This window comes from Acanthaster planci, linkage group LG04 (genome assembly GCF_054643075.1).
Source record: "Acanthaster planci isolate LZ-2023a linkage group LG04, COTS_SCS, whole genome shotgun sequence".
NCBI classification, from domain to species: domain Eukaryota; kingdom Metazoa; phylum Echinodermata; class Asteroidea; order Valvatida; family Acanthasteridae; genus Acanthaster; species Acanthaster planci.
In genome coordinates this window covers 8161627-8389061 of record NC_141780.1, presented here as the reverse complement: position 1 = coordinate 8389061, position 227435 = coordinate 8161627, and the positions used below count along the sequence as shown (strand labels likewise).

The window sequence follows — 227435 nt, the reverse complement described above, 5'->3', positions numbered from 1 at the left end:
AACACGTTTATAATGCACACGCTGCGCTGCGATCTTCACAAATTAACACCCCTAAATTCCATGCATAACAACGATTTAATTTGTAAAACTCCCATCTTCAACATTGATTTTTTCCCCTAAAAAGTATGTCAAAGACCTCACCTTCAGACTGTAGTCGTTTAAAGGAAATCCTTCCCTTCAACATGACCTTTTTTCCACAACATTATAAAATTTGAGTAATACGTCCCATTCAAATTTTGTCCATTGCTTTTGGGTACGCGTGTAGTCGAAAAACTTTTCACTCACTTTTTTGTCCATGTTACAGAGGCTGAGTTCGGCTTGTTCTCGTTATGTTCACGAACAGCTCGATTTGTTGTTCCTGGGTCGGCCGCTCGAAATGCTGGTAACAAACAACCAGTTATTGCTGGTTGGTGATAGTGGCAAGCAACATACAACATGGCCATGTACATTATTCTATAGTTAATGTTTATATAACTGGGCTGAATCCTTTTCTGTTTAAACAGGAACATTCATTTCTGTGTTATGAAGAATAATTAATGTTACTTTTGCAAAGTTTCCTATTATCTCTGGCTTTGTAAGCCATCACTCTATTTTTTGGCATGTTTGCAACTGTTCAAAAAAAAAAAGAAATCTCCGTGTGTTCTTGTAAAACCCTGGCGAGGATGTGGTGTGTGATCCTGTTCCGAGAACAATGTTCTTGAGTCGTGTTCCCACCGTTCGAGCGCGAGACCAAGAAACCCATGTCAAGAACTGGCCGCCCGAACTCGACCAAAGGATGTTGCACGCCATCGCTGCACAATACTGAATGAAAAGATTTTGAACGTAGGGGGCGCTTGTCGCACCACACTTCCCCCCCCCCGGGCAAATCCGAGGAGACGCCTTCCTGCTAGCATGCTGGGCCATCACACTTACGCACGGGTCTGAGTGGACGCGCCACTCAAGAAAGTTCTATCAAGGACCATTGTTAACCATAATTTGACCAACTCCGATCGAACGCACGCTAGTCGACGATGGTTTGACCAGTCTCGTCGACTATTTTCGACTATCCTATCGAGCTTGGTTGTATCGTTGGTTGCCATAAACCGTTTTTAATAGTAGAGTGCACGGAGGACCTGTTATAAGAAAAATACCGGAAAAATAGTATGATATGTCACTAGCGAACGACCATTTCCACTTTCGTTTTGCTATTTTGCCCTTCCTGCGGCCACCTTTTCTCCCCTTCGGCCTAATGACCAGACAACGGTTGCCTAGGGTCGTTCGCACTTCAACTTCACTGCACTTGTACTAGGTACGGCACGAACCAACCACTAGCTAACTTGGGCAAATTCGATCAAGGACCACTACTTAACTACCTGTAGTTGTTGGTTCGTGACGACCATAACACATTTGCAGTTAAGTTGAAGTGCGAACGACCCTAGTTGTCGGGTCGAAGTTCTACCGAAGGGGAGAAAAGGTAGCCGCGGGAAGGGCAAAATAGCAACAATAAAAGTAAAACTGGTCGTTCGCTAGTGACATACTGTTTTTTCCAATTCTTTTCTTAAAACTGGTCCTCTCTGCACTATGCTATTAAAAACGGTTTATGGCAACCAACGATGCGAACAACCTCGGTAGGCTGGTTGCGAATAGTTTACTAGACTAGTATAACCATCGTCGACTAGCGTGCGTTCGATCAGAATTAGTCAAACTATGTTTAACTATGGTCCTTGATCGAACTTGTCCCTAGTGGTCCTTGATCGAACTTGCCCACGGATTGCAGGCTCCCATTGGACAAACACTCAAGTTATCCTCCGGTTCCGTGGTTGTACGGTGGGCGCGGTTTAAACTGAAGTAATGTCACACTTACGAATTGGATTGGCCCGAGAGAAATGTAACGGGTGCGTACCACCTGTGTGCCCACAGGATGGCTCCACAGTAGTGGGTTATTAGTCTATACCAGTTTTCCATCTAGCACATATCCCTGCCAGTTTGTTTTCAACAATGCATGGTGGCACGTAACTATATGCGGCTCTGTATTGACAAGAGATATAAACTTTATAAACGCACAGACCGTCAGTCCGCATTCAAAACTGCATGAACAATTTGTGATCTGCGCAGCCAACGGCTAAAATCAAAATACACGGGCAAAACTCGGTATAGGGAATCTACGCATAGTTGAAGAATTCTGATCAGAAGATTGTGAAGCTATTTTTCGATTGTGAAAAAAAAATCCTCTGTGTATTTAATTTTGCCCCTGTAAAATCAAAACAATGTGGTTGCAACATTCTAAACGAAGAGGAGGCAGTTCCAAGGGGCAAAAGTGACGAAATTTCGAGAGCGTGATGTAAACAAAATAGGCAACGCCAGTGCGTTACGCACAATGTGTACTGAACGCGCTGCCATCCATCGTTTTTCCCACACTTGCTAAAAGTCACGGTTATAGCCAAGGCATGTGGGCATTGTGCGACGAGCGAAGGCTTTGACCCGCAGACGCATAAACGAAAAGACCACTAGTTTTGTACGCATAATAGTTAATACCGTGATTTTGAAAAGTACAATGAGCTAAAAAAAAAAAAAATAGATGGCAGCGAGTTCGGTGCACATTTCATGCAACGCACTTACTTACGTAATCTTGTGAACAAGCGCTCTCAATATACGTTCACATTTTTGCTCTTCAGACTTCTTTTCGAATGTTGTGACCGCATCGTTTTGAATGTAGGCAGATCAAATAAATACTAAAAGGATTTTTTTTCACAACCGAATAAAGCTTCGTGGAATTTTTGGCTGGAATTCTTCAACTATGCATAAGTTGAATTATAGTTTGGTTTTAGTCGGGCACCGCACTAATCGCGAAATGTTCCTGTACATTTAGTTCTGAATACGATCTGGTGGTAGTCTATGCATTTGCATGTCTGTTGACCACAGAAATGTGTCTGTGGCTTTGACTGGTTACAGTGCGCCCTCATTGTCGCTGCGCATAGCATCGCCTCGTCCTCGTGACAGTAAGCAGGGCCATACACTAGAAACTTGTCAACAAATTAAACTGACTACTTCTCAGGGTTGTACGTATGACTGTAAAATCAGGTCACCTTCAGGGTGTTTGTACTCAACGGTAACCTGTTTTAAACCTTAAACATCAATATGCAAAAATGCCTTTTTCTAAAACATGTCACCATTATGCTTTCTGGGTAAAGGGAATGTGTTGGTTAGGCCCAACATTTCCTAAGAAATCCTAACCGATTTAGCCGACGGCTAGTTCGGCTCAGCGTTGGATCTAACACTCCCCCCCCCCCAATTTCAAACATCGGTTGTCGCACCACACTCAAGGAATTCTCGGCTGTTGAGAAGTACGTTACCTGAGACTGAATTTGCAATTACACCTCCGTTTGAGTTTGAGTGTTTGCTCTTCTGATTCAAATTTTAAGCCTCTTGTTTTCATGTGTCGACATAAATATCGTGTACTATACCAATCATCATTTGGTTCTTTTGACAATATGCCAAAGGGATACTTCCTATAGAGCTAGGTCTAGGTAGCTAGGTCTAGGTATCTTCCGTTTGTCCTTTCATAACTCTGTGGGTACGGAACACTTCGTGATTTGCTAATGAATTTGCGGCAGGTAAGTTCCAGATTCTTGAAATGGACACATTCCAGCAAACCTGTTAAGTTGTTGTTTTGCTCTGAAATTTCACCATAGTTATATATTCTCATTCTGTATTTCATCACAGCAGTGTTGCAATCCTTAGTTCCGGTTTCCATCAGAAAAACAGTCATGCAGGACTTGTTTTTGCGAGCTAAACGCATGGTGTTTTGCTGTCAACCAGGTTCCTTCTGTGAACGTTTATTGCATCACAATTTCAGATGTTCTTTGGAATAGGCCTTACATCATGGAATAAACCTATGGCAATTGGCAACCTGTACAAAATTCCTTGACAGGAGTAAAATTTCAGTTGGTTTATGTAGGCCCAAGAAAGTGTTAATCTTTAGCCACGATTAAACGCCCGATTTATTTCTTTGCTATAACAGCTCTATATTACATTTCTTTGCTCTAGAAGCGATCCGTCTGCGCGTTATATAACATATCGTAATCCAAACTAATCAAAGGTGAACCTGACGCCTATTTGATGTTAAGGACCAGACAACACGGGCGATTCACAATAGAGCGCCTCCATCATTTTATTCTGTAGTACCAACTCAGATATGTTTACGCTAAACAGTAACTTAGGCTACATAGCTTTAATACTCACGCGTCTGCTGACCTCCATTTCCACATACCTCAACATAGAACATTTACTTACCAATACAATATCAAATATTCCGGACCTAAACTATACCTTGCCGATTTCTCTCGGATGTTTAAGGTATTATAACGCTTTCAAGCAGAAACTTAAATTTTACCTTATGCGATAGATTTCATGCGTCCTAGTCTTACAGGGTCCTAGTTTGATGTGTGATCAAGTATAACGTAACCTCCTTCCGTAACCCTCTCGTTCATCATTACTTTTATTTCATGGTCATTTTGTATATATACATTTTTTTGCTTTTAAGGTTTTGCCACTTCTAGTGGCCTCTTTATCTCATACATTGTTAGTACCTGTATTTTGCCATGCGGAGATCAATGTAATATAATTGAATTGAATTAAAAGTTTCAATATAAAGGATTTTAACTCCTAAATGTGAGGTTAACCTCGTTAACAGCAGCTCTAGGTTCAGCAAAATAAACATTCAGATCCCTGCAGTCATTGAAACATACCCTTTAAAAAAAAGTGGGCCTAAGTGAGGCTTGCTATGTTCCATGCCGTGAAGATTTCTTCGAGGCCCATCTCATCAATTTTGTTCTTTCAGCTTCAACGATTCCTGCAACCGACATTTTATGACGGCGAAGAACTGGAACATAGTATGCATTAGCACATGACAATCAAATCAATGGGCACTGGCACGCCGGGGCTGTGTAAAAATCATAGATATAACTCCATGGGTAAAAATACACTTTTTCGACAACATCGATGAATAAAACGCATGCTCTGTGTCAGACAGCGTCTATTAACCCTTAGCTCGTCAACAGATGAATGAAGAGTCACGCGGCAAGAATGCTGTCACTTTGTTCAGTGGTTGGTGTTAAATGTTTGTCCGTAGTTCTGTTTACCTCCTATCAGCCGTCCACAAACAATTTGACTGCGGTCTATTAATCGATAAGAGAGAAACCATTCCCCGGGGGTTGAGTTTTATGATGCAGTATGTTTTTAAGTGCACTGTGAATCCCTAAAACACTGAAAACACAAATAACTGATATCGAACCATGAAATAAGATAAGAGAATATGAAATTAAGGAACTAGACGACCTTTTACATAGGTATCCCACTTTCACACATAATATGTAGCGGCAGTCATTTCCGAGTCCTTGCAAGTCGCGAGCACACCCAGGTTTTCCTCTGCCAAGTCATTCGGGAAACCCCCCGTGATACCTGGGAATCTCCCGGCTTCTTATCAGTTATCTATCACTTTAATGCACTGCTTCGGCATTGTCTTTCCTCAACCCTCTGTGAAAGCAGCACATTTGCATTCTGGAAATGTTCGGGAATTCCCACCCTTTGACCAAGTATATACATGTAATAAATTCAAAGTGTTGGGTCAGTGCCAATACGCACGAGACTATGACAGGGTAACTATTCCTATATACATTGCCAAACCCTTCAATGTACAAAAGTACAGTAAAGTGTTTTCGTTTCTGGCCAGGTGACTCATTTCATTGGGGCTTCCCCCGCGATATTTGACGCTATTGTTAGATCTTTATTTCGGATGTGTAGGCCTACCGATGCTATCTCTTTTGGCAAACTTCCCTCCACCGGATTCACACTCCTTTCGCATTCTGGACAAGGCTGATCGATTGTTCCATTGTGATATCTTCACTTATCTGCGTTTTGTTTGATTTTCTCGGCCCCATAACGGCTTGACCCACGAGTATGGACGATAAGAAATTGCCTAATATGGTGTTAAGTTTGGACTGGGTGCAATGAATGGAGCGATGACGTCATGCCTCTGGGTTTGTTTCAATCTTTAAATGATCGTCAACTCACCCACTTTGTTTTTAGGTGATTAATACATCACCGCATAGTTTTTAACAGGCCAGTTGCAGCTGCTTGATGAAGGGCGGGACTGGAGCCTAGTGGGGGGGGGGGCGTGCAAAAACCTGAGCAGCCGAAAGGGAGCACACTTGCTTCTGTTTCAAATGGTTTTATGACAACTGAATCGGTGAGACGATGCAGTATGAAATTTGGATTCATACAAAGTGGCTTCCTTTTACCCTGTTGATGTATCCTTCGTACACTGAAGAGCATGGAAAAGAGTGGATTAAGTTCATCTTGAGATCAAAGTTCCTAGACTGTTGAATACCGGTGTTATTTCAGATAGCTTACGCTGATTCTTTGTGCTGACCGCTTCGACTAATTTTTGGTAAATTTTCGTTAACAAAACAACAGTGAATGTTCAATGATGTGGTGGTAAGATGGGATACTTCATTCCATGAGGCGTATAATGAACAACCTTTTTTCTTTCCATACCACGAATATGAAACATTAAATGGAATATTGCAGAAAATCCCTGCATTCCCTGAATGAAATCATTCTGTTTACAGTGGAATGGATTCAGTGGAACATCATTTTCGCAGTTTGGTAACTGTTATGTTCATTGGAAAGGATAATTGAATATCAGGTGATCAACAACCCACTCATCATATGAAGGCATATTAAGGACAATGTATTCGGTTTGATCAAATAAAGTTTTAAATGTGTTTGCAAAGGGGGCACATTTGGGTCTTAAACCAATTGAAGACAAAGATATACAGGTCTTTATATGCTTGGATGCTTTTGTGACGCAGATCTCGAAATCTGATTTATTTTCTGCATTAAATTGGAAGAACCAAATAATCTTAGAGGTTTACAGTATGTTTATCGTGAATCGCAGGCATCCGTGACACCCAGTGCATGGTGGGGAGAAGTCTAAACAACTTTTTCCGTTTCCCTTAAAACTCGTGGCATAAGGGTGCATGTGGGAAATAGACGTCTGGCTATATCCATCTTTGGTTGGCAGTGGAAGATCCCTTATTTCACAGAGAACACTGAAAAATTGTTTAAACAGAACGCTGATTTTTCTCACAGTAAACTGTTTGGAATGGAATCCTAATTTATTATGTCTTTATAAATTTTTCTTGCACACACGTGAAGAAACATGCACGTCTCTCCTGTCATTCAGAATGGATTTCAGTGTAGCAATCGTTGGCTTTTGTCATGCAACAGTATCGTTCATTGTTCAAAATGTGCGTGGGTGCTTCTGAAGGATGGGTCCCGCCACTTTTCTAACAAGTAGCCTATTCAGCTTTTGAAGCAAGCGGAATATTGGCCGAAACAAGAATTCAAAGTTAAAGAGTTTGAATGATTGCAAGCGAAGTAAAAAACGGCAGAGCAATGTAAAATTTGATTTGCTCTGTTTCACATGAAGTCAGAACTCTAGTAAGCTGGGTTGTAGAAAGAATTCCATAAGCGACAGGTCAAGTTCGAAGACTTTGTATTTGCTTTCAAAGCACTAGTAAAACTACGGACAGTATAGAGACCAGATGCTTCACCAGGAAAATTTAGTGGTATTTACGGCAATGCAGTTGACTTTTGTTGAAGGTGCCACGTCATAGATTTCATGTATTTTTTTTTCAGAATTTACCCTGACCATGTGTAGGACTCAACTTGGACAAAGTGCAGGTTAGGTGGAATTCACAAATTTCCAGACTTGATCCAGTTTAGACCACATCTAGTGATTGCCAAGAGGAAAGACAGCCAAACGTTACACAGCATAATGCCAACCAACTCATGCACGTGCAAAGTGCAGGAAAGAGTGAACCAGCGTTTTTCACGAACGGTCGGTGTCATGTGACAATAACACTGTCGTCAACAACTGTTTAATATGTTTTCGGGAAAAGTGGACTACTTAGTTATCAGTGGTAAATCTTTATGTGGGAATTAGTGTTAAATTGAACATAAATATCAAGGCAGCGATTTGACATCAAATACAAATAGTCCGGTATTAATATACCCTGTTTACTTTGGCCAATCATTTCCAACCCATCTTTTCCAGTTCTGATAATATTCCATAAATGTTTACTGCAAAGTATATAAAACCACGACGGTCCGTCGATGACACGGGACAAATTGCAAATGATATCATGTTAATTCATCACTATTCGCTCAATTTGCAAAGGCGGCCGATGCCGCGCGAGGATCATTCATAGATTCAAATGGTTACATCATGGAAAAAATATGCTTCCTGTAACTAAGAAGGGATATTTATAACACATCCAGACGGCGCCCGGAGAGTAATATCACGAGGAATTACTAATGAGTTTATCCACACCTGTTTCTGGTCATTCGGTGGTGCTTTATGCAGAGGACACGCTCCTAAGATTTCACAATATCAGCCCGATCGTAGAGCAGAGGCCAGATGGCGTGAGATTTGTCCATCGCTGGATAGCCAAAATGAATACCCCCTCAGGTTTATACAGATTTCGTTTCATGGCCCAATTCAAGTTCACTGGCAGTTAAGTGTGAAAGGAAGAATAGGTAAACACAAAAGACATACCAACAAAATTCTCACTTCGCCCTGAAAGTAGTCAGAATGTTTTCTGGCTTTTTCTTCTTGGGACTTGTTACTCGATATCACCCTTTTTAAAATCCTTTCCACTGTTTAAACATTTTACAGCGATGACTTTGTGCCTACCTTTCACACGTATGTAAACGTATGTTGCCATGTAGGTTTAAATAAAAAAACAATGAACTCCAAAATTCACTGAAGTCTTTTTAATTAATTTTCTTATGTTTGATTTGGTGTCATCTTGAGCCCTCAAACACACACACACTCAATTCACCCCATCTTGTCGCTACACCATTTGTTTTCGTACACCCATGTTGATTGATTGCGATGCTGTTGTGTTTAGTTCGTTAGGTAATGAAAAGAAAATTAAAATGCACAGATGCTTTCCTCGCTTGTGGAGAGTGTGCTATCACGGCCAGTCTGTCGAGAGTGTGCTATCACGGCCTGTGTTGTCTCTCTCGGTGTAAATTTAGATTTGATGCTTGTGTGAAGCAAAGTTTTCCATCTGGAATAAGGTGGTGCAAATGAAGCGTTGGCCCAAAAAAAAAGAAAAAAGAAAGACTGTGAAAGTACGGTGTAGAATTTAGTCCCCACAGGCCAAGCAGTAACAGTTTAAGTTAAGATTTTGAAAGCGGCTTGCCTCCTCCCCGAAAAAAAATTCCTAGCGATGCCCGTGGCACCTGTAGCTCCATCCCTGACCTCACTATCCCCATTGAACTTTGAAGGAAATGCTACAAAGAGGACATTTGTAGAGACACTGTCATTAACGTCTGCAAAACGCCATCTGCGGTTTCAAATAAACTTAATGCAAGTAGATTTCCACGTGGAAGGACGGGATGTTATTTTAGCACTGGCATGTTCTAACGCGTTACTCCTGGCAATAAAATAATTATCCATTTTCGCAAAGAGTACCTCACCTGTAGTGAACTCTACTCTATTCATGAAGTCGACACCGCGTTGTCAAATTAGCTTTAAATTAACCTTCAAAATTACAATCGGTTAACCATCCTCAACAGCAATAGGCCTAACGGCGATTACATTCTGGCGCTTTCACCATCACCTTCATATTTAAGCTGATAATTGCTCGTATCGCAGAGCCAGTATAGCAGTCCTTGAAGATGACTTAATTGTCGTAGTGTAGGTTGTTAGGGTACCGTGGAGTCACAGCAATAGCGAGGACATCTAGGCAACCTTGCTTTGGGCTCAAATTAAGTCCAGTAATGACTGAAAAAAGACAATCTCGTTAGAATCTATAACTAAAAGATAAACTCATAACTTTCTTCTCACAAAACTTTATCTCCGTACATGGTATTTGCAGTATTTTGCTTTTAAATATATCGTTTCCTCCAAGCTTTGTAGTGACAACGACCCTTGGGATTAAGAACGTGGTTAAACCAGGAGAGCCAGCAACAGTGACGTATCCAGCTTTTGGTGTGTGTGTGTGGGTGGGGGGGGGGGGTAAATTCAAACGCAAATGCGGCTTCTGGTTTTTTGACATGATGTTGGGGCAGAGAAAGTATCAAAAGCCTTACTTAGGGTCTCAAAATTCTAGGTTTGATTTCATGATGGTGTTTTCTTGTGGTTTTGGTGCTAAAATTAATAAATAAATATTAAAATGAAAGTGAAAAGAAATTCGTCAGGAGGCAAGTTGCCCCCTGCCCCCCCCCATGGCCGGGAATGCCCCCAAACAGTGCGGGAAGTACCTGTACACTGCGTATCTTCAAGGAAATTACACTTACAGGTAATTTACTTAGCATTTCCCAAAATTTTGTAGATCTTGCAAGGACCAAGGACAAAACAGGAAGATTTGTAACTGAGCTCAACAGGGATATTATACATTGTTTAGCGCGCATCATGTAAGAAGAACAGCGCCACCAGATGTCACGTGATGCTACCCACCTGCTCCCTTCCTGCCCCCAGCTAGGGCCTCCTGTGTAGCTAGTTCAGCATCCAAGACGTCGTGCTCGGGCTTGTGAATTACGTTTCATAAACTTGCTTCGCAGAAACATTTATGATGTAAGCAAAGATTAACGGAGAAAAACTCATCAGTGAACTTGTTTACACGTCTTTTGTTTAGCAACCTGTTTTGGAGAGAACTTTTCTCTGCTAAGCTGCCCCCATGCACTAGGCTCCTGGTCTCAGACAAAGTGTTTGCTAAACGTTTCTGCAAACATCTTCAACCTTGAAAATCAGGCAATTTAATTCCATTTTTATTTGTAGCTTACTCTAATATTCAGTGTCGTTTTTAGCCATGTTACGTCACAGAAATAGCTCAACGGTGCAGCCATAAGTTTGAATCGCACTCACCTTATAGTCTGTAACCATTTGTATTCACCAAGGAGCAAAGAACAACATAGCTTTTAATTTAAACCAATAAGTTGTGATCACACTGGTCAAACATAGTCCTGACTGCGGTCTATGACCACACAAATGTTTGTTTGCTTGGTTTCTTTTTAGAGTATTCATGCAATGAGTGACGAAAACACCACACATTCGAGTGTTTTTCAAGCTGTAAATGGAACGCAATCGTATTGTAGCAATTTGAAAGTCTATGCAATCTTCAAGTCACTTCCTTTTTTAGGAAGCTGGATGCCCAACAAAGGTGCGCAACAAAGAAAAGAGCGGTGCTTGCTGTTCTGTTGTGCTTCTTAACAAGATCGTCCCTCTGTTATTATTATTATTGACTGAAGCGGGAAACGAAAACATGGGGACTGCGGAACCCCGACAAATGTCCAGTTAATGTTTGACGACGACTTGCAATTCTTGCTCAAAATAGAAAGTTGGCATCAATGCATCGTCACCGAGGCAGCGAAGGACGGGAAGGGGTTAGGAGAGAATTGGGGGTCAGTTATGCAGGCTTGAAGAGTGCCACATGGTAAATGACGGACAGCCAACACCAATAGTTTTGTGGTGCGTCCTCCAAGCTTGGGACCACGCATCCGGATATGTCCTGTCTGTGCGGTGACCTGCGGGTACAAGTCATGTTAAATTAAGCGCAGCATTTTTAATTGACGCTTCGGGTTGTCCACTGGTGTAATTAGACATTATTTCATTATCTGTGCAACGGGGTGAATCAACTACAAGTTAAGTGACGATGAATTTAAGACGCATGGGCGCGTACCTACGCGAAATGGTCACGCATGCATGGGTAAGACACCAAGTGGAGCGATACGTGTGCATGTACTATGAATTTAGTACCTCCCGAACCCAGTGTCCGCCGATGTTTCTGTATCAGAAATGATGTTTGATTTTGCAAACTGAATCCTATAGGAGTCTGTGGAAGAATTCCTCAATGATATCACTCGTATTTCCCTGCAATGAAGCCATCAGAAATTGATTTCATGAAAAGGTAAATTAAAGTAGGAAGACAGTTTTCAAAGTCTCATAGGGTTTGTGCATCAGGTGTGTGGACTCTTTCTTCTTAAATGTTAAATAATAATTATTTATCTAAAAACCTTTGTATCCTTCGGTAAATGCCATCTAAGGTTGACTTCTCGTTGTTGGTCGCAAAGTCGCCGTTAGAAAATGAGAAAACAGTGAACATGAGGGTCTCCTGCATGACAACTGCAAGCAATAATGTTAAATGAAAGGTTATCAACAGCGACTTTGATGGCACCTGGGAGCTCTGTGGTTCCCCTTTGCACAAACAAGTCCTACTAATCTTCACTTCCAGATTTTCATGTCTCTTGTCTGGGATTTTGTTTGGACGTATTCCCAGAAAACGAAAGGTCCCGTGGCATGGAGACCGACCCAGCCTTCACCTTGGTTCGTTGCTGATGCTTTCGTTCTGAGCCTGTAGGCCTATAGCATGGTTTGAATTAATTGAATTGTCATAAGAGTGGATTAGTGTGCAAGTGGGATGAGATCTTGTGAACTTCTTACTTGAAAAAAGTAACTTCACCTCAGATTGTTGAACTATTCGTGCAAGGCTGTACCACAAACAAGCTTCCTGGCAAACAGCTTGATTGTTATAGCGGGTCCAAGGTTATGTAAGGTCAGAGTGAGGGATTGGGCTTTCAAAGCTTGACCAATAGATGGGCTGGACAGATTTTTTGCGAAAAAGAGTGTGTGCGTTTGACATGACCATAAAGAAATCCTTTGCGGGTTAGCTAGTAATTATTGTCGACTACCGTCTGTAGGGAAAACTTCAGAAAGGTTGTCACGCTGCATGTTCAACTGTTGGGCTCAGACAGATCCTGCGCCACTTGATGAAATTTCAAGCAGTGCGCTGTTTCTGACAACTTCGCAAGGTAAACTTGGACCTCTTTGGTGAACCCCACAAAGACTTAAACCTTTTCTGAAGGAGCATATACTACAAGGACAGTGAAAATTTTGTTCATGGGATGAAAAAAATTGAAATTTTGGAGGGTTCTTAAAGGAACTACAAGCGTATACCACCTGTTGTGCTTTGTAAAGACTTTAAATTCCTGTAAAGCCCTGCACCAAAACTTGAAAATGAATGTAGATTCATTTCTAACTTGAAGAGTGCCTTTGTTGTCTGGATTTCCCTGACCACAAAAGAGCTTGAGCCAAGAACACTTAACCGCAATAACCCGTCTCAATGGTCACTGTTGTGGAGGTCATTTAGGGAAAACATGTCCATCGAGAACTTATGAAAACACCTGATGTTTATTTTGCAAAGAGTATGTTACGTAAACGTTCTTTACACCGGGAAAAATTCATATACATGTATATAAGAACTAATGAACTACACAGGTTTTTCAGGCCTTCAAGGAAAAATTGAATCCTCTTCAATAACTTCGTCCCGCGTTGAAAACGAAACACGATATGGAAGTTTCCTAATCCTTCTTTCTTTGATCTTAATTATGAAATCTTGTGTAGTTTGCTTTTCCAGCGGTAAACCGTAGAGGAATTAACAGGTTTATTCCCCCACGGGTATACCATGACATTTGTTTATTATTGGGGGAATAGGCGACAAACGCATACAATCATCTTGCGTTGCCTGTGCCATCCGATGACTGTAAACCGGAATTGGTCTCCATAATAATTACATGAATTATACAATCAAATGCATGCTTTTTCGGAACATCATGAACCGGATGACCTTGACAGGAAGGAAACTCAAATTTCTTTCTCAGGCAGAATGTGCATTCCCGTACGAAAGCGGCGAAAACCCAAACTGTATACGCATTCCAGTTATAATGTATTTGCCAACACATGTTGCTGTCATGTAGACCCACGCACATACTGACTTGAAGTTGGAGTTTAGCAGATGTTTAAGCAAAATGTTCGCCCCTGCAAGGCCCATGAAATAAAATCTTTTTAACGATCAAATATAAACGTCAATATTAAGTTTAGTTGTGTATGTGTGTCTTTGCTCGATGATATAATAAATCCAGGTTGTTCTGGAGGGAACGTTTTATACCTGTTTGGATAAAAAAAGGCATTTTCTTATTTTTGATGAGTTGTTATTGAAACACGTTATCGTACACAAGTCGACATTTATATTTATGCGTGACGTCACGTCTACTAGTCGCGTCTCGAAGAGGACGTTTCCGCATCTGTGCGGAAACTGAAGCAAACGATGCCTTTGATCGCGGAAGTGCAACTAAAATAAAAATGAAAACATGGCAAATACTGCCCCTGACGCATTCCTTTCTGTAGAGCCGCTTCATCTATGGTAAACTTGCTGGAGACATGCCCGGGGTAGGAGTCACGACCTCAGTTGATTAAATTTGGAGAAGTTGCAAAGATCGGCAAATTGAACCCAAGGACCAAACACATGTGCCACGAAGATATTCAAACTACACGACAACAATCCCAGCCGCTTCAACCCCTCCCCTTTCAAAAAGTCAAATTAGTTCGAAAGATGTCGAATGCTAAACTCTGGAATGAAAAACGTGACTAACGCTTATCAATGGGTTTAACATGTGCATTCTTGTGACTCAATCGCAGTTAGTTTGACAATTTTTGATGGTAATTTTGTTCACCAAATATTTATCAAACGAGAAGAAAAGCTTCGTACACACTTCTTATTTCTGGTAAGCTATTCCTGTGACACATTTCACTGAGGGATACCGTTGACGCAGGTGGTTCGTGTATACACAATAGTTTCCTTCTTTGGTGTGAATCCAGTAAACAGTGATAAACCGCGCCAAGGTAGCTGAACCATAACAATGAGAAAATAATTCAAGTTTCAAAATGAAATTGTTCATTTGGATTTTCATAGAATAATTTCATTGGAATGTGGCCTAGTTCTGTTCTCTCTTAACAAGTGATTCTATCACTAAGACCTTAAGTTGAAGTTGAGAAACGTGCAGTTTCAGGGGATTAACATTTTATGATAAAAAAGACTGCTTTAAGCAGTCGTATCTGTTAACTGCCCTTCTCCTTTCTGTAAAATGATTTCATATTTCCGAAGCAGGAGGTTCAAGTTTCAACTCATAATTTTTGGTGGCATTTCTTTAACTGGAATACTTTCCATGGAAAAGCTGCAACACAAATAATGCCGATTCATTTCATTATCCGAATGAAGGAAACAACAGCCTTGTTCCCATTTTTTACATACCGCTTGGCCCAATTCCCAATGGACAGTGTATACAGCTGTGCAATATTACCTATTTCATAGACTCCCAAACTGGCGATGACCACGGCCAAACAAGATCACGTTTCACTAATCTCGACCCGCCTCACTGACCACAAATGATACATTATATTTTCATTAAAACTAAACAGTAATTCAGATGCCCTTAGCATAATCATAAAAAAGTCGATGGTACTGGTAACGCATCCGGTCGACTACAGAAAACCGCGTTGAAATGATTGTGCAAAAGACATAAATACTCGAAGTCTCGTGGGTATACATTTGAAACATCCATCCATGTTCAACAATACGGGAAGAAGTGATCTTGATTATATTCAGCTTTTCCAGAGAAAAACTCCCTGCAACACTGCACTACACGGAAATATTATACGTTTGAACAAGACATGGTTCCCGAGAAATCTCGTATTAAATGCACATTCGAGAAAAACTTCCTGGATTTCTGCGAAAGGCTGTACATGTACCTTCCAATCGGAAAGTTGTATCGAGCAAGCCAGAGAGGAAAAAACGAGCGGATGACGTTGGGCGGGGCAAAGACATATACAGTGGGAGGGAAAGCTAGCATATGAAAACAGCAATAGAGCTGTGACAAGACCAGGGAAAGGGGGCCAATCGGGTCTCCATAATACTGAAATACACTACTTGACCTGATCTCCACATTTTACTGAGAAAGCCTACGCGTAGGGAGAAAAAAAAGACTTTCAGACTTCGAACTTCAAAATCTGACTGCGCCAGAGGGTTGGGAAATACGGTAGAAGACTACTTAATATTCAAATGAAAAAAACTACAGGAAGTCTCACTTAATTGCAGCTTTCGTAAACGGTTTAGTTATGATGAAATCTGTGTTGTCACTGTACAACTTCCTTTTGATTCAGCAAAATTAATAACTACATGTACCACAAATTCAGTCATGTATCGAATGACTGTATTTGGACAGCGCTTGAAACTCCTGCCTTGACTCACTCTGTCATCAAGTATACCTGTAATTTGAAGATCCATTCACCTTCTTGGTGAACATATTTAAACTTATGGGACAACACCAAAGGTTTAGTTCTGTTAAACTGGATGAGAAAAAAAAAGAAAAAAAGAAAAAAAATGACTGATGCAAAACAAATCAACACACCAAAGTGCATACAACCATGATCGAGCAGAATAATATCGGCAACAACTACTAAACAACTCTCTCCTTATAATTATTTTAAAAAAAAATTTTTGGAGGGGGGTGAAGTGGTTAGTTATTAAATGTCTTGCTTGCTTAGGCCCGTTGCCTGACCAGAGACGGGGGGGGGTTCGTCAAACCAAAAAGTGGTACTTTTGACACTGTGAAGACATATTTTATACAAAGTCCTATCACAATGTGCTTTGGAAAACAACATTAAAAAGTTGCATGTCTGTCGCGAACAAAAGGTTGCATGTAAGACTTGTACACTGTAGTTTTCAATATTGAATAAACTTAACACAAATACATTGATTTCAAACCCTTTGAAACAACTGAAATGTGGATATTTGCCGGCACTTCCTGACGGTACATATGACTAGAGATTGACTCATTAATATGCAGAATCATGGTCACCTTGAGCTTGAGAATCAACGTATAAGCCATGGCTCGTATGCCAAGTATTACGGTATATTTAAAATATTCGGTGCACACACACAAAAAGACCACCAACAAGCGGAACTTATATAAAGCGAATGGGGGGGGGGCGTTCGAACTCCTCGACCCCCACCCCCAGCCTACGGGCCTGTCGATGCTTTATATTACATTCGATCTCAAATTTCTGTATTTACCAACAACAAAATAATTAATAGTTTCTGCACAATCACTTCCTTCCTGTCTGCGTCAAACTTTCCATAGTTCTGGGGATCGAAGCATGCAGAAGTACGCCCCGGCAATAGATTAATACAGAGAACAGTTAATGTGACCCACAAACTAAACATGCAACAGTCAAAGCAATAACAAATAAAACAAAACTAGAGAATCTGTCAGTCCATTTCTTTGTTAAAATGTGGCGATTTACTGACGGTAAACGGGAGTGCTTGTCATTCATAATGCATTATGAATTCATTCAAGGTTTTGATGTAACGTCACTTCCGCCATTATAAAGCACGATGTCATCAGAAGAGATGACTGGTATGGTAATGAAACCTTTGAAAACACCGGTGATGCATTCTTGTTTCTTATTTCAAAGACATTTCACCAAACCTGGGAACACATTTCACAGGCGATGGAGAGCTAGAATTAAATGTAGGCGCCTAAACAAATCCTTGGCATATGTGAGCATGGGAAGAATTAAAGCGAGGAGACTTATCGCGAGCGTCGATCACGGAGGAAACCAACCTTTGTAAGAGACATGATCTCAAATGAATAATTTTCAATCTTAAGTCAAGTTAAATCAAGATGAAATATCAACAATTCAAGGCTCTTTTCTGTGCTGTATAGACCCAACAGTATAATTCTTCCAGTTTGGAAATTATGGGAAATATACTGCAAACGCCTATTGAAAGGGAAGAAACTTTCTGCGTCTCTTCAGTGTCTCCTTTTGGGAGTTTGGAATGTATTCATGTGTCCTTGTCAATTCAATAGGCCTAAAGCTATATTCACTGCAGCACACAACTTGTGTCACTGGCACTTATAAAAGGCTTGTTTGGTGGAACCTGTCCTCTATTTAGCAGTCTTTTAAATCATCCATGCAAATTTGTGGCAATACAATACAGCAGTTTGTTTCCTTCATTTTCAAAAGCTTGAAAAGCAAAGAATGGCATATCATATGCTCAAAGCAATGGCAACTTGACCGACCTATGTCGTTATTCAGCAACAACCCTCGGTTCTGTGTTTATTTTCCCGGGATGATGTTTTATGGCGGACTGTATTTTCTTAGATAAGATCACTGGATCACCGGAGGGGTCCTTGTGTCACCTCAGGGTGAAGAGAATGGGTGGCACAAATGTCCCCGCCTGAAGACAAACAGGCGATGGATTTATCCTGTCAAATCAATGGGAGAACAGAGAACCTAAGGTTGGGATGGCCTATCGGCACCTCCAGATGACCTAAACTGGGGCACGAGAACTTTTCCCCTTGCCTCCTACATTTTCAACCACGCTCGGAATGGATCACGGAGAAGATCCTGTCTAATAAGAAGGACGTACAGCGGGTCAAATGTCATACTGGACGAGGAGCCAGGGTGATTTCAAAGATGCAGTTTGTTACAAACTAGAAAGTAAGCGATGGTGATCAAACCGTGCAGCCTGCATGTTTTTGTACGTGTAGAACTGTTGAACTTACGAACAAAGTAACATAGTTTGAAATTAATTCTTCCATCGGGAAGGAGGATTACGTTTGAAATAAATTATTCACCCCCAGGCCCAGTTTATAAAACCTGTCCAAGGAAAGAGGCTCCAACCCCGAACAAAAGTTGCAATGGAGTGCAACCCATTTCATCGTGAATTCTAATTCATATCATTTGTCTAGAAATGTATTCAGATTTCGAAACACCATTTGCGCTCACGAGGAAATTATGATTGGCCCTATATTTTGGGGACTTGTGAAAGAAAATATTGGGAAGTACCATTTCCGTTTCATCAACTAATAAGAAAGGCAGTTGTATTGAATAATTTTGGGGGATGTTTTTCTTTCGTTTTGAAGTGTGTCTCTCCCCCGATATTAAGTAGAGCATAGCAGGGTCTGATGATTTAAAACATGAGACTATAGCACTGATGTATCCTCAGTGGTGTGTTGACCATGCTGTAACTCAACGCGTCTATTTTGTCTATACATGTACATGTTTAACGAATCAATCTTGGTTATTTTTTTGCAAGTTATTTTCGTGTTTTGTTTTTTTCAATTGGTATGAGGTTTAAGTACGTGCATATTAATTATGCTTATTGTGAAAATGGCTGTGTGGGGTTGTCAAAATGAGTAGTGGGATCCCTATGTGATGTTTTAATTTTATCATAGAGCGTGGACAATCCCAACACGACAAGCTTCCGAAGGCACAACCGGGGGTGAGGGGACAGAGTTGGACAACTGAAAGTAAATTATCCGGTCAATGAAGAATTTTGATCGTTCGATCATTATTGCAATGTGTGGCTTTGGATGCATTAGGAATAAAAATCGACACTAAAAAAAGGCACTGTGTAGCAAAACTTTCGCCACACTTTGAGTTTTTAATAAAGAAAATTGTTTGGGTTACTGTGACGATATAATTACACTTTTATGCAAAGTATAAAATTTGCAAGATCAATATAGTTTGTGTAATTTGTTTATGATTAATCCAATGACAAAAAACGGCATTTCTTTGAAGTGTTCTATTTTTATACAGATCTAGTTATTAGACGGGCCGCGGGGTACAAAGTGTGGACCTGCATGGCCCACGCACTAGGCCCAACCATCTCAATTTGGGTACAATTCCGGATTGAACACAGACTTCCGGGTCCATCTCTGCCAATATAAGTGGCTTTTGCGGCCAAATAATACCAAATAAGTACCAAGTATTCATTTGGGCAATATACCACCGAGAAGGAAGTGGGACAAGCACACTGCATACACTCCCGGATTGTTTTTGCTTTATCGCCGCTCCTGATGTCATCCACGTGGATAAGTCAGAGTCCAGGTCCGTGACCAGACAAGTGACTGACGATGACAAATAGGGCGCCAGGGAATCCCAGTTCAGAGCACGTGGTCCACGGGCTTGTGACCATAGTAGACTGCGTCTACCACAGATCATGCGTGATGCTATCAGGGCAAACCTACATGTATATAAACCTGCAAGGTGCCTGTGTGTGCCCATTCATAACTGGATGTCACTGAGGAAGGTACTAATATCGAAGACTTCAAAGTGACTTTAATAAAACCGCAGTCATTGTACTGAAAGAATTCGATAAAAGAAAATTTGCCCAACTTAAACTGTACTTCAAGTTGCCAGATCGTGGCTCTAAGAGGATAGAGACTTGCAACAACAATCTGCCGAGGGGGCCACTGCACTGACGACCTGACAAAACACCGGGCTGAGTTAGCTTTTTAGCTCGAGCTTTGGGCAAACACTGTAAACGAACGGTGACTTTATTGTCTGAAAAGGGGCTCGTTGAATAATTTAGCGGAGACGTGAAGGTTTTCGGACGGGTGTATCTACGCAACAATCGGCGTAGAGAATGGCAGCGGCAACAGGGATCGTCCACACTTGGTGGTTCGCGGTTCAACTGGTTTTCCTCGCTTGTACCTGCGGTACTAATATGGCCTTAAGCATTGACGGCAGGCCTTCACTGACAGGTGAGTATCTTGAGGTTTATTTTCTGTAGCATACCCAAACTGTTGGCTTTCGAAATCAAGAGTTTGAAGAGGTGAGTCTTTCGCTACAGCATGATTTGCCTGTCCACAATACTCACTGACGTGCACATCCCTCGAGCTCGTTGTGTATATGATACGCATTGAAGCCGTTGGCACAATGTTTACACAGCATTTTGATCGCCCTTTTCCCGTCTGTAGAGCATGTTGAAATTTGGAAACGTGTAAGTAATGACAGGATCTCCCAGCAGATCTGATCGTCAGTCGCTTTGCAGTTGTTTTACAACACTGGGTTAAAATTGCAGTGGATTTACCTGGATTAGCTTAACCGAGTATCTCAGATTATTAAAAGTCTGAGGGGAACGTGGGAATATTTGCTCAAATGAAAATTTGAAATTACTGCTTTATGCAATGACCTTCGGAAATAACGTGCCATCAGTTCCGTTTCTTTGGGACCAGAGGAAGAGCGTATTATTATGTTTATTCCATTTGGAGATTCGATCCGGCAGCGCCGGTTGTAATAACACTCAGGGTGGCGCGAAATTGTCAGCGACAGCACGAACGGCAGTGTACAGGGATTATATTAATTTTTAACAGCAGTGGCTATTGTTTCTTAGCATTATGTGTGTACGACCTGAGGTAATGCTGGCCCAAGCACAGGTTATATCCCTAAATGTACTCAACCATAATCATCAATGAGAATCACATGATCCTACTTAATCACCCATGTCCTAAGCAGCATTGCGGATAAATTAATGCTTGATGGCCATGCGGATGGCGCCATGATTTTTTTAAGATAAAGACCACAGATACATGGAAGTTATGATGGCGCCGAGCGTGGTTAGGGATATGCGTAGTGTAACCTCGACAACTTTGATCTCCATAAAACTCGAAAGGCTATGCTTACTGTAATAAAACTGAGTGGGTCTGATGGCTTAAATTTTCTACACGCATTTTATGTTGCAAAAACAACTGTTCCTGGCAGTGATCATTTAGTATCTTATCTCTAAATCACAAACAGTGGTCCTATTAGCAACATCTGTGATGCAAACTTTAATATCTGTTGGATCAGAGGCTTACATTGACGTGTGACTTTCAACTTGGGTCGTAGACTGTTGGGGAGACGTGTCTGGTTTGGGATCCTCCGTCGTCTAACTCGAGAAATGGGTACAGACACATGGCAAGCCTCGTGATCTAACCAAATTAAATATTTATACAAAACTTAAGGGTCTATCAGCACAACTTTCTACATGTAACTTAAAGCCGAATGGGAATGTGAAAATGTACAAGTGTGGTTCCATAGAATTGTCTTATATTAGACCAAGAAACAAAAAACTCATTAGAGGAGCGTTTGCTAGTCAATAATATCGAGTGTGCATCGCGGTTAGTGTTAGTCAGTGATGGGCTGCTGATTGCCAGACTGCGAGACTGACAACAAAGGTCCGACCTTGAGTGCTTAGAGTCAATATAATGCCCATTGTCACTGTGTTTATTTGTCATAATATCGGCCCTACAGTGTCTACCAAAAAGGTCATGTGCCACCAACAGCGCTTTCCAGAATCGAAACTTTCCATTACCTACAAAACCGTACAGTGACAATGACGGTTCCTTTCCGACTGCACACATAGCCCAGGGATATCGTATCGGCGTGTTGATGCGGTGCTTTGTGTTAAGTTTTGGTCGGTATTAAAAGTCCACAGCAGTGTTAATCAGGTATGCAGCAGGCGGGTTTCTGTCGAGAGTGAATACAGGTTTAGAGGGTCTTTTTAGCATTAAATTCTGTTGTGTAGCTGAAAGAGAGATTGTGAATTATCGTTTGCTTTGAGGGGAAGTAGTCAAAGCCTCATCGCAGGAAACGGTAGAGAAGTGACCTTGCTGCAAGTGCAGATTCTTTGCTTTTCATCAATCTCCTCTCGCGGATGGGCCATGCACACAGACTACTTTTGTGAGGGTCAAAAGTGTAGGACCAACCTAGGAACATCCATGTGCACAGAAAACAAGATAAACCGTTGAAATGACACACGCACGTGCACAAACCTGTTCCAAATCTTAGTCTTGCAGTCTTTCCATGCAGCAACAGGTATCAACCTCAGTTTGCCGCTGTGCCCTTCAAGGAAATGGTGAACCTACTGTCCTCCTTGGTAACTCGTCAAATCATCCCAGAAAATTCTTAAACGTTGGTCCTGGCTTGGGTAAGCTATGTCATATAATGGCCCCTCGAGGTAACCATGAATCATGATTGACAGCATTACCAGTGACTCCAAAAGCAAAGAAATAAATGTCTACCCTCAGAATTTTTTTTCAATAACCTGTCTTTTGTACTGCTAAGCATTATGCTATGCCTCCTCAACAGATTTATCAATTTTGTTACGAAGAAAAGGCTAACGGAGGCAATTATATATTGTTGAATGCCTGGACTTCTAACAATGCCGCTAGTGGAATGGCTTTTCCAGAGACGCACAAATGTCTAAACTTAGACTGAATGGTGTAAGAATCCTGGTAGGAAATCACTGTAATTTGTGAAATACAGGAAATCGCTGTGAACTTATTCCATAAGCGCACCGTCAGCTTGGAAGGAGTGCTTCACGGAATCTCGAGGAAACCCCCGCGTGTGCCAAGTTATACTCATTATATGCTTGGCCTCAAACTCTGAGCCCTTTAAATGCTAATCTATACATTTATAAGCTTCCAGCCCGGGGGGGGTGGTAAAAATGGAACAATTGATGGTGACTGATCAGCGTAAACTCTTAATCAGATTTAGCGAAAAATCGATCCATCAATCAGAAACACTTCAAGCAATTCTCTCTTCGTTGGGGTTTTGAGGCTGGGTAGAGTATTCGGATGTCTGGACTTTACACCCAAACGTAGTTTTAAAAAAAATCAAGGAAAAGCTGCAGGTTGAATTTCTTCAGCCATGAGGGAAATAATACATGTATTTTGGTATGTTTAATTGAATCTCAAAACATTGGATTAGTTCAACCATAAAACATTGGATTAGTTCCATCATAGAGGTTTAGGTCAGTAACCTTCAAGAATCTGTGCGATGGACCTGCTACCTGTTGGTCTGCATAATCAGTCGTGTGTCTGTGCATTAGTTCTGCTTGATAGTCCATTGACGTTTCGTTGTTCCTGCTCGGAAGTAAGACAGAAATCCAAGTGCCTTTGTAGGTTTCTTTACCTGCCATCGGCTGCTGATATGTACACACCCATCCGATTACAGAAACTGGCTTTGATGCCAGTCCAGGCGCGAAATTGATCCTTTTTCTCCCGTATCAAGTCGACATCCTTTTCAGTTCATCTACCGTGTGGAACATACCCTGCGTCCCAAGTTGTTTCATTGTTCGGTCTTTCGCTGTCGTGTCATTGGCAAGCAATCTTAAGTCAGCAGTGATATAGGCCGTACCGTTACTGATTATATCTATGGATTCGGACTCGAGACTCAAGTTGGTTCTGTTGCTGCTGTATGTGTCATTTATAATACAATGATTATATTGCAACTCAAAAAAGTACATGTACACATACCCAACACTTCCTACATTGGATGTGCAGTGGACCATTACAAAACACATGAGAAGGGAGGGAAGTGTGCTATTTTGCTCTGTGCTTGATGCGGTCATGTTATGTTGATCATGCAGGCGGCTTGGAAATGAACTTTGCCACTTGAAAAGTTAATGGATAGATGATAGTGTTTTCAGCCTATAATAATGCCCTCGCCACCTTTGTGCGAGCTTTTGAAAGTATCCCAGAGATTTTCCCAAAGTGGTCCATTTGTGTCGTTTCTTCTCAAGCACAGCGGTGAGAAACACAACACCTGGTCTTTGACATGTCATGTTACGTAGATGTAGGCCCATTGAGTTGCGGTGAAACCAATCATGAGCTATGGTAACAATTGAGATATTTGGCATGATTTTGACAAAATGAAAAGTTTAAATTAGGAGTAAACGAGCTATGCAGTCTTGACATCATGGGGTTGTTTGGTTATTCTAAATAGCACACTTGCCAGCCAGTGTCGTCCTTATCCACTTGAAGCCTATGCACATCATTCATGCCTGTTAGGCCTAGGCCTACATTGTACACATTTCGGTTTCGAAGTTTCGTCATGCCAGTGAAATCTCCAAATTAGTTGAAGTTCTGATGATGACGAGTGAGCGTTTTTACGCCGACAGTTATGTGTCAGAGGCCTTGGCAACGGTTCATATTGCAAGGTCATTGCTTGAAGTCATATTTCACTTTCAAAAATGACACTTTTAAGCCTCGTCGCAAAAGTGAAAGTTTTTGAGAAAGTAGGATTGATGTAATACTTTGTTTGACTGCCTCTTACCAATGCAACTTAGGAGCTGTAGACGTCATGTAAACACATGTAATTCCCTACAAGTGTGGGTCAGGTATGCGCATTTTGCGGGGAAATTTTCATTAAGAGCGTCGGTGGGAAAGTTTGCTACCCAGGCTTCTGTTTACCACGCTATGCTATTTGGTCTCACACTGCGCTCGATCATTCCCAATAAACCAAGTCAGTAGCAAACGTAGGCAGCAACACGAGAACACTGCGAGACGGCTTTGGGATCACTGATCTTAACCTTCCAATGAACTTACCCACTGGTACACGGCGCACGGTTTACAGAGAGATCGATGCAGCTCTCCCGGGATTCATTTCTCAGACGAACACGCTTTCATTTTTCTCTGTCGCTCTTATGTCTCGGCGGGAATATTGCGGAGATTGACACCAACTTAACCTTTGTTCATTACAATCGAAATTCCTGGTAGTTCACACAACGTCCCGCTTGATGCTGACTTCCTCTTTTGACAGATTTACTCCCGTTTTGTTATCGTCAAAATTTAGACGCAGCTGACATATTCAAGCAATACCAATGATGGACAGTGAAAGCCTGCCAATTGGAGGCAAAAAATTCACAATGTGATGCAATTATTATTTTCCTCGGTCTTTCCATCATAAACGTTAAACATGTCGCGTGGCTAAATGTGTAACTGACGTTACCCTTAAAAAAGTGGCCACGTAGGTCTCACATTTGGAGAACATACATTGCTTTCTATGGTAACGGGAATTTCGGATACGAAATTTTAAAGCCACTAAGTAGCATCGAAAATATTTTTGAATGCAAAGAGGTGTCTTTGAAATTTTAGTTTAGTTTGATAAAGGTTGATCAGCTAACCTACTAAGTATGACTAGCAGACTGTCTGGAGATCTTATAATTTGATTGATCACTGTCAGGAAAAAATGTCAAAATCAATACCAATATTTGCACACATTAAGGAATCAGAGTATTAATCTTTTCCCCGCCTTTTCCCCACGAGAAGTTAACCTACGAAACACTTCTTACGACATTTTATTACTCTTCTAGAAGGTTTATCAGAATTTTAAGCCGATAGTGGTAAAAATGGATTAGCTCATGGAATAATTACACGTCTGTGCATGTCCTTCTCTTTTGCATACGGGACTTGAATGTGACGTGGTCTCCTTTTATTGTTGACCAGTTGTCTAGATTAAATTAAACATAGAGGCATATATCAATATTCACCAAGATTTTCTTTCGCCCATTTGTGTCTCCCCATCCACCAATATGATAGATTTGTATTCCAGTTGACCTCGGTCAATTCTTAAATTCCATCATTAGTGGTGTCCTCATATAGCCTATAGTTCAAGCCTTAGGCATATAAGCCAACATATTTGTGGCTTTCGGAAACCATTTACCTTTAGCATGCCTGAAGCAACCACGGCCACCCCAAGATGTTTGTTTTGTGGTTTAACGCTAACCTATAATAGCTTGCACGCTCCTGACTTACTCAGCAATCTCAGTCAAGTCTGGATCTCAGAAACGTTCTAGAGCATAACTTTAAGGAGAAACGGCAAGGAGATGAATACTGCCCGTATATACTCAGGGTATTTTTCGCTATTGTAAAGTAGAAAGTATTATCCATGACCTGTTTTATTCCTTGATAATATTCAAGGCCTAATAATTTTGTGACTTTGGCCCAGCAGTTTCTGTAGAGGTTAAAAAGTTGACTCATTATGCGTAAGAAAATATGCTGGCAGTGACAGAACTCTAAAAGGATTTCAACACCAGTGCATGACATGATGATCATTTACAACAAACTGAGCCATACTATCTGCTGATGACGTGTTTTAAGCTGTTTTTCAATGACTTGCTATCGCAGCTGATGCCTGACATCATTTGAAAGCCTATAACCTAACCTTATAATTGTGCTACGTGGCAATATCCCTGCTCAAAGCATGGATGGATGACACTTGTGTCTGTTGTCAAATGGACAGACATCTCGGGGCCAATAGTTAACTCGGCAAGACTTTGTGTCCTGCTTTTAAATCAAGCTCCGTTGGTGTGTTTGGAACAACTTAATAAATGCTTGAGAAAAATGAGCTATTTGTTCGTCTGAAGTTGAACAAACCTGTTTTTCTTGGGGGGATGTAATTATTGGATAATTATGTACTTTTAATGTCTTCTCCACCTTTGCCTATATGTCAGTGAAAATAAAAGAAAAGTGTACAAAAACTAACATTTTGGTAGAGAATGAATATGCCGGGACCCAGCGCATTGCTGGCGGGTTACTGAGAGTGAATTAATTACAAAGACTGAACAACATTAGAACCTGGAATAAGAGGCTACCCAAACGCTAATCAGTTACATTTGTGTAACCATAGCACTGTATAAAAAAAGAGAAAAGACTGACACGAAACCTGAAGGGGGGACTGATGCAGATGCTCAGAACATTTTTCCCCAAGTTGATCGGAAATGAACTGCAAATGCCAATAACATAATGAACGTTCAAAACATCACACCTGCCCAAATTCAGGGTGCTGTTTATACTGAATATGATCGTGTTTGCATTGCAGTCCTTTATTGAGCAACTGCAGGCAAATAGCAAACTATTTAGTTCCTCTAAAATAGAAAATTTTACTACCCGCCTTCAGTTGTTATGTGGACAGCTGTGTGAGCATTTAAATGAATAGTCTCTAGCAGGTGCTAGAGGTAAACGGACTTGGAAAACATGAAACTAAATGTGCACGGAAACGCCTTCAACAAGCCGTTGAAGTACCCTATTGTAACCTCGCTACGCTCTTTGTGTGCACATAACTTTTGCTACAATGCCTTAAGCTCAGCAAGGTGAACCCCGGGTTTTTTTAGAAAGGTGTTGGCGTGATGTGACAGATATGGTTAAGCTCATGCGCGCCGTGGTAAATTTGACATAGACCCCCTGGGTTATAAGGAAGGCATAGATTCACTAGTTTTGCCGCTGTTTTATACAATGTTTCGTGTGCATGGGGGTTCGTCTTGGGACTCTTCAATTCGTCTCAAGTTTGAATCACCTCGGCACCATTAAAGCTTTTGTCGCTATATTCAGGTACTGCAGTTGCCTTCAACGATTATAACACCCAGTGTGACCCACCACTGCGGTGGCTTACGATTATTGCATTGTACAACTTTAGAATAACTCAGACGATCATTGTAAGGAGCAACCAAACTCGACATAAAATCGGAGGTCAGTTTGTCGGAACCTGAACAGGTAAATCAACACAAATTGTCGTCTAGGTTTTCCGGAGAGTTAAAATGAAGTGAGCCGACTGTTGGGGTATTTTAGCGATGTACCGGTATATAGAGTGGGTTTGGCGGGCACATATCCTCTTTACGGTATTGTTCGGTCACTATTCTCATTGGTCTGTCCAGTAGCGAGTTATTTTATGTATGTTATGTCATACCAACAAAAGTGCACTGAGATATCCATTAAAAGAAGTCAAGAGTAGTTGGGCCGACTGTTCACTCATTATGAGATTATGTATGACCTAGGGCCTACCTTTCCCAAACTAGGCTGAAGGTAATTCTGATGTTCGGCGATTCCTCTCCCCCTCGTTCTTTTGCTATCCACAAAGTATTGGCATGTTCGTATTAATCTAGAGGTTCAAAGATCCTTTTAAACAGACCAGTTATTTTTTAGAATAATGAAATTTGATCGATTTCCTCATTTTTTTTCCAACCCGGCTTGGTTCACACGGATATAACGACTAATGGTAAATATCACGTAGTCGTTTGAGGCTACAGTTACGGTAGGTCGATCGTGAGTGAAATTTTATAAGCCATATAAACAATATTGTTCTTGTTTTTCTGAATACTGAAATTAGTGGAAAAGGAAGTCGTTATTTTTGTTTTTTGTTGTTTACTTTCCCCAATTCTCGAACAATCGTATTATTTGGCTCAGTGCTGAAATGTATGACTTCATCGTTGCATTCATTGTTTGCGCTAAAGTTAAGTTCTTTTTGAAGCGTGACTTTGGTCACGAGCGTGATACCTCGCAAGTAAACAGTAAACCACACCATTTAAAATAACGGTGACATAAAATGGTAGCTGTCTCAAGCACAATGAATGCTGACGTTCTTCATTTTGTTTTTTGGTTATTGGTTATGGGTTATTGTTTTTATTTAACAAGGTGTAAGTTGTTAAAAGTGAAAGGAAACGCAAGAAGGATACACGTGTAATGTAGCATCAGTCCAGGCTCACAGTCCATGGGTTGTTGGGAGAGAATTGAGCAAAGGCCAACCTTTATCACAGTATGCTTTTCCATTTGTCCATTGGTTGTTGGGAGAGAATTGAACAAAGGCCAACCTTTATCACAGTATGCTTTTCCATTTTTATACTAATGCGTATGAACTCTAAACAATCTCTGAAAGGCTGAGAAGTGAGATGAAATGAAAGTTGATAGTTTCCGCACGAGCAGCTGAAATTTCCCGTGACCTGAGGGCGTAAGGTGCACAAACAAACATAATATATTTCAGGTCCCAAATATGCTTGGTTTGGGGCAAAATGAAATACCTCAGTGTCAGCGGGAGGTGTGGTCGGGGGACCAGGAAGATTTCACGAGTCTAGCAGATGACAGCGAAGCTGTTTTGTGCGCAAATTACCGCTAGACTTTCCTTAAAGAAAGACACCTTTTCCCGCTCTGCCCTCCTGTATAAGTCACGGTCGTCTTTGTCCACACGAGGTGAGGCTAAGTTATGGAAGCTTAAGTGCTTTCCCTATAATTAATACAGTATAATACTATTAAACTATACAGTATTGTCTCCACATGTTACACGCGAAGATAAGATGATGACATTGACAGGAAAGAGTCCATGGCCTACCATCAATACACAAGTTTGTTTGGACAACTACTGGGTGGTAATGGTACCCATAACTACAGGCTGCATCTCCAGAGGCCATGTTCAGAGTTGAAACCCCTTTGTTTGTAAATGTTGACATTTTTGGTAAACGTTTCGCAGTCGACTATGCGCGTGATGCGATGTGAAGTTACCTGATGTAGGTCATAAACGACAGAGATATCTTGACGTTCATGAACGATGGATTACGAAATGTTGTATGTGAATATGGATAACTCCACCTCTGTGGTCCATTTCAATTGTTGCATGACTGCCCAGATATACATTTATCAAACATTCATAAAATAATCTCTTAGACTTAGCCAAAAGGCTTTTAACGACGCTGGCTCTAACAGAAGAGTCGTAACACTTGATGCGCCGTCGCAATTGCGTACAGAGAGGGCGGTGTTGTGTCAAACGGCAATACTAAACTATCGCATTCTCTTGTGGCGGCAAATCGTCGAAGTCTGCAGTTTCTTTTTTAGCATTTGAATTTTGGGCAAGCGGTATTATGACTGTTTTCATTTCATGTTTAAAAGTTCAATGTTCAAAGGATTAAAGGGAGCAATGTCACTCTTTTTGGACAGGGCGTAAGGCAAGGGTCCTTGGAAAAATTTTGAATTTTCGAACTGGCCTTTTTTGACGCTTGGCTTGATTTTGTGATTACTTTTTGTCATAGTAAGATTCATATTTATATGATAACACCCCATAGAGCAAATAAGACTGGTCAATGGTTCTTTGGATCACGAGGGCGTGGTGGAAGTTTTCATCTGTGATGACTGGAGAATGGTTTGTGGCCAGAGTTGGACAATGTCTGCTGCTGAAATGGTTTGCCGTCAGCTGAGCCATATGGGCGGGGCAGTTGAAGCGCGCACTCAGGCCATCCCGGATTCCTTAATGTCGCAGCCAGTCGTGATGGATCTGATGGCTTTTAATGAGAGACTGGAGGGGAGGTACACCGAGTGTGACGACATCGTGTCGTCTGGGGATGACTGGTGCAATCCGTCTGAAGTGGCCTGGGTCAAGTGTGTGCCGGGCCATGCCCAGCTCTTCCCACGGAATCAAGGTGACTACCATCCGCATCCAAGAAGCTAGGCAATATTTTGCGTAACTTGCACGACCCAGCATGCATGCATGTAAGATAAGCCAACTCTTCTATATGCTTATATTAACCAAAGCTTTGCCGTGGTCTACTTTCCTGCATGCCATTTATAAAAGTTACAGCTATGTCTTCAACAAGTTATTTTATCTCCAAGCCGAGAGGACCAATAACCTGCCGGCTGCAAAAACACGCGTTTAGAGGCAAAGATCCGTAGAATTGGTCTTGTGCAAGACAATAACATGAGGATATGCTGCCAAAACATGAGTATTATTCATATTAATAAATGGCCAACGGGTAAATACAGCTTTGAAATCACACTGAGATGGTGTGGGTTTGAGTCCATGCCAACAGAGATTACTCCCGCTTCCAGCAAACGCTACTGAAGTGTACTTTTTATGCATTAACTCAAACATCAATGGAGAGCCTGACCTTTTAACTTCTTGCAAGAAAAACCAAAATGCTACGAATACTGACACAATCTGGAAGAACGCCAGGTAAAGAACACAGCCATATGCAGCATCGGTGCTTGTGCACGCTTTGCATGAGACCAACACTTACATTGGCGTTCAGTCACACCAAACAGCTGTGGGGAAGCCGAGGGAGTGATGTGGGCACAGTATGCTGCAGAATGAGGCGGGGATAGTTGACCCGGAAAGAAGCAGCTTTAGACAGACACAGAAGTCTGTTTGTGCCGTGCAAAGGCATGACACAAAGGGAGACCTTACAAAAAGTCCAATATTGAAAGTAGACACTCTAGGGAAAGTTATTTCGGTGGTTCCCCGTGATCCCCATGTCCTGAAAGAGACTTCCAGACTGAGATTAACCGTTAAGGGAAAATTGCCAAGTTCGTGACCCACGCCTTTACGTGCGTGCTCTGGAAATTGCTACATGTATGCATTTAGACATGGGTAAATAGAACAGGCTGTAAATATAAGGGGCAAGCTTGCTAAACTGCATGTGTATGACTGTGTCCGGCATGTCCATGATTGCTACACAGTGGAAGATACAGAAAATAAAGGCTATGTTGTTAACTTCAAACGTCTTGCTTCTGCCTACACGGCAGTTTCCCGCATTTGCCTATATGCAGACGACACCGGACAAAATTAACACAGTAAAAACAGTGGATCCTGTAACTAATTAATCCTTTTCAACTGGCATTTCTCTGTGTGTGGTGTGTATTCCTCATTTGCCATATTAAATTTAACATGCTTGACAAATGCATACTTATGCGCCTATAATGATGACGTGGTGTCTCATCACCAGACAACTTGACCGGATGGGGACAGTAAGGGACGGACGGCAAAAGAACTTTGCCCTGGGCGACTCATTGGGTGGGACCGCCTTGGAAACGTGAACGTTTGCAAGGGGAACTATGTGGATCTAACTTGACTAGTGTGACTAATCCACCTCCGCTTGTACATGCCACGTAAGCTTACGCTTGTTTAATTGTGCCAGCTTTGTGATAGCTAAGGAAGAGTGTGGTGTATTTGCTTCTAATAACGTTTACTGCATTTGTCGCAGATTTATAATTGCATAATTTCACGAGGCAAACGTGAAGAATAACCTAATTTGCATACTTCGGCTGCTGGATGTTGTCTGAGCGCTTTACGTGACAAACTGAGGCACCAAATTCAATATGTTGATTCCCGGGTTTTCCCGAGCGTCTGTAGCGAGCGGGCCGGCGCAGCCATCTTGCCTGGATCGATCTGAACTCATGCCCGGCGCCGGCCACAGCGTGGATAAGCTTCTGCCGTTCTTAGTTTACATCTATTGCGCTCGTTTTACAGCTCTAAACATGGGCTCGGAACCGACGACTGGAGTCAAGCCCATTGCCACGGACGTCAGCGACAGAAGCGTGACCCTCGACTGGTCGGAATGGTACCACGCGATCGACGGCGATAACCTCTTCTTCATCCGCTTCATCATCAAGTACCGCATCGCTGATAATGATGCATCCATGGACTACCGGATAGCGGCCGAGCTGCCCAGCTACCAGACCCGGCACACCGTCAGTGGACTGAATGAGCGCACACGATATGAGTTCATCGTAGAAGGAGTGAGATTTGGAACAGAGGGCGAAGAGATTGGACCCGTCACAAAACCTCTCGTTGTGATCACGCCGTGTGGAGGTAAGCCCATCTATTCATTTCATCACAATCCATACACATAGTTATTAAAGAGCCACCATACTTAGTTTACTAAAAGAAATATGTATTTCAGATAAGGGATGCGACAAAATTAGCATGCCTCATGTGCTTCATTTGGGACGTCAGTAAATAATATGCAAGCGATATTTGAGATTAATCTTAGCTGGGAGCAAGGGCTAAGTATACCAGGCAAGATATGGGACGGAGGGGTACCCCCCTGACCTGTCCAATCCCTATATGCACCCTAGACTTTTGTTACCTAACACATCCCCCCTTGAAGTCTATAAAGAATTCCTGAGATTCCGATCAAGCAATGACCAACACAAATGGGGCTAAGGTTAACATTGATTCTCATAAAAAGAGAGAGAGAGAGGGAATTTTACCCAGTGAAAGAGGAGGGTCACTTTTAATATTAATGTATGGACGTTGTTAAGTTCTCATTCATTTGCCGGCTGTAAAAACCGCAAAGGCCTATGTAAAAAGTACCTCCCTGAAAGCACAGGCAAAACCCAGCGTTTGTCAAGCAGTTATTCCCTCGGAATTTTCGAGTCAATTAGGCCGCAGTCATTTGACCAAACCGAAGTCAGAGAAAACGGATGCCTTCCAAGAGTTCTGTTCCTTTATTTTTCCGATAAGGTAAAAACCTAAAGATGCAAATGCCTTGAAAAAAGTCAGGCGTTCGTCAGTGAAAACGAGCTTTCTGGCAAGGTGCTTCTAGACGATATACAGTATTCTGTTTCCAGTCACTGTGGTACTTGTACTTGTCGTGGTGTAGAGGCTTTGGTCGGGGGATGACATTAATCCCCTTTCATTGAGACAGGGAAATGACCAACTTCCTTTGGAAATCCCACAGGTCCGTCGCAGGTCAGTAATCCAATAGTGTGGCCTCAGGACGGCACTGGTAGGGTGTTAAAACTGTCCTGGGAACGCCCCACTGACCCGGATTGCTCCCCTACCAACTACATCGTGGAGTTCCGACTGGACAGTCTTGAGCAGTGCGAGGACGTCGAGGAACCAGACAGTCTCTCCCGAGCGGGCAGTACCACGCTCACCCAGTTCACGATAGGCGGACTGCATCCTCACTCAACGTACACTGTGTTCGTCACATCACGCAACCAGCATGGAATGAGCATTGCATGGCAGCAAAGTGTTAGGACCAACAAAGACGGTAAGAGAATCAATCAAAACGTCCGTCCAAAGTCAAAATGCTTTCATTGCTGACCTTCTGTAAGCCTAAACAGCAAGACCAAGTTAGTCATAATTAGAATTCATAAAGTGACCTTTGGTGGTCGCATGCAAATAATTAGTGGTGTTTACCTTCCAAACTCTGGACCCCATTTCCCAATTAGATTTACAAGCTGGATTAAAACTGATCCACCGTGGTCTAGCTTAAGCCTGTCTCAAGCCTTTTGCAAAGGAAACCCACAATAACAACAGACCTGAACAAACAATACAGACTGCGAAAAAATTTTTGTAGCTGATTAAAAAACCAAGAGATTCCCCATTTTTTAAAAAACAGTGATGGGCGGGATGTTGAATTAAAAGTATGTACACAGGAAGGGTGAATCATCTCTAGACATGCGAAGCTAGACAGCGGGAATCTGGAGCCGCGACCAATTCTTGTTCTTCCCCGGACTAAATCAACCAAAGTCTCGAGCAGCGGTTTTTACGACAGTCGACATCTCGGGGAAGCACATTTAATTGGCTGATCCGGTGATTGTAATACTACTGTTTTTACACTAATTCTCTCAGCCTAAAGTTGAATTATGTTTGAATCCACAATCCAAGAGAATGATCGGTGAACATGAAAACTTCAAAATATCGCAGTGCCTTCCACCTATTTCGTTCCAATGGAACACAAATCCACTTCTGTATCAATCTACTGTAAGCATGCGAGATTGCCCGACATTCATGCATGTCAAAAACCGAATCGAAATCATGAGCATGTAAATCTTTGTTGCGAATTGAAAAAAGAGTGAACTTTCGTGGGTTAGAATGAACGGGGAATAAGTCTAACGGCCGCCTGCTGTTGATCTCAATTATCTGATGACCCCCTTATCTGTGACTTGATCGATCAAATCAAACACTGAGGAATAAAACTGTACTTTTCCTTTTTCCCTCGACAGATACAAAAATTCCGTAGTCGGTAATGCTATGTATAAAACTCTGGTGCAACTGAGGTATAGGGCTCTGAGAAGTGAAATGAAAACATGATTATGGGAATAGAAATCGTGAACTTTCAAAATGTCATTGGTTGAGAGTGTTTAGGCGTGGGTGTTAAGCAGTGTTTGTCATCTGTCCCCGACTGACCGAGGCGATTCCTGGGATATGCCAAGAGTAATATACCCTTGAGCTACGAGCAAAATAGGTTAATGGAAGCGGTGAACTTCAAAGATTTGTCTCCTAGTGAGAGCCCACGGGAGAACATTAAAAATTCTGTAAATTTTTTTCTTGGGCAAAGTTTTGTCGCAACTTAACCTAATTCATGTTTTCACGAAGTCTGAGAAATGCCACCTTAACGTTGAATCAAGGTCGAAAAACATTTCCTGTTTCGTTAGAACTTGTCATCGGTATGCCAAGATGATAATCGTTCGTTCCTGACTTCCCGTGTCATTGCACCTGAACAAGTGTACTGTAAAATGCGGACTGGGCTCAGAAATGACGGGTAGGAAAAACTGCCATGCATTCTCTATAAGGAAAAGACGCAGACCTCAGTTTGCTGGAAAGTGTAGTTGACTCAATGCCGACAAACCATTGACTCTTGATCCAGTCTAATGGGTTGTTTGAAATAGCTTAACTTCTTTGGGTCGAGTACACAGTAATTGAAGTGAAGAGTGAAACTGTTACGATTTGAGGTTCAGCAGTTTTCATATGCGGAAAGCGTTCGTTCGGTAATCGGATAGTCTGCAAGTTGTTTACGAACGAGACCTTTCAAGTTCCATGATATTCATCACAGGTTCAATGAAGCTGTCAAATATCATTGTTGAAATACTAAACGTCAAGTAGATGTTGATGAATTTAATATAGGTGATTCACAGTGCGCCTCCAAGAGTTTGCAACGCGTTGGTGCGCTAAATCTGTCGACCCAACGCGCGTTTGAAAAAGGTCGACTGATTTCCTACACTGTGACTGGTCAACGCGTGGCAAACTTACAGGCGCACTACTGTGAAAGGCACGTATTGGCTGGCCACGGAAAAAAATTCCTCGAAGCATTCTTTTCTTGTACATATCCTGAAATATCCAACAAAATGACCCCTGGGTAATATTATATTTTAAGACGAACAATACATGGATAGCATTAAGTGTTAAACAAAAACAGTTCCAAAGTCCCTCATATGCGAGTAATGACTACTCGGGTTATTGACTATTTTTTAGCAGAACAGCAGAGCTGAATATACAACAATCTGGTTCATCAGAAGCCAACTACTTCAAAAATTTCAGAAGCAATTTCAGTTTAGACTAATAATCGAATTCAACTAGACAGAAGATTTGGCTTTTTAGTGTGTACTTCTCAACAACTGCTTGTTTTTACGGTAAACAGTGCCCTCTACAGAACCCACCGGCTTGACCTCCAGGTACGAAGACGGGACAGAGCTCCATATTTCGTGGAACCCCATCCCATGCGGCCAACGAGGCGGTGCCATTACCGGCTATTCCTACATCCTCCTGGATGTGACAACAGACCAAGTGACCCACAGCGATCATACCAGCGAAACCAGCGTAGTTTTCCCCACATTATCTGGCCTCAGGCGCTACAAGTTCCTGGTGGCCGCTACGACTGCGGTGGGACGCGGACCATACGCTACCTACACAGTGGACGCCCAACCCAAGCTCAATGAGAGTAAGTCCCGATAATCGGGAAATTTTGACTTGACAATGGGTCCAGCACAAGCAGTCATTTGCAACGTTTTGGTTACCATCTTAAATTATTCAGAAAAAGGCAATACAAATACAAAAGCCCAAATCAAGTCATGGTCATCTCTTCCTCTTAGAGCAAACGATTACCTTGTCTCTGTAAGGATTCTCATAATTATGTTCTGTCCTCACAAACTTCACGGTCTGCAACTCCCTAAGGAACACGCATAGAGCTTAACACCGTTCATCTGTAAAACATGGGAAAGATATATGACTCCAAGAAAAGCCTTCCAAAATGAACAAAGGAGCGCTGTTGAAAAAAATAAAGAAACCGAAGAAATGCAAGTTGTCCATCCGATACAGTGCCAAAAAGAAGTGACTAGCAGGGATTCTGGGTCATTGAATTAAGGCTTCTTCACTTTGATGCTTTCGCATAGCTGAGGATTTAAAGCCTATTGAACAGGTGTAGGGAACCCGCGAAAATGGCTGGCGCAGATGCAGTCGTAAACCCTGTACATAATTATTAAGTTTCTATCGGCAAACGCTTTTCTGGAAGTATCAAGAATTAGAACCAGACTAACTTAGTCTTTTACCGTTGTAGCTGTACTGCGGACATATGCAGCAAGGTATGAGACGGAGAGAACCCCCCCCGCTTTGTGTTTGTCATTGTCTCGCAGGAATCTGGGGAATTCCTTTCAGACATCTTGGGGGATGTGTTAAGTAACAATAGTCTGGAATGTGTATAGGGATTGGACATGTTGGGGGGTACCCCTCAGTCTCATTTCTTGCTGGGTATAACTGCGGAAGGGTCGCATTGTATATAAAAGGGTTCTCCCTATGGAAACGAATGGACAATCCACCAGTGCAAAATTCACTCATTTTGCAATCTACAGAAATGCCCGATTTGACAAGCATTCCACACAATGGCAAAGAGGTTTAGTTGATTTTATTCATTTCTCTTGAACAAAATATCCACATGAATTACTATCAAAATAACAGAAATGATATGAGGATTACAGATAAAAAGCAAATACTTGTACAAGACCTGGAACCTATTTCTAATTATTTGAATAATGGGCTATTACCGGTATGTATGACAAGATCAGAAACACAATAAATTATCCATGTTTACACCAATAGGCCTAGTCCTGTTTTATATTAACTAAATAAATATCTACGATAAGGGATGGGGGTTAGGTAGATATATCTGCATAATTAACTTATGACCGATGTTCCCTTTGGTTTCTTTTAGTTTGCGGTATTACGGCGCCGCTAGACATAAGAGACACCATTCAGAAGATCACGAGTGGCACAGACGCCCGTAAAGGCTCTGCCCCCTGGCTTGCACAACTGTGGTACGTCGACAAGGGAACCCTCTTCTGTCATGGGTCCATCCTGGACAACCGCTGGATCTTGACGGCTGCACACTGCATCCGGGTTCGCAATGCCACCAAAAACGACATCATGATCCGGCTGGGCGATTACGACAAGAGTTTACCAGAGACAGAGGAGCAAGTCTATCGGGTGGAGGACATCAAGGTACACCAGGTTTTCAATACAAGATTGTTTGATGCCGATGTGGCCCTCATCAAACTCGTACAGGCGATCCAGTTCACTGACCATGTCAGGCCTATATGCTTACCCGCAAAGTCGGTATCCAAATCTATGCTCAAGGTTGGCACGTACGGGGTGGTGTCCGGCTGGGGAAAGGTCTCCAGCGGCGACGAGGACTATCCCCGCCACCTCAAGCGAGTCATCCTTCCTGTCCAGAGCCAGGTCACCTGTCGACGCTCGACAATTTACGATGTGACCCCCAACATGTTCTGCGCTGGTTACAGTGCAGCGGGTAAGGGGGATTCCTGTGAAGGGGACAGTGGGGCCCCATTTGCGGTCCAACGCTTGAACTCTAATAAATGGTACATTATAGGAGTGGTAAGTTGGGGTGAGGGGTGCGACATAAAAGACAAATATGGGTTCTATGTGCGCCTCCACCGATACACAGCGTGGATTCGAAAGCATACGGGAATCAAATTGAGCTAGTCATAGAGTGTCTTGACATTTTGTTGTGACCTATGCACAGCTTTGACTCCTGCTCTTTTGAATTCGACTTCAGTATGTAAATGTAGCCATATCATTACTCCAAAGCTTTACCAGAATATCAGTTTCAAATGCGACGTTACACGCAGTAGCTGCCTTGCGCTGTAGTTGTGTAATTAGATTAAAAATGTGCGTTTAAATTCAAAATGTGTAACAGCTATGTAGTCCGCTAAATAGCAATTTCGAAATGATGATAATCTATTTAATTTCTACTGGCCATTTTTGTTGGTCTACAGTTTTTTTTTTCGTTTAATGGTGCTGTTGTGCTTGAGCACACGAAAAGACTATAAATAGAAGGTCTGTTGTTAGTCTCAAATTTCTGCTTGGGGCCGGATGCAAAAGTGTGGGCATTATTTCCCGCCAATTATTTACACTAAGGTGCCTGTTCTGTATGCGTGAGAAAGTTTCACTTCATGTTAATAATCAGGAACTGTGGATTACAAAACTGAAAGCAGAAGTTTAGAGTCTTACTCGGCGATTTAGCCTAAATAGAGAGCGGACAAACTCTATACCAAGTTGAATACAATATGCTGTGACTGATTTGAAGCACTGTAGTCACAGTTTCGTTTTTTTAGACAAACTTTCTCCGTGATTACATTACCGCGTGACTTGCAACTGATTTTATCCAAGGGTAATTACTTATCGAATCAGTTGACCGAGACATGTTAAATAACAATTACGTGAACTTATAACATACCATGATTATTGAAATGGTCACCATTGGATATCGAGTTTCACTGTATGTGCATCTGCCAAAAGAAGTGTATTTTCCCAATCATGCAGAACAGTCTCGCCGTTTGTTCACGTGAATGAACATTCAGTTGTCTCAACACAGAACTATTTTATATGCGGAATACATGCTCTCAGATAAGGTTTAATTTAGCACTACTATGCTTTGAATGGAAAGAAGTAGTGGTACAATATATGTATGCATTTCGCTTGGACCGTAAAGGGATCGCTGTTTTTCTAGTGCAGTTTTGCTCGGTTTCAACGTGGAAATTCCATGTAATAACAACTGGCCTGAGCCTGAGATAACTCGGTCAACGAATCTTGGACTGTTGGATTGCACTTCTATAGTTTGGATAAGTGCAGCGTAGCGTACTACTGTAATAGTGAAGTTTCGTAGCCTCAATGGTCACCATCATAGCAGAGGGTAAAAAAGGGTTCCCTAATAGCTTTTTTGTTGTGTTTGGTTGTTTTTCCTAGCTTGCTTTTGCACAAAAGTGGGCACTCCATTTACATTCCTCAGCCACACGTCAATGGGGAGAGCGATTGGTTACACGATGTTAATGCATGTAACATGTTGACAGAGTCAGTGCTTCGTGTAATGGGTTGGCTTTTCAAGTTGAAAGGTTTATTTTAGGAATTTTTTTTATTGTTTTGTAGAAGCCTTAAGTTATTTCTTGCCAAATGATCCGGTTTCCCTATAGAATATATTTTTAAAAGGTGTTTTCGTAGCTTTACCTTAATTGCTTAGAAAGTGTTTTGCCTCAATGTTTTGCCTTGACGATAGCTGTGATAAGCGTTCCTTGACTCACAATTATGTGTTAAGCGTAACTAAATCGATACCATTCACGTTTTTTTCGGAACAGCCATTCCTGCTTTTTGCACCTTTATGTAGAACTGTCGCTCATTAGAGCGCCATTATACTCAAAACGTCACGTATCTTCGTTTGAAGAGGAACAAGTTCAGCGTTTGTAAGCGCTGCCCTTTGCAGTTGCATTATTTGTCCGCACTGTTGAGTATTTTAGGCATGACGCTGACACGTCCACCGCCCACGTTTGTAAACGACAAGTGCACTGCGTTGCTTGATTAATGTTGTACCTCGTTGATTGGAAATCGACAGGCAATATTTTAAAGGCTGTAAAATGAAGACTATCCTGACTCACAGGGCATGATAGTGGATAAGAAAGTCATATTAGACTTTGTTGTTAATAACAAATATACGCCTGAAAGTGCCTCAAGGCCCGCATAAACGTAAGAATAGGATATTTTTTTTAATCAAAATTAAATTAAGTTGAATCTCTTATTGACGCATGTCATCTTTTGAATGCCTTTGAATAGTGACATTACATTCAAACCAAGTGCAATAATCGTCTGCTACTGGCACAACCGAAGCAGAAAAAATCTTTCGTTTTCAACTTTACAGGTTAATCTTCAAATTCTAAATATTAAAATGTTCACTGTAGGGAGGATGAACTGTATTTATTTCCGGAGTACGCAAAGGCATGCTATTAAGTGATTAAACGTTGATTGATTTGATGTAGGCCTATGTTATTTTATTAAAAATTGTATTGGCGGACAAAATTTAGATGCTACATGGCTATAGACTTTAGTTGCAACATTTTGTTCATTTAAAATTTTAACTTTAGGTAAATTTTTAAAACAAAAAGTAGTTCAATAAATTGAAATAGTTATTAGCTTTTCTATTTACACTCTTGTTCAACAATGTAAAATATTTATCTTATTATATTTTTGTGTATATAGTGTATATACTATGCAATTTATAATTTATTTTGTGCACGTTAATGAAATAAGCCTATCGATAATGTTGTCAGAGACATGACTTTTCCCCAGAAAAGAATTAAATGTCATCCTCGAATTTTGATACGAAATATATGTTTATAACCTGCACCGTCATTTTTGATGTTTATTGTTCACCCTCGTGGGGATGCAATTGATAGTAATGCCTTGCACTATTACAACGGAGAATCAATTCCAGATCATTCATACTACCGTTATCTGTTTCAAGAGGCCGACAATTTGCACAAAGGCTTGGAACAACCTGAAACTAAAAAGAAATTTCCACCACCTTTTTTGTGTTGCCTGCTACAATTTGTATCTTCTGTACTTAAATAAGTCCAAGATCAGTAGCGTAACTAATTAGGGGCAATGGGGGGGGGTCCTACAAGGCTCCGCCTCTTCCTCATCCCCAGTCTCCAGCTTATGACCAAACATGGCCGAACCCACGGCTGAAACTGCATTCCAACATTTATTCGAGGTTTTAACAACTTTTACAAGAGACGAAATAAAATAATTATCTGTTCAGTGTTTCATGTGGAATCGGGGCTACGGGATGCACTATGAATATACTCCTAGCTCACTCAACTCCAACAAAGACTTCCTCTCAGACAAAATTGATATCGGCCTAAACGGTCACTGAATGGTGAATTCTTTTTCACTTATTGAAAAGCATTGTTTACTGTTTTTAAAAGGTAAACGTATTTTGGCGCCTTTGCCCCAACAATTCATGAGATAAACTATAATGTAATTCCGGGAAGAAAAACTCCATATTGCGTTGGGTATAGAGCACAAAACTGCTGAAATGTTTGGTATTTTGTAGCCCACACTTTTTTCTTCGGTGATTTATTGCTGTGTAATTGCATGGCAATATAGGCGGCCGAGCTACCCTTTCTCAGAAATGTCTTCAATGTTGGCAAATTTGAGGTTCACGGTTTGAACAAAACAGTGCCTTCTCCGATTGAGATCACGGCAACAGCGCCCTCAGTTATCCTCAGTAGCTCTGACAATTTTAAATTTTCAATATGTTTCAGTACACCTTAACTCAAAAGTCTCCATATATTAAAGAGGGGTACATAAAGATGCATTGTAAACTTCATCTTAGGAACCTTTATGTTTAAGTCACCTTGTCAGATATAAACCGCGTTCCCTCAAGGTATTTAAGTTTATTGGCGTGTCGAAGAAGTGTCCATTCCTTTGCTCAAGATCAGCAGCCGACATTTTTCAAGATTTTTTCTAGAGTACATGTACTTGTCAAAGTATAACCTCAAATTATTGTAAGAAGCTATTCTCCTGACACATTGTACAGTTGAAGTTTTAAAAAAATGAAAATTGTAAAGAGAATTGCATTTAGAATGTTTGCATTGTACAACGCCTGTGGGGAATTAAGAAAATTTTTAAAAGAACCACCACAAGTTTATGATGTTTCGCAATGTCAAACTGCACGACACGAACAAGAATAAAAAAAGTCAGAAAAGTGGAAGGCTTCTATAAGATCAATTAAATGCACTTCTCCAAAAAGTCACACGTCGGACCCCAAATTTATAGAACGATCCAAATGCCAATTGAACAGGTCCTCAGCTAGCCCTTCCCCATGAAACTGGTTACACAGGAAGAGTCGCGCAAACTCTGTTCTTTACTTGCGCCTGTACCGTTTGTCCCATCCATTGTTAATCGCAATGCTTGAAACTTCACCATTCAGTCTTAAATCGACATTTGCCAACAGCCATATTTGATGGACATAGAAATAGAATTATTCTGTCATGACTAATATTTTGTGGAAATTATTATATGAAAATAACCATGTCTAGATTGAGTGTTTGAAAACCACTGCTAAATCACATTTACGTCTGTTGTTTAGTGTTCATCGTCATTGTTGCAACGAAGGAAGGAAAAAGCACGTTTTCGCTATAATTGCAAAAAAAGCTAATCATGTTTCTAAACTGCAGCACTTCCAAGAAGTACAGGTGTTCAACAATACTCCGCAATCCAAAAACTTCGAAAGCTGAACATTAATGATACTCCAGTATATATAGCCACACAGTCAACACACCAGTTATCTGTGGAAATCGATTAATACAGATGGTAATTCCTTCGTGAAAATGAAAATCCATGTGACCTGTCAGCTTTATGCGTGTTTTGTCAAAGGAATACCACTATGTGAAAATACTAAATTTCAGTTTTCCTTTTAACATCCTTCATGCCTTTGGGATGTATGAACGTTCATGTTTGTGTCCTTCGTGAAAACCCCAAATCCAGTTTTCAGAGATGCCTGCATTTCACATCATGGACGAACGGCAGAACGATGTTTTAAAGTACAATAATACCTGTCCTTTCGTGAAAACGGTGATGCAGTGTGGAAACTGCTATTTGTTTGGGGGGGGGTCAAAGCTAATCACCTTGGTTGACGTCAGTGTCCTTCCACACAATTTAGTAACAAAACCGCAGGGGTAAATGATTTAACCACTTCTTTATCGTTTAGCCAATGGGGGTCTTTATTGCACAAACCAAGGCTTGTATCTAATCCGTTTCTTTAGAACATGCGCAGACTAAAAACCACTTCCAGCTTGGGCGTAGTCGCGTTTTGGGAAATTGTCGGAAAGGGGAAGAGGAGTTAGAGCTACTAATAAATTCACAATTATGCACGCATGCGCACAAATGGCAACAACTAGATACCATTTCTTTCGGTAGTACTTTAAGCTATTACCAAGTTCAATGTTAAGCTATGTGCGTACAGTACACATTACACTGAATATAAGTAAGTGTTTTTACAAATGCACAGGTTGGCTCCAAGAACACTTACAATGTAATTTATACTACTTATGATGGAAGGGGGCCACACTAAGAAACGGCGATCTCGTGCGCACAGGAAAAGCGATAATAAAGTCTTTTTAGAGAGCGCTAAAAATTCCACTTAAATTAGGAACTAATGGCAAACACGATTTAATGGAATTTTCTGAAGAAAAAAACGAATAAAGCTCGAAAACCTGAGAGAAAATGATCATCAAAGTCGCACCCCTGTTCATTTTCAATGACCCGCTACACTTCTTGCCACAAAAGCCATTTGTGCGCAAGCGTGCACAATTGTGATTTTATCAAGAGTGAAGAGGTCTATTCGGCTTTGGTGAACAGCGTTTGTCACTGTGACGTACTGCAAACCCGCAAATACACAACCCTGCGTCATTCCGTTTTGATTTACGCACACAAACGATTCCCTTAGAGCCTGTAGTATGGGGAGGGGGAGGGATGGAGTAATTTAGGGTAGTCGTGTGGATGGTCACTACCGACGTTGACATCGATTTGATGTATGGACGACAGTCAGCAACTGTCAAGCACATCTTTAAAAATAAATCGGTCTAACCATGGTCATCTGACGCTGATGGGACAACGAAGGTCACATAGGCCTACTTTTTTCTGCATACCCACAAGTGCAGATGAACAATTATGATATATCCGGCCACGTTGCGATCTTAGGTACGCCAAGGCCCTCGACCCCAGATGTCAGTATAGGCCTATAGGTGACCTTAGAAAGGTACACCTCACTGGTGTACCTGGTGCACCTGTACCTAATTTCTTGTTTAAAACTTTTTTACGTGACTAACAAACACCATGCAAACGTCAAAATCGACATGATGTCCCAACTTTTTGGTCAATGTCAAGATTTTGCTTTAATGTGGTTGTGATAATATGGAAACACACAACACCACTGGACATATCACAGTCCTGTTTTGTTGAAGATGGTATGGTGTAAGTTGATAGACATAATTCAAAACTGAATAATGTGCAAATCCAAGTCATGTCGTAAGTCAAAAGTGGCGGTTACAAGTCAAGTTACGAGTCACAAAAATAGCGAGTTAAGTCCGACTCGAATCTAAGCCAAGTGACTCGAGTCTGACAACTCTGCCAAGTTTGAAACAAAATTTTGTTTTACAGTTTTGACAAGACAATTGCAACGATGCGTCATGCATGGGACAGCATGGGAAGCGTAACGTGATTTTGATGTCTCATCTATAAGGTCGTGACCTTGGAGATTTCTGTACAAAACGAGCTGGTCATTTCTTTTTGGTGATACGGACAGAGAGAAGCGATGGATGAGGGTCTAGTTCCTGTGCAGACAAGAGTACAATACACTGAGTCAAAAGGGAAGTGTATTCCTACAACTAAAGAGCTCAATAGAATTATTGCACTGCGCGTTTTTCCAGTAGTTCCTTGCCATGTTAAAGCCACATCCCACCGGGGGCATTTATGAATGTCGATTCTCCTTGGATGATGGGATTTTTTTTTTCATTTTTTTCTGTTTTCAAAATTCTTTAACATTCTTATCTTCATTTACCGGACACTTACACCCACACGAAGGACTGTCTGGTTTCTACTCTATTCCGACAGACAACATCTATTGACGCTGGAGTATTCAGCCAGCCTCCTGGCAGCAAGTGGTTTTAAAGGCACTATTACCTGAGAGCCAACTGCAAGACGTCTATAGTCCTGTGCACTATTCTGGAGCAAAATACAAGTTATGGCGGGCAATTTTCTTCAAGGCTTATCATAGAGGAGGGGGCACTTCTCAAAAAGTAACAAGACCTCAGACCAGAAATTTGCCTGACACGCAGCCCGTGTCTCTTTAATTCTGATGTAAGTTTCAGCGACGGAACTCAATTTGTAATTCCAACTTTTCAATAAATACAGGCAGTGCAGTCGTTTTGATGACCCATTTAAGGCAGTCATACCAGTTAATTCGATAGAGTGGTGTGTGGAAAGTGTCAAGCGGCGGTAAGATCAAGGTCACAAATTGAAGGGGTCAGCCAAGGATTTCCTGCACCCATGATATTTGAAAAAAAATTTCCTGTATCATAATTGAAGAACTTGTTATCTCCAAGAAATGTCACTTTGGGGGATATTGTATGTCAGCTTCCATTGCATCTACAAAACAGAAGTCGAGGTTAGAATTTTTTCATATAAGACAGTTTCTACGAGATGTATGTTAGGAAAATATGTTTTCTTTTCCCCCATGAGCGGTACAACTGTTCCTGCAAGCATGGTGGTTTAGAATGTGGCTTTGTATTCTTACGGCAGAAATAGCACAGGAACTCATTTAGTTCCGCATGTCTTATCAGTCACCCAAGACTTATGAAGTAATTCGCTACCTCGCAGCCTGCAGGTTCAAAATTCACTTTGCAGCATTAGGAGGCGGTACCTGTCATGCTGACATATTGGAACATCGATGGTTACCTGTACATGTTGTCGAATATAGGTATTATATCAGAAGGCAACATCCCAGTTCGGCGGAGTGGCAGCAAGACTTGGTTAAAAACCATACCACAACAAAACTTCCGAAGGGGAAAAAAGGCTGAGGGGGTGTAGTGTGTAATGTGTAAGAATTGATATTATGATGTTCTATGAGCCCCGGGATGGACAAAGAGAGGGCGCAATGTTATTTTCCTAGCAACGGGGGCTCCTTTGGCCGGAACTGCACTTCGCTGGTGTACAAACGACTAAGAAATGCACACGTTATGTCGCATCGCTACCAGCAAAATGAACATTTCTGACCAACACGGCTCTTTTCAACCATTTAGGGGTGGGTCTAAATGTGCGTCTCATCGTGGGGTCGCGTCGTGCCGTCGCCTGTTCCGTCTTGCCCTCGCGTCGTGAATTACAGTAGCCGGAGAGTCATAGGCAAGGTACTGGACGGTGCAGATCAGAGGGCACAAATGCAGAAGTCGATAGAAGAGTAGGTACGACAAGAACAGTATTTTGCATTCTTAATTTCTCGCTGGAATTCAACTAAATTCATAACAGCAACAAAACTCATCAGGATCTTTATTCAATGCAGCACTATACCGTTTACTGTTCGGAAACGCGGTACATGACCAAAAACAAGCCTTCATCCTATGCTGCCCAGAAAGAATTCTCCGCATCAGATGACCTGATACAATATGGAATGAAGAACTCTGGGCAAAGAATTCAATGACCAATCGCTTCACAAATCCTGAGAAGAAAATGGGGGTGGACTGGGCACACACCAACCAGGAAACCAGGGGCCAAATCCCGACCAAAACCCCACAAGAAAACACGAGAGAGGGGAAACCAAACGATGAACACTTTGCGAAGAGACATCTACGGCAGAGACCTGAAGAACCCGGAACGAAAGAGAGAAGCTAACGCAAACTCAAGTCAGATGCTGGGCTGTGGTTAATGAACCACGCTCCTCATGGGTGATGTATTGAAACACTAAAAATATAAATGTGTGGAAAGATCTAGAAAACCACGACCGAGGAAGAGGGAGACCGCACTCCTTTATTTTTGTCCTTTTGCCATATTGTAAAACATACAATGAAACCAAACTAACAAAAGAATAACATTATACATAACATGTCACTGAAAATAGCGGGGCACAATATACAGTACGTGCCACTCTAATATGCATCGGGTTGATAAAGGCTTCCGTACTAAACACAACCCATAAAATGATTTTTATCGATCCATGTACGATATCCTTCCGTTTTCCTCAACACGTCATGGTTTTCTAAGAAGGTAAGCTGAGCTAAGCGATGTTATCTTGACAGGGACGTCGATTTTAACTTCGTCAAATCAAATTTCCGCCGCGGAACTCACAATTTATGAGACAATCGCCCAAACATACTCAGAAGACAGAAAGATAGTTTATTTGCATAAGGAAATCAGTCAACAAATAGTATTGGTTTCAAGAACATGTGCTGGAAAATGTACAAATGAAAACCTGCTGGGACGCCAGCTGTAGGAAGTAGATAATGAACAAAATCTTCAACATTAATGAAGGCTTGCATTTTAACATGTTCCACCAACCAGGAAACCATACTTCTAGACCTTTCCCGGCCACATGTTCGAAGTGTCTGGAATTAATTTCTGCTCAAAACCTATTCATAAATGCCTTGGGCATTTTTTTTCATTCCTATTGGTCGAATGTGTCACATGACCATGTATTAATTTTGATAATGCCTGTTGAGAAGTGATAATCCCGGCTGCGTAAATCACGTGCTGGCACATGGAATCGGGACAGATAGGTCAGGAATCTGTGTGCACACGACGCGTCACGTGCGCGCCAAATTCACTGAAGAGGATTCTATTGGACAACTTTCAAAAGGAATGTTAACATAAAATGGACGGGGTGTTCGGGAAAATGAAAGTAAAATTTTAGAACAAACTCGTTTCAAATCCATCACATGTTGACTTCTTTTGACTCTCTAAATAAAAATGTATTTATGAATGGGAATAAATATATGCTTGGTCAGTCTTAAACCAACGTTTCCTTGCCCAGGAGAACGAACGCTGATAATGCCCGAGCCGCAGGCGAGGGCAAGTAGCGTCCATCATCCTGAGCCGGTCTTGAACGCACGTTGAAGACCGGCTAAGCACATAATTATTCCCTCATCACAAGAGTTTCGCTTGTGGTTTAATTTGGTGTTCGCTGTGGTCGTGAGAACGCACCATCCAGCCACATGAATAATACGTGATCTGGACCTTTTTATTTTATGCCCCTTGGAAAGAGGAAGAGGGAAGCTGAGGCTAGCGTGGGCCGAACAAGTGACCTCATCATGATCACGCGTATAAGCCGAAATGCATGCAAAACCTTCACAGATGTCCAGGCATGTTTGTTTCAGGCATCTTGACAACAGTATGATTACAGGAACACGAGGAACGTTATGTCTATCCTTTTCTCTTTCACTCATCATTGAATAAACATCCAAAGTTTGCTGAAAAGTTACCTCTGGTTGGTAAGAGTCCTTAGGATGGGTCCAATTATTGTAAGAAAAAAAAATCAATCTTTTTTTCCTGTTGTAGTATAAGGGGATTTTGTTATTAATGACCATTGATGACTATGGCCTCAAGCTTTTCAGCGTGAATTGATCACATTCAATGGCTAACCTATCTCAGGGAAATAGCCTTGCGAGAGCGGTATGTGTGATGTTCATAAATTTGGTAACGGAATGACTGTAAGCCATAATTGGAAAAACCCATGAAGGTTCGGCCCGAGATACACGGCGACAACATCAGAGGAAATTTGAGGTCTCCAGCTTCTTTAGGGTTAAAGGCAATGGAACAGAGTTTCTGTAATTACACAAATAAGTGATCATAATTAATTATAAATTACTGGCTAATGAAACTGTAATGTCTTATCGCCATTACTTCTGGTGTGCATTTAATGATTATTGTTTTGATGAGCAAATTACCAAATCGATTGCACATGATTATGTAGTGTAAATTGAGAGAAAGGTAAGGATCAATTGAGTGGGGACAGGGTCGTAGGCTGGTTTGGCTGGGGGGGGTTGCCATTTAAGAAAGCGCAAGTTACTCCAACTTTTAAGCGAGCATTTAAACGAGGAAGGCAAGTGCGTACGTGAAAAGCAGATTGCCATGAGACATGTACAGTCAATTCTCGTTATGCGGAATCAGCTATAACGAAATTTCGGTTATAACAAACACTGCGGTCCGGCGAAAATGTATAAATTTCCATGGGGAGAAAATCTGGTACAACGAAATCGCATTGTACGAAATTCCTGTTATAACGGAAGGTTTTTGTGACTCCGTTGGCTGAAAAACCATTGTTGGCGATCCATTTAAAACGAGCGTTTACGAATCGCGGTGAAAACAAGTGTGCAATGCAATTGAAGTAATGCTGCACTGGTTTCCGCCATGCCGAACCATTGCCAAAGAAGGCATAATAGAAATGCGGCAACCAGTCTACGGTATATTTACGTATTCCAGCCAAAAAAGCGTCGTACGTTGCACTACATCGTATGCGAATGCAGCTCTACAGTTGTAGGTAAACAAGATGCATGCCGTTAAGTTAGCTTCGTCCACATTCATGGCGATCAAAAGTCAAAAGAAAAATCCCTGGATCGATGCTTTTAAATGCCTTATATTAACATTCAATATTATTTTGTGACAGTGAAGTTTATTATCTGAACACGTCACAATACATAATATGTATTATATACATAATAATATTTGATTAATCATGACATAACTGAGAGATCTTTTTGACATCATTAACATCAACCGCGTTCACGTGTGTATATACATGTATGTACCGTACATGTACATGAAATTATATACATAATAAGACCTACTGCACTGCGCTCCGCCTGCAAGAATTTCGGTTACAACGAACATTTCCTCTGGGTCCTGCCGATTTCATAATAACGAGAGTCGATTGTATTTGCTAGTTTACTTTTCGGTCATCGTGTATCAAAAACCAACGTACTTTCACCTTTATAAAATAGCGTACTGCTGCTTGGTTTAAAAATAAAAATATCAACAGCTCAAGTGGAACTCCCTTCTGCTGGCGGGGGGGGGTGCGTCCACCCCCCTGCCAGCCTATGCAATGGGGGGGGGGGAGAACGATAAAAACAACTGTGCACCGGTACCTCAAACACATGCATAAATTAAAACCCTACAAGTTAAAGGTGAAAGATTGAGCCAAGCATCTTTCATGCGTGCATGTCGGTACCACGGTGCTGTACGTTTCCGTGCTGACAGCCATTTTTAACCGTTTGGAAGCGACAAATCGAATAAAAATGCAATATCCATGCCTTTGGACAAGGGTTATAGAAAAATCCCATCGTACGTATACCAGTACTGCTTTGAAAAACGCAGAACAAAAAATGCATGGCTCAGCACTTTACTAATGATGCTTGCAATTGCCACAGCTGTCCCAGACCAGCTCTACGATGTATCGATATCCAGTTTTGTTCATAGTGTTGGTCATTTCTGTACCAAATTTGATCGTTTTACAACTAATCACATAATAGTTTTGCTGTGCCGCTCCATTTTGATATCCATCAGGTGCTTTGAAAGCTACTTGAGAAGTTTAACATTTTTGTGAATGATTGTTTTCTCTTGTACCTGAGACAACCATTCGCCAACACTGGTTGGCAAATTCTGTATGCGCGTTGATGTTTAAAGACTTAACCTCTAAAACGAGGTCTACGGATAACGACCTGATGTCTGTCTGCGACTCTTCGTTGAGAGACAGGTCTTGGGGCTGTACTTTTTATATCAACAGGTTGAGGTACTTGCACTTCACTGACCATTACGAAATGTACATTCCAGGACTGAATAGGCCATCTAACACATGGAAAGATACAATGCCTTGTACTATGATACTAATGTACTATGTTCTAATTGTGACAGGAAAGGGGAAAATATTCTGATTTAGAAAAACATAAAAATAAAAAAAGAACGCTGTCATCATCATAACACAACTCAGCCATAAACGAGGTAAAGTGGGCGAAATCGGAGCGTAGATTGTCAGTGCAGTCGTGTCATTAAATTGGAAACACAATCATCACAGCCTTGTCAAAACACTTGTGCTTCGTTCTGTCACAAGATTCACGCATCTCTTTTCTCTTTTCAGTAGGTATGGCGAATAGGCCACTCCGCTCAACAATTATTACATAGCAGCAGGCATCAGTCCAAATATACGACCAACCAAGAGTGAAAGGGCCAATTCCCCCGTCGAAAAAGTAGGGGAAGGGGCTGACCCTCCTGCTTCCGCCACCTGCACCGCCCCACCACCTTTCGTCACATATATTATAGCCGGCTGGCAAACGTTGGAGCTTGATGCCAAGCCGTACAGCATGCTCCAACTACAGGTTGAAGCTTTCCCAACATCAGCAATTCAAAGAGAGGAAAAATGCAAAAGCTATACTTTGTTGGCCTTTATAAAACATTAAGTTGTTTTTGCAGGCCCTGAAATTTTTCGTTGGCCCCCGTTTTGTTGGGGAAGGCCCTGGGAACAGTACCCACTGTGCCCGTGCATGTAGCTATTGGATAATCTGGTCTTGCATCCAGCTCATGCAGAAACAAGTATAATATACACTGCCTGGACCACGAGGTATTTGTCACTCAGGAAACTGAGGCAGCCACATCACGGATGTCAAGGTAAGAGGATTTCACTCACCACATTAGCATGGTGGGGTTCGTCACGGCAATTAATGGCAGCACGCACTGGTGTTCTGTGTAAGTTGGAGAAAGGCCGAAACAGAACGGTTGTGGTTTTTACTTACTACTTTTTCTTTTACAAAACATCAATAAGCCTTTTTATCACGTGCTCCTCCATGTGATTTTTTTCAATAACTTTTCAGGGAAAGGTAACAGAGAATTCCCATCCGGCTCTGCATTTCTATGTAATTTTATCGTGGGGTCTGGGCACTGAGCGAAGGCACGATGAAGCGACGCGACCGTTGACGTGACGGCGCAACACAGGCAGAGAACAAACCAAATGGAGAGGAACGACGATTGATGACATTACACTGCAGGCACTGTAGGTGGCGACGACACGACGCGACAGCAGGCATTGCACGGAGCAATGTAGAGGAAGCGACGAGCATAGGCATTAAAAACAATACTGGAGAGAAAAAGACGCCACAAACCGATTGTCTCGCGTCACACTCTGTCGGTATTATGAGATTAAGTCTTGCCGTTGCGGACCACCATATCAACTAAAATGACAGTGGTTTACGCCGTCATCTTAAAAAGAATAAAACAGACCCAGAACTCTCCAAAACAAGTATTAAATGAAAGCTTGGTTTACTCTTCAAGTTTTGGGGGAAATGAAATGATATTTCCAGGTAAATGTTTCAGCCCAAGTTTCCCAAAGAAGTAAAAATCACTACCTCTAAGAAGTAGAAATCACAATCTCTCTCATAATTTTTGGAAAATCTTATTTTGCATGGACCACAAAGCCAAAGCGAGGGCATGCAACCGTATAATTTGATCGATACTGGCAAATTTGGTAATTAACCCTAACAGTCCTCAATCCTCAGCAGGTGAAGGAATGAGAACCCTTCGGGTTAATCAGCACACAAGCTAGCGGAGAGGACGGTGTAAGCAATAGACCGTATTCACGGTGTCCCCAATTTCAGTCGCATTCCCCAACGTAATGTATTTACAGGAAAACGTTAAATTCAAAGAACCAGACTATATTCTACGATTTCATCCCGACCTCCCAAAACACCTGGTACCATCCCATTACGGGTTTAAATTTATACTGTACGTTCAGGAATACGACTGAAGTTGTGGACGCCGTGAATACGATGTATTGTTATTTACAAGTCGGCCATATTGAGTTGATAGCGAGGTGTTTTTTTTCTAATTTAAGGAACCTGAGAATAACTTAACTTGAAAGATTACATTTAATTCAGGGGAGACGATCAAAATAGCTTCTTTGTGAATAAGTTTCATTCTCCCCTACTCTGGCTCAGACCCAAGGGAACTAAAGAGGAGGAAACTAGCCCTACAACGCCCCCCCCCACAAGGGCAAAAAGTTGGAAGTTGTGGTGTTTCACAACCAATGCTTAATATTTGCAAGTGAAAACTAACAAAATAGGAAAGCTTCCACGCACTAAGCGAAAACTTGGCTGTTCACCTTCCTCTAATATCACGTTTGTCCTTGCCCTTCACCAGCGGCGTAGCGAAGGCATTTTCTTTGGTGGGTGTGCCAGGGTCAATTTGCCGACTTGTAACTTGTTCGGCAATTTAGTCCACGTAATGCTTGAAAATCGTAAAATGCAGAGGGGGGGGGGTGTTTTAAGGGGGTGTGTAGGATTTGCATTTGCGGTAATATTTAGAAATTAGCGAATTGGGGTTTTGGGGTGATTGTTATTTACTGTTAGTACCAATCCATTGATTTATTTCACATTTTGATTTAACTGTTTCGAAAAAAAATCCAAAAAATGATGATCGTTTTTGGAGTTCAAGGAGCAGCTCCTGTAATTTTCTAGCAAAAATCCATGGACCATTGGACCACAGGACGTTGTAACAGAGTCACCTGTAAGGTAGTGGAGATCAGGATTTGCAGTTCTCTGGCAGAAATTTGAACCCCATTTATTCAGTTCGAGGATCGAACTCGACAAATTTATTTTGAAGTTAAACTCTCTTCTTTTGAAAATATAATGATGTGGCGTGGATTCGAAATATGAACAACACTTGATCATGCAGCTGCACAGTGACCGAATTGCGAGTCCTGGCACCTCGACAAGCTTGCACGTTGTACAGTCATTGTGCAGTTTCTTTAAGATGGTGCAACTTAAAAAAAACCCTAAAATCTACCAGCAGAAAATAAGAAAATGGGGTTGTCCTCTTTGGGAGCATCAAATAAAATTGGTAGTGGAAGTTTGAAGTTTTTAGTTGTCCACTTTTGACGCGCTACGAAGACTTCTTTAAGTAAATTCCCAATTTTTGCTAGCAGAAAATTGAGTTTTTGAAAAAGTGTTTATGCAAATTCCCCAAACCCAAAAATCTACTCGAAAAAATGAGAAAATGGGGTTGTCCTCTTTTGGAGCATGACAGTAATTTTGCCAGTGGGAATTTGAAGTTTTTACTTGTCCACTTTTGACACGCCAGAAGAGTTGTTAAAAGTAAAATCCAAATTTCTCCTGGCGGAAAATTGCATTTTTAAAATGCTTTAGGAAATGTCCAAAATCCCAAAAATCTACTGGCAAAAAAAATGAGAAAATGGGGTTTTCCACTTTTGACGCTCCATAAGGGTGCACTGCCCATTCAAGGGAAATTCTTCGGCAGGCCGAGGCGCTCAAAAAGTACCCCTACAGTTTATTTGGAAAAGAGGAGATTATGTGGCCCAAGAATTTGTGGGATTGAGAAAGAATGGCCCAGAATGAACTCCCTAGATTAAAGGGCTCCCATCCCAGGGCGAAGCATAGAAAAATGCCACTGAAAAATTGTTCCAAGAGCCTGAAAAGGTGGAGGGATGTCACTTGAAAAATGGCCGCTGACAGACTTTGGAACCTTCACTTTTTGGAGGGTGAGTTTGTTTTGGGTGGATAATTAAAAATTTTATTGGTTAATCTACTAAAAATTGAAAATCAGTTGAGAGCTGAATGACCAAGAACACTTTGTTTTTTGTTTGAGAGGCCTGAGGGACTTCGGTTGCCCGCACCGGGGCTGCAAACGTGGTCGATTTTACATTTTCTTCAATGGGGCTTCAATTAGTTCAGTGCACCCATAAGGGAGTATACTCTCGCTGACCCTCACCCCGCCCGCCTGCCGTTCGTGTGCTCGGGAGACTACTCAGGAGTTAACACAAGTAGCTCGCTCGAACGCAGCATTCACGTATACACGCGTACTACAGAACATGAGCCTCGTGTATGTAAGGAATCGCAATTGGCCACGACTCGGACAGGCACATATAAAATACACACGGGACTCGGCAACCTGACTTTGGACCGTAGGACGGGCAGATTCAGACAAAACTGATGTTAATCCTCAGTGGGCTAGCAGTTATTTTGTAAGCATTACGCACCTTCGGGCAGCTTCAGGGAAACGCTGGTGGCCCACTGGTCGATGTACGTCAATAATTCACGACGTCAATTTCAGTTTCATTTGCCGACTGACCCTTTATTTGCCGACTGAAAAGAATTATTGGGGGGGGGGGTTAAACACCCTCCCCCCCGCTCCCTACGCCGCTGCCCTTAATATCAGCAGTTCCACTAGGATAACTACCGACACCTTAGGGCAATACCGCAGGCAAAAAATGTTCGTGCTGTGGAGGGGGCTGTTGTTTCAGTCATGTGAGGTATTCCTTTGGAGTCCCAAGGCCGATAATCTATAAATCATTTGTGCAGGCTGTGACGAAACCGCGCGTGCCAGCAAGACGAATCGCCCACGCTGGACGCTGAAGGGTGCGTCACGTGTCCGGCTAGGAGGGTCTAGGTTGAATTGGAGCACTTACTCTAAAGTGTAAGTGCACATTAGTTTTCATCCTAATAAAGTTACTGTTGTCTCAATCAACGTTCGCTCAATAGAGCAAAAAAAAAAAAAAAAAAAGAAGATGTCTCATAGGCTGCTTGTACAATGGTAAAGACACGATTGTCTGTGACGGAATAGAAGAGGATTTTCACCTCAGTTTCCTTCAAGGTGATCTTAATCACGGAAGCGCTGAGGTAAAAGGAATGTCACACTTTCATAAAAATGGTTTTGCAAGGAAGCGAGTGTGTGTTCATTTGTTGGGATATGCTTCGATTCTAAGAAAACAAATCGTCGAAAATGTCAGTAAATATAGTTTCGGACGATTCGTCACGTATATAACTTCAAGGGATGATCGATAGTGTTACATTGCGACAAACAGCATTTTCAACCCGGCACAAAAGTCAGGCTGCATTAAGTTCACTTACCAAACGTGCTTAATCACAAGACTCTATGGAAATTTGTCGATGACGCTTGGGACCAAACACGCCGTGGGCTTATCTGACACATTGCTGCATCAGTCATTCGCTCACGGGTCTATTGTTACATCAGTCGTCGCGATATAGGGAGTCACGTCGATCAGAGCCGGACATCAGGGGAACAATTTGCACACAAGGTTTTGATCACACCTGATGAAACACCGATGCCGTGGACGGTCAGGAGGTCATAGGCTACATATTGACAGCAGGTGAAAACAAACAGACATTGCAGTGGTAACCAATCCATCAAGACAATGTCAGGATGGTCATTACAGGCCCTGACTAGTTCAGATTCGCGAAGGTAATAATGCAGTTTTCCTAGAATTCAGAATGGACACGTTCTGTATAACAGAAAGTGACTAATAATAAACAGAAAGTTTCTGCGTGAGAGTTTGGAAACGTTCGCCTCGAGGCCAGTTCCTATTTAGCGCGAAAGCGAACACAAACGCAGAACTGTGACATTAGATCACATATCTGTGCTACAAATTCGCAAAAGTTGGGCACATTTTAATCAATTTATTCATGCAAATGCTACACTGCAAATGTTTCGTGACCTCACATTCACAATCGCTGAAGTTTGAACTGGCCTTGAATACCAGGCATTAGCTTATCCTTAAAAGAGTGGGGCCTTACTCCTCCCTCAAAGAACACTTCAGTCATGGAGCGTGCATGTCTTTTACACGAACTCCTATTAAAATAGCAAAGAAAAAGTAAACGGAGAAAGAGCAAGAGTTCGCATACTCAAGTTCGGTCTAAATGCCGCGAAGCAAGGTTTCTCTCATCAAACAAGCATGACAATTTGGGACAGAAAGAGCAAGCAAATGGAAGAATCTATGACATCGGTGGGTTCGTTGCATGGAAATGGTATGCCTTGTTGCCCCTGACTGAACACCGTTTCTTCACTTGTTACTTTGTACATGTACATGAATGATGCGCTCTGTTACCCTTAAAACAAATTCAACATACCTTTTTTACTTTGCACTTTACTTACAATCTTTAAATTATGTGGGTGACCGATCCAGCGTAGGCTGAGGTATAGAGTCCTCACAGTGAAGGAGAGAATGAAGAAATATTCAGTTTTAGACAAGGGAGGAAAACCCCAGATAACTTATATCCATGAAAAACCCACAGAATCAGGTGGGGACTGAAAAACCCAATCCGCATGCAGCCCTCGGCGGGATTTGAACCCAGACCGTAGAGGTGGAAGGCGAGGAAAGCGCCACTATACGCCAACCTGACTCCCAACTTACCAGTGAAATAGGAAAGGGCTGCGTAGCACTGTGATAGGAACGTTGACAAAATATAATTATACAATTAGTGCTCTGAATTATCCTATTGCCGAGCTTTCAGTAACTGGGTACCTTCGTCAGGGCAAGCAGATTCAGTTCTGAATGAACGCAGAAAAATCCAATGACTGTATAGCGAACAGTGATTGTATAAATATATTTTTGTCAACATTCCCAACATACCAGTCCCTCTTTTGTTGCTCCAACTTTCTAGGAAGCAGAACCAGGCAAACAGCCCAGAATTGCTGTTGTTCACCTATGTATGGATCTACATAAAGGTGGAAACTGCACCTGAGAATGTGCCGGCTGGTGTGACACAAGCTTTCATTTAAGCTCTAAACTTGGTTTACATTGTGCTAAAACAAGATATCAACCGAGTATCATGACACTGCACAACACAATCCAGAACATCGGGTCTAGCAATTATCCAATTTTATGAATTTATCTTCTAATAGCCTTATTTGGCAACCTGCTTTAAAAAAAATAAATAAATAAATACAAAACAAATTAATCAACTATAAAAAAGCTTTCACATCTACAACGTATTAAATTATTCCAGGGGACAGACTTAACTCGAATTTAGTGGATCCCAAAGAAGCTGACGAGAGAGGGCGATGCGGTATGTTGAAAATCTAAAGTTTTTGAGGGTTTTCTCTTCTGATTTCACTTCTTGCAACAGGTGTTGTACTCGAGACCGGTTAGTCCGAGACTGATACCAAAATCAGATAATTCGAGACCGAAACCAATACCTTCAAGAGAGACTGGGACCAAAACAGTCCCAGACTGAGACCAAGACCGAGACCACAGCTATCGAGACCATGACCAAGACTGAGTCCGGCAGAAAGTGGTCTCGAGACCTACATCACTGTATCAACATAATAACAATGCAATGTTTTAGGTACCACCTTTGCCAGTAAATATGACAGTGCTGCATTATGATCATAAGTATTAAAAACTTGAAAACCATGTAACGCGTCAGAAAAAAAATACAGAAAAATGGCACCCAGTGCAGGACAGAGCACCGAGATCTTCCAAAAAAGCTGTCAGAAGGACCTCTAAGATGCAACTCCTGTAGCTGGGAACACGTGTCTTGCATTTTACATGTGAGACAAGGAATAGTCATGATGGGTACTTTGCTGTCCTCCCTCCTGGGACTGGCTTGGGGTGCACTGCCCCTGTTGAGGGCTAACTTGCAGACATTTCCCTTCCTGTTGACTAATGGAATGGCACTTGGCCAAACGAAACAGGGCCCTTGTCATGTGGCTGTTAAAACAACCAACTACAAGGTAATTTTAAAAACCCCTGGAAAATTCATTCTATCAGTCTCCATAATTCACAAGATAAAAATCATCATCCTTAAGTCAATAATACTCCTAAACATTCTGGCACTACATCATTCAACATAAGAGGTGTGGTTCATATACATATAATGTCGCTATCATGGCAATTTAACACACACTAAAAGTCCCACTGCACTATGGCACATGTATATCATATATTACTACAACTGCTACAAGGATGGCAAAAATTCTGAAAAAAAAAAGGACTGCAGTATGGCACTTCATTGTATATACCATTACTACAACTGCTTGGATGACTGGAAACAGATGGCAAAAGTGCTGAAGAAAAGAGGCAGAGATAAGGTAACGGGTATTAGACACCAAGTCAGTTGTTCCAACTTCATGGCTCTGGAAATGCTAATTGAAGACAGCAATCAAGCAGGTAAGGTGTAACTACACCTACATTGTATAAGACATGCACATATACACTACCATACCTCCAAAGTGGGAAATAAATACCCCTTTATCTAGACTGTATCAAAGTAATATGTACATTAATAAGAAAACCTTCCAAAAATTAAAGCAAAGTTCAAAGGATGTAGAGATTAGGCCCTAATTCACCAGGAAATGTTTAAATCAGTGTTTGACCATGTCAATTAATTTGATCGTTGTACATAATGTATCTGACTTAAATCTCAAGATATATGCATGTGATTTACGTGAGAAAGTACAAGCATCATTTCATGAAACAACCACTGCAAATACAGCATTTTATAAACATTGAACATTAAACCAGCCATCCAAAACACTTTGTGGTGTTCATTCAGTTAGCACTGCAATTTTAGTAGTGAAAGTTTTTTTGTTGCAGACATTTTAGAAGTATATTATATTTGGAATGTACCAAGAGGCAAAAAGGCTATAAAATTCTTTTTTCAGTTTCAATGCTGGAGGAAACTCCCCAGACATTTTTATTTGGTATTCTTTACAAATCCTGCCAAGTTCATCACTGTAGTACTCGTGGGTCGACATTAAGCCTTTTTGCCCAGAAGCTAAAAACAGCTCCTGTATTTCAAATTTCAGGGTTTTTCGGGAGCTGTTTCACCGAACCCGGGAGCTGTTTTAGGTAAAGTCATATTAGGCTAAAAACTAATAGCTCTGCATTCGATTACATGCCTCTCAAAATAGGGTCAGTAGGTCGGACATTTTTGGGTGTCAATTTTTCTGAGCTGATTGAATGGCAGGAGTAGCGACAAGGGCTTCAAAAATAGTCTCGAAAAGTGAAAAAAAAACGTCTTAAACCTTGTAAAAATTTCTACAGTAGACAATTCACATCAACTATGAACAATTCACACAATGCTAGTCAGGTACTGGTAATCACGACGGCAAACTGGCATACGATGCCCATGTATCGCGTGGTAACCATGCGTGATGCATCCAAACGGGCAGGCGATAAACCTTGTGCCGCGGTAGGATATTTTGTGGAAACACGCTCGCTTTAAGTACGAGCAAAACCGCCTCAATTTAAACTCCTGAACACTGAAAATGCATGTCATAGACAAGAGACCAAGTTCTTTGAAGTAACTTGCATATATCCTCTTGCAATATCGATGTTTTTTCGACCTGCAGCTGTAGGGTTAGGTGACTGTTGTTTGGCACATTTCCACCGCGTTCTTGGCGTGGGCGCAGCGCGGCGGGAACCAGCGCAGCTTTGCTTTAATGGATTAAACTTTGCGCACGTGTTTTCACCACTGCAACAGCGAAACGCGAAAGGAAGTCGTGAAAATAAGTTACCAGGCGCTAATCATGGTTTGTCGAACGCAAAAGCACAGGGGCGCCCGCTCAATGTCGACCCCTGCTGTAGGCATCTTAACTTCCAAGGGGCATCAACTCGCATGGAAATGGAAAATGATGACGAGTGGGTGGTACAGGCAAATAGAATACTCCTAAACATGTTTATCAACTCCCCAATTTCTCCTTTAGTTTTGGTTCCTTCTTGTGGGTTCCTGAAAGACCTATACGTAGGTACCTGCAGTCCAAGGCACCCCACCCCGGTTTGCTACATGCACTGACTCGCCAATCCACGACTCTTGCATAGGTACATGAACGTAGGCCCATGTACAGTATAGTATGTACACGGGCCTAGCTCCAGTACCGAAGAAACTCCTGTAAACAGCTTCAACAATTATCGGCCAGTGGCACTCACATCACAAGTCACGAAATCACTAGAGCATATTGTTTTGGATTTTCTTCAGTCTGCAATTTCAAAGTCACAGGATCCTTTACAATTTGCATACCGTGCCAACCGATCTATCGATGATGCTGTATCACTCGTACTGCATTATGTGTTCATACGTTTAGACGGTAGATCATCAACACATGCCTGACTTTTGTTTATTGGTTTCAGTTCTGCATTTAATACAATATCACCATCTAAATTATAAAATAAGCTCAATTACCTCTGTATTAACTCATCACTTTGTAGCTGGATTTACGATTTTCTTACTGATCGCAGTCAAGTTGTTAGAGTGAATTCTTTAATCTCAAACTCAACTGTTACAAATACCGGCACTCCCCAAGGGTGTGTGCTATCACCATTGGTATGTTCATTGTACACTTATGATTGTGTTTATTCATTTGATGACCGTGAAATTGTCAAATATGCCGACGACCCAACCGTTGTTGGACTTATTATAGGTAATGATGAGTATAATTATCGCAATCAAATTCATCATTTGACCCAGTGCTGCTCAGACAATAATTTGAACCTCAATGTAATAAAGAGAATGTAATGTACAACTCCAATTGCAATTGCTCCCCTTGCTATCAATGGAAATGATGTAGAAATTGTAGATTGTTTTACATTTTGGGGTATTTATTTAACAAATGTTCTGAGTTGGAATACTAATGTCATGCATGGCATCAAGAAAGCACAGAAACGGATCTTCTACCTCCGATGCCTGAAGAGTTTCCACTTATCCAGTGATCTGCTGGTCAAGTTCTATCGAGCAGTGGTAGAAAGTGTGTTAACACAATCCATCACTGTGTGGTATGGAAGTACCACCATGGCTGACCGGCAGGCACTGGAGAGAGTGGTTAAGTTAGCTGCACGTATTATTGTATAGATCTCACGCCAGTTTTAGAAATTCACAGATCTAGAGTGGAGAACAGGACAAGTGGTATTATCAATGATGAATTTCACCCAGCTAATGAGTTATTTGAGTTGTTAAGATCAGGGAAACGTTACAGAGTAATTAAGTGTAATACAGAACGGTTCAGAGGAAGCTTTTACCCAACTGCAGTCAGGGGACTGAATGAAACCAAGTAATTTGTCACCTTGTTAGTTTTGAGTGTTATTGAAATTATTTTTATTGCTTAATTATTTTATTGTTATAAATATGTATTTCTTAACCTTTAGTGCTTATTGTATTTTAATGCACAAGAGCCAAAGCAATTTCTATTGTATATGTATGTATATAAATAGCAATAAATCAATCAAATCAAATCAAATGTTTAATCTGTATACAACCTGTACCCTTGCACTTTTTTTCATTCAAGTCAGCTGTAACTTTCACGGACTGGACTTGTAATGCACATACTTGCAAATGGCACGTAACTCATTGGTTTATTGGTCACTGGGGCCATGGGGGTACATGTAAGATTTATTACACAGCATAATTCAAACATGATGAAGTGAGCAATGGTGCATTATGTGTACAGATTACATACTGCAGGAATTTCACAGAGTAAGTTCATGTACATGTTTGCTGTGAAGAGAAGGCACATTGTTGGTTAAATACTTGCTAAGCTAAGGACTAGTCGATCCTGCTAGTGAAAAGTGAGAAAATACATGTATTCAGGTATCATGCAGCTTGCGACTGGGCAAAATTAAGGTATTTCTAACTATTCAACGCTGTGCTATTAGATATGTACATGGACAAGAGAGGGTATCTCGTTACCAAGTAACAAGGTCTGATTAAAGCATGAAGGGCATTTAGGCAAGTTATTTACACAACTCACAATGCAACAGAAGGCTTGGTTCTACATGTACCCTGCGGCAGGCTTTAAGTGAAATGGGCAAACCTATTAGGTCTTGGTTCGGGCCTTGGTGACACCAACAGTTACGGCCCAGTCTTTCCCTTTGTACTGATAGAGGAGTACATGTTGTTGCATACACAGACAGCATGCAGATGCTCTTGACTGTACAATCTCACTACATCCTTTTCAGAAAATTTCCCTTTGACATTAAATGTCTGATATCTATCTCCCCTTATTTGTATGGAGTAACAGGCACTGGTCTTTTTGTGATGCCATTTCTTATTTGCCGAAATTACCTACATGTATGTAACATGCTAAGAACAATGCTTAAAACCCTAGAAAAACGACAGCTATCTTCTCAAAAGAATTGTCCTTTATCAAGACCTTTTTTTTCCTTGCAAAGAAAGAAAGACAACTAACAACTTTGAAAATAGACTGGTTCTACTTGTACATGTATACAGAGCAAAGTAGCTCAAGTGTGTAAGTTGCTGTGGAAGTTAGTACCAGTAAGCAGAATGACTGATTTTTATCATGCAATGCATACAATGACTTCCATTCAAAACCAACCCAGTGGATAACAATGGGCATGCTTTTGAGGGTACAGTGTACAATGAAGCTGAACATTAAAACCCATACAAGAATCTTGACCCATACTTCACAACTATGGCACATCATGATTACTTTTGTACAGTAAGCCTGTAGCTTTCCATTAACACATCCACTGTATTATTGCAGCAGAAACTGATGTACCCTACATGTACAAATGATTCACGTGTACACTGTCGTGTCCCTGGATCATTACAAAGGCATAGCATACTGTACAACCAAATTCAAATTGCACGCTTACAATTTTTGTTTATGCACCAGGCCACTGGCTGCGGGTAGCTTCTGGCAAAATATGCACTCCAGTGTAAATAGACCTGAACACAGTGCTGAATAACCATGCCTATTAATTTCCAGAGCTGTAGGGATATTTACTTGGCTTTGGTTACCCAAATAAAGGTATTGCACCGTGCCTCTGGGTTGTTCTTATGCCCCTCGGGTCTGGGACAAACATAGAATTTCTTACCCAGGTTAGGTCCTGGTTTCTTCACTGTTCTCAAGAGACAGGGTTCGTTGTGCCCTTTGCATGCAGGTGCTGGTGGGGGACCTGAGAGAAGCTGTTTCCAGACGGAGGCTGACTTTGCCTTACTCCGGTTGGATCCATCTGTCAGGGAGTCCTGGGAAAATCTTTTGGATTTTAGATTCAAGGAAGTTTCTGAAATACATGTATCTGGGAATCCCCCATTGGTGTTGTTGTCAATCATGGCATTTAAGTCTGCTGGAGGCATTGATGTAGATTTGACAAGTTCGGGCTTGGTAACAACATCTGCATCTGTCATCTTGTTCCCAGAATCAGCTTCTTGTGATTTCTTTTTTGGAAAGAAGTTCATCAGACTCCCCCTTCGTGGTTCGATGGGATCCATTTTAAATTTTTTCTGGGACCTGTGACTACCCGGGTCACTTCCAGTTCTTTTTAATCCGAGTTTGGAATCATCTCTTGGTCTGGATTCCTGCATCTCAACCTTGCGAGCAAGAGCTACTTTGCTTGGTGACAGCTTCTGAAAGAAAGACAGTAGCTTCTGCTGCTTTCCCAAGAATTCTGGCATGTTGCGGGAGCACAGCTCTGGGAGCTTTGTAGAAGGGACCGGCTCACAAGACATACTGGCCTTGACTGGACAGTGGTCTGAACCCTCAACCTCAGGCATGATATCACATGAGGTGACCATCCTCTGAAACAGGCCCACGTTGGTAAAGATGTAATCAATTCGCGTGCCGTAGTTTGTTTGACGGGCGCCAGTCCTGGTGGACCAGCAGGTGAAGGCTTTCTGTCTTGTGGGGTGGAAACGCCTGAAGGTGTCCACAAAGATGCGAGGGGATGAGTCGCTTGGCTTGTGCTGTTGCTTGTTAGAGCTGCTTTCACTGTCATTTGTCAAAGTCAGCGATGTCTCAGTCTCACTGGATAGCTTTCCTGGCGTGTTGTCATGAAGGAAAGAATTGAGCCACTGCCGACTAGGATGTTCTTCAAAATCCTTTAAATGAAAACAAACACTGGGGTACTAGCTTTTGCAATACAATTTTTTTTTATTTAATAAATTGAAAAACAGACACAAAATAACTTTTGTTCTCTCTGTATCAAGAACACTTAAAAGCATACTGTATTTACTTATATGATTTCACATGATTTGAAAAACTGGAAAGAAAAAAGAAGTAGAATAAAACACACCTCAACCGAAGACAACCTAAGGGAACATTCCATCCCATGAAATGGCAGAAAATACCCTCCACTATAAATATGAATTATGCAAGTACTGTATGTGTACAGTTTAGCAGTGTATAATGCAATGCATACCAGCATCATTAAATAAATCATAAAGAAAACTGACCAGGTTTACTCTTGGTCAGGTTTGTTGAGAAACTGCAATTCGAACCTGCAACATCTGGAATGAATTAATGCTCTAACTACTGTACTATTCACAACCTTATGTTGGCAATCTTCCTAAATACTAGACTCTTCAGTTCCAATGTTTAATCTTAAAACGTAACAGATGAAACCTGTTACAGTGTCTGCATAATATCCTGATAGTTAAAGGAATAGAACTCTACATGTATCTATGGATGTAATGAGCTGAAAGTTGGTCAAATTCTTTCACTGCTTCCTAACTGCACACAGACAAACAAATCTTCAATCCTCCTGGAAGTACCGAGAGAAATGTAATTGTTCAAGATTTCCTAAGGCCTGTCAGGAAAGTAAATGTACATGAAACCAGATTTATTCATCTGAAACCCAGGCACTGATATTCAGACTTATCCGTAAGCTTTTCTCCTATATGTATGTTCAGTTTTTCCCCCAGTATGTTTCTATTAAGAGGGGGATATTAGTAAAACAAGTTTCACTAATATGTATGCAATTATGTGAGCTGAAGAAGTGAATTCTATGTGGTAGATGGCATTCTGATGGTGTTAATTTCACATTAAAAAGGTTTCCAATCTGGTAACTTTCCATTGGAGATTTTTAGAATGTTTAGAAGTATTTACCGATAATGGAAACTGTGATAATATTTTTTAGCTTAGCTGAAGCCTTTTAAATACCAAAATGAACAAATTCATTCACATATGACTTATTTACTGGTATACTTATTAGAGAGACTTGTAACAGGATAGTGTCCTGTAAACTCATCCTATTCAGGCTGAGCCGAATAACTGAAAATCCAATCAATTGTCAAATATTCAAATATTTTTTGAATTTGAATATTCAAATGCAAAATTCTTGGAAAGGGAGGAAAATTTTCTTTTGTTTTAAATGAGAAAAATTGCATTTGGAGGCTTGTTCCGAGCAGATTCAAATGAAAAGCGACAGAAACCTTACAATGATTCAAAAGGTACATTATTCATTAAAAAGTTAAAAGGAGTATACAATTTCAGCAGGAAAGAAAGTACTATTCGTCTCTTAAATCTTGCTAAATCATGGCTGGAGATACTAGTAGACGTGAGAAGCTATTGTAAAGATTATAATGTACAACTGTGCGTGTTGTTTCTCAGCAATCTGCCAGTCGGTGCGACTGAATATTCGGATATTCAATTGAATTGAAGGTCGAATATTCAAATAGTGAATTATTTGAATTGACTCAGCCCTACATCCTGTGAGTGGCTGCAAGGCCAATAGTCACTGTCAAATACTTGCTCTGTCACGATTTGGGTGTGAACCAATCACATCCAAATCATATCAGTATCGATATCCAAAGCTCTCACTGCATACACATAAGCAGGCACATCCATGTATAAACTCAAACAATCCTGACCAAACTTGTTGGGACAGGTGTCATTGGCCACACCCTCCTCAGGTCCCCAACTCCCAAGTCAATGTTGTCATCTCCAGCTGGAGCAGACACTGCGCATTGAGACCCAACAATGAGAGGGCCCGGGGATTGGGGGGGCCCAAGAGATTTGACCAGGATTAAAGGTACTCAAGTGGTAGACAAAGCTCTCACAGAAGGGGGGGGGGATGGACGGGCCTTCATGGCAATCGGTCTTCTTCCCGAGTCTGACTCCTTTTGTATCCTATTCAATTGGGCCCAAGTCAAACCAATACTGTATTAAAATGGGCCTTCAAGCTGTGTCATGTACAAACTGTAAAACTCAAGCACACTCTTTCAATGACGCCAAAGATAAAAGTAGCAGGACATGATAAACAAATTTTCATTAATTGACATGTAGCTTTGTTAACTTGATGCCGAGTGGGATGCTCGGTGAAAGCAATACCCCCTCATTTCCAATTCCTCATGTATGATCTGAAACCCCGTCTACCTATGAATCAACATGACAAGCATTCAAAGCCAAGCTGAACTTTTTTGGAATGAAAACAAACGGCACGCATAACCCTTCAGAAGAACATGGATGATGAGTGCTAAAAGCTTTATACTGTTAGAGTCATGTGTTGTAGATTATTTGGTGACTGTGTCACTCTCACAACTGACAATGCTGACATCACTTACCCAAGTGAAAAACACTCATCGGCAAACGGCACTGTTGGAGCATATCATGATGATACATAGCCTAAGTGATGCTGGGTACTACTACAAAGATGTGACCATTTTTATTCAAAATATATAAAAAAGATGAAAACAACAACACCTTGCTGTGGTTCATGAGATGCTGACACCATACTGTCAGCAACATCCACCCATTTGTTGTATAGAATCTACTTGGTATGTTCTGCCTACCTATACGTACACATGCCATTGTATGAAGATATCCATCACCAAACAGACAAAAACCAACAGACATTCAAACAGCCAGCTAAATTGCTATAGGTGTACATTACATTTATGCACAGGTACATGTATGTTTACACATATACATGTACGTGTTCAGGTACTTGATAGAGGGTGTCCAAAAAGGGACATCAAGCTTTTTTTCACATTGATGGACTTTTTCATTGACAGAAACTTCTTACACAACATCCATGATTTTTCTATCAGCATGCAAATTGCTTTGAAATATGTAGCACTTTTGTAATATTCATTTTCTTCTTGATCTGTATTATTACGAAAAATAAACGAGGATATTGCACAGAATGAAGGAAACTTGTGAATATAATGTCCCTCTATGGCCCCATTGATACTGTTTTGTTTCAAAACCACTGAAGTGGCTGTATCAAGCATTTAAAATATGCCAGAAATCACAGCAGAAGGGAATACGTGTATATGTATATAAGGGATGGCATTGCCAAGTTGTCCAACCTGAAATTCTGAGGCTATGATCAGAAAGTTACAATCTGTTTATTTCACTTCATTACCTGGGACAAATTTGAAACCTGCTTTTGCCTTTTTAAAGGGGATGCGCCATGTAGGGTTAAATTGACATTATATGATAGTTTTCAAATGTCTTATATACAATAAGTTGGATTAAACCCTCTTTTATGTAATTAAATCAGCAAAAATTGGCGTTTTCTGTATGCTTTTTTCAGTCTCTGCCTGAGCTCTTTGCAAAAACTTATTGAAATCGGTTGATGAGGGCAGCAGACAAATCTTGGCAAAAATGTGACGTCATTGGATGGACTCGACTTTCCAGACAAGAATGCATAGTTCTGGAAAGACAGCTGATCGGTCCGTGCAAGAATAAAATTCTCTGCTCTGACGCGTAGTCGGGTACGTAACTTGTACATGTCAAGTCAACCACATTTGGTCTTATTTCCCTATGCTCTTCTCTTTACACGGGGCAGAGCTATTGGACAACCAACTTAACGCATCGCATTCATTTTGTTTTGCATTGCGTCGTACACGTGTAATAATTTCTACAGTGAATTCTGAATTTCGAAAGAATGCTGATAAACTGTGTTGTTGGTGGCTGTTGTCGCAATCAAAACAATTCCCTGGAGAGCAGTTTTTGTAGATTCCCAAGCGATTTTTCACACCAGCGTTTGTAGGTCAGATTTATGGTTATACACAATCAGCTTTTTACGAGGACTCAAAATTCCAAAATACAACGTGCATGTTTATGTACACGTACTAGTACTGACACATACAAGTACAGCCATACATGAACTACCCGTAAACGATGTAAAATGGGACTATATTGCACTGGCACACTTGGACTTATTTCTGGTGCAAATAATGCTGCATGGTCATCACGTGTACGTGTCGATACCAAGAAAGTGACTTGCAGTGCATGGTGAAAAAAACTGTCGGAATGGAACACCAACTTTGACAACGTAGGTTAGCCTATAACCATGGACAAAAACTACTTCTACCATACAGCTATCGAATAACCAATGGTAGGACAATTACGTCTTTTCAGAAAGACAAATTTTTATAATGGTACAGGAAAAAATAAAATCATGACCAGTTAGTGTTTTGTTGTCGACCCTGCGGTTCGCTGTCATGCCCGTGGCCAACAGCCTCGAGTTGCAAAATCTCTTCCCGAGTGTATTCTGGTTAGAACTAACAAAGCAATATTTCTTGTACCTCATCAACTCCTTCAATACGGCTTTCTTCATCAAATTAATAAGACGAACATGACAACTGATGGCTGTCATGATCGGAAAAAGCATCAACACTGGAATTATCATCGCCTGAGTCTGACATGATTGCACATGTTAACGCTACTACATTACGTACATGTCGACGCGTCGTTGCATAACAGTAAACAGTCACTAGATAAAGGACTCCATCCTATGACATCACGATTCTTAGGCATTTCTTCAGACAACTTTCTGTACCCGACGGCTGTCGTTTAGCTTTTGCTCTCTGACGAGAGTGAAATAGGGTCGTGAAAACTATAATTTTTAACATATTTCTGAGCATTTTGAAATTGTGCAGATAAGTTTTCTGGTTATATATATGTTTGTTTTATGTGTTCCTGCATGTTTTACAAGAAATCTTCCCAGCAGTGCCCTTCCCCTTTAACGTTCCTTCCGGCATACCCCTGGTGCCAACATCCAGCGACTGAATTACAAGTGGCTGCAATTTTTAAATTCCAACCAAAAGGGTTTACTTCGATGCAGAAAAAGAAACTGTTCAGTGGGGACCTTCCATGGAGGGGAAGTGGCGGGTTGCCAACCTTTTGTAGGCCACGGGGGAGTTTTTGAACAGATGTTACTCACTGGGCCTGGATCACAGTTGTCAATTCGCCGGTGCGAGGCGTTGATGTCACCGACCACAACAACGTGCCTGGAATGTTAAAAAGTCATACACAGCCAATAAATCACTGGTGATCAGTCAATGTTTAATCTCTAAAATGTGAAAACAATTTTTATACTGGTAGGTGTTTAACAATTTAGTTGACAATTTTATACTTGCTACCAAACTCATAACACACAGGTGCTTCTATAGACCTCTGTCATGGGGTAGCCATCTTGCTTTACTACAATTCAAAGCAATTTAACCAAACTGGGGCCGTGTCCAAAACGGGCTTCCAGAGCTATGGCTAGGTCTATTGACTGCGGGTCTCCACACATTTCCATTGGAGCGAAGACCTAGACCTAGCTCTAGACAAGAGATTCGGACGCAGCCTGAGACTGAAAGGAAAAACAGCCTGTTTCTTTTTATCAATATGTGAAGTTGAATTACTATTGCCAACAGGTCTACAGGGAATAAGATAAACATGACAGCATCATGATAAAAGTATCTATGCATCTATGATGAGATGAATCTAATGGTCTGAAAACTGTTCACTGCATACTGTAAATTTTTCAAGATCAATAAAATCCCCCTCCCCTGGATTTGAGGCTTTTAAAGTTTGGAATACATGTCTATTGTACCTCAGAGATTTGGTCACACTTTGTCTTACAAATTTCAGTAATGCTCCTGATGTGGGTAAACATTTTGGTCAAGTCCCATGGTGGAAACACTGGATTAAAATGGGGGGCCATGTTTCATACGTGTATTCTTAAAGGAATTCTGAGTAACATTTGAGGTACCTTTTAAATTGACCCAATAAATGCAAACCATGAATCCTTATGATTACATTTCACAGAAAGGCAACCACCAGTCAGATTAATAATAAATTTGAGATGTTTCCAGGAAACATTGTTCTTATCTCATCTTGTGTTATTTATTACAGGAAGTCTGCTGGGTTAGGATGTAACCGTCTAGGTTTGGTTTGAGAAGCCCTATTATTTGAATTTCTAATTAAAAACATTCTGACTTTCTACTTGCTAAACATGCAGCCATTTGAATACAGTAGACTGATGTTTTGTGCTATATGTAAATGTACATGTAAATGTAGATGCATTTAGGAATGCATACACTCAATCCCCTATTGCTTTACATGGGATTTCAGCTCCCAAATCAGTTTAGAAAAAAACAAGCTGTCGCTGGCGAACTACACATTCGGTTTTGAGAGTTGGGGGGGAGGCATTGGTGAGGAGATTCTCAAGGAAAAATACTGCTTACGAACGTTATAACAACACGAGAGAGACAGGTTTCTGGTGGCCATGATGCAAAAACCGCCTGCGTGTTAGATTTTGATGTCTAAGTTTGCAGCTGTCACAGTGGTATGGTTTCTCAGAATTCGTAGGATTGACATAAATCAATGGTCTTCCCTTGCAACCATGAACTTGCTCTCTCAAGATCCCGGTGTCTAGGTCAGGATGCAGCAAATATATGAGTAGCGTACTTTTATGGGTTTGACAACCATGAAACTTGCTGTACAAGGAAAAGTTAATTTGAGAACTTTATTGTCAGGATTGGGTTCTAAGATTCTTTATGTGGTCATGTCCCATTTGTTTTATGAAAAGGTGTCCGAGGCAAATATGAAGCAATAATGTACAGACGTGGATATTATGCAACGCCCCTTGGGGTTGGGCATCTTGCTTTACTGAATGGGTACATTTAAAAGGGAAGCCATCAAAAACGTGCATTTTATTTGATACGAACATTAAAATGTATATCCTCCAACAGTGTGTTTTGGCAATTTTTCTTTGAAAGTGCCTAAAAAGTGAACAATCTGATCGGGTGATTTTTTGTCTTGAACTGACATGTAGAGGCCTAGATGAGGCTGTGGGCCCTCATGTAGAGGCCTAGATGAGGCTGTGGGCCCTCATGTAGAGGCCTAGATGAGGCTGTGGGCCCTCATGTAGAGGCCTAGATGAGGCTGTGGGCCCTCATGTAGAGGCCTAGATGAGGCTGTGGGCCCTCATGTAGAGGCCTAGATGAGGCTGTGGGCCCTCATGTAGAGGCCTAGATGAGGCTGTGGGCCCTCATGTAGAGGCCTAGATGAGGCTGTGAGCCCTCATGTAGAGGCCTAGATGAGGCTGTGGGCCCTCATGTAGAGGCCTAGATGAGGCTGTGGGCCCTCATGTAGAGGCCTAGATGAGGCTGTGAGCCCTCATGTAGAGGCCTAGATGAGGCTGTGGGCCCTCATGTAGAGGCCTAGATGAGGCTGTGGGCCCTTCACTGTAAACATGTCCTGAAAGATCCCTTTTGAATTTGGAACACTTGCAATGGTATCTAAGTTTGGTACCGGCAGTTAAACCAGTCTGGAATAATGTATGTACACGTGCATGTTGCCATCAGTTACATTACTACTATGTGTAGGGTTGAGTCTCTCAAGTGTGAGTTTGAACCATCCCATACATGTAGGAACATGATGCTTGTAGTGGTATCCATTAGGAAAGCATGTGTACAATATTAGTGCATGAACATGTATGCTGGGATTGCTCCACTCTATTAAGAATTCAGGGTACCAGAGGAAATTTCGGAAATTGCAAGTACCTTTTTCTGGATAAAACCCTATCATTTTTGACACCTGAGACCTGCCAACATTCCGATGTATGTGTCAGGAAAGGGCATTGCCCTGGCAGCTTCTAAAATATGATTGGTTGCTGACTATACCACTAGCACTTCCTCTGCTTCAGCCTGATTGGTCAATGCAACACTCGCGCACATGTAGGCATGGACACTAGGCCTTTGTGTACACTCAAGGCAGCTGGGACCAGCAAAGGTGCCATGTTGAAACAAGAACCAAAGAGGACTCAGAACTGCTTAAAAGAAAGATAAACAGAAGAATCCAAGGGACTGGACTGCCAAGAAATTGCTTTTTATATTTTGTTGCAATAAAATTAAAATCATCCGACAGCAGGTCACAAAGAAGGTGAAGTCCTGGTCAGTTTCTGTCTCTGCCATTAAATGAGAAAGTGTTATGGGCTCCAAACATCTCTTTATATGTGAATACTCTGTCACTTGTTGAAACAGGAGAAACTTGGCTGAGGGGAGAATGCTAGCCCTTGACATAGGTGTACCCAGGAGACTAACCTGCCGGCCTTCACCAAGGCTTCTGCCCTCAGCTGTAGCAGGTTGTAGAAATGTAACTTGTAGGCCATGCGCTCCTGATTGTCGGGATCAGCTCGTGGGCAGTACACATTGATGACAACCAGTTCATGCAGACCTCCTTCTGTATCCCTGAGGAATAAGAACAAAGACAAGACTTTTTGTTTCTGTCTCTTTCATCCTTTAAATAAATCCAGTGTCTAGGCTGTTTGTTCGCACTGCCCCTGTGGAGAGAAAAAAAATTGTGAATACAAGTCATCTTTAGGAAATCAACAATTCGATGGGAAACAGTGACACACATGCCATGCAAAGTGGCACACATTTATACAAATAACAATGTTGACCATAATGCAATAGCACACACTCTGCAGTGTGCATGTACATACATGTATGTATGAACACGAATAATTGTGAATCAAGTTTTCTGTGTTCTCAAGGGTCTGTGATGAAAACCATATTTTTGCAGTTATGAGTGTATGTGTACTTAGGTTATTAATAAAATGTTTGAGCAACATCCGACAAAAATGTTTAGTTATAACAACCATCAACAAATGAGCATAGTTAACTGAAAGAGAAATTTAGATGGCACCCTAGCTGGGACAAATTGACCTCTGTAGCCAAAACGTTGGCAAGACGTTACTCTACAAAATCATATGTGTAAAAGATTGGCATGCAAAAAAAAAAAAACACTCAAAACATATGGTGGTAAATAATTTAACAGAATGTAGTGGCAAATTGACTCAAGTCAACTACATGTAAGTCCTGTGACAGAAAGGAAAGCAATCAGTGTTTGGGTGTCTGTTGCCGTCGACCACTCAGATTCATTTTGCAAATTTAATCTACATGTATGTATGACATCTTCACTCAAGGGTTTATTACAAATCCATCAAAACCACGGGTACACAACAGGTACACTGTAAGTGCACTTGAGGGAAGTAATAAGCTGGGAAATGTAAGCATGATCTCTTTTAAAGCTACAATGAATGTTGTTGACAGCAAGCTGCCTTTGGCTCCCAACTCTCGAAAGTTGCTCAATTACGGAATCCAATTCTGATCCACAATGCATCAATGTTATTGGGAATACAGTCAATGAATGTCAAAATTTAGAGATGTGTCTCACTGTACATGAACCCTTGAAAATGATACATGTAGTTTCTTGTAAATGGGAGCACACAACACAGAATTATTTTGGGAGGGGTCCGTGCCCATTACATCATGTATATGTACATGTACGTACCAGGTACCAGTAGGTAAAATTGTCTAAATATACAGTGCATGCTGTGCCTATGTTTCCTTGAAACTAAAATTACAGTAGTTGGGTAGAGTATGCCTAGATACAATGAACAGTTGCAGGCAGCATCACCTGCTGGCAATTCTGTGAAATATTATTGGGACATCCTTTTCTGTAAGTCTCTGTATGTGTACCTGGGGAGAAAAATTACAAAAGGGGGTGTTTCCAATTGATTTGCATTTTAAAAAGGTCTTCCGGGAACTTGTTTTGCCTGCCCACAGAAGGTTAGATTTTGAAACAATTGCAACTTTCTATGAATCACCACTTAATAGCCCCAGCTTACATGTATGTTGCACAAGAGTTGTGGGATTTGGGAAAAACCCCTGGATGACTGGAGCTGGACCAGACATGTCATCACTCTAGACGCAAGAAAATGGAAGCATATACATGTACATGTACTGTACATGTACCTCACATGCATTGTTCAGTGCATTGACACCATCACTGGCAGGATATATTTTTTTTTACAATGGCACAGTATTTTCATAATCACATGACTGGATTTATCTTTTGAGCAAAGTAAACCCTATGTGGAGTTTGGTATGAACTCACATATTTATGCTTATAAATAACCTTATACCAATGCAAGCATTAACACAGTGTCCATGTGTAAATCCAGATCATCAATCACACTGAAGTAATGTATCATATGGAGTTGTAGCACCAAGAATATTTGCACAAAGTCTTTACGTGAAAAAAAATTCAGAGTCTACCACAAAGAAGCTGACAAAGATATTGAGCTGAAACTTTAGTTTCCTTCATTTGAAATGTCAGGGGAATTTGGGGTAATTTTTTCCAGGCAAATATGGATTGGGACACAATTGGCAAGGAATGACACATGTGTGTGCATGTATGGACTACTGTAGCTTTGCTCAACACACAGTACATGTACATGTAATTAAGGGCAATAATTTTACTATTGCCTCATGTGTGTAATTTTCCTATTGCCCCATGTGTGTTGGCTCACGCGGTGCTAAGCCACAAGTTCCAAAGGAGAGGGAGTTGAGAAAAACTATGGTTCGAAATACCAATGGGAATGCAGTGACCAGTACGATGGCCCTCTAGGGCCAAACTTGACCAGAAGTTTGCTACCGGTAGTTCTTTCTTCAAACTGATCATGAGTGCATGTTTTCAAGGGCAGACCACGTTTATTAAAATACAGGAATACAAGGGAACATGTAGGCCCGTGGCCCCTCTCTCCCTTTGTATTGCTGTACTTGACAGAGTCCTACATCCCCTTTGCATGTACCAAACTTCAAGTGCTCTGAGAGTCCCAAGTGAACAAGTCAAATGTCTTGCTATGCTTAACCAGTTTCTTTAAGTCTTCCTTTCACTTACTGTTTTCCATTAATGATCTATATGTGTCTAACTTACATTTTACTGTAAAGTTCTAGGAAGCAAGCAGCCTCTCATAGTTCATCCTTTTCCTCTCCTTGAACATCGAGGGGTTTTTCAAATAAAAAAAAATCTAGTAAATGTTATGTACATGCACCACTAACCAGTTATGTAGAATACATAAAAACAGGGCTGAGGGGCTTCATAACTGCTTATGAGATCAACCATATGAACTGGTTTACAAGCAATTGTGACACCCTTTCATGTTGACAAGGTTTGAGGTCCACGAGTTACCTGGTTCAGCTCTGGCTAACTTATTAGAGACGTGATTTCCTCCACTCCAGGAACATTCAAAACCACAGGGGAGACAGGCAATGTCTAGGTTATCAAATTCAGCAGTTACCAACTTGCCACCGGGGAAGACAAATGCTTTTCAGAGACTCATTCCCGTTCATTCAACTCTTTTGAAATGATTTCAGGCAATGAGGGCTCCCTTCCCAAATGATGGTACCTCTGTTCATAACATGCAGACATGCAAAAAACAAGCTGCCTTTACCACACGAATGTACATATACAGATATTTCCAGAAAAAAAGAGGGTGTCCTTGGAAAAACAAATCATTTCTGCTGTCATTTCCTGCAACTCAGTAAGGAAATTGCAATGCACCTGTGTGCTGGTACATGTAAGACCCATCAGTATGATGTATCACAGATGTTTCCTGGGTGTATTCTCACACATGTACTGTACATGTACCTACATGAACTAAAATGTATTGTTTATCTGAAAGGAACTCAAACATTGTGAGTTTGAAGACTGGAGGACTGAGCACGTATGCCAAAATTGAAATGTAAAAAAATGAATTTAAACACAAGTCTGCCTGTGCTCTTACAACGAAAAGGCATACATGTACAAAATGTATGTGGCCAATTTCTCCAAACCTTGTATAATAAGGTATGAACCATGTTTAAGCCTTACAGCAGAGATCTGTGATATAGATACCTAATGTAACTTAGCTTCACAAATTTTATCACATTGATGAGGACAATCGCAGATTTTATAGCAGCTCTTCCATTGCAATAGTAAAGCAGTCTTTAAGGTCCCTGCATTGTACATGTACTTTAAAAAATACAAACCCCTGAAATATACCTTTGTGTATCAGTAACCTCAGTTCCAAGTTTTGTTTCACTATGTACCATGTTGCTGCCACGTTTTTTTTTCATTCATTCATTTTATTCATGAACAAAGCTGTACTGTCATCCTGGAAAGAACACCTAAATGTTACAATGGTGTGAGCACAAAAAATGCTGCAATTATAAAATAGACTTTGCTAACCTTACTTTTCTCTTCATTGGTGGTTCATTGTTTTGTAAGTGCATAGCAATAAACAAGCATGCAACCCTTTCTCAGAAAGGTTTTCATTCAGTGAGTAAATTCTGGGTTCACCATTTTGATAGAAACAGCTCCGCACTGAACTATGACATGACATCACAGTAAAAATGCCCTTACATGTAGTTGTCCCAGAAATCATGAACGATTTCAAGTGTTCAAAGAAATTAACTTTTAATGCATTTTACCTATACCGGTTATAAGGATGTAAAATAATTTTTACACTTTGATGAAAAAATCATTGTTGCTACTGTGCTACACTTTAAACAGTCATTACATTTTCTGTCTTAACCAAACATTATTATTTCATACAATCGTTAATTTCTGATTTGTTCAGTGCAACTTATGCTATCAGTACCTAAATTGACTGCGTAGATTACACCATCATTTGCTGCATATGTCACAGACTTACGCAATGCATAACATTCATGGAATGTGCAGCAAGTTGCTGCACAACTTACACAATTACATCGGATTAGTGCATTAGTGTTACATGAAACAGTTCAAGAAGATGTCACATTACTAGTAACTCACTTGATTGTGTGCTGTGTCACAATTGCTCGTCCTTCACTATCCAGCGACTGGAGTTCTTCATTTGTGAAGGATGTCTGGTTGCCATAGCAACCAATATCATCACTTCCCTTGGCAAGCCTCCCTGTAAGACCCTCCTCTGCCCTTGAAGGGGTGACTGAGTTCCGACAATAGGTGGCTACACCTAAATCATTGAAAACATGAAGAGGTAAAAGGCCTTAGTTTTGAGGGAACATAAAATACATGCACTACATGTACATGTAGATCCAAGAAAAATGCCCAAATCCAGAACCTTTATTTTGGTGAATTCAGAAATGCGCAGCTCAGCCATATTTATTACATGCAATTTGCAAGGGGCTTGAATACTGCTTGATTTTCAAACTTTGCTGCAGTGCTTAGTTATTGGTTACCACAGCATTGGAGCTTAGCAGATTCAGGATGTTTTCTAGCACACAAATGAAAATGATTTTCGAGGCTAAAACAGTCCCTGCCCATTTTAAGTTAGCATTTGAAACTGAAAGATCAAATTCGCGCCAAGTTGAAAGAAGGGGCTAAGCATTAGGCTTTGCATTCACAATTTGCATACTAGACCGGGATGTCAGGAAAGCCTAAAAGGTGTCATAAGACGCTCCTCTGGCTAAAACCTTGGTTGCATCCAAGCTTTTTATTCTGAATGAAGGGGACAGCCTTTCTACTTAGAACCCAGCACTATCTTTTCCTCAACTGTTCTCACATTCAAGCACCATCTGATGTATCTGAGGAAACAGTTGCTATGGTGTTCTTACTGAAAACACACAGTAAGGGTTTTGAACCTAAAGGCCTTTCCACACTACAGTCTCTCAACCAAGGTTGAATTTAAATCTGGGCCAACTGATGATTGCCCTTGGGTTGAAAATCTGATTTTTCAACCCCACATTCAACCTGGCATTGATTCACAATTGTTGCATGCAAACAGAGCTTATCAACCCGGAGTTGGGCACGAACAATTTTTCAACCCGGGTTGGAAAATCTCAACCATGGTCCGGAGCAGGGTTGAGTTCAACCCACGTTGAAGTCAATCTCGCAGTTGACACAGGCTTGGGTGCAGGGTTAAAACTTTTCAACCCTACATCAATCCCGAGATTTGTCTCGTGTGAAAAGGCTTTAATAGTTAAACCCTCAGGGCAGTCTACCACAGCTTACAATGCACATATACACGTATATGATGTTTAGTCTCCTCAGTCTGTCATGAGTATTTATAACAAACTGAACCTCCTCACCCAACTTGTCTTTATCGCCTTAATACTTTTCAGGTGACTTAGACGCAACAATTACTCCAGTTTAGCTGCACTGAGTTTATCACTTATCAACCCATTTGGGCCTCTACTAAAAAAGCTGTCCTTAGTACCACTGTTAACCACTTGGCGCCGGATGACATGTAAACACGTTCTGGTGTCAAGCGGAACACTTAATTTTCCTTATTTGTTCCACAGAGGACGGTTACACTTGTTCAAGAATTTTTTCATTTCCGCGGTTGACGTATGAACTCGTCGTGCTTAGTTGGGTCAAAGCACATTTGCAAGGTTGAAGAATTTGGGGGTAAGAAAACCAGCCCCCAGCAGCTTTTCGGGTAAGAAAATCTGATGTTAATTGATTAAAATTCTACATTCCCTTGTAAACTGTTGTACCTGAATATCCTGTTCGTTTTCTTGAAAAGCTGAAGTATGAACTATAACCATCGACGTTGACAATAGCATCATCCAAGAGGTCCCCTGTACAGAAATCATGTACAGTATATGTAAGTACTTGACAACAGTGATTTTAACCAACAACCCTTTGTCAACGTTTTCGATATTAACTACAGTACGTATAATTTCATGAATTCGCTACATGCACCCATGAATGTATGGCTGAAATGGTAATCATCTTGTTGCATGGCAAGAATATAATCTAATATACTTCTTAGCTCCTGTTGCTCCTGCACCTCTCATGTTTGTTTATATCCAAAACCCAACCTCAGAAAGTGTTCCATATATGAAAGTACATGTACATTTACGTGTATGGATGGCATCCATATGCTGATTGACACTATTTCTATGTGAATACCTTCAATATTTTCTCTCCTAAATTTGACTTTTTAGGTCATGATATTGCTTTCAGATGGCTAATAGGCAACTATTAGGCAACTATTCCCACACCTTGACTTCCCAGTTTGCTACAGGTGGTACAGCATGCAACTCTATTGCAAGATTTTTCATTTGAAACTAACATTCCTCCCACTTTTACGTATCTATTCCGAGCATTTATTGATAAAATACCAGTATTAAACCTTTGACTAGTTTATACTCTGCAGAAAAATGAAAGTTTATTAAAACTTAAGGGAGAACAAACAATGCAGGGAAAGTTAGGGAATGTTTAATTTTGCTTAAGCACTTTGCAGAAATCTCTTTGCTTCTCTACTATTTTTAACACAAAACTTAGGCCTACGTTTGAACTTACAAAATCTTTTAGTCATTAACATTGCTTGAAGAATCACTAATCTGACTGACATGTAGCCACAGTTGTTTACAATGTACATGGGGTCGTAACCCTATGTATGTTTTGAATCTAGCTTTTGCAGTAAATGGTCCGGTAATGCAAAGTCCACTTTTTCCAGTGACAGCAACCGTGAGTTACTGGACCAACAGCTCTTGAAAACAGTTAAGTATGCCTACAGAAGTTTCAGGGTGTTCATTACCATTAGCACCCTGTTCCTATGATTAGGAAAACGAAGTCCACTTTTTCAAACTAACTTACATTCAGACCTTGAGGATTCATTCCTTAATCCTAGTAGCTCTGGTTTAGGTAAATTTTGACAATATTTAAGCAAGAAAACCACAAGCTTTTACCTGAGTTTGGCAAAACACGGCCGCATCACGCTATTTTGTTTCACGTCATGTTACCCGACCCAGCCATTGTGGATATACTGAATTTCATAAAAGAAACTTTTTATGGTTTCAGGTCAAGGAATCAGACTACATACATGTGCTGATTCATCTTCATTCACAGCTCTTCATCGCATCACTTATACGGCCGTTTTACCTCTTAATATCCCTCAAAACCAAAGCCCTTCCCTCTTTTCTCTCTGACATGCACAAGGACATCACCGCCAACTTATCTACATGAAGGTAAGTTGTTTCAGAAAGGTACATGTAGGCCTAGATTTTGTTTTCTTATAATAGGAACAGGGTTCTAATGGTAATGAACGCCAGTTTCAGACCATAAGCCCAAGTATTTTTTGAAAAATCAGACATTTTTACTCACCAATAACCTCCTGTAAGCCTACTTGGTGAATCAGTTAGCAAATGGCAGACTATTTATCATAAAATCTTCGACCCTTAACCCTAAACCCCTAGGGACCATTGAAATCCTGCATAACCTTTTTGGGTTCAGCATGGTTAGGGTTAAAGAACTGACTAAGACATACAACCATTCTTTGCTCCAGTGGTGACTGTGATGACTGTACCATGGCATTAGGCACGTTAGGCACAGGAACAGTGTGCGGATAAAGACAAATTTTAACCACAATTCTTTATTAGTATTAAGAAAATGAGATCCCAAATGAACAGACGCCTCACTCATTTATGCATGTCCCTAACTTAACTTTAGTAACAGTAGGCCTACTGAAGAAAACAGAAAGCTCAACAGTCTGCCATGATGCATGAGTGTGTGTCATTCAAGTTGACCGTGCATTTAACCTTTAAGTTGACAGACATAGGCCTAGGTACCTATGTTTGTACACTTTTTCTCCCGGTTTACTCTTCCAAATGTCCTACCCGTACCCATAGGGTCATGATATTCAGGCAATGTCTCTTGATTATCATTGATAATCAAGAGACCTTGCCTGAGTAATAATCTTTTCAGGACCGACCATTATTTAAAAGTAAGTTAGTACTTTTAGTAGGCCCTAACCATGCCAACTAACAACAGGGGTCCCGAATTTGACAGTCCCCCCACCTAGTACCTACTTACTTGTGACTTTAGTTTCCTGCAAGCAGATAATGTCCGAATCCAATGAATCCAGCAGCTCTTTGATGGCGACTTTTGATGCTCGGATTCCATTTATATTCCAAGTTAAAATATTCATTGCTGAAAATAAATATGTCGTCTTCAGTCAGATTGGCAGTGGCAACAATTCCAAAGTCAGTTATTTTCCCGCGCTATGGACATGATGGAGGCCGCCATATTTCTACTCACATAACATCAACAAAGCGCCACCAATCGGTCGAAAAATTTAGACAACGTGTAAACAGCTTTGCATGTGGTGCGTGCTCGCACACTTTGTACTGGCGCAAAATAAAACACTCTGTTCATTCCGAAATTTGAGTTGCTGTGTTCTTAACATCAGTACAATGTCAAGCATAAAATCATTGAGGGTGAGTGTTTCGTCTTCTGTTTTACAGAATGTACATGTTGGTGAGTATGGTGACTCGCGTTAGGCATGCGAGGAGTCTTGGGTTGATCATCTTCGTGTATCCACAGTAAATTGGGTGCACCAGTTGTGGTATTAGTTTGCAGCAAAGATTTTGCACCGTATCATGAGAAGCCTAATGTTAATAGAGTACCCCCAGCACTATGGGGTCCGTTGTCCGCCGCGCTCCCACGAATGACGTGGCACACTTCGACAATTTGTTGAACAATGCTGAACATCTGCGCAAATGGGTGATGATAGGCCTACTACTATAGGCTTATGGGAAAACTACCTGAAAGCACAAAAAAACCAGAAAACTGCTGAAAACTACTGGAAAAATACTAAATACTGGAAAACACGCTTAACACTGGAAAAAACAAAACAATACTAAACAGGCTACCGGAAACATTTGTAACTTAGCATAAGCCTTCTAAAATTTGAAAACACAATAAGCATGATTGGCCTAGGTTTGTATGATGGAAGACAAAAAAAATAAATAAAAAATAGTAGTGTTGGTTTCCACTGTTTCCTGGTATAAGCCGAAAAAAGGCCATAAATGTCTTTGGCTGTATTTAGTGTATTTTCCGGTATTTGGTGTAATTTTTCTATTTTCTGGTATTTAGGCCTGTGTTTTTTCCAGTATTTAGTATTTTGCCTGTAGTTTTTGGCACTTTTCTAGCAGTTTTGCGGTAGATTTTTGGTGATTTCCATTGGCTTCCAGAAGTGGCGCACGTCACTAATTTGCTGAAATGGTTTGGTACCATTTTATGGTAGCCTGTTCAGTGTTGTAGTACTCGTACTCAAGTACTACTCGAGTACCGTTTTCAGAGTACTCGTACTTGTACTCAGACGTCCAAGTACTCGTACTCGAACTACAGTTCTTGTACTCGGGCTACAAAATACTCGACATCCAAAAAACCGGAACTCGACATCCAAAAATTGTACTCGAGCATCAAAGTACTTGTACTCGATTAACAGTACTCGATAAAAAATCCTTTAAGTTAACTTACTACGGCCATTAAAATAAGGTACCAAAAATTGACCCCAATGAATGGTGGGACCATTAACGTATACGACCCATTCTCTGTCTGTACGCGTACTTAACCAATCACGTACGCAAATTATATTGTGGTACTCCAGAATGGTCCCGCGATTTACTTGGGCATTGGTAGTCTGGTTCCTAGACCCAAAAATTCTAACGACGAACCCAGCATACAGAAAATCACAGGCATGTGAATAATTAAGTCTGGAAAATAGACTTCGCAGCACCGTGCACGTTGTGTCAACTGCTGCAACGCACGCGTAGTGACCGTGACATTGCTAGCCAGATCACTGGTTCTTGTAGCCATGTCATCTGCATTCGGTGTTTCTTTTACACAGTGGCAGGTCTTAGAGTCTCTAAATTAAGATAAAACTGCTTTTGAATGAGAAGTACTCGTACTCATACTTGAAAGTGCGAGTACTTGTACTCGGAAACCAGTACTTGTACTCGGCTGGCAAAGTACTCGACCAGTCTTTGTACTCGGCAGTCAAAGTACTCGGCAATACTTGGTCCTCAGAAAATAGTACTTGACTACAACACTGAGCCTATACCACATTCAGTGAAAATAGTTTTATTTCAATTATGCAGGAAAACGCTGTATATTTGGTACAAGTTTACAATCATCAACAAAATTAAGAAATTTCAAAAGATACTGGAGCATAATAACAAAATACTGAACAAAGCAATCCATGTTCCTGTTAAACTGTAAAAAAAGCAAGCCAAAGTCTACATGTATTGAGGTGGGCCAGTGTGACAACAACAGTTGTCCTTTTTTATTTAAGGTCACATACAATTCGTCCTGTTTGTACAGAAATCTTGAGGAATCTTAGAAGTCATTGCCCAGAAGGTTTTGTGTGGCAGTGATGTGACGTTATTCATGTACATAATGTAGGTAGGCATATAAACTTTATTATCATGAAGACAAACTTTGGTTAATTTTTAACAAAGCTGTAAGAGGACTGAATTAATGCAAATCTTCCTGCGGTCACCACTCCTGGATTGGAAACATGACACTGAAGTAATTAAAACATATACTGGTACATGTATACGACCATATGCTCATTAAAATTCCCTTCTTGTCACTCCAATGCTGTAAATGGGACAGAGAAATTCCTCTTCAGCCGTTGGTTTTATAGTCACTCTTACAGCAGTGCTTTAAGTGCAACCAGCTGTACTTGTCACAGCGAACCCAAAGTAGGAATTCTGACCACCAGTTTTCTTGCGATGTTTTGGCCATCTACAGCTGTCGTCTTCGTCACTCCCATCATCTGATGAAGTGTCAATGGGAGTTTTTTGACAGCATCCACACGTAGATGGTAACTGATTTTGGCAGTGCTGCCGTGGCCAGCTGTTGCAGGGACTAAGGTGCTTACGCAGGTGACACTTGCACAGTTTGGCATTGAAATGGCGGGTGTGATTGTCAGTGACGGTGATTGAGACATGGGAGATATCGGAGGTGACCCATTGTATAATGGTGCCAAGAGGTCTGCCTCTGCTGATGGAGTTGACTCCTTTGATTTTCTTGCTGCATTTGTTACTTTTAATCTTGAAATGTTCATCCTCTGTCAGCATTTGGGCACTTCTGATCATGTGTGGCCTTCTACCAAACATTTCTGGAGATGATGAGAAATTCTCAATGGAGGCAAAGAGAGTAAGAGTGGAAGAATTCCTCCTTCCGAGTGGCTCAGGGAGGTTGCTCAGCATGATGTCAGGGTTGAAATACCTTTGCATCTGGAGGATAATACTAAACTTTCACTGCTGATTCCCATCATGTAAGCTCGGCATGCTAGCAATTTCTTCAACCAGAAATGCAACCTGTGTACTTGTGCCTGTGGAAGAAATGGTGAACCGCTACATTGTATGTACATGTAGTAAGGTGCAAAGTAGCCCACGCCGAGGGGTTGTAGGATGTGTGATGTATGTGGAGGGATGACAAATATGTGAACCCCTTCTTCCCAAGCCTTCTCAGTGATCTGCAGGCTGATGTGAGTAGAACGACCATCATAAAGCAGTGGAAGAGGCCTCATCGAACCAACTTGGGGAAGGAAGTGAAAACCTGAACCATTAAAGAAACGTGGCACCCTCTGTCCACTTGTTTGGCCCTTGTTCCCTTGAAGATGATGTATGGAGTAAGCCCCAGGGCTTTCCTAGAGGCAATGATGGTTTGTGTAAGACTCTGTAGGCTTGAGACAGCATTGACAGTTCCTTGGCTCATCCCCAGAGATTTCAGTGGCTTATGATCCCCCCTGATTCCTGCTTTGTGGTCCTGGTGTATCTGGGCAGGACTGTCATGCAGGTTGTATTTCTCCACAACCTCTTGAAGTTTCTCAAAGTATGCCTCCAACATTGATCTTGATATTTTGACCCACAAGCAATCCAGTCTGTTGGGTTTGCTTGGTCTTATGATTCTGCCAGTGCCCTCCTGATGCAAAGTCAGTGAATGGGCACTTGCAGTCTTGATTCTCACTGTTCAAGATCCGGGCCATTTCTTTGGTGATGTCACAGATTTGACTGTAAACATAGGAGTGCCCCATTTTCCCCACATATGAATGTGTTCGGCCTTTTTTTATGTTTGGTGGAGAAAGTTGAACGCCCAACTTGTGCTTTTCCGAGAAGCACCCCATCATCGGCTAAAAAGAGGGCATCAGTTGGGAGTTTTTATTTTGTTGATAGCGATGCGACTGTGACGTGTGCATTTCATAGTCGTTTGTAAACCCAAGAAGTGCAGTTTGGCACCAAAGGAGCCTTTGTTGCTAAGAAAATACTGCCCTTTCTTTGTCTAGCTCGAGGCCCATAGGAATCCTTTCACTTGATTTCCAAAGAAGAAACGGCCGCAGTAAGGGAATTTTGCCATGGATTTCTCTAAAGAAAATACATTTTATATACTGTAATTTCAATAATTCTAGACGATAATACATAATACAAAATATACCAAAATAACTTCAGAGAAATGAACAACCAGCAGTGTTTCAATAAGGAATTTATTTTAAGGTTTAAAACTGATGATAGCTACACAAACCATGAACACACACTGAAACTGTACATGTGGCTGCAGGGTTTGGTAGGTCTGGTGACTGGTGGAGGTTCGGGGCTTGGCAAGGCTACAGCACAGCGTCTGGTCAAACAGGGAGCCAGAGTCGTGGTTTTGGATCTCCCAAACTCATCCGGAGATGACACCGCAAAGGAACTGGGGGATGACTGCAAGTTTGCTGCGGGAGATGTATGTAAAAAAAGCAGATTTCATAACAATTAGTTTATGTATCTCATAGCTTTGTCTTTAGAAGTGAACATTCCTGTCTAGAATTCTCAACAGATATTGGTCTTAAAAAACATTTATATGCACATTTCATGATGTGTTTAGTTCTGTTCATCAAAGCATGCTTTGATTTTGTTAAACTTGATATGTGAAACTTTATAAGACAAAATCTTTTGCTTTCATTGCTAGATTGCAGAGTGCACTGTACAAAGCAGTTGGCACTTTTATTTTTGTCTTGATTTTTAAAAATATTTTTGAATTCAACATCGTATTAATTTATTCTTGTGTACTTCATGAATGTGTTCAGGTCACATCAGAATCTGAAGTGAGTGCTGCCATTGCAACAGCTAGGAATTCATTTGGTCGGTTAGACCTGGCGGTGAACTGCGCTGGGGTCGGTATCGCTGTTAAAACCTACAACTTCAACAAAAACCGGGCTCACCCCCTAGCGGAGTTCCAGAGAGTGCTTACGGTAGGTGTCCGATGACTTTGCTTCATGTATGTCTTGCATACTGCCATTGGTCTCAGATGGTCATTATGCAATGTTATTCAAATGAGAATGTAATCATGTGTATCACTCAAATATTACTGCAGCACGTGTCTTAGAAAGTAGTGCGTTCAATATTGTGACCAAATCGAAGCCATCTGCTCACCAGTCAATCACTAGTCAATTTTTCCCCGATGAAGCCGCAAGGGAAGTTTTCCCATGAGTTAAGTTCTACATTAATCTTGATTAAGTCAGGCTGAGTCCCAAGTGATTACTTCCAAGCCTACCGGTAACTGACCTCATAAAGTACCAGCAACTGTGCTGTTCTGATCCTTCTTACTGTGCGGTATTGTATTCCCCAATAGGCCCTCAAGGTGATGTTTGAAGGTTTCATACACTCAAATTAGAAATCAAAGCAGTTCCCTCCATTTCGGTATTGTCAACCTTCATACACTGTGCAATTCCAGTGGTGAATTTTCCTCCCAATTTGAGATGTGATGTCCCAAAGAGGACTTCTGTATACTTTAAATAGTCTATTGTGTTGGAAATCTTTCTCAGCCAAGTATTTATTATGATAACCTGATGATGTATCATAGCATTCATGCATCATGATCGTTTATGCTTCGTTACACCCCTAAAGACAAGTGGGTTTCATTTTGTTCTTTTTCTCTCTTTGCCCTCTATATAATCGCTCAGGTGAACACTGTTGGTAGTTTCAATGTCATCCGCCAGTCGGCAGGTGAAATTGGCAAGAATGACCCCGGCCCTGATGGCGAACGCGGTGTCATCATCAACACAGCCAGCGTGGCCGCTTTCGATGGGCAGATTGGACAGGCAGCATACTCAGCCTCCAAGGGTGCCATCGTTGGCATGACCCTACCGATCGCCCGGGACCTTGCCTCACAAGGTATCAGAGTCTGTACCATAGCACCAGGTAAGTGAAAAGGACTGAGGGATATTGGTAGGTGTCATGCTAGATCCGAGTCCATCACAAGACCGGTCATAAATAAAATGGGGTGAGCAGTGACAAACGAATGCTTTTTGTCTCAGCTCACTCACAATAGTTTGCTACTTGGCTGAAGACTGGCTGACTTGTAATAGACTTGCAGGGACTTTCAGTGGACCCAACTATAGTATTGAAAAGTGCCCACAAGCAGACAAGCATGTATGGAGACCAGTGCTCTTGTATTAGTGAGGAAAAAGGAGATAAGGGTTTGGTCAGTACAGTAGATTGCCACTACAGCACTCTCAGGTATAACTCTTCCCCGGGAAAAAAAGCTCTTTTTTGCATTCCCAGCTGTTTTTTCATTGATTGTTTCCATTTAACTTTGGTGACAGTGCTGTTGTTTACGGTGCTTTTCGGATGCAGTGCTCAGAATAATAAGTCCCAGACACAATAAACATGTAAAATGGTTTCTTTTACAACATTCCTACATTTCGATGTGATGACTTTTGTACGGGGCATTGGTACTTCAGCATGAATGATGTGCCTACGCTGACAGGCCATTGCTGCCTGAGCCTGGTGATGGTCCAACAGAAAATTACGCTTCACAGAAAATGAGTCCTGAAAATCGACACAGAAGCGGAAAATACCTACTCAAAAGGAAAAATCCAGTTCTGTGAACTAACTCAGTGAAGCATGTGAAGTGTTTTGAGTCATGATTTTGGGCTGGAATGTTTTCTCTTGTCCACTTCTTGGATCTTGTAATGGTGGGCTCCTTTTGTTGCAGCTTTTTGTTTATATGCCGGAAGAAGACGATTAATGTTATGATCAGAGAGGCCGAGACCTGCTTTTCCATATGCCTTGTAAGCGGTGCCAGTGTTGTCATTGCATTTTTGTCCAAGCACCTGTCTTTCCTGGTGGGAACCTTAACATATGCTTAAGACAGCAGTGATTCAAGTCACCTTAAACAAACTTCAGTGCATCAAGAGCCTTTGTTTCAAGATTATTATTTATGATTTCAGTGAGTTTAGATGAGGCAACGTCAGCATTAGCAGAGGGGTGAATATAAGCAGTTGTCACAATAGTTGGGTTTAATTCTTGTGTAAGGTAATGAGATCTCAAGCCAACAGTAAGCAGTTGGATATCAGATGAGCATAAATGTTCAACAATGCATATATCGATACACCTGCACCAATGCTTGTTAACATATATGGATGTGCCACCCCTGGTAGATTTGCCAGGCTCTGCAGTCCTGTCTTCATATTCACATGAAAAGCCATCAATACTCGTGTCAAAAGTGGTATCAATGCAATGGAACCAGGTTTCACTGAAGCACATTAAACAGCTTCCTTTGAATTCATATTGGTAGCTTGTGCTTGTAGTTTTTCAGCTCGTCAAGTTTGTCCCCAGGGCTTTGGGTATTACCGAAAATAACTGAAGGTAGGGGACTGTTGTATTTTTCCCCGATAAAGTCGCACTCTAATGCCTCCTTTTCTGTCCCTTTTATACTGGGAAGAATTTGAGGGAATGTCCGCCTCCAGACTGGGTGTGGCTCTGACTGTTGACCTCAGTCTTGACAATGACTCCTGGGTATACACAATGGGTAATGGTCGGTCATAAACTGTACTCACAGGAAGATCAGCTAGTTGAGTAGGAAACATGATTAATTACACTAATAAGCAGGGCCAAGAAGATAAACTGCCACACGAACATAGTCCTGCCTTACGGTTAGTTTATGGGTCATTCCAGAAATTAGGGGTCCAAAAGTGTGACATTTTCGAGTCCCTGTTACATCTGACTTTTGTTATTAGTTATGGAAACCATCACTGGAATTGATTTCAAAGTATTAGTATTTGTTTGGCAAGTAATTTGAAAATCAGAAAAATGTGTTTTGAACTGACAAAATCATACGTTGGATGTGACGGGGACACGAAAAAAATGGACCTCTAAGACACAAAAACAAAGCTTTTATTTCCTGTTATAATGGCAGCTGATTTATGGAATGTTGTGCTGCTGTGTTTGAAAAGTTTGTTTCAGAATTTGCTGAGGTGTTGGGTGATAAAACTGTACAGATTGTCATTCATAGCCCTAGAACTGACAGAGGCTGTTTTAGCAAGTACATGTATGTACAGAAAATTTAAAACACCATGTTAAAAGATGCTCTTTCTGACCAAACCTGTACAGTTGTTTCATTTTATACGGGAGATATCTGAATAAAGCGCAGTTAGTATTATGATACCATTTATCTGCTTCACTCCAACAGGGTTGTTTGACACGCCTCTGCTAGCCGCCCTACCAGAGAAAGTCAGGACCTTCCTAGCTCGGATGATTCCCTTTCCCAGTCGCCTCGGTCACCCCGATGAGTTCGCTCACATGGTCCAGTTTATTGTAGAGAATCCCATGATAAATGCTGAGGTTATACGATTGGATGGAGCCATCCGAATGCAGCCATAGACAGTGTTCCATCTTAAAATCTTTCACCCCCACCCTCGGTAGATTTTGTCATTAATTTGACTGCCCCGGTCAATACCATTGTTGAACATGAGTGATTGTGTAAAGTGATCCTGCCACAAAGTTTTGAAATCAAGGAAATATAACATTATCTATGTGATCTTTTATCAGAATTGATATTATGCAAAGGTAGATGACGGTTAACACCTGTTTCATGGTTAAGGTTGGCTGCTTTCAACATGCTGCTTTGGTCAGTCTGTGGGAAGTAGTTCAGCAGTGTTGTAGTTTGATTGTTTTTGCCTCTTAGACTCTGCTTGGGTCTGCCCCTTTAAACTCCCCGATAGCCCACCACTGGAGGCATCTTTACAAGGAAAAGGTCACCATTCAGTAGCAGATCCAGAGGGAGGCACCCTGCACGTCCTCCTCCCATGTTTGATTTTTCATTTAGGGCCGACAGGTCAAGGGTCAAAGTAGCAATGACTCAAATAAAATCATGTTGGCCCAATAACTTGGAAACTAATTGACATATAGACTTCAAATTTGGTTGTAGACTGCTCTTGGTGAAGCCAGTTACATTTGGGACTGAAAGGTCAAGGGCTGAGTTCACAATAGAAATTTTGCAATCGCAAATTGAAGTCCTGGTTTGAGGCATTTGCTTGATGGAGCATTTTTATTTGTGAACACATCAGTTTGGGGGGAGGCTGGATGGCCTATGCCATTTTCAGTATCCAGTGCTTCCTCTTTTATGGCTGCCTTGAATGCTCTTCCTTGAACTTTCATTTGCCTGTGGTATTGCAGTTTCCAAGCTGATCATAGAGGGAGCTATCAAGAAGCTGCACCGAATCCAGCATTGATGAATTTAACAGGCTTACTTGAAGAATTTCAAGCATACCTGACACATGAAGCGGAATCAATGCATGGCATATGAGTACTGTCTTTGGTTAATCTTTAGAGGATTTTGCGATCACATATGTGAGGTACATGTACATATATGCTCAGAACCAGAGTAGATCTGCTGGATTTGTCAAGACCGGTGTGAGTCTGTTTCTTGATATGCTCAGAACTGGAGCAGACCTGCTGGATTTGTCTAGACGGGTGTGGGTTGGTTTCTTGATAGTGTCCTCTATGGTGGATTAAGGTTGTTACAGGAATACAATCCAAATCCAGTCTTGGACCAAGACTAGGACAAAAGCACCATGTTGGGTCCATGCAACGGTAGTTTACTTTTTTTAACCTATTCAGATTTATGTCCTCGGGGGACATAAAGATAAGAGTAAGTACTGCTTTTCATTCTGGCAAAGGGCTGATATGATTGCAAGTCTCTGCAGACCCATACATCACATAGTAGGCAATATGAGAGAGGTCAATTCCTTGCTATTAGAATTCAGTCTAGGGCCGTGTCCGAAACAGGCTTCCAGAGCTATGGCTAGGTCTATTGACTGCGGGTCTCCACACATTTCCAATGGAGCGAAGACCTAGACCTAGCTCTAGACAACAGATTCGGATGCAGCCCGTGTCTACCCAACTCAAGTCTACCTCTGTGGATAAGGACATAAGTTGAACTTATGACGTAAAAAATGCATGTACCAGAAGTATACATGCATATGAAAATGTGGTTTTTAGCTGGAAGGTAAATTCTTCTATTCTTTTATGCAGTGTTCCTGTTACTGTTAGTATTGGCATCTGTAATTGATGTTGTGGTTCACATATTGTTTTTCTTTGAAGGAGGGTTGGCCGGTGGGGCAAACCAAGAGGGTACAAGAAATTTACTGCTCCCCCCCAAATTTTTAATATTGTGTGATGTTTCTTAGAAAGAAATTCCAGACAAGGTTGGCTGCAAAAAAGATGTTTTTTTCCCTCAATCGGGAAATGAGAACCATAGAATTACATGTAACTACATGTAACCCAAATAAGAGTATTGAAAAGTCATGACATTGCTTTAATTGGAAAATTTACTTGGCAGGCAGTAGAATTTGCCCAGAAAAACATTGGGTGACTACTTGGCTGATATTTAACTGTTTTATCTTCAGGAAACCTTGAATTCTCAATGGTGATTAGTTGATCCGTGGAAACAAACAGTGTGACATATAACGGTATTGCACAGTTCATATCAAACCTCAGTAATGCGCTGTTCAAACTCCTCACAATGTGACATTTTACACTAAAAGCAAAACGCACAACTGCAATAATTAATTTCGACTCAAAGGTGGCAGGCTTGTGCACATAGGCCCCAATAATATCTTTATCGCTCGTTTGCTTGAAGATAAATTCATTGTCATGCTTGTGGAACATGAAATAATGTAGTGATCTGTGTCCCATATGTCGTGAGGCCTTTGGGACACAGATGCACTACATTATTCCGTGTTCCACTCCCACCCATGTGATAACTAATAGTATCTTGGTGTTCATTTTCAAACCATTTGCTAATGATCCAGGAGCTCCGTTCTTTGTAACATTGTGAAAATGTTAGAAGAGAACATTTGGACAGAGTTGTGTTTGGTTCGAAATAATCATGTTTAAAAATTCAACCGAAACAATTTACTGCAAAACTAGGGATCATGTCTTATGGCTTGGTCACACCATGATGGAAAGGAATGCAAGACCGAACACAAGATGTAGACATGACATCGGCTGTGGTGGTATAAAGCATTTTGTGGTGTTCAGTATCAAGGATTTTATTCTTCATTTGCAGGAGTAGTGTACGTAAACCACATGTACATGCATTTATCATAGGCCCATGCACGGTACTACGTCATGTAAATGTACAGGTTGTGTGACCTGACTGTACAGTACATCCCTCTTGGTTTTGTGCTCATTGTCGTGTTACTGATTGCTGCATGGTGCCTGGGCATTTCATCAACACTGCTGACTGCAGCTTGAGATCTTTGTTGTCTGTGGGCCCAGTGAAAATACGTGTAGACCCTACCCATGTGTATTGCTGCTCACTGTTGCTCAGAACAACAGCATGACTTACTTCCAAGTAGCGTTACATTTCACGGAAATCTCTTCAAACAAAAATTTGAGATGCCTGCATGATTCATGAAGTATTCAGATATAGAAATCAGAGATTCTATCCAAAGTAATTGCATGTAAAATCAACAGTTTGTAAATTTCAAGTTTGGACTGTAAAACGAGAGGTCAGTGCCACGTATTAAAGTATCAGATTTTCGGCACAAACAGGAGAGTGTACTAGGAGTGTTTTTCTTCTTGGAGGGGGCATTACATCTAACTGTAGTTGGATTCCCAGCACTGTTGCATTGTTATTCAAATCCATGTAACCGTGGTACATTTACCTTCTAGTCTCCTTGATTTAGATTTGAAAAAAATTGTAATCATCTCATTTACGATACCCCCCCAATTTTCCTAAACATCAACCAAGACTTCTGCCACATTCTTGGCAACTTTGAGTTACTCCTACAGAGGAATTTCTTAACATAAAGCCATTTAGTAAATAACAATTTCATCGACACGTGTATTGAAGGCCTAGTGCACACTGTGTGCCATGCTTTTCCAAAACCCTGAGCCTTTCATCAAGGTAATCATGGCTGAAGTGGCATTGGGTAAAGTTACAAAGCCACCAAGAGACCGGAGTACTGACTACGTGGGTTTCCATCCCAGCTGTTGCTGGCTTTGTGGCTTGGAAAAGCGTATATTTTGGCCTGACCTCTCTCAGAAAAATGGGTGCGGTGTGAGAATAGTATCTTTTGAGTTTCACCAAATTGATATCAAAATGACTGTAAAGTGTGACAGAACAAACTCCTCAAGGCTCAGCTTGTGAAAAAAAAATGCATTGTGGCGATATGAGAAAAAAATGCTGAGGACAGATTCCTTCCCCCTGGCCCTTTTAGGGTTAACCTTTGACCTTCAGCATTCCTAGGAGCAGTTGTTTAAGCTGTTAAATTTTCAGTGTCTTGAGATGGCCCTACCAATTTTTGAAATAGTCTCAACACAAAGTGCATGCTTTTGCTGAGCTTCTAGGTGGACTTCAACATGACAACTTTCATCTAGCGCCACAACTGTGTTAGTTGTAGTTTCAGAACTTTATTTCTCTCACAGAGACGTGATACACTGATTGTTGTGAATTACAGTAGATAAAAACACTGCATTAAAATAGATGACAAAATGTGATACGATAAAAATAAACATAAAGAAATAAAAATGAACCAAATGAACAATTGAAAAGAATGGTAGTCTTCCGTCAAAATGTGCACAAAAGCTGAAATTTTGTTAGGATTACATTCACAAAAGACAGCATGAGTTACTATCGAATCAACAATACCACTCAGTGCACACCTTGGCATATGTGTAGCTCTATGCTCTGAAAAACTGCTCAAATGATAATTTTTGGATCTCCTTCACATGATTACAGTTGGCTGGGGAGCTGTTATGTTAGCCCCTTTTGTGCCCAAAATTTCAAACAATTCGACATCAACGTCAATTCAGTTTTCTTTGTCTCTGAGTACTCGTGCAGTTTCAGTGGCCACTGTGACCTGAATAACTGACATTCATTTAGATGGCCTCACTCGCTTTTATGTAACACTTCCGATGGTGAGTAGCCCAATGATTTTATCATTGGATGCCAATTAACTACAGTACATGTACATTCAGAAGGGATATCTGCTACATGAAAGTTGCAATGCTGGTTTTTAACAAAATGACTTTTGCTGTAACTCTTTATCTTAGATAATGTTATTGGTCAGTGCCATACATTGCTTATTTAGAGTTTACATACACGTAGCTCACATCCTCTTGCAACTCATACGGGCAAAAAACTGTAATAAAGGGTTTGGTCATACAAGGATTGATTAAGCAATTTTAAAAGTTTGTCTGCCTGCAGGCCTTTATGAAGAAATCTCGGTACCTCTGGTCTTCAGATTACAAGCAGCACTGGTAATGCTTTATTATAGTGTCCAAACATTCCAAGGCACAGTGTAGAAGCAAGCGCACATCCTCTTTTCTCTTAAACATGAGCGATGTAAACATAATCTTTTTCTTAAATGAAAAGTTTTCAAATGGAGCATGTAGCTTGATTTAAATTGCTTAATTTGCTTAACACGAACTAACATATTTGGTAAAAGTGGTAAAAAATGGTAGAAAGCTACTACAAGACATATTTACATACATACATACATGTAGACTGACAACATGCACTGGGACCATACAAGAATGCAAAACAGGTTGTATGAAGATGAACATTGAAGTAAAGCTGCTTTCCTATGCCCCCTCCCCCCAATTTCCTGATACTCCTGCACTGTGCAGGATGTACTGCTTAATCAAAAGAGTGCCAGATCATCTTTCATGCACGTCTTCAAGCGCTTCTTGTAACTTTGACTTTATTATCATTGGTGTACTGCCAGACTGTCATAGCTATGCAGTATACTGTCTGGTACCACTACTAGTGATCTTCACATTTTATTATGACTTTCTTTTTTGGTGTCATACATGTAACTCATGTATGACATGAGTGGATGTAGATTTGTTTGAAAAGTTTGAACAAATATTAAAGACAGCCCCACAATTAGTCAAGATATTGTGAATAATGGAACTGGCTACTTTATTCTAGATATGTTCTGGTTACTTATTAAATCCCGAGGGGGGGGTCTGGAGGGGAGGCCTCTAGTATGCATTGGGACTGACATCGATACTGAAGACAGCGACGGTAATAGAAAGCAGCTCCTCTCGTTGAACTTGTACATTAAAGAGTTGCATCTCCAGACGAAGGTCTGTCTCATAAGGCCCTACAATGGCCTCCTCCAGGTACAGAGTTCCTTCACAGAGGGGAATTGAAAGAAACAACACCAAAGAATTCATTCATGGGATCACTTGGTGAAACTAGAATGGCAAAGCCGCCATGGCTCACCACTTGTTATGAATTTAAATTCTTTCCTGTAATAACAGCTTATGTTAAGAGACATGCAAGACATAAATGACTGCAATACAGATGTACAAGATATTTTATCGACCTTAGCAATAAAATTCATTATACTCTAGGAGAAAAACCTGTTGATTGATGATTAAAATTCCTCTTAACCCTAACCTTCCCGAATCACACAGAATTAAACGGTTGTATAGTGTTTAATTCTGTGGGGATAGGTCTGGTAGGCCCATAACAGCTGGCTTTGCATTGGGTTTAGTATACCTCAACTTTGTGTAAATGGGGAAGGTTAGGGCCAGCAAACCTTGGGGGTTAGGGTTAAATACAGTTTTGCACTTTGTATCCAACCCCATCATCCTATCCTCTACAATTCATCATCCTAAATCCCATCATCCTATATCCCAATCCCATATCTACCGTATCTACTTTGACTCCACCTCCAAATCCCATCTATATCCGATCCCACATCCATCTTATCTTTCCATCCATATCCTACTCCACCCCTCCATCATCCTGTCCATCGCTTACTCCGCCCCTCCCCATCATCCTATTCATCTCCTACTTGCCCCCTCCCCATCATCTATCGTCTGGACGGCCGGCCGGCCACACTGATGGACAGACAGAAGATGGAAATCGGTATTACATAGGCTCGCACTTACTTCGCAGCTCGCAAAAAAAGTAAAATAAGAGAGGAAATTTAGAAAAAAATACTGTCTGTATGTGAAATTTCACTGGCAAATAATGCAAAAGTAGAATTTCAACCCATCAAGAGGTGACACTGGTTGATAAAAACTTATTGTTGGCTACATGTCATCTAGAGCTCCACTGCAGAAATATCCTCTTTACAAGCATGTATTATGTACTCTTCTGACACTTTCCTCCCCCTCCAAAAGTATATGCAAGAAAAGGATGAACCAGATTAGCCTTAACAGAATGGAAACCCTTCCCCTCCAAGTGTTCATGCAGAGGACAATAAAAATGACCAAGCCCTAAGAAGGTGAATCACATGAAGACTTGTTGAGCCAGAGTAGGAACACTTGAAACAATTCACAAATCCATGGGTGTATTCTAAAGTTATTGAGGGCACAACTTCTGTAGTAATTTAAAAATAATAGCTTAAAGATCACAAACTACATTTAAATCAGTGTGTGGTAAGGTTTTTGTCTTCTCCCTGGTTTATTTTGTTATAAGAATTGTACTTTTGGCTGTTTTAAATTAATATGCATGTAGCTAACTTGAATTCCAGTTATTCTACATAGAATTTCTGAAAGCAAGGGATTGAAAGCATTTTGATAGAAAATTTGAACTTAATTAAAAAGGTCTGAAATGTGCAGAAATTGTACACACTCTTATATTTTGGGATTAAAAGAGAAGAAAGGTACATGTGGAACTAAAGGGTACTTGAACCTAAATTATGAAATTAAAATTGGATACAACAGAAGTGGAGATGAGCTCATATAAGAATCTTAACTTGGTAGGGACATGGCATTTCAGATGTAGAAGAGCACTCTCACCTGAAATCTGAACAATGCTAAGTGCAGTCCAGAGAATTCTAAAGATTTCATTCATGTGTACATCTTTGCTCAAACCAGTTTGGCTCCTAGCTCAAATTGGAATGATAATCAACAGGTAGGCTTCATGTACATGTCCAAATGATGGTACCAAAAGTCTACAAAGTGCCACTGAATGTACAGCAGCTTCTGAGATTCTCAAAAGTTTATTGGTCTGGTGTGAAACTTTGATTTCTCTACTGATGCATGAAGAAGTATAGGGAAAGTTTGCCACAGAAAAGGCAGATTTTAGCTCTGGCTGAACATGTTACACACTCTGGATACAAGTTGGCGACTTTGGAAAATGTTAGTAGCACGGGAAACTTGTTTGCCTTTTGTTGCCTATGATCACCAAATGGGATGCGCATACAATCTGTCCCACTTCCATCAATGATGCATATGATGCAAAATATTGTTTCAGGGTTCAGTCTGGGGTGAAGCCAGGACCAATGGGGTATCCAGAAGGGAGGGGGAAAGGGAAGGGGGCCATTTGCCCCTGGAGACATGTTTAAAGCACAAAACTTTCCAAATGCTACTACCAGGGAGGGGGGATTTCTTTTACGGATGAAAACAAATTTTTTTTTACCTCCATTTTAGAAATAAAAAAATCTTATTTGCACCCTGTGACTGGATCCAACCCTGGCCAGGCTTCAAGCCAAATCCAGCCTTGGGCCTAAATGGACTTTAGAAACATTCTCTGACCAGTGCTAGTCTAAAGCTTGTGCATTGCAGGACTAGCGGACTTCACTCACCGACAGCATTCCAACGGTCATACCCCTCACGGCTGACATCCTTTGTCACACTGAACAGCCCAAGCTCATTGCCTTGGGTCAGTAAAAACCTCAGACCCTGCACCTGGGTGTAGGTTAGGTCTCTAATCTGGAGGCGGAGCAGCAGCACGGGCTCAGTCAGGTCGCCGTTCACACTCGGCAGAGCGATCTTGTTGTAGGTGATGAGCTTGACCAGGTCATTGATACAGCTGAAGTCGTTGTTTGGACACAGAGAGACTTTGACACAGCGAACTTCCTCACCTCTGTGGGATAATCCAGGAATTTTACACGTAGTGAGATAATTTTTTTGCGTATGACTCCTGAAGTGCATAAACAGTACAACAGATGGCTAATCTAGTGGACACTTTTGAACGATATTGGTAATTTACAGTTAAGTCACAAGCACATGTAATTAAGTGACAGCATTAAAGCATGGACATTTACATGTATTAACTGGGCATACTTTCCATGCTTTGGCTGTGGATACACAATTGGATCATCCTGCTCATAATAATCTAGACTCGACCTTTTTGTACACAAAGATTATTGACACCAAGCAATGGGCCTGGTTTGCAAAAGGCATGATACCTTGACACAGGCAGGACATTGGCTTTACATTTTAAAAACACAAAATAAGTTTACAATCTTTAGTCCAAAAGAGGTATTTTCCTATCTTTAGGTTTTACAGTGTGAACTCTGGTCTTCACTCCTCAACTTGCCACTCAAGCTTCTTCTTGTGGTCCTGATACATGTAGTATCAAACAGCCAGAAATACTAACACGAGTGATTGCTGTGTGGGGGGGGAGTTATTTTGCACTAGTTCTTAATGGTGCAACTTCCTATTTCTGTGAAGACTAGTCGGGTAAGCAGCAGTACCCGTATCACAACAGATGAACTGTGAGACCAATAGCTCAACTGACCCAGTTGTTGCTAATGGCTTGCATACGAGTCCACTCAAAAATTTCAAAACAATGTGACATTCACAGATCAGGTCACCAGCAGTAAAGCTTAAAGGGTTTATGTAGTTTTCTGGACATAGGCCTATTATTTCAGGATTGGATGTAAATGGGCATGTTTCCTTTTCTTGAAAGAGGCCTCAATCACTGGTCTCAATATGCACTGGGATTATGTTTACAAAATGCAAGTATAGACTACAGCTTGCAATGTTACATTAACCCATGAGTAATAATTTGTAAATTCAATGTGTTTGTCGCTGAAATTAAGTGTTTGAATTTTGCTGCTGCTTTTTGACTATGAAAAATTACTGGTTTAATGCATCTTACTTGATTGATAATCTGTCAAAAAGAGTAAAACCTTAGGGTAAAATTCAAGATTAAGTAATTAAGCAATTGTAGAGTGTTTAAGAATGTGTGTCTCTACATGCAGCATGTTTGATTTACTCTCCTGCAATAACTCATACAAGCATGACTGCATTCAATTTGATGCTCATGTGACTTCTCTTGCTTTTACTTGGGTCTGGCCCAAGTAACCAACCTAATGGGCCGGTTACTCAGGAAAATATCCCACAATACAGTTTAACAGAATGGCTGATTACATGAACATGTAAGTGAACAATATGGCTGTAAGGTTGGTGATGCGAGGTGGAGCACCACTGACCTCACAGCCAAGCATCCGTTTCATGCCTCAGTGCTCCAGGGATCCGAGCCAATCCCCACATAGCCCTTAAATACTAGCACTCAACCGAAGTCCAGCACTCCACTCCCAAGGATGACCTGAGCACACTGGTCAAAACATCAAGTTCACACTCAGTGGTTCATATCAAAACCATACCTGTTCCAAAAGAGATCTATCCACACGGTGTTACCACAAGCCCTCCATTTAAGGCCAGATATACTCTTATTATATATGTGTGTGTTTGTATGTTCCTGTCTTTTGATAGTTCAAATTCGTGTTGCATATTTAAACTCTACATGACTACTTGACCCATTTGGAGCACCTTGAGCAACCCAAGATCAATCATTTATAGAATACCAAAGTGAATACATCACATGCACAATTAGTGTGTAAAAGGCATAAGCACGAGAACCAGCACACGAACCAACACGCACACGTACTCCATTCGTTTGCATTGCACTTTCTTGTTCACAGTGACGTCACACTTCGGTACTCTATTGCCACATATGCAATGCTCGTCTAAACCAGTGATAACATCATGAGTAAGTGCCAGGGAAGTAAGTACACATGCTGCTGATAAATGTAAAAGTACTAGAGTCTATATCTTGTTTCGTTGACTGCAAATTGATGAAACCAATGCAACAGAGTATTGTCATAGAAAAAGTTCATTTTTGTTAAACGAACAACGTTTATGTTAAAACTGAACAAAAAAATGGATCCCAGATTTTCTTGAAGAGATACGTGAACTTCTGATATGGCACATTACCAGTGGATGAATGCAATAACCACATAAAACAAGTAATTAACAATTAAAACCAGATGATGTTGATAAAAAATTTTAAAATTCTATGTGTCCTTATATTTTTGGACATGCTGAAGGAACAAAATTATGACTGTTAAGCTGCAGTATAAGAAAACACTCCAAAATTGTTTAATTGGCCAGTCATTTTGTGCAGCTGAGCTGATTGAACATGGCAGCCCACAAATCTCTCAAAAGGGATGCTCCCCGATATTGAAGAAGATCTTGGAAACATATCGTGCGGCCAAGGTTCCTCTCTGATAGACTTCCATCTCAACATCCACGGCATACTCCTTGGGGCCTTGAATGCTCCGCATCACCTGGATGGTTGCCACATAGGCACTCTGCATCAGGGCAAACTCGCCACCTTCGTGGCCATCCAGGAACTTAAAGTGGTAGCTGAAGCGACGGTCAGGGACTGTGGCAATCTTGAAGAGCACGGCGGGGGCCAGGAAGTTGGAAGAGAAGGCGATGTAGTTGTACGAGATGGAGAGGGGGAGGTTCTGGCAGTCAGAGTCTAGGATGGAGCATCGACGCCGTACGCACTTGTTGGAGCTGGAAAAGTCATACAAAATACCACTTTTAGTCACTGTCTGGATGTAGGGAAGGGAATCTGTGTTTGAATTTTTTTTTAATTTTTGGAAACATTCTCACACAACACTTAAATGTTTAAGAAATTCTAACCACCATGCAGGTCACCTGCAGGATTATGCATGTCTTTTCAGGTTGGTACACTAGAAGCATTTGCAATTATAGTTGAAATGTTTATAGTACATGAAACAGACGTGCCACTTATTTGAACATGCTTACTTCCTGATAACATGTCTCTAATACAAGAAAATGGGAGACAGTCACTAGGAAAGGGTGATAAAAAGCAACCAAAAGAAAGAATCCACACTGTAATTTCTAAACATTGGGTAAAATGAAAAACAGAAAGTAACACACTCACCTTGACACTAAAATGGTCATGGACAGCATGCAAGCAATGTCTGGCAGGCAGGGAGACGTGCAGAAAGGAACAGCTAGACATACTCTGTCTACAGGATACCACTCCAACATAGGGAGTCATGAATAGACTGAAAGCATGCTTTGCAACATACATGTACATGTATACCTGAACGCAGACACTGATTGTAATAAAACTGCCAACACCAACATGAATATCTTACGCCTAGTTTCTACATGGTCATCACAATCACAGACACTCTGATGACGTGCAATATATCAAGATATAGACAGTTGTACTTGTAGAAGAGACGGCGCATGATGCATTCACCCCCCCCCCCCGAACGAAATGGCATCTGAAATTCTGCAAATTTTTGTCCACCGGGGAAAATGCCTTCTTTAGAGGGTTGCACATTGTAGCTAAAGTGGTACAATTCAATGAATTTCATTCATGATAAGCTATTTTGTTGACAACTGAGGTTTCATTTCTTAGTCACGAGGAGAAAATGGGCTAAATTAATGCATGGTACTGGAGCAATAAAGACATCGTTGTACATCCATCATGCCAGCACATGTTTCTATTGGCTTATACTCTCAGATCGGTTAGAAAATAGAGTGAACACGATACAATTTTGTCCAGTGTTGTAGACAAGACCAATGAAGACCATCACAAGACCAGCACAAAACCAACACAAGACCTCCACTCTGAAGTCAAGTCACAAGCCATTCAAATGAACTGCAACAAAAGCATTCCTTTGTCGTTGTTCAACCTGATACTTCTGACTGGTCTTGTGCATAGTCTTGTATCTGGTCTCGGCTACAACACTGATTTTGTTAACTACAGAATATCTGCATCTCTGTAACAGTAGCGACAAAGTGTTTCTCGTGATTGCATACCATCAGCGGCTGTTTGGCTATGCTGTCTGCAGCTCTTTACATTGATGTAGAAACTAGGCTTTAAGGGCACCTAGAGTCAATTCACTCGAACCCATTTGCCCACATCATCTCTTGGTGTGTGGTACAAGTGAGCAAGAAGGGAACTAAAATCAAGCTTCCTATGGACATTTCTTAAGTCATTTTTTAAGAATTGAAGCTTCTTCGCTTTACAAACTGGCAATCCTATGCTTTCCAATTTTTTTTAAACAAAATGATGAACAAGAATCATTTGGGACATTTTCAGAAATATTCCTCCTCTTGCAACCCACCCCTTGTCCATAAATCAGATATGGTGAGACACCCTTGGGAGGACCCATACCCAGCCAGCTCCATAGGATTTTCTTGACAACCATACTACTTACCTTGTAATCATAAGATACATCATGACCCATTTTCTCCTTCAACCAACATACAATTGCGAGCCACAAAACATTTATACAAAGCGTTCATGCATTAAAGAAAAGATTGGTTGTGTCTTTTTTTTGTCAAGAAATCCTGCCTTATCATTAAACATGTCTTCTATCACATGACATGTACACATACAAATACATGACTTTAGAGAAACTAAGAAGGGAAAAAATTTGGAGGATACTACAGTGATAATTTCTTCAGCTAAAATACCGCTTCAACAACACTGAATGAAACAAGATGATGAAAAATGAAAAAAAGAAAATACAAAGACAGTGTGACAATTTCTTCACAACATTTTGGGGTCATGGGGTCATGTCATGTGACATTATTACACTGGAAAAAGCAAGCCACTTGGTGCAAGTGTACATCACTTCAGAATAAAACACAAAATAATAGTGCATTGTGCAGAGATGCAAGTGACATGTACACTTAAGTTACACCTTTCATGGCTTGGGGAAAACATCCCAATTTCTCCGGAAATTGACACAGAGTTTTAAAATCCAACTTTACCCTCTTTTAAATACATCAAAATGTTCTTAATCTTGTCCCAAAAGTCTTACATTTTCCCTCAAATTCACACATTCTGTGCTGAGATTTTAGTAAAGAGATGTTGATGCTATCTACTATGACTGGAAACAAGAAAGGGCATGTTTTTTTCACGGAAATGACTATCCGTTGATGGGAACCCAAAGTATTATGCGCATTTGATGTGAGGCGTGCTAGGCACGTATGATCAGTCTATGTTGGGTGTACATGTGGGTGCATTTCTACTCAGGATGAATAAAGAATGTGCAACTCCCAGCTGCATGAGTCCACTGTTCACTCTTTCTTAATTACGGACTCATATGACATGTTAAGTTCTCCCTCTACCTTTTGGCGGTGCTTGGCAACCATAGTGAAAACTTTTCTGAATTTCTCTGATTATTCCAAACTGGGCCACTTATCCAAACTGGGTGACTTATCATAATATTGCTGTACCGTTGAGATGTGACTATTACGATATCACTTTCTTGCTTGCCCCGTCAGCTGACTATGGCCTTGTTCTTCAAGTCAAAGCTCTGCAAATTTGTAAGGGTGCCAAAAAATGGCGTCTACAGACAGCAAATTAAAACTGTGAACTGGTAGTTTTGGGGTAAGTTCTATTTTTCTTCTCTGTTTCATTATTTTTAAAATGCCAATTTTCCAAGTGCCAACAGTTTAGTTAGCCTATTCTTACTAAATGCACAAAGTGGAAGAAGCGCGTTGTGCAGAGTTATGAGTTGCCAAGGTTGAATATGCCACATGCTTTGCAGTAACCTCCTGTACGATGCATCACATGGGACTTTGACACTGTGCACGTAATAACCACTTGCTATATGTGTACAATTTACGCAGCGTTTACACTTTTACGCTACAAAGGAGGATCAGATCTGGCGAGAGCAATCAAGCGAGGGGGATCTGATCTGGCGAGAGCAATCAAGCGAGGGGGATCTGATCTGGCGAGAGCAATCAAGCGAGGGGGATCTGATCTGGCGAGAGCAATCAAGCGAGGGGGATCTGATCTGGCGAGAGCAATCAAGCGAGGGGGATCTGATCTGGCGAGAGCAATCAAGCGAGGGGGATCTGATCTGGCGAGAGCAATCAAGCGAGGGGGATCTGATCTGGCGAGAGCAATCAAGCGAGGGGGATCTGATCTGGCGAGAGCAATCAAGCGAGGGGGATCTGATCTGGCGAGAGCAATCAAGCGAGGGGGATCTGATCTGGCGAGAGCAATCAAGCGAGGGGGATCTGATCTGGCGAGAGCAATCAAGCGAGGGGGATCTGATCTGGCGAGAGCAATCAAGCGAGGGGGATCTGATCTGGCGAGAGCAATCAAGCGAGGGGGATCTGATCTGGCGAGAGCAATCAAGCGAGGGGGATCTGATCTGGCGAGAGCAATCAAGCGAGGGGGATCTGATCTGGCGAGAGCAATCAAGCGAGGGGGATCTGATCTGGCGAGAGCAATCAAGCGAGGGGGATCTGATCTGGCGAGAGCAATCAAGCGAGGGGGATCTGATCTGGCGAGAGCAATCAAGCGAGGGGGATCTGATCTGGCGAGAGCAATCAAGCGAGGGGGATCTGATCTGGCGAGAGCAATCAAGCGAGGGGGATCTGATCTGGCGAGAGCAATCAAGCGAGGGGGATCTGATCTGGCGAGAGCAATCAAGCGAGGGGGATCTGATCTGGCGAGAGCAATCAAGCGAGGGGGATCTGATCTGGCGAGAGCAATCAAGCGAGGGGGATCTGATCTGGCGAGAGCAATCAAGCGAGGGGGATCTGATCTGTTCCTGCATTTATGCTTGATCCTGATCCCACGTAGCATCGATGAAGGGCTGCAACCTTGAAGCAAAGGTTATGTGCATAGTTCACTTATTATGTGCACTGGAGCAAAATGGCAGCCATTACGTGCAAAACTCAAACGTGCATGCTCATCTACATGTAGATCCACCTCGTCTTCATTTATGTCATTCATGTCAATTTCCATCTCTGCTTGTGGTTCAAGACCTACTACATCCATTGAGGTGAAAGTCTGAACTGGCTCCACTGCAGGCCAATCCCCCAATATTTCTTCTAGCTTGTCTTGGAATGGTATTGTCCTTCTGCCCACACCACTCTGCCAGTTGTGATCAATCATATTCTTATAATCTCTCTTGAGATTTTTCATTTTGTTTTTGATTTCCTTTGGGGTCCTTTCAAAGCCCATGTCCGTGAGGTTGGTTGATATTATGTTAAATACAATTGTTTTTTGCGTCATGCAATCCAGTTTAGACATTATTTCCTGTAAATGCAGTGACAGTTCAATGAGTTGTTGATTTTGGAACAATTTACATTGTACACAGAGGCGGCACGTAACATTTTGCAACTGTTTTCAGGTATTAACCCTTCACGCTGGGATTCTTTTGACCGTGACTGCTGGGCTTTGGTATACCCAGTATGCAAAGCCTTGTCCAGCAGCAGGCCCACATTGAAACCGCAGGTGCATGATGAATAGAATATATGTGTGGTATGCACTAATCCTCACACAAAGCAGTGGCTGTGGACGGCTCCCGGTATGAAGGAGTTGAATCAATCATGCTAGTAACTGACTCATTGAAAATGTGAAATGAAAAATGTAATTCGTCTTTGTTAAAAACCTATGCAAATTCAACAACAGTGGGTGACAACTTTGACAACTGTGTGGAGGTTGGCTAAACACCAAGTCGGCCAGGCTGGGTGTTAGAGCAGGCACTATTCTATCCGAACAATCCGCTATTTTATATCCACTCTGCAGTGGATGATCAAATTATCACAGGAACGTGATAACAAAACCAAAACTTGATGCCAAAAATGACACGTCTGTAAGAAATGGTGCTAAGAAAAAGGAAGAACATGGCGACCGCTTCACTATGCACTGTGGGTATAGAAGGCCCACTACGGTTGATCAAGTTACAAGCGAATAGAATTACATGCAAAGGAACTTTGCATATGTAGTGACTGTTTGGCAAGGATGAGTGGAGTGGACTACTTCCTGATGGATGTAAGCATATACTTACTCAACTTCCTTGCGGTAGTGCTGTGGGCACTGGATACTCCTGCACTTGAATCCACCTCTGGTGTTAAAGCAGTCTGACTGTGAGCTGCAGTTGTGGGTGTTTACACGGCACTCATTTATATCTTTGACAGACAAGAAAGAAGCATTTGTAACTATTTTGAAAGAGGATGGTATTTATTCTATGTCCTTTGCTGTAGACTTGACTTTCGAATAGTTTTCGAGTTGTAACAACTTATTCACATATTAAAGAACATCAGGCATATACACCCAAAACAAACATTTTCTCTGAATGTCCATATCCCTCTTTTAAACATTAACACCTGATCCATGTGGATAGTATTAAGGGGTCCGTCTGAGCACAGGGTCTGTCAACAGCCTTCTGACTGTTTTGGTGGCAATTTCTTTCATATCAGTCAAAGAACATTTGAGTTAAATGGGATGTCCGGCATTCGGGGATACATGTATTTATGCACAAAATATCCTATTCTCTGGGCAGGAATGCAGTGTGACTTTGTGGTTGAAAAACCTGATATCAATTGACCCTATCTGAAACTGAACAGTTAGTTAATGATGAATGTAACTCTCCGGTTAAAATATTTTGGAGTCTTTTGAAATATTCGAAATTTCCTCAAGAAAAAGTGGGATCTCACGTAGCAGGGACACCACAACATTTCATAAAGTTCATGAAAAATTCAACACCAGTTTTCCATCAAAGAACACAACACAACACAACACAACATACTTCACAAGTAGCTGGAAAATTTAATGTGAGGTATTCCAAGAAAAATGGTAATGGACACCACATTTCAAAACAGAGTGACACTTAGGTTCAATTAATGGATTTGTTGTCAACTCACTTCACATTACATGTTCCTGAAACTAATTAGGAATGGTGGCGCACATGCATGGTAATCACTGTAAGGCTTTGATAGCTTTTGCACAGGCAATTATTTTGGTTGGTAAGTTGCCAACACATTGTCTTATAGAAACCCTGGTCATGAAAGGACGGGGTTAGGGGGGTTTCCAATGTTACCCATTCCACTTTGCATGGTGAATATCAGTCCATTTTGTGAACTTCTGATTCTCGTGTGAAAAAGTGTTACAAAATGTGAAGTGCATGCCTCATGATGGTCTGGACAACTCCACCGTTAGCCAACTTGACTTTGGACAACTTGAAAGTTGAGACAACTCGATCGTTCGTGTGTAAAAGGAAGAGAAAAGTTAACCGCTGAGACAAGTCGTCCGTTGAGACACTGTCTACTCAGCCCAGTCATCTACTGAGGCCATGGTGTCAAATACTGTACATGTATGCCTTACTGATGGGATGGAATTTCATGTAGTAGTTATAGACAAGCCTAATTTCTGATGTATTTTTAAAAGTGGTGGATGTAGTAAGTCGATCTTTGCGCAATAAACTGATCTTGCACCCACGCTGCACTTATATGGCCCGTATGCATAACATTCGTTTTCCTAGTTCTGGATTGCTTGAAATAAAAACCTACCTCCTTGGTGTTGTCCTTCAATTCTACATTCTCAGACATGTTCTGGTTTAAAAGTGAAATGTAAACCTCTCGTTGAACAAAACTTGCTCTCGGAAAATTATGGCCAGAATTCTGATTTGCACTTTGACATTTTGGAACGGTAGCGGGAAAAAAATGACGAATAGTCTAGGGCAATATATGTCACTCACTGTGAGCGATCCCAAATTCTTTTTTCATACTCAACGGTCATTTGAACTCTTGCACTAATCGAAATGACTTTCAAAGTTGCATTTTATAAAAACTGGTGGAAAAATGAACGCATATTGTTTCCTAGTTTTGGATCACGCATTAAGTGCATGCATGCAATATACTTTGAGAACTTTGAGAACAGCTGTGCGGCACAAGGTAGTATCGTTGATGGCTTGCGCTGTGCAGCTGAAAAATTTGCGTCAAAATTTACACAAGATTCCATTTTTAAAATTCAATGGAATTCTTATTTATGAACCAAGTTTTTCTAAATTTTTGAGAAATTTTTCATTAGAAATAAGCTTTTTACAATGGTTCTGGCTAAAAATAGATTTGCCGCTTGTGTGGTTACTTTCCGGAAACCGATCCAGAACGAGAAAAAGTGTCACCACTTTCGTCAATCCTGTACGTCTGAATTAAAAGTTTGAAATTTGAAACTGATTTGGTGGTAACTGTGGTATCTCTATCACATACAGTTGAGTTGTCCGACATCCGCCTCATGTGCTTGGGCATTTTTTAAGATCCATCTGCCCAAGTCACTCTTGTGTAGCAATATGAAGGGTGTCTTTAGTGCTCTACAGGATGTCTAGTACTGATAAACTATATTCTACAAATATTTCACTTCTAGGTTAACTTAATGTATCCACCCACCTCTACAGCTGAACCTGCCGACCAAATTGTAACCCTGAGGACAGGTACACATGTAGGAGCCGATGGTGTTCCTGCATCCTCCCATGCAATTGGCTCCTCGGTACTTGCATTCATCCACATCTGAAAATGATTCAAACAAAGCCAAATGAAGATTACCTCTGTGTTCAATAAGGGAAGACATGCTATTGTTTTCATTTTACAATAAATTGACAGAACACTCATTTGTTCCATGTGTAATACTCTTCTGCCATGCTACAATAAATCATTATGAAATGAAGAGAATTGTTTAGAATTTCTTTTTTTCTGTAGTATATGCCTTGTGCTGAAATGGAAGCTCTGTACTGTGAAATCAAAGATCAAAGTGTACATTGTTCTACCTTCACACTGCCTGGCTTCCCGATTGGCTATCTGACCACGAGGGCACTGTCGACATCGGAATGATCCTGGCTGGTTAACACATTGCAAGTTCCCATAACATGGATATGGTTCCTGTTCACATTCATTGATGTCTATATCACAGTCAAACAAAGAAGAAGATAATTATTAACACAATTCTGAGGGAATTAACATGGCTCTCTCAGGTGGAGCCGATCAAAAATATTGCATTTAACAAATTTACTGGTTATGTACATGAGCAAAAGCAATTATGAACTTTTATGAACATGGTTTGTGATCTCTGGCTTCGTGAAACTGACCCTAAAAATTAATACATGTACAAGTGTAGAAAATGCACAAAATATTTAAAACCACTTCTGACAGTAATATCACTTCAAAGAAAGATGTCACAATTTAAACACAGGTGTAAAACCCTGGGATGTTAATCACCACTCATGATCAGGCCCCCTTATATAACTCTTGATGAGATATGTAACCGTCTAAACGGTGGATGTTGGTGTAGTGAAAGTCTTTGACATGCATAAAATTGGAGAACTACATTGGAGTTGCTACTAGCTCAGTTTCTGACGACGTAAACATCCTACCAACGCAACCCTCTTCTTCACTGTATCTGTAGTTGACATGGCAACGCTGTTGACAGGCAAATGATCCCTCATAGTTGAAGCACTGCTCATGGTAGCGGCACCTTGGTGGGGTACTCTCACATTCATTGATGTCTGTGAAAATTGATTCACAAAAAGCCAAGCTGTGTCACCAAGGAAATTTCTGCAGAGGTACAAGTGGTTTGGGTACCTATATAAAGGACTTTTTTGTGAGATTTTTATGTCATAACTGGCTCTGAAAAGATACTTTTTATTAAGCTCTTATCTTCTTACTGCAAAACAACGTCTGCTAGCAATTTTTGATAATTTGATAAACATAACCGTGACAATTTGGTGTTCTGACAAATTTTTGCCAGCTGTATAAAGGTGTATGACTCATTCAACACTTTCGCTACAAAAAGCATACCTCTGTCGTGCAAGTCAAGATTTTCAGTTTGTCAAGAATTGCTCCAAAACTTGAGAAATTCAATTAAAAGGGGAAGAATTTACCATCGCATTCCCTGGTGACTTCATTGAATTCTAATCCTTGCCGACATCTACATTCAAAAGAGCCCTCCCGATTCTGGCACACTTGGTTGGCCCTGCAGTCATCCAATCCTAAGGCACACTCATTCACGTCTAGCCAATGAAATATAAGACAACCAAATAAAACCACATCATACTGATCTCATATTGATTGTTTGTGACTGAATCTGAATATCAGAATTTCAGGAAAAAAGCTGGTTTGAGTCACACTCAGTGTTAAATGAAGATTAATGGCAATATTTGTGATCAAGTTCTCATGTCAGACAATTTCAATTAGACAGTTATTAATTAATGAGTAATAAATTGCATAAACTCACCAATATATCCAAATACATACTTAATGTACTCGAGCAATTATGTTATCATTCTATTCTCACAAAATTTTGAAAGTTTCCAAGATTTCCATTCTAGATGCTTTTCTTGAAAACCCAGACGAATATCATACAATTTGCAAAATCAGACTGATGGAGAAATATATCAGGACCATTCAGGGGCCGACAGGGGTGCCTCCCTCCTAAATTAAAAATCTTAAAAGAAGAGAAAGAGAGAGGGAGCAGAAAAATAAAAGTGTCATACTGACTGAAATTGCGCCACAGAGTGCCTAAAATCCAAAATCCCCTGGACCCCAAGCCATACGTAAGGGCATTTCACTATTGCTGCTTTTGTTCCCACCCCCTTTTGGGAAAATCTGGAATTACGACCCACTTTTAGAAAATGCTTGATCCATCCCTGCCAATTATACTTATCGAGAAAGCTTATCCAAAACTTATTTTCTTTCACAAAAATGTTTTTTATTGGTAGTCTGCAGCATTACCACAGAGGGCTAGAAACCAGTCTAATATTTGAGGCAGCAGCCATAATGCAGCCATATGGTGGCCATTCACATGCGTATGTGAGACATTAGAGGCCTACACATCTACATTTTCTGAGGGAAATATTTAAAAACCCACACCTCAATCATTAAATGCTCCATGCAATTGATGAAGACATCCATTAACCACAATTTTATACACAAGGCCAATTTAGCAAAAAATCCCAATTTCTTCACAAGACCTTTTTTGGGCCGAATTCGCATACCTGCTGGTAAAAAAAAATTTGACACCACCTGTAAAGATTTAGCAGCAAACTCTCAGTAATGCACTTTAAGGGAACAGTGCTACATACATGATAGGAACTACATGCAGTCTAAATCTGGAAAATCATTAATACCATTTTAATGGAAAATTTAGATTGATGAAAAAATCAGGTTCATCTGAGAAGCAAGTCTGGTCTGAGCCAATTTGGCTCATCAGGCCGGTGTTTATCTCTGGTTTCCATGGCATGAAACGACTGATAATATTTCTATTCCCCCCTGGATGGAATGCCAGTCCATCGCAGGTTGCTTCCCCAGTTAATACTGGTACCCATTTATACTCCTGGGTAGAGAGAGGCAAGCGGGGGTGAAGAGGCTTGCCAAGGGCCACAACCATACTGCCAGCAGCTGGACTTGAACCTCAAACCCTATGATTGGAAGCCACAGACCTAACCACTTGACTACATTTCTCCACATTCATCTGAAAGCCACGATCTAAATAACTAAAAATGATGTCATCATTGCTTGATTGTGCCTTGGTGCCCAACCTGTTACATCCAGAAGACACAGCTTTGGTGGACAATAGCTTAACCATTCAAAACCAGCTTAACAGGGGTAATCATTTGCTTGCACCTCTGAATATCATTAGCCATACATACTGCAGCAAGACTAAAGCATGATTCATAATTAAAGCCCCCCCAACAAAAATGGACACAAAACTATGAAGGCAAATCAACTGCTTGTGCTGCAAATCCAGAGAAGTTGAACTTTCAATTCAAGTGAATTATGCTGTTAATGTCTTATGACACCAAATTTAGTTTGCTTCTGAGTTTGTCTGAAGATTGGAGCAGCCTTACATAACAACTGGTTTAATGAAGGTGTTTGGAAAGGCTTATATGACTTCTTCTAAAGTCAGCCAGGAAAATGTAGGTGTGTTCCATCTTCATCACATTGCTCAAATATGGAATAAACTGCATTTCACCACTTTTCAAAATAAACATTTCTGAATTTGAATGTCAAGACTTAGTTGAGTTATGGTGTGCTTTATGGAGATCAATGTTAATAAGCTTATCCATTTATGGCTTGAAAGATAACATACACCTCTTTAACAAGTTTATACGTTACATTATTGTTTGTTGCACAATCACCAACTTACACAATGCAAAATAGTGGAGTTATGCCAAAACATTGGGTTTCATCAAATCAATTGTGGGGCTCATACTCTGGCAGGAGCACTGGGCTCACGTCCTAAATACGATTTCAAATGCCTAAAATGTAAGTTCTCTCTTACCTCTGCACTCCCTGTACAACTCACTATACTGGAAACCCTGCGGGCAGCCAGGATTGCAGCGATAACTGCCGTAGGTATTGACACATGTCTGGTCAGGAGGGCACACATCTCCCAGTTCTTCACACTCATCGATATCTTGTGAGAGAAAGAAAAAATTGAGTGACATCCAGTTTATGTGAGAGCAGCCAAAATAAATCACAAAATTGAACTAACTTGAACTGAAAGATTTTGATGCGATTCTATTCAAGTACTTGAATCTAAGAAAGTGTTAAGATGGATTTTACCTAGTGAACAGCCATCTGAACTATCTGCCTTGAAGCCTTGTTGACAAGGCCTGCACTTGTAGCTTCCCATGGTGTTCTGACAGTAGTATTCTGGGGGACAATCATCGGTGTCCTGCACACACTCGTCTATGTCTGCCAAAATCAATGAACCTTAATCAACTACATGACCATGGAGGCTACATTGACAGAGGGGCCGTAGGACAATGCAAGAAAGTGAAATATCCCCTCCATGTAGGAAGAACAGATGGTCATAGGTGTGTTTGGTCCCTTTTATGGGAACTCGACTGCATGCCACATGAGTTCAAACATGCTGCGCTGAGCATTTGTGACCGATTTCTCTTGGAATATAGAGTTTTCACATACCTGCAGACCAGTGCATTCATTTAGGGTGACAACCCCACAAGATATTGTTGCTTATAGACCTTTTTCACCCATGTGGCTAAATGTAAACAATACCACCATGTGTGGACCACCTTTGCCACGGTGATTGCATACGGGCAGCTTCAACCACGTACAAGCGCATGTGCGAATACAGCATGCTTGACTAGTTTATCTTGAATAGGTAGATTACCATCACAACATTACGCTTCATTACCATCATAACACATCATAGGTCCAGCATGATAGTGACATCACACGAAAAAGGTCTATAAAGTCCATGTCTCCCTCAGGCATGGACTCCATACAGCTTAGTAACTTACACATACATTCATCCACTGCAGACTCAGGCTTACATTTGCAGACCAATAAATAGGCCCCAAATAGCCTATGTTGATAAAAGAAGAATACGCAAGCCCTGAATTTCTCTGCTATTAGACATTTCTGTGGCACACGAAGTGGGTACTTTGTAAAAAAGCAAGGTTGGAAGCTGGCAGCTTCCATGTGCAGTGACATATCGAGGTCTTGAGTACAGAAGGGCAAAAATTTCTAAAAAACATGGGTAAAATTTGTTCATCCGTAAAAGACCCCCCAGTATCATTTGTACAATACTGGTATTCTCGATTCTTAAAAAAAAATGAATGAATAAATAATTAAATTGGAAACATATCTGGGAGGGAGGGGAGCACATCAAGTTTTGCAACGGAAGCTGGGAAAAGCTTGAATTCTAGTTGTGTAAAGTTGGATAAGACTGAGCTCTGAAAAGCAGGAACTTTTGCAGTGAATACTTGTGTGACAATGTCTCTCTTAGATCAGTGGATCAGTGCCCCAACATACTATGCCTACCCCCCCCCTCGGTACACACAGGTAGTGGTTCAGATCCTTCTCTGCTGTATATAAACACCTTCCATATTTCTCTTTGACTTTATTACACTGGTGGCATTGGTAGTGTGAGATTTAATGGTGGGAATAAAAAGTGCTGTGCTATACCTATTTTCAGTGTACATGTGTATGAGATCATTCTGGATGGAAAAAATGTGAGTTACTACGTCAGTTTTAAAGTATATTGAAAGTAAAGCATCCTGCTCATGTACGCATTGCACTTGAACCCCCCCATGTAAGGTGTACACAATGTCAGCAACCACCCTTCCCAAAGTGTACTTTAAAATCTACTTTATGGATGACCCCTTGCCACAAAAACTTGAACAGAAAGTAAAGACAAAGTGATGAAAAATCTTTCATTTGAAGTCTCTTGAGGACCTTTGGAGAAAATGCTTTTTTTCTTCTGATTTCAGAAGTGTGGTTATTTATCAGCGCTGTCTGTGGTAGTTCGTGTGTGTCTACCGAAACCATAACTGGCATTGAATGATTTGTGCCAGCGCATCCATACCTGTACACTGCTGAGTAAAAGCATTCACTGTGTAACCAGTTCCACATGGTGATGATCGAGTGCATCTGAAGCTACCATGAGAGTTATCACAACGGAAGCCTTCTGGACAATCATGGGTACCCCTGGCACACTCATCCACATCTAGATACAAGCAAAGTATGATTACAAGAACAAATGCAATTTTGTATTTGCCCCTTACTGAGTATCAGATTCTGAAAGGTACGCCTTACTGAGTATCAGATTCTGAAAGGTACGCCTTACTGAGTATCAGATTCTGAAAGGTACGCCTTACTGAGTATCAGATTCTGAAAGGTACGCCTTACTGAGTATCAGATTCTGAAAGGTACGCTTGGCATTCCTGCTCCCTCAGTCTTCAATGTTTTCTTTTTCCTGCAGGTTGTTAAAAGCTTTCAGACAGATATTTTCACCAGATTGTTCAGTTTCAAGTTTCCCCTTCATATTGGGATGTTCTTCCCCCTTTTTTGAAGACGCTGGACTCACCAATGCCCAAACAGGTATTTGCGTAATAAGAATAGTTCCAATCCTTGCAATGTAACTCTGAGTCCAATTTATTTTCATTCCAATCTTCATGAGGTTGTTTTGAAGGAACTGTGAACTAATCCAAATCATACAATAGTTTAAAGTCATCCCAAATCTTACCTTGGCACTGGATGGTGTTACCCTCACCATACACAATCTGCTCTCCCTCAACACATCTGGTTCTTGCACAGTAAAACCCTCCAATGTAGTTCCGGCACTGCTTGTGCAAAGGGCAGACATTTTCCTCTTGACACTCATCAATATCTGGCACAAGATCAGGCAAATTATGTTAGGCTGTATTATTACATGTACTACATGAGCACAAAAGCAAAAGTAAATTCTCAGTGATCAAATACCAACTTTCCATTCTTACCAACTCTGGTTAATTGTTTAGAAGCAATTGCATAAGTAGGTTTCGAAGTCCAGGGCTAAACAGTACCCCCCCCCAAATGTATATATTATTGACAGGAAGGAGGAGAGCTGGACTGGTGCTGCTTTGGGAATTGATTGAAAAAGACTGTGAAAGAAGCTCATAGAGCTACCCATGAATGCTGGTGGAATTTAGATAAGATAAAAAGGTGCTATATATGTCAGATGATTTCAAGTACCTGTATGTAAAATGGGATACTGCTGAGGTGTTGACCCACTAAGCACAAGGGATTTCACTTAAGTTGAAGGAAGGGTAGTATTTAAAATTAAACAATTATCTACACAGTTAGCAGATATTATTTGCAGCAATTTAAAAACACTTTGATGGAACTCTAAAAAGCACTGACAATTATTTGAGTGAATGTGAATCACACCTATTACATGCTAACATTGTTTTCTATCGTTTGTAATACCATTGCACATAGGATGTCAATAAAGCAAAATTACAAATCTGCTGTGAAAATGAATTGCTCATAGTGTCATTCTAGTGTTCTACTGATATATCTTGAAGGCTCTTACAATCATGTGCTGAAAGCCGGCAGGGGTGCTCCGTACAGGAGTGAATGGGGTACAGTGGCTCCTCACACAAACCAATGGTGTGGAGTTGGCAGGGGTGCTCTGCATGGGAGTGAATGAAGCCACTTGGCTCCTCACACAAAACAATGGTGCGGACCCGCAATAGGTGTTCTGCATGGGAGTGAATGGGGTACAGTGGCTCCTCACACAAACCAATGGTGCGGAGCCGGTAGGGGTGTTCTGCATGGGAGTGAATTGGAGTATGGCTGCCCCTCACACAAACCAATGGTGCAGAGCCGGCAGAGGTGCTCCGCATGGGAGTGAATGGAGCATGGCTGCCCCTCACACAAACCAATTGTGCAGAGCCGGCAGAGGTGCTCCGCATGGGAATGAATGGAGCATGGCTGCCCCTCACACAAACCAATGGTGCAGAGCCGGCAGAGGTGCTCCGCATGGGAGTGAATGGAGCATGGCTGCCCCTCACACAAACCAATGGTGCAGAGCCGGCAGAGGTGCTCCGCATGGGAGTGAATGGAGCATGGCTGCCCCTCACACAAACCAATGGTGCAGAGCCGGCAGAGGTGCTCCGCATGGGAGTGAATGGAGCATGGCTGCCCCTCACACAAACCAATTGTGCAGAGCCAGCAGAGGTGCTCCGCATGGGAGTGAATGGAGCGTGGCTGCCCCTCACACAAACCAATGGTGCAGAGCCGGCAGAGGTGCTCCGCATGGGAGTGAAAAGAGCACAGTGGCTCCTTACACAAACCAATGGTGTGGAGCCAGAACAGGTGCTCCACACCGGTGTGAATGAAGTCACTTAGTAGGCTCCTCAAACAAGTCAGTGGTGCAGAGCCAGCAGCAGTGCTCCACATGTGAGTCAAGAAAGCATGGCTTGTCTGTGCACAAGGAACCTGAAGGTTGGTGTGTGTTCTCTTTGCCTGTGTTTTGGCTGAAGTTGTACTGGAGATGGAGACCAAACCACGGATGGGAATTGGGATGGTAATGACAGGTATCAACCCACCCAACGCCTGCGGGTAGTTGTCGCACTGTGGCCATGCTGGCTTGGTTGACAAAAATGGAACTGAGCTGGATTGGCTGTTCAGTCAATTCATTACTAACCCCATAACATGACGATCTACAGTGGGAGTTGCCTGGAGCTGCTCCCACCGATGGGCGCACCGGATGATGAGGAGTTAGATGTCGAAACCCCTTCTGCAGAATTGTCTACCTAAGAGGACAGCTTCCACCTGGAGCACCCCCACCACTTCATTGTCTGGAGATGCCCGCAGCTGTTTCCGGGAGGAACTCATTTGGTGAAAAGAAGTTCACTGGCAGTAAGTGGCAGGGTACACGTACCTCGATGCCCACATTTCTACTTTAGCATCCTTGTAGATTAATGATTGTTGGGTTGAGCATTTTCCTCTGTTTTCCCCTTTTGAGTAAAAGACGCCAGTGCCAGTGGATCGGACCTCTGCAGGCACCTAGTCGCTGGTGCTCACTGCCTTATTCAGGGACAAACAAGAGTCCTTGGAAGGGGCGGTGTAGCTTCATTGCTGTGTGACCAGTGCAGGCACTAGCACGGATCCACAGTAGAGCCGTGTGGTGGGCCCCTACTGGTCAGCCCGGGAGACCTGTTGCCATGGTGCCAGTGCAGTAGTGTTTTTGGAAGCACATTTTTTTGGTGTGTTTTGGCATTTATGCCAGACAGGAGTGACAGTGTGATAATAAATGGCCAAAAGCCACAAAAACCCAAGTAGAAGACTTCATAGTGTCTTTTGTCAGTGTGAGCAAGATCCGTGGAGGCTAGAATAGGGAATAGTGTACATGGCCCGCATGTACACTATTCCTTATTCTCTCTCTCCATTTATCAACCTCCCTTGCCCTTGATCAAAACTGTCTTTGTCGATTCCAGACAAAAATTTCTTTGAAACAGTCAACAGTCATCTCAAAAGTGACTCCTGTTATCAGTAAGAGCTTTCTCTTGGAAGCTGTTCAACAGAGAGATTCCTGATACAAACTGTCACTCTCTTACACTTGGTCACATGTTTATCTTCACTTTTATCAAAACCAAAGCCACTGGTGGACAGTATTATCTGACATTTTATAAATTATGAATTAAAGGCTTTTTCATTATAAATTCCAGTCTGATGACTTTATCAGCCCAAATTTGTGCACAAATGTTGCAGGCATAAAATTAATGTCATTGTATCTACCAATGTGGAAAACTTTGCCACAGACATAAATCAACATAGATTTTTGAATTTTTTTCAACCTTTTGCCAGAGGGCGCTGGAGTTTTGCACTACGTCACTGATACATTATTTAAGGAATACTATTGTATCAGAGACTAACACTGTTGAAAGTACTTTCACATCTATTATTAGTTTTAAATTATTAAGTACTTCTGGTTTGGACCAGTTCCGACCAGAAGTAATGGTCAAGCAATTCTTCGGGAAAAAAAATTATTTTAATTATATATATAAATACATCTTGAAAAAAGATTATTTTACTATAGGTTTTCCCGGCCGAATTAGTCTATACAGCAGTCATATTGATGAACATGCATTCGCATTTGAGCCATCTCGTGAAGCCAATTACTCCCTTGGTTCATTTTCCAAAGTTTGCGCACTCAATTTCGTTTGTAGACGTTGAATAGTTCACTTTCACAAATTCAGTTTAGTAACAGTGTCATTCAATTTCACTGTGCACAAGCGTCATTCAATTTTGCTCTGGGTGACTGGGAGGTGGATTTGTACCTTAATTTCACTTTCATTTTCGTCAATGGGCACTGATATTCGCAATGCAAGCTTTAAAAAGTACACGTAGCCTAAATACTGGAGACAAGACTGAGTTTAGCCGTTCAGTTCCAGAAACGTCTTGATCGCTGGCGATATTTGCCCGGAAACTTCATTACCTCCAACCTTTTCATTCAACTTTGTAAATACTTTCCCTCTGTTAAATGTTTTCCTGGGGATAATGTGGTCTCGTTATTCTTTCTTTTCAAGCGTAAAATTTTGAATTTCATGAAACCAATTTTTTCTTAAATCTTCCAGCACAAGAATAAACATTGAAAAATTACCACTGAAAAGATTGAATATTTTGTCTTTTTAAAAACTATTATTCAACCAGAAAACAAGAATGTGATCATTTGTTTTACTCGTTTTAATTAATGATTCAAGCAGAAATAAACACGTAAATTACAAAAACCTTAGACTTTGGTCTTAAGTATTCATAATTACCCTATCTGGTTTGTATGATACATCTTGAGACTCCAGCCGTCAATTTCTTGGCGTGCCAAGCATCTTGGCATGTAGGTTTGAGAGTGATTGTACCACTGGGTACACTTGGCAGGTGTTATAGCGTCGATACTTTGCACTGCAACCTCTCACAGGAGGTTGCATCACCACTGTTGGAGATTGACTCCTGCTCGCTGAGCTGCCAGCATGTCTCCACTCCGGCAGGGCAAGGCTCCTCTTCATCGCGGCTTTGAAGGCCGAGTGGGCCATCTCAGTCATGTTCAAAAACGGTAAGTATGGTAAAAGCAGCTTGGTCTGGCGTTGTCATACACGAGGAAGATTTTGTCATCCTCAGGAAATAATGCATTGCATTCCTCCACTGTCTCAATGAGAAACTGCTCAAATGTCTCCCGTGTCACAGTCTCAAAAGCAACTCGATGGTGCACCAAACCAATGGCACCAGACACTGCAAACGTGATGTTACAGTTGCATCCCCGCTGCCCATGAACAACTCTTCTCGCTGGAATGCCTCTTGGGGCTCTACCTTGGGAGCGCCTAGTCCAGATGTTATATCCAGTTTCATCGATAAACACACAATTAGCAAGAACCCCATGCTCAAGTAACCATTCAGCATACTCGACCCACTGCTGTAGGACACGCGGGGAGTTTCTGACATCAGGTACATCCTCTGCAATCTTTATGGTCACCAGCACACCATCTAGAGCCCTGGCTATGGTGGAGGTAGATACGTCTGGCTTCTGTGGGAGGTTTGCTCTTAGGCTTGCCTTCATTTGGAGGAGGGTGAGAAGTGGATTGGTGTTGAGAATTTCCTGCAAGTGATTCTTCACATCTTCATCCATTTTCACGTGACGTGCCCCTCCTCTTGAAAGTTTGTGAATTCTTCCCATTTCCAAATAGGTAGCAACTATAGATCTAGCTGTTGATCTCTTTATTCCAAGGTTGACTATCAGTTATAAGTAATCTTGGCCATTTCCCTCAAATGCTTCAATCAAACGACCCCGATCAACATTAGATATTCTTGCCTAGCGAGCATGAGCTGCTGCCATCTTGTTTCAGTGTTACAGCTCTTAGAATAAGAGGTCCTCCCAACAAGGTGATATTTAGTGTAATGAGAGAGATATTTCTGCCAGTGAAACAGGTTTTCTTCATGATGTAATTTGAATAAACTACTCAAACCTAAAACATCTCAAATTTGTACATCAGACTTTGATGAAAAACATTGCACGGATGTCAGAAATGTTTGCCTATACACAAAATTGAATGCCTATTACGCTTACCGTGACCGTGCGAATTTAACTGCTGTTCCTACAACTTTCTAAATTGAATAGCAACTCCAGTGGATTTATTTAACAAGAATTTACAATTGCATGCTCATAGAGTGAAATTGAAGGATTATTTTGGCCGACTGAATGTTGATCTGGATCGTCAATCGATTTTGTGTTAAATTGAATGAGCTTAACGTTACTTGGAGTGCCAATTTTAAAAAGTTGGGCGGGAAAACCTATACTATCACGGAATGTCACGGTTAATTTTAGACAGACTTTTTGATAAGTTAATATAAATAGAAGTTAAGTGCTTGTAATTTGACACCTGATGATGTCGCTTTGCTTGGCTTTGATGAAGGTGCAGGTTTGCTAGAGACCAAAAAATTCTTTGAAAATCTGTGTACAAAATTCTAAATTCTACAATAAATCACGTGTTGAGGTCATGATGATGTTATTCTTCGACAAACATCTTCGAATGATGATTCAAGTATCTACCAGAATAGAAGAAAATTGGCAATGTTTTAAAGCCAAAGTCCCACAAATAAAGAAAATCCATAGTATGCTATGGTATTTCCGGTGGAAGAGGAAGTAAAAATAAGAAACAAATTTAACGAAAACAAATGCTGTTTTGGCCGGTGCCCGAAACAGCTAAAAACCATACAGCTCAAAACAGTGTTCACAGTTCAAAAAAATTTGTGTTTTCACCTAGTTTTCTTAACTGCACAAAAACAAAAGAGTGTCAACAATAGGCATGGAAGGTAAATGTGTGTGTGTGCAAGTAATTCTGAAGTGGTTAATGATACCTGCAATGATTAGGACTGAGCATGGACAATTACTGCAACATTAGATTAAGGTGAAAATTTAAAGTGTCCTTAAAGAAATGCAAAAACAAAAGTATTTTATTCATACAACTGGAGAATCAAAACCCCATAAAATGAAAAACCTACATTTTGAGCACTTTTTGGTATCTTAGTAAACTGACAAAAGGTTTAACATAAGGAAATATACAGAGCAGGTCATATATCTTATGAAGCATATTAGTTAGTATTTGTAATTGTTGTAATTTCCTTTATACTTCAGTCAGAGACTGCCAGTGTTATGGATGACACTGCTTACTTTTTTTGGTTAATAAAGCATTAATGCTTGAGAATAGCACAGAACCAGCTGACACGTTTGATGGTTTGATACAAAAGCACTGTTACTTAGCATTATTGCATCAGAAGCTTAAGTGTTGATAGGCTGTTTAGGCTGGCAAGGCCAATGGCAACAAGTGGAGTGTACCTTCACATCTAGAGGAGTCAACATTGTAAGCCAGTCCAGTAGTGCATTTCCGAATGCATGTATATGAGCCAGGAATGTTGGTACATGTATGGCCCGAAGGGCAGACGCCGGCTACCTCTTGACACTCATTGATGTCTGTGAGAAGTCATCATTCAATAATCATGACAACCAAAAGTACACATTGGAGCGAAAGCTAACCACTTAAGAAACACATCAGGTTCTAAATCTTGAAGCCATATTTTGGATGTATATATGTTATCAGTAATCAGTCCCCCAAACCTGAGAAAATTCCATGTTGTAAAAAAAAAATCAATTTTCATTATATTCTTGAACTGCACGAAAGGCACAAAGAATGTTTTCCTTACAAGTGTGGTTAAAGGGAATTCACCTGTGATGTACAGGGTGTAGCAGTTTTGAAACTTTGCATGGTGGAGGCTAGACTAAGAGAGATTTGTGGGTACACCAAGTGAAATCGATCTCTTCTGTCAGTGCTGGCTCTGAGTACAACCAGTGAGTGTAAACTCAACATTTTGACAAGGATGCTCTGGTCTCTCCTGGGGATGACCGGAACATCCTGGTCGAAACAGTTTACACTCACTGGTTCCTCTGCGAACCACCACTCTGATATAAGAGATTGATTCCACTTGATGTACCCGCAAACATTCTCGCTTACTTTTTAAACTAGTTCATTTTAAACTAGATTGGAGCCTAGCAACAATAACTGACAGAACCAAAAGTGAAATTCATTACTGGCACCAGACCTGAAGCCAGGTTTAAACAAACTTGTGTAAATCATAATTTTAATCCTGTTCATAAATATCTTCATCATACAAAAAGTCACATCAAAAAGTCAAAAATCATTATTACCTAACGATTTTCTTCATCAGTTTCATCTCATCATGTTTTGTCAAACACCTCTCTGGCCATACCTATGGTGTGTGTGTGCCTCATGAGTGCAATAATAGCATCTCCTATATTCTGTCTATACGGAAAGTTGTGTAGGGGCACTACGGAGCACAATTTACATGATTTAGAGTGAAATACTGACTGTCTGAAATACTGACCTATTGGTTGAATTGCAAATGCCTACACATTATTGCCACTAATTATCATGTAAGTGGTTTAGAGTTCATGGAATAAGATTCAAAATTGTGCATGAAACCAGTGATGGATCTACATGTAGGTTCATTAAAAACACATGAATACAAAAGGGACAGCATGGCCCTACCTTATATTCCTGTACTTTAATAATGAACCTGGTTGTGTGAAACTAAGGAAGTGTTCAAAATCAGTGCGTAGTTTTTGTCATCTGTTGATAACCAAACAAGTTACAGGCTGTTGACCAACAGCAATCGGCAAACTGTCTGAGGAGTTTATAAATTTAAAACAGTACCACACTATATTTACCTAAGAGGTACATATAAATGTTCACTTTGGGAAAAAAAACAAAACAATAATAGTAAAAAAAATTAGTCTCTGGTTTCTGGTCAGCATGCGAATCGGCGTAGACGTGCACGTTGGCAAAATAAAAAAGTTTGTATTTGGTATAACACAATGTCTAAAATCTGCCACACTTGGTTGATCAACTTGAATCCTGCTACTGCGTAATTTTGACACATTTTTGTTGGGGTATGGTTGAGTAATAGCTAGGGTTAAGGGTCCCTTTAGTTTTCAAAGCATTTATTCGAACACTCTTTGTCAGATGATGTCATTTCTGTATTTTACATTTACATTTGGGAACTAGACAAGTGAGGTGCTCTTAAGTCCTGTGTAAACGTACACGCTTAAAATCCGTTTAAACAGTGCGGGGCCCATTCCCTTTTAGTGTTGGGAGCAGCCAGTGAAACATGTGCATGCAGTTGCGATGGAGATCACTTGTTGTACGTACATCATTTCCAGAAAAAAAGTGAGGGTGAAAAAAAAGTGAGGGTTAAAAAAAAAAAAAAGTATCACCTGACCACTTTTGGATCCAGCTCCTGACCAGAAACCGGAGATTTATTTTTTTGGGCCTAAAGTGAAAGATAACCAAGGTCTGAAGAAAAGTGTCATTTAAGATCTGCGAAAGATTCTTCGCTGGTCGAGCAATCAACTCACCGATGCATGTTGTTCCGTCTGTGTCTAAATCATAACCTGTGTCGCAGTAGCACTCATAGGACGATGCATCAATAGTGCGGCAGCCATAATCACAGTTGGCAAACATACATGCCAGCAATGGACTGGAGGCATCTATAAGAAATACAGAACTGTTCTCAACATCGCATCTCACTTTTGTTACATAAACACAGCATATTAACTTAACCTGTAAGCTACTGGTGCATTGCATGCATGCGTATGAGGGTTTGGGCAACCTTTGGTTCTCTTGCCCATCAGTAAGCCTTGTATCGGCAAAAAAGTTGCAGTCCACTGATTTAAGTCTTGTTCAAAGTAAATTACACGCTTGGATCTCGGATCTTGGATCTCAAGTTGAAATGGACATTAAAAGCTTCAAAGCACTATCCACTCACCATGACAACTGTAACCGTCTTCTAGTAGTTCATATCCTGCCTCACAGGAACACACATATGAGCTACCATTGGGCTGGCAGCGTTGCTCACAAAGAGATGACTCACATGGATTAGTGATATCACCTGGTTCTTGACAGACCAAGAAATAACCAAATAGAAATTACAAGTCATACAAATATGTATGTGCGAGCAGAGCTGTCTGAAGAAGCGAAATAAGATGATAAGATCAATACATGCATGTTACAAAATACTGTACACTGATTAACATAATGTGATAAAGTTGCTGCTTAATATGCTCCACAGTTAGGCCACACTCCATATTTGCTGCCTTTTAGGCCACACTCCATATTTGCTGCCTTTTAGGCCACACTCCATATTTGCTGCCTTCAGCAAGGATGAATACCAGAAAAATCATTCCTTTTATCAAACGAAAACATCTACTAAGGTGATACACAATTGGACTCCTTGTCACCAGGTCTGGTGTGGAGCATGCACATAACTTTGCAAACCTGGGGTATGTTCAGTACTGCAATACAACGCGTGTTTACATATGCATTTTATTATTATTAAAGACGTACATAAAATAGGGTTAATATAGCATGGTTGGTACGTTGAAAATGAAGCTTCATCTGAATTAATTAGTTATGTAACACAAAACTGACCTAAAATACAAATCTCAAAATATGGAGGGCCTGACGTTTCGATCCAAGCAGAATCTTTCTCACAGGCCTTTGAGACATGTTTCGATCCTAGCAGAATCTTTCTCTAATTCTGCTGTGATTGAAACTTCAGGCCCTGCATATTTTGAGGAAATTAGTTATGGCTAGGAAATTCATGTGTATCTAAACCTCCAACTAGCAGGTGCAGCCCACAGATGTGTGAGTTATTACCACCTGCAGCCAATTAATTCATGCAAAGCCTGACAATATACAAGAAAACAGACCAGGGTTTTTGCACAGACACAGCTAACTCAAAAGAGATCATGAGATTGATTACATGTATCAACAGATGGGCACAGATGGTTCGTAGGGGTTTGATCAAATATCCTAAGCATTTAGACTTAAAAACATTTGCCTCTGTGGACGTCACTCAAAATAACTACTTCTGCACCAAAAAGCACTTGTATAAAAACACTGTGATGGAGTTGGTGAACACAGGAAATGAATTCTGGGTAACTTTCCAGCTGGGGAGAATCCTATTTAAATCTTGGTGTACAGTTACCATTACCTCTGATACATGTCATGTTGTCCGATGCTGCTAGAATGTAGCCCACTGGACACTCACAGACAAAGCTGCCAATCACATTGACACACTTGGCACTGCAGAGTCGCTGGTTGTTCTCCCTGGCAAGGGTGCATTCATCCACTGGGAGTGCAAAAACATGACATCAGTTACCAACATCTCCATGGTACTGACACGAGACCTTTCTCCCCAAAATACCTGAAGTCTATGTAATCCCCTATATGATTCCCTAAAGGCCCCCTTCTCCCAAACCCAGGCTGTAAAAGTTTCTGGAAAGGTGTGTAGGCTCAAGAAATTCAACCACCAAACAAAAACTTATTAGTTGTGCTAACCGTACATTGAAAACATAGGGGCTATGTACTGTAGGTATACATAGTTTTTTTTTCTTTGGTTTCTGGTTTTGGCTGTAAAAGTTTCATTTTTCATAACAACTTTAATACAACTTTAAAGCTGGCAATTGTGAATTAAATCAAACAAGAAAAAAACATTTATCAACTACAGATTCAACAGTTACAAAGAAGTGTACACAAAAATCACATTTGGGTCAACATTATACATTTTCTTGAAAAAGATCTGGTTCATCTTGGGGCATGTCTACATTTTATTGGAAAAGAGATCTTCCCCATGGTGTAGTGCAGACCAGGGTTGAAAACGGACATAAATACGGAAATGCTGAAAAAAAACCCCAAAGTTCAAGAAATTATGAACCATTTTTGACACAATGTCCCATCCACACAGCCACCACCAGAATTTCTGGCACATCCAAAAAAAGGTTGCTTTGTTGGATTTGAGTTTATTTTCCTCTCTGCACCCAAGAAGAACTTACTGTCATTGGCACTGCTTGCCATTTGGCAACATTCCCTGAATGCAAGGTCACACTCTGTGCCAAGATCAGTTCCCTCGCATGGGGCTGACTCCTGAAAAGCCTTCAAGCCAAGCTCACAGCACTCACAGCATGTCTATCACAGAAGAGAAATCACAAAAAAGATTAATGAGTAAGTCCAAGTTGTAGGAGATATTTGTGGACCTACATGTACATACTGTGAACTCTCATTCTGACAATAGCAAAAGGTTTTTGACAAGAGCAATCAATACAATGTTTCATCATCCAATCAATTTGCTCAAACAATGTATATGAACATAAAAGGGGCAGACTACAATGAACATGGAAAAGATAAATTTCTGTTTAGTTCTTTTTGAAGAATTTTGAAGGTTTGTTTTGAATTAAAGTGCTGTGATCTTGTAAAATCGAGAACAGGTGACCACAGAAATACAACATCTTAAGTCTTGAAACACAAATAAATTAAGCTAACTTTTTTCCTCCTTCTGCCCTGACTTCACATGACACAATCTGAGTCTACATTTATAATTTCTACATACAAATTATACCCTAGGTTTCCGAATGGCATCTTGTTTTTGTTTTGTATTTTTATAATGCATGTTCTAAATGGCATGCCAGACACAAGTTTATACTTTTTGGGTTTGTAACCTATTCTTGGCTTGATTTCTTTATTTGTATTCTTTATATTTTTTTGTGATTTGCCTACCATGAAGAGAAAACAAATATAACTTACTTCCAACCTAAAAAAAAGTCACAACTCAACCTTTCCCACTGATATTTTGTAAGGATACAGAGATGTGTGTAGGAGTAGATATCATGTTTGACCAGAATACTTTCAGTCAGTCACCTTTTCGATGGAGGCACATTCATCTCCCAGGATGCGATCACAGCTCCCAATATTAGCTCGGGTGGACAGCCCACTGATGCACATGTCCCTCTGGAGTTCCTTGACGCAGCAGGCTCGCATCACAACATAGCAGTCCTTGATGTCTTCCTCCTCCAGCAGCTGCAAGTTGCTGGGGATGGCCTTGATGTCGATTCCACTGCAGGTCTGCTCTGAATTGGCATACTCTGCCCCATCATCACAGCAGATGGAGATAGAATGCTGCAGTTGCACAGCTGAATTTAAAGCCAGTAGCTCGTTTAATTTTACGTTGGCTGTTTTATCTGCACCAATGTATACTTAAATAGTGAAACAGTTATTAAGCTTACATGGGTGGGACTCAATCCACAACCCACTGCTTACTTGTGCAGGTACACTCATCCAACTATAGAGTTTGTCAAGGCAGCTGGCTTGTTTGGATTGGAAGACTAGCGGGTATCACAAACATGTTAACCCTAACTCCGCACTAGAAACAGTACTGAACCTCACAAAATTCAATAGATACAACTTGTATAGATCTACAAAGAAATTACTGGTACATGTGTGCGACTGGACAGAAATTTCAGCCTGTTTGGAGTGTTGAACTTTGAGTTATTTGGTATGAATAGGCCTCTGCTGTCCACGGGTGACTTGCACAGCAGTAGTACCAAGCCTGACAAGATCAAGTACAGTCCAACATGGGGTACCACAAGCCAGTCACTTCACGGAGTGTTCCCACTCAAAATAAAATCCAGCACTATCACCCTACACATTTTTCCTCAATCCAACAAAGTTAAACAACTTCACAACCTATGGTATTAGAATCGGCCAAACCTTGACAAAACCTTTACCATTAACCCAACAACCACAGTTTACACATATTTATTACAAGATCCTTCTTTTAATGCAAGCGATAATGTGTACTGCGGGGATAAATTGATATGGTCAATCAACAAAATGCAAAAACTTGGAAATTCTGAATCCCACTATGCTATAGCATTACCTCAGTCCTTTCTCTGAACTGTGTAAGCCTTGGGTATTCTAATTTCAAACGATTCTTTTCAAAAATCACTCTTGTCAAATACATATTTGTGCACAAACAAGTTAAAGCAACACAACTTAATGGAAACATTCTGTTACTGGCTGGAATTGATTACAAGTCAGGGAAAGTGACATGTCCATTACCTACAGAGAAGCCCCCAAAATTTCTTGGAAAACCCAGACATTTACTAGCTGACGCTATAGTACCCTGGTACATCATGGTACATGTAACAAATCAGTTGTGAGAACTAGCAGTTGGGGTAATAAAATCCTAACAGCTGTGTTTCCATGAAGTAATTATAAGGAGGAAAAACAACCCAGCTTTTTTATTTTTAGTTCTGCTTGGAATACTTTTCAGGAAATTCTGGGAAGATCTGTCAATATCCTTAAATTCTGAAGACAATTGTCTGCAGTCTTGTAGATCTGAATACTCTACGCTTTGCAGAGTGAAATCAGCATTTACACAATGCATTTTTTTCAACATAAAAATTGGAAATGCATATTATAACCTTCTTTTCAATTTTTGTTCTAAAAATTGACCAAACTTTTCACAAACTAATGCAACACTCAGGTTTCCTTTGCAGAATGACATCACAGTTTTTCTCATGAATATGGAAATATTAGCATATAAACCAAAGGCTGCAAAATACGGGGTACCTTAAAATAGTGACATAAAATCAAAACTGAGGTTCAAGAAACAAAGGTGCATTTTTAAGGTATGTATTAAAGAAAGTGCACTGCAGTCACCCTTTTCTTAGATGTACTGTGAATACACTAGTCTAAAGAGCAAAGACCTCTTTTCTGCTAAGCAGATAACACTGCTTGGTGAATTCACGAGCTAAGAATGAAGCAGTGTTGAACCAGCCACTTTTACGCAACATGAACAGCATGGCATTTTTGTAGGGAACTTGATTTGTGCTACACATAAGTACATGTACATGTACAGCACAGTAAATTTTTGAGTTGAAAAGCTCTACACAATTGGCCCCATGGGAGATTTTTCGGAGATTTAGTTTCATCTGAGAAGCTCTACAAAATTGGCCCCTTGGGAGACTTTCAAAGATTTACTTTCAACTGAAAAGCTCTACAAGATTAACACCATGGGAGATTTTTTCAAGACGTAGTTTCATCTGTGGTCCTACAGATGTTCACAACACAACACTACAGCCTTAATTAAAGTGCTGCTTCATTAGGTCCAGGATGGTCCATGAGATTTGTCAAAATTGAAATGGGTTTATCTGCCCCAAGTTGAGTTATACCCTAACTGGCAAAGACAAGGCCAGATGGTGGGAAGTTTTCAGCTAGGCTTGTGCATGCGAGGTCTGGTGAACCTGTGCAAAGACCTAACAATAATAAACAGGAATTGGTTGCTTGTGCCCAACATGTCCCATGCCAAACACATGTATGCATGAACCTGTGCACATACACAATGAATTCCTACCAAAGGGCTGCCCTTGCTAGTACATATTAAAAACAGGCTGTTAATTTCCACTTAGAGTAAGAGCAGAAATATGTGAAGAAGCTTTAACTGCAATGGTCCCCGCTTTGCAAAGGTCCAGAGTAACTTTATTCACATGTTTTATGGCCTTAAGAAATTGTAAATCTTTAAAAGCCTTACTTACTCAGTTACAAGCAACTTGAAGTGAAATGGCTGTTGGGAAATACGATCTTATAGATAAACCTTTTAACTTCCTGCTTACAAACAATAACCATGTAATAATGAAATAAAAAGGCTTTAAAGGTGACTGGAGTCTCTTTTCTTGTTGGCTGTTCAAAGGAATCTTAAGAATCCCCAGCATGAAACAGGTGTTGCACAGGTGTTGATAATAAACATCCTGGTTGCTTGCCACCAGGGTCAAATCAAACACATGTGAAAGTAATTAGCAAACACCTAGCACTGGTAGCTCCACACAACTAATCTGCACTTATCAAAGGATATAGTGTACTCAAGGGCAGATCCAGGACCATTAATTTTTTCTTTTTTTGGGGGGGGGACTGACAGATTTGAGAATTTGGCCATGTCTGAACCATGGCTTAAATTACTACGCAAAGTCAAGAAATACCACATGTGCTGTGGTGGCCATGACATTCTATCAGTAACATCTTCATGCATTACCCATACTGTAGATAAATGTGTTCTTTCCAGCTGTGGTCAAAATCAGATGCAAGTAGTTTAACCTTTCTCAAGGTGAGGCCACAATTGCAGGATTTTCACACAATACATGAAGGAACGGAAATGACAGTCAACCCAAATTGCCTTTATTTTGATACATTTCAAAAACAAAATTTGGTTCCCATTGCTTCCCCCCATCCACCAATCAGTGTACTGACCAACCACATTCTTGGTTATGAAAAAAGTTTCATGGGCGATGGTTACCTCATGTTGTATAACACATACAGCTGTGGTCAAGGAGGGAATGAATATGTCTCTGAAAAAATGATAAAGAAATGCTGCAATTAAAGGTTCCGCCAGAGGATTTCTCGTCTGTGAAATCCATGTATAGCTGCAAACAGCACACAGAAGACATGCAGGTCACTGAACAGATGGTACCAACTTTTTATGCTCACAATTAAGCAGTTGCCAATATGGCAAGAGTTCTTTAAATTCACGTGAACATAATGACTTGAATTCTCCATACTAAAACCACTGTTGCTATACCTCGTGATTCGGGGCAAGCTTTTGCTTAGTTACATAAGAGACGCCTTGCAACTATACACTGTTCTCAATGGATAGGAACGACACAAAGGAAATGAGTCCATTGCAGAGATGGTGGTCGCTATGCAAAAGCTTGCCCTGAATCACGAGGTATAGTAACAGTTTCTTTAAGCTGGGGAATTCAAATTGTTACATTTCTATACAATCAGATAACACAATGTACCAGATTTTATTCAAATTTAACTTGCAAGTGGCTTATTGCTAACATGCACTGATAGAGTTGACAAGAACAACATAACCAAACCCTTCAAGGGTAGCTGCAATAAAAAACTAATATAAACCTCCAAAATGCACCTTTGCCTGTCAGTTAATGTAATTTTCAATTTTTGTTCCACTACTGGTATATCAAAGGGTATTTTACTGCCTAACGGATTTATGCTAATGAATTATTGAATATTTCCATATCCATGAGCAAAACTGTGATGTCATCCAAAAAATTCAGGATTTTTTTATTAGCTTTCGCTGGGCTAAATTTTCTATAGTGATTCATTGTTTTTAAGTACATAGCAATAATCAGGCAATCAAGCCTTTCTCAGAAATATTTTAACTGAAGTTCTGGGTTTACAGTTGGAACAGAAAAACCTATGCACTGAGCTTTATCTTCCCTTGATGACTTAACAGCAACAGCACCCTCAGTTGTTCAGGAAAGCAAGACTAATGTCAACTATGTGCATTTTTAATGCATTCAACCAAACATGGGCGCAAAATAGTTTTCATACATTGATGAGGAGTACAAGTTGCCAAGAAACCACTGTCAAAGAAAAATTTATTGCCATTACACTTTTAAACTTTTAGTTTTTACCCCGTCAAAAGAAAATAAAACAGCTTCAAGTTGGCTACATTTATTCCTAATTCCATTCCCAATTTCATATCTAATTCATAATGTTAACTTAGAACATGGGCCAGAATGGCAGAAACCTCAGATGAAAGAAAAGCAGGTATTTAGTCATGCATTTGAACACAGGCAACTAGCAAGAGGACACTCATGAGGAAACATCCATTCCTATTCCCACAGGAACTTTGGCACATACAAATAAACAAGTAGGAATACACATTACATCATTCATGTCTTTAGATACACGTACCATTTACATTCTAATTTCAAGGCAGTCTGTTAACATACTTCAGTACTTACTTGCCTGTATGCAATAATTTTAGTGCAAAATCTAAACAGCAAACATTCAAGATAAACAAAATACATAAAACAAGTACTACAACTTTAACTCAGTTGTAAGCAAAACATGCACATTGTTTTGCAAACAAGCACACAAAAACTGTGAATAGAAACAGATAACTCACCACTGACTGTTGCAAAAACTGCCAACAGAACTGAAGCTCCCCGCCACATTGTTTATTCCCAGCACTGTGTAGAACTCAAATCCGAACACAATCTTGATCTATTGATAGCTGGAAGATGCTTGAGATCATGGATGAGATCAACTATAGTGGCACCTCTTTGCTAGTTGTAGTATATTGTCTGCTTGAATTATGTGAGGTTTAACAAGAATCACTCACTTGTCTCAGATGGCCAGAACTTCTGCTTGTACTGAGGAAAATCTGGTCCCAAAAGACTCTAAAAAGAGAGGAAGGCTAACAGCCACAGTTGATCTTAAACACAACGAATGCAATACTCCACAGTGACTTTTGACGATGTGCCATCCAGTAAGTGGGTAAAATGAAGCCAGCGGCACTCAGCAGTCTGCAATGGACCATGCAAGCATAAACAGCAAGTCAACACCACATCTGGGGTATCAGGGCAGAACAAACACTGCGTGTACCAGATTGTAACTGCGGGTTTTTCTGCCTTCACAGTGCCTTTGGGGATGCCAGTTGGCCCAGTAAATATTCCAAGGGCAGAGAGGGTTAGTTGTACCTGTGGGGTTTGTTGCATCACCTTATGTACTCACTGCCATATTAGTCCACAAGAGTTGCCAATTGTACGCTCAATTAAACAATAGCCTCATTACAATGGGAACTTGTGAAGCAAGCACATTCTTGAAATTGTTCCAGTGCCAGCTCCCATCAAAATGAGTCTGATGACAGGTTACAGCTCCTGCCCAGGCATGTTGTATGTTGTACATAATTAATTGACGCATGGAGACTGATCCAAGCATTTTGGGGGGCTGTTTCAGTTATCCCAACCAAAATGTCTCTTTGATCTTTTTTCGCCTTTGGGGTTATCACAACCCAATAACAGCCTTAACTCTTCCAACAAAGTTTCTTCAAACCTCCTTTGAAAGCTGAATATGAATTTTTAGAACAATGAGACACAAAAATGATAAGTTCAAGAAAAAATAATTTTAAAAAAGTGGTCTTACATGTTTAAAAAAATTCCTTTGCCTCACTCTGTCTGTATGAGGCACCACTTTTTAATTGGTAAGATATAGCATAAATGGAAACTTGTTGGCTGTATCGTGACTCATTCTCTGAATCAAACACAAAGGAACTATTGTCAGTCTTTATTCTAAATTCAGTACTGGGTTCAAGTCTACTGGCTCTAGACCTGCGAGAACTTTCAAGAACTTTCATGGCAGGGTCCCACCTGCAAGAGGTCTGTTTGTGGATCACCTCTATTATAACCAAAACCATCCCTGCCTGCCAAGTACTCCAAGGTCAAAGTGATTTACTGCTAACTGGTGACCTCACTTCCTCCCACTAAAAACACTAAGCCTATAAGCAGGGCACCACCTTCTTCTTTAGAAAGTGGTAAGGTAAAACCAAAGGTCTTGACTTGTAGCAGTTGACACAACTTTTTGCACACAACCACACAGCACAAGTTACACAGATGGTAATTGGCACAGTTGCTAAGCAACTTACAAGCCAACACAGTAGTTCAAACTGTCAACGCAAGGGTCGCAACAATTGTCAATTTTGTAATGCAAAGTTCTTGAGAATAAACGAGAGAAAACAGCACTAGCTATGAGCATTCACTGCTGCGTTTCATTTTGGCATGTACCTTAAAGCAAAAGATGTTTAGCTAGTTACATTACTTAGCTCAGTCAAGTTTGCCCCAAGATCACATATGGGTGTATGGGCATATATCTTCTGTCTTTCATTTATGATCACACAGCAAAGTGACAAATCTGTAAGAACTGAACTCAAGATACTTCCTGTACACGGCACAATAGATTTGTATGGTCTACAGATTTATTTGTGAACATTAACAAGAGAATTGTCTTAAACAATAAACATCAACCTGGATGGCTTCTTTACTCAACATGTTTGACAAAAAAGGCATTGATACTCCCCAGAATCCTTTTATAATAAAAGTTTAATGCATGCAATTATCACAATGCCACATAAATGAGAAACTATGTCAAGCTATTCTCCATTTAGCTCATATCTTGGTGGATACTTCTCAGGAAATCTTTCAGAACAAACTGTACGTGCACAACGTGTACATGTAAGTATTGTCCAAACGTATTTCCATGAGTCATTTCTCATTCATCTGGCTAACACGCTGGTTTTGCCAACATTGAAACCAACGAAAGATGAAACATCATTGCAATTTAATAAACTTGGACCAACTTGTATTACGGCACTTCCAATTTAACAGATGTTAAAAATTGGATAAAATCAAAATTTCATGAATTCCTTCATAAATACTGGTAAATATGACACACTTTATAAAAAAAAGTGTAATGAAATGGTCTCTGTGTAAGAATTGAGTGGGTTTCTTGAACTCCTTGAAATTTAAGATATTGATATACAAGTTCCAGATCACAGCTAATCAAGATTCTGAAACAATATCGGCACTAATTAATGATGGATTAATATTTTTGTTATTACCCTTCCAGTAGAGCTTGTTCTTGGTTCAAGAACTATTTTTGACACCCAAATAACAGTTGTAAGGTAAGCAGTGACCAGGGAATTGCTCACATACACAACTCTGTATCCATCCCATCTACATCTTGAACAATGGCCAGGCTGGGTTGATTCCGATGAAATGAGTTGGAGAACAGTGTATAGTACAAAAGAACCCAGGCTAATGACCACACACAATGATGCAACATCTCAGATGGTAGTGATCAGTGTTCATCCAACCCAACAGGCCCGAAGATGCATCTTGTGGCTTTACTTACAAGATAGAACCCAGGACTGAAGATGGATGTGTGCTTATACATGCAGATATTAACTCAGCTTGATCGGTGCTGAAACATTATTTGTTCAACTGGAAAACAATGATGGATGGGGTAACTAACACTTCTTGAAACCATCAGAAGTAAAGTACCCATTCATGACTGCAGAGCTTGTCTATTCACTGAACTTTGCAGCATTCCACACAGCGAGACATATTACTGTTTTGATTTGGTGTGATGCCAAGCTACGTCATCAATCTAATTAAAGCTCAATTTTTGACAACAAAGTGAACTTCTATTACCGTAGCAGCCATGATGTAACAAATTGTTGGGCTCAGTGCCACAAATAATCTGCATTAACATCGATGAAAGCAGAATTTGCACTAGCACTTGAAAGTCTGATTTGACTCAAACAGAACCACTGTTGTTTTTTTTTTTCATTTTAACAAGAGGCCACGATTAAAAAAATGTGTCCTCAACAATTCAATGAAGAAACTTTAGGGCAAACTGGCATGAAACCAGAAAACTTGGCCAATGGAAACCAACTGTCCTGAACTCCATATACCTGTATGTCAGGCCTAAATTTTGGGCACTTGTCATAAATTGTACAGATTTTTCTCTACATACAATGTACTTCTCAGGAGTAAAACTCCCTTTTTATGGGGCCATTGCTTACAATCTAACACCAACCATGCGCAAAAAACTGTTGAATGATAACCAAGTGACAAAATGAATAATTCAATTGACACATGATCAATCAATGACTCACCAATCAGATGACAGCTTTTTACTCAAGAGTTGTCTAAATGTTTTAGCATCATTGTAATAAATGTGCTCCACAACCATGAGACACTTCTGGTTTTTTTTGTTACACGTGCATTTGATAATGTTGCTTTGTCGCTTAGTAGACAAGGACTGTCTTACATTTTTCCTGCAAACTGACATCCTCGTTAAACATGTAAACGTGGAACTGCAGCAACACTATTCCCATAAAAGGCCAGAGACAATCGGCAGGACTGGGGATAGTTGGTGCACTTGTACTTGCGGCAATCTGTCTGTGACTTCTGACTGCGGCAATTTGTTTTCACTGGGCCTCGCACCATGCTGGGAAGCCCCATGTGCAGCTATTCAAGTGTTTTTGAGACAAATTCATCTGGGCATTCCCAATCCCCCCTTGCTGTATGTGCTCTTGCCTCAGGCATAGCATACTCAGAGGTTATTCCCTGTCTGAAGATGTCAAAGTAATGATGAAAGCTATGACACAACTGCATAAACTATGGCACGCCGGTTCTCGGAAAAATAATTTTTGCCACTCATCAGAAGCACGTCATAAAATGCATTCATCATTTTGCGTAGCATGTGTTTCCTATACCAATGGGTTGAAGAGGGTCAATGGCACTGTTGTTTTTCTTTTTGTATGAACTCAGTTTTTGTAGCAAGTAGGAGGTGATAATTTTGTATTACCATGTTCGTGGTTAGAAAACCCTTAAACCACATAGATAACTGATGAATGTACATCAGAAACTGAATGAAATAAACTCAGTTCTGTGGTTTGAAGATTTACAGGTCCCTGCTTTCCAGGCGGAAAAAAGGTTGTTTACATTTGGGACGGAGACTGGTGGGTTGGGTTGGTTTCCCTCTTCCCATGTCTCTGAGGTGAAGCCAACCACATCACCTCTGACAACCATAGATTTGAACACCAGACAAATAATCTTATGTCTGGATATGTGTTAACCAAGGATTGGACTGCAGGTCACTGCTCCTTTTCCAATTTGTGGTTGCACCAAAATGACTCATCTGTCAGAAAATGTGACCAAGCTGACAACTACTTCTTAGTAAACTCTATATTGTAATAGCTCTCTCACTTCTCTCAGCTCAATTTATGGTATGATATGGGATTGGACACAGATAAAAATAACACCAACTTCTTGGGGGCCTTTCTATGGAAACAAAAATACCAAACAAAATGACAAACCCATCTTCATTTCCAACAATTTTTCCTTTTTCTCCATCCAGGTTATTTGTTATTTCACAGAGCACTGTTATATTTCTGGGATACAATAATTATCCTGAAGTCAGCGAAATCAGTATCTCAGTTATGGCCAATAAGTTGATTTAAAGATGTTGTTTAGACCAAATTACAATGTGACCTCGATCACGATTTCACTTTCTTCCCCCAAACATTTACTAAAATGGAATTCATAGTGACCAGTCGTTTCACTCACTATAGAAATAAGACATGAGACTTAAAATCAAATAGACATGAGAGGGGAATTTTATATACAAACATAGACAAAAATAATCAACTATTCCCTTAAACTTAATGTAGCTGATGAACTCTGCACATGCAAAAAGGAAGAAGTCAGCATCATATCAAGACCCACTGTAGGTAAACTATAATGAATACAGTTGGAGCTAATCAAAACTGTACGATATTACACTCTAATGAGCAGAAATGGAAAAGGACTGAAGAGAAATTGAATTTGAAAACCATTTCACCTTAATACAACAACCTGTCTTTCAATAATCCCCCTTAAAAAAGATGATTCACATAAATCTCAACTACAACATAAACAGCATGGAGGAAGGACATAAACCTTACTCCATGACAAACAGTCAGTTGTACAGCCTTACATGACAAAGGAAACACAAAATGCCTATTATGTACAAAGCACAAGTATACACTATGGCTTGAGAGTAATCAGTTGTTATTACAGACATGTAGCTCCTGACTACACTTATTTTGATCACATCTGCTTGGAACTGCTACCCACGTGGTGGTGTATCCTCTCTCCTTCCAATGCCAGAATCCCCAGTTGACAAGCTTTAGTCTGCCCTGCAGGCGTAGTTAGCGCACTGCTTTGGGACTGGATTCACTGGTGGCCTGGGCATATTCAGTCAGGTCAAGGGTCAACACCTTACTGATGGTGCATTCTCCTTGCTGTAGGGGAAGGGAAAAACATATCACAGCCCTGAAATGAACAGGTTAGGATCTCAGCATGGCAACACCGGAAACACAGTGAAGTCAGTGTGTGTATAACTTCACCACATGCAGAGACAATTCAGGGGCACAACATGAGCGGAAGTCAGTCATTCCCTGTACACTACTACCACTTCTGCTATCAAAAATATGGTTGTGCAAGTAAATTGTGGTTTAAAGTGAAGAATGAGGTTTTACCAAAATCAATTTGGAACATCTTACAGATGATATTTGAAAGTGCTTGTTCAAGGTCACATTCTCATTTTCCGTGAATGTTAAAATTCCAATGAATCATACCATTCTAAAGGCCAAGATTTGATTTTATACTGATACATTGACATGAGTTTCTTTTAAACTTAGTTATATACCTTTTTTACGATTCTCACAACAATTAACAATAACTGAACCAATTTTGACCCAGTTGAAGGATTGTTTCCATACAATAGCCACACTATTTCTTGCCAAAGGTAATGAGGGCACTGTTGCAGTGACGTCCATCCAGAGAAAGAGAGCCAAAGCCCTTCAAGACACTCAAGGGATATTGGAGAACATTTTAAGCATGCATACCAATCTGCAATTTGTCCATCGCCACTCAGTTCATTCCTCAGATTACCTCACTTGAGTTCATTTTGCTTTAAAGTCACAGAAGCAAAATACCCTGTACCTTAAAATTTGGTGAGTATTAAAGGTTTGAAGCAATTACACGCTCCACTCAACAGACCTGTAGCTTAAAACATTCACTTTTTATTTCCATTTTAACTGAATTTATTAATTGACACAAGTTAACCCCAGTTAACTCAAATTCAATTTCCATTCATGAAAAGTATAAACCAGAAAACACAACGCTGAAGGGAACACTGAAATATGGGGGACGCAGCATCTATCAAAAACTGACAACAGTACCGAATTCCAAAGTGGACTGTATCAACCCTGACGATCCCCAGCCAGCCTAACTCCCAACACTAGGCTTTGGTGGAATCTGTTATGATGACTAATGCACTAGTAAACTGACTGGTGCTATGTAGGATTAGGGAGACTACAAATAAACAGTGTCCAACTGTTTATGTGTACAGCTCACTGTATGGTGTTTGGATTTGCAATGATGAGGAAGGTTCCTTGTGAATCACTCTAGGGAGAAGGGTTAAATAACATCCCGCAAATCACTTTAGTTTTAAATTTTTTATCAACCACCTCACTCAGTGCCATCAAGATTTAAGGACATAAAACATCAAACACAACAACATAAAGCTCAATTGTGCATACAGCAAAAGAAATATCAGTCAATAATGACCAGCACTCAGAAACACTGCTGGGTGCACTGAACCAATTCAAGCTCCATTGAAAATAGTGTAAAATCAACCAAGTTTGGAGCCCCATGGCAGGCAACTGAAGTCCCTGAGGCCTCTCAAACAAAAAAAATGTGTTGTTTGGTCCTTTAGGTTTCATTTGATTTTCAATTTTTAGTAGGTTAACCAATGAATTTTTAATTATCCGCCCAAAACAAACTCACCCCCCAAAAAGTGAATGTTGCCAAGCCCTCCCAGCGGCCATTTTTCAAATGACATCCCTCACCTTCCTTGGGCTCTTCTGACTAATTTTCAATCCCATTTTTGTCTGCTTTGCCCCGGGATGGGTGCCCCTGAATCTACAGAGATGATCCTGGCCCATACTGACACAATCCCACCCTCGCTATTTTGGGGGATTGTGGACGGGAGAATGACCCAGTCTATTATATTTCTTCGCTATTTTACTGGTATTCACGCGGGCGCTGGGCATGACAGTAGGCTTCTATTGGATAAATGTTTGTGACCCAGTGACTAACTTGCTTGAATTGCATTATTTGTGAGTACAGTGGAGCGCCGCTATAACGAACATGACGGGGTCCACGCTAAATGTTCGGTACTGCGGTCGTTCGGTATAGCGAAATTAACTGCCGAACATTTCGTTGCCATGTTGAATAGCACCCTCTCTTGTCTAACTGAAGTGCGGCCTCTTGTGATACTATGATTCACTGTTTTCTTGATGTTTTGCCATTGCATTTACGCTTGAGGTTTATTTTTGTTTTTTCATGAAATCTTGAGTTACAAAATTGATATTTGATTTATCCTAAAAGTCGTGAAGCTACCGCTCAGGATCCATCTCTGATGCATGCTGTGGCAAATCTCGGTTGATTTGCAACTGCATAATGTTCCGTAGGTTTCGTGCACAAAATATTGGGAGCCAAGGACGATGTTCGGTACAGCCGAATGTTCGGTATAGCTGTGTTCGGTACAGGGCGTTCCACTGTAATTACAGAGATTTCCAAAATGCAGTGTCGCCTTTATGGCATCATAACAAGTGATAAGACACAACACCAAATGGTCAATTAAAACTTAGTACAGTATTATTTATTTTTACAATTCAAGCAGACTGCTCAGAATGTGAACAGAAACGATGAAAATTGCAGGTTGAAAATTGCAGGAAGAGCGACATGTTGGCTCTGACGTTGTACTGTACACGTATGCACGTATACAACTGTACGCACGCGCACGGTATGATACTACGAATGTGCACACTTACACGAGGCCGCACAAAATTATGCTAGTCTAATCCTTAAACAAGTGAATTCCATTACCGATACTGCATTCAACGTCTGCAGGAACTAGACTACATAGCGCAGTACTCGTATCGAGCCCAAAATGCAACATGGATGTACATGTACGCACACAGCAATGTGAACCGTACTACTCCTGCCGATGTGCGTACCAACACCGAGAACATGTCTCTACGAGAAAAGCCTGCAGTCAACGGAGCATGAATGTGTTGCCATCGTTCTCATGTGTGTGTAGTCAACGGTTTACACAGCGGTGTGCGTACGTACGATGCAACTGGGCTCAATACGAGCGCCAGGTTTCACATTTTACTTGTACATAATGCAAGCGAAATACCAGTCTTGTAAAACCTCGTTCTCAGGTACGAGGACATGTGAGGAATACAAAAGTACGTTGTACAGTACATTGTATACAAGTACATTGTATAATGTAAAGATAACGCAGACGTACGAGGTCTGACGTGTCTGATCCTCGAGGAGAAAGACTAAACATGTGAGTTTATTCTTCCATTCATTTTGGCACGCATGCAAATGCGATATGAATAATTCAATAGTTTATTGTACCCCCTGATTTTCTCAACGGATTCCCGCGATTCATGACAGTCGACTTTTGAGGCCCAAAAAACTTGAATTCCGGAAAAAACGGAGAAATCACATCCCTGCTTTGCACATTTCCCAAACCGTGTCATAATTAAAAAAAACGTCCTTCACATTTCTTCACAGACCAGTGTTATTTGGCATACATTATTAACCACTTTTGGAAAACATCGATTACCCTGTCTAAAAAAATAACAGAATTGTGCATGCTGCATCTATAATTAGTGGGGAACTCCTGGATGTGACGTCATACTTTGTTTTAGTAGCCAGTGGCTACCTGCCATACAAATTACTGATGCGGCAGGGGACCGACATATGTGACTGACTCTGGAAAAATGGGTAGTAAGTCACCAGATTCACGTTATGAGTTTTTGATTTAGCTGGATTCTGTACATCACAAGCTACAATTTGATGTGTGAATGACCCCTGTAGTGCACTGTGTTCTGGAGATATATAGACATTTGTATATCCACATTTTCGGATCCAATTAAACACTTTTCGAGAAAAAGCTCATGAAGTGTAGCGCTTGGAAACACATTTCCTACTGAATGATCCATTTTTCATCTTTGGTCATCAGTATCCATGTTTGTAGTCACAAATTCGGAAAATATAAATATGTAATAAATATATCATTAAAGGAAAAACCGAAATCACGTTTTTGAAGAAATTTTGCCCTCTCCAAATAGAACAAGCCATTACGTGTTTTGGCATTGCGCGACTTATTATCCTTTTTTGCAGAGCGGGTCACATGTTACACTAACAAACAGTACCACAGCATACCAGACAAGGGCTAGATTGAACCAGAAAAGGCCAGATTGAACCAAACAAGACCAGATTGGACCTGGCCAGTGAAATCTATCCATGGACCAACGAATGGACTTACCTCAGGGTATATGCCAATCAGAGCATCTGCGTGATTATAGAACTCCTCTTTGAGTGAGATGACAATGCACTGGAAGTGGCCTTCCGACTGTTCCCGTATATACTCAGCCACTTTGCCGATGTTGGTGTTATCTAGAGCGGCGTCAATCTCATCCAGGACAAAGAACGGAGCTGGCTGAAAGCTGCACGAGTCACAAAGCAAACACAAAAATGATCTGAATCGCTGTGGCACATAAGACATCAACCATTTCTCTTAAAAATAAAACAGTAACTGAAATTCATGCATGAAGGTAAAATCAACTTAGAATTCAGGGCCAAACGAAACCCCTTTAATACAATTGTGGCTGGTGCCCTGATTTTGGGAACTATGCTTACACTGCTGAACTTTACATCAAATCAATTCAAAGTTGATCCTAAATTAGCAAGTCTCAAGTCAAGAGCTATCGAAATGGACAATGATGGAGGCATTCTTTTGTAACTGGTAATAACAAGGTACTACTCTGATCTTCCCATCTGAGTAACTTCAATAATGTGACACAAGCACTTCAGTTCAGCCAACTACCTCTGGTAGTGACAGGTACTTATTTTATCAGCGGGTCAGGGGTTCAAATCCAGCTGCTGGCTAGATGTGTTTTCTTCCCTTGGCAAGCCAGCCTCTCTTCACAAAAAGTATTTAAAATGGGCACCAGCAATATCTGGGGAGCAAGCTGCAATGGACTGCCATCCCACCCAGAGAGGAAATAGAAATGTACTCAGTGGTTTCATACCAAGGCAACCTGAGATAAGTGCCGACCTGGTTGGGCCACAATGGTTCGCAGCGCACTGTATGTTTTCGTCTACCTACCTATTGAGAGCAAAGAGCAGAGCCAAGGCTGCTACTGTCTTCTCCCCTCCAGACAGGTTGTCCATGGGCCTGAATCGCTTCCCCGGGGCCACACAGTTGTAGTTGATGCCGTCCAAGTATGGCTCTTCAGGATTCTCTGGGCCAAGGAACGCCTGTGCACTCTGGTTTCTGGAGAGAGCCTGAGAAGGGAAAGCAAAACATTTAGATTAGATGCAGCAATTTAAGACAATTCCTGTCAGGGAGAGACCATTACTGATAAGGCAATTTCATTCAAGGTTACAAGTATTTTGATCTCTCACAGGGATTTCAAACCTACCTACCAGCACAAATTAGACACCAAACCACATGGTTCACATCAACAATTTCATCTATCAGAACAAAATGTACTTTAAGCGGAAGAATATACCACTTGCAAATTATGCACTACTTTCACTCTACGTCAACTCTTTGAGCTTTGAAAGTCACAGATCGCCAACAAACTATTTGTCTCTAGGATTTTTCTCACATTTCTAAAAATCACTTCTACCCTACTTCTTGTCCAATTTAAATGAGGGCCTAGAGTGAACCATGTTGAAACACTGACTGATATAACGAGCATATTTGGAAAGTAATACAATGGGTGATGAGTATTGCAATACTTCAACATGTGAACAGTCTACAGTGCACCTAACATTCTGTTCATTTCATTGGATAGATTTCTCACCTTGTAGATTTCATCAATCCTCGTGGACACATGCTCAAAGCAGGAGTTGAAGCGGTCAAATCGCTCCTTGCGGATCACTTCAAAGTTCTGCTTGGCTTTCTTGGCCCGTCGGCGAGCTGCCTCAAAGCTGTCGGTGGTCTCCTGGAAGCGTTCCTTGACCCCATCAAGCCTGAAGAGAAGACAACACAAACAGTGCTCCGCAACTTTCACTTGCTCGTGTTTTATCTTTTGCGAACCACCTCACGTCATCGTTTATTCAAGCTGGGATTCATTTGGACAATGAATAGATTTTTTTCAGGATTGATTCAGTTGTATAAAAAAGTAATGCCATTTTGCAATCCTATCATGCAATGGAAATATCATTTTTATAAAACAAAACCAAACCCAGCTGGCCTTATTTGCATGGCACTTTTTAGGAACCTCCTAAATTCTGCAATACCTCCTCTGTATTAGAAACCATTGAGCATCTACTCCCGTGAATAGACAAATCTGGTAACCATGGTAATGCTATCACTTGTCATTTGCAGTGGCCCCAGCCAGTGGTGGTAAGCACTGTGGTTATAAACTCCGTACAAAACCAGACATGATACTTCTAGCCGTTAACGAGGACCACTGGGAATGTCCAGTGAAATGCCGCTGAATATGTCCATGATAACTGATGCTAAGCTCTTCTTAAATTATGCAAAGTTCCCCAGAAACATTCCAATGGATTTTGAAGAATCTCTGAGGGTTAGGGTTGAGTTTACAAATAAATTCAATGGGCCAAATAACTTTTGAAGTCTATGAGAATATTGCCAACAAACACAGATAACATTAATGAATAGGAAAATTAGCCCCACTTTTCCATAAATTAATCCGACAAACAGATCAGTGACTTTTTCACAAGAATTCAGGGGTTTTGATAGGATCAGTGCCAAAACTGTCTGTGTCACACAATGTCTGAACAACTGTAGCGTACACGTGTATCTAGAGCTGCCTCTTGCCTATAAAAGATCCATCACAAGGCTTTTGTGGATTCTGTAGGATTGTGGAAGATAGAACCCACATATTTATTGTGCTCAGGGCTAGATGCCCCTCCAGTGGAGGATTTGGAATCATTCCTAAAAGACTGACAAGGCACTTAGGGTTAAAGGGAAGAGGTGTCAGTTCACACTTTGTATATGTCATGATCTTACTTCTCCATGGCTTTCATGTTAGGCGCAGCTATCCTCTGGAGGGTCACCTGCATGCTGGCCAGGTTGGCAGACAGCTTATCCCCTTGTTCCCTGATCTCTTCTGGTGTGTCACACTGAACGAAGAAAGCAAGGAACATGCTGAAAGGATTGCTAAGAAAAATGGTTCACTCAACTGTATCTAAAACTTGGCAGGAATATATGCAACAGACATTGTTAACAGTATTATCATTAATTGGTATTCCACAAATTTCATGAAGACAACTGTTCAAAAGTGCACTGTATTATCTAAGTAAAGTAAATACACATAGACAACTTCATGCAAGGTATGATTAGTCAATTCTAAACTGGAATTGAATAATTCACTCTATTTTGTTAGGGAATTATTTGTTTTAAGTAATCAATTTTAGTTCACTGTTGCCAGCAAGCTCATGCCAATTGTTATAAGGTCAGAAATTCTTTGACAACAATCTGCCAACAAATATTCCTCCCCAGAAATGACTGTTCCAGAGGTGTTGCCGGGAATGTTTAAGACTAGCTCCGATAATTGTTAAATTAAGGGAAATTCGTGTAAAAACTGAACATTTCTTTTACTTCCACTTTGATTTCAATATCTCATTCCTGCCATGACATGTGAAATATTAAATGAAACAAGACGCACTCAGGAAAAGGTTTTGTTTTACCTCTTTCAGTTCATGACTAAGCCGCTTGTAGTTGATGATAATATTTGCTTCTTTCTTGTAGATGATGCGAGCCCCCTGGCTACTCATGCTATCCATACCAGTAATGCTAGTGCTTTCCTCACCAACTGAACTCTCCTGCTGGCTGGATGACTGTCAATTGAGAACGTACAGTTCATGATAAATCCAAGGAAAAAAATGGGACATGCTGGAACTTAACTTGCTTTATATCAGGTTTCAATGTCCTGTCCTTGCAATATTTCCCAATATGTTTTACTGAGGGAATAAATATATGCCTTACTGGTCTTCAACATGCTTTTAGGACCGCTCAGGAGAATGGATGCAACTAATGGCCAAGTCATGAGGGCATTATCAGCATTCAGTCTCCTGAGCTGGTCTTAACCCTAACCCTGCATAATACTACAAATTACTACTTGAAGTAAAATTTAGTAATGAGTGCTGCTCCTTGTAAGAGGACATGACCATATTGTTCTCTGAAGCCATAAAATACAGTAGATAAGACAATGTACCATACAGTGCTGTGGCACTATGAATGCATGGCTGTATTGTTCTTTGTACAAGTAACAATGGAAGTTACCTAGCCAGAAGTAGTAATCTGTATTGCTAGGTCCTTCAGGCTTAGACTATTACTTAGTATTTGGTAGTACTGTGTAGTGTAAGCCAAACAATATGCTTGGCGGTTAGAGTTAAACTAACGTTCTTAAACCAACGCTTAAGAACGGCCAAGCACATATTTATTCCCATTCATAAATACCCTTTTTTTAGTCAGAGAGTCAATATCTGTCAGATTTCCAACAATTTGTTTACTTCCATTTTATAGTTGTCATGAAGAATCTCCTTATACGAACTTGGCAGGTGCGTGCTGAGCCGCACGCACACAGACTCTTAACGAATCAGAATCGATTAAGCTGTCTCATATCCAGGTGCCAGTGTGTGATTTACGCAGCAGACATTATCAAATGTTAATACACGGTCAAGTTGAACGTTGTTGAATAGGGAGACTGTTTGAGGTATTATGAATGAAGCATAATGTGAACTGATTTTGAATTATAGATAGCTTATCATGTTAAATCTTGTCAACAGTGCATTCTCTTTACAAAGACCTCATAAATATCAAATATATTTTGTTCACAGTAGAAATCCGAGTGCACTGAAATCATTACAACAGAGATGAAAAATCAAAATGCCAATGCCTTACCTCTCCTTCTTCTGTGATGTCATCCATGGTTCCCCGTTTCATAGGTAACTTGATGTCCTCCATCTTGCATGTCTTGAGCAGGCTGTGCCGATCAGCTCGCTTCTGTTCCAGTTTGGTCTCAACAGCTGTGATCTGTTTCTGGATTGCTGTCGCAGACAAACGTGATTAGATGACAATCAGATGAAGGTCAAAAACGTGAGGTAAAAACTGTTCCCCATGCAAAAATGAGCGGACATCTGAAAGTTAGGGGGGGCTCCTTCACACAGATAAGCGGTAACCAAATGCGGTGACGAAAAATGGTATGCGGTGTGATGTTTCACAGTTACTGACCCTCCGTCAACTCAGTCTGTGATGTCATACCTAACAGGACTGCCAACTGGCCAACAAAGTACCTCTGACAAACTAAATATAGTTCGTTTCTAAATATTGTAGTTCATCACCTTATCGCGGGGTTTGTCTGCATTTTCAGCATAAGCAATCAAACAGAATTCTCTACCACAACGATGTAAATGAGGCCTTACTTTCCAGACACAGCTTATCCCTTTTCACATCGCCACAATATACTCTCAGTACCTGCTATTTCTTTGTTGGCAGAAGACAGCTGTTTACGTATCTCCTCCACCTCAGCATTCTTGTCATCGATCTCCGATTTCTTGGTCGTCTTGGAGAACTTCAGCTTCTGCATGGCCTCCGACTCCTCATCAATCACCTGTTATTATTGCATGCAGGAAAAACGACAAAATGTAGTCCTGCCGGCACTTTCACTGACGAAAATATCAGGAACTGATTTTCTTTAATAGCCAACAGACTTTACAAGAGTGCTTTAAAAAAGTGTTCACTTGGATGCTTTGTTAGGTGAAGTAGAGGTTACTTGAGTGCAGCGAAGTCTGTGAGGTACCCAAGCTTGTCCTCTGCTTCAACAGCAAACAAAAACACAAACTGCTTTGTTCATGTTCAGTTTATCAATGTGTAGACAAACTTTTGGGCAAGTTGCAATTTATGGACAAAAGAAGAATGAAATTTGAAAGGACTGCAGAATAGTCACATTAGGTTTACTGTCATCATATCTATTCCAATCCAACCCCTCCTTCCTAAAATCCTGTTTTGACAGTTCATGACTCAACAACTGAAATGTTACATCATGGCAGCTTCATCCAGCATGATGTGGGTCATTCATTTCTCCATCATTTGCAACATTTGCACAGGAGAAAGTTAACCAAACTTTGTTTTCCACTGATTTTTCTTTGTGTATTCATATGAATTCCATACCTTCATGTGTCTAGCCTCGTCTTTCTTGAGTTTCTCAAGTTCCTTCTCATCTTGAGCAACTTCTTTGGCCCACTTCTTGACATTTGCTGGGGATATGAACATTGAAATAACGGAGTGCAGGGTTTAACAATGACAGAATAATTCGCTCTTATGACCACCTTGTAAAAGATCCTTTTAACATATAAAGCATTTATGAAGCTTAGTAAGTCACCTCAAGATTCAGAGTTTTTAGGAGGTCCAACTGACTTCTTGCTGTTCTCAATTGCTTGTCTCTTAATTATATCGTTAATTATATTGTAATTATATTACATGCTACAGACATGTAACATCCATAGTGTCAGATATATATTGTGGCCAATAATGGAACATTTATTTACATCTGTCCCCCCAAACCCCCCAAATATTTTTTACCACGGTCAAATTTTGAACGACCCTAACATCACAACCTTTAAGACAGGTGGAGAGATTTCCGTGTGAATAATTTAAACAAACATAGTACATCAATGGGATATTGACAAAATAAAAAGACACCAAAGGCAAGGGAAGCAAGAATATTGAAGACTGTCGCTGTTATTGTGAATTATGACCTCTAGAGGCCAGACAAAAAGTGAAAAAACAAAAATAATGGGAAAATGAGGACAAAGAGGAATGTAGGAAAATGAAACCCACTATTATAGAATGCTCTCTCACTGAACCAAAAGACCCAACGTACATTTGCCACTGGCAAAAACAGCAGCGCTTCACACAGTTTAATTGACAGCAGGCAAGCCTTCAAAGCTTTGATAAGTGGCAAAATGTGGGAGGAAAATGTAAAGTCCGAACCCAGTGCTGGATAATGACGACTGTACACTGCATAGGTGGTAACTGCCATGTCATTTGACAGACAACTCATGGTTACTTTGCTTGAATACAAGCCTCATGGTCTACACATGGTTGCTAAGCAACATTTGCCGCTTGCAATGGTAGCCGATATCAGGAAACCATGTGGTCACAAGTAACTTTGATGCATTCGCCGGACCAAATAACAAGTCCTTCAAGTATGACAGTATTCACTCCACACCCACCAGTGTGCAAAACTCTGCACCATTAAACGCAAATTGTACATGCTAATGTGATGGTTCTTATTCACCTTCTGTGTCTCTGGACCTCTCATACTCCAGCTGGTTGACCAGCCGGGATTTCTGGTTCTCAAACTCCAGCCGTTTCTTGGCCCGCTCCTGCTGGGCCCGCAGTTCCTTCTCCTCGTACTGGCGAATGTTCTCCACGCCGATGGAGCGACAGAAATCCGCAAAGACTTCATCCTCCACGCGATTCATCTGGGTACGCTTGGCCATGATCAGCTCCGCCCGCTGCGTAATCTGCTCCTCAATGGCCTCCATTCGAGGCTGATGTGTGAATCAAAACCAAAACCAAGAACACCCATTAGAGCAGGTGCATAACTCACTGGTGCCAACTAGCCAGCAGTTGATCTATGATGCCCTGTTAACCATTCATCTTGGTATGCACTCTGCAGTAAGTTTGATCAAGACTCATGTTTAACCATGTCTTTCAGTAAGGTACACCTACTTTGTGACTATGTTCTATACAGATTTATCCTTTGCAATTTTGTTTCCAACAGCACCGCATTCAAGGTTCTTTCCCAGAAAATTTACATGTTTACTTGGGTAGGATTTGACTCTGTGACCTACTGCTAACTCGTTACCTAAGTGTAACTAATGACATATGGGCAATGTCTTTGGTTGTAATAACCGTGATACTTAATACAGTCAATAACATAACCTAGATCTGGGCTCAAAACAGCCAAATATTTACAGAGGTCCCAAGATACATCAAGGCATAAGGCAGGATGCACAAACTGAAACCAAGGGATATATATTTTATCATGTGTAAGAAAGTGTGATGCCTTTTCTTATTCAGGGAAGCAAGAAATGTGCATCAAGTCCAGCAGTATGTGGCATCTCACCTCATATCCTTCCAGCTCCTGCTGCAGTTTCTGAATGGCCTTGTTGTTGGTTGCTACAATCTTCTTTTGCTGTGAATTGAGAGAAGACCAGTCACTTATATCGCTGGATCCTTGTTTACAGCAAGCACGCAGAGGAAAGCTGTGATCACTCATGATTCTTTACAATGTACTGACCAAACAGTGGCAAATACTGAATGCCGTGAGTAGTACAGGCTATCAACACGCATACTGGATTGCCAGAGTGCCAACACAGCCACCTCAACCTTTCAAAACTGCAGTGAGTGCTGATGTTTTGTTCACAGATTTATCACTAAACATATACGCAGAAATGGCAAGAATTCATACGTAGATTCTCAGGAAACCCCGCATCAGAGCAACTCTCAAACTCGTAATCCGCAGGTTGAAAGTGAATGGATGCATGTGGTTAATTTCACTCTGGAAAAAATGAATCCCACAGCATTCCTCTCCATTTACCAAGGGAAGAATATCACATTCATTTCAAAGGTGCCACAGCATGTTTGTATTCTGATATATTTCCAGTGGCGGAAGACTACCAGGCAAGGTAACCTGACTAAATATCCTCAAGTCCAACCAATCTTGTTTAATCAATCATGGCAATCCGTTGATGAATACATGGGTAGACAATTTTCCTGCAGTAAACTAAGAGTTTTACCTGTTGGTTCTCCTACAACATAATCTTATGATTCTACTGACTTGGTGACTTGGTAAATGAGTGGAAATGATGTTTGTCAACAATGTTAATCTGCTACCTTTGGGCTTTGCACTCAGTCTCTCTGATATCATAACCACACCTGGTTCAACCTGTTTGTGGACCACCTTAAACATGTTCCTGGTTGATGTTTTAATGCAACAAACACGTTTCTGATTTGGATAGGGAAAGCACACCCCTAACGAGAGATCAATTCCCGGACTTGATAGAGAGGGTGTACCAACCGTGTTGTCTCTGTCGTTGATGGAGTACTTCAGTCTGGTCTCCAGGCCATTCATCTGGGAACGGATGTTGTTCAGCTCAGACTCTTTGCGTTTCATCTTCTGTTGTTCCTTCAGCTCCTCTGTCAGCTCCGTCTTACGGGTCTTGAGGTTGTTCAGTGACTTTTCATCCCAGCGGCGAGCCTTGGCTTTCAAGTCACTGGTGTGGAGAGAGAAGAATGGAAAAGAACACTAGCAACTATTGACATGTTCAGATTGGATTCTTCTTGAAACTCTTCATACCTTTTGATCTTCCATTTAACACAATGGAAAAATCCAAGGCATGTCATTTTTTCAATCAATGGATTCCAACTGACCTGGCACCCCCAGAGATAACGCCAGACTTCTGGAACATAGTTCCGTCCAGAGCCACTGCCTTGTGGCGCTCGGCTCCACCAAATGCTATCTTCCTGGCATCTTCCACAGTCTCGCAGACCAGCGCATTACCGCAGGCATACTGCAAGGCTTTCTTGATGTTGGGAGGATCATAGCGGAGAACATCAATCACGAGCTTCACACCTCGGGGGTCTCGGATTTCCCTGTTGAAGGACATTTGAGTTCTTTTAAGTTCTTATTCCTTTCTTTACCAAGTGTAAACCCAAACAATTAAAAGTTGTTTTCACTGACGCCCTGGAATAAAAATGAGACAAACATGGATGAACTTGGCGACCATGGCAATGCTGTCACTGGCCATTTGCAGTGGCCCCCACCAATGGCAGTAAGCAATGTAGTCACTGCTGTATAGAACCACTGCTCCATCAGTCACTCTGATGAGGTGGGGTGGGAATCTTGCAACGTTAACAATGGGGAAAATCAAAATAAAAAAATCAAAACAGGCCAAACCGACACACAGATTGTTTATGGTTGTGCATTAGGATATGGCGTTTCATCTATGGCAAAATTGCAGTTTTACTTCATAAACTGTGTATCACCTCTGATTACCATGAAAGTTCCTACCAAAGACATCTACATGCATGTACAAGGTGGCATGTGATGTTGGAATTCACTTGACACGCAGCGTCCATGTACAAATAATGAATGTATATGAGCGCAAGTTGTAAGAACAATTTTATGGTGATAGACTGAATGCTGTATTCCATGAGGCCAAGCCAAGCAGAATATTCACTCTGTTACTAAATAAAATTATTCTTACCATTGCAAGGATGTGAAAGATTCTTTGTTTTATACAACCTCTGGATAAATCCTCTTCGCATACGGGTCACCCTTTTACATTCCTAGTCAGGCATGCAAGTGTCACAAAGTTTTCACGTTGCAAGGCGTGACTGAATTTTTGCCTACTTGTGTAGAGAGTTGCGACTGCGCCTTCCATGAATGTGTGTGGTAGGATGTTCTTTGCTTGTGTGAAGAACTGCAACCGCGCCAACTGCATGGGTGTGGCTCAATGACATTTTCAACCCTAACCATCCTCAATCCTCCAAAATCCTCCAAACAGTTTTACAGGATTTTGGAGGATGGAGGCTGTATGGCAAAAGAGCAGAGCTGATTGTGAAGAATGCACTGTCTCAAGGTTGTGGGTTAGACCTCATGTTGTTTATGCTCTCCTGTGCATTAATTCATGCCTAAATTATACATGAAATCATTCAACCCTCCACGGTCCTTCTTCAAGAAATATTGGAGGATTTTGGAGGACTGAGGCTGTATCCAATATTTTCATGGGGGTGGTTGCAGGATATTGAAGGACTGAGAGTGTAACCTAGCCAAAAGGGCTTAGGCGGTTAGCATTAACAGGGTGTAATACAAAGTCAATGACATGTAACGGACAACCAAGCAATCAAATGACGAGGATCTGTTACAGTGCTGTACTCTGTGAAATAATTTATACAATACACAAAGGAAGCAGGGAGACTTTTCTATATGGGTAATTCCTGAAATCAGGGGTCCACAGGTGTGACATTTTCGTGTCCCTGTTACATCTGACCTGGGTCACTTGACATGGAAATATCACCGTTTGATTTCAAACTATTATTATTTGTTTGGCAGGTAATTTGAATTATTTAATCACTCTTGGAAATTAGAGAATGTATTCTGAACTTACAAAATTGTCTATCAGATGTGACAGGGACATGAGAAAAAATGGACCACTAATTTCTGGAATTACCCACATAAAGTGTACCACTGAATAGTCAAGTCTTACCTCAATCTGTCATTGGTGGGCCTGACTTCAATGAAATCCAGTGGCAAGAAGGTCTCAGGGTCAGAGCGTTGTTCCTTCATGTACTGGATGCAGTCACGGGCAGTCTTTTGGGAGTCCACGATGATGGCATCCATGTTCTTGCCTAGGACCTTGGTGATGGCAATCTGGTACTTCTTGTTGGTGGGCTCACATAGGTCAATCAGGCGGCCATACTGGGAGAGGGGGGGAGACAAGATTCACAGAATGTAAGCAACCTTTACTGTCAATAACTCGTAGGGAAATCTACAAGAAAGGGCACACGTAAACAAAGAATGATGTCATCATGACAGGTCTGCTGCTCGAGAAAGGGAATCCAGTCAGTTACCCCTTGACAGTTTATCTTGGAATGCTTCTTCTGACCACCCTTCCCGGTAAACCTTTGGGAACTGCGTGTTTGTTGCTGAATTTGAACAAGAGAGTTCCCTTGAGTGGCTGCCATGCATTAGACCAGCACCGATCATCAGCATTGAAAATATTAAAGCTGAGTTTATTTGAATAATTGAACATTCAAATATTTGAACTTCCATTCGATCGAATATTTGAATATTCAGTTGTACCAAATTCCCACAAAAGCAGAAATAAACAAAGACGTTTTTACAAAATAAGAAAACCCGGAAGAAACTTATGTGACCCCAATGTCAGGCATACGCATTCAGATGCCTTTCAATACGTTTACTTACACCACCTTGAAATTATGCTTGTAGCGTGGAATTTTGCATCTGAAATTTGCCTTTTTTCTTCCACTGTTTTTCCAAATATCCCATTTGGAAGACTCAGCGGATTGATTATCCTAACATTTGAACAACTGTCACAGCCCGATGAGATACCCCTGCCATAGGCACAGGCTGTCACCCTTACCACCCCACTGAAGAGCCTCTTCAAGTTGTCAATCAGCTCCGCCTTCTTGTGACTACGGGCGTTCTCATGTTTGTCCACCTTGGCCTCGCCCAGCTGGTCCACGATATTGGTCAGCTCCAGGTTGATGCTGTTGATGCGGTCATTGGCGCCCTCCACGTCAGATTCCAGTGAGTCTCGCAGCCGCTGCTGCTCCTTGATGGCCTGCTCGCTGGTTCTGATTGCATACAGAGCAGCAGGGACAAACAACGTCACATAGTCTGAGATACCTACCTACTCAACTCTATACGGTATATTTCTGAAGAGTTAAAATGCAATCAATTCCTAACTTGAAAATAACTGTGAGGAAAAAAGAAACCTTCAATAGTGCTATGCCTTAATTTCACAGCATAATCAGATAAATGTGAAACGCATGTTTCGTTTCAGAACTACAAGATGGCTGAATTAGAGCAGATCAACGGATTTCTTTTCAAGAAAGATGGCAGTTAATCTGAAAATCCAAACCATCTTTATACCTGATGTATTCATTCAGCTTCTCCAACCTCTTCTGGTTCTCCTCCCTGGTACAAAGACAGAGAGCAATGAACTTTATATGCAACAATTACAGCACACAATCACATGGTTGAAGATAATGGGGCTTGATAGATTCAAGATAACCAACCCTCCCAAATCCCTGAGATTCCACCCGGTTTGGAAATCTTGATTTTGCAGGATCGATGATAGAACCTAGTCATCCCCACCTGGGGCTCGTTAGTCTTTGACAAGTAAAGAAACCACTAGAGGAATCCTGCACACGGGTGGATTTTGAAGGGTTAAGGATCATTTCTAGCAATATGTAAAGAGATTTAGAATTATTAAACTGTAGCAGTGTCTAAGGCCAACCAAGTATTGCTCCATGCCATTTAGTCAGATGAGTAAGCTGATAATGAGAAGCATGTTGCCTGGTCCACTCCAGACAATACACTACAACGGACAGCACGTGTACAAAGCCAATGATGTAATGGACGGAAGGCATTTTGTCATTTCCTCCCTCATGGACCGGTATCTGAAACGTCTGGCCCAATCAATGCCCGTTCTCACCTTTCATGTTCCTTCTGTCTGATCTTGGCCTGTAGTTCACTCTTGCGGTGTTTCTCATTCTCCAGGCGGTCCTGATCTGACTTCTGGTCTCGGTTCAGCTTGTCCAACTCCTGGTGCAGCTGAGACGCTCGGATTCCTGCTTCCTTCTTCAAACGATGATACTCGTTCACCTAGACAGAAAAAATGTCAATAACCATTCAGCATAAAAAACTTCATAAGATAAAGGCAGAATTTGGTGAACACTTTGAAGGAAGGGCCTTTTAGAAAAATGTCATTTATGTGAAGCTTAAGATGCTGGTGTGGGGTGATAGCACCAAAAAAAAACCTGTACAGATATCACAGGCTCTTAGAAAATTTACCTAAGCATTTTTTAGCTCCTTAATGAATATAGACTAAAGGTCTGAAATTAATTTCCCCTGCATTTGGCAACACAAAATGCCACCAAAAGCATTAATATTCAACAATGAATTGAAGAAAAAGAACTTGCTGGATATCTGCTATCTTCAAACTGCATAGCTGATACGTCATTACTGATATCTGCCCACTAGCCGGAAAAAGACTTAAAAGAATAAATGTGAGGGGTGCACAACATCCTGAATGGCTCCAACATGTACATCAGCCAATTTCAGGACAGTTCATTCCTAATACCTAGAACAGTTCAGCCATGCCTATTGAATGAGGGCCTGCCACATGGCAGTTTGAATATAGCAGATATCCAGCAAGTGAGATTTCATGAAAGTCAACGAACTGAAGAAATGTTTCAGTGATTGTGGAAATGCATGAAGTTAATCACAATGGTTAATCTTACCCCCCCCAGTGTATGCTAAATCATATCTAAATCAGAGGATTGAATATTGTTAGTGTTAATAAAACACCAGCTAGTGGGAAGCACATACAATAACATGGCCAGAAGGCTGTTTGAAAAAAAGTGCAATTGTTGAAACAAATTGTCGGTAATTCATAGTTTTTAACTTGTGACTTCCTGACTGGGAAGGTGCATATGAATGAGTCATATGCACATTAACAAGTTCCACCTGTCCTAAGCTTTACCTGTTCCTCCTCTAGCTCCAAGTCACGTCCCTGGCTCTGACTCTCCTCCTCAATCCTCTCCTCATACTCCAGACGTTTGGCTTCCACCGCCTCCAACTCTGCCTCCAACTCCTTGATCTCTCCCATGTGGCTCTCATTGGCCTTCTTGGCACTCTTCAAGGACTTCCTATAATTCAAATACATCTGCTGTGAGCTGACTTAGAACATTTCAGTTTTCCTTTAGTGGTGACTTTTTCAATCCTGACCACCATCTTCATTTCTAGCGTGGGCAATGTTAGGTCAAAGTGCATACGACCAAACCTAATGAAGTGAGTTGCAAGTTGCCAGAGCCACTTTGGAGTTAAAGGCCTTTAACCCTAACTGCCCAAAACCTGCCATACTCCAACAGCAGGTTTTGTGAGGTTTTGGCAGGTTTGGTACCGTACCTGAGGAACTTGTTGTTGAATTTTGTGAGACTTGGGATGAAAGGCCCAGGGAGATGGTGTTGGATTCTGTGTGAGTTGGGACACACAGGGTTCATTGTGTGCAGTGTCTGGCTTGCTGTACCAATTGTTGGACTATGCTTGATTTTGTCAGGTTTGGTACTGTTCAGTGCAAGTCATCCTATACTGCATAGACCCATCCATACCATATCATTCAAACTCCAACGGGCTCATTCTGTTGGAGTTTATCAGGTTTGGTACACCACCCTGCATGTACAAGTACATAGACAAGTACATGAACCTGTTGGATTTTGTGAGGTTCAGTATGCTTTCTAGTGCAGGAGCCTAGGGGGTTAGGGTTAATCAAGTCTTGCACAATATAAACTAATCCTTGCCTTCAACATTTTTCACACACAATGTGTACTATTATCAAGAAGACAAACTGAGTGCTTTTTCTGATGCAAACTAAACTAAAATTACTGAAGACCAATTCTGTGGGCTCTAGTCAAATATGTAGCTGAGCTCCAACTCTGCTAAGAAAACACAGCACAAGTCTAATTAATACTTGCTGCACTAAGCAGTTGACAGTAGTACCACTGTCAATTGCCAGATTATGTTACTCAACATAATCTGCCAATTCAGGAACAGTGCGTGACAAGTCCCACTGAACATTATTTCCTCCTGTGGCTGTCACATCTAAAATATGCACTTTTTTTTGCAAACCTATTTTAACAAAAGAAGGAAAAATTTGGCTTCTTACTTGGCTGTTTCGAGTTTCTTGATCATGTGGGAGGTCTTCTCCTTGGCTTTGATGAAGAGAGGCTTCTTCTTGTTCAGCTCAACTTCCTAGAGGGATGGTAACCACATTCTCTTTCAGGACCTAAACCCTTTCACAACCCTCACATTTAGACAAGGCATTTGTGGGCCCAAGAAATCACATGGACTGGGGATTCACTACATCCTCATGCAGGAATGGTAGATGGTGCTGTGTAGTTCATTCAAGAGAACCAACAAAGGAGACAATGTCTGAAGCCGCGCGCTGTTGAACCACTTGTGGATGATATCATTTTGGCTAAAATGTTTGACATTTTAAAAAGTCAAGATATGATCGTTAGCTTTTGAAATGAAGTTGAAAAAAAAATACTGACTAATTAAGAAATGGTTTCAGTATTTGCCGCCACAGGCCGTACACAGCAGCTAAGCTCAACATATAGACCATTTCAGTAGATTTCTTGGACTGTGCTCGTATCCTAAACAAATGGGGTGATAATGCAGCTTGCTGTCGGCCAGAGGTGAGTTGTGCTTGTGTATACAGAGGGCCTGATCACGTTGACACATTCTGTCTGAAGCCTATGAATAACAGAAAATTACCATGTGTGGCCAACATTCAACTGAATGTGCACAATCAAAAACTTTTTTTTCTCGAGAGGAACACAGCACACTTGGATATATTGACAATTTTACTTGCAGGTTTAAAATCCAGACAAACTGTCAAGCTTCTGGGTTAATTTCTATATTGACAATATTTCTTTTCTACAAAGTCACAATTTTTTTTCACTTTCAAAAGCCTGATGTCAGAAAAAGAATTCGAAAGATCTCATGCCTTGTTATAGAAACGGTACTACTTTATAACCCACTATGTTTTGGTTGTGTTCCACAGAAGCCACAGCAATGCACACTCAAAGCAATGTACTTATTTCCAAGACAAACCTTTTCGCGTGTGTCTTTCTCTATTGCAGCTAGTTCCCGGGTCAGCTGCCCCAACTCTTTCTTCTTGTCTCGGATCCTGTCCTCCACTTTGTCCCTCCTGTCCGTGGCTCGCCGGAGCTCATCATTCCGACCCTTCAGTTCCTCGCCAAAGCGCTTGATGTCGTTCTGGTTGTGGTAAAGCTTGAACAGTTGGAACTCCAGTTGCTTGTCCAGCTGAAGGTGGGACAGGGGTTAACAGAAATCAGTGCAATTAAAATGACATTATGGAATCCTCCGGAAGAACACCTGCAATGATAAAAAGTCAAAAGCTGTGCACACTGACGGCCATTTGTGTTGGAAATACTAGAATAAAAGGCCAAGAACAAAACTATGGACACATGATATACAGCTTTGTTGATAAGCCAACACTGGAGCACTAAGGAGGTACACAGATCAAAGCAAGTACAGAGGGTATGTAGAGACGATATACTAAAGAACTACAGCACTACAACACTGGCTTATTAAGCAAGATGCACTTTGATTTTCCTGCGATTATGGATGAACAGCAGAATGATTAACTTTTTCTCTTAAGGCTACTTGGCAAGACTTTTTAAAAACCCTGATCACTGGCAGACCCACTCGCTGCACTACCACAAACTGTGGTAGCATGGAGTACAGGAAAAAAATACTGCCCTAGGCTGAACCTCCAAATTTCAGACAGTAAGTTTAACTTTCTTTGCAATCTTTGGTCAACCAACTCACCAAATCTTCTTTAAGTTTCTGGTAGCGTTCCATCTCTTCTTTCTCCAGCTTGGCTTCCTTACGCTCGGCAGCGATACCTTTCTTCTTGTGATAGTTGAACTGCGTGTCCTCTTCCGCTTTCAGCATCTCAGCCTTTCGCTTGTCATACTCATTCTTCAGTTCACCAGACCGGCTGATCTCCTCAAAGAGAGCTGTGCGCTCCTTCGGATTCTTCATGGCAATGGATTCCACAGCACCCTGAAGTATTCAAAGCAACCCAACGTCTGAACTCTACCTCCCTTGCCATTTGTAAGAAGAAAGTTCTGGATCCTACAAAATCCATCACTGTGCAGAAAGCCAACGGTAATTTTTCTTCTGTTTGAACTTTATGGGGTCCTTGGCCTTCAAAAGTCATGAAAAGAGGCAGGGCTCCCTTTACAAAGATCTACAGTGTAGGTATTTGGGACTGAAATGCCAAACTGATGTGTTACAGTCACACACAACAGGTATATAGTTGTGAACAAGTATCACTATAATATGCAATGGTCTACTGTCACTCTGAAGATAACAGTGGTCTTTTTTGATCTTTTAGATTTTTGTTTGGAGCAAGTAACTTGATAACAAAAGGTGCCAGAATTACAGAAGCAGTTTAAAATTAACCTGCTCACTTTTCAGCTGATTTGACTTTCCATCATCAAAGGCTATAAAATCCATACAAGAAATGTAGATGACACTGGGCCTCATGTAGACGAATATTAACGGACACTGGAGTGCATACACTATTTATGCATGTAAATTTTTTCAATTAAATAGGCGAAGTCCCTAGTCAGAACAACAGATCTAAGCGTGGAAGCATAACTAACTCAAGTGCACAGTCACTGAAACCATTAGTTCACTGACCTGGAAGACGAGGAAGTTTCTGGCTTTGATGAGGATACCAATCTTCTCCAACTGCTCGGTGTAGTCGGCAGCAGAGACCACTTTGTTGTTAATACGATGTTCAGAAGCAGCTCCCATGATGCTGTGAACATAAAGGACATAAAAGAATGGCCATGGATGGAATTATGGTTAAAGCCAAAGCACTGATGGTCACTTTCTGACCAATAACATACATACAGTTTGAGAAATAGGTTTGCGGGTACACCATAGAATCAATCTCTTTTGGGCGAGGTGTGGTTCTTAACCCTAACACTCCTCAGTCCTCCAACAGGTGAAGGATTGAGGAGGGTTAGGGTTAAAAGAACCGGTGAGTATTAGCTCGACGTTTCGACCAGTGTGCTCTGGCTGTCCTCAGGAGGAGGTCAACTGTTTAAGAACCACACCTTGCAAAGCTTCAAATCTTACTTATACACACATTGTTTTTTTTTCCTTTCACATCGCAATGAATGTACCGTCGAAAAAAATTAACTAAACTGATTACAAGCAAAATCTGACATATTCACACCAAACATCAACAAAAGCATTTTGTAGATAGCTTCTCAAGGAAACTTGAAAACAGGGACAATATGATGGACAGAAATACAGCATGTGATGTTTACATTCTGGTATAGTTAGTCTCTCTACCATCCTCTTCTTCATAGACAGCCGTCACGGTGGCTCGATTGGAGGCTGGTTTACCAATGGGGGCACCATGGATGAGATCTGAAAGTCGCTTCACTCGCAAATTAGAAGTTCTCTCACCAAGGACAAAACTGATGGCATCCATCAAGTTGGATTTACCTGGAAGTATAATCCATTAATACGTTTCATTTAAAATTGAGGAATAAAGTCACACTTTAACTAAAGAAGAAGTTTCCCTAATATTTTGTTACAGCATACCACACTTTCCTTTTTCACAAATGAACTATACAAAATGTAACCCACATGGGATCAAGAACCAGACCAAATTCACACACCCATGGGGAACCTCAAACTCGGTGTGGCTTAATGAAGTTTTTTTTAATAATTCTCTCTTGCTTTCATGACACCTGTCTTATTAATACATGTATAACATGTGGAAACTCACAAGACAACTGCAAGAAGTCAACTGCCAAACACGCCACAAAGAATTACTGGCAAGAATTTCAGGATTTCTTTCTTCATCTTTCACATTCTCATTCTTAAGAGAGCCAGTACTACGTGTACTCGAGTACTCACACTCATATAAATGTCAAAGTACTCATACTCAACCTGACCATACTAGTACTCAGACAGCGAACTACTTGCTGGATAATCAAGGTACTTGTATTTGAAAAGTAGTACTCAATAAATATTATACCTTGATTTACCACGGTCTTACTTCTCTTTTTATCAATACTTTCAAATGACTGCAGAGAAAGTGACTTCCTCTGCATGCACTGTCTGGACAAGGTTAAGCTAGCCGTAAAGTAAACAGCTCTTGTGGCATCGCCTTATTCAGAGAAGTGTCTATTATTTTTACAAATGCAATGTACAGGTAACTGTATTCTTAAAAAGAATGTACAGTTTTCTGTACATTTAAACAAAATACGACAAATCAAAATTAACTTGATAGACACAGAGAAAGCAGTTGTGTCATTCAATAATAATAACATGTATAATGTCAAACACAATGAAAAATGCTCCTTACAGTGAAGTACACCAAAGACAGGGCTTGCGGTAACACCATGTGGATAGATGTCTTTTGGAAGCGGTATACTTCTGATAAGAACAGTTGAGCGTGTACTTGATGTTTAAACTGCTCTGGACATGCTCAGGAGTGGATTGCCGGACCTTGGGTGAGCGTTGGTATATACATGTACATGTAAGGTCTCCTTATACCGGAGGCTACCACCACTCCCCTGGTGTTAGGGTCTTCTATACCTGAAGCCAACCCCTCCATCGCCAGTTTGTCTACCTCAGCTCTGCCTCCCACCAGCTCCAACGCATCCTATGCTCAGCTGACATCAAGGTATTCCATTCGGTGCCACACAAGATCAAATCCATCCTCAACACCCGCAAGAATAAAACAACCTGACAGTCAACCTGGTGTGTACCGCATCCCCTGTGAATGCAGTGAGGTGGACATTGGGGAAACAGGCAGAAACCTCTCCAACTGGATCAAAGAACACTGTGCCCACTGCAGAAAGGGAGAGCTTGACAAATCTGCCATCTCCAAGCATGCCCACATCTTGGACCCCCAGATTCACTGGGACTCTGCACAACTCACTGCTTCCATCAAGAACTTGCTACCTACAAGAACCTGTGAAGCTATCGAGATATTCCAGGATGATGCAGTTCCACAAGACATAGGATTCCAGCTCAGCGACATCTGCTACTCCAAACCAAGGCCATCCCCCTTCTTGGGCATTAAGGTCTCCTACATGCATACCTGAAACCCAACCCCACCTCCATGGACACCTTCCCAGATGTTAGATATCATTGCACTTATGTTTTAATGTGCCATTTATTTTTTTATTTTATAATTTTTCTTCATCTTATTTATATTTATATGTTAATTGTAACGTTTAATCAACACTATTTGTCTTTGTGTTTTCTTTTTAAAATGTTCTTTTAGCCTATTTACTTTCAATTAAACCTCAGTTTTAACTTTTCCTGTTTTATTGAACAATTTTCAAACATAACTTTGATGTTGACAGTTACTGTATAATTTCATACAAAAGACTGTTTTCAAACAAATGTGTATTTCCCAAATGATATTCCAAATGCATGTATTTTCCACACGACCTAATCTCCTACAGTGACCGAGAGATTTTGATCATTTAGACTTGTGGGGAAATGAAGACCGTGTGCTTGCCCTACAATCTCCCTACTGATGGTACCGATTGCATGTCTCTATATGTGACTTCAAAAACATGAACTGCGCATTGAAAATAAATTGGTTATATGTATGCACCCAACTGAAAAGTTACTTAATCAACATCTTGAGACTGAAGTAGAGTGATCTACGTACTCGGCAGTACTTGGGAAAACGTATTTGACTACAACACTGGCAAGATTGAAAACAAACCACTGCCAAGGCTTAAAAGGCAATTTCTGACTGATACAGAGGGCTATAGTATACGCTGAAAAGATGGGAAAAACTTATTGCTGGGAGCAGGCAAAGGGAAAAATCGACGAAATGTCAATTAATTTTAATTCAACAAAAAACATAGAGCCTACAACACAAGACAAAAAAAACCTGCTGAACAACTGCTGGAGACATGTAGCCTAGTAATAAGGGTTTGTAGCTTCTGATTATAGGGTTGGGGGTTCGAATCCAGCTGGTTGCAGCATGTGATCTTGGGCCATCACTTTACCCCTATGTGTCTCTCTCTCCACCCAGGAGTGAATGGGTACCTGTGAGGGCAGAGATAATTCTGTTTAGCCATTAGCACTTGATATACAGAGATATGGCTGCAGCAGGCTAGTACATGCATACTCCCCAGGGATTGTTTCAGGAATATTCAGATGCTGTGAGCCCAATATGCAGGGACAGTAACAATAGTACTGTGCATCAGCGCCTTTGAATTACAAATACTGTAGGATACTGTGCCCCTTATAAATTTGCTTTGATATTATTGTTTATTATTATTAAGATTGGGAGTGAGACAGGGCAGGAACCAGTCTTACTTAGTATAAATGGACATGCACAGTAGTGTGAAACTCTAATGTGCGGATCATTAACATTTCTGAAATCCGACAGTTCACGAACATACAAAAATTGCAGCTTATCACAAATTCCACAGCAACAGCAACACAGAATCAGCACACTTTAAACTTTCCAAAAGACTACTTTTACATACCTTCGTAATGGTCTTTTTTACAATTTTTGTGACGATTTTGGTCAGTTTTCCTGTGAAAATCGCTGGCATTAAAAGTATATCATGTGGTTTTAACACTTTTTTTTTAGAGAAATGACCTGTGAAGTTTGGACAACTTTGGTATTAGTTGAAAGCTCAGAGCCTCTTTGATGAGAATACTGCATAAAAAAACAACTTAGAGGGCGTATACTCAACTCAAAGTTCAAAGGTTTTTGAGAATTGATTCGCAAAATGATGTCCTCCAGTGAAGCCGCTACTGCCCGACTGCGGAGCTCTCTGACTCATTGTTCTTTCCAATTTATTTTTCAGGAGTCACTGTTATACAGCAATTTAGTCCAAACTGATGACACAGTTTGAAAGAAAGTTCTCGGCTACAAGAGGATCATCACAAATTCAAGAATGGAGATTAGGTCTACTACTGTGGATTTTTGTCATCAAGTTTTCTGGTTTTTACACATTTTGCCATTGGGTTTTTACACACTACATGTAGCAGACATGACTGCCTTATCTGGTAATTTTGTCAAACTCGCTAGCTTATGGCCCATGTTAGATGCATTATTATAGGCCTAGGCTGGCTAAGCCTGTCTTTCTCTGCAACCAATGACTGGCCTAGTTTTGGGATTTAACTTGATTTTAGGCCTATATCATAAAAGAGTGGAGGAAGGATGCAACATTCCTTCCAACCTACCATTTAGAATACCCCACAACTTAGTACATTTTTGTCGCACAACACTCTTTCAACCAAAGGAATCTCTAAACAAAGCATTCATAGCACAACTGGTTAATGACAATTCCATGTTTTACCTGCTCCATTGGGTCCAATGATGGCAGTGAACGGCTTGAAAGGTCCGATCGTTTGTTTGCCGCTGTAGGACTTGAAATTCTCCAAAAGAAGCAGCTTCAGGTACCCCATGGTTTTGTTTTTGGTACTAACATAAATGAAATAAATGTAGCTGATTTATATCGTACCGTTCCTGCAAAAATTCCTTATTTCTCGGACAATTGCAGCTCATTTCAGACCCAATCCCGTTCGCGGGAAACAGGGAACAACGCATGCGCATCACAAGAAAGATAAATTTGGTCTGCCGTACGCGCACGCGACCCACGACCGAACCTAGTCTTGATTCAAGACGTGAATGAACAGATTAAAGTCCAGTTATTTTTTTAGAGCGCTATCAATCATTGAGTGTCTCGGAAAGTGAAACAAAAAGTAGTTTATTTTCAGATCGATTAAAGTAGCAAATTTCTAATCTCTTGAAGAAATTGTATTGAAAATATTTGTAAACGCCTTTGCATGAAAAACATGAAAAAGAATGCCATGAAGTTTCCAAGTTTTTAACAATCGCCAACGTTAACTCAATCCTTGACCGGAATGGATTTTGTTGTCACAGCGTTATGTCACCTAAAAACTGGTAGTCATCAACTGAATCAATCATATCACACAAAGACGTACATTTTTTGATGATCACTCCCCCTTGGTTTGACATGGGATCTACATATACTCGATCTGTTGAGTGGCGTTGGGTCCTGATGTAAGGTAATAATCCGGTTTCCATTGCCTGGCCTTGAATGAAAACTGCACGACGTGACATTTTACACACTTACATGTAATTTTTTAAATGTAAAATTTAAGTACATAAAACATGATTGAAACTAATTGTACAGTAACAACTATACCCGGTAAGATATGGGACGGAAGGGTACCCCCCCTTACCTGTCCAATCCCTATACACACTCTAGACTATTGTCACCTAACACATCCCCCCCCCCTAGAAGTCTGTAAAGAATTCCTGAGATTCCGATCAAATAATGACCAACACAAAGGTGGGGGGGTCTCCGTCCCATATCTTGCTTCAAATGGTAACAACTTAGCAAAGATGAAGTTAGTTAACTTAGATGCCTGACCCAAAACAAAAAACTGAAGCTGAAATTATTTGATCAGTGACTATGGACGAATTTCTGGGGGAAAGGGGAATTTTAAATGCTTTGGGAGACAAACTGACGGTGGCGTATCCAGCCAAGGTTTTTTTTACCCCCCTCCCCCCCCCAAAAAAAATCACTCGGCGCCAACACTTTTAACAACGGTACTGACACCTTCCTTCGAAGGAAAAAGTATTCCTTCAAAGATGAAAAAAAAAGTTGAAAGTTGATTTAAAAAAAAACCCGGGACTACAAACCTGAATACGCTACTGCTACAATCCTGTTATGGTAACATATTTTGTCCGAAATTCTGAAATCAGGACAAGGTTGAATTTAAAGAACAAAAACTCTGGAAACAAATGACGTAACATTTTGAGTGAATTTAAAGGAAAAACCTGGTCTGATTTTACAAAATTTAGGGAAGCGCACCACTAGAACGTCTCTGGTGGTGTTAGTCTGTATGTAAACTAAAAAAATGAAAGAAAGAACAAGCGGAATGCGAATGGGGAAAGACCCTAAACGGCACGGTGCTGCACTAAAATCATGCTTAGATTGAAAAGTCACAATGAACTTAAAGGGTTTTCTTTACAAGAGGATTTGTGAAAAGATTGAACAGCAAAAGCGACGGAGGGTAGAAATGACAAATCGCAAGAGGGCAGTATTCAGGTTTTTCGTGTTCAATTCAACTTAACTAGCTAACAAGCTAGCGCGGCGCTATACTATTTTTGCTATAACGGTACAAGACCGTACGTCGACACGACGTATGTTACTATACTCTGTTAGTGAAGTGACAGGACGTCGAATGTGGTTTGTCTGTTCTTTCATCCATGGCATAAATAGACGATAAAAAGTAAGTGCCTTCAATTTTACATTGTGCTTTGACTGGGCCCTACCCCTGGGGATCACTGTGAACTTTGTAAAAATAACTGAATAGTTTGGGTCCATCTTTCGAGCGCCAATAATGAATTTCTTTAATCGTCAAAAACGTGCACGTGTGTAGCATGTGTAGGTCCTAGGGCAAGGCATTTTGTACCGTGACTAGGCACCTACATGTACCTACCTGAGGTCTTTATCCTACGTGGTTATTGGGTACATCAAAGCACATAAAGCATGGAGGACTAGGAAAATGTGATCAGTGTAAATGAACCTGGCAGTTGGAATTTTGACACCCTACCATTTTACCAAACTTGAATTTGGAAACCGTTTTGAATTGGAAACAATTTTCTGTCATTAATTCCTAAATACATGTAGTTTGCCAGTGAAAGAAAACTTTTGCCATTTTATTTATCAATTGTGCTCATAAGCCTTATTGCAAATATTGCATGGGTGATTTTGCACAATGGTAGAAAGGCATTGTGGGAAGGAAAAAGGAAGTTTGCACAATGGTAGCAAGGCATTGTAGGAAGAAAAAAGGAGCATTTTTGTGCAAAATCACCCGTGCAGTATTTGCGATAAGGCTTATCTATGGTAAGAGTTACACATAAATGTATCCATGGACACCACTTGTCCCTTGCAGTAGTTTATTAGCCATCAGATAATGATAACATTTCCTAAAAAGTGAAATTTAACACTGAAAATGTTGTTCCATTTACATAGAGAATTTACACTAAGGATTTTGTTGACCAGTTTCATATCAGGATTGGAACACTTTCCTATTCTTTTTATGCCTGTTTCAGTGTTTGGTGTCTACTGTCCATGCCCTGCAGGCTAAGGCCTATCTATTCAGTGTTTACATGTATCTTGAACAACTCTTCCTGTGTAACATTCAACCAGCCAAATTGTGCCCAGATAATACTAGCCTGTGTGTTTGTCAATGCATGGAGGAAATAAACAGGCTGCAAATAAACAACCTGCTTGCCTATTAAATTAAGGCCTAGTGGTAGTAATGGAAAGAATGTACATGTATTGTACTACACGGCTTAGGAATGTGGCAGTGCTTTTAGCATGGAGAAATGTCTTCGACTGCCAGAATTGGTGAAAATTTCACATTTTCTAGCACTTTCTCGTAAGAAAAGCTGTACATATAGCTCCTTGATCCTTCAGTTGTGGCTATAACAAAGACTTCCCAAGGCGATGCACACCTTGTAAGAAATTTTAAAATTTGAGTTTAACAAAAATGTTGGAGATGCCCTCAATCGGGCTCAAACTCAAAGTAAGGATAACTTTTTGAGATTTAAAATAGAGGGCACATTTGAACTCCTACTTGTCTGTTTTGTAACTTCATTCTTTCCTAATTAAAAAACTCTGACCTTTCTCATTTTAACAGTATTACATTGTAGGTAGGCCTACATGTATATAACTTTCTTGCACAGTTGGTGCCAAGTTCAGTTTACATGTAATCTAATACATTAATTCATTGTGCATGCATACGTTGGTCCTTACCTAGTGTGTTGGGTATTGTTTAAGTTGGTATTGCCCTATAATTCCCCTCCTTTCTGTTCCTAAAATAAATCTTGCTGTCACTTGTGTATTACCAGTGGTTTCAATGAGTCTATAGTAACACCATTGCCACAATGCCGCAGAATGAACATTTTGCACACACTTCATGTTTGTTCGTGTTTGTCTGTACCCTTAAGTGCTGTTTATTATTTGCACCACCATGGGCCCCAGATTTGGATATATCCAGTTTGCTAGAAAAATGTAATGATACTCAGAAAGTATTGAATGCTAAAAATCATTAAATAAATGGGAAATAAACCTCAATGAGTTGCAAAAAGTTAATGAATTAGTGCTAACAATTTGACGAAAGGCAAGACTGAGTTCTGTAACTAGTCTGGCCACCATGTACTTGGCACTGAACAAATTTTCACTGAAGACAAGTGCATTCAATTTGGGTCAAACTGAAACTTACCAAGGGAAATTTTTCAGGGGAATATTTAAAAAACATGTCGGTTTTCTAAAACTCAAGAATCCTAGTGGCCAATATGGAACTCCATGTCAGTGACCTTTTAGTACACTGACTCCAAGGAAATTGGAATTTTTGGAAAAAAGAACCTTTTTTGATGTTTTAATTTTCTTTCAATTTTCAGTCTTCCAATTTATTTTGATGGATCCATGTTGGCTATTGAGCACCCCCTTTATAACTTCCTACTTCAAACTACGGCTTCAGTCCTCACTTAACATTTGTAAGGCTGACCCAGGGCTTATTAGCTCAGTGAAGTGCTGTTGATGGGGCTTAACATACTGTACATGTACATCAATCTGCATAAAGGGCGTGGTGTCTCTGTTTGAAATGATTCAAAAGAATGTAACGCTGCTTTATTGAAGAGTATTGCATTTGTTAGTCATTGGAGTAAGTTCTTTTCATAAGAGCAACAAGTGTTGCATCAAATTCATTTGCCATCCCCCCCAAAAAAAATGCAGTTTGAAAGACAATTATTGGTGGCTTGATGTTATAAACTTAGTGATTAATATTGTGACGACACTGACCCTGCTAAATACTGGGAAATAAAATTTTCACAGCTGGGCTGCTAGTAAAAACACAGCATTTATCTCAGTTATCATAAACAACTACTGTACCTAAAAATAACTTAAAAGATGATCTACATTTTCTTTTGGTGAAAGTAGTTGGAGTTCCATGGTGGCCTCATGTCCTCGTGTCTGGTAAACAATTCCATTTAAAATCACTCTCAGCTCACGTGCAAAAACCTTTTACCGAAGGTTTACGAAAGTTTAAGCCCCTAATACGTTGTGACATACGACAATATCCACGTAAAGTGAGAAATATTGTTTAATATCTGTTGCAAAAAGTGAGAAAGCGATCCTTTTTGTCACTTTTATCCCAAGTTACTTTTGTTACTTCTCCAGGTTCTTCACTGATTGTGGTCCTTTTTGTGGACTAATACGGTACATGTACCAGGGCAAGATATGGCATCCAGCCATGGTGACAAGAGAGAGCTCTCTTTCTCAGAGTGGTGTGACAAACAGTTCACCAACATGTACAGCCATCAGGAGTTTGTGTCATCACAACATCAGTCAGTTGGAGAGACTTCCATCAAAGCCCGCCTACAGGTGGCACCTAAGCAGAGTGAAGACAACCTTGGGCACAAGGGACACAAGAGGGTGGGACCTGTAAGGTCGTTTTCCTCTCAGGGCACAAATCCCAGATCCACAGATGAGGCTGAGCTGCAAGCAGCAAAGTCCCCTAGTCTAGAAAGGTGGCCAAAGTTTCCTTCAAAAGTGTCAGAAATTGAAGTGAGTCCTTCAGGCATCAAGTGGTGCAACCAGATGAACACTCTGTCAGTCAGTAATGGTTTGTTGGCAGCAGGCAGTACACCAGATGCAGAAAATACAGGTGTTGCACAGCTGGAGGAAAGGAAGAACTTGCCCAAGAACCAGGGTACGAATAATCAAAGACTTAAATGCTCCATTGGAGATGGTTCTGACAAGATACAGATGATGGAGAAACGTGTCAGCAAAGTGTCAGTTGACTGCGGGAGCTCTGGACAGGAGAGCCACACCTCTAAACGGACCTTCAGCGAACTGTCCCCTGGAAGGAAACACACAAAAGGCAAAAAGGGGAAGAAGAGGATGATAGATTCAGGAAGGTGTCCAAGGAAACCAGAAGATGTACAACATGAAGACAAACAGTGGAAGGAAGACCGCAAATCAGCTAGTTTAAGGAGCCAAGCTGAAAGTCTTACTGAAAAGGAGCAACATGAAAACAAGGAGGGAAGAATGTCCAAGAAAGTTGAGTGGAAATCTACCAAAGGCAACACAGACGTGAAAGTAAAATACTGCGAAGACTGTAAGAAGTCACAGAGTGGCAAAGTACCAGAAGATGAAGCCAAAAGGGTCCCATCAGGCAAGTATGACGTTGAATTGTCAGCAGGCATTGGAAACACAGAACATGACCTACATTTATGCACTAATGAAGTCTGCAAGACAGGTATCGACGATCGATCCCAGAGGTCTGGTGAAGGTGAAAAGGTAGCCAAAGTTGATCAAAAAACTTCAGGGAACAAAACTTCAAAACTACACCCAAATCTGAGTTCCTGTGACAAGTCAGCAAGTGGCAGCAGTTCAGGCAAATCGATGGAGAGAGCAAAGGGACACAACTCCCAGCGAAGAATGACAGATGTGGAGAATTTAAGAAATACTGGAACACAGTTAGGTGAACAAAACGAAGGAAAGAAGCTCAGTGCATCTCCTGACTATATTCCTGAGCAATGTCGAGTTACTCGACCTGAAGGAAGAAGCTCCGTGAAATCCATACAAAATACCAAAGGGGCCAGTATCAAAGACATCCAGGAGAAGGCAACAGAGGGCAAAATAGCTGGTGTGCAGTCCCCATCACCCAGAGACAAGCCATCTGTTGCAGCACATCACCTCACAAAACGTGTGCTAGAGTCTGTCTTGAAGCCACTGTGTTCATCAAGATCAGCAACAAAGTTACGGCCCAAGTCAGGGGAGTCAGCTAAGACCAGCAGGTGCACTGACCAAACTAGGCAAATGCAGAGAAGGTCACCGTGGTCAGCAACCAAAGTACATCTGGAACACATTTATCAGGCCTTTGGTGGTGTGGAAAGTGGCACGTCTGCGGAGGAAGAGCAGTTAAAACCTTCAGCTGACAAGGAGTCTGAAGCTAAAGCACGAAATGAACACTGGGATAACTCTCATCCAGAATGCCCTCAGGACAGAAGGCAACTTCAAGAGTTTCTCCATGAAAAGACACAGCACCAGGAAGAATCCGATACACAGCCACAGACAGCATCTCCCCGTCAGATGCTGAACAAAGATGGGAAGATGGCAGAGATGGAATGCTGCACTGCGATTGACCCGCCAATTTCAGTCAATGCCAAGGTTGATTCCGGGTCTTCAAAGTCAGATGGACCTTTACGGACTGTAAACTTTGCACCCAAATTTACTCCAAGGACTGTGTCCAGGATTACAGATAAAGTAAAAGGTGACAACAACAATAGTGGAGTGACTAGTGAGAAGAGTTCTGAAGATGTTGCTCGTTCTTCTGTTACGGAGAAGACCCAAACCAAAAATGATTACATTGCTCGCTGGCTGGAAAATCAGGACGAACCACCTCAGAAAAATTCCTTTGAAGTCAGCACCAACCAGAACCTGGAACCCGGTGAAGTGTCAGATAGCACATCAACATCTGATGAAGCCTGGGAACAACTGGTGGACAGCATCATGAAGGGCAATGATGAAGAAGTCTTCAGCAGCCCTTACTCTAAACGCGTGCCGCAGAAGTGGCGCACCGCTGGCCTAGTGCCAGTCACTCCCTTCCAGACAGGTTCTCTCCCGATGCAGGTGGATTTCAAGCCGACAACTTCAGTGGGACAGAAGAATGTGGCAACTGTGTCACCGTACTGCATCCGCCCTCCTGCTCCTCAACCTACCAGATCTTCTGCGTGCACTTGGTCAGGACCGATGCCAGGCTTCATGGATGGAAACAAACCCCTGACACCTGCCTCACCACCTTTTTTCCCACTGAGATCAGTCCAGGGATCTTTGGATGGCAGCCATGATGCTATGGGCACTATGGACGGCTTGTCTTCATTCCCAGAGAAGCAAGAGTGTTCCGAGAAAACACCAGCTAAAGTTCTTTGGAGAAGCCCTGGTGAATATCCAGGCAAAGAGGACATGTGTCTGTCTCCAACTGTTATGCATACTGATGCCGTCCCGGCTTCCAGTAAAACTCAGAAAGTCCAGTCTATGTTCAACATACCACCACGATTCCTCCGGCTTGCACAGCTCAAAGCCAACAAGGATCAGCCAGTAAGTGTGCGTATGAGCTCTCGTCTGCCTTCAGGCTCAGGATGCGTCTACCCCAAGCAAGTGCACCAAGAGAACTTGGTGTCCACATCAGAGGTGCCAACATGTACCTCAGCACCACAGTCAGCATCCCCAAGCATGGCAGGGACACCCTCCAAATCTTCATACAGATCTTTGATTTCAAGTTCCCTTGGCTGGTCTACCCAGTCACTGAGTCGTACCCCAGGGACCATCACACCAACCAGGTTCACCCCCTGGGCAAGCAGGGCATCCCCCCTAAGTCGCGAGAAGCCTTCTTACCACATACCCAGAGATAAAGTGGAACTCAGTCCTGTGGTTGACTATCCCATATGCTCAGTCCCATATGTGGACACGCATTGCCACATTGACTTCCTGTACCAGCGCACAGAGTTCAGTGGCACATTTGAGAAGTTCTCTAAGGTTAACAACTTCCCTCAGAACTATGCCGGCTGTCTTGCGGTGTTCTGCACCCCGGAAGGGTTTGAGCAGGGAGCTCTGTGGGAGGATCTGGTCAAGGAGAAGAACATCTGGCTGGCGTTTGGCTGCCACCCTCATCACGCCAAGAGCTATGACGGTATCGTGGAGGAAAATATCATCAGATGCATGAGACACCCCAAGGTGAGTTTGAACACACTTTTCTCAAAATAGTATATGGAATCAAAGGCCAAACTTGAGAAAAAAGTTAAAGAATCCAGGAAATGAATTTTTCTTAGAATCACTTTTTGTGTATCTCTGTACTCTTCTTCCATGTATCTTTTTTGAGTTAGATGAACTGACTGGTGCACTTCTTCAAACATTAAAAATTGACCAAGCATTTCTGGACAAGTGAGGGCGCTTTTGCTTAGATGAAAATCCAGGAAGACATTGTTCAGGTTGCATGTTTTCATGTTCACATTGTGAAGCCCAAATTTGCCTTCTGGGAACATTTCTGTGAAAAGGATTTTTGCTGGATTATTGCAATATACTTACACAGCAATAAATTGCAAAAGAGACTGGAATCTGCCAAAGCAGTGGTTAAAAAAATCTTAGATATTTTCTGTGCACAAATCAGTGCAACATTGAGATTCAGTGTCTTGGATGACGTAATAGTTCTGCTCATGAATATGCAAATATGCATTAGCATAAAAACCAAAAAGCATCAAAATATGGGTTAAGATTGCAAAACAAACATTTAAGATGAAGTTAATTGAAACCCAAAGATGCAATTTCAAGGTTTTTTAGTAAAATTTATAAAAATATATTTCTATTTCCCGGTTCCATAAGTTTCAGGTTACCCAACAACCCAACTTAGAAATCACACTGGAAGTTTTTTATTCCAAAATTTGATACAATTTACACGAATAGGAAAAATTATGGTGCAACCATATGCCTAATTTTTGTGTAAATTATCCTGTATTTCTATTTCCATTTAAAAAATGTTTGGCTTGAAGAAGGGGCTTTTTGTTACACCCACAATCATGTGCTTTCTAAATTTAGACAAGGAGTGGATGCATACATTACTGAAGCATGCATTAACATTAACTCGTTTGGTTAGTTTTACAAATGAGTGGGCACAAATTAAAACGGAAATCATTCCCCACTCTAATATTTTGGCTAAAAATTTAGCCCCCATCATTTCAAAAAACAATTTAATCGCCCTACCCTCTCCCAACTGTTTTTCAAAGTGCATGTAATAAAAACACAATTTTGGGGGGGTTTTGTTTGGCGTAACTGACATGTGTCAAGTAGTATCTTGTAGACTTTTGCCATGTAACATGCAACCTCGATACTGTTCATGTAGTTTTTAAGGTGATTTAACTTTGGAATTTTTTTCCAGTTAGTTTTCACTATTCAGAAGTGAGCCCTCTTGTGGTGGGTTGCATTTTCTTCATGTTAGATGTGTTCATCTTTCTCTGCATAAATTACAGTATATAAAGTTGGGTTTAATGTATTTTACTATCACAGTTATGGAGGGTTGCCCAGAAAACTTAACAGGTACTTAACACGTACAACTTGTGAGAAATTTTCATACATGTACATGTATGCTGCAACAAATCCTGCACATACATGAACAAAAGGAGGAAGGGGGGGTTGAACGAGCACTGAAATATTGGAGGGGTGCCACGAAATGATGGTGCAAGCAGGCATAATTCAGTGGGAATTTTGGCTGTCGAAATTATTCAAGAATGGCAAAAAGAAGAATTCAGGAAATGGAAAAGGTGTCTCTCTGGCCAACCCCCCCCCAAATTTGGAAACATTACAGAATGGTGCACCAGACATCTTTACTTGTGGGGGCGGAGAAATTTTCTGTTCTTGCGAGAAAGGACACAGAGATACATGTAGCTGTACCGATATTTTAGGTCAAACCACAAACTTCCTGCTTTCTTTCAGTTTAGCAATTGCAGCCACGGCATACGTTTATAATGGTTCTGTTCTAGAGGCATATGCTGTCATAGTATGTTGTCTAAAAATCATATCTTGCGACAATCTAAAACTTTCCAGTTTTACACTGAAATGTTTGCTAATGCATAACCTGTACCGGTATAGTGAACATTTGCTACTCGTTTTAGGTACAAATAAATGTACGTCATTTTCTGTGATTGTGTTTTTTCTCCCAAGGCTATTGCGCTGGGAGAGATTGGCTTAGATTATTCAAACCGTTGCACATCGGACAGACCTTTACAGCTGGAGGTGTTCCGTCGGCAGCTACACATTGCCTTACAGATGGGCAAACCCCTGGTCATCCACAGCCGTGATGCTGAGCAGGACACACTGAGCGTCATGAAGGAAATGGTGCCCAGAAATTACAAGATCCATCGACACTGCTTCACTGGCTCGCCACAGGAGGCCAGGTATTGCATTGTATTGCACTGCATTGTTCCTGGGCAGATTGACCGAAATCTGCTTAGTCCCACTGAAGCCACCATTTGACCGATCCTTGAGAATTTTGTTAAAATCTTAACAATTGCCTGACAAACTTAAAATACATGTATCTGGGCCGCAATTTTGTCAAATTTTCATGAAGAGACAAACAAGCCCAAAATTATGACTTGAAATTTTTTTAAATTTTTTTTTACAAAAATCAACAAGGTTCTAAAACCAATCAAATTTTACCAAATCTACTGATATCAGCCAAATCACAGTGATCACCATAGAGCAAAGTTCAACTGAACCACATTTCGGTTTCACAAAGAGACTGAGTTGTTTTCCATAGGTATAGTGTTAGCAACAAATACCAAAAATGGGATTAACTCATTTTGCCGTTTTTAGGAAGAGACAAAGTTGACTCCAAAAATGTATACAAATTTAACAGTTTTGTACCTGGTATGCACAATGGCAAAAGTGTGTGTGTTACTGAAAGTTTTGGGTGCTGTTTTCATAGAAGTGTTTGCTCACAATAAAAAGAACACAAAAGCTAGCCTGAGCCCTAAGAGAGGCCATAAAGGTTATGGCAAGAGATTTCCTATTTCTGGCCTCCCCCAAATGGTTGGTTCCCCCCCCCCAAAAAAAATTGTTTTGAGATCCACCCTTGCTTGAACCGTGTAGTTAATGGGAAAAGGTGGTTCAATATTAGGTAGCTCTCATGCCACATTCTGTGATTGAGGCAGTCAGTTTCAATCGCAAGGTCGTGACGCACTGAAAATCAGGTAAAATTGCAGGTATAAAAGTATTTTTTCCATACAGTAATGATCATTTTTATTCCACAGTGATACTGGCAGTTGTTTGAAAGAGGAATTTTTCCCTCTCTTTCCATTTAATTCTATATTCCCTGCATGGCAGGAACTTTTTCCAAGCATTTCCGAATTCCTTCATCGGTCTGACTGCACTGGTCACGTTCCCCACTGCCTACCCTGTCCACCGCACTGCCACCGAAGTCCCACTCAGCAAAATTCTGCTTGAGACAGACGCTCCATACTTTCTGCCTAAGCAGGTATGAGAAGTGCTTCCAATCAACTCACTTGATTAGAATCAGTGGAATTCATCCATTGTAGTGTGTAAATACACGTGTAACATTTCTGAAGAAGATGGAGAAGGAGAATCCCTTTGTTTATGACCCATCCATGCCAGGAACTTATCTGGATTGACTTCCCATTTACTCACCATGGTTACAATTGAAGAGAGGCTGTACCTTTGAGGCCAGGCTCTATATACTGGGCTATTTGTGGATAGGTTATATGAAACTTTGAAACTAACCGTATCAACTCATGGCATTTGTATTCCTTGTCCTTGATCCAGCTCTCAAACAGCAAAACACTGTTGGCACAGTAGCAAAGACTTACTATTGCAGTCTTTGCCAACCATTGGCCTTAATGTTTGAAGAAAAAACAAACTTTTGAAGTACAGAAACCATAGGAATCGGTCATAGTTTAAAAAAAAATCTTGTGCAGCTACTGAAACACTGCAAGATAAATACTTTAGTAAATGTTAAGTGAAAAAGCCTCCCATTTTGATACTGATGAAAATGCAAAATGTGTATTTTGGGGGCAAAGGTTGTTGCAAACCAAGAATTTTGTGCAAACTTTGGCCGCATGTACAACTTGGAGAGGTTGCACAAAGAAGGTATATCACTTTCACAAAAATGAAATGCATTGGTCCACTCTTCTCCAGTGAAGGACCACTGAAAGTTTTTTAAAGTAGTAAGTGGAGCCGTATGTGATTCAGCATTGTTTGGTGAGCCTTACAAAATTGTAAAGAAACAGCTTTTGTGAAAGTTAAATCGCACTGCACGGTTATGACACGAACTTGTTATGGAAAGCTTATACAATGCACAAAGTTGTTGCTGTGAGAGCTTTATTGTGTTCCACAACTGTGAAAATGTTTTTTTCCCTCAAAGATCATACACTTCACACAGTAAAACCACTTGCTTTGAAATAGACTGCATCAGTCAGCCTGCTTAAGCACTCGTTGTCAGACGAAACTGAACAGCAAGCAGATTACCAAATGTAAGCCGATGAACAGTGCACATGGCCTACAGAAATGTGAATTTAAGTGCCCATCACTCTTCTCTTATAAGCCTTTTTCTTCGTCAGTTACTCTTTACTCCTGCCATAGAGCAAGGAACAGATGCTTTAGTCAGGCATGCAACTTTTCCTCGGAACAGCTGATTTCCTCCTTTTTCATTTCATACTCATGCCATAGAAAATTGAAGAATGCTGTACAAAGTCTTGTAAAGATTGCAGTTTCTTCATCTTTTGTCAAGGTTGCATGCCTGTTCAGTTTTGTAGAGACTCAGATCTGTGGAATGCAAAGTTTTCATAGGAAGCAGTTGAGAGAGTGATATTGTTCTCATGAATTTCCATTACTTGCTTTTTGAAATCAGCTGGATTTCTTCCCATTCATTTTATGCAAAAGCGCATATATTTGAAAAAATTTGCATCTTTTTTTGAAAGAAGAAACTCTGCATCACATAATATTTTTCATAAATATTTTGGTGTCACAAAATTCTTCCTGAATTGAAGAACTCAACAAATGCGTAGGACTGGTTGTAAAGGTTGGTAGTTTGTTGGTACTGTCGTCCTTCAGCTGGAGGTCTCTAAAACCTACTTGTGTCAATTTTCTTTAGGAAACCAATGTTTTTTATACTTGCGAACCTGCAGTTGCACATGGTGCTAAACTAATACTTCAAAAACTGACACAGTTTTGCCAAGATCTCCATACCCCATTTAGTCGTTCTTTTTTCCTGTTGTGTGTTATCTGCTGCAGTGCCCTCGCACCATGCGTTGGGCTAACCCCAGCATGGCTGTCTTTGTAGCTGTCCGCATCGCCCAGCTTAGGGGCCTCACCCTGGAGGACGTGTTGTACGCTGTCCGGAGGAACACTACCGAGATGTATGGTATATAGAGCACAACTCGTACATGTACAAATGGTCATGACACATTTAGCTTGTGCGGGAAGCTGGTAAAGATGGATGGAGAGAGTTTATAAGTACAGGAGGAGTGTACAGAAGACGACACCTGTCTGGCGAAGCCATTTGTCCACCAAGATTGACTCACAGTCACTGTAGAGAATAATCTCAATTTTGTGGGAGAACACTTCATCTTACTCCATTCCTTTCAGCTTAAAAGCAGTCATAGTATACCAGTTTAAAAGCAGTCACGTTACACCTGCAGTCTTGAGTGGACAGAGTGTCTGATACCACCTTTGATCAAAGAGACATTGTGCATCTACATATGTAAGAGTCACTTTTGGCGAAATCAAAATTCAGGCTGTTCTATGTGTCAATCTGTTAAGGTAACTTCTTTTCTAAAATAATCGTTGGCTGATGTTCCACGCTTACCGTATGTAGCTGTTTTCTTCAATTTATATCCCATTGTGTCATTTTACTCTGTTTCAGGTCCAGTTAAAACTTTAAGGAAAAATGTTAAAAAGTGTAGGTTTGAAGTTTTCCACTTTCAGTTCTGTATGTAATTTACTTATGTGTAGAATAAACTACAGAAAAAAGTGATTTTAGGATTCATAAGGATCACGGGACAGTGGGATTCAATACAGGGTAAGGAAAGCAATTAATTTCAGTTGATCAGTTTTCCTTTGCATTGTTACATATTCTGTTTTTTTTGTTTTACAGAGTCAAAGCCTTGACTGTTGTCATGGATGGTTGAACATTTCACACCAATTTTCCTGTGTAAAAATTTGAGTACTTTATGACTTTTCACTAAACTTGGCCAGTGGATTTTCCAGAGGTCCATTTAGCAAGTACGTAATATTGGATGCATTGCTTTTTTTTTTTTAGTTTTAGCAAATTTGGATCTCTTCCCCCCCCCATCCTGGTCTAATTCATTCTGTATCCTTTTGTAAGTTGTACTAACATGACTGATGGACACCAATAGACAGTGAAGTGTCTTCGAACACTGCTGCAGCTAGTGTTGGACTGTTGATGAGATATGATTGATATCTGATGTGTGATCACCTGGTTGTAGAGAAATGAAACAAAACACTTTGCACAGAGTGAGAGCCCCCATGACAAATTTGAAAGGGAAAAGCAAGTATTTTGTTGGTGTTCATAAATTGCGCCTGTGGAAATTCCTGATTGGTTTGTTGTTTGGCTTTGTGAAGTATTGCTTCCAATTTGATTGAATTTCCACCATTGGCAAATGATGGTATTCTATGCTGCAGTGTTCACACCACTGCTACTCCCTAGTTTACATGCAAGTGAAGAAGTAAAAAGTGATTAATGGGAAGGAATTCTGGAACTTTCTTTAGTGCACAACTTCATTAGCAGTGGGTTTTCCTATTTCCTTTAAATTTCAATTCAGATAGTCAACTCTCAATAGTTGATTTTGTCCACTTATTCTTTCGCATTCACTAAATGTCAAGGATCTGTGTGAAAATTTCTGTTTTTAGCAGAAGAGCAGGATTTTTTGCTAGATTAGATTAATCTTATGAATGTTTTAAAGTTTATGTTTTAAAAAGTATACACAAAAGGTAAGGACATATGTTGTGCTTAATATTTTCAAGACACAAGAAAAAACATTCTGCAAGTATTAAGTATCTCACTGAGAAGACTCGTTCACTTTTGCATTAACTTTATTCTTAAGAAATATCAGTTAACTTGCCCTGTATATGAAAAGTAGTTGAAAAAAGGAAGCTTTCATTGAAAACAATTTAATGCCAAGTACTTGCAATTGTTAATTAGTCATGCGGATAGTACCTTTCATTTGTGGAGTATATATCCCCCCCCCATGCTGCTGCATGCCAGACATATTTGGACATGAGGTCCAGTAGTTTTGCCACTAACTCTTGCCCCATATTACAGGCCACCAACTTGCAAAGTTTGCTAATGGTACAGTGTTATGTTTTCACTTCCTATGAATACTGTAGACAACCTACATGTATGTAGTGTCTTCAGTGTGTTGCAGGGAGAACAATCAAATGTGTTGTTTGAAAATTAACCAACCAAACAAAATAGCACATTCTCCCTAGTCGACTGGATTAAGTCACTGAACATGAACAGACACTTATAACAAGGTCCTTGGGAGTTTGGAAATTACCTTGTTATAATACTTTCTTTGTATTATCAGAAATGAAAAACAAAGGAAAACAAAGACTTTGGACCTAAAATTGTGCTTGTATTAAAAGTGCTCTTATCTGTGTTCAACTGTAGACAAAAGTCATTTTCAAACCATACACCAACAGGTATTCGGGACATTTGGAGGGGGACATCCTGTCAATGCAGGAGCATCCAAAGTTAGTCATTGTCACGCAGCAAGGGAACATTGAATATTGTATGTGGGATAAACTTTTCTTTTAGTTTGAAATGGGCACAAATTGAGGAGGCCAAATCACTTGTCTTTTCATGTCAACATTTTACTTGTTCACTGAGCTTTTTCATTTTGAAACAGGTAGCCTAGAGAGGTAATGGTGGTATTATCTGAGAAAATTATCAATGAGATATACGGATGCACACTATCAGTTTCTCATAAAACCTGCTGAGCATGAAGTCTTTTCAAACTTGGCAACATTTCAAGCTCAACCAGACGGACCAGAGAGAAGTAAAACCATTTAGGAATAGTTCTTTCATACGGTAAAGGAGTGAGTACGTGGATTTGAGGCATTCTTCTCTTACTGGTTTTGGATTTCATCTGCCAGTGCATGACGCTGTTTATGAATGGCGCTAACAATTAAGATGGTAGGAATTCAGACGCTTTTTATGTGACACTTTGATTGATGAGCATGGAGTTGGAAATTTGTGGATGTTCAATGAATTACTGTTGAATTTTCGTGCAAGAATTTCACATACAGGTTCAAATACTAATAAAGTGTACTTACTGTTTGTTCAGTGATTCAGTCATTCAAGATAAATTCAACACATTTTAGTGGATTCAGTTTAACTCAATTTTACATTAGCGCTACTGTGTTGGTTACTCTCACACAAATAAAGTTGGACTGAAATGACTTAATTTCACTTGAGAAATCTGTCTGGTGGCCTGGATAAGTTGGTCTTCAAAGATGGCAGTGTTCTTGAAGCAAAATGCCAGAACAAGTAAAATAAACACATCTGCTTATTCCATGTATTGTTGAGCTTTCTGTTATCTGTGGATCATTTTCACAAGTAAGAATGAATAAAAGTAACATTAACTGGTTTTTTGCATATTTTTAGACAAGTGATTTGCCCCCCCCCCCCAAAAATAAATTACAAAGGAAGCCAGTTCGCTGGAACTGTTAAACAAAATTTAAACCCATTGAAATCGTTTTGCAGTGATCAATTTTGAAAGAAAGTGCATTTTTCAAGAATAAAGATGAAGATTATTAATTAGATGTTGAAAGTTTTCTTACCTCCATGCACACACGGTAATGTAATTTCTTGTGTTATTCTTGGAAAAGACCCACTTGAACTGTTTGTTTAATTACACATCAGATTGGCTGAGTGGTTGGTTTTTATTTGTAACTGCTGATCCTTATTGTACCCTGGACCCTCTGTGGGCATTGACAGTGGAAGGATTGTATTGTTTGTGTGAAGAGCGGGGCAAACGTAAGTTCTGTCTTATCACAGATCTCTGACCTTCGGATGGAAACCACAAATACGCCTTGATTCTACCGTATACTCCGGGTAACGCGAAACAAGTACACGTACATTGTGCACACATTGATCGTAGTGTTTGCAAATAAAACTAGTACATGTATAGTGCGTCACGTGTATTGTACTTTTTTTAACCGGAAGTTGAGAAGCACCAACCATTCGGCATAGGGTTTCTCTTGTTACCCAAAGGAATCTTAATCTTGGGGACTCCCTTGGACACATTTTTTTCATGACTCATGAAGTACACGATAAAAATTATGACTCATCGTCTTTGAATGTTTCAGACTACATATTTCTTGGCCACGTTGTCATCATCCCAACTTGCCATGCGCAGCTAGCGCAATGCAGCCGAATTTGTCGGTAATAAACCGTAACGATTTCCCCCGCAACAAAATGCTCCGCTCCGCTGCATTTGGGGGCAAATAATTCATACATGAATAGATTATATCCAATTATAGTCGTGATAATCTTGTGTTGCCTCTGTAGAACCAACTGGAAATGCTAGTGACGCTGTTCAAAGTGTGCACAAACTTGCATTAAATAGGGATTTTAAGTTGGTATTTTATACCTCGCGACGCTGGCTCCTCTATCCATCCAACATGTTTTTTACGAGTGCGCAACGTTCATTGTTCTGGCACATTGTTTTTCACTAGTGACACTTTAACCATTTCGTATGGTTTCCACGTTTCAGGGCCACTATCAAGCTATTGTTTCTCATGTTTTGTAAATGTATGTACGGGAACTGGTGGGTTGATTGGGAAATCACCGAGTAGTTTCCTGGATTCAAAATTCCCACGACCTCGATCGGACCATCGGACACGAGACCATGAGGGCTGCAGATATTGACGGAACCGAGGAGGCTACGTCATCCCTGAACTCTGCTGGCGGTCGGCGCCATAGTCATCCAGACACAACCACCATCAATTCCAACAACAGCAACACAGCCAACGAGCACAGTTCAAGCGGGTTGTTGGCGTCCCTGTGGACGAAAATGTCCGAGTATGTGGAGCTTCGGACGTTGGAGTCACATCCTAGTGTCTCCTCGACCGACTCGGGCAGGTTCTCCGGGTCGGAGCTGTTCGACTCGGGGGAGTCCGTCAATGGCTCGGCAGTTGACAGGCAATCTGTGCATTCAGCCGAGCGACCAGTCCAACAGCGAAATGGCCACCCGAAAGAACACAGTCAGCGGAACAGTATCTGGAATTATTTCTTTGGTGGTGGTGGAAGTAGCTCGGATTCCAAACAGTCAAGCAGTGCATCGAAATCTAAACCTCCATCAAGGAAGAACTCGTCGTCTTCACAGGATGCAGGACACCGTCCAAGGAGTGCATCTTACTCATCTCCACCCCCACCTCCTCCATCCTCAACTAATTTCACAAGAGTCAAAGAGAGCATTCCCACCGCTGCAGAGACTGAGTTTGCTGCCAATGGCACCAACACGTGGCTGGAGTGGAACCCCCTGGATGAGGATGATTCAGACAGTTCGGATTCATCATCATTAGTTGCATCGGAGGAGGAGCAGTTGCACCAGGGGACGGGAGAGGGGCATGACTTTGTTCCTGTATATTTAAACTTCACATGGTGTGATCAATGTGGTGGGGTCATATGGGGCTTTCGTCAGTGCCTACGCTGTACATGTAAGTATGGGTGAAAAAGAAACAAGAGACATCAGAATTTAATCTTTTTTGTTACTATGTTAACACATGGCAAAATCATTACTGTGTACATGTATACCTGCATGACAATGCATAATACATTATTTTTACATACAAATGTACAATAAGTTTGTCAGTGTCCGTCAAGGATTGACCCCTTCACCAAAATTAACATCACAGAAAAACAACCCTACACACCCCTTCCACTCCACCTCACCCAACCACAACGAATCAAGGCATCTATACATGTATCAAGATTCATTCAGTCACCAAAACTTGGAACATCAGCTTGTTTTGAAGTACACTGTACATGTATCGCGATAAAACTACATTTGGAGGTAATGTAGTGTACATGTATGTACACATGTAATACATATGTGTACAATTTACCAGCACACTAGGGTATCTGTGTGCATCATGTCCATCATTGTCAATTATGAGGGAGCATTAAAGCATGGATATTTTCAGAAAATGGTTAGAGTGGCTTCCTTGCCCCACTGAAATCAACTTTTGGCTCGTGTTGTACCTTTGGCTCGAATGTACCCCAGTGGATTACCGTACATGTACATCATGTACATGTACTGTAAATTTAAGTCCTACAGCTAGTCAACTGCGAGTTTGTGATCACTTGCACATTACACGTATACATGTAGGTCCACATGTATACATGTAGGTCCACATGTGTACATGTATGCACATGTACATTGTACATTTACAGTACTTGCACAATGATTTGCAAATTATGCACAAAAATACATTCGCTGTACTGTACATGTATACCCGCTCATGGCACACAACAAGTCATTTGAAACTTCAAATTTTAGCTTCGGATTTATCTCTCAACATTGTCAACAGTCTTCGTGAGCGTGTTCAAATGGCACTGTCATTCACTGGGATTAATGCCCAAAACATGCGTGCATGCATGTTGTATTCATCTATTGTAAATCAATGATCCATTCCAAATTCTTCACTGAAGTGCCATGAAGCAGACCAAGCAAACCTCCACGTCATCCATGGTTACGTGGAACACATTTCAACTCCATCAGTTGCACCGAATTGATTGTTAACAAACTGTGGACAATTGTGTCTCAAGTCTGTTAGGGACCAGATGGTACCTAATGTGAAAGTCATGGTGACAGTTCATTACAATTAAAATTTAGAAGTATGGGTATATTGTACATAGCCAGAGTTTCACCAGAATTTTGGCATTGCCTATAGTCAGCATGTACAATGATATGGTATGATGATCATACACAATTGCATTGATTTTTTTCTGTGAATTTTTGAATTGATGGTGTGTCCTTACACTTTCAGTTCCATTGAGCGCATTTATGAAACAAATTTACAACTTAAAGACTTGCTGCACTGATAGATGGGTGTATGGGTGGGACCATAGTGCACCTGTACATGTACATGTAACTTATATGCAGTGTACATGCCAGACTTTTGACTGGGACAAAAAAAGCATGACGCAAGGAGGTTGAAAATGTGCATGATACATTTGTAGTTACATATATACTCAGAGAGTGAAAATTCAGTCCATTGAGGGAGGGCATCTGACAGGTTTCTTTGATTTTTGCATTGAGGCTAAAAAGGTGCTCAATTCAGAATTTTTAATTACAGTACATGTACATGCATGTACCGGTACCAGTATGTTGATAGATTATAACATGTACTGCAGTTGCATTAATACATGTGCATGTACATGTACCAGTACATGTACATATGCATGCACATGTACATACATGTACATGCACATGTGTATATACATGCACATTTGTGTTGGAGCATTATTATTTTTATGAACTTCCTTAAATGTTTCGAGAAAAAAAATGTCAGGGATACCCTGACTTTGATTCGAGATGGTATAATGTCCATTGCAGACCGGAAGGTCTGTGAACTGCCTGATCAACTGGGTCAGGTGGAACTCAATCTAGGGGTTTAATGGCAAAGTCACTGGACCATCTCCTGTTGCATCTGCTCTCTTCTAGGCTCTCACTATACGTTAATTACAGGCCAAGATCCACTTGATTATCTGAAATTAACATTTAAATTTTGAGACTCCCATAAATTTGCCAACTTTTGAAGCCGTCACATCTGAACATTTAATATACACAGGTTGAATAAATTTTGCTGGTCAACAGAATGCATTAATTAAAGGCATGTATTATTTATTACTTACACTTGAAAAATCCCTGTCATCTAATTTGTTGGTTTCCGATCATGTGTCATGAATTATTTGGTGTAATCAACGGTGGAGTCAAGGAACATGCAAACACGTTTTGTACTGCATGGAAAGCACAGTGGCAGATCTTCACACACAAAAATGTTGCACTACGTGCCTACATGTACAGTGTACATGTGGTAGGCACAGCCTGGGCATGAAGATGTACATATACCCTGGCACCATTTTGTCTTCCGGTCAGATGAGGAAATTCCTGAACTCATAAGTAATGGTTGTTATGTTTAAGAATCTAAATAGGTTGTCCGACAATTAGAGCAAATTGTACGACATACACAGGAACAAATGTTCATTACTTGTACATGTATTATGAGCCAAGTTGGAATGTGACTTATGATTGATGATTTCATTCAGAGACAGATTGAATGTTCCATTCTACCCAGTTTGGCCTCATTGAATAGAACATTCAATCTGCCAAGAATGATTTCATTCAGAGACAGATTGAATGTTCCATTCTACCCAGTTTGGCCTCATTGAATAGAACATTCAATCTGCCAAGAATGATTTCATTCAGAGACAGATTGAATGTTCCATTCTACCCAGTTTGGCCTCATTGAATAGAACATTCAATCTACCAAGAATGATTTCATTCAGAGACAGATTGAATGTTCCATTCTACCCAGTTTGGCCTCATTGAATAGAACATTCAATCTGCCAAGAATGATTTCATTCAGAGACAGATTGAATGTTCCATTCTACCCAGTTTGGCCTCATTGAATAGAACATTTAATTTGTCAAGAATGATTTCATTCAGAGACAGATTGAATGTTCCATTCTACCCTGTTTAGCTTCATTGAATAGAACATTTAATTTGTCAAGAATGATTTCATTCAGAGACAGATTGAATGTTCCATTCTACCCAGTTTGGCCTCATTGAATAGAACATTTAATTTGCCAAGAATGATTTCATTCAGAGACAGATTGAATGTTCCATTCTACCCAGTTTGGCCTCATTGAATAGAACATTCAATCTGCCAAGAATGATTTCATTCAGAGACAGATTGAATGTTCCATTCTACCCAGTTTGGCCTCATTGAATAGAACATTCAGTCCGCCACCATGAAATACTTCTTACCACTGCATGCATAAAAATTCATTATATTGCTTAGTACTTTCAAAGTGAATAGATTACTAAAGGCTTTAAGCATGACTTTTCCAAAATAAGATGCCTTGTACACTTTAATAGTCTACGTGCCTGCTTTCATCACATGCAAACCCATGCAGAGAAAGTGAGTGACATGTTTGTGTGAACTTGTGTACTTTCATTTTGCAGTGCATGCATGTACATACATGTACACTGAGAGTATCCCGTTTGTCCCGACTGTACGAGTCCATGGATACATGAGGCAAACATCTTCCATGCACATGTATGGTACCAGAATATTCTCACTCTTATACATGCATGTCCCTTCCCCCCAAAATATGGTTGATTTCCCACTGAGGTCAATTGGATATGGGTCAAAATGTTAAACCCAAGTCATAAACACTTTGTACATGTATGAAATGGTACATTGTGCATGTGCACCTGTAGTTTATGTACAAGTATAATACATACAGTACCCATACAGGTACACTATTGGTAGTACATGGGGTACCACTGCATAAACATCATGGGTTCATGAGTAAGATTTTCTGCTTCAAGATCTTGATGCCCTAGCAAACACTGTTAGAACCATGATTAAAATTAAACTTGATGCCTCTTCAAAAAGGCATTATATTGTAGACGTTTCTGAGAAATAATTCCTTCATCTATACGCTTCATATCTACATGTACATTCAGTGCCACAAATTCTGGTTTTAAATGTATGTCCATGTACTTGAAAACCGGATCGCAAGATACGTGTACATGTACTACTGGATTGTAGCCCGAAATTGTAATCACAGCTTAAATCCAAATTTCTCTTGAAAAACTTAATAAATTAGACAACATTAGATCATATGCACAACCCTAAAATAACACATTTTACCCGCCTTAGTTTTCATGACTGAGCTGAATGACTGAGGGAAAATGTTCCTTCCTTGAGAACATTTTGGTCAATTCTGAGGAATGAAGACAAATTTCATGTACTTATCCAAGCAGTGCACAGTACTGAGAGAAACATTTCTGGCTCAGTTACATTTTTATGTATTGATGACGTGATTATCTACAAATTCAAATTCCCTTACCTCATGCATGCAGGTATGCGAAAGCTTTCAAAGGCTCACATGTGTACCATGTACATGTATCAAGGGCAGATCCAGGATTTTCAGAAGGGGGTTGTGCAAACTTAAAGGGTCAAATGCAAGTGTGCAGAGCAAAGCCATTAATCACAAATGTTATGCAATTTAGCCAATCAACATTCCTTATCGCACAGGTGGTTGGGGGTGCACATCTGGTGTGCCCCCCCCTCAAAATCTGCCATCGTAGATCATGTGTGTAGTCCAATGCATACCTGTATACATGTACATGTTACCTGCTTCAAATTGTACAGGCGTGGATGCACAAAATTGCATAATTGATGGTCTACATGTACATGTACCGTAGATGGCATGTACTCATCATATGTGAACTGGTTAACCAGAAGGATTATTCTGTCTTCAGCCAGCCAAGCCAATCAAACATAATGGTAATTGGTTCTGCTGTCTGTCACCTCCAGGCATGTTTTTCTGTTCCCCACCTTTTAACGATATTGTAAGTGTTTGATAATGTGACTTATTAAGAAACTTGATTCTCTGGTGTATAAATTGCCAGGTCAGAACTGTTGAAAGGCCATCTGGGTAATTTGAAAATCACACTTTATGCTTTTGAGTGACTGCTAAATGACTGTACAGTATATAAACGAAAGCAGTGTGACAGTAAGCAAGAACAAGTTTTAAAATATCTGTTTTTAAGACAGAAATTGAAAGTAATTTAAAGCTAATGTATGGTACATGTACATGTATGAAACTCAGGAAATGGTATGCCTTTCATTTTCGTACCGGTACATGAACATGTCTGAGTATTGTCTACTCGAACTTCATTGTCGCTCTGCAAAATGAATAGCTGATGTGCAACACAGTACTTGTACATGTGTGCCTGCCAATTTCATGTGATCCCACATGCAATCATGTGTACATGTACATGTACATGTATGTACTGGGTACAGTATTGTACAGTGTACATGTAATTTTGAAAGCCGAGGTAAGGGGCAGGAGGATAGCGGAATTCCTTATAGAACTAGGCTGTCACCAGCCCGATTATTTTTTAAATTGGGCATGCATGTAAAGATGCTCATGTACCGCTAAAGTACGACCGAGAAGTTTCTATTCCATCCAAAATATGGTTTTGTTGAATCATCATTTGAAGTTCATGATCTCACACATGTTGGCCCCACATGCGTTGAGCATGTCAATGGAAAAAGTGTACTTCTGGCTGACCTGTACATGTACATGTATATCCATTTTTCACCAAATTGGTGTCAAAATGACCGGTAGGTTTCACTGCAAAAACTCATGAACGTGCAGCACATGAAACGATACATGTAGTTGTGGTAATCATCATGCCAAAGTAACACACCATGTATTCTATTTACACTGTAATCTATGCATTCTATGACTGAATCTCCTGGTTGTCCTACATGGGAACGTAAGTGTACCACCAGGACACTGGTTATCACAACGCTAAAGAAAAAGTGACATTAAGACAAATGAAAAACCACAATACTTAAACACGATTGTAAGCACAATAATGTAATATACATTACTACATGTACATGTATTTCTTCACAAGATGTAATACTGGCTGCATGCTGTTGCTATGAAACTGACAGTACAGTATCCATTACAGATTCATGGAGTCAAGTATCGTACATACATGTATAATGTACATGTCCCTGTATTGCATACATGTACACATGGCAAGGAAGAAATTGAAAATGGATCTGGATAGTTATGATGCAATTACATGTACAATTATAGCAAACCCTCCTGTATTTTATAAAATAGAATTTAATAAACAGTGTAAAGACAACATCAATCAATTTAAATTGTGACCAAGCATACATGTACAAGGTATACACGTATGTACATGTAATTAATATAATGTACGTGTACACGTATGTACGTGCCTGTACAGTGGGAACATGCAACTCATGCCCAGGTCACCTTGTGCCCACCTTTGTAAAGGGGTTGCTTGTATCCAACGTAACCGGTACACATGTTGGCCCCACATGCGTTGAGCATGTCAATGGAAAAAGTGTACTTCTGGCTGACCTGTACATGTACATGTATATCCATTTTTCACCAAATTGGTGTCAAAATGACCGGTACATGTAGGTTTCACTGCAAAAACTCATGAACGTGCAGCTCATGAAACGATACATGTAGTTGTGGTAATCATCATGCCAAAGTACCACAAGCAGCAGTCTCCAAAGATATTGACTCAAGTGATTCAAATTAGTACCGTTGTCATTTTTTGGACTGAGAGTGTTGAACTGCACAGCACATTTTGCTGATCTATCCACTGGGTGTATTTTGCACTATCCTCCTTTAGCAGAAGCAACCCCTCATCGGTTGAAAAGAGCCGTTTTGGTCGGGAGTGTTCATTTTGTTGGTAGTGATACGACTGTAATGCATGCATTTTCTAGTCATTCGTGAAGAAGCATTGGAGTACCGGTACTGTTGTGCGCAGTATTGGAAATCATTTTGTAGCAGATGCCATTCCTCAACTCCAGTTACCCGTGCATATACCGGTACCTATAGGTACCTGATAAACTGAAAGGTATGCTACAGGAAGCCTGTTTGCCTACAACTTTTATGGGCAGCCAAAGTTTGCAGAAATATCACCTTTTGGTCGGTCTTTCATTTTTACCTCCACTTCATTCAAAATGGACATTCGTCTCATTGATAGTACATGTACTGTTATCTAGTGTTCTGATACCGTTACAGTGGCAGCGTGGTATTTTGAACACTTTGTGAAATATTCGTTTACTTTTGCACCGACAGCCAACCATAGTTTTAGGAACCACTTGTATGAAAAACATGACTGCGACGTCAAAAGCCGAGACCCTTTAAGCCTCAATGTGTGCAAACCTCAGATTGGACCCCAGCTCAAGATGGTACTTTGTGCAAACATCTTCAATTTTCTGAACACCGCACAGAACATGTACAGTACGTGTACCGTACATGTACATGTACCAAATTAAAAATATAATCAGCAGATGTAGCCCCCTACATGTGGTCACTGGTACATGGCTTGATTTAGCTGTTGCGCCACAAAAAGCATTTCTTGAGGGCATTATTCAGCACTCCAATTCCCTAAAGTAATTCCCGAATGATAACTCAATTGGCTAAAGTAATTCCCAAATGATAACTCATTATCATAATCACCCCTAGGGCGAGTCATCCTTGTGACATCATATCCTTGATATAATATCAACAAGTGTTCTGACATAGCCAACAGGAAAAGCCCATAATTTTGTTGACACATGGCTCAAAGTTGAGTTACCGGTAATGTACATGTAGTTTCTGCACATAACTCACTGATGATGAGGTTTTCTTGTTTCCTGCAGTTACGCTGTTTTGGCTTCCTGTAGCATACCTTTCAGTTTATCAGTATTGTCTGTGATTGGCACGCACTGCACAATTTGTAATGCTGAACTTTGCACTACACAGTGCTTTACCTGTATAGTAAGAACCATTCTAGCCAAGTAATATCACCCTTACCAGTACATGTACCTTAAAACATTGAACAGTTGTGTAATGTGTAGAGGCATGTACATGTACTTTTCCTGATACACGTACATGTACGGTAACTGCACCAGGGCATGCACTGCCCAGCTCCCCTCTTTTCTTTTCTCATTCGGCCCACTTAGCCACCCGTGTGATGGCATGACGTGGTTCAGGCTTTGGCAAGTCTAGTTTTGTGCCGGGTGATACATTGCCATTTCCTGTCTATTTCCAGCTTGTTTGTCAGATATGAAATCCGCGTGGGGGATCGCTGGTTGTATTCGTGGACAGAGGAGTCAGGAGATCCCCAGAGCTTTATGTCTATCGCTGCCCATTAGTGTGTACCGCGTATGTGAGGCAGGCAACAAGTTCAACCAGCATACTTGCCACCTCATTCTAGGATGAGTATATTCTGACTTGTCACCTGACACCGTCTAGTTTTATTTGCTGCTTTAAGTTGTGTGACTTGATTTGGACACATGAACTTTGGACACGTGTATTGAGAATGAACTCGAATCATCTTTATCCAGTTATGGTTGTTACATGTACATGTACTGGTATGTCGTAAAAATTGACCATCCTCGTCAGGGGACTTGCACAAGAGGGACACATAAATGGGACCTTTTCATGTCTTCAGGTAGATTGTGCTGGATGTGGCATCAGTTTGATGCTTTTTACGATCTTGGGATCAACTTCTTTCAGTCCTGCTCCAGTCAATTTTTCTTCGAGTTTTCATTACGCATGTACAATTGATGTGTGAAAACAAAGTTCAGTTTTATTTTGGATTTGACGTCATGGGCTTTTGAAAGTGAAAACCCCAAACTGTTGAAAGCTGAGATCCAATCACAGTCATGAGTGGAACTGTCATGATGGGCCACCACTCCACATTGTCACGATGGTACGGCAAGTTGCGAGACGGGGTGCACACCATGAAAAGCTGGATGTGGGATTATTACAGGCAGGGCCTGATACCGAACAATTGGTGGGGAACCCCCAAAGTGCCCAGCAAGAAACCAGCTAGTATACTATGGGGTAAGGCAGAAAGACCCAAGCTTTCTTATTGTTCAGAGGGTGCAAAGGTGTATGGATTTCTTTCTTGTCACAGTGTCCTTTTTGAAAGGGACTTCATCTGTTGAACTTTTGCGGTTCCTCACTGTTTCATTGTTTTTGCATAAAATACAAACAAAAATTGCATTTTCAATTTTTTACGGTACAATTACATATGATTTACCAAAACGGAACTGTTATTGACAATTTTGCGAGGACCCTGTTTGAATCCTCAAAAATCCAACACTACAGGAAACCAGTTGAACGTGCTTTGTTCTCTAAATTTCAAAGGCATTAAAGGCCTGTTAAAAAAACACCCAGCAATAAGGCTGTTTTGTAGATCTGTCTAAATTGTACTAATCTTTCCAACTTCTCATGGGCTTTTGGAAGGAATGGGTTTAATGAGCCAGGTGTAATGGCGATAAACTTGTCTCCCATTAATAGTCAGATTACTTACAGTTTATGTGATTTTTCCATTTTAAGAACTAAACTAATATAAGCTGCACTTTTACAGTCGGATAAAGCCTGGTTTCCATATCGAAGTAAGAAATATAGAGGACAACGCAATCAAGATGCAAACTGCAACACGAACATCAGTGTTCTAGCTAGAACCATTTTAGTGCCAGGTCAATTTTTGGATTGCGTAGCGAGGGCAGTGAGCGGAGCTCTCACAGCTCATAGCCGGACTGGATTTGTGCCCTCTATTGATACCTCTGTTCGGCTGGTCTTGAGCCAAGACTACGAACACGTGCACGCTGCCTTAGGGGAGGCTACATGTACATTATATCCAATTATTTCACCTCTGGGTCTCGTAACATGCTAGCTACATGTATATGTTCTCAACACTTTCTGATGCTTGAAATACCGGTACGGTCAAATTGGTGCATTTTCAGCAATATTTCAGTTCATTTTTGTGAAATCTGTGCTAGGCGGCACAGCCAATTTGAACCCGAGAGCCTGGCGGAAATTTGCAGTACCGGGTGGTGCTGCTTGGTGCCTAGCTCGGTGGCTAGAACACTGATGGAGGTATTACCAACAATGGAGACAAATGCAAACCAGCCTGCGAACGATCGGCAAAGTTGAGCCAGGTTCAACTTTGCTGACTGTCTGCGTCGAGTAGCCGTGATATTCCCGTATAAACATGCAAGCTGGCATGACCAGCGTGCAACGATGTCTCTCTCTCTTAGCTCTGCGAATTTTGTGCATTTTCTCCTTAATGCTTAAATATTACACCCTTATGATCAACTAAATTGTTGACCATCAACGAAATGCATTAAACTGGTAGTTACATGTACATAAGAGACACCTCGCAACAATACACTGTTCTCAGTGGATAAGAAGGGCACAAAGAAACCAGTCCATTCCAGAGACAGCAGTGGTTTCTCTGTACATGTAAGCAAAAGCTTGCCCCGAATCAGTATAGCAACAGTGTCTTTAGTCTGGGGAATTCAAATTGTTATGTTTATGTGCAATCAGACAACACAGTGTACCAGATTTTATTCAAATTTAACTTGCAAATGGCTTATTTTTGGGTGGAATGGTGTCATGCACCATCCCGTCTGTTGGTGTCTGCGGTGTCTTCACTTTTTGCAGACCGTCTGTGTTACAAACAACCATATGGAAACCAGGCTTAACAGCCACTGACAGAGATTCCAATTTTCACTTAAGTGCTTATATTTAAGAGCTCTACAGTTAATATCTACTTTGTTATTGGAGTAAGAAAGTCCTTTTTCTCTCAGAGTCTGTACATTCTCAGTAATGTTCATACCTTTGCAGGATAAATGTATCTTTCAGGCAAACATCGTTTGTGCGGAGGTAGTAATGTCAAGTTCATATCTATCAGTATTGTCCCTTCTTTTGCATGTATACCTCCATATGACTGTTTATTTTTAGCCAAAGCTGCCTCACCAGTTCTGAGTATGATCTGACTCATTCATCAGCCATTGGTCAAAGTACAGCACACCAAGTTGTGGCATGAAGTTGGGCAAATGACTCTGGTGCTAAACATACTTTCCTGTCAACGGGAAGTTCAGCAAACCACTGGAAAGTAGTAGTCACGCGTTTGGTTGTTTATGGAGTTCTATATTTGAAAGTGGGGAACTATCTCAACAGGCAGCCTTAAAAGTACCGGTAATCATAGAAAATCTTGCACAAGGCCATGAGTAAATGGTTCTGGAATTTGATAAGTTTTATCTTACTTGCTTTAAATCTGTGTCAACTTCATAAAATCACTTTTACATGCATGTAGTAGCACTGAGTACAGGTATATAAATTGACAGGTTCAAAGATGTTCATTCCTTCAGACGTACATTAATTTCTACACAAGTTTTCTTTCATGAGACCAACATACAGTGTACCTGTACATGTATGTACATGTACATGCATGTTTGTAACCCTCCAACTTAGTACTTGGCAGGAGTTCTGTGTAGATGGGATTAATCTTCACTATGTTTCAGAACCTAAACTCATGCAAAGCACTGTTTTGTGCTCAGAAAAAATGAGAATTTATGGACATACATGTACTTATTTGCGTCACTTGTGTGCCATATTTACATTGCATTGGAATGGAAAGTTAACAATATGGGATATGCATTTTAACCATTCACATTTCACAAGGCGTGAAAACATTCTCCCAGTTTATGTGAAAAGGTGGGAAAATGCTTTTGCACTGTGGGAAATTGTTTGCATGTTTTATGAAATGAAAATGAATTCCTTGGGAAGAGAAAAAGTGCAAAAAGAACTTTTATTCCCACTTGAGAATGACTGTCAATACATACCATACTGTGGTACGAAACCACCATAAAGCTACATGTACATGTATTGTCTGGCAACTTCAGCCTCAGTTCGGAACGGCGCTAAGTCCTGTGCACTGTTGCTATTCTGTAATTATCCATTTCCTTACGTGTTCATCCATTGTCATGTGTTTTCATGTCTCATCTGTTCCTTCATATTCTCACATCTTGTAGGAACCAGCAGTATGAGTGATACATCCAGAGGGGCATGGTTGTATTGGAATCCTGTGTGGAGAGGTATAGAGTTGGCATGCCAGACAGTATTTACGTGAACAAAATGAATTGCAGCTTTCCTTTGCATGTGTGCCAAGTAGAGGGTTTTTGAGCATCCCTTGGCTGCTAGGTTTAGAGCTGATACATGTATGTTCCATCCTTGTGGCCCTGAATTATTTCTTTCACTCATGGTGAGTTTTGTTTTTTGCCTCACAAGGTGAAAAAAATAATAAAGGGACAGATATTTGCCTCAAGGCCTCATGAGGCAGAAAATGACAAAAACTGATTGCATAAATACATGTACATATATGATGAGTTACATGTATATAAATGCACATGCTGAGCAAATGGCTATGAATAGCTTTTTGCAGAAATTTATGCAGATGTACATGTATGCAACGAAAGCACTAGCATTTGTGAAAGCAAGTGGTGGAACTTGGCGTTGTCAGACATCTCAGAAAAAGAGCTTATTATTCATGCATACTGTACATAAGATCCAATACATACAGTGTTTTTTTTTTAATTTTCATTAGAAAAGGAAGATATATGTTCATGTACAATGTACATGTTTAGGCCCTTAGGCTTAACCACTCCCCTTTGTGAAAATTGACATGTACATGTACAATTATACATGAGCACAGTGAGCACAGATGATGAAGAACATATTAAATACATCATTTGTACACAGTTACACACAATGTACATGTCTATGTAAGGTACAGGCACCAGTATTTCACACCATCATGAACTGTACTGCTTTACTGCTTGGTACATGTACATGTACATATTGCATGTGCATGGTATACAGTGTAACAGAATACTCTGCATACATGTAGCACATGTACAGGAGTATGTGTACCTATACATGTTCACTACAACCACTACCAAACTTGTGTGTACATACATGTACATAGTATGCATTTTGCTGTACCTTGGCAGTCCTCAATTCTCCTATTTTTTATGATTTTTCACACATCCTGTGAGGTTTCTATTGTTTTGTAGTGTGCGTTTGTGATGGAAACCATAGCACTTCAGGAATGTGTTCTGGGTGCATGAAGATATGCTGATGTATGTTTCACTCAGTGATTGCAAGAACTTGCTTGAAAGTCACTATTGGATTCTACAATGAGACCTCCCATTATGATATGATAGAATGCATAGAATGTGATAAGGGTGTGGGCTTAACAATGGAATTAAGACCACATCCCAAGTCCAGATTAACTTTAGACACCAGTTACAGTACATGTACAGTATTTAGAATTGAAAGTCACATACGGTACCATATACATGTACATGTATTTTTATCCAAGTGTAATGAAGAAATACATGTAATGGTACATGTACATGTATGATATGTGCTTTTCTGCGCATACATGTACATGTATACTTTTGGGTGTATTTGTTTTCAAGAAAGGGATTATGCTTTGTGAACTCAAAGCTCTCCTTATTCCTCAGTCCATTTCTAGCTTGGAGGTTTCGCAAAATATGAAGCACACATACACATAATGGTATCCATAGTCTCCATACTGGGAGATGGGAACATGTAGCACTAGAAACAGTTATGTGCATGTGAATTTGTTTCTGCATTCAATTGGGGACCCTGAACAATAGAGGACAATAAGGTCCCCGATTGACAGAGGGTCCCCGATTGACAACTGTGTACAAAACATATGGGGGGTTTTCTAAAAAGTAAAAGTACAAACAAAAGGGGAACAATACGGGGTCCCCAGTTGCAGGTAAATACACACTTGTGGGAGTGGGCAGGCCTTCATGACCGTCATGGGGGACGCTTTCTTTTGTTTGGGAAATGAAAATTGAGATGTGGGGGACATTACTTTGTCCCAACAACACTTTCTGTCCCCACAAAGGTGAAATGACGAGTTCGACATACATGTATGTGCACACATTCTTGTATGCATTCCAGATACATGCAGTACATCAATCATAGTTTAGCATATCCATGATGAAACCAAAGGGATTGTTTCCCATCGGAATGCTCGGTGCAGTCATTTTCAAATTTACTGGTAGTTTCTGATATCTCTGGCTGCCAAACACAGTGTGATATACATGTACTTATTCTTAAGTTCTACTTGTACATATACATGTTGTAATTTACATGTAAATGCACATGCACTACATACATGTTGATTTTGAGATTTGAACAGTACATGTGATGCTTTGATCTTTCTCCTTGGATTCATCCAAGGGAGAAAGATTCCGCTAGGTGTGAAACGACAGGCCCTCTAACTTGTTCAATGCATTCAAGTACCCATTTGAAAAAGAGAAACTTTTGCTTCAGTGGTTATTCAGAAAGTTGTACGGTTCAGACAGTGTCATGAAGCATTTGTAGTGAAATTTGCTGAAGTTGAGAGGCATTCAACCTTTGCTCATTTACAGCACAATATGACCGTTATTACATGTACATGTATGTTACACTACATGTAGATTACTTCTGGGCCAAAGTAAACACATTAGCACACATTTACATGTACAGGCATGATGAGTACAGACAGGGTATGGTGCTCATGTAATTTTCATCTTGTCCTTTAATGCCCTTGCAGACTGCAAGTATACATGTCACTACAAGTGCCTGAATGAGGTGAGACTTGATTGCACCGAGTCACCTGTCTTCAAAGAAGCTCACTCAGAATCACCACAGCACACCATTGTTGCCATTGAGGTAAGTGACATGTACGTGGTAAAAAGTCCTGTCCATTAACTACGTACTTAAATATGTACATGTAATGTTATAATACTCGTGTTACTACAGTGCATGGGTTAGATGATTCAGACCATGAATGCTTACATTTGGTAGGAAGGAAGCTTTCATCTGTCATCCATTCCTTTTTTATCACAAATTTATCTGTATGCACAATGTACTGATACATGCTATCTTCAAGTGGAAGACTGCCTAGAATACATGTGTACACATGTATATACCGGTATATGAAAATGACTCATCTTAATGGGATAGCCCTTGTGTAAGGTGCTTTGAATGCTGAAAAGAGAAATACATAATTGTGTACATATCCAGTAGTGTAATCCCACCATCTGGATTTTTTAGATCAAATATCTGACCTTATATGTTTCAGTGCCAAACGTGGCCAGAAATTTTTAATAGAGCACACTCCCCCAAAGGGGAAAAATACTCTTTTTTAGTTTAAATGATTAAAAAAAGATCACCTTGAAAGTTTGTAAAAAGAATCTTTTTTACAAAATAAGACTAAAAAAAGAGGTTGGAGAAATACGGTATATTGTTTTCCTCCCTACCAGTACCCGTACTTACATGGTTGTACATGCACGTGTACCTAAATTTGGCAGGATGTTATAGTGTTAACACATTTTGTTAACTTGATGACTAAATGATGGCTACATGATGTAATGTGAGGGTGTGATGATATTACATAGAAAGTACATGTAGCATCGTGTAAGTTAACTTAGTTCATTTTTTGTTGTGTAAACAGAGAGAGATAACGTCAGATGAAACACTTCAGGGTTTCTTTAGATGGTGTATATTGCATTGGATTGTTACGAACAGCTGTAGAGGGCTGCAGTATATTTGTACATATTATTAGATACTGAATTCGGTTTCTTTGGGTCCAACTTTAAATTCCTGAATGCCCAAATCTTGCTGTCCTTCAAAGTGTCACTTCAACTTGCAAGTTAGTAGTGCCATTGGGGAGAAGGCAGGAATAAGATACACATACATGTACCGGTATGTATGAAACTTACAGTGTGTTAAATAGTGCCTTGCCTTCTGGTTTGCTTAGAATGGTGTTGAGGACACTAGTTCACTGACTGGGTTATCCAGAGAGGAACTCATGTGGAGAATTGAAGAGTTCAACAGGAAGGCAGATATGTACCCGATCAAACTGGTAAGGTGGTATTTTAAGTGATTTGGGGATACTCATGAACTATTCATGTGTACCTTGTTACACAGGACCTTCCACAAAGTGAAAGTTGGGGCACATGTTGTGGCAACTGGATACATTTTGTGGATGGCTATAAGGGTCTTTCTGAGTGACTGAACTGTTACTTGTAATGTTGATTGCATCTCATCCAATTATATGAGAATTTGTAAGTTATTCAGTATATTTTCTTGAAGAAAAACTGGTTTCATGTGGCCACCAAACCATTTTTGTCCGTTTTGGTGATGAATTTAGATTTTTTGAAGCAGTTTCCCCACACAGTGAACAGCAGGGAACATAACACACCATTCTTACTATTAACATGTAGGTGAGAAGTGTAATGTGAAGTCAGGGAGTTATTCACCCAGAACTGACAATAGAAACCTAATATCAAAATGTATGAAAGGCTTGGTTTGAGATACAGGTGTGAAAACAGCTACCCACAGTTACTTCACAACTTCATAGACTTTACCTAAACTTTCCTTTAACCCTAACCCCCAGGCTCCTGCACTAGACAGCATACTGAACCTCACAGAATCCATCAGGTTCATGTACTTGTCTGTGTACTTGTACATGCAGGTTACTGTACCAAACCTGATAAACTCCAACAGAATGAGCCCGTTGAAATTTGAGAGATATGGTATGGATGGGTCTATGCAGTATAGGATGACTTGCACTGAACAATACCAAACCGGACAAAATCTAGCATAGTCCCACAATTGGTACAGCAAGCCAGACACTGCACACAGTGACCCGTGTGTGTCCCAACTCACACAGAATCCAACACCATCTTCCTGGGCCATTCATCCCAAGTCTCACAAAATTCAACTAAGAAGTTCATCAGGTGTGGTACCAAACCTGCCCCAAACCTCACAAAACCTGCTGTTGGAATATGGCAGGTTTGCGGTAGTTAGGGTTAACTACTGTACCATACATGTACTCATACATGTACACGTAGTCCCAGTCTGCCATTATGGCTAGGGAGTGGGTAAGCATTGTGTGTTGCATTGTATCTAGAACCACTGCATCAAGTACTGAACATATTAGTAAATTAATTTTGCTAATTTCTCGTCTTACATGTATGTTCACAGGAGAGTGACAGCTTAATATTTGTGGGTAGCATCCGAATATATATGAACCTCTCTCGACCGATCAGCATTCCCAGTGGTTCTCCACTCCCCAAGGCGTGCAGTACGCTGCGCCCCTATGACCACAGCGTGGACCACAGCAAGAGACGGACGTCCTTCTTTCTTCCCAAAAATACCTATGAGGTGAGGACAAAAGCCTTACCACTGTAATGTTACCGTATGTCTCTCTTTATGTCAAGTGCTTTCCTTGTGAATGAGATTTGTGTATGAGAGCATATAAACATTGATCTCTTCCTTGAAGATGTACTGTTTCCAGTGTGAACATAAATTTCTTCCATGACAATGTGTTGGTTCTTAGAGAACCTATCCTCTGTCCTCAGGAGACGTTTTTTTGCTGGAAAAATTGATGTTCACATAGTGTCATCTGTTTGAATACTTTCCATCATTTAAAACTGCATACTAATTTGTTGACATATATGTACCTTTCAACTTTGACATAGATTGGATGTCATTGAGATTTTCAGCTTATGTCTGACCAGGATTAGTTTAGAAACAAAATGCAGCCCACTGCAAATTAACAAGACACCATCCGTGTTTGCCAGTATTTGTGACAACACACATACATTGACAATTGAATTTGAAACAATAGTGGTAAAAAATTCTTTTCAAAGAAAGCAAAGGAGCACATGGAGGATTTATTAACCAGTAGCATGCATGCCCACTTTGCAAAGGAAATACATGTAGATCCAGAAAAACACATGTACGGTGCATGTATGTACATGTACATGCATTGACAGTACACGAACCCAAATGAGGCAGTCAACTCACAGGAAGTTGGCACTGGTTCAGAAATTCAACCTCCAGGATATGGTTACTTCACTCCTGATTTCCTTTCTAATTTTTCCGTTTGATAGTATTCAGCAGCAGGGCCTGCTGGGGCTGATAATAGTCGGTGATGTGATCCAGTCCCTTTGTTGTTTTCTGCATGTGGCATTTTTCAAATTTAAAAATAAATGCCAGCTTTCATTAGTCAAGGACGGGCAGGAATGTTTTTCAGGAGAGTTTGACATTAGACTCGGCCTTCAGTTTGGCAATATGAGTAGTCTTTTCCTTCTGAAAGTGTGTCCTTGTACATGAATGCATATGCATATGTATCTCTTCAACATGCACGTATCCCTGTTTACTATACATGTAGGTGCACTGACCTGTACACGTACCCGTGTATCTATTTCCCAGTGCATTATTTAATTTTTGTCCCCGTGTACATGTATGTACTGGTACTTGTACATATACATTTAAATTTGTTCATGACACTTTCTGTGTGTGCATTGCATGCACACAAATAAGGCACATACGTTCCAGTAAAGAAGAGAGTAACAGCCCTTAAAGATAGCCTTGAATATTGGGGTTTTAGGAAATAAGGACATAGTCCTGGGCATTTAGACAACATGTTTTTATTTCTGGGAGTTGTAAAGCCATACGATGTACTGTTTTGAAGATGGCTTGACCTACTGTTCAGTGTACATGTATTGCGTGGTCTCTCTGAAGTAAGTTTCAGTTGACAAAACGCACTATCCTGGTTGAAAACACAATGGATGTCTTGCTGAAAATTATTGGTAGAGGGAAGTATAAAGAGTACTTAATCACTTTATTCTTCCAATTCCAGCTCTGTGCTTGGCCCAGAAAACAACAGTTCAAAATTTAGATTTGACTTTCTCAAAATGCAACCTGCAGTTAGCATGGTACTGCAGTTTTGGCCATTAAGGGGACAGTGACCTGTCTCTACATACTGGTGTTACAATGTACATGTACTATATGTACATGTATGCAGACTAAACAATAGTTTCAATGGATGACATTAAAGTTCATGTACTTCCACTTTCTTTCTGTCTACTTCACTGTACTTGGTTTTGTTTGTAATCAGAGGAGATTTTATCATAAAGTTGCTGTGTCAGGACAAAATATTTTGAAGTGTAATGTTTACCGTTTACTCCCAACACCAAAACTAAAGATACAGATGTTCCCAGTGATACTTTTGTCAGACTCAGAGTACATACCATACTTGTCAGGCTTACAAAGTGTTTTTGGTGTAAGTACATCAAAGGATGTACGGTCGCGTAAATTGTACTGGTATGCTTTTATCATTGTTGGCCTGCATGTACATTTAGATGGGTGAACGTATATATGTACTTGTTCTATAGTTGTAGGGACAAGCACTCGTCATTAAACCATTTTGGTTGGGATGGAAAGCTTGGGGACAGAGAAATGTCCCCACAACTCGCCTCACCGAAGAAATTGTCCCCTTATCTCGATGAGTTCCTGCCCACTTGTCCCCATGTCATGGATATGCGTGCACAAGAGTAAAAAGGCCCCTGTATGTAGTTTCTCTTCTCTTCTCAAGTTGTGGATGTTTATCTCTCATGCTCTCCACCTGTTCCTCTCATTACTTCAACTTGTTCTCTTTGTCCTTGGCATCTGTCTTGCATACAGGATATTCAGATAGCGAGTGAGTCCACCGCCATTCAGGTCATCCAAGGCGTTCTGAGTCACATTGAAGTCATAGACAACTGCCGCAAGTTTGCTCTCTTTGAGCGCTCAGATGAAAATGGTGAAGGTAGGCATGGGGTCTTGCTGTAACGTTACCCCACAGTATGCGCTGTGTTTTTTTGCTGCCCATTAAACCTGGTTTTACCTCAGTCTGCTGTAATGCTGCCTTCCATGATTCCCAAAGTGTCTTCCAGTTATGGAGATACTGACACAGAGAAGCATTTTGTCAGCAATTTGTTGGAGGCATGTACATTTTAAAGGCCCAAATCTGACAAGAAAATGCACTCACTCATATCAAAATCCTAAGCCACTATTTATTGGCATTCTTGTGGAAGACATTGTCGATATATATACAACCCGGCATGCAGAAATATTTGTCCTCACAACTCATCCCCACTTTCCTAGCTAAAGATATTGTCTCTTCGAAGCAATGAAGGCCTGCCCACTCTGCCAGAAATAGATGGTCACGTGTTATGCCAAGTACATGAATATGTAAACCTCGCCAAAGGCTTGATTAAGTGTTTACTTGCACTCCTTTAAAGGTACAGTCTATCGTTGTTTCATTTTGCATTAAGCTCCTTTGAAGCAACAAAATTTTTCAAAATCTAAAGCAGGGTGTCTAAGAGCAAATCTGACAAAGTTTCAGCTCATTCAGTAATATTTCAAGAAAAACAACTTTCTGGGATTTGGATTCCAGATCAAATGTTGCTGAATCATGTTTTCAGTTGCACCCGAACTTTGTGTCTAGGACATGTTTTCACGTTCATTCAAATGGAACTAAGTGTATGTGATGTCACACACTGAATCGACCAATTATAGTAACCGGCAACGCATGTGTGTGTCGTGTCAATGCATGTGTGCACTTGTAATAGCAGTAATGCGTCTTTAGAGGCATTGTTGGAAATAGTCTTCTTTTGTTATTTTCTTCAAATTGACAGCTTGCTGGAAATCAAAGTGTCACAGAGAATCTAGTTCCTTAACCATTTTTAAACCAAGTATGCTTTTTAACAATCATTTCATCAGTTATATTTTGGATAACTGCAAATGATGGACTGTACATGTACCTTTTACATTGAGTGTGGACTCCATGCAGAGACATTCCTTGCCCGACACACTTTTTTTCACAAGAATGCACACATTCCACCTGGAAACATTGTGATCAATTCATTTCCAATATTAATGAAAGGCATTTGTGGCAAGCCTTACTCAGCCACACCTTTCCCTGTACCACAGAGTACTGAAATGTAACATCATTTAGAAATAGAAAGTGCAGTGTAAAGGAATGGAGTATCTGCGCATGTTGGTTCACACACTGGTTCTTGTGCAACTGCCTTTTACACACACAATTGCGCGGATGGCGTTTTCACTTTGGTATTCCATTGTGCCAAGAAGTTAAGAACAGTTCCTAGCTTTATGCCAGTTCAGAAGCTGTGGTGAGTCTACAGTTGTACATGTATGTCAGTGGCTTTCGGCAGTGTCGGAAGTCAGTTGAAAAGGAAGGTTGAAATCAACGCTTTAAAAAGCGCCTAAATCAGTCACAAATGCGACCTAATTTTTGCTAATGCAATCATATTTTCACTATACAGTGGCCATTTGCATTTGAATATAGCTTAAAAACTCGTACAAAATGTACTTGAACAATTTTGAGTATGCTTAAAAATTAAAAAAGCAATGATTATGTACTCAAAATTCATTCCGTAAAAGTAGAAATGGCAGTGCAAGTCGCATCGTGGATTTAAAGCTTATAGTGTGCACTGTATCTTCACGTATACAATACTGTACATGGGTCACGATCACATGCTCATGTTGGTTGGTTCCCGATCTGAACATATGTTGTCGATGCACTGTATGTGGACACCGGGGCCATTTTGCAAACCATGGCATGGGCTCCTTTGTTTGCTGCTTTTTTGGGTGCAAAGTTAATCAAGCCTGAAACAAAGCTCACGCCAGAATTAAAGGGTGTTGCTGTGATTTAGAGTGTTAGAAATAGCATGATTCATGCAGTAGGGTGTCCCGCCACACTCTGAAACTACAGACGTCGTAACGTCCATGGTTGAACCCCTTGGCGAGAACCCTGATTTCGTGGGTGGACCTCATTGGCACTCATGTACATGCATGTACATTTACATGCAAGTTGTGTGGTATACGTGTGCCGGGCCGTGCCGGGTCATGATCCAAGACATGAATGGACGATGTAAACACAGGGAATTTATACTATATGTGTGTACGTACATGTACATGTACATTCATGAATATTCAGCGCACAGGATTACTAAACTTTTGTAAAAGTGCCACTCGAATTTTCCTCATCAGGAGCCAATCTCTACCAAATAATTTTTTCTTCTGTTTAAAGGGTTGGTTGAAATCCAAAAACGATTGCTTCCTTGTGTTGCAGTTGAAGAATGACTCTGTTAGGGGTTCATGTGAGAAGGAAGCTTCATGCTTGTTACATGTAGATTGCCCGTACCAATAACTTGGTCCCACAAAATGAGTCCTAAGTTCATGTTCCTGCTCTTCGTACTTACTTGTTAAGCTGCTAGTAGCTCAAAAATTGTTAAGGCAGCCCAGCATGTGTTGTGAAAATTGGAAACAACAAAATCACTGGAAATTTTTTCTGACAAATTGATATGAACACATATTTTTTTACCCAAAGAGAATTTCTTGTGTGCAGGGTTTTTATCACTTTCAGTGAATTCACAAAACGCGAACACTTTACATGTATGCAAAACTACTGGTTTCCTTACATGAAAAGTGTTAAAATACATGCAAGAAAATTGTGCCATATTAAAGGCAGAGTTGTACTGTAATATGGCTGTAACTGGTATTTCAAAAGTTATAGGATACTTGTGAGATTAGGACATGTACGTGAACAGTTTTGCCATTTTCTTTTTCCATTTTTAGTGTTGATGAGGAAACTAGCTGATGAGGAAAAGCCTTTGTTGCTTCGATTGTTGTGGGGCGGGGATAGCACAACAAAGCGATATGAGTTACGAGAGAATGAAACAGGGCAGATTGAGGTATGTATTTACATGAACGTGGTATTTTTGACATTTATAGAATGATTTTCACACCTGGGGTGAAGCTGAGGTTGGATACAAAGCTGAGATTTTTTAAAATTGGCCTTAGTTTAAACTTGACCAGTGGCTTTTTAGAGCAGTATTACAGAGCACAAGCCTGTGCTGACAGTAAACCTGAGTTCTTTAAAACGAAGTCTTTCCAAGTTGTGGAGACCTAACTTTTATTCTTCTTGTATTGCAGTGGGAGGCATTCACGGTGCCTGAGCTGCAAAACTTCCTACGTATTTTGGACAAGGAAGAGCAAGATCACATTCAGCAAGTGCAGAACAAGTACGTGGTCTATGAGAAACGCCTTCGGGATGCCTTGAATTATATTGATTAGGACTTGTGGACACAAAAGTCTTTTTCAATGCAAAAGTTTGCTTTAGTTTGTGTGTTTGGTATTTATGTTCATTGCTCTGAGGCAACAGATTAAGTTCAAAAGGGATACGTGTACATGCAGAGAATTATTGTTGGGGCCAAATGGTAAAATGGCCTGAGTTGTATGGAAACATAGTAACATTTCCATAACCCTACTCCTCTCAGACGTTGGTGTGAAATTGGGGAAAAGGGGGCAAACTTGGACCAATTTGGGATGGGTGAGAAGATATGCAAATTTTGAATTTTTGAACAGCTCAGAATGGAGAGCAAACAGTGCAAAAACTGCGAGTAAACTGTGTTGATTTCAGGTTAGTGCACGTAACATGCAAAACGTAAGATGAACATCACAAGCTTTGCAATGTGGTGTCCAGATCTCCCTCCCCCCCAACCACATGGATTTTTGCAGGAGTTTTCCCAGCGTTTCGGAAGGCACATGTAGAGCACAGCCACCACCACGTGTACTTTACATGGAACTAAACTTTGGAAGTTTAATACAAGGACTGCACCATTGGGTTGTTGCACAGTAGGGGATATGGGAGGAGTTTGGAAAGTCCCTAGCCAATGTACACTAAGGGAGTTAGGTTGAAGTATGGAATTGTCTCTTGCATGCTTATTAGGTAGTCATTTATATTGTAACATTAGTATCATTACCGTGCTTGTGTGCCTTGGTAAAAGAGCAGTATGCAGAACATTTCATGCCCAATAGCTGTTTATGCTTAGAAAGTAATTGTAATGATCCAGTTTCAATTATTCTTGAGCTGCAAAAAAACTTACACATTTCAGCATTTTTGCCCATTATTTTGTACGTTTTCTTTATTGAGACCAAGGTAATCGCATGTTTGCTGATTAACTTATTTTAAGCTTTTTTGAATAAACCTGACGTAAACTTGACATTTTAAGTAGGTTTGTGTAACTTTGGCCGTGTTTGTTTCACATGGATCTGGTGGATCACAACCAGTGATCCGTCGTTGATTTACAGACACTAAAACCTGCCTAATGGATGGTGTGAACCAACGTTGAGATCACTAATCAAGATCCAGATCTATGGGAAACTAATACACCTGTTGACTAGGCTGTATTCATTGTTTGATTGTTTGGGCTTAAGTAAAACTAATCATCTAAATAATATTGGTTGAACAGAAGTACATTATAGACAAGGACATAATATTGCCAACAAACCTGGAAGGCCAAGAGAAAGTTACTGTTTTCCAATTAATTAAAGTAAATTGGAAATTTGTTGGACATTTATATGTACATTGTCTTAAGCCAGAAGTGTTTGTAAACTACAGTTCACTTGGAGTGTTTGTATTCGCTTTGACATTTCTCTTTCCAAATTTGTACAAATGGTAGTTGTCTCAGTACTGTTGTCACCTGCTTTGGGGCCTGCATTGTGGCAATGTGATCAGCTAAGTCTGACTAGTCCAATCCAAGCACAGGATCGGGGTGTACACTAGAGGAAAGTGCCCCCCGAATGGTGGAAACATTCTACCAGTTGTTGGATGAAAGAGCTGCCCTGTGATGGGCAGTACAAACAGTAGCTTGCAAAATTCTTAGAAAACTACAAGTCACAGGAGTTCCCTTATGGGTGCACAGTCATCCCATGGGCGGATTTAGTAGCACACACCAGTTACTTTGATCATGAATTGTGAATAAGTGTAGACTATTAACTGACATGAATGTGGCCAAGGATCACATGGTGGTCAGTGATGGTTGGACATGGGCTCGTATACCATTTGGGATTAGCCCTGTAAGGTACATGTTATTGCCATATGTGTCAAGTAAAATGTAAGATTTCATGGAAATAAGTATATCATCAGAGCACAGGTGCATGGCCCATCTCATATCAATAACTTGGTAAACAGCGGTCCCAGAACAAATTCACAGAAGTGGTGTATTTTCCATGTGTTTGATCATTTCACATTGTCCTGATTTCATGACTAATTGGCCCCGACCCTTTGGACACATTTCTTTGTTGCACTGTGTACTTCACATACGGAAACTAATAGACTTGTGTGGTCAAACTCAACATTATTAGTTTTTAATTAGTAAGTTTTCACCACTTTGTAGTGTATCAATATGGGTACCGTAGGTTCCCGTACTCTGAGCATAGTACATGTACATGTATGTGCTTTATATGCATGTACCCTTTCCTAATCACTTTTGATTGCTGTTATCCTGAAGTATTATAAGATCTGTAATATAATCATAAGACTTAGTTTGTAAATATGTAAGTAAGGAAGAGTGTAAGATATGTCAAATGTACGTGTACAGTGGGGAACAATGTCCTTAAGGGAAAAAAGGTTTTATTTAAAATGAGGCTTTGTCCAGTTTAACTTACAGCAAAAGTGGTTATTTTCTGACTTGTAAATGTATGTAAAAATCAATTTGCGTGTTGTTTTCTCATTTTGGTCACTTTTAATCTCACTTCAGATTTGTAAGCTAGCAAAGTACACGTACATTTTTGAGTTGAATTTATGTCTTTTTAGAGCACGGAGTCTGTTGTGCAAGACACTGGTGCTTGCTTGAGTGGAAGAATCAGGCGAGGTGTACATGTAGAATCTTGGTTTCAAGACTCGTATCAGCCCACTGATAACACGACAGTGTCCAGCCTTTCTTGGCGAGGTGGTGAATTTGTAATCCTTAATCTGTTACCTTGTCGTTTCCAAGCCTATGGAAATTTAGTATTTCACTTGCATTTGATTGTTCTATGGTGGGGAAAAAACCGACGGAACAAAATTTGATATCTCATTGGCATTTGTTTGTTCTCTCGAGGGCAAATGTTCCCCCCAGAGCAGCCAGGTGATGTGGCATCACTTTCGGATGGACAACGTCTTCAGGATGTTTGCATAGTGTCTTGGTAGGAAATATTAGCATATATTGTACATGTATATGGAACGCGGTGAGGTGAAAGGTGTTTAGACTGGTTTTTGCTTTCTTTCAAAGTTCAATGTATATTTTAGGAACAGGGAACCAGGGACATTGAGTCTTGAAAAATCCCGTTTTTCTAGAGATGCACATCGAACTGTATACTGTCGACCGTAAAGATGAAACATTCATCGTTTGAACATTCTAAGCCAACAATTGCAAGTGGTTAATTTTCATAGACGAAGCCTCAATGTGGAGACGATGCCGAAATTTGAGAAACCCTCGATGTCAGAGGAATCATCATGAAACTACACAAAAGCAAAACCCTTTATAAACACGGTACAAAAGGTACAAATCTGAGTAAGATGTCATGTAGGTGCATAGAGACTAATCCGATTAGACGCCATAACTGCGGTGGCACCGCACTTACACGCACATTCTTCACTTTGACGCGCGCGTGCATTTGGCAAATCACGACACCCTATTGGTCGAAGAGGCATGTAACGCGCGCGTACCACCTGTCCACGAGCGCGTTGTGCCACCGCAGTAATGGCTTCTAATTCTGGTGGTCGAATTACTCTATAAATAATAGTGAACCAAGAAAATACTCCTTCGCAAAATTTATGCACTAAGTAATAGCAGCCAGGAACCAGTTGCTAGAAATATGCAGTGTAGGACATTTTGGCTGGCAACCTTCTTTTGCAAAGTAAATATATTCTTTGCTTAAGTAGTATATTTCTGTGTTTAGCCGCTGTCAGTTGGCCCATGCTATGGTGGAATTTGGTGTGATGTAGTCTTTACATATTAACTGGTACACCTGACAACTGGAAAGGCTTCAATCCCAGACATGTGACTTTTGCCTTTGATTATACTTTAAGGAATCGCAAACCTTATGTTCATCTTTAGTATTGTCAAGAAATTAAAATTTCTGTGTGGATTGATGTTGATGTTGTACTTCTCCGTTTTTTACAGAAGCGTATGTAGGACACGATTAAATTTTGTTCACCCACCAATTCTTTCCCGGCAGATTAGAATTTCGCCGGGGCGGAATTAAAGTTTAAATACAACGTACACAATGCTCTTTTTAAAAAAGGCCAAGTGTCGTCCAACCAAACAGCATCAATTCTTACTTCAAAAACAAATCAATCATCGGTTGTACGCAACTTATTTTGTGTTCACTATTGCCCTTACTGATACTGGCGATTACTACCGGTATCAAATAACAGATGATGGACGCATGTAAACAATTTATGGATGGGATCTATGCTTTGCGACAGCAACCTATCGGAAGTAACTAGTCAAAAAAGTTAAGGACCACCTATTCTTAACTTGTATAATTTCAAGATGTGCAGTAATAGAAGAGACGTTATGCAACAACTGAAACCAACCACATGTGAAATTGATTACTGCGTGTTTGTCATTCAGGACTGTTGTATTGGGTCATTTTCAGCAGTAAAACATCTCATATAAAAAAGTATAAACAGAATACAAAGTAGTCTTTAACTTTAGGATATTTTGGTAAATTTTGTCGGGCTTGCAGGAAGGTAAATTCCAAATGAAGGGCAGAGATCAACAAAATTAATGATTCGTTGGCCCAGGGAGGATAAGAAAGATATTCTGGCATGCAAATTTCAGTGGCCCCACATTCCAGTGATATGTTGGAATGGGGATAGGGGTGTTACCAGGACGTACCCCTGTACGATATTCTGTGCCCCAAACTTGAAATACGAGTTCACATCCAAAATTTAAGAGATGTGCCTTTCCACAGATAGACTGTGTCCCCTAATATATTGCACCCATGTGTACCCCTTCAAATGTTACATCTTTTGTTATGCGTCACCTCAGCAGGCCTGTAGGTCACGCTTTCCACAACTGTTCTGTGACTGAAATCGTAAGGACGAAGGCTCGTGTACATTTAATACTGCAGGGGTCTGCATTTTATTATTGTAAACACGCCAGAGTAATAAACAATCAAAGTGACACAAAATGCTCACGAATCAAGAAGTACATGTTTTATGTACGAAAGAAATGGAGGTCATGAATAAACTCGACAGTAAACAGGCTTCATAAAACGAGGATGGATACATATTTTCAGTTTAGAGACAATTTCAAGGGTATAGCTAATTAATATCTCTTTGCAACATGAATATAATTAGCTATACCCTTAAATTTGTAACTAAACTATAGATACATAATAGTTAAACTGAAGACCCTAGACCAGTCTTGGTTGGCTAAATTTGAGTTATACAAGATTTTTCAAGTCCTGCAGAAACAACATAAAGGTGCTGTTAGTGAACCCTCTTATACTTAGCTCCACCACTGATATTCTTGCTCTGATCCTATAAAGCTGGAAAAGCAACGTTCAATAACAGAACAAAGTTACAAGGAAACAACTTTTGCATTCTGGGCGCAGCGATTAAAAAAAGGAAATTCAGTCATTTTATTGATGAAAATATCCAAAATGATTAAAGAGGCGTTTCATAAACTACTTGTTCAAATTCTCAACTTGCAGGTTTTGAAGTTAATCAAAACAAAATATCTGTGATAAATATAGGCCTACCGTAGTTGTAGAAGGAAACCGAAAAGATGCCGCAGAATTTTCATAGCCAAATCACCTTATATGGAAATTTTCACCAATAAAATGACTGAATTTCCTTTTTCTAATCAATGCGCCCGAATGCAAAAGGAAAAATGCGTTTACTTTCGCCGCTCAAACTGCGGATTTTTCGACGCACTTACGCGTATTAAAGTAGGTGCAGTTTAAAGTTAACAGGCCTTGGACAAGTCTCGGTACTGCGCGTTCAGCTTACGAACGAAACCGGTACCCGCAGAAGAGTATTTAGGACATGAACCCCCACTGTTTCGACTGTGTGGATTATTATTTTTGCATGGGCGGATTACACTAGCGTGTTTCACTATTTCGACGGTAAACCTTGAGAAATAGTAATCCATTCGGTGAAATACCAATCCACCTGGGCGAAATTGTGGGGGAAAATTGGTCGTGTCTTAAACATATATTGGAGACCTCAAGCAAAGTGCAATGGAAGACGTTTTCTAAGTATGGTGCCTGATATCAGCAAAAGTGTGAGACCAAGTAATGCACCTTAAAAAATGAAGAAGATCACATACCCTCGGGCCTTTTTGCATAATACTGTGGCGGAACAACTGACACCTTTTTGTGGCAGACCAGCAGACTGGCCTGATCGGAGATAGAATTGAGCGGCTATCAGTTAACGAACGGTGGACTATGCCTTAGGGGCTGTTCGTTTGGTGGAAGTTTACCACCGCTCTGTGATTAGGTAATTTGATCCCAATGCCAGAAAGATTACAATAAATGTCAATAAGTGATACAGGACTGAACTAAATCTCACGGTGACGAGTGATTTCCAAGGCAATTATATGATTGGTTTATTCAATGTCAGTGCTCAGTTATCCTCTATATACAACAGCAATTAACTATGCACACAATTACGGGGAGGTAGTCCTACGTGGTCAAATGCACCACGAACGTGATTAATCAGCCTTATCCTTAACCTACACCAGAATAATCCTCACGGTGATCAGGGTAACCCTGACAATAACCAGGTAACCCACACAGTGATCAGGGTAACCCTCAAGTCTAAATAAATAATCCACCGATGGCTTATAACTGATAAGTCTTGACCACACAAGCAAATACAATCTTCGTAACTGTACCACACAACACAACGGTGTAGACTTGTACAACAATAATCTATACTGCCTTACGAAGCAACACATTTCCCAAACTGCAACAAGGTTTGAGGTGCCTTAAATAACCCTCACCCACTTCAAGTTATTACGAAATAACACAGGTAAGTTGATTAAGAAGGTGATTGTAATAGTCCTCCCCAGACTCTAACGGAAACCTGCATCCAGTAAACCCCAACGAGGAAAGCAAGCTCCCAGACCAGGACCGCAACCAACCGTCGCTATGCCAACAAGCATGGAACAACGGCACACAATCCTTCTAGTCTAAGCTCCGCTAATTCCCCAATTAACTGGTTCACACGGGTTCCTTAACTCTATAATCTACCACTTCTTAAATAAACGAGACTGTCTAACGATTCCCCAATGTTCAAAGAGATCTGATATAATCGGCAGCTCCGGCAACTGCGAACAAGCACCACACTAACCGATCGCACCAGGTACACTTGATGTAGATCCCCAACCACCAGCGGTCGTACGTCAGATTTACACTCGAAACTCATAACACAACACAACACAACTTCACAGAGCTCCAGTTAGCACGCTGCCATCTTGAGAAGTCTTGAGAAGAAGTTTTTAGCATGAATTAGACGCGCCTGAATTATTAATGACCCAGACTTAACACAAGTCTGCGCAGCTACCCTGTTTCGCCACAATACATGACGCTGAGCAAGTATTTCTTGATTGTATACCGCAACACACACACCCACATCCTTGCCCTAAAACCCATTCCCCGTTCGAAGTTCCAATTATTGAGTAAATCTTGGGTTTTATGAGGAAGCCTTACGTCAGAAAATGCCACCAAAGGCTTAATAGATAACAATTTTTAATTGTAGTAGCACGCCTTCTTATGTCATAGGACCGTACACAGGGCAGTATGCACCTCAATTTCCCCTTCCTGCATTATGTAAACGGCCCAATACTGGACAGATGTGACAACCTGTTTTCAACTAATTTTACCCAACACCAATAATCAATTAACATGTATGTGATAATTTACAGGAATCAACCCCAGGGTGGTACAGGGTACAAGCAGTTCTCTTCTAAGTCGTCCTTGACTTTCGAGCAGTCACTGGGGTGGGGGGGGGTGACGTATGCGTCTTGCATGCTACTATCACCTATTCTGAGACGTCACTGACATTTACCGAGGCTCTGCAGCCTTGCCGACAGAACACCTTCACAAACCCGTCGCGAAACTGATGGTATTTGAGCGCATATACGATAGGATTGATGCTCATGTTGCAGGTTACCATGACAACAGTCCAGTGGTAGAAGTGCCCGGCGAAATCCAAATGGCCACCGAGACTGAAGTACAGGTACAAAATCTGATTGGGACTCCAGCAAATCGCATACACCACAACCACCAGCGCCAACACCTTCAGGATGTTCTTCTCTAATCGTAACTGTGTCCCTGTCTCCGCTCTTGGGTTCTGGTTGTCGTTCTCTGGTGACGTCATCCGCCATTTACGCTTGACCTCCCGGAGTATGCTAGAGTAAGTGAACACCATCACCGAGAGGGGGATTAAGTAGAAGAAGATCACAGTTAGCACACCTATTACCTGCTGCACCCCTTGGCCCTCGAAGCGTGCCAGAAGACAATACCTGCCATAGTACACGTCGGACATGACGATTAGGTAGCTGAGGAGAACAAAGCCGGCCACCCAGCAAAATGGGAAGAACTTGATCACCCTTCCTGGACTGCATACAGTCCTGTGGTGCAATGGCCGTAAGATGGCGTGGTAACGCTCCAGCGTGAGCGCCATCAAGTTGATAGTAGAGACCATGAAACATGACCACACAGGGTAGCGGCTGAACCAGACTCTGCAGGCGCTCATGGGCATGATGTAGTCAGCAGCCAGGATGGCCTCGGAGAAAAGCACAACCAACATGAGCACTGCGCTGGTCAGATCAATCACGGATTGGTGCAGGATGAGCAAGTTGGTGGCCGTTGAGCGCATCTCCCTCACAGACACTAGAATGATGATGACCAAGCTGTTACCAATGACTCCAGTGATAGCCACAACGAGGTAAGCAGGAATGAGCCAGCTTGGCGAGGCAAGGTGTGAGCCATCATCTGGTAGACTTGTCACGGTGGTGCCGATGTCAGTAGTCATTATCTGAGAAAAAGAGATCACATCTCGTGTCGGTGACGTCTTCGTATTTGTGTTAGGTTCGTAACTCGACAGCTCGTTAGATTTGGTAACCTGTTAAAGTGTGTATGCCTAATAAGCCACACTTGGTGACGTGGTAGTAGGTATAGAAAAAAAATATGCACCTGTTATTCGGTCCGAGATTTTTAAGAATAATTTAGCTGCAATATACACATGAAGCAAACTATGGGACAGAGAGGACCCCCTCTGGTATCTCAGGAATTCTTTTCAGACATCTTGGGGGGGGATGTGGAGTGACAATAGGCTGGAGTGTGTATAGGGATTGGACTTGTTGGGGGTATCCCTCAGCCCCATTTCGTGCCTGGTATAGCAATATATTCATAAACTGCACATATCCGTAGGAATCACTTAACAATTTCACTTTTACTTGCAGAAATGCATGACGTACATTTTTCCCCAACATGCACAATGTCATGACGCGCTCATTCCGAATGATGTTTTGGCCACATAATGTTTTGTATAACCAAACAGAGTGTATTCGATGACTTCCTCGTGACACTCACGTGACTTTTCGCGCTAGCGCTCGGCCCTGGCCCAAGGAAACAACCCGACAAACCAGTTACTTGGCAAATATCTCACAATGCAGTGTAAAAACACGGCAGTTTAGCTGACCCTTGGAGAAGTTAGGTTGGCGCGGTGGTTTTTGCCTCATCTTTCACCTTTGCGGTCTTGGTTCGATTCCCGGCCCGGTCCACATGTGGAGAAATCCTTGGTGTTAACACTAGAAATACTACCCAGATAAATCTGCCCCGGGTAAATTTATCCTCATGCCCAACGGTAAATTTGTCCCCAGAGATACATATCCCTTTGCAACGTCACAAGTCTAGCACCCAGACGGTGTACCACTTTGTTTCAACTTTCGCACACGACACCATGCTCTTTGTGGAATGCTCGTTACTTTGAAACACACAGCAATCGGAGGTGGAGGGATATGTCCTGGACGCGGGTATCCATTGCGACTACGTCGTAAGCGCCGAAGTTGTAATTGTTGTCTGAATGTACAGTGCTTGAAGCCCGTGGCTTGAAACATCTTCAAGTTTTTATGTGCGTTGCGTAAACGATGCGTTCATTTGTTTCTCTTTCACGGACACAAAAATCGACCCCATAAACATTTTGACGGAACGCAACGCTTGGCACTGGTGTTGACGCGCATATTACGGAAAAGCCCCTTTAACCAGGGGCACGTTTTGGCGGTCATAACCAAGAATTGGTTCGGTTGTTTCTCTTTGGTTAATCGCTTTGAGGGTTTGAGCACTACATAGGCACAGATAATTCTTTCCCAATTAAAAAGCTCTAAAGCTGTAAAGAATCACAACCGAACCAGTTCTTGGTTATGACAGCAAAACCGCACCCAGAACAACTTTATAGGATCTCCTCTGAGCCGTCGTTTTCTTCCTCTTTTAAATCGGCCATGATAGCTATACGGCACACCGCACCGGCCGGAAGATTGAGAATTAGTACGCATGCAAGAAGTCTACAGAGTATGGATTGCTGCCTTTTCCCGATTTCTTGCTGAAACATAGCTCGATCGATTTTTACATCTGACATTTTGACAACTTGATGAAGGTCTAAAAATCTGCATGTATATCATTTGGATTGAATTCATTAAACCAGTAACACGAAAATAACAATTTCTGCGTGGCAAAACGAGGGGACAACATTAACTGGAAATGACCTGGAAGGAGACTGATTTACCAGCGGGGGGAACAGTTGTACCCATGTTATTCTTCCCCCCAGATAGTTTTACTGGGGGGACAGATTTACCGTCTACGCCGACAATATCGTTCCTTAGTCTCCTTGTTCAAGCGCGTTTGTTTTCACTTCAAGTGCTTACTTGAAAAGAGATTGTACAACTTTGTACATATTCAGATTCAGCCACCTGCAATCGATGGATTGTACTTTCAGTCGAGTTAACACGACACAGTTCGTGTCAGCAAAGGTAAGTTTTAACAGCATCTTCCGAAACGAGGATTATTCCTTTAAGTTTATTTCCTTATTGTAAAATGCTGAAATATTTTGATCTGTTTTTATTGTAGCTTTCACAGAACGACTAGCATAAAATATAATTTCGTAAATGTTCATCTGCTTACGAGAGCACCGAATGCAATGGTCTTCATGTGTTTTAGATTTTTGAAAGTTTTTGGCAGGATATTTCTCTTTCAGGTCAGGTAATTTTTCAGTTTCTATAAATTAATATGCTAGCAAATATCTGACAAAGGCCTTTTTTCCGAGGTGGTGTTTTTTCCAGAAGTAAATGAACGAATAAAATTGCCAATTCTTAAATTTTTGGAGGTTACGTTTCCTATGGCGTTCCTGAAGTGCGCCACCAGTGGTCAATTTTCGGGCTCAATATCTAACCTGGTCCATGAACATGCATGTTTCAGCTTTGTTAATTAGTTAAACGTTTTCGTGACTTTGGTTATGCCCTGTATAACGTCATTGCTCAGACCGAACGGAACCAAAGGTTAGAGTTGGTTCAGCAGCGGTTCAAAAAGGCGGAATATAATGAGACAATATTCGTCACCCCTCAAATAAATGAATAATTATATTTACTTAAGAGCAGCAGTGGTAAAAAAATATACCAAATGGGGAGTGAAAATGACGTCCGTCACCAAGGTCATTGCTTCCTGGAACTTTGGCTCTGTCGGTTTACGTAAATTCTTTTTTTTTTGTGGGCCGCCTTGAATATGTTCCTGGTTTTTGCTGTAAGGTCACAAACTTTTCTGGTCATGGCTTGCCAAAACACCACCCAGAACAGCCCGGCCAAACGTGCACATTCAGAACCAAGCTTCTGTCAAGAATGTGGACGTCATACCCGCAAGACCAATTAGATGGCAGTATGTTAACGAGCAGGCTCTAGTTTTGGCACCAGACGGCTTTTGGCGTGACACCAGTCGCTTGCCCTTTCGTTTGACTGTTAAATTTTTCAAACTTTTTAAATGCCAATATCATAGCCCTGATTATCATACTTCATGCGTCATACACTTATAAAATAATTCACAAAATTGACTCCGCGGTTATACATGTGTTGCCTCAATTACGAGCCATGCTGTTGTATTTCGTTCTCTCGCTGTTTCTTATCACGCCTCTTTTAGCAATTAATTTCATATCATCGATTATCATGCTCAGTCATCGCGTGAACGAGAATACTGAGCTTATTTTCACTAAAAACGAAGGAAAAATCTTTAGCTACTGTACTAACATAAACACAAAGGAATTCTTCCGGAACCTGCCACCGGATCGCAATTTTTAAAAAAACGTTCGGGAAACTCGACTTGAATCGAGGCTCTCGAGGACATAGTGTGTTTTAAGGGGTAGTAATCTCCGACAATTCAACATGCATGGGAAGGTTTCATGAGGCATGAAGACTAGTCTTAGCTAAAGACTGACAATAAAACAATTTTCCCATAGGAAAGTGGATGCCCCCCAAGACAGTTGTGTAATGATGAAGCACGCTATACCGGAGACTTCGTTCGATCAACGTCTAAAATACGTCTGGAGACTACGTCGGGAACGGGAACCAGTCTAGACGGTGTTGGAAACCAAGTGTTCAGTTGCGTTCCCAATATTATGTTTAAAAGGCGATTTTTTTTCTAATATTCAAAAAGTACAATAAATACCAGGCAACCCGACTGAGTTTCGTAAGATATTCCGGCAGCTGTGTAGCCTCAAGGGTCTTGCAAACTGTCTCGGCGACTGAATCCGTCACCGTGTTGCGGGACCTTAGATTTCGCTGCGTGCCAGAAACCTCATCTGAATACAGAAGTTATAAACAAGGTCCATACTTGAAGCAAGTAGCCACTCTTTCCATGTGTATATTTCAGTAAAAAGAAAGGGTCCATTATTTGTACTACTCCCATAAAAACCCTTTCCCTTGGATATTTTTCATGTAAAGGCAACGAGAAACTTGTTTGCACCAGTGTTATAATGTCTTAACCGAACGTACCATTCGTACCTTTGAAACTCGTACGTATGTCATGTAGACCTATATCGTACGAGGAGTTTTCACTTTTTATATGAGAGGCACACGTCAACAATTCTCACGCTCATCAGTCGGGAGCCTTATTCAAATTGATGTTAGTGTTCCTGTCTAAGTTGAATCAAATTCTGTGTGACCAACGCAACGGTGGCTTCAGGCAGATTCAGTGTACCTATACCACCACATTCTTCCACTAAAAGAGCTTTATTTCTTACTTATTCTGCATTATGATGTCGTCATTATGGAATCGATCGTGGAATAGATATGGTCCATTAGTAACAAAAAGAGATACACTAGGAATGAAAACAACAATTATGTACAGACTACAAAGACAATGCAGCTGTTTCACTAACAAAACTACAGTTTTATTTAATAAGCCTCTTGCGAGAGAAATTTGAATAAAATCTGCTACACTGAGTTAACTGATTGCACATAAACATGACGATTTGAATTCCCCAGACAAGGACACTGTTGCTATAGCGTCCACAATTTGCAATCATATCGTGTTTACACTAAAGAGTCTAGGAGATGCATTTTTTTGAGGAATATATTTTGTGCAACGTTGTACCCTTCTTATATTGATTGAAAACCATCGTCCCTCCTTTTAGTTAATTAACTGCCATGAACTGAAAAAAATGCCAAGGCACGAAAAAAATCTTGGTAATATTCAGTATTCTGACAATTACGGACAGCATTGAAAACAAATTCACCATTTTATTTAAATTATTACAAACGAGAGCACTCACCAGATATCGTTTGATAGATGGTGTCGGTGTAGGCCTACGCAGTCTGCAGGTGAGCAAGTCTGAATTGAGCAAACGGACTCTTACGTCATGGAAGCAAGGCACACGCACGAACTTTGACAGCGTCGTTTAACAGGTCTTCCAAAACTGCTGCTTTTTATATTGCGCAGCCAAGTCATGGAAACCCCACCCATCGACTCAGCATTTCTGCGCAGATTTCGTGCCTTTTTCCCTCCAATGGTTTGCAAGAGCGAAATATCACTGTTGGAGTCAGATTTGCCCATGTACTGGTATTAACGGTGAAACAAACGTAGAACTAACTTTGTATGCTTTATAGCTGCACAAAAGCAGAGTGCAGAAGGCACACACATGCGCACGGTGGCTGCCACTAACAGAACACGATAAAATTATACGACTAGGTCTAGAGCAGGAAGCAAGGTAGAACAGATTAGAGGTATCAATCGGTGAAAATAAGTCAATTCATTGCATGAAGTCTGAGAGTTTCGAAGAAACTATCAGGGATGCATGCTCCTGGACCATAATCAATGGAGCAGCGTAGGACCGCTGATAATCAACACATGCGGCAGAGCTTTCACGGTTTTTGTACGCAAATGATAAACCCTAGCAACCGGCAATCACTTTTACCGACGTGAAATGCAGAGTTAAATTTTTTTTTTGGGGGGGGGCACATGGAAAATGCTTATACTGCCACCTTTTATGATTTTGTCCCCCAAAAGTTTTCACGTCTTAGGCCCTCGTAAAAACCATTGAGAGACGGCAGTAGCATAATAGGATAACATTTCTCAGGGAGAAATGCACACATTTTTTCAAGAGCCACTAAAGCAAAGGAAATGTGACTTGTACGGTTTTTACGTATAGGGCCTATATAAATTTATCAAAGGGGGCTCCGGGTACAGACTTCCGCTGGGGAGGCAAGTACTGTCCCCTCCCCGTAATTACGTCACTGGATATGTCACACTAAAAACGATAGACCTACGGAATAATGATGTCCCGATTTATTTACACTTCCAAACGGCAGTGACGTGTACAGGACACGCGTATTACTGATCACAGATGAACTGCATCCTACAACGCTCCATGGGTGCCATCCACTTCAAACTGCGACAATTTATCACGTCATGTCGACATAATTATCATAGGGGAGACTATAGCGATTTACCACCAAAATAATCTCAACAAATCGACTTTCCAAAGTCTATATGACGATCAAGTTGTCGAGATGTATTTTCTCGCCAAGTCGACTAAATGATGTCGACATATGACAACTTGTTTAAATATAATTATCTCCTAAGTCGACTTCCTTGCAACTTATACACATCCCTTACGTTGCCAAGTCGACTTGAGGAAGACGACAAGACAACTTGCAGAAAAATTAGTGCGGCCTAATCATTAGTGCGTGGGGACGAAGCGCTACCACTTGCAACCTAAGTCTACTTGGAGAGGAAAAAGTTGTCATGTCGGCTGTGGGAAGTGGACGAATAATACATCTCGAGGCATCATGGCCTTATGGCATTATGCATTTTCAAAGACGGAAACTACAGTGGAACGCCGCTATACCGACACCGTTATACCGCTCATTTGGCTGTAACGAACATCGTCCCTGGCTCCCAATATTTTGTGCACAAAACCTATCAAACATTTTGTAGTTGCAAATCAGCCGAGATTATTTTGCCACAGCATGCATCTGAGATTGATCCTGAGTGGTAGCTTCACGACTTTTAGGATAAACTCGATATAAGTTTTTTGACTCAAGTTTAAATAAAAAACAAAAATAATTAACAGATACATTTCTAGAGACCTTAAACTTGAATGCAAGGGCAAAACATCCCGAAAACAGCGAACCAAGGTATCACAAGAGGGTGCACTTTGGTTAGACAAGAGAGGGCGCTATTCAACATGGTAACGAAACGTTCGGGGGTGCACTGAACCAAATCAAGCTCCATCGAAAATAGTGTAAAATCAACCAAGTTTGGAGCCCCATGGCAGGCAACTGAAGTCCCTGAGGCCTCTCAAACAAAAAGAATGTATTGTGTGGTCCTTCAGATTTCATTTGATTTTCAATTTTTAGTAGGTTAACCAATGAATTTTTTAATTATCCGCCCAAAACAAACTCACCCCCCAAAAAGTGAATGTTACCAAGCCCTCTCAGCGGCCATTTTTCAAATGACATCCCTCACCTTCCGCGGGCTCTTATGACTAATTTTCAATCCCATTTTTGTCTGCTTTGCCCCCAGGTGGGTGCCCTTGAATCTACAGAGATGATCCTGGGCCATACTGACACCAACCCCAATTTCTTGGCCCAAACAGACACCTCTTTTTGAAACAATCTCTGGGGGGGGGGGGTACTTTTTGTGCGCCGCCGCCTGGCGGAGAATTTTCCTTGAATTGGGACACTGCACCCCCGGCAGTTACTGAATTCGCTATACCGAACGACTGCTGTACTGAACATTTAGTGTGGTCCCCGTCTTGTTTGTTACAGCGGCGTTCCACTGCGATGCTTATGCCATTATGAATTAGATCCCCAATGCCTGCCTGAAATTTCTTCCTGAAAATTGTCTTCTGGATGCACCCTTTACGTGTTTTTACCAACATAGGCTTAGTCTCCCGTTTCCCTTACATTCTGGTTGAGACTGACATCCGTATCCAAAGCAATCCACTTTGTTTGTACTCAATCTCATTCTGCCTTGGCTTCTGAGCTTAATTTGATCAAACCGTGTTGCGTATAAACTTCAGCTGTTCTGAGGCCTTTCTTAATTTCGGAAATGAAATTGAAAGCTAAACGAATTTCACGAGATAAATTGACCTAACTGTACCGTTTCCCCCTTACCCCCTTCTTACCGTTGTATCGGTCGACTGTATGTGGCAAGTTACTTCATAATTACTCCGCTCAATCGCTCCAAGGCTTCGCACTGCTGGGTTTAATAAGCATGATGACATATGAATCTGACTGATACTATGACTTACGAATCTGAAATTGTACGTATACAAGAAATAAGCTATAGGTCAGATATATGAGATGTAACTTCTATTGTAGCGTTTTCTGCACAATTACTTGAATTATTTGCATTTATTTCTTTTAGTGAATTTGGCATTCAGAATCTTCATTTTTAACTTTGATAACTTTTCATTTCCTGTTTATAGCCTGTTTGCCATTTCTTAGACACATTAGGCCTACTCACTGCATTTTCCTTGTGAGAGTACACCCACTCAGTGTCTTGTACAGTGTATATTGCTTCCGCCTATTTGACCTTGTTAGCCCAGAGGCTGTGGCACACTTCATCATGCTTCATTTAAGCTTGTACTATCATCCACCAAGGACTTTATTTTAAGGTGAAATTATTCATTCATAGTCATTGTTCTGAGAATCCAGCTACGACATGTGACCAAGACTTTCCTTTCTTAAGTTCCTGTTTCTAACCGTAAATAAGTCCTGCATCATTGTACAGCTCCTCAGTATCCCGTATCCCGTATCCAGTATTCCGTATCCCGTATTGGTCTGCTTTTCAATTCTCCAATTCAGTCAACAGTTAGCTTACAATTCTATCGCAACCTTCTCGGTCGTTCTTGCAAATAAAGTTGTTAACAACACTGAATCAACACTGACTCTCATGACGACCCTATACTACTATACGCACGAGATACGGTTCATGAGTTGTGCCAATGAGATACGTCATACGTACGAGATACAAGTCGTGTGTACAAGTCATACAAATAACATAACTCGTTCGTACGAGATAAAAGTCGTACGTACGAGTGAACGATTAATAAGTTACGTACGACATGCAAGTCGCACTTACGCCGTAAAACTGGTACGTACGACTTGTGGTAATATGGTACGAGTTAGTTCAAGGAGGATGTTTTTCACCATGTCCCCCATTCAGCTTCGTAGATTAGCAAGTCACGGTCATGAATAGCCTCAGTAAAATGTCAGGGGAAGCTGGACTCGCCGTAGTGGCCTAGCAACCGGTGGTATGTTAAGGGAGTTGCTTGAATGTTGACAATTTACCAGTGTGCTCTCATCAAGAGCGCTACCTACTTTTATGACGTCCGTGCATCAATTTTCAATAGCGGCACATAGAAACTTGGTGTCGAGGATCCCCTCCTTCGACTTCTGATGAAGTCGCGTGGGGAAAAACTACCCCTCAGCGTGAACTTCTTTTCACAACTACCCCCAACAAAATGAGGCTTGACACGAAATTGCCCCGTTTTGGGTACATTACTTGATAAACCCATTTACTCGTTTCTTTAGACCTTTGTGAGCCGTTATGAACGAGCTCCTAGGATTCGCGTGAGCTAGTGATAACGGTAAAAATTCAGTGCAGTCACCTCAAAGTAATTTCAAGGCCACTCGGATGTACAGCTGTCTCTTCCTTCAACCATGAAAATACCATTGTATATAGTAAAAACAGTTTGCTTGTAATCATTACAACTCCATAATAGGCGATTGTGTGGAGCAAACTCTGATCTTTGAAATAATTGGAGCTAGATTGCTAAATGTTCTTCGCAATACTGTGCATTGTTCACAAAAGAACTTATATGGCTTATGCGTTTATTTACAAACCAAAAGAGTTACAACATTAGCCCATGCAAAAGGTGGATAAATCTTTACGTGCATCTATTTATATACTAAAGCAAGCACCATTGCCGCCAGTTATTTTTCAAGAGAAAAATCTCTTAAAACGTCTGTCGCCATTGCGGGGCAACGAAAGAGACTTACAGGTGGATTATAATCACACAAGTCCATGATTATACTGGAGATAGACGCCATAATCCTTACTCGTCAGAAGTCAATCTTCCGCTGTGCTGCGCGTAGAAAACGAATTATATACATGGACGCTAGAGTGGGAATGGAACAAACGCAATTAGCTTGTTTACTTACAACGTAAGTGCAGTTGTTAAAGCAAGCGAATGTAGCTCTTCCCCATGGTGTAGAGCAGTACACCACACGGCTACTTACTCTCATCCTAGGATTGGATCATTTACATCACAATATTTTGGAATGTACGTAAAGTACGTGACCGTGCTTTTGATCAGCGAAGCGTGCAGTGACCAGTATTAACAGCCACTTCTCCGTGGCTTGTTGTATTAGGCCTGGGGAACGTGATTTTTTTCAAAGATAAAAAGTCAAAATCATTTAACCAATATGCAGTGGATTTTTATATATATACATGTAGTCAAAATGGAGAAGAGGAGATTATTTAGAAGGGAAAGTGGGCGTAATAATTTACAGCAGACGTCACAACTGTAATTGGTCTAAATATCAAGCTTAAACAACAAGTAAATGACTTAAGTCGTTTCCTCGCTGTTACTGCATCGAATCAGGATACAGGAAGAAAGTTTATAATGCAGGTATGACCGACGAAAAAACAACGGGAGAGCTACCAGATAGTTATTAGGTAAACTTATCAGCAATCCGGCAGGGGCGTTTTGTGGTGTCGTTTTATTGTATTGACCTGCGAAATAATAAATAAAATGAATGAAAAGTCCGGAAATGTGATTGGCTGCTACCACTTTTGGTAGATGACCCATTCGCTGTGTACAAACGGTTGGCAGATTCGTCAAGTTGGGATTTCTGAACTGAACTAATAGTAATGAGTGTATGGACACCAGAGCGCGCGAAGCAAGTATGGTGCGCGGTCTCCATGCGTATCCAAAGTAAACGAATTAGACGCCACAGAGATCCCAACTTGAGTCAAGTCTACCAAACAAGTGGACTACTGGCCACATTTCACTGGACTTCGAGGATTGTCTGAGCAGCAGTCAGATTGAATAATTTTTGCGATCAAAAACTAGGAAATTGACTTTACTAACTGTTGTGATTTTTTTAGCAACCTAGGTAAAGCCGCAGGTGTTATACGTTCCTTATGGTCAATTATTGCTTATTATATCTTTCTCTTGGCTTCTTAACTTCTCTCAGATGAGCGACTCGATTCGTCATTGCTGCTCAGAAAGTTGTGCGCGACTCGTGCAGACTCTATGTGTCGTATTAATAATTATTGCTATTTACAACGACGCATATAGTCGCATCGTCAAACTGATACTGATTAATGTATCATGCTGGCTGAGGTAAGGCTTGTTACGCTAAACAATGTATGGGTAACATACCCTGTTCTAAAATGCCCATATTACAGGCTCTAAAAAAATGAAGCTGACGTCAAATATCCTCCAATTTCACTGCATTTGCTGAAGGGACAGTCATGAACTTCAGAAGTACTAAGGAGGCAAAGGAAAGTGACCGGTGGGGTGCGAAGCTTCAGCTCGTGCATCCTTTACTGGCAAATCACTGGATAGGTCTAATGTCAAAATGCAACTATGCAACAATGCTCCGTAGACCATTAGAGCCTCGAAATCAACAGTGCGACAATTCGATGGCACGAGGCGACAATGCAACGGCCCAATACAAACAGTACAAAAATATGGACGGCACGACACGACGCGACTCTACGACGTATATATGGGACGGTACAACGCGGATTTGCGATGGCACGAT

At 40.8% G+C, this 227435-nt stretch overlaps 8 protein-coding genes and 1 pseudogene across 13 annotated transcripts; 4 read left to right on the top strand and 5 right to left on the bottom strand.

The window, feature by feature from the left end:
* Positions 1–19718: 19718 nt before the first annotated feature.
* On the top strand, positions 19719–41484 carry LOC110974931 (uncharacterized). Of its 2 annotated transcripts, XM_022226905.2 has the most exons (6): positions 19719–20439; positions 30330–30683; positions 32507–32848; positions 33720–34034; positions 36408–36707; positions 37974–41484. In XM_022226905.2, the coding sequence occupies exons 1-6, from the start codon at positions 20322–20324 to the stop codon at positions 38759–38761; spliced, it is 2217 nt and encodes a 738-aa protein (XP_022082597.1). In that variant the 5' UTR covers positions 19719–20321; the 3' UTR covers positions 38762–41484. The 2 variants fall into 2 exon arrangements, with proteins under 2 accessions (XP_022082597.1, XP_022082598.1); XM_022226906.2 differs by lacking the exon at positions 30330–30683 and having other exon boundaries at positions 19722–20439; positions 37974–41481.
* Positions 41485–62721: 21237 nt separating this feature from the next.
* On the bottom strand, positions 62722–82240 carry apex2 (apurinic/apyrimidinic endodeoxyribonuclease 2). The gene is made up of 6 exons (XM_022226893.2): positions 82004–82240; positions 79681–79764; positions 78017–78197; positions 73456–73602; positions 70305–70371; positions 62722–65232 (listed from the first exon to the last, which is right to left on the bottom strand). Exons 1-6 carry the CDS (start codon positions 82116–82118, stop codon positions 64135–64137), a joined length of 1692 nt encoding a protein of 563 aa, XP_022082585.2. The 5' UTR covers positions 82119–82240; the 3' UTR covers positions 62722–64134.
* Positions 82241–82251: 11 nt separating this feature from the next.
* Positions 82252–93800, top strand: hsd17b10 (hydroxysteroid 17-beta dehydrogenase 10). Of its 2 annotated transcripts, none has more exons than XM_022226829.2 (5): positions 82252–82407; positions 86540–86704; positions 87048–87212; positions 87924–88161; positions 90434–93800. In XM_022226829.2, exons 1-5 carry the CDS (start codon positions 82291–82293, stop codon positions 90622–90624), a joined length of 876 nt encoding a protein of 291 aa, XP_022082521.1. In that variant the 5' UTR covers positions 82252–82290; the 3' UTR covers positions 90625–93800. The 2 variants fall into 2 exon arrangements, with proteins under 2 accessions (XP_022082521.1, XP_086992351.1); XM_087136225.1 differs by having other exon boundaries at positions 82280–82447.
* Positions 93801–94642: 842 nt separating this feature from the next.
* Positions 94643–133966, bottom strand: LOC110974894 (uncharacterized). 4 transcript variants are annotated; one of them, XM_022226827.2, is made up of 18 exons: positions 133201–133956; positions 128130–128401; positions 127268–127400; positions 126427–126564; positions 125200–125322; positions 124790–124921; positions 122696–122830; positions 116069–116212; positions 115409–115549; positions 113641–113772; positions 113357–113491; positions 110958–111086; positions 110451–110582; positions 109848–109979; positions 109471–109590; positions 107094–107214; positions 98799–99079; positions 94643–96389 (listed from the first exon to the last, which is right to left on the bottom strand). In XM_022226827.2, exons 1-18 carry the CDS (start codon positions 133247–133249, stop codon positions 96238–96240), a joined length of 2601 nt encoding a protein of 866 aa, XP_022082519.2. In that variant the 5' UTR covers positions 133250–133956; the 3' UTR covers positions 94643–96237. The 4 variants fall into 4 exon arrangements, with proteins under 4 accessions (XP_022082519.2, XP_022082518.2, XP_022082520.2 ...); XM_022226826.2 differs by having other exon boundaries at positions 125200–125328; positions 133201–133955; XM_022226828.2 differs by lacking the exon at positions 122696–122830 and having other exon boundaries at positions 125200–125328; positions 133201–133955.
* LOC147799348 (uncharacterized) lies at positions 120024–121369 on the bottom strand (annotated as a pseudogene).
* A 1048-nt stretch (positions 133967–135014) lies between the features above and the next one.
* On the bottom strand, positions 135015–165732 carry smc1a (structural maintenance of chromosomes 1A). Its single transcript, XM_022226825.2, has 24 exons — positions 165465–165732; positions 161439–161619; positions 160801–160921; positions 159922–160158; positions 159181–159393; positions 158231–158316; positions 157049–157214; positions 155999–156168; positions 155434–155478; positions 154922–155135; positions 154025–154236; positions 152187–152408; positions 151834–152029; positions 150880–150948; positions 150046–150301; positions 148917–149002; positions 148221–148356; positions 147648–147793; positions 146432–146581; positions 145752–145864; positions 144577–144745; positions 143874–144052; positions 143031–143211; positions 135015–138921 (listed from the first exon to the last, which is right to left on the bottom strand). The coding sequence occupies exons 1-24, from the start codon at positions 165571–165573 to the stop codon at positions 138829–138831; spliced, it is 3750 nt and encodes a 1249-aa protein (XP_022082517.1). The 5' UTR covers positions 165574–165732; the 3' UTR covers positions 135015–138828.
* Positions 165733–167331: 1599 nt separating this feature from the next.
* LOC110974876 (uncharacterized) lies at positions 167332–182427 on the top strand. The gene is made up of 5 exons (XM_087135655.1): positions 167332–167430; positions 170388–173948; positions 175929–176161; positions 177090–177240; positions 179013–182427. The coding sequence occupies exons 2-5, from the start codon at positions 170448–170450 to the stop codon at positions 179148–179150; spliced, it is 4023 nt and encodes a 1340-aa protein (XP_086991781.1). The 5' UTR covers positions 167332–167430; positions 170388–170447; the 3' UTR covers positions 179151–182427.
* A 1225-nt stretch (positions 182428–183652) lies between these two features.
* On the top strand, positions 183653–211247 carry LOC110974877 (ras association domain-containing protein 1-like). The gene is made up of 7 exons (XM_022226803.2): positions 183653–184463; positions 199022–199140; positions 200231–200335; positions 201460–201639; positions 203947–204070; positions 206905–207020; positions 207262–211247. The coding sequence occupies exons 1-7, from the start codon at positions 183653–183655 to the stop codon at positions 207400–207402; spliced, it is 1596 nt and encodes a 531-aa protein (XP_022082495.2). The 3' UTR covers positions 207403–211247.
* Positions 211248–212295: 1048 nt separating this feature from the next.
* LOC110974882 (galanin receptor 2a-like) lies at positions 212296–222168 on the bottom strand. The gene is made up of 2 exons (XM_022226814.2): positions 220928–222168; positions 212296–216148 (listed from the first exon to the last, which is right to left on the bottom strand). The coding sequence occupies exon 2, from the start codon at positions 216143–216145 to the stop codon at positions 215150–215152; it is 996 nt and encodes a 331-aa protein (XP_022082506.1). The 5' UTR covers positions 216146–216148; positions 220928–222168; the 3' UTR covers positions 212296–215149.
* Between the last annotated feature and the right edge of the window lie 5267 nt (positions 222169–227435).

Coding starts and splice junctions, on each gene's coding strand:
- LOC110974931 (XM_022226905.2), top strand. CDS start 20,322: ATGGCAGCGGCAACAGGGATCGTCCACACTTGGTGGTTCGCGGTTCAA. Junction 20,440..30,329: donor CGGCAGGCCTTCACTGACAG/GTGAGTATCTTG, acceptor AACACCCCATAG/AGCAAATAAGACTGGTCAAT. Junction 30,684..32,506: donor GCTCTTCCCACGGAATCAAG/GTGACTACCATC, acceptor CTCGTTTTACAG/CTCTAAACATGGGCTCGGAA.
- apex2 (XM_022226893.2), bottom strand. CDS start 82,118: ATGAATATTTTAACTTGGAATATAAATGGAATCCGAGCATCAAAAGTC. Junction 79,765..82,003: donor GCAGGAAACTAAAGTCACAA/GTAAGTAGGTAC, acceptor ATTTCTGTACAG/GGGACCTCTTGGATGATGCT. Junction 73,603..78,016: donor GTGACACAGCACACAATCAA/GTGAGTTACTAG, acceptor CTTATTCCTCAG/GGATACAGAAGGAGGTCTGC.
- hsd17b10 (XM_022226829.2), top strand. CDS start 82,291: ATGTGGTGCGTGCTCGCACACTTTGTACTGGCGCAAAATAAAACACTC. Junction 82,408..86,539: donor CAAGCATAAAATCATTGAGG/GTGAGTGTTTCG, acceptor ATGTGGCTGCAG/GGTTTGGTAGGTCTGGTGAC. Junction 87,213..87,923: donor AGTTCCAGAGAGTGCTTACG/GTAGGTGTCCGA, acceptor ATAATCGCTCAG/GTGAACACTGTTGGTAGTTT.
- LOC110974894 (XM_022226826.2), bottom strand. CDS start 133,249: ATGTGGCGGGGAGCTTCAGTTCTGTTGGCAGTTTTTGCAACAGTCAGT. Junction 124,922..125,199: donor AGACGGTTACAGTTGTCATG/GTGAGTGGATAG, acceptor TATTTCTTATAG/ATGCCTCCAGTCCATTGCTG. Junction 107,215..109,470: donor CGGCAGGTTCAGCTGTAGAG/GTGGGTGGATAC, acceptor TGTCTGTCAAAG/ATATAAATGAGTGCCGTGTA.
- smc1a (XM_022226825.2), bottom strand. CDS start 165,573: ATGGGGTACCTGAAGCTGCTTCTTTTGGAGAATTTCAAGTCCTACAGC. Junction 150,949..151,833: donor TCAACGACAGAGACAACACG/GTTGGTACACCC, acceptor CTCAATTCACAG/CAAAAGAAGATTGTAGCAAC. Junction 144,053..144,576: donor GGATTGATGAAATCTACAAG/GTGAGAAATCTA, acceptor TTCCCTTCTCAG/GCTCTCTCCAGAAACCAGAG.
- LOC110974876 (XM_087135655.1), top strand. CDS start 170,448: ATGGCATCCAGCCATGGTGACAAGAGAGAGCTCTCTTTCTCAGAGTGG. Junction 173,949..175,928: donor GATGCATGAGACACCCCAAG/GTGAGTTTGAAC, acceptor TTTTCTCCCAAG/GCTATTGCGCTGGGAGAGAT. Junction 176,162..177,089: donor GGCTCGCCACAGGAGGCCAG/GTATTGCATTGT, acceptor CCTGCATGGCAG/GAACTTTTTCCAAGCATTTC.
- LOC110974877 (XM_022226803.2), top strand. CDS start 183,653: ATGAGGGCTGCAGATATTGACGGAACCGAGGAGGCTACGTCATCCCTG. Junction 200,336..201,459: donor ATATGTACCCGATCAAACTG/GTAAGGTGGTAT, acceptor GTATGTTCACAG/GAGAGTGACAGCTTAATATT. Junction 201,640..203,946: donor TTCCCAAAAATACCTATGAG/GTGAGGACAAAA, acceptor TCTTGCATACAG/GATATTCAGATAGCGAGTGA.
- LOC110974882 (XM_022226814.2), bottom strand. CDS start 216,145: ATGACTACTGACATCGGCACCACCGTGACAAGTCTACCAGATGATGGC.